The following is a 288,358-nucleotide window of genomic DNA, read 5'->3' as shown; positions in this document are numbered from 1 at the left end:
GGTACCCAGGCAGAGGAGAGAGGTCCCGTAACAGAGAATCTGGCCTTATGTCAGCGCAGAATCTGTCTTCATGTCATAGCAGAGAATCAGGCTTCACGTCACCCACCACTGGAACAGGCCACTGTCACACATTTAGGCCCCGGCACCCAGACATAGGAGAGCGGTCCCGTAACAGAGAATCTGGCCTTATGTCAGCGCAGAATCTGTATTCATGTCATAGCAGAGAATCAGGCTTCACGTCACCCACCACTGGAACAGGCCACTGTCACACATTTAGGCCCAGGTACCCAGGCAGAGGAGAGAGGTCCCGTAACAGAGAATCTGGCCTGATGTCAGCGCAGAATCTGTCTTCATGTCATAGCAGAGAATCAGGCTTCACGTCACCCACCACTGGAACAGGCCACTGTCACACATTTAGGCCCAGGCACCCAGGCAGAGGAGAGAGGTCCCGTAACAGAGAATCTGGCCTGATGTCAGCACAGAATCTGTCTTCATGTCATAGCAGAGAATCAGGCTTCACGTCACCCACCACTGGAACAGGCCACTGTCACATATTTAGGCCCAGGCACCCAGGCAGAGGAGAGAGGTCGCGTAACAGAGAATCTGGCTTCATGTCAGCACAGAATAAGTCTTCATGTCATAGCAGAGAATCAGGCTTCACGTCACCCACCACTGGAACAGGCCACTGTCACACATTTAGGCCCCGGCACCCAGACAGAGGAGAGGTTCATTCAACTTTGGGTTGCCCCGCAATATAATGGTAAAATGAAATTAAAAATAGGATTGAATGAGGAAGTGCCCTGGAGTAGAATAATATACTGTTAAGGGGAGGTAGTTAATATCTAATCTGCACAAGGGATGGACAGGTCCTGTGGGATCCATGCCTGGTTCATTTTTATGAACGTCAGCTTGTCCACATTGGCTGTAGACAGGCGGCTGCGTTTGTCTGTAATGACGCCCCCTGCCGTGCTGAATACACGTTCAGACAAAACGCTGGCCGCCGGGCAGGCCAGCACCTCCAAGGCATAAAAGGCTAGCTCTGGCCACGTGGACAATTTGGAGACCCAGAAGTTGAATGGGGCCGAACCATCAGTCAGTACGTGGAGGGGTGTGCACAGGTACTGTTCCACCATGTTAGTGAAATGTTGCCTCCTTCTAACACGTTCCGTATCAGGTGGTGGTGCACATAGCTGTGGCGTGGTGACAAAACTTTTCCACATCTCTGCCATGCTAACCCTGCCCTCAGAGGATCTGGCCGTGACACAGCTGCGTTGGCGACCTCTTGCTCCTCCTCTGCCTTCGCCTTGGGCTTCCACTTGTTCCCCTGTGACATTTGGGAATGCTCTCAGTAGCGCGTCTACCAACGTGCGTTTGTACTCGCGCATCTTCTTATCACGCTCCAGTGTAGGAAGTAAGGTGGGCACATTGTCTTTGTACCGGGGATCCAGCAAGGTGGCAACCCAGTAGTCCGCACACGTTAAAATGTGGGCAACTCTGCTGTCGTTGCGCAGGCACTGCAGCATGTAGTCGCTCATGTGTGCCAGGCTGCCCAGAGGTAAGGACAAGCTGTCCTCTGTGGGAGGCGTATCGTCATCGTCCTGTGTTTCCCCCCAGTCACGCACCAGTGATGGGCCCGAGCTGCTTTGGGTGCCACCCCGCTGTGAACATGCTTCATCCTCATCCTCCTCCACCTCCTCCTCATCCTCGTCCTCCTCGTCCTCCAGTAGTGGGCCCTGTCTGGCCACATTTGTACCTGGCCTCTGGTGTTGCAAAAAACCTCCCTCTGAGTCACTTTGAAGAGACTGGCCTGAAAGTGCTAAAAATGACCCCTCTTCCTCCTCTTCCTCCTGGGCCACCTCCTCTTCCATCATCGCCCTAAGTGTTTTCTCAAGGAGATATAGAAGTGGTATTGTAACGCTGATAACGGCGTCATCGCCACTGGCCATGTTGGTGGAGTACTCGAAACAGCGCAACAGGGCACACAGGTCTCGCATGGAGGCCCAGTCATTGGTGGTGAAGTGTGTCTGATCCACAGTGCGACTGACCCGTGCGTGCTGCAGCTGAAACTCCACTATGGCCTGCTGCTGCTCGCACAGTCTGTCCAGCATATGCAAGGTGGAGTTCCACCTGGTGGGTACGTCGCATATGAGGCGGTGAGCGGGAAGGCCGAAGTTACGCTGTAGCGCAGACAGGCGAGCAGCGGCAGGGTGTGAACGCCGGAAGCGCGAACAGACGGCCCGCACTTTATGCAGCAGCTCTGACATGTCGGGGTAGTTGCGAATGAACTTCTGCACCACCAAATTCAGCACATGCGCCAGGCAAGGGATGTGCGTCAAACCGGCTAGTCCCAGAGCTGCAACGAGATTTCGCCCATTATCGCACACCACCAGGCCGGGCTTGAGGCTCACCGGCAGCAACCACTCATCGGTCTGTTGTTCTATACCCCTCCACAACTTCTGTGCGGTGTGGGGCCTGTCCCCCAAACATATGAGTTTCAGAATGGCCTGCTGACGTTTACCCCGGGCTGTGCTGAAGTTGGTGGTGAAGGTGTGTGGCTGACTGGATGAGCAGGTGAAAGAAAAGGAGGAGGAAGCTGAGTAGGAGGAGGAGGAGACAGGAGGCAAAGAATGTTGCCCTGCGATCCTTGGCGGCGGAAGGACGTGCGCCAAACAGCTCTCCGCCTGGGGCCCAGCCGCCACTACATTTACCCAGTGTGCAGTTAGGGAGATATAGCGTCCCTGGCCGTGCTTACTGGTCCACGTATCTGTGGTTAGGTGGACCTTGCCACAGATGGCGTTGCGCAGTGCACACTTGATTTTATCGGACACTTGGTTGTGCAGGGAAGGCACGGCTCTCTTGGAGAAGTAGTGGCGGCTGGGAACAACATACTGTGGGACAGCAAGTGACATGAGCTGTTTGAAGCTGTGTGTGTCCACCAGCCTAAATTACAGCATTTCATAGGCCAGTAGTTTAGAAATGCTGGCATTCAGGGCCAGGGATCGAGGGTGGCTAGGTGGGAATTTACGCTTTCTCTCAAATGTTTGTGAGATGGAGAGCTGAACGCTGCTCTGTGACATGGTTGAGATGCTTGGTGACGCAGGTGGTGGTGTTGGTGGTACATCCCATGTTTGCTGGGCGGCAGGTGCCAACGTTCCTCCAGAGGCAGAGGAAGAGGCCGAGGCGGCGGCAGCAGCAGCAGAAGAGGCCGAGGCAGCAGCAGAAGAGGCCGAGGCGGCAGCAGCAGAAGGGGTAGCAGGGGGAGCCTGAGTGACTTCCTTGTTTTTAAGGTGTTTACTCCACTGCAGTTCATGCTTTGCATGCAGGTGCCTGGTCATGCAGGTTGTGCTAAGGTTCAGAACGTTAATGCCTCGCTTCAGGCTCTGATGGCACAGCGTGCAAACCACTCGGGTCTTGTCGTCAGCACATTGTTTGAAGAAGTGCCATGCCAGGGAACTCCTTGAAGCTGCCTTTGGGGTGCTCGGTCCCAGATGGCGGCGGTCAGTAGCAGGCGGAGTCTCTTGGCGGCGGGTGTTCTGATTTTGCCCACTGCTCCCTCTTTTGCTACGCTGTTGGCTCGGTCTCACCACTGCCTCTTCCTCCGAACTGTGAAAGTCAGTGGCACGACCTTCATTCCATGTGGGGTCTAGGACCTCATCGTCCCCTGCATCGTCTTCCACCCAGTCTTGACCCCTGACCTCCTGTTCAGTCTGCACACTGCAGAAAGACGCAGCAGTTGGCACCTGTGTTTCGTCATCATCAGAGACGTGCTGAGGTGGTATTCCCATGTCCTCATCATCAGGAAAAATAAGTGGTTGTGCGTTAGTGCATTCTATCTCTTCCACCCCTGGGGAAGGGCTAGGTGAATGCCCTTGGGAAACCCTGGCAGCAGAGTCTTCAAACAGCATAAGAGACTGCTGCATAACTTGAGGCTCAGACAGTTTCCCAGATATGCATGGGGGTGATGTGACAGACCGATGGGCTTGGTTTTCATGCGCCATCTGTGCGCTTTCTGCAGAAGACTGGGTGGGAGATAATGTGAACGTGCTGGATCCACTGTCGGCCACCCAATTGACTAATGCCTGCCCCTGCTCAGGCCTTACCATCCTTAGAACGGCATTGGGCCCCACCAAATATCGCTATAAATTCTGCTGGCTACTGGGACCTGAGGCAGTTGGTTCACTAGGACGTGTGGCTGTGGCAGAACGGCCACGTCCTCTCCCAGCACCAGAGGGTACACTAACACCACCACGACCATGTCCACGTCCGCGTCCCTTATTAGATGTTTTCCTCATTGTTCCCGTTCACAACAATTTTGAGAATGGCAAATTTGTGTATGCTTTTTCAACCCAGAACAAAAAGTCTGCTTTTACGGTCACTACAAATAACTTGACCAGCTACAACTGTGCAGATTTGGTTGAATAGAGATGTGAGACCTGTTTTTTTTTTGCGTTGTGTGACAGTTATAGGTTTAATCACAGAATGACACTTCTATCAGCACGCTAGCGTGTGTCTTAGGTTTTTCTGAATCACACTATCAATACCTTCAATGTAAGATTTTCTTTTTGGGATAGATTTCAAGTAGGCCTCAAATACCACAAACTAGTTATTTTCAGAATGGCAAATTTGGGAATGCTTTTTCAACCCAGAACAAAAAGTCTGCTTTTACGGTCACTACAAATAACTTGACCAGCTAAAACTATGCAGATTTGGTTGAATAGAGATGTGAGACCTGTTTTTTTTTTGCGCTGTGTGACAGTTATAGGTTTAATCACAGAATGACACTTCTATTAGCACGCTAGCGTGTGTCTTAGGCTTTTCTGAATCACACTATCAATACCTTCAATGTAAGATTTTCTTTTTGGGATAGATTTCAAGTAGGCCTCAAATACCACAAACTAGTTATTTTCAGAATGGCAAATTTGGGAATGCTTTTTCAACCCAGAACAAAAAGTCTGCTTTTACGGTCACTACAAATAACTTGACCAGCTAAAACTGTGCAGATTTGGTTGAATAGAGATGTGAGACCTGTTTTTTTTTGCGCTGTGTGACAGTTATAGGTTTAATCACAGAATGACACTTCTATCAGCACGCTAGCGTGTGTCTTAGGTTTTTCTGAATCACACTATCAATACCTTCAATGTAAGATTTTCTTTTTGGGATAGATTTCAAGTAGGCCTCAAATACCACAAACTAGTAATTTTGAGAATGGCAAATTTGGGAATGCTTTTTCAACCCAGAACAAAAAGTCTGCTTTTACGGTCACTACAAATAACTTGACCAGCTAAAACTGTGCAGATTTGGTTGAATAGAGATGTGAGACCTGTTTTTTTTTTGCGCTGTGTGACAGTTATAGGTTTAATCACAGAATGACACTTCTATCAGCACGCTAGCGTGTGTCTTAGGTTTTTCTGAATCACACTATCAATACCTTCAATGTAAGATTTTCTTTTTGGGATAGATTTCAAGTAGGCCTCAAATACCACAAACTAGTTATTTTCAGAATGGCAAATTTGGAAATGCTTTTTCAACCCAGAACAAAAAGTCTGCTTTTACGGTCACTACAAATAACTTGACCAGCTAAAACTGTGCAGATTTGGTTGAATAGAGATGTGAGACCTGTTTTTTTTTTGCGCTGTGTGACAGTTATAGGTTTAATCACAGAATGACACTTCTATCAGCACGCTAGCGTGTGTCTTAGGTTTTTCTGAATCACACTATCAATACCTTCAATGTAAGATTTTCTTTTTGGGATAGATTTCAAGTAGGCCTCAAATACCACAAACTAGTAATTTTGAGAATGGCAAATTTGGGAATGCTTTTTCAACCCAGAACAAAAAGTCTGCTTTTACGGTCACTACAAATAACTTGACCAGCTAAAACTGTGCAGATTTGGTTGAATAGAAATGTCAGGTCTATTTTTTAGGCGCTGGGTGACAGGCTCAACTTGCCCCTGATGTAATATATGGCCAAAAAATAACCACACTGTTGATGGTTAAATGCACTTGGGTGACACAGGCTCAGCCTGCACCAGATGTAGTATACGGCCAAAAAATAATCAGACTGTTGATGGTTAAATGCACTTCTTTGACACAGGCTCAGCCTGCAGCTAATGTAGTATATGGCCAAAAAATAACCAGACTGTTGATGGTTAAATGCACTTCGGTGACACAGGCTCAGCCTTCAGCTGATGTAGGATATAGCACAAAATAACCACACTATCGATGGTTAAATACACTTGGTGATAGCTCGTGCTGGCGCACCACAAGTCACAAAATGGCCGCCGATCACCCCAGAAAAAAAGTGATCTAAAAACGCTCTGGGCAGCCTCAAAAAAGTGAGCAAGTCAATAATAGCACTTCAATGATCCACAGCTGCAGATCGATCACAGAATGAAGTCTTTTGGAGGAGTTAATCTGCCTAATCTCGCCCTAACGTCGCAGCTGCAACCTCTCCCTATACTGATCATAGCAGAGTGACGTGCGGCGCTACGTGACTCCAGCTTAAATAGAGGCTGGGTCACATGGTGCACTGGCCAATCACAGCCATGCCAATAGTAGGCATGGCTGTGATGGCCTCTTGGGCCAAGTAGTATGACGCTTGTTGATTGGCTGCTTTGCAGCCTTTCAAAAAGCGCCAAGAAAGCGCCGAACACCGAACCCGAACCCGGACTTTTACGAAAATGTTCGGGTTCGGGTCCGTGTCACGGACACCCCAAAATTCGGTACGAACCCGAACTATACAGTTCGGGTTCGCTCATCCCTAGTTGTGGATAGAAGGCATGTCCCACAATCTGTGGCTCTCCATAATTCATTTGCAGCACTTTCAGAGTGCAAGAGCAACATGGAGGATGGCTCAAGCACAGTGGGTGAGAAACAATCATCTCCCATGCCTAAAGTATGTAAGACTGCAGCCAAAGACAAAAAGGAGAAGGTGAGGATTGATAGTAAGCAGCTGTTGGTGGGCGATTCCATCATAAGAGGTGTGAAGTTTGAGGAGACTGGTGTTGTGAGATGTCTCCCTGGTGCTACCGCTAACAGGGATAGACGACGGATCCTTAATATTGTTAGGCAAGCAAAGCAGGAAAGGGAAGTGGATGTTATTCTCCATCTTGGGACAAACGATCTGGCTTGCAATGAGGTTTCAAAGGTGAAAGAAGCTTTTCACACACTTGGAAAGGATATACGGGAGGTTGCATCAACTGTTTCATTCTCTGCAGTTTTGCCTGTGCATAACCTTCAGCATGACAGGAAGATGTGCATTAAGGAATTCAATATATGGCTTGGTGAATGGTGTCTGAACCAAGGGTTTGGCTTTGTGTCTCATGTTAGCTCTTGTTGGAATGGAAAAGAACTGTACAAGAAGGATTGTTTGCATCTTTCTCTCAAAGGAACGAATGTCCTCGGTGAACAGTTCCAGGTATTTGCTAAGTGTCACGGGGTTCCGAAGGTGCACTCGGTCCCCCATTGCCCGCAGAACTGTTGCTTAGCTTTTGGAATGAGGTTCTGTGTTTGACCTCATTCCCAGGGTGGCTTTACTAGCTGGGTGGCTCCTTGCTCCTAAGTCTGCCTTGAGCGCCGAGCTGATCACTCGGTGCTCGACTGGTTGGTCTGTCGGTCATGTGACGCTGGCACACGTCACATGACCCTCATTCCCCACTATAAATACAGGCAGCCTGCTGGCTACAGGTTGCCTGTTAATTTCTAGGTTCCTGGCTATTTGTTGGACTGCTGAATACTTACCTGATCCTGTTCCTTGACCATCCTTTTGCCTGATCCTCCTGTACTGCGCATCCATCCTGGTATTGTGACCTCGGCTCCCACCTGACTACTCTCTTAGGACTCCTCTTGTACTTCTCTGCTCTCCTGGTATTTATGACCCCGGCTTCTCCTGACAATTCTCTGCTTGCTCCATTTGTACTTTGCAGCTTTCCTGGTATTGACTCGGTCCGTTCACGTCCTGTTGTTTGTCTGTCTGTCATCCCTGCACTTACTCCAAGTTAGGGATTGCCATCCAGTTGTCCCCTGTCATTAGGACTCGCGAGGCAAGTAGGCAGGGCCAGGGGTAAGGGTGGAGCGCAGTGGTCACTTCCCTCCCCCTGTGTGTGTGTGTACGCGACCGTTACACTAAGAAGCATTTAAACTAGGAAAGGGGGGCAAAAGAGTGATAATCCAGCAGTCCAACTGCCCCCCGGAACAATGCCAGAAGAGGCCAGTAGCACAAAGGTTAAGAAATGACAAGCTCAGAGTCTTGTCTACAAATGCTCGCAGTCTAGGGAATAAGATCAATGAACTTGAGGCTATAATGGCATCTGAGAATATAGATGTAGTGGCTGTTACTGAGACGTGGTTCAAGGGGAGTAATGCCTGGGATATATCAATACCAGGGTTCTCTCTATACAGGAAAGACAGAGAAGGCAAGAAGAGGGGAGGGGTGGCCCTGTATGTGAAAGATAACATAAAATCTAATTTGATACAAGTTAGCGAGAACAATTTAGAGTCAGTTTGGGTTACCGTGCAGCTTGATAATCATAAGGTAACTCGTGTAGGTGTGATATATAGACCACCTAGCCAAGTCAAAGAATTAGATGATCTACTAGTTGAGGAAATAGCTAAAATGACATTGAAGGGGGAAGTTATCATTATGGGAGACTTCAATCTTTCAGATGTAAACTGGAAAACCAAAATAGCTAGTTCTGCCAGGAGTACAGATATTCTAAATTCCCTACTGGGATTATCTCTACAGCAAATAGTGGAGGAGCCAACCCGGAAGGAGGCCATTTTAGATTTAGTATTCACAAATGGGAATTTGGTATCTGATATTACTGAAGGGGAAAGCTTGGGATCTAGTGATCACCAGTCAGTGTGGTTTACTATAAGTACAGTGACTGAGTCACACCACAGAAAAACAAAAGTTTTGGATTTTAGAAAAACAGACCTTTCTAAAATTAGATTAGTGGTATACAAGTCGCTATCAGACTGGAACAGTTTCATTGGAGTCCAGGAGAAATGGGACTACTTAAAAGTGGCACTATTGAAGGCAACAGAAAATTGCATTAGGCTTGTCAGTAAAAGCAAAAAAAGCAAGAGACCACTGTGGTACTCAGCAGAAGTGGCCAAAATCATTAAAAACAAAAATATAGCATTTAGGAATTATAAAAAAAAAAAAAAAAACGAGGATGACAGACAAATTTATAAGATTAGGCAGAGAGAGGCCAAACAAGTTATAAGAGCTTCCAAAGCACAGGCAGAGGAGAAATTAGCCCAGTCAGGGAAAAAAGGCGAGAAGGCATTCTTTAGATACATAAATGAAAAAAGGAAACTAAAACAAGGAATTACAAAATTAAAAACAAAAGAAGGAATGTATATGGAAGAAGATAAAGAACTAGATGACTGCCTCAATGAATATTTCTGTTCAGGAAAATGAAGGAGAAGGACCTCAGTTAGGAAAGAAGACTAATGAATCTTTTGATGCATGTGTCTTTACAGAGGAAGAGGTTCTAAGTCAGCTGTCTAAAATTATTACAAATAAGTCACAGGGGCCTGATGGGATACACCCAAAGCTATTAAAAGAGCTCAGCGGTGAACTAGCAAAACCATTAACAGATTTATTTAACCAATCACTGGCAACAGGAGTAGTCCCAGAAGAATGGAAATTAGCAAATGTTGTGCCCATTCACAAGAAAGGTAGTAGGGAGGAATCGGGCAACTATAGGCCAGTAAGCCTGACATCAATAGTGGGGAAATTAATGGAAACCATACTTAAGGAGAGGATTGTGGAACATCTAAAATCCCATGGATTGAAAGATGAAAAACAGCATGGGTTTACTTTAGGGAGATCATGTCAAACTAATCTTATTGATTTTTTTGATTGGGTGACTAAAATAATAGATGGAGGAGGTGCAGTAGACATCGCTTATCTAGACTTTAGTAAGGCTTTTGATACTGTCCCACATAGAAAGCTTATCAATAACTTGCAGTCTTTGGGCTTGGACTCCCATATTGTTGAATGGATTAGGCAGTGGCTGAGGGACAGGCAACAGAGGGTTGTAGTCAATGGAGTATATTCAGACCAAGGTCTTGTTACCAGTGGGGTACCTCAGGGATCTGTTCTGGGACCCATATTGTTTAATATCTTTATCAGCGAAATTGCAGAAGGCCTCGATGGTAAGGTGTGTCTTTTTGCTGATGACACAAAGATTTGTAACAGGGTTGATGTTCCTGGAGGGATACACCAAATGGAAAAGGACTTAGGAAAACTAGAGGAATGGTCAAAAATATGGCAACTAAAATTTAATGTTGATAAGTGCAAGATAATGCACCTGGGACGTAAAAACCCAAGAGCAGAATATAAAATCAGTGATACAGTCCTAACCTCAGTATCTGAGGAAAGGGATTTAGGGGTCATTATTTCAGAAGACTTAAAGGTAGGCAGACAATGTCATAGAGTAGCAGGAAATGCTAGCAGAATGCTTGGGTGTATAGGGAGAGGAATTACCAGTAGAAAGAGGGAGGTGCTCATGCCGCTCTACAGAACACTAGTGAGACCTCATTAGGAGTATTGTGCTCAGGACTGGAGACCATATCTCCAGAAGGATATTGATACTTTGGAGAGAGTTCAGAGAAGAGCTACTAAACTGGTACATGGATTGCAGGATAAAACTTACCAGGAAAGATTAAAGGACCTTAACATGTATAGCTTGGAAGAAAGACGAGACAGAGGGGATATGATAGAAACTTTTAAATACATAAAGGGAATCAACAAGGTAAAAGAGGAGAGAATATTTAAAAGAAGAAAAACTGCTACAAGAGGACATAGTTTTAAATTAGAGGGGCAAAGGTTTAAAAGTAATATCAGGAAGTATTACTTTACTGAGAGAGTAGTGGATGCATGGAATAGCCTTCCTGCAGAAGTGGTAGCTGCAAATACAGTGGAGGAGTTTAAGCATGCATGGGATAGGCATAAGGCCATCCTTCATATAAGATAGGGCCAGGGGCTATCCATAGTATTTAGTATATTGGGCAGACTAGATGGGCCAAATGGTTCTTATCTGCCGACACATTCTATGTTTCTATGTATGTTTCTAAGGGCTCTTTCACACCTGCGTTATTGTCTTCCGGCATAGAGTTCCGTCGTCGGGGCTCTATGCCGGAAGAATCCTGATCAGGATTATCCTAATGCATTCTGAATGGAGAGAAATCCGTTCAGGATGCATCAGGATGTCTTCAGTTCCGGAACGGAACGTTTTTTGGCCGGAGAAAATACCGCAGCATGCTGCGCTTTTTGCTCCGGCCAAAAATCCGGAACACTTGCCGCAAGGCCGGATCCGGAATTAATGCCCATTGGAAGGCATTGATCCGGATCCGGCCTTAAGCTAAACCGACATTTAGCTTTTTCTGAATGGTTACCATGGCTGCCGGGACGCTAAAGTCCTGGCAGCCATGGTAAGTGTAGTGGGAAGCGGGGGAGCAGCATACTTACCGTCCGTGCGGCTCCCCGGGCGCTCCAGAGTGACGTCAGTTCGCCCCAAGCGCATGGATCACGTGATCGCATGGATCACGTCATCCATGCGCATGGGACGCTCTGACGTCATTCTGGAGTGCCCGGGGAGCCGCACGGACTGTAAGTATACCGCTCCCCCGCTCCCCGCTCCTACTATGGCAACCAGGACTTTAATAGCGTCCTGGGTGCCATAGTAACACTGAAAGCATTTGGACTTGCGTTTTTCCGGATCCGGCGGGCACCTCCGGCAACGGAAGTGCATGCCGGATCCCAACAACGCAAGTGTGAAAGAGGCCTAAGTATTTATGTCTTTAATGAGACACCTGTTTGCCAAAAAGTAACCTTTCTACCACTTAAAATGTTCATACGGGATGCTTTTTCTGAAATGGGGTCACTTCTTGGGGTTTTTCATTTCTTGAGACATCTGGAAATTTATTTAATGCAACATGGCAGCTAAAATCCATGTCGGTTTATTCAGGCTTGCAAAAAACAGTTTCTGCACTTTGTGTCACGGGGTAGCGTCACGGGTATAAAGATAGAGCGGAGGTGCACCCCCTGAGCTGCCACCCGGTCCCCTGTCCCTGCCTACTTGCACCACCCACCCTAGGTGACAAAGCACAACTGGGCGACAGTCCCTGACCTTAGTAAGTGCAAGCAGAAAGATAGAGACAGCAGTGAAGCGGACAGCCAATGAGAGGTGGCACTCGAGCAGACAGAGAGGTGGAACAAGCAAGGTACCACCAAAAACAGAAGGGCGAGGTGGGTCAACTAGCTGGGGTCAGTCCAGGAGGTCACGTCAGAAAGAGCTAGGAGACAGAGACAGATCCATGAGCGGGCCGAGGTCAAAATCCGGAAGGTCACGTCAGTACAAGAGAAGAGGCAAAGACAAAATCCAAATGCAAGCCGAGGTCAAAATCCGAGAAGTAGCGTCAAGGTTCAGGGAGCAGGCAGAAGAGATGTCAGGAAGCAGATCAAGGGTCAAATCCAAAGGTAAGCTAAATAACGATAATAATATACAGCCTAAGGGACCAAAATCACAGGCTACCTGTAGCCAGCAGGTTGCCTGTATTTATAGTGGGGAGTGAGGGTCATGTGACGTGGCCGACATACAGGCAAGTCGAGCACCAAGTGATCAGCTCAGTGCTCAAGGCAGACCTAGGAGCAGGGAGCCTCCCAGCTAGAAAAGCCGCCCTGGGAACGAGGCCAAACACAGATCCTCGCTCCCGAAGCTAAGCAGCAGGTCTGCGGCTGATGGGAGACCGAGTGCGCCTTTGGCGCCCTGTTACACTTTGCTTCTAGAGACCTGCTGTGCGCCAATACAGCCAGCTATAAGCACATATGGGGTGTTTTCAAAAAAGGGAGAAAATGGGGAACATACACTGGGGTACATTTTCTCCTTTAACCCCTTGTGAAAGTGAAACACTTGGGTCTGCTAGTAATTTTCAATTTTTACAAATGTGTGATTTTAAATGCTTTCTCAAGTATTTATGTCTTTAATGAGACACCTGTTTGCCAAAAAGTAACCTTTCTACCACTTAAAATGTTCGTACAGAGGTGCTTTTTCCAAAATGGGGTCACTTTGAAGCCTGCTATGCGCCCATACATAATTTTTTGAGCACATATGGGGTGTTTACATATTCGGGGGGAAATGGGGAACACAATGTGGGGTGCATTCTGTCCTGTTATCCCTTGTGTAAGTGTAAAATGTGGGTGTAAAGCACCTTGAGGGGTGTAGTTTCCAGCATGGGGTAACTTTTTGGGGGTTTCCATTGTAGGGCCACCTCAGGGTGTCTTCATATGCGACATAGCTCCCAATTACCATTCCAGCTAAATCTGCTCTCCAAAAGCCATATTTCCACTCTGAAGCCTACTGTGCGCCCATACTTTAGTTTTTGAGCACGCATGGGGTGTTTCTGTAAACTCCAGATTCAGGGTAATAGATTTTGAGTTTTGGTTTGGCTGTTAATCCTTAACCCCTTTGGGACACAGCCTTATTTCACCTTAAGGACCAGGCCATTTTTTGTAAATCTGACCAGTGTCACTTTAAGTGGTGATAATTTTAAAACGCTTTGACTTATCCAAGGCATTCTGAGATAGTTTTTTCGTCACATATTGTACTTCATGACACTGGTAAAATGAATTCAAAAAAATTCTTTTTTATTTATAAAAAAATACCAAATTTTCCAAAAATTTGTAAAAAATTGCAAATTTCCAAGTTTTGATTTCTCTACTTATATAATACATAGTAATACCTCCAAAAATAGTTATTACTTTGCATTCCCCATATGTCTACTTCATGTTTGGATCATTTTGGGAATTATATTTTATTTTTTGGGGATGTTACAAGGCTTAGAAGTTTAGAAGTAAATCTTGAAAATTTTCAGGAATTTTCAAAAAAACAATTTTTAGGGACCAGTTCAGGTCTGAAGTCACTTTCTAGAAACTACACCCCTCAAGGTATTCAAAACTGATTTTATAAACTTTGTTAACCCTTTAGGTGTTGCGCAAAAGTTATTGGCAAATGGGGATGAAATTTGCGAATTTAATTTTTTGGGCAAATTTTCAATTTTAACCAATTTTTTCCACTAACAAAGCAAGGGTTAATAGCCAAACAAGACTGTATCTTTATTGCCCTGACTCTTCCGTTTACAGAAACACCCGATATGTGGTCGTACACTACTGTACAGCCACACAGTAGGGCGTAGAGGGAAAGGTGCGCCATATGGTTTTTGGAAGGCAGATTTTGCTGGACTGGATTATTTACACCATATCCCATTTGAAGCCCCCCTGACGCACCCCTAGAGTAGAAGTACGGCGGGGCGTAGAGTGAAAGAAGCGCCGTGTGGTTTTTGGAGGGCTGATTTTTATGGACCGGTTTATTTACACCGTGTCCTGTTTCAACCCCCCTGATGCACCGCTGGAGTAGAAACTCCCTAAAAGTGACCCCATCTAAGAAACTACACCCCTCAAGGTATTCAAAACTGATTTTAAAAACGTTGTTAACCCTTTAGGTGTTACACAACAGTTATTGGCAAATGGGGCTGAAATTTGCGAATTTTATTTTTTTGCCAAATTTTCTATTTTAACCCATATTTTCCACTAACAAAGCAAGAGTTAACAGCCAAACAAGACTGTATCTTTATTGCCCTGACTCTGCCGTTTACAGAAACACCCCATATGTGGTCATACACTACTGTACGGCCACACAGCGGGGCGTAGAGGGAAAGGAGCGCCGTGTGGTTTTTGGAGGGCTGATTTTTATGGACCGGTTTATTTACACTGTGTCCTGTTTCAACCCCCCTGATGCACCCCTGGAGTAGAAACTCCCTAAAAGTGACCCTATTTTGGAAACTACGGGATAAGGTGGCGGTTTTGTTGGGACTATTTTTAGGGTACATATGATTTTTGGTTGCCCTATATTACATTTTTGTGAGGCAAGGTTACCAAAAATTGAAATTATGAAATTTCATCTCATTTGCCATTAACTGTTGAGGAACACCTAAAGGGTTAATAAAGTTTATAAAATCAGTTTTGAATACCTTGAGGGGTGTAGATTCTTAGATGGGATCACTTTTAAGGAGTTTTTACTCTAGGGGGGCATCAGGGGGGCTTCAAAAGGGACATGGTGTCAATAAAAAAGGCCATCAAAATCGGCCTTCCAGAAACCATGTCGGTCCTTTCCTTTTGCGCCTCCCTTTTACTGATACAGCAGTTTACGACCACAAATGTGGCGTTTATGTAAACTGCAGTATCAGGGTAATAAATATTAAGTTTTGTTTGGTTGTTAACCCCTGCTTTGTTACCAGAAAAAATGTATTCAAATGGAAAAGTGCCAAAAATAGCTGTTTTGGCACCGTTTAAAAAAAATAATTTGGACCGTGTTAATCTGGGGGGTTAGGTCATGGGGTATTTTTATAGAGGAGATTCTTATGGACGTGGCGATACCTAATAAGTCAACTTTTTTTACAATTATTTAGGTTTTAGACTATATTATCCTTTTTGATACAAAAATATTTTTTTTGTATCTCTAAAGTAATTTTTTATTTTTGTTTTTTAGCCGATTATCTTATGTGGGGGCTCATTTTTTGCAGGATGAGAGGACAGTTTTATTGGCACTATTTTGGGGGCTATATGACTTTTTGATCGCTTGCTATTAAACTTTTTGTTATGTAAGGTGACAAAACAAAATCTTTTTTTGCACCGTTTTTTTTTTTTTTTGGACCGTGTTAATCTGTGGGGTTGGGGGGGGGGCGGAGCCAGCGCTTGATCCAGATGGACATGTCAAGCGCTGCTCTCCCGTCTGCATATCCCTCTCAGCACCGTATCATAAGCCCACCGAAAACAGAAATGGTCAAAATCGGGGGCCAAAAGCTCACAGACCAGCCAGGAGGCAATCGCTCCCATAGCCAGGTAGGAGAAATAGAAAAATTTATGAAAAAAGCTGCCGCTGCTACTGTGAGCCGAGAATCCAAGATGGCGCCCGGCACCCCACGCTCCAGCCACAAACAGCCTGCCGCTTGCAGCAGTGAACAGGTAGGAGACGACCCCAGCGAAACGGAATACCTGCCGATCTCCAGAGCCTTTTTAAAAGAAGCTCTAGCAGAAGCCCTGGGCCCCATAAGTATGGACATTTCTTCAATAAAAGAGGACATTAGGCACATAGGTAGGAGAGTAGAGGCCTTAGAAGAAAAGCAGGCCACAATCCTCCAACATCAGGATGAAGTATCCTCTAGCATGTCGCTAGCCCAGTGCCACTTAAATGCCCTATACACAGCTATGGAGGACCAAGAAAATAGAAGCAGACGTAATAACCTGCGTTTTAGAGGGATACCTGAGACCGTCATGGCCGTGGATATCCCGGAAACGGTAATCCAGATATGCCTCAAGATTCTAGGCCCAGATTCGGCACATGAGGTCCTGCTTGAACGAGCGCACAGAGCCCTCAGACCCAAACCAAGGGAGAATGAGCCACCCAGAGATGTAATATGGAAATTTCTGCACTTTCCTGTGAAAGAAGCCATCCTGGCAGGCGCCAGGAACTCCAATTCAATAGAATGGGAAAACAACAGCATTGCCATTTACCAAGATCTGTCGCAATCAACTCTCAAAAAACGTAAAGCCTTGAAACCTCTCACGGATTGGCTGAGGCAGCAAAGAATCATCTATAGATGGACATTCCCTTTCGGTTTATCCTTCCTTCGTGATGGTCGTCGCATCCACATTTCATCATTTGCAGACCTGGACAAGACATATGATCTTCTTCAGCTATCTCCATTACCTATTGCAAACTGGGACATGGTTCAGAACCTGAATGCGCTACCAGACCTTCCCAAGACGATCCCCTGGGAGCCCCAACGCACCCCAAGGGCACAAAGAAGCAGCAGAAGAAGAGATTCCTTTTCCACCCCAAAACGCCTTTCCTTGGCGGATAAGTAGCTGGCCATATTTTCTCATTTTTAGGTTTGGGCGACCAAAAAATTTATCTGATGGGACTTAATACTGTTGAGTCTTTGATTTATGTTTAAATTTTTGACTGCAAGCTATGTGCTGGGTGTGGAGCTGGGCCCGCTTTATTTTCGGGCCTTGCTCTTCACCGAGTAATAGATGTAGAGACAGTAGGGATTTCTCCTTAGAGTTTTCCCATCTGCTTGAAAGTCAGGCTAGTCATGCTATGATTATATTATTTTGATTTTGCTCTGATAAATTCCCATATATCTATGACCTATTACACTGAGAAGGTCAAGTGAGGTACCCTACCTACTTACACAATTTCTCTTTCTTTTTGAACACCTCAAGATGTCTCCGATGCCAGATGATTATAGGTATAGCCTTTTTTCATTAGCTACTCCGTAATCATCCTATGAGAGACCAAATATGAAAGGTTTTCTTAATTACCAGAATGATCCCCATTCTTCCCCCCACCAGTGCTACAAAAATGTCATTATGTTTTGGTATTTTTGCTAATTTAGAGGGAAATGCTTCTGGGTATAATACCCTTTCCCCCCCTACTGGTGTTGTTATCTCGGATAGACAGAGTTTATATATACCCTGCCTTGCCCGGGTGATACTCATCTTTCCTTTGTTTTTATTCACTCTGTTTGTTCTTGTTCTATTTGTTTTTTCCTTGACAGGTACCCAAGATACACTCTTACATCCTTTTCAATGTATGAGCAGTGATCCCCGTTGGGAAAAAGGGCTTGTAGAGGAGAAAAACTGAAAATATGGGTGCTTTGCGGGTCCTCTCGTGGCTGTGCTCTCCGCCTCACGATGTATCTGGTTGGTTATTCCTCTAAAGGTTGTGTCACCTATAGCCCATGGTCTTCCCACTTTACTAAAAAACTATGGCAGATTTTAAATTAGCCTCATACAATGTTAAGGGGCTGAGATCCCCTTCAAAAAGATGCCAGATCCTATCGCTCCTGCACAAAGAGAATTGTTCAGTGGTCTTTCTTCAAGAGACACACTTTAAACATAATAATTATCCAAATCTCTCTTTTTCCAGATTCCCTTGCTGGTACCATTGTGGGGCCGGGGGTGCAGCCTCGAGGGGAGTTAGCATAGGCTTCCGCAGAGGCCTTCCATTTCAGTACAAATCTCACATACAAGACCCAGAGGGTCGTTATTTGATCCTTAAAGGTCTGATAGGACAATCTATGTTCACATTGGTAAATATCTACGCCCCAAATACTGATTAACTGAGCTGGCTCACTAACACCTTTTCTTTAATTGAGCAACATATGGAGGGTTTCCTGCTTGTCGCAGGAGATTTTAATGTTGCTTTTAATCCTTTAATAGACACATCCTCTAAAAAATCCCCTATCTCCGCAAAGACCCTCAGACTAATACACACAAAACTACACAACCTGGGAATTATAGACGTACCCAGATTTAATTGACTACTCCTTTTATTCGTCTGCAAATAACTCCTATAGCAGAATTGATTACATTTTAGTTCCAAAGGAGAAATTACAATCCTGTTCTTTACCTAAAATAGGAGACATCACTCTATCAGACCACTCTCCAATTTTCTGTACTATATCCCCTGAAACAAAAAAAGCTAGACAACCTAATTGGAGATTCAATGAACCCTATTGAACAACACTAAACATACTGCCCAAATTTCCTCCTATTTAGAAGAATACTTCTTAACTAACAATACCCCTGAGGTAACCCCTCAAGTTATCTGGGATGCTCACAAAGCCTATATACGAGGCAGATTGATCAGCCTTTGCTCGTTTTTAAAGAAAGAGTCAGAGAAAAAACTCAATACCCTGCTTTCGCAAATCCACCAAGCAGAAAAAGCCCATAAGCAATCTTTGATGGCACAGAAACTTGCGGAACTTTCTTCTCTTAGAACTCAGCTGAAGAACCTCCTGAACGAGCGTTCAGCCAAATTTTTTCTGTCCGCTCAACAGAAGATTTATGCCCATGGGAACAAAGCTTCCAAATATGTCATGAGCCGAATCAAACAGAGAAGAGACTCCCGCTATGTTCAGTCCATTAAATCCCCCCAAGGAGTTCAACTATTTAAAGCCGAGGAAATAGCTGAACAATTTAGACTATTCTACAAATCTCTGTATAATCTCCCAGCTTCTGACCTTCCTAATCCCTCCCTTGATAGAGAAAACAATATCAGTTTGTTTCTAGAGACCCTTAACCTTCCTACATTAAATTTGGCACAACAAGAATCCCTGACCAAACCGTTCACTATCCCTGAACTAATCACTGCGATTAAATCTACCCCTAAAGGCAAATGCCCTGGCCCTGACGGTCTCCCCATAACTTATTACTCATCCTTTCAAAATATTCTACTACCCCACTTACTCCTTATCTGTAATCTCTCATTGTCCAATCAAACACTCTCCTCAGATATGACCAAAGCAGTCATTACGATAATTCCCAAAGATGGTAAGGACCCCATGATTTGCTCCAATTATCGCCCCATCTCCTTACTTAATGTGGATCTTAAACTCCTAGCTAAAATGCTAGCCACCAGACTTCAAAACCTGCTCCCTGAACTTATCTGCCCTGACCAGGTTGGCTTTGTCAAAGGTAGGGAAGGCAAAGATAACACCACAAAAATCCTAGACGCCCTGTTTATGCCTCACATAAATCCTACCCTCTAGTCCTGCTTGGCACGGACGCCGAGAAAGCATTTGACAGAGTAGATTGGATTTATATTAGATTAGCCCTGGCTAGATTCCAAATTCCGGAGCAATATATCAACTCTATATTTTCCATGTACACTTGCTCCTCGGCGTCCGTGTCAGTAAATGGACTTCTTTCCTCCCTTTTCCCCATTAGAAATGGAACGCGACAAGGATGCCCCCTCTCTCCACTCATTTTTGTCCTTGTAATGGAGTCCCTTCTTCAAGCCCTTAGACAAGACGAAGAGATTGAGGGTCTGAGAGTAGGGAACCGAGAATTTAAACTGGCAGCTTTCGCTGACGATCTACTGATCATCACCACTAATCCACAGAGATCCATGCCCAAAATCCTCTCAATACTCAACCTTTTTGGCTCCCTTTCCAACTTTAAGGTCAACCCCTCCAAGTCCCAAGTTTTGCATATAGGCCTTTCCCCCGCCAATCTCACCTCCCATCTCACCTCCCTCCAAATTAACTCCCCTTTCAATTGGCAAACGCAACAACTAACCTATCTAGGGATCAAACTATCCTCTCATTTGCCTGATCTATTTCAATTAAACTATAAACCCCTCCTAGCCTCTATGATAGCTCAAATGGACTCCCTAGACTCTCCCTATCTTTCCTGGTTCGGAAGGAAGAACATCCTTATGTCACTAATCATGCCAAAACTCACATATATGATGCAGGTTCTCCCTATTGATATCCCCAACTCATACTTTGTTTCCCTAAACAAACAAGTCCGCAAATTTATTTGGCAAGGCAAAAGCTCTCGTATCTCATTTGATACCTTAACTAAACCTAGAAATAGAGGAGGTATTGGCCTCCCTGATCCTAAATCATATATGCAAGCCATTCAGCTTTCTAGAGCTATTGATTGGATTAGAGAGCCCACACATAAATCCTGGCTTACACTGGAATCTGCTTTCCTTCCCTCCTCACCCCGGGCCCTTTTGCTGGCTGACAGATTTCCCCCGACCCTATCCTCAATACCTAACCCTCTTATACGCAGCACTCTAAGGGTCTGGGGGGGTTACTCGTCCAGCAATGGGGCTCCAATACCTCTCACCTCACTTATGCTCATAAAAGATATAATTAACTTGGCCCCCAAAGAGCTGAGAGAAAGCTGTCCGTTACTCATTAGGTCTTCGCTGATCCCCATAACCCAGTTTCTAGATGAAGATGGATGTATTCTTCCTGACCCTGAATTATGCAAACTTCTGGGAACACAGATTCATAACCCCACCTTGCTGCATTTTCTTAGGACTGAATTACTCAGTAGAACTAAAAACCCCCCTATATCAGAAGAAACAAGTTGGTTGGTGGAAATGTTAAGTAACAAGAGATACCCTCCTAAAGCTATCTCTACGATTTATAAACGCCTAAAATCCCCTACCTCCATTATTAAACCTGCAATTGTGGGTAAATGGGAAAAAGACTTACAAAGGACACTGACCCCTCAAGAAACTTCTAAAATACTAATCTTACCACACAAACTATCTAGATGCATACGCATCCAAGAAAACAGCTATAAGATTCTTACGCAATGGTACAGAACCCCAGATAAAACTTATAGATATAGCAAAACAGCTACCGATCTGTGTTGGAGATGCCATAAAACTAAGGGAACTTTCTTACACATTTGGTGGTCATGTGACCTGATTAATCCATGGTGGCACACAATTATCAAACTATGCAACCAGATATGTAAATCATCTCTCACTAGCTCCCCAGAATTGACTTTGTTATCTCTCGGGATGGAAGGTCTGGGCCTACATAAAAAATCCCTTTTTGCCCTCTTATTGGCAGCGGCTAGATTACTCTTACCAACCCACTGGTTATCTTCAGAAATTCCTAGTATTGAACACTGGACCAACAAGGTGGACCAGATATACAGACTAGAAGAAATCTCACACTGGGAGTCACACTCTAGACCCTCCTTCCTAAAAACATGGTCACCTTGGAAGCTATACAGGAATTTTCCCTAGATATAGAGTCCAATAACTATCTTCCATTGCCTCACCTTGTACACCCCTAGACAGAGGCTCACTTGCCTATCGTACCACTCCCCCCCCCCACTTACACACTCACACCATAGATATTTGAATTTCATTTCCACGCTATCTTGCTCATTCTGCCATTGCAGTAAGACTTATATTTCTTGCGGATACCTGTCATGTTGGGCTTAATTGCCCTTTGGTTACTCATTTGTATTTGTGACACCTCACAATAGGTGATTTTCGCTTATGTTTAAGTCACTTGTATTGTTGTACGCTTTAATTATTGGAAAATGTACAAAGCATTAAAAAATTGAAAACAATAAAAACTTTCAATATAAAAAAAAAAAAATCTGGGGGGTTGGGTCATGGGGTATTTTTATAGAGGAGATTCTTACAGACGCGGTGATACCTAATAAGTCTACATTTTTACAATTATTTAGGTTTTAGACTATATTATCCATTTTGATACAAAATTTTTTTTAAACTTTTTGTTATGTAAGGTGACCCAAAAAATTCTTAATACCTAATTTGTATACTTTTTTTTTTATTATTTTAGTTTTTTTGGGTGTCTCAAGTCTGAGAACCAGTTTTTTTATCCGATAGTCAGTGGCTAAATTGAGATATAAATTTAGTACTCCCTGAAGCAACCAATAATGCAGAGGCCTGGATGATCGGGGCACGTGTCACATTGAGTAGTGGTGTCCTTCCGTATCCCTCTCCTGTGACACACTCTGCACCTTTTTTGGGTTCGTCCCTTCTTTCCAGTATGGGGGACCACACCTGGAAAGTGTTGGCCAGGGACGATCCGGGCGCCTCCAGTTCCCGAGGTACTCCGGCCTGCTCTTTCCCGATCCGAAAAGATCAGGGCCTTGAGGACTGCCTCATAGAACTGAAGGAATGTCCTGTGTTGCCAGCGCTCCGGGACAGCACAAAAGAGTTGTACATGGCAACCTGCACCAAGTAGACTGCAACTTTTTTGTACCATGCCCGGGTTTTGCGCATGGCATTATATGGCTTGAGGACTTGATCAGAGAGATCAACTCCTCCCATATACCGATTGTAGTCGACGATACAATCGGGCTTGAGGACCGTTGCCGCGGTACCTCGCACAGGGACAGGGGTGATGCCGTTACCATGAATTGTGGACAGTACAAGGACATCCCTCTTGTCCTTATATCCGACCAGCAACAGGTTTCCAGTGGTAAGGGCACGGGTCTCACCCCTGGGGATAGGTACCTGGAGGGGGTGGGCAGGGAGGCCGCGTTGATTTTTCCGCACGGTTACCACAAGCGGACGTGGATCTGGCGACGAGGGACTGGAACAATGGGGATACTAGTATAAAAGTTATCCTTGTAAAGGTGGTAACCCTTATCTAGCAGTGGGTGCAAAAGGTCCTACAAAAGTTTCCCGCTAACACCCAGAGTGGGGGGACATTCTGGAGGTTGAATACGGGAATCTCGCCCCTCGTACACACGAAACTTGTAAGTGTACCCTGAGGTACTCTCACAAAGTTTGTACAGCTTCACGCCATACCTCGCCCGCTTTGAGGGAACATACTGGTGAAAAATGAGTCTCTCCTTGAACGCAATGAGAAACTCATCAACCGCGACCTCCCTTCCAGGTACATAGGCCAGTACAAATTTGGCCCCAAAGTGATCGATGACCGGCCGTATCTTATACAGACGGTCATAGGCAGGATCACCTCGGGGGGGACATGCTGCATTATCGGAATAATGCAGACATTTCCAGATGGCCTCAAACCGGGAGCGTGTCATGGCTGTACTGTAAAGTGGGGTCTGGTAGAGGACGTCCCCACTCCAGTAATGCCTGACACTAGGTTTCTTGACTAGGCCCATATGCAGCACGAGGCCCCAAAATGTCCTCATCTCGGCTGCACTGACCGGCGTCCAGCCACCAGGCCTAGCCAAAAAGGAGCGCGGGTGTTGAGCAACAAACTGTTGGGCGTACAGGTTCGTCTGCTCCACCATTCGATTTACCAGTTGGTCACTGAAAAAATGACTAAAAAAGTCATATTCAGTGAAGCCCACTGTGGAAATCTGGATTCCTGGTTGGCCTACAAAATCAGGAATCACGGGCTCAAATCGCTCTGGGGTACACCAGACAAGTTCCCCGGCAGGGGGCTCCGGTGTATTTAACTGGAGGGCTGGAAAACTAGTACGAGCCCCAGAGCTGCTCGTACTAGGGTGGGCCACAGGGACCCTAACATGGCGGTCCCCTTGCTCCGGCTGGCGGCGTCTCTGCCGCCTTGGGGGCTCATCATCATCGCTAGATGAGGAGGAGGACGCGGATGACAACAGGAAAGTGGGGTCATCCTCGTCCTCACTGGGACTCTCGGAGTCGGAGGCAAGCTGGGCGGGCCATAGGGGAGTGTGTGTCTGCGTGTGTATGTGCATGTGTGTAAATCTTTATTTGGTGTGCGTGTGTGTGGGGCACGGGTGTTCACGCACTCACCCTAAGCCTAACAGATAAAAAAAAAAGACTAACTAAAAAAAGAAGAAAAAATGTGAAAAAAGTTTTAAAAAAATTCAAAACCGCTGATCAACCGTCCGAAGTTGATCAGCGGTGGGGTGTGCGATGCGCTAACAGTGGCCGGATGCTAAGAGTGCCGGCCACAGTCAGCGTACGCACAAAAAAAAAAGAAAGAAAAGAAAACTGCCTGCGCCCCAAAAAAGTTGGGGGGAAGCAGGGGGGCAAGCAGAAGCACCCCTGGGGTGTCTAGGGTCACACAGCTGTGCTGTTGACCCCAGACACCCTACTTAGGGTGATGCAAGGAAACTATTTTTTACCACTAACTTTCCCTTTATTTTCCCTGCCTAGCCCAACCTTTCCCTATACTTTCCCTAATTACCTGCTGATAAAGATGGGGGGTGCTGGGGCACAGATCGGGTCCTGGGGGCAAGGATCGGGTGCTGGGGCACAGATGGGGTGATGCTCCACACGTGCAGGCAGCGCTCCTCTCTCCTCGGGCTCCGGACACAAAAGGAGGAGGAGAGGAGCGCTGCTATCATTTGAATCTCCCGCCGGCCCGCCCTCCTACCAATCAGAAGGTGATCCTGAGAGGTGATGTCACCATCACCATTCAGGATCGCAGGATGGTGATTAGTGGGGTAAAATCACACCACCGATCACCATCCTGTTCCGGGTTATCGGGTCCTCAGAGACCCAAATAACCCGGAAACGCAGCTAACCGTAGGTCTGAATTGAGGACCCCCTGGCGAATCTAGCCAAGGTGCCTGCTCAACGATTTGAGCAGGCATCGGGTTCCGATCACCGCCCGCTGGGCGGCGGTGATTGGAACTATACATGACGTACCGGTACGTTATGTGTCCTTAAGTTCCAGGACAACATGTCATACCGATACGTCATGTGTCCTTAAGAGGTTAATGTGTTGAAGAAAAAATATATAAAAATTTTAAATCTGCTAAAAAAAGTGAAATTTTTAAATGTCATTCGCATTTTCCTTTAATTCTCCTGGGGCACCTAAAGTTTGTAAAATCTGTTTTGAATATCTCGAGGGGTGTAGTTTCTAAAATGGGGTGATTTATGGGTGGTTTCTAATATGTGAGCCCCAGAAAGTGAAAAATTTGGTTTTTGGAAATATTGTTAAACATTTTAAGATTTGCTTCTAAACTTCTAAGCCTTCTAACGTCCCAAAATAATAAAATGTCATTTTCAAAAAGATCCAAACATGAAGTAGACATATGGGGAATGTAAAGTAATTACACATTTTTGAGGTATTACTATCTATTATAAAAGTAGAGAAATCAATTTTTTTAAATTTGCTAATTTTTCAATGTTTTTGGTAAATTTGGCATTTTTTATAAATAAAAATGATTTTTTTTTTACCACTGTCATGAAGTACGATATGTGATGATAAAACAATCTCAGAATGACCTGTATAAGTAAAAGCGTTTTAAAGTGATTACCACATAAAATGGCCTGGGTAGGAAGGTGAAAACTGGCCCGCGGTAGAAGGGGTTAATTGCAGTGGTGTCTTGAATGACAAACCTGGACTGCTAACGATTAGAGTTAAGCGAACACCTGGATGTTCGGGTTCGAGAAGTTTGGCCGAACTTCCCGGAAATGTTCGGGTTCGGGATCCGAACCAGACCCGAACTTGGTCCCGAACCCGAACCCCATTGAAGTCAATGGGAACCCGAACTTTTCGGCACTAAAAAGGCTGTAAAAACAGCCCAGGAAAGAGCTAGAGGGCTGCAAAAGGCAGCAGCATGTAGGTAAATCCCCTGCAAACAAATGTGGATAGGGAAATGAATTAAAATAAATAAAAAAAAAATTAACCAATATCAATTGGACAGAGGTCCCATAGCAGAGAATCTGGCTTCACGTCAGCAGAGAATCAATCTTCATGTCATAGCAGAGAATCAGGCTTCACGTCACCCACCACTGGAACAGGCCACTGTCACATATTTAGGCCCAGGCACCCAGGCAGAGGAGAGAGGTCCCGTAACAGAGAATCTGGCTTCATGTCAGCAGAGAATCAGTCTTCATGTCATAGCAGAGAATCAGGCTTCACGTCACCCACCACTGGAACAGGCCACTGTCACACATTTAGGCCCAGGCACCCAGGCAGAGGAGAGAGGTCCCGTAACAGAGAATCTGGCTTCATGTCAGCAGAGAATCAGTCTTCATGTCATAGCAGAGAATCAGGCTTTACATCACCCACCACTGGAACAGGCCACTGTCACATATTTAGGCCCAGGCACCCAGGCAGAGGAGAGAGGTCCCGTAACAGAGAATCTGGCTTCATGTCAGCAGAGAATCAGTCTTCATGTCATAGCAGAGAATCAGGCTTCACGTCACCCACCACTGGAACAGGCCACTGTCACATATTTAGGCCCCGGCACCCAGGCAGAGGAGAGAGGTCCCGTAACAGAGAATCTGGCTTCATGTCAGCAGAGAATCAGTTTTCATGTCATAGCAGAGAATCAGGCTTCACGTCACCCACCACTGGAACAGGCCACTGTCACATATTTAGGCCCAGGCACCCAGACAGAGGAGAGAGGTCCCGTAACAGAGAATCTGGCTTCATGTCAGCAGAGAATCAGTCTTCATGTCATAGCAGAGAACCAGGCTTCACGTCACCCACCACTGGAACAGGCCACTGTCACATATTTAGGCCCAGGCACCCAGGCAGAGGAGAGAGGTCCCATAACAGAGAATCTGGCTTCATGTCAGCAGAGAATCAGTCTTCATGTCATAGCAGAGAATCAGGCTTCACGTCACCCACCACTGGAACAGTCCACTGTCACATATTTACGCCCAGGCACCCAGGCAGAGGAGAGAGGTCCCGTAACAGAGAATCTGGCTTCATGTCAGCAGAGAATCAGTCTTCATGTCATAGCAGAGAATCAGGCTTCACGTCACCCACCACTGGAACAGGCCACTGTCACATATTTAGGCCCCGGCACCCAGACAGAGGAAAAAAGTCCTGCAACAGAGAATCTGGCTTCATGTCAGCAGAGAATCAGTCTTCATGTCATAGCAGAGAATCAGGCATCACGTCACACACCACTGGACCCACCACTGGAACAGGCCACTGTCACATATTTAGGCCCCGGCACCCAGACAGAGGAGAGAGGTCCCGTAACAGAGAATCTGGCTTCATGTCAGCACAGAATCAGTCTTCATGTCATAGCAGAGAATCAGGCTTCACGTCACCCACCACTGGAACAGGCCACTGTCACATATTTAGGCCCAGGCACCCAAGCAGAGGAGAGAGGTCCCGTAACAGAGAATCTGGCTTCATGTCAGCACAGAATCAGTCTTCATGTCATAGCAGAGAATCAGGCTTCACGTCACCCACCACTGGAACAGGCTACTGTCACATATTTAGGCCCCGGCACCCAGACAGAGGAGAGGTTCATTCAACTTTGGGTTGCCCCGCAATATAATGGTAAAATGAAAATAAAAATAGGATTGAATGAGGAAGTGCCCTGGAGTACAATATTATATTGTTAAGGGGAGGTAGTTAATGTCTAATCTGCACAAAGGATGGACAGGTCCTGTGGGATCCATGCCTGGTTCATTTTTATGAACATCAGCTTGTCCACATTGGCTGTAGACAGGCGGCTGCGTTTGTCTGTAATGACGCCCCCTGCCGTGCTGAATACACGTTCAGACAAAACGCTGGCCGCCGGGCAGGCCAGCAACTCCAAGGCATGAAAGGCTAGCTCTGGCCACGTGGACAATTTGGAGACCCAGAAGTTGAATGGGGCCGAACCATCAGTCAGTACGTGGAGGGGTGTGCACAGGTACTGTTCCACCATGTTATTGAAATATTGCCTCCTGCTAACACGTTCCGTATCAGATGGTGGTGCAGTTAGCTGTGGAGTGGTGACACAACTTTTCCACATCTCTGCCATGCTAACCCTGCCCTCAGAGGAGCTGGCCGTGACACAGCTGCGTTGGCGACCTCTTGCTCCTCCTCTGCCTTCGCCTTGGGCTTCCACTGGTTCCCCTGTGACATTTGGGAATGCTCTCAGTAGCGCGTCTACCAACGTGCGCTTGTACTTAGGGTGATGCAAGGAAACTATTTTTTACCACTAACTTTCCCTTTATTTTCCCTGCCTAGCCCAACCTTTCCCTATACTTTCCCTAATTACCTGCTGATAAAGATGGGGGGTGCTGGGGCACAGATCAGGTCCTGGGGGCAAGGATCGGGTGCTGGGGCACAGATGGGGTGATGCTCCACACGTGCAGGCAGCGCTCCTCTCTCCTCGGGCTCCGGACACAAAAGGAGGAGGAGAGGAGCGCTGCTATCATTTGAATCTCCCGCCGGCCCGCCCTCCTACCAATCAGAAGGTGATCCTGAGAGGTGATGTCACCATCACCATTCAGGATCGCAGGATGGTGATTAGTGGGGTAAAATCACACCACCGATCACCATCCTGTTCCGGGTTATCAGGTCCTCAGAGACCCAAATAACCCGGAAACGCAGCTAACCGTAGGTCTGAATTGAGGACCCCCTGGCGAATCTAGCCAAGGTGCCTGCTCAACGATTTGAGCAGGCATCGGGTTCCGATCACCGCCCGCTGGGCGGCGGTGATTGGAACTATACATGACGTACCGGTACGTTATGTGTCCTTAAGTTCCAGGACAACATGCCGTACCGATACGTCATGTGTCCTTAAGAGGTTAATGTGTTGAAGAAAAAATATATAAAAATTTTAAATCTGCTAAAAAAAGTGAAATTTTTAAATGTCATTCGCATTTTCCTTTAATTCTCCTGGGGCACCTAAAGTTTGTAAAATCTGTTTTGAATATCTCGAGGGGTGTAGTTTCTAAAATGGGGTGATTTATGGGTGGTTTCTAATATGTGAGCCCCAGAAAGTGAAAAATTTGGTTTTTGGAAATATTGTTAAACATTTTAAGATTTGCTTCTAAACTTCTAAGCCTTCTAACGTCCCAAAATAATAAAATGTCATTTTCAAAAAGATCATGTCAGCAGAGAATCAGTCTTCATGTCATAGCAGAGAATCAGGCATCACGTCACCCACCACTGGACCCACCACTGGAACAGGCCACTGTCACATATTTAGGCCCCGGCACCCAGACAGAGGAGAGAGGTCCCGTAACAGAGAATCTGGCTTCATGTCAGCACAGAATCAGTCTTCATGTCATAGCAGAGAATCAGGCTTCACGTCACCCACCACTGGAACAGGCCACTGTCACATATTTAGGCCCAGGCACCCAAGCAGAGGAGAGAGGTCCCGTAACAGAGAATCTGGCTTCATGTCAGCACAGAATCAGTGAATCAGTCTTCATGTCATAGCAGAGAATCAGGCTTCACGTCACCCACCACTGGAACAGGCTACTGTCACATATTTAGGCCCCGGCACCCAGACAGAGGAGAGGTTCATTCAACTTTGGGTTGCCCCGCAATATAATGGTAAAATGAAAATAAAAATAGGATTGAATGAGGAAGTGCCCTGGAGTACAATATTATATTGTTAAGGGGAGGTAGTTAATGTCTAATCTGCACAAAGGATGGACAGGTCCTGTGGGATCCATGCCTGGTTCATTTTTATGAACATCAGCTTGTCCACATTGGCTGTAGACAGGCGGCTGCGTTTGTCTGTAATGACGCCCCCTGCCGTGCTGAATACACGTTCAGACAAAACGCTGGCCGCCGGGCAGGCCAGCAACTCCAAGGCATGAAAGGCTAGCTCTGGCCACGTGGACAATTTGGAGACCCAGAAGTTGAATGGGGCCGAACCATCAGTCAGTACGTGGAGGGGTGTGCACAGGTACTGTTCCACCATGTTATTGAAATATTGCCTCCTGCTAACACGTTCCGTATCAGATGGTGGTGCAGTTAGCTGTGGAGTGGTGACACAACTTTTCCACATCTCTGCCATGCTAACCCTGCCCTCAGAGGAGCTGGCCGTGACACAGCTGCGTTGGCGACCTCTTGCTCCTCCTCTGCCTTCGCCTTGGGCTTCCACTGGTTCCCCTGTGACATTTGGGAATGCTCTCAGTAGCGCGTCTACCAACGTGCGCTTGTACTCGCGCATATTCCTATCATGCTCCAGTGTAGGAAGTAAGGTGGGCACATTGTCTTTGTACCGGGGATCCAGCAGGGTGGCAACCCAGTAGTCCGCACACGTTAAAATGTGAGCAACTCTGCTGTCGTTGCGCAGGCACTGCAGCATGTAGTCGCTCATGTGTGCCAGGCTGCCCAGAGGTAAGGACAAGCTGTCCTCTGTGTGAGGCGTATCATCATCGTCCTGTGTTTCCCCCCATCCACGCACCAGTGATGGGCCCGAGCTGCGTTGGGTGCCAGCCCGCTGTGAACCTGCTTCATCCTCATCCTCCTCCACCTCCACCTCCTCCTCATCCTCGTCCTCCTCGTCCTCCAGTAGTGGGCCCTGTCTGTCCACATTTGTACCTGGCCTCTGCTGTTGCAAAAAACCTCCCTCTGAGTCACTTCGAAGAGACTGGCCTGAAAGTGCTAAAAATGACCCCTCTTCCTCCTCTTCCTCCTGGGCCACCTCCTCTTCCATCATCGCCCTAAGTGTTTTCTCAAGGAGACATAGAAGTGGTATTGTAACGCTGATAACGGCGTCATCGCCACTGGCCATGTTGGTGGAGTACTCGAAACAGCGCAACAGGGCACACAGGTCTCGCATGGAGGCCCAGTCATTGGTGGTGAAGTGAGGCTGATCCGCAGTGCGACTGACCCGTGCATGCTGCAGCTGAAACTCCACTATGGCCTGCTGCTGCTCGCACAGTCTGTCCAGCATGTGCAAGGTGGAGTTCCACCTGGTGGGCACGTCGCATATGAGGCGGTGAGCGGGAAGGCCGAAGTTACGCTGAAGCGCAGACAGGCGAGCAGCGCAGGGTGTGAACGCCGGAAGCGCGAACAGACGGCCCGCACTTTATGCAGCAGCTCTGACATGTCGGGGTAGTTGTGAATGAACTTCTGCACCACCAAATTCAGCACATGCGCCAGGCAAGGGATGTGCTTCAAACCGGCTAGTCCCAGAGCTGCAACGAGATTTTGCCCATTATCGCACACCACCAGGCCAGGCTTGAGGCTCACCGGCTGCAACCACTCGTCGGTCTGTTGTTCTATACCCCGCCACAACTCCTGTGCGGTATGGGGCCTGTCCCCCAAACATATCCGTTTCAGAACGGCCTGCTGACGTTTACCCCGGGCTGTGCTGAAGTTGGTGGTGAAGGTGTGTGGCTGACTGGATGAGCAGGTGGAAGAAGAGGAGGAGGAAGCTGAGTAGGAGGAGGAGGAGACAGGGGGCAAAGAATGTTGCCCTGCGATCCTTGGCGTTGGAAGGACGTGCGCCAAACAGCTCTCCGCCTGGGGCCCAGCCGCCACTACATTTACCCAGTGTGCAGTTAGGGAGATATAGCGTCCCTGGCCGTGCTTACTGGTCCACGTATCTGTGGTTAGGTGGACCTTGCCACAGATGGTGTTGCGCAGTGCACACTTGATTTTATCGGATACTTGGTTGTGCAGGGAAGGCACGGCTCTCTTGGAGAAGTAGTGCCGGCTGAGAACAACATACTGTGGGACAGCAAGCGACATGAGCTGTTTGAAGCTGTCTGTGTCCACCAGCCTAAATGACAGCATTTCATAGGCCAGTAGTTTAGAAATGCTGGCATTCAGGGCCAGGGATCGAGTGTGGCTAGGTGGGAATTTACGCTTTCTCTCAAATGTTTGTGAGATGGAGAGCTGAACGCTGCCGTGTGACATGGTTGAGATGCTTGGTGACGCAGGTGGAGGTGTTGGTGGTACATCCCATGTTTGCTGGGCGGCAAGTGCCAACGTCCCTCCAGAGGCGGAGGAAGAGGCCGAGGCGGCGGCAGCAGCAGAAGAGGCCGAGGCGGCAGCAGCAGAAGAGGTAGCAGGGGGAGCCTGAGTGACTTCCTGGTTTTTAAGGTGTTTACTCCACTGCAGTTCATGCTTTGCATGCAGGTGCCTGGTCATGCAGGTTGTTCTAAGGTTCAGAACGTTAATGCATCGCTTCAGGCTCTGATGGCACAGCGTGCAAACCACTCGGGTCTTGTTGTCAGCACATTGTTTGAAGAAGTGCCATTCCAGGGTACTCCTTGAAGCTGCCTTTTGGGTGCTCGGTCCCAGATGGCGGCGGTCAGTAGCAGGCGGAGTCTCTTGGCGGCGGGTGTTCTGATTTTGCCCACTGCTCCCTCTTTTGCTACGCTGTTGGCTCGGTCTCACCACTGCTTCTTCCTCTTAACTGTGAAAGTCAGTGGCACGACCTTCATTCCATGTGGGGTCTAGGACCTCATCGTCCCCTGCATCGTCTTCCACCCAGTCTTGATCCCTGACCTCCTGTTCAGTCTGCACACTGCAGAAAGACGCAGCAGTTGGCACCTGTGTTTCGTCATCATCAGAGACGTGCTGAGTTGGTATTCCTATGTCCTCATCATCAGGAAACATAAGTAGTTGTGCGTTAGTGCATTCTATCTCTTCCACCCTTGGGGAAGGGCTAGGTGGATGCCCTTGGGAAACCCTGCCAGCAGAGTCTTCAAACAGCATAAGAGACTGCTGCATAACTTGAGGCTCAGACAGTTTCCCTGATATGCATGGGGGTGATGTGACAGACTGATGGGCTTGGTTTTCATGCGCCATCTGTGAGCTTTCTGCAGAAGACTGGGTGGGAGATAATGTGAACGTGCTGGATGCACTGTCGGCCACCCAATTAACAAATGCCTGTACCTGCTCAGGCCTTACCATCCTCAGAACGGCATTGGGCTCCACCAAATATGGCTGTAAATTCTGGCGGCTACTGGGACCTGAGGTAGTTGATACACTAGGAGGTGTGGCTGTGGCAGAACGGCCACGTCCTCTCCCAGCACCAGAGGGTCCACTAACACCACCACGACCATGTCCACGTCCGCGTCCCTTACTAGATGTTTTCCTCATTGTTACCGTTCACCACAATAAGAAAAATATTATTCGGGCCAATGTATTGAATTAAAATTCAGGCCTTTTTTTACAGACACCTAACACTATCTGGCTATCTATTTAGGTACCGTATTACACTAATACAGGCACACCAGTAATGACATATTTAGCTGAATATAAATGTGAGGTCTATTTTTTAGGCGCTGGGTGACAGGTATACGTTTAATCACAGAATTAGACTTGGATCTGCACTGTAGCGTGTGTGCTAAGTTTTTGAGAATGACCCTATCAGCACCTTGAATCTAATATACCCTTTTAGGGATAGATTTAAAGTAGGCCTGATACAGCAGAAACCCCAAATTTTGAGAATTGCAAATTTGGGAATTGTTTTTCAACCCAGAACAAAAACTGTGCTTTGACGGTCACAAAAAAGAACTTGACCAGCTAAAACAGTACAGATTTGGATGAATATAAATGTGAGGCCTATTTTTTAGGCGCTGGGTGACAGGCTCAACTTGCCCCTGATGTAGTATATGTCCAAAAAATAACCACACTATTGATGGTTAAATGCACTTGGGTGACACAGGCTCAGCTTGCCCCTGATGTAGTATATGTCCAAAAAATAACCACACTATTGATGGTTAAATGCACTTGGGTGACAGGCTCAGCTTGCCCCTGATGTAGTATATGGCCAAAAAATAACCACACTATTGATGGTTAAATGCAATTGATGACAGCTTGACCCTGATGTAGGATATAGCAAAAAATAACCACACTATTGATGGTTAAATGTACTTGGTGGTAGCTTGTGCTGGCGCACCACAAGCCACAAAATGGCCGCCGATCACCCCAGAAAAAAGTGATATAAAAACGCTCTGGGCAGCCTAAAAACAGTGAGAAATTGAATATTAGCACTTCAATGATCCACAGCTGCAGATCGATCACTGAATGAAGTCTTTTGGAGGAGTTAATCTGCCTAATCTCGCTCTAACGTCGCAGCTGCAACCTCTCCCTACGCTTGTATCAGCAGAGTGACGTGCAGCGCTACGTGACCCAAGCTTATATAGAGGCTGGGTCACATGCTGCACTGGCCAATCACAGCCATGCCAATAGTAGGCATGGCTGTGATGGCCTCTTGGGGCAAGTAGTATGATGCTTGTTGATTGGCTGCTTTGCAGCCTTTCAAAAAGCGCCAAGAAAGCGCCGAACACCGAACCCGAACCCGGACTTTTACGAAAATGTTCGGGTTCGGGTCCGTGTCACGGACACCCCAAAATTCGGTACGAACCCGAACTATACAGTTCGGGTTCGCTCATCCCTACTAACGATCCATGTAGTCTTTAGCAATGAACACAAGTTCTGTTTGGGACCTGTTGATAGGGGGTTTGAGAATGGAGGCCTCATGGTGAGTGTTTCAATCCTGCATTTGCTGTAGAGAAACACACTGCCCCAACTGCTGGTAAGATGAACTAAAGATGTATTAAACGTATTAGTAGTAGTGATACAAGGGACACTAACAGCTCATTGTATTATGTAGGACATCTCTCATGGCAGGGATTTCAACTGGTGTTTTCCAGCAGGATAATGCTAACCCACTCACAGCAAGAGTTTCCCAGGAAGGTCTCTGGAAGATTCCAACACTTTCTTGGCCTGTCCAGTTGCCACATTTATCACCAAACGAACTGCAGCAACCTATGAGTTTACAAATTTACAGTCCAAGTTGCAACATTTGTGGGCAAATGTGCCACTGGATGCTATATATAACTTGTATGTCTTTTTTGTCCAACTGTATCTCTACTAAAATCCAGGCTACATTTGGCCTAATGTGGTACTAGGAGCCTCCTTTCAATTGTACAGTTGTCCCCAATAAAATTATCATTTTCTCTAATATTGTAATCACTTACATACAGTATATCATCATTACATACTTATAAAGTTTTATTCAATTCCACCAACTCCTTCTTGATGTGTTATTTTTTGTTAATGAGTGTAACATTTTTTTAGATTTGGTATGACTCTGATCGCTCAGGGTTTAGGAGTCCAGTGGGTGATCTTATCAAGCACTGACAGTCTTTCATGTATGACTATGCATACAGATATGGTTGTCAACCACTAAGTAGAACTACCGATTAAATTCCTAAGAACAGAATGGGCAGAGATTTAGATCAATACAAGTCATACTAAATATTTTACCCGCAAAATTATATATTAAATAGTAATAAATTGGTGGTTGGCTCACACTAAGGTGGCTATGGGCAGGTGCTGCTAACTCACAACTTGGGTGCCCGGACCCAAAAAGGTAAGTAAATTGCAGAAAAAGAAAGGAGTGAGCACTCACACCATCTGGACCATAGGGTACAATATTTAATAAATGGTATGCAAATAAATCTCAACACATTCAAATCTAAAATTTCATAAAATGATGGTTGGCGCCAACATAAAATCACACTGGCAAATATAATTAGTTAAACACTGGCAGATGGAAATTGCACAATCTTTGCGTGCTTGATAATAGCACTTGGACCGCAGACCGCGGTCAGCAGTTCGAATGTCCCAATCAGGAGTAAATCTGAGTCCAAGTTAGTACTCAAGTGTCCTCTTAATTATTAATAAACGTTCCGATGCAAAAGTCTCTCCACAGTTGGTCCGGTATAGCCGCACAGGGCTATGAATAAAGCCACTCAATGTAAAGTACAGGTTCCTACCTTATCCACAGTTGTACCAAATCACCGTGCTGAGCCTCCTGCCACGAGAAGCGAGTGATGTCGGCCGCTTCGGCGTCTCACGTAGCAAATCTCGGGCTGCTGACGTCACGATAACGCGGGATCACGGGATTCGGCTAATGGGAATGGTAAATCGCTGGTGGAACCTGTAGTTGTCTCCTGTATCCTAGAGTGGTATTGGTGTAATTAATTATCGCATGGCCATGCAATATCTTTCATCCGGATCCAGTGGGTTAGGTGGGCGCTTCTCTTCCAGTCACCAGACGCGTTTCGGGGCGTCTACACCCCTTCCTCAGTGGTAAAAGCGCAAGTCCTCCTTCTCCACCTTTTATAGTCCTTTCGGTATTCCGGAAAAGCTGGGTTTTGGAGCTGTAGACTCCATTGCGGTTTTCATGCGGTATCATTGCGGTTTTTTTCACCTAGTTGCGTTTTTACATAAATTAGGTGAAAACCGCTGTAGGATTGGCAAATACCCCGATCATAAGTTAAAAAAATTATTTTAATATATATAAAAGCACCTTAATAATCCTAAAAATATAAATTAACATTACAATCATACAAATTTTCATTACAATCATACAAATTTTGCAAATAACCCATATTATGTCGGCTGAAAAGTAAATAAATCGAGAGCATATATATATTCATAGTCGAGAGTCTGGAAACCACATAAGTTGGTCTAGAAACGGATGCCCATGGGTGGCGGTCCCCACTCAGAGGAGGAGCCCCAGAACCAGAAATGGTAAACTCTGGGACCCCCCATCGGAGAAGGGGCCGCCATCCTACAGAAAGCCAAAAATCTCCAAATCCAAATTCAGGCCTGCCGGTAATAGGCAGCCAAATTCGTAGATGTGTTTAGACTCGGCTCTGGACATCCTCTTAATGTAGTCCCCACCTCTCCAATGTTTATTAATTTTCTCTAATGCTGTAAAGAATAATTTAGACGGGTCCCTGTTATGCACCTCATCATAATGTTTCGAGAGGGAGTGTTTGGCATAACCCTTTTTTATATTAGTAATGTGTTCACTGATTCTAGTCTTCAGTAACCTTTTCGTTCTTCCAATATATTGGCGTTTACACGGACACTGTAGTAGATAGATGACCCCAGATGTATTGCATGTTAGGCAGTCCTTTATCTCCCAAGTGAAAGAATTATGTGGTTTCCAGACTCTCTACTATGAATATATATATGCTCTCGATTTATTTACTTTTCAGCCGACATAATATGGGTTATTTGCAAAATTTGTATGATTGTAATGAAAATTTGTATGATTGTAATGTTAATTTATATTTTTAGGATTATTAAGGTGCTTTTATATATATTAAAATAAATTTTTTCATTAACTTATGATCGGGGTATTTGCCAATCCTACAGCGGTTTTCACCTAATTTATGTAAAAACGCAACTAGGTGAAAAAAACCGCAATGATACCGCATGAAAACCGCAATGGAGTCTACAGCTCCAAAACCCAGCTTTTCCGGAATACCGAAAGGACTATAAAAGGTGGAGAAGGAGGACTTGCGCTTTTACCACTGAGGAAGGGGTGTAGACGCCCCGAAACGCGTCTGGTGACTGGAAGAGAAGCGCCCACCTAACCCACTGGATCCGGATGAAAGATATTGCATGGCCATGCGATAATTAATTACACCAATACCACTCTAGGATACAGGAGACAACTACAGGTTCCACCAGCGATTTACCATTCCCATTAGCCGAATCCCGTGATCCCGCGTTATCGTGACGTCAGCAGCCCGAGATTTGCTACGTGAGACGCCGAAGCGGCCGACATCACTCGCTTCTCGTGGCAGGAGGCTCAGCGCGGTGATTTGGTACAACTGTGGATAAGGTAGGAACCTGTACTTTACATTGAGTGGCTTTATTCATAGCCCTGTGCGGCTATACCGGACCAACTGTGGAGAGACTTTTGCATCGGAACGTTTATTAATAATTAAGAGGACACTAGAGTACTAACTTGGAGTCAGATTTACTCCTGATTGGGACATTCGAACTGCTGACCGCGGTCTGCGGTCCAAGTGCTATTATCAAGCACGCAAAGATTGTGCAATTTCCATCTGCCAGTGTTTAACTAATTATATTTGCCAGTGTGATTTTATGTTGGCGCCAACCATCATTTTATGAAATTTTAGATTTGAATGTGTTGAGATTTATTTGCATACCATTTATTAAATATTGTACCCTATGGTCCAGATGGTGTGAGTGCTCACTCCTTTCTTTTTCTGAAAATTATATATTAACCTGTTCCACTCCTCCTGCTCCAGAAGAACTCTACAGAATTAGAAGATAATTGTTTATCTTTTATCCAGAGCAATGCAAGTCTTGTCCATGGCCTGTACCTGAGTCGTATTGCAGCTTATGCCCATTTAGCAAAAAAAATAAAAAATTTAATTAAATTCACATATAATGTACATGTACATATATATGGTGGCAATACAGAAGAATTAACATTTGCTCTATGTGTTTTAGAAAATAGAGCATATCATGTGCCTATGTTAACTAAATCTGAACCTTAGCGTACAAAGCGTAAAAAGCTCATCTACTGCATCCAAAAATGTAGGTACAACACTAATGATGTAAGTTATACTATAAATAAGTGAAAGCAGGGATACAAACTACTAGAAAATGTCAGAACATAGAATTATAGTGTTGTATGTGAAATTGCTGACTAGATAAAAATCTGCCTTTAAGTTCTCCATTTCAGACCAACACAGTTTGACCATTTTTAAAAATCTCATTATCTGTCTAATACAAGGACACTAAACTTAACAACCATTGATCTTATTTTGAACAATAAAAGTTCTGCTTGACATATATATATATATATATATATATATAATGAGAAAAGAAAGCAATAAGAAACACACTCACACATTAACACATTCACACAGGGGTTTTATCAAAGCAGATAACTCATATATTACAATCAAGGTTACAAACATAGGGGGTCATTTACTAATCTGAAATACATCTAAATTAGGCAGATTTCAGGCGGAGATGGTGGTGCAATCTGTGACTTTTCCCTGCTCACGCCAGGTCTAAATTTGTGGGCATGCCAATAGTGGAGAAGGGGACAGGCCGGCTGGCCCGTCTCATTCATCATATTCGATTTGATACATATGCAAATTAACCTGAGATGAGTTCTGTCCCTGACTCATCACAGGGACAGGACTTATCTCAGGTAATATGCATATGTATCAAATCGTTTTTTTTTACACAATAAAAGCACACAGACCTATGGGGACTGGGTATTACGGATGTGCTAGCGGCCATCTAGCAACCCATGTCCTCAGCTCTATACACAAAATCCTGGTGACAGGTTCCCTTTAATAAATATGCCCCATAATACTTGTGTCAAATGCAAAATAAAACAGTCACCTCATCACATAATTTAAGGAAAGTTTCTGTACAGGATCTATTTATATATAACACCCAAGTCATTATATGCATTCATATTGTGAATAGTGTTGATCGGGAATATTTTAATCGCAAATTTTTATCACGAATATTGCCACTTCGAGAATTCGCGAATATCTAGAATATAGTACTATATCTTCGTAATCGCAAATATTCTAGATTTTTTTTCATCAGTACCCATGATCCCTCACTGCTTCTTGCTTGTGGGCCAATGAGAAGGCTGCGATATCTTTGACTATAGGAGTGGTGTTGATCGCAAATTTTCGTATCGCAAATTTCCCGATTGCCAATTTTCACATTCAAGAAAATAATGACTGGAGAGCACGAATTCTCGAATTCACGAATATATGATGAATATTCGCCAAAATATCGCAAATTCAAAAATTGCCCCTGCCGCTCATTACTGATTCTGAACAAATGTTTTTGTCTCTCCTCCTCACCTGTCTGTCAGACATACTGTACTGTACCAATAACTGCAAGTGTAAAAAAGCAATAGTGTCAGGCCGCAATTTCGCACCAACTCTGCAACTGCTGATTGACGTATCCAATTAAGTGTAAAGGAATTTGAACACCCTAAGGCCCCTTTCACACGGTTGAGTTTTCCGCGTGGGTGCAATGCATGACGTGAACGCATTGCACACGCACTGAATCCTGACCTATTCATTTCAATAGGGCTGTGTACATGAGCAAAGTTTTTCACGCATCACTTGTGCATTGCATGACAATCGCAGCATGTTCTATATTCTCAGTTTTTCATGCAACCCAGGCCGCATCGAAGTGAATGGGGCTGCGGATGCCATGCGATTTTCACGGATGGTTGCAAAGGAGATGATAATAAATAGGGATGAGGTCCATTCACTTTATTATTTTCCATTATAACATGGTTATAATAGAAAATAATAGCATTCTTCATTCAGCAGGACCTGCGCTAACGTCACCAGGCACACCAAGTGGTGAGCGCAATGACGTCAGCGCAGGTCCTTTTGCAGGTCCTGCAAGATGAAGAAAGAAGACGATAACGGCTGCGCGATCAAGTGGATGAGGTGAGTAATTTTTTTATAAATTTTTAACCCTCAAGGGATTTTAGTTAGCATTCTGTATTAAAGAATGCTATTATTTTCCATTATAACCATGTTATAATGGAAAATAATAAAATCTACAGAACACCGAACCCAAACCCGAACTTCAGTGAAGAAGTCAGTTTTCGGGTCTGGGTACCATATTAAAACGCTTTGCACTCGCGTGCAAAAAACTGAACAACGCAACGCAATCGCAGACAAAACTGACTGAAATTGCGTGCGCATTAGTGTTGATCGAGCATCGTAGTGCTCGGGTGCTGAGGCCAAACACATTGTGATATTCGGCATGCTCGACCGAGCACCCGAGTATAATGGAAGTCAATGGGAAAACCCGAGCATTAAACCCGGTACCCCCTGCTCTGAAGAGGGGAGGATGCCTGGTTCATAAGAAAATGTCAGAAATTGTCGGTAACACCACCAAAATGGTTCTGTAACAGCATGGGGAGGATGTATGGATGCATGTTCGACTCGCTGGTCGCGGCTTGGGACTATGTTGTCCGAATAGTACGCCACTTTTACATAATGACAATAATACGCACAAAACCAAGGGGGAAAAAAATTGATTTTAGAGGAAAAATTGATAGAAAACAATCTTTCCTGAATATTTACTTGTATATGAAGTGCAAGTGCTGCCAAAAACTTCAAGGAAGAGGCACTCCGATATACCCTTAGTTACACATAAGGGAGGGCATCATACACACCCTTTAAAAATTATGATTGATGGCCTGCTGGTGACCCTCAAAAACATTAGGAGCAAGAGCCTGCTGATCTGACCATCTAAAACATTATGGGCGGTGGCCTGCTGCCACTTTGGTGACTCTAGTTAACCTGGGGCCGATGGCATGTCCCTGTGACGGCGACGATCCATTCGGATGTCTGGCCTATCAACTGTCGATGTACTGTAATTGTCAGCTCAAAAGCATTGTAAACTACAGCTAACGGGGAATCAGTGTTTGATTCTGGAGAGGGAGCCTAAGAAACGTCTACCACATCCAAGGAAGGCAAGCGGGTGGCGCGCAAATCACACACTCCCGACTTGTGGAGGTAGTGACGATAAATAACAATACAGGACTCTCAAGATGCCCTGTTATTGGAATGAGTAATAAAAAATAACAGGGAATGTCACTGCGGTATTTTGAATGAGGAAACGTTATACAGGAGAGGCCCTGCTGCCGCATTGTTGACTCTAGATAACTTCAGCCTGATCGCACGTTCCCGTGACGTCCACGGTCCATTTGGATATGTTCACTATCAACTTTCAATGTTCTTTTATGTGCCTAACATCACCGGTAACGGGGAATCATTGTTTGATTTCGGAGGGGGAGCCTGATAAACGGCTACGGCTACTACTTCAAAGCAAGGCAGCATGAGTTGCGGGCCTGCAGGTGAGCTGACCCTGTAAAATATTTTAGGTGCGGGTCTGCTGGTAAGCTGACCCTGTAAAACATTATATGTGAGTGCCTGCGGGTGAGCTGACCCTGTAAAACATTATATGCGAGGGCTTGCAGCTGAGCTGACCCTCTAAAAATTTCTATGCGAGGGACTGCATGTTAGCTGACCCTGTAAAAAATTGGAGTTGCGGGCCTGCATGTGAGCTGAGGTGGAACCGACAAACCCAACTTAATTTTGAAGGCTGCATTAATCTGCAGGTGACCGTCATACAGCTCTACAGATTTGTTTCCATCTGCATCTTTCTCAACAATCTGTGGCCTCAGTCTTTTATCCAGACTCTGTCATTGTGCCACTATGTGGCCTCCTCATGCTGCCATCTCCACACCATGTCACCTTGCCACTCGTTTTTATCACCATGCTGTTGCTGCTTAAAAGGCCTTAAACTGATCACCAGGCCCACAATTTAATTAAGGTTTTGGAATCAATAAACCCTACTTGCTTTTGTGGGCTGCATCAGTGGCGTAGCTAGAAATGACTGGGCCCCAAATCTTTGAATGGGGCTCCATCCCACAGTAAATTTTTAGCGACCCCTTCCTTTCATGCCGCCCCCAGGGCCAGATTAACATAGGGGCGGATCGGATGGAGCTGCAGGCCCCTGCGTGAAAATAGGCCTAGCACATCAGGCAGCAGCCCGCAATTGCCTCCCTCCCCGAGCTGGCGGCGCGCCCCTCCGGCCCGGCCCTAGACCCTGCTAAAGACTTAAATTAGGGGGCGTCGTGCGCATGTTGGCACAGGGAGATGAGCGCTTCCATTGTGGAAGCGCTTATCTCCATCTGTATAGCGGCGGGGCAGGGGAGAGGCGTGTCCCTCCCCTGTGTATCTGATAGGCTGCCGGCCTAGTGCCTGCAGCCTATCAGAGGCAGTCGCAGGCGGCGCGATGACGTCATTGTGCTGCCTGAGCCGTACAGCATGGGACACAGGCCGGAAAAGGTCTGCATCGCATCGCTGACATGGAGGTAAGTATACGTTTTTTGTTTTTTTTTAGATGTATAATACTTTTAGGAAAAGTCTTTTACTGGCACATGATGGGGGTCGCCCCTTTTTACTGGCACATGATGGGGCATGGGGGGACCCTCTTGTTACTGGCACATAATGGGGGGCCCTCTTGTTACTGGCACATAATGGAGGGGGCCCTCCTGTTACTGGCACAAGAAGGGGAATGGGGGTGGGCTCTTGTTACTGGCACATGATGGGGCATAGGGGGGCCCTCTTGTTACTGGCACATGATGGGGGGGCCCTCCTGTTACTGGCACATGATGGGGGGCTCTTGTTACTGGCACATGATGGGGCATAGGGGGGGCCCTCTTGTTACTGGCACATGATGGGGGCCCCTCCTGTTACTGGCACATCATGGGGCATGGGGGGGTCTTGATACTGGCACATGATGGGGCATAGTGGGGGCCCTTTCTTTACTGTCATATGATGGGGTGTCCTCCTGTTATTGGCACATGATGGGGCATAGGGGGCCCTCTTGTTACTGGCACATGATGGGGGGGCCCTATTGTTACTTGCACATGATGGGGGCCCTCTTGTTACTGGCACATGATGGGGGGGCTCTCCTGTTACTGGCACATGAAGGGGCATGGGGGGACCTCTTGTTACTGCACATGATGGGGGGCCCTCTTGTTACTGGCACATGATGGGGCATAGGGGGGGGGCTCTTGTTACTGGCACATGATGGGGGGGCTCTCCTGTTACTGGCACATGATGGGGCATAGGGGGGCCTCTCGTTACTGGCATATAATGGGGGCATCTATGGGGGCCCATTTTACTGTCACATTATTGGGGGGCATCTATGGGGCACTTATTATTGGCACATTATTGGGAGCACTTTTTACTGGCACATTCTTGGTGGGCACTATAGGCGCATCTACTGATGCCACAAAAAGGGGTATTTTATATGGGGGGCTCTGTACAGTAGCATTTTATACTGGGGCACAATATGGTGGGTACTGTTGGGGAAAGATGTACTATGGGGTCATCTACAGGGGCACTAAGAAGGGGTATTTTATACTTGCAAATTATGGGGGACACTGAAGGCATCTACTGGGGCATTTTATACTGGTAAATTATGGGGGCACTAGGAGGAAGAGGAGCACTATGGGGCATTTACTTGGGGCACTATATTACTCCCCCATGGTATGTGACCCCCTAGTAGCAGCACCAGCCTCTCCCTGCTCTGTGACCCCACTGCCCCTTCTCCAAATCCTTATTATGAAATCTTTTTCATTAGGATAAAACACATCAGCTCCGCCGAAACCCCCAGCAAAGTGTTGAAGTGGTGTCCAAAATCCCCAAGGGCCAAGCCAAGTAATTGTAAGTTCTTATGTGAAATATGTTTGTTATACACATATAGCATACATTGTGCCACACAATATACAGTATACCTCTACACTGTGTAGTCTGTTCTATAAGCACCATTGTTTTGTGGCGGCGGACAGAAAATAATCTGGAAGTGCCCCTCCGAGACCAGGCTCTGGATCCGCCACTGCCTCGGCCTCGCTGAAGCCGCCTGGCGGCTGCCCCGCTACCCAATTAGAAGGACCAGGCCGACTGTCAGATGTTGACAGGGCCGGCGCCGCAAGGAGTAATCTCCCAGGCCGGCCCTTTACAGAACTCACCAGGATAGTGACAGGTCAGACTTCTCCCCTGGGTCCTGGGCCCTGCCGTAAAGTGGAAGACCGTAAATTGTGTTTTCATTTCCTATAAAAAAGGCCCATTAAAATCTTCAGCACCAGGCCCATCGTGCTCTTAATCCCACCGCCCCCATTCCTGTGGCTAATAAAGATCGCTCTCTCAGACCAGGGCCGGCAGCTGTTCTATCCGTTTTATACACTGTCTATACTGTCAATGTATCTAATCTCATTGTGTAATACTGTTGAGGGGGCCCTGACCAAATCCTTTAGTCCTCCTCCTCCTGGATGGGCCCCTTCTGGGTCAGGGCCCCAAAGCTGCAGCTTCCCCTGTAGCTATGCCCCTGGCCCATTAATCTGCAGGTGACAGTGATACAGCTCCACAGATTTGTTTCCATCTGCATCTTTCTAAACAATTTGTGGCATTAGTCTTTTATCCAGACTCAGTCTTTGTGCCACTATGTGGCCTCCTCATGCTGCCATCTCCACAGTATGTCACCTTGTCACTCATTTTTATCACCATGCTGCTGCTGATGATGCTGCTTAAAAGGCCTTAAACTGATAACCAGGCCCACAATCTAATTAAGGTTTTACACACAAAACCAAAGTAAAAAAAAAAGATTTTATAGGAAAAATTTATTGAAAACATTCTTTCCTGTATATTACTTGTATATAAAGTGCAAGTGCATTGCCGCGTGTGAAAATGCCCATACTATTAAAATATAACAATATTAATGGCATACGGCAAATGGCATAGCGGGAAAAAAATTAAAACAGCCAATTTGCCATTTTTTGTCACTTCAACTACCCAATCATTTTTTTATAAAAAGTGATCGAAAAGACTGAAATGAACAGATCGTCCAGCAAAAAATGTACCCTCACACAGCCCTGTACACATAGCTACAAAAAAGTTATAGGGGTCAAAATATGGTTATAAAAAAATAAATAAAAAATTCCTCAAAGGTTTACATTTTTTTTTCAGTATTAAAACGCAAGAAAATGTATACAAGTGTGGTATCGTTAGAACCATACTGACCTGGAGAATTAAGCTAACAGGTCAATTTTACTGCATACTGTACAGTGTAAAAAAATTAAATAAAAACATTTATCAGAATTGCGTTTATTCCCAATTCTACCCCATTTGGAATTTTTTTCCCGCTCCCTACTACAAGGTATGCAACCAGAAATGGTGCCATTTGAAAGTTCAATTTGTCCCGCAAAAAATAAGCCCTCATAAGGCTATGTGAATGGAAAAATAAAATAGTTAGGACTATGGGAAGGCGGAGAGTGAAAAATAAAAACGCAATAATGAAAAATCCCAGTGTCCTTAAGTCCCCTTTCACACTGGCGAGTTTTCTCACGCATTGCACCTGCACTGAATACAGACCCCTTCATTTCTATTGGGCTGTGCACATGAGCAGTGATTTTCACGCATCACTTGTGCGTTGCTTGAAAATTGCATCATGCTCTAAATTGTGTGTTTTTCACGCAACGCAAGTCCCATAGAAGTGAATGGGGCTGCGTGAAAATCGCAAGCATCCGCAAGCAAGTGCGGATGCGGTGCGATTTTCACGCATAGTTGTTAGGATAAAAGTCTCTTCACTGTATTATTTTCCCTTATAACATGGTTATAAGGGAAAATAATAGCATTCTAGAATACAGAATGCTTAGTAGAAGGTCAATTGAGGGTTAAAAAATAAATAAATAAAAACTCACCACCATAGTGATGGACCATGTGATGAGCTCAGTGACGTCACCACAGGTCCTTTGACAGGTCCTGAAGAAAGAACAGGAGACAAGCAGCTACGCGATCAATTGGAGGAGGTGAGTTCATTTTTATTTTATTTTTTAACCCTCAATTGACCTTCTACTAAGCATTCTGTATTAAAGAATGCTTTTGTTTTCCCTTATAACCATGTTATAAGGGAAAATAATAACATTTACAGAATGCTGAACCCAAACCCGAACTTCTGTGAAAAAGTCCGGGTTCGGGTCTGGGAACCAAACATGCCGATTTTTCTCACGCGTGTGCAAAACTCATTAAAACGCTTTGCCTTCGCAGGGAAAAAAAAAAAATCGCACATCTTCCCGCAATGCACCCGCATCTTTTCCCGCAACACCTGTGTGAACCCAGCCTAAGGAGTTAATATAGTTAATCTGACTGTTAGTTCGGCCGGTGACATATACCTATTTTTGGTGTGAGATACACGTGCACTGCATATGTGACAGGGAAATTAATATCGTTAATCCGTCTGTTAGTTCATTGGGTGTCATATTCCCATTTTTGGTGTGAGGTACACCTACACTGCATACGTGACAGGGAAATTAATATAGTTAATCCTTCTGTTAGTTCGTTTGGTGACGTATACCCATTTTTGGTGTGAGGTACACCTGCACTGCATATGTGACAGGGAAATCAATATACTTAATCCGTCTGTTAGTTCGGTGGGTGACATATTCCCATTTTTGGTGTGAGGTACACCTGTACTGCATACGTGACAGGGAAATGAATATAGTTAATCTGTCTGTTAGTTCGGTGGGTGAACACAAAGAATGAGGAGAGCATCAAATAAGGGATGTGGCCCTGGTCGTGGTGCTGCTGGTGCTGGTGGAGCTCCTGTTGCAGGGAGAGTACGTGGTTGATCTGTGCTAACTACATGCCCAAATGAAACAACTTTCTCAAGTGCACGTAGGCGACAGGACGTTCAGTTGCATTTTTTTAGGCCCGAATACTGGTGTACGAATGGTGAGTCCAGAACAATTAGAGGGGGTAGTAGATAGGATGGCTGAAAGTGCCTCCAGTTCCTTCACATTGTCTCCCACCCGGTCCACTGCTGAAACCGCAGAGATGCCCATGGGCATCTGTCTTTCACCTCACCCCCTTTCAAATCAGCCAAGCAGTCTGAGCCCCAAGTCATTCAGCTGTCTCTTATGCTTTTTGATGACTCTGTTAGCAGGGTTTCCCAGGGCCATCCACCTAGCCCTGCCCCAGAAGTGGAAGAGATTGAGTGTACTGATGCCCAACCACTTACGTTTCAGGATTTGGACATGGGAGGATGTCACGGCTGAGGATGGGGGAAATCCTCAGCCGTGCAATGCCAGGTGATGTTATGGCCTACTCGGCCAGGAGAACAGGATAGGGAGCAGGTCACCTCCTAACAGCGTCCCTACCCTGACCCTAACTCCTAACTGCATGGGCCGACCTTGAAGGTAGGAGGACCCATGCGCAGGAACCTCGGATCCCTAACTCACCCTCCGTCCGGTCCCTGCGCTAGGAGTCAGGGTAAGACGACCCACTCCTCCTAGGCACGGAGGAGCAGGAGTCTCAACGGCCAAGCTGTTGGGAAAAAGGGGAAACATAAACAGACTAACGGAAATGGCAGGTGAACACAGTAGCTCAACCAACCTGCCACAGCCTTGCTGACTGGATCCCTGACACAGAGAATCCAGAACCATTAGCTGCACAAACCAACATAGGAAAATCCCAACAGACCATCACCCAGACATGACACATACAGGTAAGCATAAACTTAATAAGACATAAAACCTGAAGTTAAACCTATGACCACAGTGGTGGCTCTCACAGAGGAATGGAAAGCACAGGAGGCTGCCTCAGCTAGCAAGACTGAAGCAACCTACTGAGCCCTGCTAGAGAGAGGGTATATATAGGCCAAAGTGGCCACACCCAAAGGTTGGACACATCCAGTGACATCACACACACACTGGGAAGGAAGTTAACCCTTCCAATGCCACAGAAGGGAAAACACACATACATAAAGGGAAAGTGCACACAATAACATACCACACGGTGCACACAACACACACACCTAACAAAAGGGTTGCTAGGTGTGACCGCATGCCAGGGCAGCAAGCTGCCTAGGAATGCTCAGGCTGCTCTGCTGCAAAATGCAACACTGGTTGCCCGCGGCAACCACAAGTGAGGCCACAGACAAGCGGCCCTCACCCGTGGTTGAACGCCCATACAAAACCGCAGGCAACCGCATGCGGTAAAGGAGTCACGGTCATGGGCATGGCCGTGACAGAGGACCACCGCAGCATGTCTCTGATGATGATGACGAAACATAGGTGCCAACTGCTGTGACTTTCTGCAATGTGCAGACCGGCAAGGAGGGCAGGGGTGAGAAGCGGGTGGAAGATGATATGGAGGATGATGAGGTCTTAGATAGGGTTGAGCGAACCCGAACTGTTAAGTTCGGGTTCGTACCGAACTTTAGGATTTTTGAACTCCGAACCCGAACAGTTCGGGTTCGGTGTTCGGCGCTTTCTTGGCGCTTTTTGAAAGGCTGCACAGCAGCCAATCAACAAGCGTCATACTACTTGCCCCAAGAGGCCATCACAGCCATGCCTACTAATGGCATGGCTGTGATTGGCCAGAGCAGCATGTGACCCAGACTCTATATAAGCTTGAGTCACGTAGCGCTGCACGTCACTCTGCTGTTACTAGTGTAGGGAAGGATGCTGCTGGACTTGTGATTTCAGGGAGAGAATAGGAGAGAATCTAACTCAGCGATCTACCTAGAAATAGTTGTGTGGGTGCAGGACACAATCGTTTTACCCTGCCCTGAGACCATTGACCAAAAAAAAAAAAAATTTATAATTCTGTTAGTTAGGTGGGTGGCGGCGGCCATTTTATGCATGCTCAGTGCACCAGCACTGCATCTGAGCTTTTGGGATATTGCAAATCACCATTTTTTTTTTGGGCAAACTACAACATCTGTAGAAATACACCCATCATTTTCTGTGGTTTGAAAAACACAATTTTTTTTTCAAAAAACAGTATTTTCCAGATCTGCACGTGTTAAATTCAAATTTAATATATACAGCTTTCATATTCTGTTACCAAAAAAAGACTTTTTTGGCAATCTACAACATCTGGATTAGTCAGTGTGCAATTTAAAACAGGCTTATATGCTGCTGTCAAATTCAGTTGTTAAACAAACACTCGTTTGGGCACAAAAAAAATTGTTGGCAGCCTTTGATGCAGATGTCATTGTGAGATACACCCTTAATACATTTGGGTTACATTCAGAGATTTTAAATACCGCCATTTGGTGCACCAATTTTGAATTCAGGCCTACACTGGTTCAGGCCCTGTGAGATACACCCTCTACATACAGGGGTTTGAATCAGGGATTTGAAATACAGCCATTTGAAATAAAGCCATTTAGGGCAAAGAAATATTTAATTCAGGCCTACACTGGTTCAGACCGTGTGAGATACCCCCTTTCCATACAGGGGTTTGAATCAGTCATTAGAAATACTGCCATTTTGTGCAAAGATATATTTACTTCAGGCCTACACTGGTTCAGACTCTGTGAGATACCCCCTCTACATACAGGGGTTTGATTCAGGGATTTGAAATACAGCCATTTTAAATACAGCTATTTTGGGCAAAGAAATATTGAATTCAGGACTACACTGGTCCAGACCGTGTGAGATACTCCCTCTACATACAGGGGTTTGATTCAGGGATTTGAAATACAGCCATTTTAAATACAGCCAATTTGTGCAAAGAAATAATTACTTCAGGCCTACACTGGTTCAGGCCCTGTGAGATACTCCCTCTACATACAGGGGTATGAATCAGGGATTTGAAATACAGCCAATTGAAATACAGCCATTTTGTGCGAAGAAATATTTACTTCAGGCCTACACTGGTTCAGACCGTGTGAGATACCCCCTCTACATACAGGGGTTTGAATCAGGGATTTGAAATACATCCATTTGAAATACAGCCATTTTGTGCAAAGATATATTTACTTCAGGCCTACACTGGTTTAGGCCCTGTGAGATACTCCCTCTACATACAGGGGTTTGATTCAGGGATTTGAAATACAGCCATTTTAAATACAGCCATTTTGAGCAAAGATATATTGAATTCAGGCCTATACTGGTTCAGACCGTGTGAGATACTCCCTCTACATACAGGGGTTTGATTCAGGGACTTGAAATACATCCATTTGAAATACAGCCATTTTTTGCAAAGAAATATTTAATTTAGGCCTACACTGGTTCAGACCGTGTGAGATACACCCTTTACATACTGTCGTTCTATTCTACTATTAATTTAACAACCATTTAGGGCAAGATCCTAAATTTGAAAAATATGAGGAGTGCGTCAAATAAGGGACGTTGCCCAGCTCGTGGTGCTGCTGGTGGAGCTCCTGTTGCAGGGAGAGGATGTGATCGATCTGTGTCAGCTACACGCACAAGTGAAACCCCTTCCTCAGGTGCGAGTAAGCGACAAAACCTGCAGCGGTATGGGCCTGAGGCGGATAGCAGTTTGGCGCATGTCCTTCCACCACCGAGGATTGCAGGGCGCTTCAGTTTGCCTCCTGTTGCTTCCTCCTCCTACTCTGCTTCCTCATCCTCTACCAGCTACTCATCCGGTCAGCATTACACCTTCACCACCAACTTCAGCACAGCCAGGGGTAAATGACAGCAGGAAGTTTTAAAACTTATCTGTTTGGGGGACAAACCCCACACTGCGCAGGAGCTGTGGACGGGCCTTGAACAACAGACCGATGAGTGGTTGGTGCCAGTGAGCCTCAAGCCCGGCCTGGTGGTGTGTGATAATGAGCGAAATCTCGTAGCAGCTCTGGGACTAGCCGGTTTGACACACATCCCTTGCCTGGTGCATGTGCTGAATTTGGTGGTGCAGAGATTCCTTAAAATTACCACGACATGTCAGAGCTGCTGCATAAAGTGCTGGCCATCTGTGCGCGCTTTCGGCGTTCTCACCCTGCTGCTGCTCGCCTGTCAGCACTGCAGCGTAACTTCGCTCTTCCCGCTCACCTCCTCATATGCAACATGCCCACAAGGTGGAACTCCACCTTGCACATGCAGGCCAGACTGTGCCAGCAGCAGCAGGCGATAGTGGAGTTTTAGCTGCAGCACACACGGGTGAGTCGCTCAGCGGAACAGCACAACTTCACCACCAATGACTGGGCCTCCATGCGAGACCTGTGTTCCTTGTTGAGCTGTTTCGAGTACTCCACCAATATGACCAGTGCCGATAACGCCGTTCTCAGCGTTACTATCTCACTTCTATGCCTCCTTGGAAAAACGCTCCTGCCGATGATGGAAGAGGATGTGGCACAGGAGGAGGAGGAGGAAGAGGGATCATTTCGTAGAGTTTCCGGCCAGTCATTCCCAAGTGGCTCCGAGGGTGGGTTCCTGCACCCACAAACCCAAGGTACACAATTGTCCAGCCAGGGCACAGTTCTGGAGGATGAGAAGGTGAAGGATGAGGAGGAGGAGATGGAGGAGGAGGAACCATGTTCACAGCAGGGTAGCACCCAGACCAGCTCATGGCCATCACTGGTGCGTGGATGGGGGATTACAGAGGACACAGACGATACACCTCCCACAGAGGACAGCTTTTCATTGCCTCTGGGCAGCCTGGCACACTTGAGCGATTACATGCTGCAGTGTCTCCGCAACGACGCCGAGTTGCCCACATTCTAACTTGTGCTGATTACTGGGTGGCCACGCTGCTGGATCCCCATTATAAGGACAACATACCGTCCTTAATTCCGTCACTGGAGCATGATTGTAAGATGCGCGAGTACAAGCGCATGCTGGTAGACGCGCTGCTGGTGGCATTCCCACCTGACAGCGGGGACACAGTGGAAGCACAAGGCGAAGGCAGAGGATGAGGAAGAGGTCGCCAACGCAGCTGGGGCACCGCCAGCACCTCAGAAGGCAGGGTTAGCATGGCCGAAATGTGGAAAAGCTTTGTCAGCACGCCACAACAACCAGCACCACCAGCTGATATGGAACGTCTTAGCAGGAGGCAGCATTTCACCAACATCGTGGAGCAGTATGTGTGCACACGCCTACACGTACTGAATGACGGGTCTGCCCCATTCAACTTCTGGGTCTCCAAATTGGGCACATGGCCTGAGCTTGCCCTTTACGCCTTGGAGCTGCTGGCCTGCCCTGCAGCCAGTGTATTATCTGAACGGGTGTTTAGCAGGGCAGGGGGCATTATCACAGACAAGCGCAGCCGCCTGTCAACAGCCAATGTGGACAAGCTCACGTTCATTAAAATGAACCAGGTATGGATCCCTCAGGACTTGTCCGTACCTTGTGCAGAATAGACATGTATACCGGCACTAAGCAGCCATTGTTATAATGCAGCGCAATTGCTCATGTTTGTATTTTGCATATTTCACACTCTTTTGGAGTGTACCTTAATTTTACAAAATTAAATTAAAACCAAAAACCTGTGTTGGATATCTCGTCCTCCTAAACCGCCGCTTCCACCTACTCCGCTACGTCCACCGCCTCCTCAAACTCCTACTCCATATGAAACTCCACCTCATAAATCCATTTTTTTTTTGTACGTGTTTTATTTTATATCATTTCACTACTTTGTCATTTACATTTTCGGGTGAAATTCACCAATTTTTGGGTGTATAGTACCACTGCTATACCTAGTAGACCGGTAAAAAAAAAAAAAAAAAAAAAAAAAAATTGTCAGTTACATTTTATGGTGAAATTAACAAATTTTTGGGTGTATAGTACCACTGCTATACCTAGTAGACAGGTTAAACAAAAAAAAATTGTCATTTACATTTTAGGGTGAAATTCACCAATTTTGGTGTGTATAGTACCACTGCTATACCTAGTGGGACGGTAAAAAAAATTAAAAAAATTGTCAGTTACATTTTCTGGGAAATAAACAAATGTTTGGGTGTGATGTACCACTCCTATACCTAGTAGACCGAAAAAATAAAAATAAATTGTCAGTTACATTTTTTGGTGAAATTCACCAATTTTTGGGTGTAATATACCCCTTATATAACCTAGTTGACAGCTTAATAAATTTCAATAATTTTTCTGTTACATTCTTGGGTTGACATTATACAATTTTAGATGTGAATAAACACCTGCTATGCATAGGTGACAGGGAATAAAATTTAATAAATTATTCAGTAATTAATGCGCACCACATCCTTAGTTACATTCAACGCTTAAACTTTGAAAAGTTGTCACACTTTTATGCCTTAATAATTTCTCCCATATTTCAACTCTAATTTTAAATTTGAAAAAATGAATCCTCCCTTGGATGTGGTCTCTCTTTCTCTCGCTCCCTCTCTGGCCTGGAACCCTGATTACCCGCCACCCGTGATCACCATGGTAGGCGCATAAAAGAACATCGAAAGTTGATAGAGCAGATATCAAATTGGATCGTGAACATCACGGGGACGTGCGACATGGTGGGGCAGTAAGTGTGCATACGCCTACACGAACTGACTGACGGGTCAGCCCCTGCAACTTCTGGGTCTTCAAATTGGGCACATGGCCTGAGCTTGCCCTTTACCCCTTGGAGGTGCTGGCCTGCCCTGCAGCCAGTGTATTGTCGGAACGTGTGTTTAGCATGACTGGAGGGGGTTATCACAGGTTATATTTCCCAATGTTTTGGGGTGTACCCTTATTTTAAAAATAAAATTTAAAACCAAAAACCAGTGGGCTCCCTCCTCCTCCACCACTGCTTCCACCTACACCGCCACATCCACCGCCTCCTCAACCTCCTACTCCATATGGACCTGGTCCTCCTAGATCAAGATTATTATTTTTTATTTTTACGTATTTTATGTTATTTAAAGTCATTTCCCTATCCACTTGCCATGCTCTTAACCACATTTTGAAGCCATTTGCAGCCCTCTAGCCCTTTCCATTACACTTTTACAGCCATTTTAGTGCTCAAAAGTTCGGGTCCCCATTGACTTCAATGGGGTTCGGGTCAAGTTCGGGTCCCAAACTCAAACTTTTTTCCGAAGTTCGGCCGAACCCGTCGAACCCGAACATCCAGGTGTCCGCTCAACTCTAGTCCTAGACCCCACATGGAATCAAGGTCATGCGAGGGACGTGTACAGTTTGGAGGAAGAGGTGGTGATCACACAGCCCCAGCCACACAGCAAAAGAAGGAGCAGAGTGAAAAAGCAGAGCGGCTGTCCCCTAGCCAGTATGCCTGCTACTGCCCACTTCACCCAGGGACCGAGCACACCAAAGCCAGTTCCAAGGAGTGGCTGTTCTTCAGACATTGTGCTGATGACAAGACACGAGTGGTTTGCACGCTGTGCAATCAGAGCCTGAAGCAAGGCATAATGTTCTAGTCCTGAGCACCACCTGCATGACCAGGGATCTAAATGCAAAGCATGAGCTGCAGTGGAGTACACATCTAAAAAAACACAAAAGATCTCAGGCTTCTGTTTCTTCCTCTTCTGCTGCGGTCTCTGCCTCTTCCGTCCCCTCTGGAGTGACAGTTGCACCTTCCACCCTGCAAACAGAGGATGTGTTAGCAACACCACAACCTCCACCACCATCACCCAGCATGTCCACATTGTCCCATGGGAGCGTTCAGCTGTCCATCCCCCAAATACTGGCGAGAAAGAGGAAGTATCCCCCTACCCACCCGTGATCCCTGGCCCTAAATACCAGCATTTAAAAATTCCTGGCCCTTGAAATGCTGTCATTCGATCTGATGTAGACGGAGACTTATGGCGGTGGCTGTCCCACAGTATGTAGTTCCCAGCTGCCACTACTTTTCGAGGCAAGCCATCCCTGCCCTGCAAAACCAAGTGGCAGATAAAATCAGGTGTGACTGCGCAACGCCATCTGTGGCAAGGTCCACTTAACTACCAATGTGTGTACCAGTAAGCATGAGCAGGGATGTTATATCTCTTCCTAACTGCACACTGAGTAAATGCAGTGGCAGCTGGGCCTGAGGCGGATCGCAGTTTGGCGCATGTCCTACGGCCTCCAAGGATTGCAGGACATCTCTCATTGCCTCCTGTTGCCTCCTCCTCCTACTTCACTTCCTCCTCTACTGCCTCCTCATCCGGTGAGCGTAACACCTTCACCACCAACTGCAGCACAGCCAGGGGGAAACTACAGTAGGCTGTTTTGAAACTCATCTGTTTGGGGGAAAACCCCATGCCGCGCAGGAGATGTGGAAGGGCATGGAAAAACAGACCGATGAGTGGTTGGGGCCGCTGAGCCTCAAGCCTGGCCTGGTGGTGTGCGATAATATGCGAAATCTCATAGCAGCTCTGAGGCTAGCCGATTTGATGCACATCCCTTTCCTGGCGCATGCGCTGAATTTGGTGGTGCAGAGGTTCCTGAAAAATTACCCCGATATGTTAGAGCTGCTACAGAAAGTGCTGGCTGTCTGTGCGCGCTTTCAGGACTCTCACCCTGCTGCTGCTCGCCTGCCTGCGCTGCAGTGTAACTTTGGCCTTACTGCTCATATGCAACGTACCCACAAGGTGGAACTCCATCTTGCACATGGGGAGACTGTGCGAGCAGCAGCAGGCAATAGTGGAGTTTCAGCTGCAGCACGCACAGGTGAGTCGCTCTGCGGATAAGCACCACTTCACCACCAACGAGTGGGTCTCCATGCGGGACGTGTGTGTCGTGTTGCGCTGTTTCAAGTACTCCACCATCATGGCCAGTGCCGATGACGCCGTTCTCAGCTTTACTATCCCACTTCTATTTCTTCTTGAAAAAACACTTCGGGCAATGATGGAAGAGGATGTGGCACAGGAGGAAGAGGAGGAGGAAGAGGGATAATTTCCACAGTTATCAGGCCAGTCATTCACAAGTGGCTCGGAGGGTGGGTTCCTGCACCAACAGAGGCCAGGTACACAACTGTCCAGCCAGGGCACAGTTCTGCAGGATGAGGAGGAGGATGATGATGATGAGGAGTTCACAGAAGGGTGGCACCCAAAGCAGCTTATGGGCATCAATGGAGCGTGGCTGGGGTGATATAGAGGACACAGACGATACACCTCCCACAGAGGAAAGATTGTCATTGCCTCTGGGCAGTCTGGCACACATAAGCGACTACATGCTGCAGTGCCTGCGCAATGACTGCCGAGTTGCCCACATTCTAACCAGTGCTGATTACTGGGTGGCCACCCTGCTGGACTGTGGCTACAAGGACAACAAGCTGTCCTTAATTCTGTCACTGGAGAGTGATCGGAAGATGCGTGAGTACAAGCGCATGCTGGTAGACGTGTAAACCGAGAGCAAGGCAGGTGGTTTGACTCCGCAACCAGAAAAGAGTGCGTATGCAGAAGTCAAGATTAATAAAATTGCATTTACTATAAATTAATAAAAGCAGGTTAACAATGCAGTTACAAAGGTAAAGACAAGCAAAATATTCAAAACAGTATAAACAATACAAGTTAAACACTGCAACAATTTTCACCTTTGCTGTGTCCGTATTTGCAGTGCGGACACTAAGAAAGAATAGTCCCATAAACTATCCCTAACTGACCCTAATTTTCAAGCGGGTGCGCACCCCCCTTATCTCAGTGGTCAAAGTGGACCGCTTACAGTTTGTGGAAGTGCACGGTGGGGCCCTATGTCGTCCTTTTCTTTAATCAGCGCAGGATCTGCAACAAAGAAGTCCTCCTCAGCAGGCCGGAAAACCAGGTTGAATATAATCCAGGATTATTACAGTTACTGTCCGGTACCTCGACAGCACTGTGAGTCTCTTTACTGTTTGGGGCAATCCACACAGCCCAATGTCGGCTCCACAGGTTAGTTGCTGCACACAGTTCTTTTAACTTGGCTTCACTAAATGCACAGTTTCTTTGTACTCCATCCATCTATAGACCGAAGTTCACACAGCTTGGCTGTACAGGAATGTCCTTTAGTATCTCTACACACGTCTTACACAACACAGAACTTGTTTTCTATCTTGCCAATATGGCAGCTGCAGTTCAAGTTCTCTCTTCCTCCTTCTTTCTGCTCACACTGAGGCAGGGTGACATCATAAGGGGCGTGTCACTTCAACACTTAGCTGCTGCCTTAAAGGACCAGTATCACATTAATACACTTTCTCTATGGTAACCTCCAATGCAAATTGGTCCTATGCTGCCATCTACTGACCAAACAAATACTGCAGGCATTTTACATTAAATCTTAACACAGTTTACCAGGATAATGAAACTTAGAGACATTACATGACTGTTTCTTACAGACGCGCTGCTGATGGCATTCACACCTGACAGCGGGGGCTCAGTGGAAGTGCAACGTGCCAGTCCACAGGGGTAGAACACGTGAGGATCACGTTGGGCCGAAGTGTACAAATAGTTCATCGGGTACTCACGGTTTAGCAGATGCCTCCCTGGGCCAGTAGTGCAGTGAAGGGGAGAACAGCACTGGATTCTTTGGGGCACACTCTATTACAGGGGACACCGGCCAGGTGGTGATTGAGGTGCCCTTAATGGTGATTGGGTTTCTGAGTGCTTGTGCGGCTGGGCCCCTGACTTAAGTAATGTCATGACGTCAGCACCTTGATGGTGCAATATGATGAGAGTAGTGGTAGTATGGAGATAGAAGAATGAGGCAGGTTTGAATCCAACTGAGAACTTTACTGTAACCATGTTCTTGATAACAGTTTACATCCAGTTATGAAACAGTCTCTGATACATATGCAAGGAAGCTAATAAATCCTTCACTTAGACACAAAGGTGCCTAGAACCCAGAAAAATGGCTTTGTCTTTTCCATAATAAACTTGACAAAATCCACTTGCTACTTCGGAAGAGTGAATGGTAGAATACAGACTTCACCTCTGCCTATCTTCCTGGCTTGACAACGAGATACAAGTTGGATCCTCTGGGCCGTAGAGCCCAAGAGAGAGCTGAGAGGAGAGGGTACCTCTCCTTCCCCCTAGCTCCTCACTCCATCTCCTTCTTCAACTCCCACAGTCTGAACACTCCAACTCCTACATCTTTTCAACTCCCAACTACGTGCAACTTCACATTTTAGCAGGTCTGACTACAGATTACTGATTGGTGCACTAAGTATTGTTGTGAACTTGACATTGCTTCCTTCCCATTGGCCCACAAGCAAGAAGCAGAGAGGAATAATTTGTTCAGATGGAATAAAATGCTGAATATTCGATATAACGAATATATAGTTTAGCACTACATTCTAAATATTCTCAAATTCTCGAAGTGGCGATAGTCACGATAAAAATTCGCTATTCGAATATCCGTGCTCAACACTACTCCTCAACCTCCTTCTCCACTTTGACCTCCGCCTCCTAGTTCAAGATTATTATTTTTTATTTTTTTCTATTCTATATTATTTTAAGTCATTTTCCTATCTACATTTGTTTGCAGGGTAACTGTCCTGCTCTTACCCCAATTTTGCTTCCTTTTGCAGCCCTCTAGCCCTTACAACGACTATTTTACAGCCATTTTAGTGCACCAAAGTTCAGGTCCCCTTTGACTTTAAAGGGGTTCAGGTTCGAGTTCGGGTCAAGCTCGGGTCCTGAACCCGAACTTTGACCCGAAGTTTAACCCGGCAATCCCGAACATCCACAGGTCTGCTCATCCCTAATGACTAACCATTTTATGTGTAAAGCATTTTCAATGCAATGAAAATCTTTTTGAAAACAATTACAAATGTCATTATTACCTCAGCAAGGACATGGAAAGAATGGACAGAGACAAGGACACAGAAAGAATGACTGCATTACAACAGTGAACACACAATTTATATCAGGATTTTTTTTTTCTGTAAAAACTATAAAAAATGATTTAAGAAACTATGTGACCTGACTGAACTCAAGAAGTACAGGGGAAAGGACAGCTTAAATTACTTCCAGTAATAGTTTTATGTTCAGCTCATTAAAATAGTATATTTTCTGCTCCATTATTTTTATTACAAAAGCTTTTCAGTGTGGGAGTGTTATTCCATTTAGTGAAATGATGCAAATGGTCTGTGTTAGACTTTGATACCTCAGATCTTTTAGAAAATTAGAGGCTATGAAGAACAGTTTTGAACCTCTAGATAAAATGTATAGGAAAAGAAGTTCTGATATTCCTTCTTCAATAGTAATAATGACTGGGTAGATATAAGTAGTTGGCTGCTCTTTTTTTCCGAATAGCTGAGGAGATTTGTAAGGTCTCTAAGGCTGAGTTCACACGGGCGTTGCGGGAAAAGGTGCGGGTGCGTTGCGGGAACATGAGCAATTTTTCCGCGCGAGTGCAAAACATTGTAATGCGTTTTGCACTCGCGTGAGAAAAATTGCACATGTTTGGTACCCAAACCCGAACTTCTTCACAGAAGTTTGGGCTTGGGATCGGTGTTCTGTAGATTGTATTATTTTACCTTATAACATGGTTATAAGGGAAAATAATAGCATTCTTAATACAGAATGCATAGTAAAATAGCGCTGGAGGGGTTAAAAAAAATAAAAAATTATTTAACTCACCTTAATGAACTTGCTCGCGCAGCCAGTCATCTCTTCTGTCTTCATCTTAGCTGTGTGCAGGAAAAGGACCTGTGGTGACGTCACTCCGGTCATCACATGGTCCGTCACATGATCTTTTACCATGGTGATGGATCATGTGATGACCGGAGTGACGTCACCACAGGTCCTTTTCCTGCACACAGCTAAAATGGAAGTGGATTAAGGTGAGTTAAATCATTTTTTATTTTTTTTAACCCCTCCAGTGCTATTTTACTATGCATTCTGTTTTCAGAATGCTATTATTTTCCCTTATAGCCATGTTATAAGGGAAAAATAATAAAGATCGGGTCACAATATAGAGCATGCTGCGATTTTCACGCAACGCATAAGTGATGCGTGAAAATCACAGCTCATGTGCACAGCCCCATAGAAATGAATGGGTCCAGATTCAGTGCGGGTGCAATGCGTTCACCTCCCGCATTGCACCCGCGCGGAATACTCGCCCGTGTGAACTCAGCCTAAAAACAGTTAATACAGTAATATGTTGCTTATTTTCAATTTGCTGTTGCAGTGAGGATTCAGTGGCAAATTTCTGGAAATTTAGGTTATTAACTGCTTATGAAAACATTATGATTTGCTCTGATTTTGCTAGAAACATTATTGAAAATGTCACTTTAAAGTCACCCTGTGTATTGTGGAAAAAAATAATGTTGTTTCTGATCTAATACACTGTGAAAAATAGTAGACACATTTTTTAAGTCTACTTTCACAATGAACAAATAATTATTTGAATACAATCTTTGTAAGGGCCTGGTGAACACATTAGAAAATAATTCCAACAGATAAACTGAAGTACAGTAACAACATGTATATCTATATGCTATACAAGCGTCCCACTGATTCATATTGAAATAAAAAGAAAGTGTGAAAAAAGCATAAGGGTACTGTGGGGATTCGCTCTGGTAGGCAGGACAAGTGGGTGCAGTATAGAGGCAAAGACACGTTTGTAACTCAAAAACTGCAGCGTTTATTCACACTAGTTGCAGGTTCACAGTATGACAGTGCATTTTCAGTATTGGTGTTAGTTCACACCCAACACAGTTCATACAGAAAAACATTCACCTTTGATCCTAGGTGTTTAATCCACACCCGGCTGAATGCTCAGCCTCAGGAAGTCCACCTGCAGGCATAAGGCGGTCTTCAGCTTTCAGCCCACTCACAGGCCTCAGATCTCAGCAGAGTTTCACACAGCTCCAGTGTCAGAGAGGAGTAATCCACCCACCTGACACTGCTGGCAGTTTTTTTATAGGCCTGTCCCAGCACTTTGACTACTCCCAGTAAGAGCCGTCCCAGAATAGCTATTTACAGCCATACTAGATAGCAAGGTGTCACATAGCAACTGCTGCTGACACATGAAAACTGGCTCTTATTCCACCGAGACAATAAACCTCGGTGACACATACCTACCATCCACGATGATTCCTTGTACCTTCTTACATACCTGCCCCTTTGTTCAACCCTGAGGGGGTGAACACACGCCAGACAGTGCACTCGGGATAGGGAATCTGCATTACCCTGCAAGCAGCCTCCCCTGTGTTCTACGGAGAACTTAAAGTTCTGTAAGGACAGGAACCACCTGGTGACTCAGGCATTTCTCTCTTTGGCCTGGCTCATCCACTTGAGTGGGGTGTGGTCAGTCACCAGGCGGAACTTTCTCCCCAACAAATAGTAGCGTAGAGACTCGAGTGCCCACTTAATAGCCAAGCACTCTCTCGCCACTATACTGTACCTGGTTTCGGCTGTGGTAAGCTTGCAGCTTAGTAAGACAACAGGATGCTCGTCCCCGTTAACTTCCTGAGACAGTACAGCACTGAGGCCTACTTCGGAGGCGTCCGTCTGTACTATGAATTCCCGCTTGAAGTCAGGCGTCACCAAAACCGGGGACCCACACAAGGCTGACTTCAAAGCGGAGAACGCCTCTTCCGCCCGATCATCCCAGCGAACCATCACCGACCTGCGTCCCTTCAAGAGCCCTGTCAATCCCACGGACACTGTAGCAAAGTGGGGAACAAACCACTTTGTGAGTCCACATCCCGGTTAGAGACACCAGGGCAGTGGGATAGTCCTTTAAGTCCCCATGGATGCACATGACCCCGACTTTCTGACCAGTATACTCAGCGTACCATACCAGCGAAGCTCTTACTAGGGAAACCAGACTCCCTGAGTTCAGCAGGGCCTCTGCTGGAGTGTCTCCCACTTCCACCTGGCACAAGTGGTTTAGAGTTTCTGGGGTACTCACTGCACACAGCTTCCTGGCATATAATGGCTGATAGAAGCCATAGTTTGTGTCCTTGGGTTCCACCTTATGTGGACAGTCAGCTCGTACATGGCCAGGCTCCTGACACCGCCAGCAGACTATCGGAGCCGAGTCCATAAGGGGTACATCCCGGGCTGGTTTGGTTGGCACAAGTCCCCGGGTATGGGGTGGAGATTTATGGGGTTGGACTGCCCCCTCCCAAAAGAACCCCCCTTAAGATTATTATATATATATTTTTTATATTAAATTTGTTTATTGGTTTTTTTCTTACAATACAAAATTGGAATAAAATTTAACAGTGCTGAGTCCGAGTACAACAATGCGCGATCTGCCAACATTACAGATATACAGAGTTATAACACATTGAACAGACAGAAACATACAAATCTAGTGCAGAGTCTACACTATTTTAGGGGGTTTCACAAACTCCCTAATCGCTTCCATATTACTTTTGACTCGGATCATCTTCTGTCTATCCAACCTTATCGCCCATCTCCCTCCCCCCCTGATGGTCATCTCGGTGAACTTCGCCGGTAGCTTCTCCGGTCCCTCTCCCTCCCCCCACCCCGCCCCCTCCCGGGACAAAGATAATACTCATTCAGGACATACCACATATTCCTCATATCTCTCCATCAATGCAAGAAGATTTTTCCATTGCCTAATATTCGGTACTCTTTTTGATCCCTATTCTCTTGCTATAATCACTTTTGCCGCCATGAGGCCTCTTGTCCAGACTCTTTTCTTCTCTCTTTCCCTAATTGGTGACGGGAAACAACCTAGGAGAGCCACTTCCGGTTTATATGGAAGGGATATTAATGACTCTGCACTTAAAGCTCCAAAAACCTCTCGCCAATGCGATTGCATACTTAAACAGGTCCATATCATGTGAATATAAATGGCAGACTCTTCACTACATCTCCAGCATTTTGGTTCTCGTTCCTTATAAATCTTACTTAGCAATATTGGGGTCAAATATATTCTATGAATAATATTGAAACAAAAAATCCTAAAATTACTAGAAATCGTTGTCTTTTTTATATTTTTATATATATTCCCCCATTCAATTGTGTTTAATCCAATATCCTTTACCCATTTTTTCTCACTTTTAAATTTTAGTATTTTCCCCATTCCCTTCCTTATTATCCTATAAACTTGAGAAATGGTCACCCGTGTTGTTGTGTGTTGGTGACAGAAATCTATAAATTTGTGTTTTATTGTGATAAAAAATTCCCTATTTTGTGTAGCATCAAATGCGTGTTTTAATTAATAATTGCGGTATTGACTCATTAAGTCTATATTTTTACCAGGACATAATTCTGTAAGTGCTCTTATTATCCCATTATTTACTAACTGTGTTGCATATATAGAAACATAGAAACATAGAATGTGTCGGCAGATAAGAACCATTTGGCCCATCTAGTCTGCCCAATATATCTGAATCCTATGAATAGTCCCTGGCCCTATCTTATATGAAGGATAGCCTTACAGTAGGTGTTTCTGACATTGTGTTTTTAGCACGACAGCGTCGCGCTGATACTCGGCGACATGGTGCCGAGATCTCGCACTCACTGGGATAGTGACAGCACATCCCAGCAAGCGCGTCATAGAAGCGACGGGAGATCCGACTTGGATTCCCGCCAATTCTACACGTGTGCGGCGTTTGTTATGAATCCTGAGGGGGAAGTCCCCGCCGGATTTTAAATAAAAATCCGGCCTGGGTCCCGCCCTCAGGAGCATACCGGGCCCTTAGGTCTGTTATGGGTTGTAAGGAGATCCCCCCCCTACGCCGAAAAAAACGGCGTAGGGGGTCCCCCTACAATCCATACCAGACCCGTATCCAAAGCACGCTACCCGGCCAGCCAGGAGGGAGTGGGGACGAGCGAGCGCCCCCCCCCCCCCCCCTCCTGAGCCGTACCAGGCTGCATGCCCTCAACATGGGGGGGTTGGGTGCTCTGGGGCAGGGGGCGCACTGCGGCCCCCCCACCTCAGAGCACCCTGTCCCCATGTTGATGAGGACAGGGCCCCTTCCCGACAACCCTGGCCGTTGGTTGTCGGGGTATGCGGGCGGGAGGCTTATCGGAATCTGGGAGCCCCCTTTAATAAGGGGGCCCCCAGATACCGGCCCCCCACCCTAAGTGAATGAGTATGGGGTACATCGTACCCCTACCCATTCACCTGCAAGAAAAGTAGTAAAAACACAAATAAACCACACAGTGTATTAAAATATTTTATTTTTCTGCTCCGGAGGCCGCCCCCTGTCTTCTTTATTAGCTCTTTTACCAGGGGGGGCTCTTCTTCCGATATCCCGACGGGTCTTCTCCGCTATCCGGGGGGTCTTCTCAACTCTCCGGGGTTCTCCTTCTGTCTTCTCCTTCTGTCTTGTTGTCTCCTTCTGTCTTCTGTCTCCGGGGTTCTCCTTCTGTCTTCTCCGCTATCCGGGGGGGTCTTCTCAACTCTCCGGGGTTCTCCTTCTGTCTTCTCCTTCTGTCTTGTTGTCTCCTTCTGTCTTCTCCTTCTGTCTTGTTGTCTCCTTCTGTCTTCTGTCTCCGGGGTTCTCCTTCTGTTTTCGCCTCTCTCTGTTGTTGACTCGGCGCACCCCGGTTCTTCGTCTCGCGAGACTCGGCGCACCCCGATTCTTCGTCTCGCGAGACGTCTCGCGAGATGAAGAATCGGGGTGCGCCGAGTCTCGCGAGACGAAGAACCGGGGTGCGCCGAGTCAACAACAGAGAGAGGCGAAAACAGAAGGAGAACCCCGGAGACAGAAGACAGAAGGAGACAACAAGACAGAAGGAGAACCCCGGAGAGTTGAGAAGACCCCCCGGATAGCGGAGAAGACCCGTCGGGATATCGGAAGAAGAAGAGCCCCCCCCTGGTAAAAGAGCTAATAAAGAAGACAGGGGGCGGCCTCCGGAGCAGAAAAATAAAATATTTTAATACACTGTGTGGTTTATTTGTGTTTTTACCACTTTTCTTGCAGGTGAATGGGTAGGGGTGCGATGTACCCCATACTCATTCACTTAGGGTGGGGGCCGGTATCTGGGGGCCCCCTTATTAAAGGGGGCTCCCAGATTCCGATAAGCCTCCCGCCCGCATACCCCGACAACCAACGGCCAGGGTTGTCGGGAAGGGGCCCTGTCCTCATCAACATGGGGACAGGGTGCTCTGAGGTGGGGGGGCCGCAGTGCGCCCCCTGCCCCAGAGCACCCAACCCCCCCATGTTGAGGGCATGCAGCCTGGTACGGCTCAGGAGGGGGGGGGGGGGGGGCGCTCGATCGTCCCCACTCCCTTCCTGGCTGGCCGGGTAGCGTGCTTTGGATACGGGTCTGGTATGGATTGTAGGGGGACCCCCTACGCCGTTTTTTTCGGCGTAGGGGGGGCTCTCCTTACAACCCATAACAGACCTAAGGGCCCGGTATGCTCCTGAGGGCGGGACCCAGGCCGGATTTTTATTTAAAATCCGGCGGGGACTTCCCCCTCAGGATTCATAACAAACGCCGCACACGTGTAGAATTGGCGGGAATCCAAGTCGGATCTCCCGTCGCTTCGATGACGGCTCTGTCTCCATCGCGGCAAGCCAGCTCGGCGCTGGCTCCCGCGATGGGGCTCGTATGTGCTCAATCTCGCCGAGAAATACAGCGAGATTGACACAAAATCGGGTTCACCTACTGTATGTCTATCCCATGCATGCTTAAACCCCTTCACTGTATTTGCAGCTACCACTTCTGCAGGAAGGCTATTCCATGCATCCACTACTCTCTCAGTAAAGTAATACTTCCTTATATTACTTTTAAACCTTTGCCCCTCTAATTTAAAACTGTGTCCTCTTGTGGTAGTTTTTCTTCTTTTAAATATGCTCTCCTCCTTTACCGAGTTGATTCCCTTTATGTATTTAAAAGTTTCTATCATATCCCCTCTGTCTCTTCTTTCTTCCAAGCTATACAAGGAAAGGTCCTTTAACCTTTCCTGGTAAGTTTTATCCTGCAATCCATGTACTAGTTTAGTAGCTCTTCTCTACACTCTCTCTAGAGTATCTATATCCTTCTGGAGATATGGCCTCCAGTACTGCGCACAATACTCCAAGTGAGGTCTCACCAGTGTTCTGTACAGCGGCATAAGCACTTCACTCTTTCTACTGCTTATACCTCTCCCTATACATCCAAGCATTCTGCTGGCATTTCGTGCTGCTCTATTACATTGTCTTCCCACCTTTAAGTCTTCTGAAATAATTACTCCTAAATCCCTTTCCTCAGATACTGAGGTCAGGACTGTGTCAAATATTCTATATTCTGCCCTTGGGTTTTTACGCCCCAGGTGCATTATCTTGCACTTATCCACATTAAATTTCAGTTGCCAGAGTTCTGACCATTCTTCTAGTTTTCCTAAATCCTTTTCCATTTGGCGTTTCCCTCCAGGAACATCAACCCTGTTACATATCTTTGTGTCATCAGCAAAAAGACAAACCTTACCATCGAGGCCTTTTGCAATATCACTTATGAAGATATTAAACAAAATTGGTCCCAGTACAGATCCCTGTGGAACCCCACTGGTAACATGACCTTGTTTTGAATGTTCTCCATTGACTATAACCCTCTGCTGTCTGTCACTCAGCCACTGCCTAATCCACTCAACAATATGGGAGTCCATGCTCAATGACTGCAGTTTATTGATAAGTCTTCTATGTGGGACAGTGTCAAAAGCCTTACTAAAATCTAGATATGCGATGTCTACTGCACCTCCACCGTCTATTATTTTAGTCACCCAGTCAAAAAAATGTATAATATTTGTTTGACATGATCTCCCTAAAGTAAACCCATGTTGTTTTTCATCTTGCAATCCATGGGATTTTAGATGTTCCACAATCCTATCCTTTAATAGGGTTTACATTAATTTGCCTACTATTGATGTCAGACTCACTGGTCTATAGTTGCTTGATTCCTCCCTACTACCTTTCTTGTGAATGGGCACGACATTTGCCAATTTCCAATCTTCCGGGACGACTCCTGTTACTAATGATTGGTTAAATAAATCTGTTAGCGGTTTTGCCAGCTCACCACTAAGCTCTTTTAATAATTTTGGGTGTATCTCATCAGGCCCCTGTGACTTATTTGTCTTCACCTTAGACAGCAAACTTAGAATATCTTCCTCTGTAAAGATACATGCATCAAATGATTTATTAGTCATCCTTTCTAGTGGAGGTCCTTCTCCTTTTTCTTTTGTAAAAACTGAACAGAAGTATTCATTAAGGCAGTCGGCTAGCCCTTTATTCTCTTCTACATACCTTCCGTCCTTTGTTTTTAATTTAGTTATTCCTTGTTTTAATTTCCTTTTTTCATTTATATATCTGAAGAATGTCTTATCCCCTTTTTTCATAGACTGAGCTAGTTTTTCTTCTGCCTGCGCTTTAGAAGTTCTTATAACTTGCTTGGCCTCTCTCTGCCTAATCTTGTAGATTTCCTTATCTTCATTGCTCTGGGTTTTTTTATAATTACAAAATGCTAGCTTTTTATTTTTAATGATTTGGGCCACTTCTGCTGAGTACCACAGTGGTCTCTTCCTTTTTTTGCTTTTACTGACAAGTCTAATGCAATTTTCTGTTGCCTTCAATAATGCACCTTTTAAGTAGTCCCATTTCTCCTGGACTCCATGTAATCCGTTCCAGTCTGATAAGGACTCATTTATGACTAATTTCATTTTTGAAAAGTCTGTTTTTCTAAAATCTAAAACTTTTGTTTTTGTGTGGGTAATACCGTTGTTTACCCAGTGTTTATAATCTGTGATTAATTGAAACTCTACAATGTTACAATTATACCATAACGGTGAGAGATATGGGCTATTCGAGATTCCTAATATTTTTTTTATCTTACCCCAAGAAAGGTCCACCATTCGGGATATTGGACATTTTTTCCCTTTGTTTTTGATGAATCCCGTCTCGAGTATGCTGAATATACTATATTTAGGGCCACTAAAGCCCCATTCCAAGTAGTCTATTATGTTGTTTCCCCCTGATTTTATCCACTGCACTTGGGAGGCTAAGTAATATCCCTAAAAAAAAGGAACCGATAATCCTCCATCTTGTTCCGCTAACCAGAGATATTTTTGTTTGAGTTTTACCCTTTTTCTTCCCCAGATTAAGTCATTCAACAATTGTTCCAAATGATTAAAGAAACGATCCTCCATCCAGACTGGACAAGCCGCTAGAATATACAAAATCTGGGGAAGCAAAACCATTTTTATTAAGGCAATTCTATCCGCCTGCCCCATTGGTAGCTTCTGCCAGATGCCGATTTTACTTTTACATCTAGTCAACAGGGGAGTCACATTCAATCTCACAAAATCTAATATGCTTGTGCTCAACTTTATACCCAAGTATTCCATAAATTCCGTTATTTTTAATACCCTTATTAGCGGGGGATTCGGCGGTTTTTCCTGATCAAGTGGTAATAATACTGACTTTGCCCAATTGACTTTATATTCCGAGATATCACTAAAGTAATTTATTAGTTCGATAAGATGAGACAGCTTAATGTTGGGTTCTCCAAAAAAATAAGGATGTCATCTGCATACATACTCCACATTGGATCCACTGGGGCACCGGCGCTGACCATCACTGGCCAAGCCGGAACATGGTGGGCTGCGGTATCATCATATGGACGCATACAACCAGCCCCATATAGTCATCTTGGACACGCAAGTACCACAAGCACCATAATTATTATCCATGTTATGGTGCACATGAATGAATTAGTGTTACCACTGCTGTGTTCAATCGGCAGACACTTCATCAGTGCATATATGGATATGGTGAAATGTTTGGATGTCTGTATCTTTAAGGGGATCATATTTATCCCCTAAGTCTGTATAGGGCTGTGACCCTGTTTATTGTGGTTCTGACTGTACCGTTCAAGAGTGTTGATTGGTGGTGTATGGATGTAAAGATTGACAGCCTAACACTGGTGACAATCCTATTGTATTGTCATCCATGATGAGGAAGATTGTGTTCTATTCATGTGAATATTGATGTCTGTTAGGTTATTGAACTGTGTATCCCCTGATGAGCCCAGGTCATTGGTACGGGCGAAACGCGTTGGAATTATATATGTATACCAATAGTACGCTTGGCATAGTAATGAACGGCTGCGCTACAAGAATGCACCAGTGTTAGCATCAAGCAGCCGCTTAGAATGTGTATCTGTCACGAGGGTGTCAAGAGCCATGTCTGACTCCGTTATACCCGGGGTCAGGAAGTCGCAGCGGGTGGCTGCGCGCTCTGTGTATAAAGATAGTGCTGTTTCTTAATGGTAGCTTTCTGGGTTTGCCTTGCAACCCTTTTTGGCTCACTCAGGGATCCGTAGCTTCTTCTCCTCAGCTGTTTCTTGTCCAGCACTCCCAACCTCCTTATATTCCCCTCTCCCACTTCTCTGGTTGCCAGATATAGAGCTTCCTGCCTGGACTTCTATACTGACCCACTGGAGCTGAGTAGCTGTGATCCCTGGTTGTTGTTCCAGAGCGTTACCCTCCGGATCCCTGTTGGGCTTTTGTTGTCTGCTGTTGTCACCCACCTGGGATTATAAGTTTTGTCTGTATTGTCTGTCCTCTCCTTGGTGTTTTCCTTTAGTGTCAGTGGTGCGGACTAGTGATCCCACCGCCCTGTTCACTACGTAGGGCTCATCTTAGGGAAAGCCAGGGTTTAGGCACGTGATCGGCGTATGGGTGAGGAACCCGTCTAGGGACGTCAGGGCAGTCAGGTGCCAGCCTCAAGGTGAGTCAGGGGTCACCACCTTTCCCTCTCCCTTGGACAGGGCCTTCCCATTTCCCTCCCTTTGCGTGACGCCGGTCATGACATTATATCTGGCCCTTATTTTGTGTAGGTAGAAAAAAAAAATATATACTTTTTTCTTTTTCTGCCTATTTAGAATCCAGTATGGATCCAATTGCTGCTTTGACAAAGCAACTTCAAGGCCTGTCTTTGGAGGTGGCAGGATTGAAGGTGTCGGTCCTCCAGCAACAGCAGCAATTACAACAGACCGCAAGCCCAGCGGTTGCTACGGGTAACCAGGTTGTTGCAGAACCCAAGGTTGTTCTTCCTGACAGATTTTCTGGGGGAAGGGACAAATTTGTGACGTTCCGTGAGGCCTGTAAGTTATATTTTAAGCTGCGCCCTTACTCCTCTGGTAATGAAGAATAGCGGGTGGGGATTGTTATTTCCCTGCTTCAGGGGGACCCGCAATCCTGGGCGTTCTCTTTACCCACTGATTCCCAGGCTCTCCGGTCAGTGGATGAATTTTTTGGGGCTTTGGGTCTCATATATGATGACCCTGACCGAGTCGCTCTGGCTGAATCAAAATTACGGAGACTCCTACAGGGAGAGTGGCCAGCAGAGGAGTATTGCTCAGAGTTTCGGTAGGTGGGCTACGGATACCCAGTGGAACGACCTGGCTCTCAAGAGTCAGTTCTGCTCTGGGTTATCCGAAAGGATTAAGGATGCGCTTGCGCTGTATGAGACTCCCTTTTCCTTTGATGCTGTTATGTCCCTTTCTATCAGAATAGATAGACGTCTGAGGGACAGATTGAAAAATCCTGAGCAATTGGTAACCCCTCCCAAGCAGCAGTTAGTCTGTACGGACTTAGACGAGCCTATGCAGCTAGGAGATACTACTCGTCAGGTCCGTCCTCCTGAGGCTCGCCGTAGGCGTGGGGTTTGTTTTTTCTGTGGGGGGAGGGGTCATTTCATTAATGTCTGTCCTTCCTTTCTCAAAAATAAGAGACCGTCGGAAAACTACTAACCCCAGGCTGTGTGGAGGATGTCAGCCGGGGGGTATATGTTTCCTCCATACGAACATCTCAATTTGTGTTGCCAGCGGTTGTTGTTTTTGGTGTTAAGACGGAGACTATTTCTTTCTTCCTAGACAGTGGAGCAGGAGTAAATTTGATAGATGCCCATTTTGCCCACACTATGGGTTTGTCTCTCTGTACGCTACAGAGACCTATTCCCATATTCGCTATTGATTCTGCTCCTCTGTCTCAGAAACCTCACTCACATTGTCCATAACTTACACCTTCGGGTAGGGGACCACCATAACGAGTGTCTTTCATGTTATGTTCTGGAGGGGCTTCCCACTCCTGTGGTATTGGGTCTTCCCTGGTTGGTAGTGCACAATCCAGTGGTGGATTGGCAGGCCAGGGAGATATTGGAGTGGAGTGAGCATTGCAGAGAAAATTGCTTAAATAGCAATTGCTTAGTCGCCTCCATAGCTACTCTACCTAAATTTATTTCGGATTTTGAGGACGTTTTTTCTGAAAAGGGTTGCCAGAAGTTATCACCTCACCGTCCTTATGATTGCCCGGTTAATCTGATTCCCGGTGCAAAATTACCCAAGACCAGGTTATATAATCTTTCGGGTCCGGAGAGACAAGCCATGAAAGATTATATCTCCGAGAGCTTGGCTAAGGGACACATCAGACCCTCTTCTTCACCCGTGGCTGCAGGGTTTTTCTTTGTTAAAAAGAAAGATGGGGGCCTGCGTCCTTGCCTAGATTTCCGCGAACTAAACCGGATAACCATCCGAGACCCTTACCCTCTTCCTCTCATTCCTGACCTGTTTAATCAGATTGCGGGTGCTAGGTGGTTCTCCAAACTTCATCTTAGGGGGGCCTACAATCTGATTCGTATCAAGGAAGGGGATGAGTGGAAGACAGCTTTTAACACCCCTGAGGGGCATTATGAAAATCTAGTCATGCCTTTCGGTCTGACCAATGCTCCTGCTGTCTTCCAACATTTCGTTAATGACATTTTTAGGCATCTTATCGGCAGGTTTGTGGTGATATACCTAGATGATATTTTAATTTATTCGTCTGATCTGAAAACACATGAGGTGCATGTCAGACAGGTACTGCAGGTCCTACGGATGAATAAATTATATGCGAAAATTGAAAAGTGTGTCTTCGCCGTTCAGGAAATACAGTTCCTAGGTTATTTATTATCTGCTTCAGGTTTCCGTATGGATCCTAGGAAGGTCCAGGCAATTTTAGATTGGGATCTTCCTGAGAACCTCAAAGCACTGCAACAGTTCTTGGGCTTCGCAAATTTCTACAGAAAGTTCATAAAAAATTATTTGGTGATTGTCAAACCCCTTACTGACATGACTAGGAAGGGGACTGATTTTTCTAAATGGTCTGACGCCGCTAAAATTGCTTTTTCCTCTCTAAAAGAGAGGTTTACCTTGGCACCTGTACTAATCCAACCTGATGTCTCCCAGCCTTTTATTGTTGAAGTAGATGCGTCAGAGGTGGGAGTGGGGGCTGTACTGTCTCAGGGTCCGTCTCCTGGCAAATGGCGTCCTTGTGCTTTCTTTTCTAAAAAACTATCTGCAGCGGAGAAGAACTATGATATTGGCAATAGGGAACTATTAGCTATTAAACTAGCGTTTGAAGAATGGCGTCACTTTTTAGAGGGGGCAATCCACCCCGTCACGGTGATTACAGACCGCAAAAACCTTCTGTACCTCGAATCAGCTAAGCGTCTCACCCCTAGACAAGCTAGGTGGTCGCTATTTTTTACCAGGTTTAATTTTTTTATTACCTATCGTCCTGGGGCAAAAGAATACCAAGGCAGATGCATTATCTCGTTGTTTCCCTGGAGGGGGTAATGTGAGTGATCCGGTACCCATTCTACAAAGAGGAGTGGTTGTCTCTGCGGTACACTCTGTTCTGGAGGGGAAGGTGTTAGAGGCCCAGGGGGACGCCCCGGTCTCTTGCCCCTCAGAGAAATTGTTTGTACCGTTAAACCTGCGTTTCGAATTATTAAAGGAACATCATAATTCGGCACTTGCTGGGTAGTAAAGCAACCTTGGAACTATTGTCTCGTCTTTTTTGGTGGCCAAGGTTGCGTCAGGATGTAATGGATTTTGTGTCTACTTGTTCTACTTGTGCGCGCTCGAAAGTCTCTTATACACGTCCTGCAGGGTCTTTATTGCCACTTGTCATTCCCAATAGGCCATGGACACATCTGTCAATGGATTTTATTACTGACTTACCTTTTTCTGCGGGTAAAACAGTTATCTTGGTAGTAGTAGACAGGTTTAGCAAGATGGAACACTTCATTGCGTTACCCGCACTACCTAATGCTAAGACTCTTGCTCAGGTATTCATCAGTGAAATTGTGAAGCTTCACGGGGTCCCTTCCGATGTTGTTTCGGATCAGGGAACCCAGTTTATTTCTAAGTTTTGGAAAGCTTTTTGTTCCCGTTTGGGGGTACACTTGTCCTTTTCCTCAGCTTTCCATCCTCAGTCTAATGGACAGACTGAGCGTACCAACCAAAACCTTGAGACGTATCTAAGGTGTTTTGTGTCTGAAAACCAAGAGGTGTGGTCATCATATTTACCGTTAGCCGAGTTTGCCATAAATAATCGCCGTCAGGAATCCACTGGCAAGTCACCATTTCTTGGTGCATATGGTTTTCATCCCCAATTCTGTACTTTCAAAGAGGGGGGGTCTTCTGGGGTTCCCGAAGAGGAACGGTTTTCGTCATCTCTTTCATCTGTATGGCAGAAAGTGCAAGCTAATTTGAAAAATATGGGAGGTAAATATAAATGCATGGCTGATAAGAAACGGTCGCTAGTTCCGGACCTAGGTGTGAATGACTATGTGTGGTTATCTACTAGGAATATTAAATTAAAGGTTCCCTCTTGGAAACTGGGTCCTAGGTTCATTGGTCCTTACAAAATAGTAGCCATCATTAACCCCGTGGCTTTTCGCCTGGAGCTACCTCAGACTTTTAAAATTCATAACGTCTTCCATAAGTCGTTACTCAAAAAGTATGTTCCACCTCTAGAACCATCACCGCTGCCACCCCGTCCTGTTATTGTGGATGGTAATCTAGAGTTTCAAATATTCAAAATTGTTGATTCTCGTCGGGTCCGCCGCTCTCTTTAATATCTGGTGCATTGGAGGGGTTACAGTCCCGAGGAAAGAATGTGGGTTCCAGCGTCTGAGGTAAACGCCGACAGGTTAGTTCAGGCTTTTCATGCCTCTCATCCTGAGAGACCTAGTCCTGAGTGTCCGGAGGCCCCTCGAGGAAAGGGGGGTACTGTCACGAGGGTGTCAAGAGCCACGTCTGACTCCGTTATACCCGGGGTCAGGAAGTCGCAGCGGGTGGCTGTGCGCTCTATGTATAAAGATAGTGCTGTTTCTTAATGGTAGCTTTCTGGGTTTGCCTTGCAACCCTTTTTGGCTCACTCAGGGATCCGTAGCTTCTTCTCCTCAGCTGTTTCTTGTCCAGCACTCCCAACCTCCTTATATTCCCCTCTCCCACTTCTCTGGTTGCCAGATATAGAGCTTCCTGCCTGGACTTCTACACTGACCCACTGGAGCTGAGTAGCTGTGATCCCTGGTTGTTGTTCCAGAGCGTTACCCTCCGGATCCCTGTTGGGCTTTTGTTGTCTGCTGTTGTCACCCACCTGGGATTATATGTTTTGTCTGTATTGTCTGTCCTCTCCTTGGTGTTTTCCTTTAGTGTCAGTGGTGCGGACTAGTGATCCCACCGCCCTGTTCACTACGTAGGGCTCATCTTAGGGAAAGCCAGGGTTTAGGCACGTGATCGGCGTACGGGTGAGGAACCCGTCTAGGGACGTCAGGGCAGTCAGGTGCCAGCCTCAAGGTGAGTCAGGGGTCACCACTTTTCCCTCTCCCTTGGACAGGGCCTTCCCATTTCCCTCCCTTTGCGTGACGCCGGTCATGACAGTATCATAGAATACCTGTTCTTTACTCTAAACGACATCTTGGACCTAGCACGTATTTTTATGATGCAATAATCTGTGAATATACCTTTATTATTTTCTGTACCTAGCTTAGGTCACTACCTGCGAAACCGCGACCAGACCTAGCCCAACTATCATCGATAGGGGCAAACTAGGGCAATACAGGAGGTTCCTGAACACGGGATCGCCCCTATCGGGGCGGCCATTCTGTTTTTTAGGCAGGAATAAATATCTTAGGGCCATACCCAGTGACAGGCCCAGTCAAGAAATCATCATCCTGCCTATAATTAAACCTCCTCTAGGGATCTCATCAAGATACAGAAATAACCTTTGCAGAGCACTAACCGCTGGTCCACCTATAGAGTGTCGATTTTTTTTTTTTCTTTTCTTTGTGTTTGTTCTAATGGGAGTTTATTTTTTTACACGTATTATATAATAAAGGCTACGTTTTAAGGCAGGTGGTACCCTGTGACTATACAATTTATACATACCATCCGTGTTTATTCTCCCTCTGACGGGACATTGTCTTAGCTATGACTACATACTTATCTTGTCAGAGGTCCCCTTCAAACAATAAAGGAGAAAGGGGACATCCCTGTCTTGTTCCTCTATACAACTCTATTTGTTCAGACCATACTCCTTTAATATTAATTTTAGCTTTGGGGTGATTGTATATGATCTGGACCCATTTAATGAAAAATTTGCCCATATTCATCCTATACTGTGACGGTAACGTACACTACACACAGGGGGGAGGATAGTGACCACTGCGCTCCACCCTCACCCCTGGCCCTGCCTACTTGCCTCGCAAGTCCTAATGACAGGGGACAACTAAACGGCAGTCCCTAACTTAGGATACGTGCTGGGAAGACATACAAGACAAATAACGGAATGTGAATGGACCGGGTCAATACCTAGAGAGCTACGCAGTACTAAGGAATGAGCAGAGAATAGTCAGGAAAAGCCAAGGTCAAATACCAGGAGATAAATGAAGTACAACAGGAGTCCGCAAAGAATCGTCAGGTGGAAGCTGGGGTCAGGATACCAGGAGAGATGCGCAGTACAGGAGGAGCAGGCAGAGAATCGTCAGGGAACACAGGATCAGATAAGTATGCAGGAACAAAACAATCACCAGATACCTAAAATTAACAGGCAACCTGTGGCAGCAGGCTGCCTGTATTTATAGTGGGGAGTGAGGATCATGTGACTTGTCCAGCTTCGAGTGGATTCTCAATAAGTGTTCACTAGATCTGATGCTGTTAACCATCGAGAAAGCCCACCAGACGATTGGCGACCTAACTAAACAAATTACGACCACCGAGGATCAACTTAATACCATCTTGCCACAAGAAAAGTGGATTACCCTCAAAGAGAGATCAGCTAAACAAATTACAGAATATAAAAAAAATACAGAATCAACTAAGAGATACAAATTCATCTGTGATGCGGAGGACTACAGACTCAATAGAGTATACAAGTGGAGAAACCACAATTTCCAAGCCTCACGTGATCATCGTTATCAACAGTTTTCATCTGGACAGAGTTCATCTGGTTCCGACAGTGAGAGATCCTATCGACCATACCATCATTTTTTAGGGAGAGGCCGTACCAAGAACAGAGGAGGAGTAAGAGGAAAAGATCCAGAACAACGCATCCTGACCCGATCTCAGGTAATATAGATAATCTGGTCATTAACATCTCTTCCCACACTTTGTCACCAGCCCAAACAGGGGTATTACAGAAGGGACTTTCATTTTGCCCTACCCATCCTCTTAATACGTTCTTTCTGGAACAAGAACTGCAACGATTCTATCATACAATTAGACTTAAGGCCCACTTTGGTACAACAGAGTGCCCAGCTAAGACACCGAGTCAGGCTAGAGACCACAGCCTGACACTACAGACTTTGACCCTCAGAAATAAAAGCTCCTTCATGCCTCCCAAAACGTATCATCTTTTACCCAACAATCTATACAGGATCTACTTAAATCCCAATCTTTGGGCCACTTTAGACATTCCCGGAATCTAACCGTAGAGGAACAAAGAGCGATTTCTGAGTTACAATCTAACAAAGAGATTATAATTAAACCAGCGGACAAGGGAGGAGAAATTGTCATCATGGACAAATCCATGTATGTCAAAGACATACAAAAACAACTAAGTGTCACGACGGACGTGCACACAGACTAACAGTTAAACCACCAACCAGGCTCTAGGCGAGAGGCAGGGGAAGGGTCACCTCCTAACTTATCCCTGACCTCTCTCCCTGCAATGCTCAGCCCACATGCAGACCTTAATGGTAGGTATGATGTGTCCCCGTGCCTGGACTGAAACACCCTAAAATCCCTGAGATGGTGAAGAGGGGAAATAGGAGCAGCCTGCTCGCACAGAACCTGGATGGGAGAGATGACACCAAACAATCAAACAAGAAACCACACTTATCTCTCTGTGCTGGAACAGACAACCTTCCTCTCTAGCTTCCAAGACCAAAGTGATGAATATAATCCGCTCAGAGCACTGGGGTGGAGTGCTATTTAAACTCATAAACCCACCCAGTGCACCTGATGGGAGGCGGATCCAGCACGGCTCCAAAACAAAACACTAAACTCGTGCTGCTATTCTGGCCGACCTCCGCACACCGTCAGGGCGGGGCATGACACTAAGTGATCAAACTACCTATGAATTACTGCCACGGGATCCTACCCCCAATATTGATAAGAACTTTATTACAACAATATCATGGTCTCAATGTGATAGATGAAGAAACAATAACATTTCTTACTAAACAATACCCCATTACACTAGTTTTTTATACTCTGAAAAAAAAACATAAAAACCTACAAAATCCACCTGGTAGACCCATAGTGGCTTCAACAGAGTCTGTATTATCTCCCCTTTTCATTTATCTTGATCGTATACTCACCCCACTCATTAAGACATCTCACTCCTTTTTATTGGATACAAATGATTTCATCACCAAACTCAGCCAACATTCACCCCAACCTAATTCCCTACTAGTGACTATGGACGTGAATAGTTTGTATACATCTATTACTCATGATAAGGGTATGAGGGCCACTGCAGAACATCTATCCCGACACTCCACACTCAGTTCCATACAACAAGAATTTTGCATCTCATTACTATCATTGGTCTTACATGAGAACTTCTTTCTATTTGGGGACAACTACTATGCCCAAAAATGGGGGACCGCGATGGGGGCCAATGTGGCCCCACCGTATGCAAACACATATATGATTAGTTTTGAGGAAAAATTTGTCTATACCCATCCCCTCTTTAAAGAGCATACCAAGATCTGGCTACGTTTCATAGATGACATTTTCTGTCTTTGGGGGGGCCCCATATTTAGCATACTACAGTTTCATCAATACCTCGATAACATCTACCCAGAATTTGGTTTCACCATAGAGACAGACACAAACCAGATCAGCTTTCTTGATACATTGGTACTTATGGACCAAGAAGGACACATAAGCTTTGATTTATACAATAAACCAACTGACAGGAATAGCTTATTACACTACACTAGTAGCCACCCAGGAGCAACTAAAATGTCTCTACCTAGGTCCCAATTGATTGGAGTAGACAGGATCGTATCAGATCCCACCACCAATGAAAAGAGGAAAAGAGAAATGTCCATGAAGTTCTCACAGAGAGGATACCCCCAACATATAATTGAACCCAATTACAAACTACCATGTCAGTTAGTAGAAAAACCCAAGTCAATGAACAGGATACCGTGCACTCTGACATATCACATACTTTCACAGAAAATCCAAAATATAGTGCACCAACAATGGCACATACTGGCCCAGGCCTATCCTAATGTCCATGAATTTCAATCTCCACCCCTCACATGCTACAAACGATCACGGAACATCAGAGATGACTTAATCAGAGCCGATATTGGCCCTATATCCAAAACCCCATTTCAAAGATTTCTTGGTGTCCCCAAAATGGGCACTTTTCCATGCCTCCATTGCGCCCATTGCTCAAGTGTCATAAAGGGAACTGTAATCACACATCCACATTCTGGCAAAAAGTATTACCTTAAGGGTTATTTTACCTGTGATTCGACACATGTGATATATCTTATCAAGTGCCCGTGTGGACTCATTTATGTTGGCGAGACAACCCAACATATCCGTGATAGAATTTCGAAACATAAATCTACAATCAGAACTGAACAACTACTCTTACCGATTCCGGCACATTTCAAGGAGTACAACCATCCAATCTCTGCACTACAGTGTAAGGTTCTGGAACAGGTACAGACCCCACATCGGGGAGGGAACCATACCTTACTCCTTAAACAACGCAAACCTTTTTGGATCAATCACTTGGATACCTTATCTCCAAAGGGAGTGTGACTTTTATTATAATGTATAGTATTATGTAAATGTTCCTATACAACGCCTGATTTATCACTCTTCTTTTCACAGATGCATTAGCCCGGGGACTTCTCCTGAGCCACATAGTCTTTTCTCCATGGGTGAGACTTTCTCCCCCCCCCTTCCCTCTCCTCCCCCCCTTCCCTCCTCTCCCCCCCTTCCTTATTTCCCTTCCTCACCCACCTTAGTATAGATAGTCCTTACGTATATTTTCTAAACATATGAATATGATTATGTTATGGAATGTATCATCCTGCTTTGTTTAGTATGGCCATCATCTGTATGTTATTTTACTTTATTTTTGTGTATTTAAGTAATTTCTTATAAAACAAATTCAATATATTTACATAACTATGTCCCTCATTCCACTTATATTATATAAATTTCATAAACATATCCTATATTTACACCCCTTATTACCATTCTTTCACTCTACCGAGAACCTATATAAATTCCCTTTTTTCCCCTGCAACACACGGTTTTGTCATTATGTTCTAAGGCTGTTTTACAAGTATGGGCATTGCCCTTTTTGCCCTCTTTGATTCCCCCATCTCACTGCGCATGCACACGCCACCTGACGTGACTACGTCGGTCACATGATACGTCACCTACACGGAGAAGCTACATTCTAGCCCTCTTATACTCGTTGGCAGTAGCGTGCACATCCTACTTCTTCTGAGGCGCATGGATTACAGGTAATCTCTTTGCTCTACTATAAGGAATATACTCTGACCCTCTATTTTAGTGCACATTTTCGGATCCAGTTAGGAGAGTGATGTTCTCCGTCCGGCCACATGTGATTTTTAATATAGTCCTAGTTAGAGACCTTCAGCCAATTCATCATGTATATTGCCTCACATTACCTAACATCCCTCATCTCACATTGGACCCATGCAACTGCAGATACTACATACGGTATTTGTACTATATATCTATATATGGTCCATGTTCCATTTCTACATATTGTATGCCACATTATGCATAATATACTACATAGAATATACCACACGCTGCTTTTATATACCTCATACTCAGTCATTATCCACCTTTTCAAGTATATCATAAGTCATATATCCATATTCTTACAAATTAACCCTTTGTCGTTTCCCGATCTTAGCTTCACATTTTGTGTTACCTAGTATTTATATTTATGATATTCTTCTCCAGATCCCTTGATAAAGGTCAAAACTGACCAAAATGTCGGGACCACTGTATACAATTCCATGCTATGCCTTGAAATAATATTGGATGTAATGTGACACAAAGTGTTCAAAATGAATGAATAAAACTACAACCTTTAATATCATTATAAGTGGTGTGCCATAGATTTTATCCTACATGTTTGCAGACGATGTCACGAGAGACAGTGGGATTTGACCAGATGGTAAATCAGTCATTAGATAATCCAGATTATGTGCTCTTTGTGGATTGATCTAGGTATGGCGAGGATGGCAGGTACTACACAGGTTGGGCAGTGGTGACTAAACATGACACTAAAAAAGCAGAGTCCTTACCACCACACATATCTGCCCAAGAAGCAGAGCTAAGGGCTGTGGAGATGGCTTGCAGATACGCAAAGGAAAAAAGCAGCCAACATTTACGCTGATTCCAGGTATAGCCCATGACTATGGGCCCATTTGGAAAGCCAGAGACTTCCTGACCATTTCAGGTAAACCCCTCAAAATAGGGAAGCAGTGAGTTCTCTTATGGAAGCCCTCATGTTGCCAACTTGAGTGGCGGTGATAAAAAATAAAGGTCACTGTAAAACAGACTCAGAGGAGGCAAAGGGAAAAGCCGAAGCAGATCAGGCGGCAACAATGGCTGCCAAATTGCCTAGGCAGACCCCTGCCTTAGTGGACACAGCTCATGTCCCTGAAATAATTCCTCCTGTCTCCGTGGAAGTTCTTAAGACCTTACAGAACAAGGTGGGGAAGGAGGATAGGGACTAGTGGATGTAAAAAGGGAGGACTGAGAATGAGGAAGGCCTAATACAGTTCCAAAGGAAACTCTGCCAAGTCCCTCTAATCCACGATGGCACAGGCAACCCATGGGGTAATGCACCAGTCAAAAAACTGCTTTGTGTGATTTAGTACATGGTACGCCCCAGGGTTCAGCACTGTAGCAGCCAGATATACTCAAGGATGTATGATTTGTTGCCAGAGCATCTTGGCAAAGGTGGTTAAGGTACCCCAGAATAGACAGTTCTTGCCCTTTGTATCTGTTTCAATGCTTGCAGACTACATTCATCTACCCAAGGTTGGCATGTATGAGTATGTATTGGTGTGTGATGACTTGTTTTCAGGATGGCCAGAAGCATACCCGGTAGCTAAGACCACAGCGAAGATGATTATGAGTTGTATGCAGGTATGGGGTACCTGAGACCATTGAAAGTGACAGAGGTGTTCACTTCACAGGTGAAGTGATGCAGGAGATGATGAAGGTTTGGATGCAGAACAGGCCTTAAATGCTTCGTACCATCCACAAAGCAGCGGTAGGTTAGGAAGAAAAAGGAACTGAACAGAACACTAAAGTTAAAGATTCAAAAAGCCAAGGTAGAGACTGGAAAACCATGGACAGAGTGCCTGCTGGTAGCCCTTTTTTCAGTAAGGTATATCCCTGACCGTAAAACTGGCCTTAGTCCCTATAAGGTCCTTTTTGGGTCAGCCCCTAGGATAGGATTGTATTTCCCATAGCAGCTCCAGATGCAACATGGTTGTCTGACAGAATATGTGATCAGTATGCACAAGCATTTGACAGAATACATTCTCGAGTTTTTGCTTTACTTCTAGATCCTGATAAAGCACCAGGAACCCAACCACTTGTGTCTGCGTCAAGGAGGGCTGAGCCATGTGCCCTGCATGGCACACGTGTTCAATCTGGTTGTCAACAAGTGTAACTTCGATGTCAGCCAGGGGCAGTTCATGCGTGACACCTGCCTTTTGCTCAGGCCTTTTGAGGAGGCCACGTTATTTGTCAGTCGCCAGGACTACCGGATGAACAACGTCAGTCCACTGCTTCATGTACTGGAACAGATGCTGGTAAATGTGACTTGGAGCAGGACCTGAACCAGCCAGTGATGGCATACTTGGACATACTTAGTTCCATGCTGGAGGTAACTGGTGAGTTGTCTGTGAGTCGGACCTCGCGCTCCTGTAATTCACCCACTGGCCCCTGGTATTGCCCATACGGCTCAGGTAGGTGAGTGTTAGGACCCAAGCTACTGAGCGCGGTGCTCGGGCTCAGACATGTCCTCCACAATAGGATATGTTGGCTAGTCTCTCAATTTTAACATCAGTTTGAGGGTTTAGTAAGTCCGTAGAGTTCACCTGTCTTTGCTATTATTATATTGTTATATTGGTTATCACATAATTGCTATCTTGTGTAGGATGTTTATTGTGGTACTTCTGGTCCGCTGCGGGCATCCTCCACTGTATGCATTTTTGCTGGGGATCGACATTAGCAACGGGCCACATGTGCAGGATTTGCTCCCATGTATATATATACAGTAAAGACCAAAAGTTTGGACACACCTTCTCATTCAAAGAGTTTTCTTTATTTTCATGACTATGAAAATTGTAGATAAACACTGAAGGCATCAAAACTGTGAATTAAAACATGTGGAATTATATACATAACAAACAAGTGTGAAACAACTGAAAATATGTCATATTCTAGGTTCTTCAAAGTAGCCACCTTTAGCTTTGATTACTGCTTTGCACACTCTTGGCATTCTCTTGATGAGCTTCAAGAGGTAGTCCCCTGAAATGGTTTTTACTTCACAGGTGTGCCCTGTTAGGTTTAATAAGTGGGATTTCTTGCCTTATAAATGGGGTTGGGACCATCAGTGGCATTGAGGAGAAGTCAGGTGGATACACAGCTGATAGTCCTACTGAATAGACTGTTAGAATTTGTATTATGGCAAGAAAAAAGCAGCTAAGTAAAGAAAAACGAGTGGCCATCATTACTTTAAAAAATGAAGGTCAGTCAGTCAGCCGAAAAATTGGGAAAACTTTGAAAGTAAGGGCTATTTGACCATGAAGGAGAGTGATGGGGTGCTGCGCCAGATGACCTGGCCTCCACAGTCACCGGATCTGAACCCAATCGAGATGGTTTGGGGTGAGCTGGACCGCAGAGTGAAGGCAAAAGGGCCAACAAGTGCTAAGCATCTCTGGGAACTCCTTCAAGACTGTTGGAAGACCATTTCAGGGGACTACCTCTTGAAGCTCATCAAGAGAATGCCAAGAGTGTGCAAAGCAGTAATCAAAGCAAAAGGTGGCTACTTTGAAGAACCTAGAATATGACATATTTTCAGTTGTTTCACACTTGTTTGTTATGTATATAATTCCACATGTGTTAATTCATAGTTTTGATGCCTTCATAGTCATGAAAATAAAGAAAACTCTTTGAATGAGAAGGTGTGTCCAAACTTTTGGTCTGTACTGTATATGCACAACTGCATATGGGTTTGAGCACTTCCTGCCTGTTTAGCACCACACAATTTTTTCAGTTTGTTTGTAATATAGAGATGCCTGGAGGTGTATAAACCCCAATTTAAATGTGTTTGTTTTCCATCCACAGGCTACATTTAGGTGCACCTGCGAGGCCTGGGCCATATCAGCCAGTCTTGAGTGGGAATCGCAGACTCCTCCCTCCTCCCATTGCTAGCATGGTTCCATGCTGGAGGTAACTGGTGAGTTTTTTTGAGTCAGACCTCACGCTCCTGTAATTCGCCAACTGGCCCCTGGTCTTGCCCATACGGCTCAGGTAGGTGAGTGTTAGGATCCGAGCTACGAGGTGCTCGGGCTCAGACATGTCCTTCACAATAGGATATGTTTGCTAATCTCTCATTTTTAACATCAGTTTGAGGGTTTAGTAAGTCTGCAGAGTGCTCCTGTCTTTGCTATTATTATATTGTTATACTTGGACATCATCCTGCCACCCCACATTGAATATCCTCTAACCTACTGGGCAGCCAAACTGGATTTGTGGCCGCAGCTGGCAGAGTTTGCCCTGGAAAAGCTGTCCTGCCCGGCCAGTAGTGTAGTATCCGAGAGGGTGTTTAGTGCGGTGGGGGCCATAGTTACCCCAAGAAGAACTCACCTGTCCACCCAAAATGTAGAGAGACTGACCATTGTAAAGATGAATCAGGCGTGGATCATCCAGGATTTCCACCCACTAATTCATGATGCATCAGACTAGATCATCCATGGTGCAACACCAACACTTTGACAAAGACCGGTTTCTTCTGGCTACCTCCCTCAGCTACTATTCTGATGCTGCCACCCTCCCGATGCCACACATCTGATGCCAAGTTCTCCTTATTTTACCCACCATCTTCAGAGGGTACTGGTATTGCCACCCACCTCCATACTATGTCACCTTGCCACTCTGTGGCCTCCTGATGCTGATGCCACCTCCACAATATGTTAGTGTCACGGTTCAGTGTGGGAGGGGAACTCCATAATGAACCATAAGTAAACGGGAAGAGAAACTAGTCCTGGATACCAGGATAAGGGAGCAGGACACCTCCTACTGCAACCCTGATCCTAGCCCTAACTTCTAACCGAGCGGACCCAGATGGTAGGAGGGCTCATACACAGGAACCTGGGACCCTGAGTCGCCCTGATAATCCATGAAATTAAGGTCAGGAACTAGAGACGACCTGTTCCTCCACAACACGGGTGCAAAGGAGTCTTCAGAGGCCTAACAGCAAAGATAGGGAAAGACAGTGAACAGCTACAGGATCGGCAGGTAAGAACCCAGTGATACAACAACACAACGGAACAACAAGCACTTTCCTGCTGCAGCAACAGGGTGGAAAACCAGAAACTGCCTGGACCCCCATGCGAACCGGATACATGACAGCACCAGGCAGAGCTGCTCACTGACCTGTAGTTCTCCCTCCGGGGAACCCAGAAGCCATTTCACCGAAGGCACAGACAGACACAGGAAATGTCTAGCAACCATACTGGAGTACAAACACCAAACAGACCAGACATGGAACACCAAACTAGATACAGATGTCACATGGTTAGCACTCCTTTTTTCTGAGATTTCTGAGTTTGGTTATCTAATCTAAGCAAACACCTTCAATTGCTTTTCAATGGCTTTTGTCTCAAGATAATGAAATGAGTTAAGAAATTTGAGTTAACAGCGGGAGTGTTAACCATGGTACATCTGTATAACAACACACCCTGTACATAAACCACACCAAACAAAACAACAGGTGAGGATAGGTAAAGGACATAGAAAAAAGGGGAAGAAATAGGAGAGAAATTGATGTCTAACTAGGTGGCCCTCACACTGGACAGTTGGAATATCTAGACAGGAGCAAAGCTCCATCACCAACCAGGACAGGAATACAACTGACCTCAAGCTCACAGCACCAGAATAAGTAGAGCCATGAGGCCACACCCAGAACACACCTAGATCCACACCTTAAGGAGCAACACTGGAAAATGTCGCGCTCATCCACAGGAAGCCAGGAGCCCGGACCTTTCCCTGAACCTTAGGCGCACAGCAGATTCCAATAAAAAGAAAGACGGTCCAGCTTCACTGAAAAATACTTGAGGCTTTATTTAATCCCGTGCAGATAAAAACCAACATACAGCAATGTAGAAAATCGACCGGTTTCGGATCACTATAGATGTGGATCCTTAGTCATGATGTGCATCAGTAGGAGGTGAAGTCGAGACTAAATAGTGAACCACTGAGAACAGGTGATCACAATCAGGTACAGGACACACCTCCTGATGACATCCTCCACAGATAAAGTGCATAACAATTACAACATGCCCAAAGACATAGAAAGTAAGATAAAATTTACAAATTACAATAATAAAAAAGAGAGAAGTAAAAATATTAGTAATGTAGAATAGTATCATGACGCCTGTTCAATCCTGACGGTATCCGTGAGCCTAATTTGAAAATCCAAAAGCACTCACGATTGAGCAGCTTTTTCTTGTGATCACCGCCTCTGCTTGGTCTGTTAACCCTCTCCACTCCTTGTACTGACATGCTAACTGTATTACCATTATGAACCGCAGCGAAATGCAGACTTGCGGCAGAAACATTTTTTATTTTAGCATGGGGTACATCAGAGATATGACGGCAAATTCGAACTTTTAAGCAGTTTGATATGCACCCGACGTACTGTAGATTACACAGAGAACATGTTATGCAATATACCACATATGTGGTGTTGCAGTTAATGTATTGCTGAATAGTGTGAGTAGTGTGATTACTTGTGGACAAAATATGCGGGCCCATTCTCATATGTGAACAACATGTGCTTAACACGTTGCCCCAGGCAAGTGCATGCACGGCAGACGTGTCACGGTGAACTACAACAACCGAGACACCGCCACGACACTCCTCCCCCTCAAAGGCCAGCACCAACAAAGCGTAGAGCGCCAGTTCATGCCACGTGTCCAGCTTGGACACCCAATAGTTGTAAGGCACAGAGGGTGCAATTCAAGAAATGGGGCCACATCCAAAAATAAAAACAGGGGGAAGAGTGCCGGCTCACGGTATGTAGTACACAATGTAACAAAGAAAAAAGGAAAAGAATACCGAAACAGGAGCCGCACATCTAAAATATTACAAATTTATTCAAGTAAACAGACACAACACAAAGTCAGGCCATGTGAACCATATATCGGCACATGCCCATCTGACTCACCACAAACCCATAGATAGACCCCCACATCTATAAGCATATAGCATTGTAAAGTGCATGTAATCCATCAACAATAAATAAGGCTCAAATACTTATCATAAAAATGGCGTGATGGGGGGGCATGCGTGGTGGTCAGAGGAAAAGCCCAACGCGTATCGCCAGACTTGCTGGCTTCCTCAGGAGTGCCTAATCCTTGGTAGCCCATAGTCAGATATATATATACTGAATAATCAAGTGGTAAAGCTTTTTACCTGCGTCCCGATCCCCAGATGAAAAAAAGGGGAGGGGGGGGGCGGTGACCACCTCGTTAGCATAGCATAGAGGAGCAGGGAGGAGTGAGAGATGATCGCACAGAGTACACATATGTAACGAATAAGGAAAGCGAACGGCGTCCGGATACGCCGTCCGCGCATGCGCCTACCCGAGCCGGCGCGCGCTGCGTTCCAAAGACCAGTTATAGCAGCACGCGCAGACCCGTAAGGCACCCACTGCGTGTCAGCAGCCGGAGGTGCCATGACGCGCATAAACCACAGGATATGCTGCGGCGAGGGATGCTGCGGATGCGCACAGAGCGGCAGAGAGAGAAAAAGAAAGATGCACAGGGTAATGCAATATTTATAGTCCAAAATTAGATAAACAGAAGATCAAAAAAAAAATTTTGATAAAGATAAATCGGAAAAGGAGCAAAAGTGAAAACGAAACACAATAGTGGAATAAACTAATAAAAAGTGATGAAAAATAATAATAGTGATCTATGTGAATAGTGCCAAAAGGTGTACCTATTAAGTTCATAATGAAACATTTTTTTAATTTTATTATATTGATTAGTGCACAAGGGGGCACCATCAAAGCCCTGAGTAGGACCTATATTAAATATCTATAATTAGTTCATGTGCAGAATTAACCGCCTGTCAAAAAGGACTTGACGTGTGAATTCAGCTGCATGATTCAGCACCCGGGAATGTGTGAATGAACAACAAAAACCTCATTTTTATTTATTTTTGCCCTAAACCTTTACCTAATTTATAGTATACACCCATTTGTGTTCCTAATACTGAATTTCTCATTCAGATATTTATATCAAAGTATTTTATTATTTATTTTATATTTTTTGCTGTTTGCATTTTATATATTCTCTATATTTTTTTATTGTATTTTGTATTGTTTTTTATTTTTTATATATTTTTTGATTAAAGATTTTTTAGAATTATTATCCCTTCCCTGTATCATTTTTTATATATTTTTATATTTTTCATATTATTTTATTATTATTATTAATATTAGAATATTTATTATATTATATAAGTATAATTTCTGATACCACTCTACATTGATTCTCTTTCATATTATTTATTATAATTTATTTAAATTTTTGAGTTGTTCAAGCTATTCTTGTAAAAAAAAAAAGGAGGAAAGAAAACTAGAAAGTACAAGAGAAGATTTGCCACGTGCTATAATCCACAGCACCCCACGCCAAGGCCCCAGGGTCAAAAAATTCTTCAAACAGGTAAAATTGCAGGAAGGTACAGCATCCAATGAACATATGCAGTAGGTTGACATGAGGCGTGCCAGATGGATCAGTCACCACATGTCCAAACAGACAAGGCACAGAGGGATCATTGAGGACGCTGACACGGTCTGCAACGTACTCCTTCACCATCTTCCAAAACTTTTCTCTCCTTGCGACACTAGGCCGCGGATCAGGGTGAGGTTTCTGGCGAGGTGTCATGAAACTGTCCCAGGCCTTGGAGAGTGTTACCTTGCCTCTGTTGGAACGGCTCTGTGATCGGTGTTAGCCAAAATGCGTATAACGCGAGGGTCACGGGAAAGGCAGCATAACATAAAGTCAGCCATGTGTGCCAGAGTCCCAACAGACAAGACTTTGCTGTCCTCATCAGGAGGATGACTCTCAATCTCCTCATCCTCTTCCTCCTCTTCCACCCATCCGCGCTGAACAGATGGAATAAACCTGCTGTGGGTACTATCCTCTGTAGCGGAGGCAACTGTCTCCTGCTCCTCCTCCTCCTCCTCATTATCATCATCCAATTTGCACTGAGAAGACGAACTGAGGGTGGTCTGGCTATAACCCTGTGTACTGTCTTCCCCCATTTCCACCTCTTCCACATGTAAAGCGTCTGCCTTCATTGTGAGCAGCGAGCGTTTCAGTAGACACAGAAGTGGGATGGTTACACTGATAATAACGGCATCGCGGCTCACCATCTGTGTTTGATTCCTCAAAGTTGCGTAAAACCTCACAGAGGTCAGACATCCATGCCCACTCGTTCCTTGTGAAAAGCAGAAGCTGACTGGAAAGGCGACGACCATGTTGCAGCTGGTATTCTACTACTGCCCTCTGCTGCTCACAAATCCTGGCCAACATGTGGAACGCTGCTGCAGCATTGCAAGACCGGTGGCAGCTGTAGATGACATTCGGAATTAGGCACACATGCGGCGCACCTTCAACAGAAGCTCAGGCAAATTGGGTTAGTGTGGCGAAAATAACCTCGCCACTGGGTTTTGGAGGGGCCTGTTTGCCAGCCTCTTGCCTGAGGATTATGGCCCATACTAACTTTGAAGGAGAAGACAGACCGGCCGCACAGCTTAAATCTGTGGAACTGTTTTGGGCAGGAAAGCCATGCTTGCGGCCGGCCAAATGTGACTTCCATGGAATTCAGGAACCCCTGCTCGGATCTGGGTGATTTTTGGATATGTTGTTTACCCAGATCAGAGCTATCCATGGATGTATGCATTATGGGGATATGTGGGGTTTTGAGGTGTTTTCTGTGTTTTGGGAAAAATGTGTGGTTTCTGTCTGTGAGTGATTAAGTTATCCCATTATGTTTGGTAATGGTATCACAGGCAGAGCCCAATGTGTTTTGGTAATTGTATTTTGTTGATTGCGTCAAAGACAATGCCCGTTGTATTTTGTTGATTGCGTCAAAGACAATTCCAGTGTGTTTGTTGAATAGGGTTAGTTTTGTGTTTAAACTGTACAGGATTGGCTGCTATGTCATGTCCTCAGTATGTCATGTGTATATAAGTCAATGCTGTGTGTTCAATAAAGTGTTCCTGTTTTACATTCAACATAGAGCCTCGTCTCATGTGTGTGGGGATTGCTATATGTGTATACTCACCTGGCTATTACTCCTAGCTCTTGCAAGAGCTGTTCCTGTTCCTGGTTCCTGTGGTGGTATCGGTGTCGAGTGGAGTGCTTGGAGTCCTCGGGAAGCACTAGGAGCATCCATCAACGGAGGTATGCATTCGGGGTGTCAGGAGTTCCTGTACATTGGTGGTAAGCTGCGGGACAGCTACAGGAGACACCATTCCATGGATTTTACAATTTGAGGGCAACGCATGTCCTAGTACAGCGACCCTGACAGCACCAGAATGGAAACAGCAGTGGAGTACGATGAGGGTGTCATGGATGACCGAGATGCAGTCCGCAAAGGCATCTGGTACCAGGCACTGGGTCAGGGGCGGGCTGGGCCTGGCACCCAGGAGGCAATTGCCCCCCAGGCCGCCCTAAATAAACGGCCGCTGGGCCGCCCGTCTTTAAAATAAATATTTATATTTTTTATTCTTCAGGGCCGCACCGCCGATTACCACAGGCGGCGCGGCCCTGGATGTAATTGCGGCCGTGCTGTGTGCAGTGGGGCAGGGGAGGGAGAGGCGTGTCCCTCCCCTGTTCTTCTAATAGGCCACAGGCACTAATGCCTGCAGCCTATCAGAGGCCGGCTCAGGCAGCGCGATGACGTCATTATCATCGCGACGCCTGAGCCGGGCAGCACACAGCAGGGACACAGGCCGGAAGAGGCTTGAATCGCTGCTGATGGAGGTAAGTATTAGTGTTTTTTTTTTTTTTCTTCTTTGCAGGGGGCTGGCACTATGGGGGGGGATCTGGCACTATGGGGGGGGATCTGGCACTATGGGGGGCTTGCACTATAGGGGGAGCTGGCACTATGGGGGGGGCTGGCACTATGGGGGAGCTGGCACTATAGGGGGGGCTGGCACTATGGGGGAGCTGGCACTATAGGGGGAGCTGGCACTATAGGGGGCTGGCACTAAGGGGGGGCTGGCACTATGGGGGAGCTGGCACTATAGAGGGGCTGGCACCATGGGGGAGCTAGCACTATGGGGGGGCTGGCACTATGGGGAGGGGAGCTGGCACTATGGAAGGGAGCTGGCACTATGGGGGGCTGACACTATGGGGGGGATCTGGAACTATGGGGGGGCTTGCACTATAGGGGGAGCTGGCACTATAGGGGGGCTGACACTATGGGGGGGAATCTGGCACTAGGGGGGCTTGCACTATAGGGGGGCTGGCACTATGGGGGGGAGCTGGCACTATGGGGGGGATCTGGCACTATGGGCAGGATCTGGCACTATGGGGGAGCTAGCACTATGGGGGGCACTATAGGGGGAGCTGGCACTATAGGGGGAGCTGGCACTATAGGGGGGCTGGCACTATGGGGAGCTGGCACTATAGGGGGGCTGGCACTATGGGGGAGCTGGCACTATGATGGAGCTGGCACTATAGGGGGCTGGCACTATAGGGGGGGCTGGCACTATGGGGGAGCTAGCACTATGGGGGGCACTATGGGGGGAGCTGGCACTATAGGGGGAGCTGGCACTATAGGGGGGCTGGCACTATGGGGGAGCTGACACTATGGGGGGGCTGGCACTATGGGGGAGCTGGCACTATAGGGGGGCTGGCACTATGGGGGAGCTGGCACTATAGGGGGGGCTGGCACTATGGGGGAGCTGGCACTATAGGGGGACTGGCACTATGGGGGAGCTGGCACTATAGGGGGAGCTGGCACTATAGGGGGGCTGGCACTAAGGGGGAGCTGGAACTATAGGGGGGCTGGCACTATGGGTGAGCTGGCACTATAGGGGGGGCTGGCACTATGGGGGAGCTATCACTATGGGGGGGCACTATGGGGGGGCTGGCACTATGGGGAGGGGAGCTGGCACTATGGGGGGGAGCTGGCACTATGGGGGGAGATGGCACTATGGGGGGCTGACACTATGGGCGGAGCTGGCACTATGGGGGGGAGCTGGCACTATGGGGAGGGGAGCTGGCACTATGGGGGGGAGCTGGCACTATGGGGGGGAGCTGGCACTATGGAGGGGCTGACACTATGGGGGGGAGCTGGCACTATGAGGGGAGCTGGCACTATTGGAGGAGCTGGCACTATGGGGGCATTTCTTACTGGCACATTATGGGGGGCACCATGGGGGAGAGGAGCACTATGGGGGTATCTGGGGACTCTAAAGGGGCTTTTTTATTATTGGCACATTCTGGGGGGCACTATAGGGGAGAGCAGCACTATGGGGCATCTGGTGTTACTATAGGGGCATTATTTGGGGGCACTATGGCGAAGTGGGGGCTCTAAAGGGGCCTTTTGTATTGGAACATTATGGGGGGCACTATGGCATTTGGTGGCACTAAGGAGGCATTTTTTACTGGCACATTATGGGAGGCACTATAGGGAAGAGCGGCACTATGGGGCATTATTTGGGGGCACTATGGGGGAGTGGACCACTATTGGGGCATATGGTGACACTAAGAAGGGGCATTTTTTTTAGCCAAAGGGGAGTTTAGCCAAAGGGGAGACAGTCGGTCTCCCCCTCCAGCAGCAGAGCTGGGTATCCAAAGGGGAGACAGTCGGTCTTCCCCTCCAACAACCAGGCTCCAACCAGGCTTCTTCTGTGGTAGCGCTGGCACCAGGGCAGAGTACCGCTGATCCCTGCCCACAAAGCAACCTCCACTCCAAGCCAGGGAGCAACACAGAGACCGGGAGTACCAGTTACCAACATAACCTTGGTGGACTCACTGGACAGAGACAGGCTACCAAATTCAACAGGTCCAGTATTTGGTTGTGGGTGGACTGCCAGACTAACTCAGGAACCGACCGGCGTGAGGTCAGGTATCTGGTTAGTCTTCCCTGGGATGGGGAGATGTGTGGCGAAAATAACCTCGCCACTGGGTTTTGGAGGGGCCTGTTTGCCAGCCTCTTGCCTGAGGATTATGGCCCATACTAACTTTGAAGGAGAAGACAGACCGGCCGCACAGCTTAAATCTGTGGAACTGTTTTGGGCAGGAAAGCCATGCTTGCGGCCGGACAAATGTGACTTCCATGGAATTCGGGAACCCCTGCTCGGATCTGGGTGATATTTGGATATGTTGTTCACCCAGATCAGAGCTATCCATGGATGTATACATTATGGGGATATGTGGGGTTTTGAGGTGTTTTCTGTGTTTTGGGAAAAATGTGTGGTTTCTGTCTGTGAGTGATTAAGTTATCCCATTATGTTTGGTAATGGTATCACAGGCAGAGCCCAATGTGTTTTGGTAATTGTATTTTGTTGATTGCGTCAAAGAAAATGCCCGTTGTATTTTGTTGATTGCGTCAAAGACAATGCTAATGTGTTTGTTGATAGGGTTAGTTTTGTGTTTAAACTGTACAGGATTGGCTGCTATGTCATGTCCTCAGTATGTCATGTGTATATAAATCAATGCTGTGTGTTCAATAAAGTGTTCCTGTTTTACATTCAACATAAAGCCTCGTCTCATGTGTGTGGGGATTGCTATACGTGTATATTCACCTGGCTATTACTCCTAGCTCTTGCAAGAGCTGTTCCTGTTCCTGGTTCCTGTGGTGGTATCGGTGTCGAGTGGAGTGCTTGGAGTCCTCGGGAAGCACTAGGAGCATCCATCAACGGAGGTACGCACTCAGGGTGTCAGGAGATCCTTTACAGGTAGGTTTTGAGAAACCGCTGAACCACTAAGCTGAACACGTGAGCTAGGCATGGTATGTGTGTGAGCTTGCCGAGCTCCAAAGCCGCCACCAAGTTAAGGCCATTATCAGACACAACCATGCCTGGTTGTAGGTTGAGTGGCGAGAGCCACAGCTCAGTCTGGTCCCCTATACCCTGCCAAAGCTCTGTGGCGGTGTGCTGTTTGTCACCTAAGCAAATTAGTTACAGCACGGCCTGTTGCCGCTTCCCCACTGCAGTGCTACACTGCTTCCAGCTACTGACTGATAGCTGACTGGTGCTGCAAGATGAGAATTCACAGGTGGAAGTGGAGGAGGAGGTGGAGGAGTAGAAGGGAGGTTGAAGCCCCTAATGTAGGTGGTGGCGGAAATCCTCATGGAAGTAGGGCGCGCAATCCTAGGTGTCGAGAGCACCTGTGCCATCCCAGGGTACGACTCGCTCCCGGGCTCCACAACGTTCACCCCGTGTGCTGTCAGGGAAATGTAGCGTCCCTGGCCACAAGCACTTGTCAATGTGTCAGTCGTTAAGTGGACCTTCTCAATAACTACATTGGTCAGGGCACAGGTGATGTTACGGGACACATGCTGGTGTAAGGCCAGGATGGCACATCGGGAAAAATAGTGGCGGCTGGGGACTGAGTAACGAGGGTCTTCTGCCGCCATCAGGCTGCGGAAAGCCTCAGTGTCCACAAGCCTAAATGGCAACATTTCCAGGACCAGCAATTTGGAAAGGTGCGCATTTAGTGCTATGGCCTGTGGGTGGGTGGCTGGGTATTTGCGCTTTCGTTCTAAGGCCTGGGGTATGGACATTTGTACGCTGCGCTGGGACACAGAAGTGGATGTGCGAGCTGATGGTGCTTGCAAAGGTCCAGGTGCAGGGTGGGAGGCATCCAGGCCTGTGTCTTGGACATGGGATTGGCCAGCACGTAACACAGGGGAAGAGGAGGCAGTGGTGTGACCCGCAGACACTGATTGTGGATCCAGGCATTCGGCCCACCTAATAGGGTGCTTTGATGCCATGTGGCGGATCATGCTGGTGGTGGTGAGGTTGCTAGTGTTCACGCCCCTGCTCATTTTGGTACGGCACAGTTTGCAAACTTTCCTCAAAAAAGCGTCAGACTGCAGTACACCTACCCCTTGACAAGGGAGATTTCCACAAGGGGGTGCTTCGGGGAACAGTTGCAGGCCTGGTTGGTGTGGTCCGCCTTCTCCCTTTTGCCACCACACTGCCTCTTCCAGTCTGTTGCGGTGCTGCGGATCCCTCCCCCTCTGTATTGCTTTCTTCGCTTGGCTTGCCACCTTCCTAGGTTGGGTCAGTGATTTCATCGTCCACTACCTCCTCTTCCACTTCCTCACTCTGGTCATCTTCCTGACTTGTTGACCTAACAAGAACCTCACTCACTGACAACTGTGTCTCATCCTTATCATCGACCTCTTGAGACACTAATTGCCGTTGACTTATTGCCAACTGTGTCTCATCATTATCATCCACCTAATGAAACACTAATTGCCGTTCCCCACTGTCATCTTCTTGTGACTGTGGATGCTCTAGAGTTTGGGCATCGGTGCACACGATCTCCTCATGTCCATCTTCAAGCGGGCTTAGCGAGCGGCCCAAATCAAGGAATGGCGATGAAAAGAGCTCCTTGGAATATCCAAGTGTGGGATCACTTGTTTGGCAAAACTCTCCATAGTGGGAGGAAGGAGGATCAGGGTGAGGATTCTGTTGACCAGACTCTTGGCTACTGAGACTGGACTTTGTGGAAGACAAGGTGGTGCTTAACCGACTGGAAGCATTATCTGCTGCAATCCAACCGACCACCTGGTCGCACTGGTATGAATTTGAGAGTGGTGTCCTGCGCCGTCCTGCAAACTGGAACATGAAGCTAGGTATCGTGGATGAGTGTGTTTCTTGTGCTCTGGCAGTAGCCACAGTTTCACCGCGCCCAGGAGTACGGCCTCTGCGTGCACCATCAGCAGCACGGCCACTTCTCTGTCCCTTACTGCTCGCCTTCTGCATATTAAAAGGTATATATGCTTGCAAGTATGTCACACGTACACTAGCACAGGTTTTGTAAGTGTATGCGCAAATAAATTAAACTGAATGTCCCTGATATTTAGGATGCGCAAACGTTATACCGGAGATGTAGTGCAGGTAATTTCTGGGGGGAGTGATAATTTTGTTTGGTTCAGAGAATCTTGTAAACTGTATTTTCGACTGTGTCCGCTCTCCTCTAGGGACAAAAATCAAAAAGTGGAGATTATTATTTCTCTGCTGAAAGGTGATGCTCAGTCCTGGGCCATTTCTCTACCGATCGGTTCCCAATCCCTCCGATCGGTGGATGAAATTTTCAGGGCCCTGGGCCTTATTTATCATGACCCAGACCGGGTTTCTCTGTCCGAATCTAAGCTGCGTAGTTTGAGTCAGGGAGAACGTTCATCAGAGTCATAATGCTCTGAATTTAGGGGATGGGCGACTGATTCGGAGTGGAATGACCCAGAACCCCGTAGTCAATTCTGTCAATGGCTGTCTGAGAGACTAAAAGACGAAACCATAATTCTTTGGAGGCGGCTATGTCTTTGGCTGTATGGATTGATAGACGCCTGAGAGAGAAGTGCAAGGTTCCCCTCACTCTGGATGCACTACCATATGGTTAAACAGCCTCTTGTGTCCTGCGGGGTACAGAGACACTTGAGCTTGTGTCTGGTGATGAGCCTATGCAAAAGACTTTACTTCTTCTGTGGTAAAGAAGGATACTTTATTAACGTATATTCTTATATTAAACCTCAAGGTGAAAAAGGAAAAAGAAAAAGGTTGTAACTAATGGGTATAGTTCTCTTACTCTTTGCAGTGTGGGTGGGGAGTTGGGGAAGGTATTTTTGGTAGTACTCAAATTTTCCTGCCTGCCATGGTGGCGCTAGACTCCGAAAATATTGAATTTGAAGTATTTGTTGACAGTGGGGCAGGGGTTAACCTTGTGGACTCTCAGTTCGTTCAGAGTCATGGTTTTAAAAGAAGCGCATTAAACAAGGGGATATCTGTGTTTGATTCCGCCCCTCTCTCGCAAAAGTGTCTGACTCATATGGTGCATGATATTCTTTTGAGGGTGGGTGATTCCCATGTTGAGTCCATTTCTTGTTTCATACTGAAAGGTTTGCCTGCCCCTCTTGTGCTAGGTTTGCCATGGTTGACCAGACATATTCCTACCATAGATTGGCAAGCAAGACAGATCAGTAATTGGAGTGATTTCTCTATAGACAACTGTCTCGGCGCGTCACTTTCTGTGGTATCCACTAAGATGTTACCTCCGTTACCCCCTCACCGAGAGTATGAAAGTCTCGGTTGTATAATCTTTCCAAACCCGAAACAGTAGCTATGCGAGAGTATATTACTGAGAGTTTGGCAAACGGACATATTAGACCATCTAAGTCACCGGTTGCTTTTTTGTAAAAAAAAAAAGATGGGGACCTTTAGACAGTGTTTAGACTTCCGGGAGCTAAATCGTATAACTGTCCGTGATCCTTATCCCCTTCCCTTGATCCCGGATTTATTCAATCAGATTGTCGCAGCCAAGGTGTTTTCCAAATTGGATTTAAGAAGGGCCTATAATCTGATAAGAATCAGGGAAGGGGACGAATGGAAGACGGCCTTTAATACCCCTGAGGGCCACTTCGAGAACTTTGTCATGCCCTTTGGTTTGACTAATGCCCCGGCGGTCTTTCAGCACTTTATCAATGATATTTTTCATCATTTGGTGGGGAGGTTTGTTGTTATTTACTCGCCCGATATGGAAACTCATCAGGATCATTTAAGACATGTATTACTGATCCTTCGGGAGAATAAGTTATAGGCTAAGTTAGAAAAATGTGTGTTTGCTGTTCAGGAGCTGCACATTCTGTGTTACCTGCTTTCTTCCTCAGGTTTTCGTATGGATCCCAAAAAGGTCTGTGCAGTATTGGACTCGGATCGACCTGAGAATCAGAAAACGCTGATGCGGTTTTTGGGGCTTACTAATTCTACAGAAAAAGTATCATGCATTATTCTACTGTTGCCAAGCCTTTGAGCGATATGACCAAGAAAGGTGTGGATTTCTCTGTCTGGTCTGAATATGCATTACATGCTTTTTCTGCAATAAAGAAATGTTTTGCTTCTGCTCCCATTCTGGTGCAACGTGATGTGTCTCAGCCTTTCATTGTGGAGGTTGAAGTGGGAGTCGATCAGTCTAGTTCTTAGGGTGACGCTGGTCCCTTAACGGTGGAAGGTACTGGCTGTCTCATTCCCCGCTCTCTTAGTTAGGGTTTGCTTCAGTGTCAGCAGGGCTTAGGTTTAAGCGTATGAGTTCGTTCACCATCAGGACTTGCTCATACTGTCAGCAGTCAGGGAGAGGCTCAGGGTTTGTTAGGAAGTCACCATTCCCTCCTCCCTAGCTTTGGGGCCTAGTCTGTTTACCTGTTGCTGTTCGTTTACTTGGTGTTCCTCTTATCCCCACTTGCCGTGACAGCAGGAGATGTAGCGCAGGTAATGTAACTGCCCGCAGCAGACACCATCTATGGAAAAAGTACACTGGATATCACAGATATTTTTAGGATGTGCACACGTTAAACAAGAGATGTAGCGCAGGTAATGTCACTGTCCGCAGCGTCTAGGGAAAAAGTACACTGGAGGTCACAGATATTTTTAAGATGCGCAAACGTTATACAGGAGACGTAGCGCAGGTAATGTCGATGCTGTCATCAGCGGCTAATAAAAAATGACAGGGAATATCACAGCTATTTGGGATGCGCAAACGTTATACAGGAGATGTAGCGCAGGTAATGTCACTGTCCGCAGCGTCTACGGAAAAAGTACACTGGATGTCACAGATATTTTTAGTATGTGCACACGTTAAACAGGAGATGTAGCGCAGGTAATGTCACTGTCCGCAGCGTCTAGGGAAAAAGTACACTGGAGGTCACAGATATTTTTAGGATACGCAAACGTTATACAGGAGATGTAGCGCAGGTAATGTCGCTGCTGTCACCAGTGGCTAATAAAAAATGACAGGGAATATCACAGCTATTTGGGATGCGCAAACATTATACAGGAGATGTAGCACAGGTAATGTCACTGTCCGCAGCGGACACCGTCTACAGGAAAAGTACACTGAATGTCACAGATATTTTTAGGCTGTGCACATGATACACAGGAGATGTAGTGCAGATAATGTCGCTGTCTGCAGCGGCCAAACAATTGCAAGATATTTAACGCAAGTTGCGCTAAAAATATATATTGCTGCCAGACACAACAATATTCCTTAAAATAACTTTTCTATCTCTAACACCAACCCTCCCTAATAAAAAAATTCTATTCAATTCCCTACACATGCATAACAACACATTGCTCCAGGCAACTGCATGCGTGGCAGACATGTCATGATGAACTACAACAACTGAGACACAGCCGTGACAGTTAGCTTGCCACTCTGTGGTCTCCTCATGATGCTGACACCTCCACACTATTCACCTTGCCATTCTTTGGTCTCCTCATGCTGCTGCCACCTCCACACTATGTCACCTTGCCACTAGTGATGAGCGGCAGGGGCAATATTCGAATTCTCAATATTTCGCGAATATTTGGGCGAATATTCGCCATATATTCAAGAATTCGCGAATTCATGATCTCCAGGCATTATTTACTTGATTGCATTCGCATAAAATTCACCTAAAATATTCGCATGAACTGGTATTTTAAAAAAAATCGAATATTCGTGATTACAAATATATTTAGCAATATTCTAAATATTCGCGAAGTGCCGATATTCGCAATTAAAATTCGCAATTTGAAATTTTCGTGATCAACACTACTTGCCACTCTGTGGCCTCCTCATGCTGGTGCTACCTCCACACTAAGTCACCTTGCCACCCTGTGGTCTCCTCATGCTGCTGCCACCTCCACACTATGTCATCTTGCCACTCTTTAGTCTCCTCATGCTGCTGCCACCTCCACACTATGTCACCTTGCCACTCTGTGGCCTCCTCATGCTGTCCTCACCTCCACACTAAGTCACCTTGCCACTCTGTGGTCTCCTCACGCTGCTGCCACCTCCACACTATTCACCTTGCCACTCTGTGGTCACCTCATGCTGCTGCCACCTCCACACTATGTCATCTTGCCACTCTGTGGCCACCCGATGTTGCCCCTACCTCCATACTCAGGGGCGTAGCTAAAAGCTCATGGGCCCTAGTGCAAGATTTCAGCTTGAGGCCCCCCTTCCCTCAGTGCTTTGTGGCCAGGGGCTGAGAAGCACAAACCCTTGTGCTGTCCAAGGCAAATATTGAAACAGCACTCCCCCATGCCAAATTTTTGACCTAACCCCTTCCCTCCAGCCAGAGGTGTAACTTGACCAGCATGCACTTTCTATAATGCGGGTGTTTTCTTATGTGGCACAAGGGTCTTTGGGTCCCCTCAGGCTCCTGGACCCGGTAGTGACTGCTACCTCTGCACCCCCTATAGCTACTCCCCTGTCCATACTATTTCACCTTGCCACTCTATGGTCTCCTCATGCTGCTGCCACCTCCACACTATGTCACCTCCCACTTTGTGGTCTCCTGATGCTAATGCCACCTTCACACTATGTCACCTTGCCACTCTGTGGCCTCCTAATTCTACCACCACCTCCATACTATGTCATTGTGCCACTCTGTGGCCTCCTGATGCTGCCTCCACCTCCAGACTCTGTCACTGGGCCACTGTGGTCTCCTCATGCTGCTTCCACCTCACCACTAGGTCAAAGGGCCACTCTGTGGACTTCTCATGCTTTTCCCACCCTTTCCACTTCATGACTGGGCCACTATTTAGCCTTTTTGGCTTGGCTGACATCATCATTTATTTGACCCTTTTTCTGATCTGTCAGAAGTAAGAAAAAATGAGACGCACAATGGATCCTCTCTGTGAAACAGCTGTAAGGCCTGCATGACATGGTCCCTATTTTGCATCAGAATTGGCTTATGATTTGGTAGCCAAAAGCAGGAGTGGGTACAAAACACAGAAGACATGCAAATATTCCATTCACTTGTCATCTCTGTTTTGGATCCACTCCTGTATTTTTGGCTTTAGCAATACTGATGGATTACTGACCAAATGCTGACCGAGTGAAGGTGGATGCTCCACAGACAGGATCCGTTTTTTGTGGGTTATTGTTCTGACGGATCAGAGGAAGGGCAAAATAATCTGTGATGTCAACACAAACTTACTGCTGAAACCGTCTCCACTCTGTTGGGGGGTGGGGTCTACTATTATAAGCATTTAATAGAACAGGTTCTGTAGACATCTATGTGGAATCAGCTGACAACAGCGTAAAAGGAGTGCACTTCTTCTTGGCGCTAACATCGACCTGTAAGGCTGAGTTCATACTTTAGTTATTTGGTCAGTTTTGGCCCTGTGAATGCCTAAATAAGGGAAGTGTACAGTGATTCTAAGAGCGACGCCTATCATATGCTTGTCATACGGACTCAATAGTATTATTTCACTATCAAAGCAGACTCCCTATGCGTGTTACTGCAAGGCACAGTGTTCTACACCACTATAAAGGCTCTAGCCGTTTTGTAACAAAATTTGTCGCACATATATTCGGCAAACCAGCTAATCGAATTTTTTTGAAATTCACTTATCTCTAATCATAACTATACTGCCAATCTAGATCAAATACACCAAGATAATATGTATATTTTTACACTTTAGAAGTATATTCGACTCGCATATAAAATCTATTTCCTTGACAAGAGTTTGTCTTTTAGTGTTGCTGTTAGGCTTTACTTTCCCTATGTACTTCTCCTGGAAAAGAACAGGATTTATCAAGGGAGAACTTTAACCAGGAGCTCATGATAGTTATACACTGGCAAAGTATGGTTCAACACAAAGCATTAGCTTCATGAAATTTATTTAGCTTCTCCTCATAACTAATAATAATGTTATCATGCTAGACATCCCCCTGTCCAGTAATATGATGAGCAAATTCAAAATGCTAAATCTACAGCACTCTGTAAAAGCTTCACTTCATTTCATTATTGGAAAATCACTAAAATATTGTGTACAACAATTAAGGGTGAGTTTACATCACCGTTATGAATTCCGTTATTGTTTTCCGTTATAACATAGTTAAAATGGAAAATAACGGAATCCATAAGATTATGCAGGAGTCCAGTCCTGCAAAACGGAAACCAGGACAGATCCGTTATGATTCCCATAGACTTCTATTATGACAGATCAAAACGGATGGCCTCTGAAAGGATTCCGTTTTGACTTCCAGCTTATGGATTCCGTTATTTTCCGTTATAATCATGTTATAATGGAAAACAAAAACGGAATCCATAACGGTGATGTGAACCTGCCCTAACTCATGCACAACATACACTGTACATGTACAGTGGATGTCGGGTCTTTAAAGATGGCACCCACACCGGTGCAGAGCAAGTGCCATAGCTCGCAGATGCCTGCTGTTTTGTACATAACTAATGCTTGCAATCGCCGGTAATGACGTCTGCGTACATTGAACCCCTCAGATGCCATGGTAAAATGCGACCATGGTGCCTGAGAGGGCTAAAATCTGGAAAACCGCTTCCGGGTCAGGAACGCCTCCCCTCCAGTGGAGTTTGGAGAAAACGATGTTCCTTTACAGTAATGAGCCTGAGCCTGTACTATGGACATATGGACATGGCATGACTTTTCCTTAATCATGGTATACTGGTCTTTTGCACTAACAAACTCTTTTATAGTATCTTCAAACCTCACGGGTGTTCAGCAAGGTGGAACTGGAGAATTAACCTTATGTTGTTCTCATGACATTTACTGCAGTAACATCCTGTTCACATTATGTGCATTTTTTTGCACAGACTCTATAATATCTCTAAACCTCACAAGTGTTCAGCAAGGTGAAAGAAAAATAATAATACAAATTAAAATAAAAAATAATCCTATGTTATTCACATGATATATATGGCAGTAACATCCTATTAACATTATGTGTGTGTTTTTTCATGCATAATAATATTATTCAATTTTGATACAAAAAACAATGAACAAAAGACAGAGAACAAAAAACGAGTATTAGGCTACATTCACATGACTATGGTACCTCTATTCCTGTGTTGTGGCGCAAGCTTCCGGGTCCGGTGCCTCAGCACCACAAAAAATAAGGCATGTCCTATATTTTGCAGCAGCTTGTTGATTGCCACAACTTTCTCATCTCTTTCTCTGGCTTGAACTTTTATACCTGAACCAAACATATCTGAACATTCCTGTTAGGTCACCATCTGGACAACAGCCAGTGATCCCAAAAACTCCTTATAGCCTCCTTATTGCCTTCCAAAACGACTTTGGGTAGTATGAAACTTAGACTACCCATAAGTATTCACCATCACCTGCTGCAAGGCTGAATGGATTTGACTGGGATTCAGGATATTTCTGTGGAGCTAATAACAGAACTCTGTTGTGAGTACACAAGTAATAGACCTTCTAGAGTAGTCAGAGAGGTACAACAAGCAGGGTCAAAACCAGGAAAAGACATATAGATCAATGTAGTACACCAGAGGAAAACCAAGATCAGTTACCAGGAGAGTCAATATAAACAGGAACAGCAAGTAAAAGGGTAAATATAAAACAAGCTAGAAGTCAGATCACCAGAAATGTCAGAATTACGATGCACAGTATAGAGCATGGATGCTCAACCTTTGGCCCTCCAGCGGTTGCAAAACTACAACTTCCAGCATGCCCTAATAGCTGTAGGCTGTCCAGGCATGCTGGGAGTTGTAGTTTTGCAACAGCTGGAAGGCCGCAGGTTGAGCATCCTTGGTATAGAGCCTAGGATACTAAATGTAATCACAGGCAATGTTGATAGGAATCAGCTGTCTTAAATTTCAAACCAAACTCTGGGATAGGAAGCAGAGTCAGAAACCTAATTATGATTTATAATTGTTGTTCTTAGGTTACTTTCACATTAGCGTTTTTTGCTGATCCGTCATGGATCTGCAAAAAAGCTTCCGTTACAGTAATATAACTGCATGAATCTGTCATGAACGGATTCAGTTGTATTATGTCTTCTATAGAAATAACGGATCAGTCTTGAGCACCATTGAAAGTCAATGAGAAAACTGATCAGTCCTGGCACACAATGCAAGTCAATGGGGACGTATCCGTTTTCTCTTACACAATCTGGCAGAATAGAAAATGGATCCGTCCCCCATTGACTTTCAATGGTGCACAAGATGGATCCATTATGGCTATAGAAGACATAATACAACCAGATCTGGTCATGATGGATGCATGCAGTTGTATTATTGTAACGGAAGCGTTTTTGCAGATCCGCTTCGTCAGGCGGACAGCAAAATGCTATTCTGGTGTCTGCCTCCAAAGCGGAATGGTGACTGAACGGAGGCAGACTGATGCCTTCTGAGTGGATCATTTTCCATTCAGAATGCATTAGGGCAAAACTGATCAGTTTTCAACCGCTTTTGAGAGCCCATGATGGATCTCAGAAACGGAAAGCCAAAACGCTAGTGTGAAAGTAGCCTTAACACTAATGCAGTTCACTTTTAATGGGGAACATTATTTTCTTTTTTGCACTTTTCATATAGAATATATATAGACAAACATTAAAGTCTCACTTCTGTGTGTGTACTACAACTATACAACTTGTTTAAAATGAAGTCCTAATATGGCCATGTACACAAGACCTTAAGATGAGTTCAGGGTTAAAGTTAAATGTAGAAAACAGTAGAAATAAGTAAAATTAACATATTTGAACATAACTGCTACAACAGAAAAGGTGTCTTGCAAAGCCTCCCTCGGAAAAAAAAAGGACACACTGAGTATCTGCCTTCTTCAGTCTGTTAAGCATGGCATTAACCTTCTCAGATCTATCCTAGCACTCATGGGATTTTTCTGGACCCACAGATAAGGCTCTGTTAATAAATGATCTTTTATTTCTGCCTGGCACACATATCTATCCACAACTGCAGTAGCAAGCCTTTTATCAAAATTCATAACCTAGGCTTCTCTGGTTTATAGTATGGAATAAAATGGATAACGGCTTCTCGGTATGTTTTCTCAAGTGGACTGTGTTGCTCAAATAACCATTTGAGCAGTTAGAGATTTATAATAATGATTTCAATATAAAACAAAGTTGCATGCAGTGAAATAGATGATTTTCTGCATACCAAAATTTTTAAATGTTAAGAAACTATAACTGTTGGGTAATTAAAGATATATTGCATAATCTGTTGCTATTTGTTAATTCATTCAATAGATTTTTCATTAATGGTATTGTGTCAGAGCAAGACTTTACTAGGTAAAGCTTGGTACAAAGTTAATGAATACTCTTAATATACTAAACATACCAAAAAAATAAGCCAAAGGACAATAACCAAATCATTAAATTCATCTTTTAGAGCGATAATATCTAAAAACTTTAATTGTATAAAAATGAAGATCAATGACCTAATTGGTACCAAATCCTTAATCATAACATTGCTGAAGAAATAATACATTCACGGTTAGAGATGAGCAAATCGAATCCCACGAAGGGGAATTCAATCCAAATTTCAGGATAAATTAGATTCTCCTAGAAGCCTAATTTCCTCATGCTTCATGTCAGCAAATCGATTTAACTTGAAATAGTATAAGCAAACTAAAAAATTCAAACTTACCTTCTCCATTTGCTCGCAACGAGCCGCCAGCCTCCATCTTGCTTGAAGATCTCTGCCGAAATCCTGTGCGGTGCGAGATTACATCATCACGCTGGCCGGCGTGATGACATCATACGTCACCACACCAGCTGGTGTGATGACGTGATCTAGCGCCGCCCAGGATTTCGGCCGAGATCTTCAAGCAAGATGGCGGCTGCCGGCCCGTCACTAGCAATTAAAGCCGGTAAGTTTGATAAAAAAAAATTTATTGTTAATTTTACACTCAGATGCCGCAATCATTTATGTCATTGCATCCCCTACTTACAAAAAAATGTGCTTTGTGACAAAGTAATTCGGCACAAAGCAAATTTTTTTGTGAAATTTGGCGAATCAGCCGAATCAAACTTTTAAGAAATTCGCTCATCTCTATTTATGGTAAATAAAAGTACAACCATCATATTGAGTTTAATACAAGTAGGACTGTCAGTGTTCAACCACATAGAAAAGGTAAATTTGATGGATATACTGTACAACATCACATCTAAAATAGGCAGCCGGCAACCCACAGCTTGTTGATACTGACCAAGGAAAGTACTGCCACAATGTCCATTTCGCTGTTGCTTCAGAGTGACAGAGTAAACATCAATTAAAGGTAACATAAAATGGATTAAGATTTTCGGAGATGAAGGAGCAATTTAAATTTTTTATGAAATCCTTGGATTTTGGTAATGAAGTGCAAAAATGAGAGTTTGGTTATTTGTAAGGATTTCTAAATGTATTACATTGACAACTTTGTCTCATAAGCTCTATTAGCAAATGGTTTGGCAATGGGAGTGGAAACATTGTGTCAACCAACAGATTTGGCTTAGGGCCAAAATGTCATGGATGATGTTGCAGATAGCTGGAACTTATAAATAAACATCCGACTGGCTTGATCCCAAACTAAGGAGCATATAGGTGAGCCCTATAAAACCCTAAGAGCTCTCCATGAATGCTATGCCCATGCAAGGGTCTGAATGGTAGATGATTGCATGCCCACGTACCTAAGACTGTGTGACACCTAAAGACCCTATAATAGTCAGGGGACACGACCTGCATTTAATACGGACGGAGTCAGGGTCACCTAGAATCAAGCTAGCAAGGAAACACAAATAAATAAAAAGACTTATCTTAGCAAACAGCAGCAGCAGCCTCCAGCAGTGAACACCTCATCCAGGAAGTAGTATAAACCGCAAAGTGAGGCAGTATGGGAGGGAATATAAAGGGAGACAATTAGTCTAACTAGGTGACACCTGGGAGAAGGAAAGGAGATGACAAAGTAAAACCAAAACAAAGAACGTCATGCAAGAGGTAGAGAAGAACGTCTGCCAGACCTTCTCACAGAACTGGCAGTGACAGTACCCCTCCCTCTACGGGTGGACTCTAGATACTCAGAGCCCACCTTCTCAGGATGAGACCTATGGAAAGCCCTGATAAGACGAGTGGCCTTAATGTCCGCCACTGGGACCCACATCCTCTCCTCAGGACCATAACCCTCCCAATGAATGAGGTACTGGAGAGAACCGCGGATAATGCGAGAATCCACAATCCTAGAGACCTGTAATTCAAGATTGCCATCAACAAAAATCGGAGGAGCAGGCAAAGAGGAGGGTACAGTGGGTTGGACATAAGGTTTTATTAGGGACCTGTGAAAAACATTATGGATCTTCCAAGTCTGAGGAAGATCAAGACTGAAGGCAACGGGATTGATGACGGACAAGATCTTGTAAGGCCCAATAAACCTAGGACCCAACTTCCAGGAGGGAACCTTCAGTTTGATATTCTTTGTAGACAACCACACCAGATCACCCACATTCAGGTCCGGACCAGGCACATGTCTCTTATCCGCCACACGCTTATATCTCTAACTCATCCTCTTCAGATTACCCTGAATCTTTTGCCAAATAAATGACAAAGACGAGGAAAATCTCTCCTCATCAGGTAAACCAGAAGACCCCTCTCCAGGAATGTCCCAAACTGCGGATGAAACCCATATGCACCAAAAAATGGTGACTTATCAGAGGACTCCTGGCGACGGTTATTTAAAGCAAACTCAGCAAGGGACAAAAAAGAATACCAATCCTCCTGATTCTTCGCCACAAAACAGCGCAGATATGTCTCCAGATTCTGATTGACGCGTTCGGTCTGATCATTCGACTGCGGGTGAAAAGCAGAAGAGAACGACAACCGAATCCCCAAGCAAGAATAGAAGGCCTTCCAGAATCTGGAAAAAAATTGCATGCCCCTATCAGAAAAGATGTCTGAAGGAATGCCATGCAATTTAACAATGTGATCAACAAACGCTTGAGACAACGTCTTAGCATTGGGTAACCCAGGAAAGGGAATGAAATGCGCCATTTTGCTAAAACGGTCCACTACCATCAGAATCACAGTCTTCCCCGAGGAACGAGGAAGGCCTGTAATGAAGTCCATGGACAGATGAGTCCAAGGATGGGAAGGAATGGATAACGGGAGGAGAGAACCCGATGGCCGTGAATGAGGGACCTTGGCACGAGCGCAGGTCTCGCAAGCTGCCACAAAACCCTCAACCGTCTTACAAAGAGCAGGCCACCAGAATCTCCGAGCAATGAGATCCACTGTGGCTCTACTCACCGGGTGCCCAGCAAGGACAGTATCGTGGTGCTCCTTAAAAACCTTGTGTCGTAAAGCGAGAGGCACAAACAACCTCCCAGGAGGACAAAGATCAGGAGCCTCTGCCTGGTCTGCCTGAACCTCTGCCTCCAAATCAGGATAAAGAGCAGAGACGACCACCCCTTCAGGCAAAATGGGACCAGGATCTTCAAAGTTCCCCCCTCCCGGAAAACAACGTGACAGGGCATCTGCCTTCACATTTTTAACCTTAGGGCAGAACGTAACAGCAAAATTAAACCTAGAAAAGAACAAAGACCATCTGGCCTGTCTCGGGTTTAGACGCTGGGCCGATTCCAAGTAGGCCAGATTCTTATGGTCGGTAAACACGGTAATAGGGTGTCTGGCTCCCATTAACCAATACTTTTTTAGAAAGTAAAATAGCTTGTTTATTTTTTGTCAACGCGTTTCAAGGGCGTCCAGCCCTCTTCGTCAGGACAATAAAAGCATATGCTTTTATTGTCCTGACGAAGAGGGCTGGACGCCCTTGAAACGCGTTGACAAAAAATAAACAAGCTATTTTATTTTCTAAAAAAGTATTTTATGAAAATCCGCCTCCTGTTTCCAGCGCCGCAAAAAAAGGGTTCAAAACCACTACCTTCTATCTTCTTACTTATTTCTTCTGCCACCTCTGGTGCAGAGAAAAAGGAACCTTTGGCAGCAGTACAGGACCCCGCATGCTGGACGGGAGAATACCAGCACAAGCTTTCTACAGTTGTTGTGGCTATACACAACAACATACGGTAAGCGCTTCTTGTATACAGTGAACTAAGACCGTAAATACAGCCACACACACGAGGCGCGGCCTCCTGTCTCTTTTCTCTCCTTTCCTTCCCATTAACCAATGGCGCCATTCCTCAAAAGCTAATTTGATGGCCAACAACTGTCACGAGGGTGTCAAGAGCCACGCCTGACTCCTTTATACCCGGGGTCAGGAAGTCGCAGCGGGTGGCTGCCAGCTCTATGTAGAAAGATTGTGCTGTTTCTTTATGGTAGCTTTCTGGGTTTGCCTTGCAACCCTTTTTGGCTCACTCAGGGATCCGTAGCTCCTTCTCCTCAGCTGTTTCTTGTCCAGCACTCCCAACCTCCTTATATTCCCCTCTCCCGCCTTCTCTGGTTGCCAGATAAAGAGCTTCCTGCCTGGACTTCTATACTGACCCACTGGAGCTGTGTAACTGTGTTCCCTGGTTGTTGTTCCAGAACGTTACCCTCCGGATCCCTGTTGGGCCTTCGTGGTCTGCTGTTGTCGCCCACTTGGGATTATATGTTTGTCTGTATTGTCTGTCCTCTCCTTGGTGTTTTCCTCTTAGTGCCAGTGGTGCGGACTAGTGATCCCACCGCCCCGTTCACTACATAGGGCTCATCTGAGGGAAAGCCAGGGTTTAGGCACGTGATCGGCGTACGGGTGAGGAACCCGTCTAGGGACGTCAGGGTAGTCAGGTGCCAGCCGCAAGGTGAGTCAGGGGTCACCACCTTTCCCTCTCCCTTGGACAGGGCCTTCCCATTTCCCTCCCTTTGCGTGATGCCGGTCATTACAACAACTCCCTATCTCCCACATCGTAATTTCTCTCTGCAGAGGAGAGTTTCCTTGAGAAAAAGGCACACGGTTGGCATTTGGCAGGAGAGGGACCCTGAGATAAGACTGCACCCACACCCACCTTAGAAGCATCCACCTCAACAATAAAAGGTAGAGAGACATCAGGTTGTACCAAAATTGAAGCGGAAGCAAAACTCTCTTTGATACTAGATAAGGCTTTAAGCACATCTACCGACCACGAGGAAAAATCTACCCCCTTTTTAGTCATATCAGTGAGTGGCTTTACAACAGAGGAATAATTCAAAATTAACTTTCTGTAATAATTGGCAAATCCCAAAAACCGCATCAGCGCCTTCTGATTCTCAGGAAGCTCCCAATCAAGCACAGTGCGGACCTTCTCAGGGTCCATGCGAAAACCAGAAGTGGAGAGAAGAAAACCAAGAAATTGAATCTCCGGAACTGCAAACACACATTTTTCCAGTTTAGCATACAATTTATTCTCCCGCAGAATCAGCAAAACCTGACGTAGGTGGTCCCGATGAGTCTTGAAATCAGGAGAAAAAATCGAAATATCATCTAGATACACCAGTACAAATTTCCCCATTAAATGATAAAAAATGCTGTTCACAAAATGTTGGAAGATGGCCGGAGCATTCATCAAACCAAAGGGCATAATCAAATTCTCGAAATGACCCTCAGGGGTATTGAAGGCCGTCTTCCATTCGTCCCCTTCCCTGATCCTGACTAGGTTGTATGCCCCTCTTAAATCCAACTTAAAGAACCATCTTTTTTCTTAAAAAAAAAAAACAGCGGCAACAGGTGACTTTGAGGGTCGGATGTGTCCCTTTCTCAGGCTCTCAGAGATATAAGTACGCATAGCGACTCTTTCAGGTTATGAGAGATTGTATAAACGTGATTTTGGCAGCTTCGTGCCTGGGATGAGTTTAATAGGGCAGTCGTACTCCCGGTGAGGGGGCAACTCCTGGACGCCACTCTCGGAAAACACATCCAAAAATTCAGAGAGAAAATATGGTACAGTCTTGGTAGAAACCTCTGAAAGAGACGCCGTGAGGCAATTCTCTCTGCAAAACTCACTCCAACCATTTATTTGCCTTGCTTGCCAATCAATGGTGGGGTTATGTTTAGTGAGCCAGGGTAGCCCCAACACTAGAGGAGTAGGTAATCCGCTTAGGACGAAACACGACATATTCTCAACATGAGCATCAGCCACAGTCAAACGGATATTGTGAACTATGCCCTTTAACGATCTTTGAGAAAGTGGAGCGGAATCGATAGCAAAAACAGGTATATCCTTTTCCAAAGTGCATACCTGGAAACCATTCGTTATTGCAAATTGATTATCAATGAGATTGACAGCTGCTCCACTATCTACAAAAATATCACAATGTTCTTGCTGTCTAGCGTCACCCTGGCAGGTAGGAGAAAACGGGAACTACAAGCAAACGGCAAACCTTCAATTTCCGCATCAACCTTGCCAATAGTAGCAAATGGAAAGTTTTTAGAGGGTTTTTTTATTTTTATTTTATTACCCTCAGAAAACTCCATGAATCTCCTAGAGGGGCAAACATTAGCCAAATGATTTATACCCCCACAACAGAAACAAACCCTCCTCTGAGAGATGAATCCTCTATTATCAGAGGCAAGCAAACCCAGTTGCATGGCCTCCTCCTCAGAGGGGATTGAGACAGGCTAAGACCCCTGCACACTGAATGAGACTGCCCCACTGTCCTTGGGCTGAATATGACATGAAGGAATAGTCTCCTCTCTCTCTCTCTAAGACGCCTGTCAATACGAACAGCTAGAGACATGGCAGACTCTAACGAGGCTGGTCAATCATGAAAAGCAAATGCATCTTTCAATCTTTCCGAAACACCATGGCAAAATTGACTTCAGAGTGCAGCATCATTCCAACCAGTATCAGCTGCCCATCTCCGAAATTCAGAACAATATATCGCTGCGGACTGTTTACCCTGGCATAAAAGACACAGTTTAGATTCAGCCAGAGCAATACGATCCGGGTCATCATATATCTGCCCCAGGGCTACAAAAAATTCATCCACCGATCGGAGGGGCCGTGCCCCCACCGGCAGCAGAAAGGCCTAAGACTGAGCGTTATCCCTGAGCAGCGAGATGATGATCCCCACCCTCTGCTCCTCATTACCAGAGGAATGGGGAAGTAGGTGAAAATGGAGTTTGCAAGCCTCTCTAAAGCGAACAAAATTTTCACTACCCCCGGAGAACGTATCCGGAAGCGAGATCTTAGGCTCGGAACAAACTCCATGAACGCCAGCAGAACCGGTCACCTGAAACTGAGACACAGTTTTACGAAGATCTGCTACCTCTAGCGAAAGACCTTGCATGCGGTCAATCAAGGCTGAAACCGGATCTCTGCTTAAGACGGTTATAGCGGTTTATAATGTCACGGATGATGTTGCAGATAGCTGGGACTTATAAATAAACATCCGACTGGGTTGATCCCAAACTAAGGAGCATATGGGTGAGCCCTATAAAACCCTAAGAGCTCTCCCTGACTGCTATGCCCATGCAAGGGTCTGAATGGTAGACGATTGCATGCCCACGTACCTAAGACTGTGTGACACCTGAAGACCCAATAATAGTGAGGGGACACGACCACCGGCTCCCTGCACTTAATACGGACGGAGTCAGGGTCACCTAGATTCAAGCTAGCAAGGAAACACAAATAAAGAAAAAGACTTATCTTAGCAAACAGCAGCAGCAGCCTCCAGCAGTGAACACCTCATCCAGGAAGTAGTATAAACTGCAAAGTGAGACAGTATGGGAGGGAATATAAAGGGAGACAATTAGTCTAACTAGGTGACACCTGGGAGAAGGAAAGAAGATGACAAAGTGAAACCAAAACAAAGAACGTCATGCAAGAGGTAGAGAAGAAAGTCTGCCAGACCTTCTCACAGAACTGGCGGTGACACAATCCAATGGGTGATATCCTGGCAATCCCAAGGTATTTACACTTTAACCCCTATGCAGCGATCTGGAATTCATTGCAGGGAAACCACCAGTCCACTACCTCCTGTTTAGTGTTTGTGTGATTGACAGCTGACCCTTTGGGTTGTCAGAGTTACCAATGCCAAGCAGGCTGCAGGCTGCCACCTGCATGGAGGGTCAGAGCAGATCCGGCAGCCAGACCCACCAGTAAGAAGGCAGGACTTCTCTCTCAAAGCCAAGTAATGCTATATGTATGGCCAAATAATGCTTCCCTTGGCAACAACAGCTTTATGACAGTTGCACTAGACCTGCAAAAGTTAACTGGCCAGTAGGATTGACTTTGTTACTGAGTAACTGCCCTTACAGTTACTCATACCCCCTTCTTTTGTTACTGATAACCAATCTGGTAAGTGAAGTATGTTTTAGTGTTATTTTGGCCTGAATCAGATGGTTGTATTTTTGTCCTTGTGCTGCTGTGCACAAAGGACTTTACACAGACAAAATATGGACCCACTGAAGCCTATGGTACAATTCACACCTCCGTTGTACAAAAAGGGCATTCACTACTCTGGTCTGTGTCTCATGGAACATGGGTTTGGAGACCAATAGAGACAACTGTGTGTTACAGCCACTACATGAATAATGTTTAATACAGCCATCTAAATCCTACCTAAGGAACCATCTTAAAGCCTTGGGCTGAGAGTTCAAATGACTGAGACCTTAACACATGGGAAAGAAGAGTTCCAAGCTTCATAAAAAACTTAGTTCTGAGGCCAGTCAGGTCACCAATAGCCAAGGAGTTCCACTCTCCATATCTCAGACCAGTCTCTAGTGTATGATTGGGACAAACACATATATCTTTCTTTTTCCAGGATTTAGAACTTCTAAAAATAGCTTACGAAATAGAAGTATAAAAACCTTAGTTTATATGAATTTTTAGACTTGCCAGTGCATGCAATCATAGCCGGAATTCCCATGCATTTTCTTTGCACTCCATTCAGCGCCTTCCATTTAGAGCACATTCTCACAAGCAGGGAGCTTCAAGCACCCGTTACAAAAGATTTTTGAGGGCACAATTCTGCCTTAGTTTCATGGGTTTCATTTTTACTGTGTTCCCTATATGGTTAAAATGACATGTTAGCTACATTCTGTGGCTTAGTATGATTACATACAGTAGATAACACATTTTTATTGTTATTCCTGTATTTTAATACTTACAAAAATGTTTGCATAATCATTTTATGATCTTAATAAAATGTTTTACTTACATCTACAGAGTTAGAGAGGGGATCATTGTTTGTGTGACAATCAGTATTTTCATTGATATAATTTTGGTGTGACTTTTTATGATATTTTATTCTATTTTTTAGAGTGGAATTGAAGCAACCAAAAACAGGGAATCAGCCAGCGGTCTGATTCTTTTCAGTTACGCTGTTACAGCCATTTTGGGAGGCAGCAATACTATTAATACTTTTTTTTTTTTGTATTATTTTTAACAGGTGATTTGAATCTTTATTTATTTTTTTTAAATATTTTTTTAAAACTTGTTTTTACATTTATTTTTAATCCCCGTAGTGTACTCACACATGCGATCATCTGATTTCTTATCCCATGGACTATAATGATTTATCATTGGAGGCTATGGTAAAATTACTACATTCCTAAAACTTTGCTATGGCAGGACTCCATAGCAACCAAACTGCTCCCACAGTGTCATTGAAGGGGCTCCGTTTGATCACTGGGAGTGCAGTGTTCCTGGTAAATGACTGCTTAGATTCCACCTAGCAACTGAGTCCCTGAACAACAGTATCTCTGACCATGAACTTTATCACTGAGTGTCAGTGGTTATGGTGTCCACTCAGCTCCTAGGCGGGTGTCCACTCAGCTCCTAGGCGGGTGCCATCTTTAAAGAACTTAAGTCTGCCATACATGTATTGTGGATGTCAGGAAGGGGTTAACTATGACCATATTCTATAAGGTTTAATATGATTGTCTTATTGTTCCTATATTACGGATGCAACAGCTGAACCTCCTGTGGTTCCTCAGAAAATGAATTAGATATATGGTTGCCACCTTCCCCAGCAAAATAAACCAGCCAAGTTTGCACAGGTTATTTGACAGCAATGATTTGAACATGTTTTAAGTTTTGCTTTTTTTAAAATAAAAATAATTATTTTATGTAATTTTTTAAATAAAATGCAACCAAAATGATCCTAGGCCTCGTGTGTGAACAACTCTAATTGAATGAGCTTTTACAGAGAAACAATAACCACAAAGACAGAAAAAAGGAGCCCAGTTTGCCATGTTTTGTCATGCTGGTTTATTTTGAAAAACTAATTGTAAACTAGTATCTACGTCAATGAGCAAAAGTGTCGTTTCTGACTGATGGAAACCTTTTCTATCTGTCAGAAATGTATTAGGTGTGATAACTGTTATCACTATTACTATTGCATTTAACATGTAGCATTAGAAAAGTGGTCTGTACATTTTAATCTAAAGATCTGGTATGAAGTTTATGTGTGTGAGTGTTTGATGTGAATTATTTGGCGATAAGATCTGGTAAACGTCTGGATCATACCATCAATAAACAACCTATTTAGACACAGAGGGGTAATTAGATAAGCAAGTGCTCATCTTACTCCTTATCTGGAAAAAATAACCCAATCCCCATATGTGATCAGACAACAAGTATGCACAGAAGTCTGTTACTCTCCTCTTGGATATATGTACAGTAATACAGAAATATGAGGATCTAATTTTCTTCTCTCTGCAGCATTTTAGCATGTCCTCAATGAACATCCCTCTCAATCCAAGCTTTAAAACAAGACCAGGATCGCGGTACCTTATATGAAAGTGAGGATGCTTCATTAACAGGGCTGTCAAAAATGAGTACTACAACACCTTTCTAAGCCCAGAGATCCACATATATTACAACACCATGCATACTACATTGACCAAAAATATAAACGTAACACTTTCGGTTTTGCTCCCATTTTGCATGAGCTGAACTCAAAGATCTGAAACATACTGTCACGGGTGTATGTGAGCAACGATAGTAATTCACAGTACAGAGCAACTGACTGGACCCAGAACTATGGAGGATAGAGGGTGACCCCTGTCCGACCCGCAACGCTTTCCCTATTCTGCTACAGCACATGCCCGGATCCAAAAGGCGGAACGAGGCATGCCCACGTGCCTAAGACTAATGACCACTGTAACCCCTACAATAGTGGAAGGGGCACGGCCACCAGTGCCCTACTCAGTATATGGAGGGAACCGTGGCCACCTCAGATCCAGTCAGAAAACAAACAGGAATACAACAATGTCTGCAGACTTAGCTGAAGGTGTTGTAGCCGCAGAGAAGACGGATCCAAGGACAGGCTGGCAAAATCCGGAGTGCTAGCTGCAGCAGAACACAGGTCCAGTGAACTGATAGCTACAAGTGAAGAAACCAAAGCTAGAGCCACAACTGAAGTGAGGACTATAATCCACATCCTATCATAGGAGGAGGGGTGATATAAAGAGAGGGAAATCAAACACATGAAGGACAGCTGTGGTGAAAGAAACCAGAAGTAAACAGAGTAGTGAGAACGCCTCCCAGCTCTAGTAGTGACATCATCACAGGGGTGGAGAAACAGAGCTGTGAGAACGTCCCAAAGCTCTGGTAGTGACAGTACCCCCCCCCCTCTACGGGTGGACTCCGGACACCCAGGACCCACCTTCTCAGGATGAGCCCTATGAAATGCCCTGATGAGGCGAGTGGCTTTAATGTCCGACACCGGAACCCACATCCTCTCCTCAGGACCATAACCCTTCCAATGAACGAGGTACTGAAGAGAACCGCGGACCATGCGAGAGTCCACAATTCTGGAAACCTCAAACTCCAGATTGCCATCAACCAAAATCGGAGGAGGAGGCAAAGAGGAGGGTACCGTGGGCTGGACATATGGTTTTAAGAGAGATCTGTGAAATACATTATGTATCTTCCAAACCCGTGGAAGATCAAGACGGAAGGCAACAGGATTGATGACTGACAAGATTTTATAAGGCCCAATAAACTTGGGACCCAATTTCCAGGAGGGAACCTTCAACTTAATGTTTCTAGTAGACAACCACACCAGATCACCCACATTCAGGTCCGGACCAGGCACACGTCTCTTATCAGCCACACGCTTATACCTCTCACTCATCTTTTTAAGATTACTCTGAATCTTTTGCCAAATGGTAGACAAAGACGAGGAAAATCTCTCCTCCTCAGGTAAACCAGAAAGAGCCCCTCCCGAGAATGTACCAAACTGCGGATGGAACCCATATGCACCAAAGAATGGTGACTTATCAGAAGATTCCTGACGACGGTTGTTCAGAGCAAACTCAGCAAGAGAGAGAAATGAACACCAATCCTCCTGGTTCTCTGAAACAAAACAGCGCAAATATGTCTCCAGATTCTGATTGAGGCGCTCAGTCTGACCATTCGACTGCGGATGAAAAGCAGAAGAGAAGGACAGCCGAACCCCCAGGCGAGAACAGAAAGCCTTCCAGAACCTGGACACAAACTGCGTGCCTCTATCGGAAACAATATCAGAGGGAATGCCGTGCAATTTAACAATATGGTCGACAAAAGCTTGCGCCAACGTTTTAGCATTGGGTAAACCAGGGAAAGGTACGAAATGAGCCATCTTGCTAAAACGGTCCACCACCACCAGGATCACCGACTTCCCCGAGGAACGAGGAAGATCCGTGATAAAGTCCATGGACAGGTGTGTCCAAGGACGGGAAGGAATGGGTAACGGGAGAAGGGAACCTGAAGGCCGTGAACGAGGGACCTTAGCGCGAGCGCACGTCTCACAAGCAGCCACAAAACCCTCCACCGACTTACGAAGAGCCGGCCACCAAAATCTCCGAGCAATGAGATCCACCTTGGCTCTACTCCCGGGGTGACCAGCAAGAACCGTATCATGATGCTCCTTAAAGAGTTTGTGACGTAGCTCAGGAGGCACGAACAACTTCCCAGAAGGACAACGGGCAGGTGTCTCAGTCTGGGCAGCCTGGACCTCGGCCTCCAAATCGGAATATAGAGCAGAAACAACTACCCCCTCCGCCAAAATGGGACCCGGGTCCTCGGAGTTTCCTCCTCCCGGAAAACAGCGAGAGAGAGCATCAGCCTTCACATTTTTTATCCCAGGTCGGAATGTAACAACAAAATTGAATCTGGAGAAGAACAGAGACCATCTGGCCTGTCTCGGATTCATACGCCTGGCCGACTCCAAGTATGCCAGATTCTTATGGTCGGTAAAAACGGTGATAGGGTGCCTGGCCCCCTCCAACCAATGGCGCCATTCCTCGAAAGCCAACTTGATGGCCAACAACTCCCTATCTCCCACATCATAGTTTCTCTCTGCCGGGGAGAGTTTTTTAGAGAAAAAGGCACAGGGTCGCCACTTGGCAGGGGAAGGGCCCTGGGACAAAACCGCACCCACACCCACCTCGGAAGCATCCACCTCAACAATAAAAGGTAAGGAAACATCGAGATGCACCAAGACGGGAGCAGACGCAAAATTTTCTTTAATCTTAGAAAAGGCTGCAAGCGCCTCCTCCGACCAAGAGGAAAAATCCGTCCCCTTTTTTGTCATGTCAGTGAGGGGTTTGACAACAGAGGAATAATTCAAAATGAACTTTCTGTAATAGTTCGCAAAACCCAGAAAGCGCATCAATGCCTTCTGATTCTCAGGAAGCTCCCACTCAAGTACAGCACGGACCTTCTCGGGATCCATGCGAAAACCAGAAGCAGACAGGAGAAAACCCAGAAATTGAATCTCCGATACCATAAAAAGACATTTCTCCAGCTTGGCGTACAATTTATTTTCCCGCAGAATCTGCAGAACCTGAAAAAGATGATCCTGATGGGTCTGAACATCAGGGGAAAAAATCAAAATATCATCAAGATATACCAATACGAATTTCCCCATTAAATGATAGAAAATACTATTAACAAAATGCTGAAAGACGGCCGGAGCATTCATCAGGCCGAAAGGCATAACGAGATTCTCGAAATGCCCGTCAGGGGTATTAAAGGCCGTTTTCCATTCATCCCCCTCTCTGACCCTGACCAGGTTGTACGCGCCTCTCAAATCCAATTTGGAAAACACCTTGGCCCCAACAATTTGATTGAAGAGGTCCGGGATCAGAGGAAGGGGATAGGGATCGCGAATCGTGATACGGTTCAGCTCCCTAAAATCTAGGCAAGGTCTCAGAGAGCCATCTTTCTTTTTAACAAAAAAAAAACCCGCGGCCACAGGTGACTTTGAGGGACGAATATGCCCCTTTTCGAGACTCTCGGAGATGTAAGTTCGCATAGCGATTCTTTCCGGTTGTGAGAGATTGTAGAGGCGAGCTTTTGGCAGCTTGGCGCCGGGAATGAGGTTAATGGGACAGTCAAACTCCCGGTGAGGAGGTAGCTCCTGAACACCGCTCTCAGAAAACACGTCCGAGAAATCAGAGAGAAATGATGGCACCGTTTTAGTAGACACCTCTGCAAAAGTCGCTGTGAGACAATTCTCTCTACAAAAATCACTCCACTCATTTATTTGCCTTCCTTGCCAATCAATAGTGGGGTTATGTCTAGTGAGCCAGGGTAACCCCAAAACTAGAGGAGACGGCAATCCGTTAAGGACAAAACAAGATATATCCTCCACATGAGTGTCACCTACAGCTAGCCGGATATTGTGAACAATGCCCTTCAGAGATCTCTGTGAGAGTGGAGCAGAGTCAATAGCAAAAACAGGTATATCTTTATCTAATGTGCAAACCTGAAAACCATGCATGGCTACAAATTGAGTATCAATAAGATTGACGGCCGCTCCACTATCGACAAAAATCTCACAAGAAATGACTTTGCTCTCTAGCGCCACCCTGGCAGACAGGAGAAAACGGGAACTGCAGGTCAGAGGAAAAGCATCAAATCCTACATCAACTTTGCCCAAAGTAGCAGATGAAGCAGAGTTTGATGATTTACCTTTTGAGGTTTTTCTCTTATTATCGCTCTTAGTACAGTTCATGAATCTCCTAGATGGACAAACATTTGCCAAATGACCTATGCCCCCACAACAAAAACAGACCATACTCTGAGGACTAAATCCTCTTTTATCAGGGGCAAGTCGACCTAGCTGCATGGGCTCCTCCTCAGAGGGGAGCGAGACAGGATGAGGCCCCTGCACACTGAATGAGTCCGCACCACTGCCCCTAGACTGACAATGGCTGGACAGAGAGGTCTCGTTTCTTTCTCTTAGACGCCTGTCAAGGCGTACCGCCAATGACATGGCAGACTCTAATGACGTTGGTCTCTCATGGAAAGCAAACGCATCTTTTAATCTCTCCGAGAGACCATGACAGAACTGACTCCGGAGTGCAGCATCATTCCAACCCGAATCAGCTGCCCATCTCCGAAATTCAGAACAATAAAGCTCCGCAGACAGTTTGTTCTGGCATAAAACACGTAGGTTAGATTCGGCCAGAGCAACACGATCCGGGTCATCATATATCTGCGCCAGGGCCACAAAAAATCCCTCCACGGATCGAAGGGAGGGATCCCCTGATGGCAGCGAAAAAGCCCAAGTCTGAGCATTACCCCTGAGCAGGGAGATGACAATCCTCACCCTCTGCTCTTGATTACCAGAAGAGTGAGGACACAAGCAAAAATGGAGTTTGCATGCCTCTCTGAAGCGAACAAAATTCTCACTGCCCCCGGAGAACGTCTCCGGAAGCGAGACTTTTGGCTCGCAACAGACTCCATGAGCCGGAGCAGGGCCCAATGCTTGAAGCTGGATCATAGATTGACGGAGATCCGCTACTTCCAAAGAAAGACCCTGCATGCGGTCAACCAGGTCAGAAAGCGGATCCATGTCAAAAAAGGACGGTTTTGGTGGATTATAATGTCACGGGTGTATGTGAGCAACGATAGTAATTCACAGTACAGAGCAACTGACTGGACCCAGAACTATGGAGGATAGAGGGTGACCCCTGTCCGACCCTCAACGCTTTCCCTATTCTGCTACAGCACATGCCCGGATCCAAAAGGCGGAACGAGGCATGCCCACGTGCCTAAGACTAATGACCACTGTAACCCCTACAATAGTGGAAGGGGCACGGCCACCAGTGCCCTACTCAGTATATGGAGGGAACCGTGGCCACCTCAGATCCAGTCAGAAAACAAACAGGAATACAACAATGTCTGCAGACTTAGCTGAAGGTGTTGTAGCCGCAGAGAAGACGGATCCAAGGACAGGCTGGCAAAATCCGGAGTGCTAGCTGCAGCAGAACACAGGTCCAGTGAACTGATAGCTACAAGTGAAGAAACCAAAGCTAGAGCCACAACTGAAGTGAGGACTATAATCCACATCCTATCATAGGAGGAGGGGTGATATAAAGAGAGGGAAATCAAACACATGAAGGACAGCTGTGGTGAAAGAAACCAGAAGTAAACAGAGTAGTGAGAACGCCTCCCAGCTCTAGTAGTGACATCATCACAGGGGTGGAGAAACAGAGCTGTGAGAACGTCCCAAAGCTCTGGTAGTGACACATACACAAAAGACCCATTACTCTCAAATATTGTTCACAAATCTGTCTAAATCTGTGTTAGTGAGCACTTCTCCTTTGCCGAGATAATCCATCCCACCTCACAGGTGTGGCATATCAAGGTGCTGATTAGACAGCATGAATATTCCACAGGTGTGCCTTAGACTGCCCACAATAAAAGGACACTCTGAAATGTGCACAGTTTTGCCTTACTTGGGGGGGGGCAGAAAAACTGTCAGTATCTGGTGTGGCCACATCTCAGTCGCATAGAGTTGATCAGGTTGTTGATTGTGGCCTGTGCGAAGTTGCAGAATATTGGCAGGAGCTGGAACACGCTATCGTATCCCAAACATGCTCAATGGGTGACATGTCCAGTGAGTATGCTGGCCATGCAAGACCTGGGATGTTTTCAGCTTCCAGGAATTGTGTACAGTGAAAGTGTATATTTTTGGTCAGTGTATTTAACATTCATGCATATAATAATAATATTTATTTATATAGTGCCAACATATCCAGCAGAACTTCAAAGGGTAAACATACAAGCCAAATTAGACATCACAGAGTTACAAACTAATACATTATTTAGATTCTACTAGTGAGGGCCCTGCTCACAAAAGTTTACAGACTATGAGGAAAAATGGGTGACAAAAATTGCTTGTCTTCTATAGGGGTCCAGTCATCTATGTTATATATTCAGAAAAAGCTGCATGAACTAGTTCATTGATTGTAAGGGATGACTGTTGTATGACAATGTCTGATTCAGAAGAATGAGGGGTGGGTGGGGGGAGTAAACAGGGAAGAGTCAGATTAGGGAATATGATAAACCAGAACTAAGGAAAGGAAGTTGGGTATTACCCTAATTGTCCAGGGTTATACATTTTAACTAGAGATTTTCACATCATCACATGAGTCTTCCAGGTGCATCAGCTAAAATAGCTGCTGCACGTGTTAGGACATGGAGCAAGGAACTCTGGGAATGATGGGGGAAAAAAGGGCTTATTAGCCGTTGTGTGTGGTAAAGTGAGAAAATTACAGCCGTTTTTGGCTTGTATTAGTGGCAAAAAAATAAATATTATTTGCCGATCAGCGGTGCAGTTATATGTTCTAAAGCCCTTTTTGGCGTGTATTTATGGCAAAAAAATATATATTATTTGAGGGTCAGTAGTGCAGTAATATGTTCTAAGGCCTTTTGTGGAGTGTATAAGTGGAAAAACGTAAGGGCCTATTTGCCGTTCAGCGGTGCATATGTTCTAAAACTCTTATTATTGGCACAAAAAGTATTTGCCGTTGTGTGGTAAAGTGAGAAAATTACAGCCCTTTTTGGTGTGTATTAGTGGCAAAAATATATATATTATTTGCCGTTCAGCGGTGAAGTTATGTGTTCTTAAGCCCTTTTTGGTGTGTATTAGTGGGGGGAAAAAAGTATTTGCCATTGTGTGGTTAAGTGAGAAAATTGCAGCCCTTTTTGGCGTATATTAGTGGCAAAAAAATATATATTTACCTTTCAGTGGTGCTATTATTTGTTCCCTGGTAGGGCAACCACTAAGAAAAGGAGAAAGCTGTGCTCTCCTCAATGAGAACATGTTGGTGGTTAAGTACAAGGACAAGAGGGATGTCCTTTTACTAACCACCATTCACACTAACACCAGGTCCCCTGCCGCTGTACGAGGTACCACAACCACTGTCCCCAAGCCAGACTGCATCCTGGACTACAATGAACAACAGGCACTCACAGAATTGAGGAAAAATGACGAGCTAGTAATAAAACCCTCGGACAAGGGTGGAAATGTTGTCCTTATGGACAGATCCGACTATATAAAAAAATGGTTGAAGACCTAGTGAAACAGACTGACACTTACCAGCAGTTAGACCATAATCCAACCGAAAAGTTCTTGGCTGAATTAAAATTGATTTTGTCTGCAGCTAAGGACTCTGGACTCATCTCCAAAGATGAGTTCAAGTTCCTTTACAAGAAGCACCCCACGACGGCCACTATTTATGCTATCCCCAAGGTGCATAAGCAGAGGCGGCCAGTGCCAGGTAGACCAATAATGTCCGGCAACAATAGTCTGACTGAAAATATCAGTCAGTATATTGATGTGTTCATAGTACCCTTTGTATCTAGCCTTCCATCTTTTATCAAAGACACGAAGGATGTGGTCACCAGACTCCAGGATGTACATGTCACATCACGGACCAAACTAGCGAGCCTCGATGTAGAGGCCCTGTACACCAATATTAAACACGATTTAGGAATTAGGGCAGTATCCACCTTTCTTTCGACTAAGAGCACTCAATTCTATTCACACAATGAGTTTTTATTAACTCTTCTCAAATTTCTCCTAATGCACAATTATTTTCTTTTTGATGGGCATTATTATTTACAGCTGGTTGGAACCGCTATGGGTAGTAAATGCGCACCAAATTACGCCAATCTTTTTTTAGGGTGGTGGGAAGACACTATTGTTTTTTCTAATGAGCTGTCTTGTTACACTGAGCACATACTTTTCTGGGGTAGGTACATCGATGATGTACTGATCCTCTGGGAAGGGCCTACAGATACCTTTCACCAATTTGTGTTGGCACTCAATACCAACCCAATTGGTATGAAATTCACATCAGAAATTCATGATAAAACCATCACTTTTCTTGATTTAAGGCTCACAATGGACTCTGGTGGCCACATCCAGTCTGAGATCTATCGAAAACCCACAGCTACCAACAACCTTTTGCAGTGGAAGAGCTACCACCCAAAACCACTCAAAAAGGGAATACCTGTGGGACAATACATCAGAGCTCGTAGGAACTGCTCTGATGATGCAGGATTTACCAAGGAGTGCAAAACATTATATGAACGCTTTAGGGCTAGGGGTTACCCCAAAAAAGTCCTACATCAAGCATATGCTAGGGCAAGTAATACCAACCGGACGGAATTATTACAAACTAAGCTCAATAATCCTACTGAACAGGTCGTCAGATGTATTGGCACTTTTGATGCCCAAAATAACCGAATCTATCAAATCCTGAATAAACATTGGCATGTTCTGTGGGCTGATAATGACTTGAGGACAGTAATTACCAAGAAACCAAGTGTCACCTATCGTAGAGGAAAAAACCTCAAGGACACCTTGGTCCACAGTTTTTATCAGCCCACACCGCCTAATACAACCTGGTTAACATCAAGAGTGGTGGGTACTTACCCGTGCGGGGACTGTGTATTCTGTCCCCTCGTGAAGAAATGCCAATCATTTGTCAACCCTGTGGATGAGAAAAAATACAACATAAGACAATATATTAATTGTAAAACAAGAGGCATTGTCTATGCCATTCAATGTTCGTGCCCCAAAATCTATGTTGGCAAGACGTCCCAGGAGTTTAGGAGGAGAATTTCACAACATCTTAGTAGCATTAACACAGGAGCTGACACCTCAATCTCTAGACACGTTAGGTCCCACTATTCTGGTGACCATAAGGCCTTAAAATTTTGGGGCATTTGCAAGAAAACTCTAGGTGCCAGGAGAGGAGACCTGGATGCCATCCTTTTACAGGAAGAGACCAGGTGGATATATAGGCTTGATAGCCTTAGTCCTAATGGTCTCAATGAAGGTTTTGCCTTCACAGCCTTTCTTTAAAAGTCATAGGGAGAGGCACTATCACTTGTTGGTTCTTTCAATATTTGCAGCTCTACTAATTTCGCTTAGTACTGCAGTAACTGTATTTTTTGACATATGTTTCAACCTTTCGGACTATACTCTACTTTTCTTAGAAATTTTTGGGTTGCCATAAGGACAGTTTTGGTTTTTTATAACCACTTTTGAGGGCTTCTGGAAATCTCTTAGGGAGATATTTGACCTATTCCAATAGTTACACCTATTGTGGTCACCCTTTCTTTTGCAAGTAGGATCCAGGGTTCTGTAATAAAGGTTTTAAACTCACAAATATGGCACTCATTCTCATTATGATATAGCCGTACTGTTCAGGGTTGAGAGCCTTGCTGTTCTATTTTTGTGTCCCTACTCACACACCGTTTTCTGACATTTCGCTGTCAGAACTTATAAAGAAAAAATTTTGCACACCTGTATACACTTTCTGGTGTTTATGGCTTATATATATATATATATATATATATATATATATATATATATATATATATATATTTTTGCCTTTATGGTTTTCTGGATATATACACTACTTAGTAACAGCCTTGTACCACCTTTAACAATAGGCAAGTATGCTCTACAAACTTATTAGGCACTTTTTGCCATCTTTTCATCTAGATTGCATTTGTTATATATTTTTAGACCTAATGCAAACTGCACTATAGTAGCCACCTCCCCCTGTATTTAGATTACTCAAGTATTCTTCATTAGTATATGTGAAGTGGTCTGTGCCTCTTTTTTTGCGCAGCGCAAACCCAATGTCTGGGTCTAATCTAGCTCCAATGCCTATTTACCTGGATGGAGTGTATGCGCATCTCTGTCCTGACGTAGCGCATGCGCACTGCACATATGCGATCTGGTTTTAGTCTAAGTGCCGGCGCATCTCTCAAGTGCACGGCGCGATTTGATGACGTAATCGGGAGGCGTCTGTTACCGGGGGATGACCTGCTTTGAACCCTTTTTCCTGCTTAAGGTGACAGGTCAATAACTATGCCTAACCCATTGATGAGTGGACGAGCGCTCTGTCAATCAGCCCCTAGGGCACTTAACCTGCCGTCTTTTGGCCACACCCATTGCTGCCCATTTCCCCTGAAGAAGCCAGTTTAACTGGCGAAACATGTCGGGGGGCAGTTTCTTTCTGTTTTAATGTGCGGTCTCTTTCCTCATAGTGTTTGAACTGTGGCTGTCCGAATGGACTAGCACACTAGCACAGTTATCAATCAATCAAGTAGTTTTGATACATTGTTTACAGTGTAGCCGGAACTGTGGAGCTTTGGCTAATAGTTTAACTCTTAGCTGATTAGCTGTGTGTATGGGAGTCTCTCTTTTCTCCCGTCATAGAGGGCTGATGTCGCTTTAGTCCCCTCTGCTTCACACTGCCACGGTTAGCAGTATTGAGCCAATATCAGTCCTGCAGACGGCGACACTGTTACCTACCAGTGTGAGGGTGGGAGATAGTGCACTCTCCTGGTCCCTCTCATTTACTAAGTCCGGTCCTGTGAAGTTGAGACTGTAATTTTAACTTTAGGATTTTTTGAATCGTAGAAAACTAATAAAGTTACCCCTTCCTCTTTCATTTACCTATTGTGATGTAGGTTTTAGTACACTAAAAATTAAAAGTGAAGTTTTAAGTAATACCTGGGTCAAGATAGGTCTCATTGCCTTGGTGGCACTAGTTAATTTTGGACTACAATAAACACATAGGGGAGTTGGTCTTTCAGATCACGTTTTGAAGCCCTACAATGCCACACGAAAAACAAAAGTGTGGTACAAAAAGCTGGTCGTGCACCTTGTACAGATGGTGCTGTACAATGCGTTTGTGCTTTTTAAATCTAGAGGCCATCCAAGAACATTCTTACAGTTTCAAGAGGTGGTGATAAAGGCACTAATTTTTTCTAACCAAGCAATCGAGGGCCCCAGTACTTCTGCAAGTGACGGTGCCTGAGTTGTACCAGGGCAACATTTTCCTGGTGAAGTCCCCCAAACAGCGAGACAGGGAAGGACTCAAAAAAGATGCAGGGTGTGTTACAAAGGGGGATAAGGAAACACACCATTCACCATTGCGAAACCTGCCCTGAAAAACCTGGCCTGTGCTTAAAGGATTGTTTCAGAATCTATCACTCATCCATTGAATAATTTCATCCTTGATGTACCCTGTAATTTTACAACCTTATAACTGATTTTCTCCACAGAGCTCACATATCCACTTTTCACCAACCACTACATATTAATTTCTGAAATACACCTGTTTGGTCAAAATTGCCCTTTTAACCCCTTAAAATGTTTATACGGGGGTGCTCTTTCCAAAATGGGGTCAATTTCTGGGGACCTGAGGAATTTTTTAACATGCAACATGGCACCTAAAACCCATGCCAGTTTATTCAAGCTACAAGCATATATGGGGTGTTTCCTGAATGGGGAGAAAATGGGGAACACATACTGGGGTGCATTTTCTCCTTTAACCCCTTGTGAAAGTAAAAATTTGGGGTCTGCTAGTAATTTTTCATTTTCATAAATATTTGCTTTGAAATCCTTAAACAAGTGTTTCTGCCTTCTGTGAGACACCTGTTTGCTAAAAAATACAATTTCCTTCACTTTAAATGTTCTTACAGGGGTGCTCTTTTCAAAATGGGGTCACTTCTTGGGGTTTTTCATTTCTGGGGACCTCAGGAAATGTATTTAATGCGATATGGCACCTAACATCCATGTCTGTTTATTCAGGCCTGCAAACACCATTTTTTGAACTTAGCCTCTAGAGACCTGCTATGCGCCAATACAACAGGCTATAAGCACATATGGGGTGTTTGAAAAATGGGGAGAAAATGGGGAACATATACTGTGGTGCATTTTCTCCTTTAACCGCTTGTGAAAGTGAAAAATTGGGGTCTGCTAGTAAATTTTCATTTTTACAAATGTGTGCTTTGGAATGCTTTCTCGAGTATTTCTGCCTTCTATGAAGCACCTATTTGCTGAAAGGTACCCTTTCCACCACTTTAAATGTTCGTACGGGGGTGCTCTTTCCAAAATAGGGGTCACTTCTTGTTTTTTTTTTTTATCTCTGGGGACCTCAGGAAATTTATTTAATGCGATATGGCACCTAAAATCCATGTCTGTTTATTCAGGCCTGCAAACACCATTTTTTGCACTTTGCCTCTAGAGAACTGCTATGTGCCAATACAACAGGCTATAAGCACATATGGGGTGTTTGCGAAAAGGGCAGAAAATGAGGAACATATGCTGGGGTGCATTTTCTCCTTTAACCCCTTGTTAAAATGAAAAATTGGGGTCTGCTTCTAATTTTTCATTTTTACAAATGTGTGCTTTGAAATGCTTTCTCTAGTACTTCTGCCTTTTATGAGTCACCTATTTGCTTAAAAGTACCCTTTCTGACAATTAAAATGTTCGTACAGGGGTGATTTTTCCGAAATGGGGTCACTTCCTGGGGTTTTTTATTTCTGGGGACCTCAGGAAATGTATTTAATGCGACATGGCACCTAAAATCCATGTCTGTTTATTCAGGCCTACAAAAAACATTTTTTGCACTTTGCCTCTAGAGAACTGCTATGCGCCAATACAACAGGCTATAAGCACATTTTGGGTGTTTTCAAAATGGGGAGAAAATGGGGAACATATACTGGGGTGCATTTTCTCCTTTAAACCCCTTGTGAAAGTGAAAATTTGGGGTCTGCTAGTCATTTTTCATTTTCACAAATATGTTCTTTGAAATCTTTTAACAAGTTTTTCTGCCTTCTGTGAGACACCTGTTTGCTGAAAAGTACCCATTCCACCACTTGAAATGTTCATACATGGGTGTTCTTTCTGATATGGGATCACTACATGCGGTTTTATATTTCTGGGGACCTCAGGAAATTTATTTAATGCGACATGGCACATAAAATCCATTCCTATTTATTCAGGCCTACAAAAACCGGCACTGAATCTGGACCCATTCACTTCAATGGGGCTGCGTACATGAGCTGCGATTTTCACGCATCACTTGTGCGTTGCGTTACAATCGCAGCAAGCTCTATATTAGAAGTGAATGGGGCTGCGTGAAAATCGCAAGCATTCGCAAGCAAGTGCGGATGCGGTGCGATTTTCACCCACGGTTGCACGCGTTAGATACTGGTGTTCAATTCTGTTATTAAAAAAACACCCATTTTGGGCAAAAAAAATTCAACCTTTGCTATATCTGTCATTGTAAGATAAATGCGTTAGATACTGCTGTTCTATTTTGTTATTAATAAAACACCTATTTTGGGCAAAAAACTTATTCATAAAGCAGGCGGCGCAAGCAGGTGACGTCAGTCAGTGACGCTGCCGCTCGTCTGCCCGGCCGGCCTGCATTAAGATAGCAGTAGCCCTGTAAGTAAGATACATTGAATGTTTTACTACAGACAGAGGGGGCAGCATGATTATTAATCAGAATTACACATTTTATAACTACTGGAGCGGCAATGGGGGGGTCTGTGGATGACACTGTTAAGGGGTGGGGGGTGGGTCTGTGGATGGCACTGTTATAGGGTGGGGGGGTGTCTGTGGATGGCACTGTTATGGGGTGGGGGGGTCTGTGGATGGCACTGTTATAGGGTGGGGGGGGTCTGTGGATGGCACTGTTATAGGGTGGGGGGGGTCTGTGGATGGCACTGTTATAGGATGCGGGGTCTGTGGATGGCACTGTTATAGGATGGGGGGTCTGTGGATGGCACTGTTATAGGATGGGGGGTCTGTGGATGGCACTGTTATAGGATGGGGGGTCTGTGGATGGCACTGTTATAGGATGGGGGGTCTGTGGATGGCACTGTTATAGGGTGGGGGGGTCTGTGGATGGCACTGTTATAGGATGAGAGGTCTGTGGATGGCACTGTTATAGGATGGGGGGTCTGTGGATGGCACTGTTATAGGATGGGGGGGTCTGTGGATGGCACTGTTAAAGGATGGGGGGTCTGTGGATGGCACTGTTATAGAATGGGGGGGTCTGTGGATGGCACTGTTATAGGATGGGGGGGTCTGTGGATGGCACTGTTATAGGATGGGGGGGTCTGTGGATGGCACTGTTATAGGATGGGGGGGTCTGTGGATGGCACTGTTATGTGGTGGGGGGGTCTGTGGCTGGCACTGTTATGGGGTGGGGGGGTCTGTGGATGGCACTGTTATGGGGTGGGGGGTCTGTGGATGGCACTGTTATGGGGTGGGGGGTCTGTGGATGGCACTGTTATGGGGTGGGGGGGTCTGTGGATGGCACTGTTATGGGGTGGGGGGGTCTGTGGATGGCACTGTTATGGGGTGGGGGGGTCTGTGGATGGCACTGTTATAGGATGGGTGAATCTGTGAATGCCAGGGGGAGAGGTGAGAGGCACTATGATAGTACTGGCACATTGGGGGGAGGCACTATGATATGGGCACATTATGGGGGGAGATGGCACTATGATACGGGCACATTATGGGGGGAGGTGGCACTATGATACGGGCACATTGGGGGGGAGATGGCATTATGATACCGGCACATGGGGGGAGGAGAGAGGCACTCCGCACTTGATACTGGCACATGATTAGGGGGGCATCTATGGGGACACTTACTGGCACATTATTAAGTGGCACTGTGGGGCCACTTCTTATTGGCCCATTATTGGGTCGCACTTCTTTCTACTGAGGCCACAAAGAAGGGGTATTTTATATGGGGGGCTCTGTGTGGTACTAGTATTATCAGGGGTATTATCTGTTTCTGCAGTATAGTATTGGGGAGCACAGCGGAACAGTATTGGGGGTGTTAGGATGATTTGTCCAGAAGATGGGAGGATGATGGAAAAGTAGTAAACTAAGATTTTTTTTTTTGTCAAGCTGCAGAGACGAAAAATGGCTGAAAAATGGTGTCTGGTCTGAAGGTCTGAAAGGAGAAGATGAGGAAAGAGAACATCTACAAGAGACGTCACTGGATGTAAGAGGTATGTGGCTGTATTACCCTGTATGTTCTGTAGTGATAGGAGCAGGGGTCATAGCAGGGGTCATCGCGGTCATATAGGGTGCGACCGTGACTGGGAGGTGGAGGTTCAGACAAACTGACGCGGTCTGACTTTGTTTCTTACACCGTGCGTTCACACAATTATGTACAGGATTCGTAGGATTTGAGATTCGAAAGATTCGATATATTCGAGAACCTTTTTGGATTCGGATTCGGATTCGAAAAAAATTGGATTCGTCCCACCTCTAAAAAAAACTCAAATTTTGGGTAAAAAACTTAATTTTGCAGCCTTTGTTGCATCTGTCAGTGTGATATAAACGCGTTAGATTCTGGTGTTCTATTCTGATATTATAAAAACACCCATTTTGGACCAAATACTAAATTTGAGAAATATGAGGAGAGAATGCTGCTTGTGGATCTCCTGTTGCAGGGAGAGGATGTGGTCGATCAGTGCCAGCAACACGCACAAGTGAAACAGCTTCGTCAGGTGCGAGCAGGCGACAGAACCTTCAGCGGTATTTGATTGGGCCTAATGCGGCTTTACGAATGTAGAGGCCAGAACAAGTACAGGTAATAGTAGATTGGGTTGCTGACAGTGCCTCCAATTCCTTTACATTGTCTCCCACCTAGTCTCCTGCTGAAAGATCAGACTTGGCACCTGCAGCCGATGTCCATCAGTCTTTCACCTCACCCCCTTGCAAATCAGTATTGCAGTCTGAGCCCCAAGTCATGCAGCAGTCTCTTCTGCTTTTTGATGACTCTGCTAGCAGGGTTTCCCAGGGCCATCCACCTAGCCCTGCCCCAGAAGTTGAAGAGATTGAGTGCACTGATGCCCAACCACTTATGTTTCAAGATGAGTAAATGGGAGGACCACCGCAGCACGTCTCAGATGATGACGAAACACAGGTGCCAACTGCTGGGGCTTTCGAAAGTGTGCAGACCGACAAGGAGGGCAGGGGTGAAGACTGGGTGGATGATGATGTTAAGGACGATGAGGTCCTCGACCCCACATGGAATCAAGGTCATGCGGGTGACCTGTGTAGTTCGGAGGAAGAGGCGGTGGTCGCACAGAGCCACCAGCACAGCAGAAGAGGGAGCAGGGTGCAAAAGTGGTTCCTCCTGCTTCCTCTTCTGCTGCAGTCTCAGCCTCTTCATCCACCTCTGGAGTGAAAGTGCCACCTGCCACCCCGCAAACAGAGGATCTGCCAGCAACACCACCACCTGAGTCACCAAGAATCTCCACAATGTCCCACGGAAGCGTTCAGCTCTCCATCTCCCAAACACTGGAGCGGAAGAGGAAGTACCCCCCTACCCACCCGCGATCCCTGGCCCTGAATACCAGCATTTCAAAATTAACTGTCCTTTGAAATGCTGTCATTCCGTCTGGTGGAGACAGAGTTTTAAAAGCCTTATGGTGGTGGCTTCCCCACAGTACGTTGTGCTCATCTGCCACTACTTTTCCAGGCGTGCCATCCCTTCCCTGCACAACCAAGTGGGGGACAAAATCAGGTGTGCACTGCACAACGCCAACTGTGGCAAGGTCCACCTAACTACGGATACATGGACCAGTAAGCATGGTCAGGGACATTATATCTCCCTAACAGCAAAGTGGGTAAATGCAGTGGCGGCTGGGCCTGAGGCGGATAGCAGTTTGGCGCATGTCCTTCCACCACCGATGATTGCAGGGCGCTTCAGTTTGCCTCCTGTTGCTTCCTCCTCCTACTCCGCTTCCTCATCCTTTCAACTGCAGCACAGCCAGTGGTAAACGACAGCAGGCAGTTTTAAAACTTATCTGTTTGAGGGACAAACCCCACACCGCGCAGGAGCTGTGGACGGGCCTTGAACAACAGACCGATGAGTGGTTGGTGCCAGTGAGCCTCAAGCCCGGCCTGGTGGTGTTCGATAATGGGAGAAATCTCGTAGCAGCTCTGGGACTAGCCGGTTTGATGCACATCCCTTGCCTGGTGCATGTGCTGAATTTGGTGGTGCGCAGTTTCCTTAAAAATCATCCCGATATGTCAGAGCTGCTGCATAAAGTGCGGGCCATCTGTGCACGCTTTCGGCGTTCTCACCCTGCTGCTTCTCGCCTGTCAGTGCTGCAGAGTAACTTCGGCCTTCCTGCTCACCGCCTCATATGCGACGTGCCCACAAGGTGGAACTCCACCTTGCACATGCTGGCCAGACTGTGCAAGCAGCAGTAGGCGATAGTGGAGTTTCAGCTGCAGCGTGCACGGTTGAGTCGCTCGGCGGAACAGCACCACTTCAGCACCAATGACTGGGCCTCCATGCGAGACCTGTGTTTCTTGTTGCGCTGTTTCGAGTACTCCACCAACATGGCCAGTGCCGATAACGCCGTTCTCAGTGTAACTATCCCACTTCTATGCCTCCTTGAAAAAACGCTCCTGGCGATGATGGAAGAGGATGTGGCACAGGAGGAGGAGGAGGAGGAAGAGGGATCATTTCATAGGGTTTCCGGCCACTCATTCACAAGTAGCTCTGAGGGTGGGTTCCAGCACCCACAAACTCCAGGTACACAATTGTCCAGCCAGGTCACAGTTCTGGAGGATGAGGAGGTGGAGGATGAGGAGGAGGAGATGGAGGAGGAGGAACCGTGTTCACATCAGGGTGGCACCCAAACCAGCTCATGGCCATCTCTGGTGCGTGGCTGGGGGGATACAGAGGACACAGACGATACACCTACCACAGAGGACAGCTTGTCGTTGCCTCTGGGCAGCCTGGCACATATGAGCAATTACATGCTGCAGTGTCTCCGCAACAACCGCCGAGTTGCCCACATTCTAAATTGTGCTGATTACTGGGTGGCCATGCTGCTGTATCCCTGCTACAAGGACAAAGTCCCGTCTTTAATTCTGTCACTGGAGCGTGATTGTAAGATGCGCGAGTACAAGCACACACTGGTAGATGCACTGCTGGTGGCATTCCCACCTGACAGCGGGGGCACCATGGAAGCACAAGGCGAAGGCAGAGGAGGAGGAAGAGGTCGCCAACACAGCTGGGGCACCACCAGCACCTCAGAAGGCAAAGTTAGCATGGCCGAAATGTGGAAAAGCTTTGTCAGCACGCCACAATAACCAGCACCACCAGCTGATATGGAACGTCTTAGCAGGAGGCAGCATTTCAGCAACATGGTGGAGCAGTATGTGTGCACACGCCTACAGGTACTGAATGATGGGTCTGCCCCCTTCAATTTCTGGGTCTCCAAATTTGGCACATGGCCTGAGCTTGCCCTTTACACCTTGGAGGTGCTGGCCTGCCCTGCAGCCAGTGTATTATCTGAACGTGTGTTTAGGCAGGGAGCGTTATCACAGACAAGCGCAGCCGCCTGTCCACAGCTAATGTGGACAAGCTCACATTCATTAAAATGAACCAGACATGGATTCCACAGGACTTGCCCGTACCTTGTGCAGAATAGACATGTATAGCGCCTTACCCAGCCATTGTTATACTACTGCGGAATTGCTCATTGTTGTATTTTCGATATTTCCCACTCTTTTGGAGTGTAACCTAATGGATAAAAAATATAAAAAAATTAAAACCAAAAAACTGTTGGCTACCTCGTCCTCCTCCACTGCCTCCTCAAACTCCTACTCCATATGGACCTCCACCTCATATAAATCAAAATGATTTTTTTAATCTGTACGTCATTTCACTAATTTGTCTGTTACATTTTCGGGTGAAATTCACAAATTTTTGGGTGTGATATATCCCTGCTCTACCTAGTAGACAGGTAAAAACAATTCACTAATTTTTCTGTTACATATTCGGGTGAAATTCACAAATTTTTGGGTGTGATATATCCCTGCTCTACCTAGTAGACAGGTAAAAACATTTCACTAATTTGTGTGTTACATATTCGGGTGAAATTCACCTACTTTTGGGTGTGATATACCCCTGCTGTACCTAGTAGGCAGGTAGAAACATTTCACTAATTTGTCTGTTACATTTTCAAGTGAAATGAACAAATTTTTGGGTGTGATATACCACTGCTATACCTAGTAGACAGGTAAAAAAAAATTCACTAATTTGTCTGTAACATTCTTGGGTGACATTTGACCATTTTTGACGTGATTAAAACCCTGTTCTGCATAGGTGACAGGGATATAAATTTCAAAAAATCTTCTGTTACATTGTCAGGTGACATTTTACCAATTTTGCCGTATACAAACCCCTGCTCTGCATAGGTGACAGGGAATTAAATAAAAAAAAAATCTTCTTTAATTTCATTCAATGCTTAAACTTTAACAACTTGTCCCACATTTGCGCTTCAATAATTTGTCCCACTTGTCCGGTTGATCACATTTAATTTCAAACAATTAACCTCACTTGGATGTAGTATCCCTTTCTCACGCTCCCTCTCCGGTGTAGAACCCTGATTCGCAGCTAACCATGATCTACATGGTAGGCGCAGAAAAGAAAATCGAAAGTTGATAGAGAAGATATCCAATTGGATCGTGAACATCACGGAGACGTGCGACATGGTGGGGCAGTATGTGTGCACACGCTTACACGTACTGACTGATGGGTCTGTCCCATTCAACTTCTGGGTCTCCAAATTGGGCACATGGCCTGAGCTTGCCCTTTACGCCTTGGAGGTGCTGGCCTGCCCTGCAGCCAGTGTATTGTCTGAACGTTTGTTTAGCACGGCGGGTTATCAAAGGTTATATTTCCCAATGTTTTGGGGTGTATCCTAATTTAAAACCAAAATGCAGTGTAGGCTACCTCCTCCACCTCCACCGCCCCTTCCACCTACACTGCCACAGCCACCGCTTCCTCAACCTCCTACTCCATATGGACCTCCTCCTCCTAGATCAAGATTATTTATTATTTTTATGTATTTTATGTTATTTGAAGTCATCTTCCTACCCAAATTTGTTTGCAGAGCACTTGCCATGCTCTTAACCACATTTTGCTGGCATTTGCAGCCCTCTAGCCCTTTCCATGACATTTTTAGAGCCATTTTAGTGCTCAAAAGTTTGGGTCCCCATTGACTTCAATGGGGTTCAGTCCGGGGTCAAGTTTGGGTCAAGTTCGAGTCCCGAACTCAAACTTTTTTGTGAAGTTCGGCGAACCCGTCGAACCCGAACATCCAGGTGTCCGCTCAACTCTACTAAAAAACTTCCATTTGCATGGAAAATTTGCGATCTACACTACTCATGAACAGCGCCATTTATTGGTTTCATGTCTCCTATTGGTTGCTAGGGATGTTGCTAAGCTCAGACAAAGACATTGCAGCCTTCTCATTGGCCCACAACCAAGAAGCAGGGAGGGATCATGGGTTCAGGTGAAAAAAAAAATCTAGAATATTCGATAAATACAAATACATATCACTGTATTCTAAAAGTAATCACTTCCTGATGAATCCTGTGAGGCGAAACACGTGTTGAGGTGCCAGTGCGTGGGGCGGCATCCCAGTTTATTGCACGCCATGTCTGTGGGTAGGTTTTTGTAGCCTTATTTTGGCTATTCCCAGATATGTATTAATTATTTCTGATATAGATTGTGATTATGATTTACATGTGTGCTGCTTGGTACAAATGATAACTGTGTATATATTCTTTATGGTGACCTATTATAGGAGTGATACAGCCCACATGTTGATGATATAATCACTTTCCCTGGTAGTTTGTACTAATTAGGGCCTCCCATATTATCTATTTTGGATTTTGGGTATATCTATATCTGGGGTTCTTTTTGATAGATATAATTATCTCCCTGGGCTACACCTTGTTATAATACTTTTTGATATGGATTGCTTTATCTGATGTATGTGCCTCATGCAATTTTTCTGCATCTACTTCCATCGTGCCTTTCTTTCCTATTATTTGATATGTAGTAATAAACTTTGACCAATTATAGACTATTATATATTTTTAAAAGATATAGTGCCACTTGATCTTTTTTTTGCTTTGTTTGTTGCTTTGATCTAGGGGCAGTGCTTGACAGTATGAGGTTGTTGTAGGTTTTTATAATTTTGGGGAAGAGCATTTTGCCTTTGCAGCTCAATGAGGTTGTATTTTGCACGGTATGATTGACAGTGAAGTGAAGTGCATGCATAGTTTCCTGGACATTTTTAACAACTTATCCTGTTCAGTCAAAGACTTGAGGAATTGGGAGACAATGAGAGTGAAGACACGTGCAATGCAGGGCACATGGGTCAGCCCTCCCTAATGCAGCACAGACAAAATGTTTTTCACGCTATTTTGCACTGTCCCTGCACTGTCCTGCAGTCTCCCTATGCTCTCCTTACAGTGTCTGAAGACTCTCCCTATGATCTCTCTACACTGTCCCTGTACTTTCCCTATGCAAAATTCTACAATTTAAGCTTTGTTAAACACTATCCCTAACACTTGCCACATCTGTCCCTAAAATCAGTTCACTGTAAAATGGGGGAGACTGGGCAGGATTATGATTTTTATAGGGCTGTGACATCACAGGGGATTACTATCTGTTGATTGTCTGGCTGCACGGCATTATGGGTCATATCTCCTTCTTAGGCTTCTTACTTTCATTTTGTAACATGTGCAGCAGCCATTTTAGAAAAAAACTGATTTGTTACCACAAAGCAATTCGGATACATGGCAAATTGAATTTTTCCTGAAATTCGGATCCAATTCAATTTGTTTCACTTTGATTCGCTCAACACTAATTATCTGATAAATTAGCTTTTATAATAATATTTTTAATTACAAATATTTTTGTTACAAATAGTACTTTTCAAAGTTGACAATTGTGTATTTTCACCTGCTATAATTAATAATACAATTGAATTGTGAATGATTTTCATACTATATGTACAAATGGGCCGAAATTTGTCAAACAATGTCATTTTCTTTACATGTTTCCAAAAACATTTCAAGAGAAAACGTGCTCCTAGTTTCTGAGCCATTTCAACTGACTGCACACTTGGTGCATTCTGAAATTCATGAACTAAACAAACATCAATCAAAATTCTAAGATGTATGATCCCTTTCTAATATTTGATTTCGACTATCTATCAAACCTACATAATCCAAGCTGAACAGCCTTGATTTTTTAGAAGAACACAATTCATCATGTTTTCAAGAGGCAACTTAAAAGTAAAGCTTTATATTTTATACATTGCTTAGAAAGTACCTACAGCAATCATTAACTTTTCCAAAATGTATTTTTTATATAAAAAATAAGTTTAATACCATGACAAAAAAAACTTGTAAGGTCATCTAGAAGTATTTTAGTAAAGATACGGTTCAGTTGGTTAGAACTTCTAATCTAGTGCATACAGTATGTAAGGCATTATAAATGACTTCATACACATTCTTAAATAGTTTTTCAAACTTTTTAACAATTACTGTATTATGGCAGATATAGTCAATCACTTATATTCATGCATTATCAAAGATGTCCAGGAACTGTGTTCTAAACAACTGTTAAGTGATGCACAGACTGCCAGGAAAGTCCTTTGTCTCTGTAGAATATCAATTCAGTTGTCTGCAGGCTTTCCCCTCTGGAGATCCAGTAACAAAGGGGAACAGTTAACCCCTTCACTATCGAGCCACTTTTTTACCTTAAATCCCAGGCTGATTTTTGCAAATCTGACATGTGTCACTTTATGTGGTGATAACTAGAGATGTCCCGAACTATTCGCCGGCGAACAGTCCCCGGCGAATATCGCTTGTTCGCGTTCGCCGTGGCGGGCGAACATATGCGATGTTCGGTCCGCCCCCTATACGTCATCATTAAGCAAACTTTGACCTCACAGTCAGCAGACACATTCCAGCCAATCAGCAGCATACCCTCCCTCCCAGACCCTCCCACCTCCTATCAAAAAGCAAGGACAGCATCCATCTTAGATTCATTCGGAAGCTGCAGTGTTAGTGAGAGGAGGGACAGTGCAGCTGCTGCTGATTTAATAGGGAAATCGATAGCTAGGCCAGTGTATTCAGTGTCCACTCCAGTCCTCAAAGACTCATCTGATCTGCTGTAAGGACAGCGTCCTGACAGCACCCCAAAAAGCCCTTTTTAGGGCTAGTACATCAGTCTGCTTTTTCTTTTCTTTTTTCTCTGTAATCTAATTGCACTTGCCTGCCAGCGTGTGTGTTAAGCCGACAGCATGTACTGTGCCCACTACTGCCAGTGCCCAGTGCCACCACTCATATCTGGTGTCACAGTAGCTTGCATAAAAAAAAAAATTAAAAAAATTTCCACTGTAACCTAATCGCAGTTGCCTGCAAGCGAGTGTGTCAGGCCGACAGCGTGTACTGTGCTTACTACTGCAAGAGCCCAGTGCCACCACTTATATCTGGTGTCACAGTAGCTTGCATTTAAAAAAACAAAACAATTTTTCACTGTAATATAATTGCAGTTGCCTGCAAGCGTGTGTGTCAGGCCTACAGCGTGTACTGTGCCCACTACTGCCAGTGCCCAGTGCCACCACTAATATCTGGTGTCACAGGAGCTTGCATTTAGTAAAAAAAAAAAAAAAATTCACTGTAATCTAAATGCAGTTGCCTGCAAGCGTGTGTGTCAGGCCTACAGCGTGTACTGTGCCCACTACTGCCAGTGACCAGTGCCACCACTTACATCTGGTGTCACAGTAGCTTGCATTTTTTTAAAAACAACAATTTTTCCATTGTAATCTAATCGCAGTTGCCTGCAAGCGTGTGTGTCAGGCCTACAGCGTGTACTGTGCCCACTACTGCCAGTGCCCAGTTGCAACACTTATGTCTGGTGTCACAGTAGCTTGCATTTAAAAAAATAAAAATACATTTTCACTGTAATATAATTGCAATTGCCTGCAAGCGTGTGTGTCAGGCCTACAGCGGGTACTGTGCCCACTACTGCCAGTGCCCAGTGCCACCACTAATATCTGGTGTCACACTAGCTTGCATTTAAAAATAAAAAACAATTTTTTCACTGTAACATAATTGCAGTTGCCTGCAAATGTGTGTGTCAGGCTTACAGCGTGTACTGTGCCCACTACTGCAAGTGCCCAGTGCCACCACTAATATCTGGTGTCACAGTAGCTTGCATTTAAAAAAAAATATATATATTTCACTGTAATCTAATTGCAGTTGCCTGCAAGCGTGTGTGTCAGGCCTACAGCGTGTACTGTGCCCACTATGGCCAGTGCCCAGTGCCACCACTAATATCTGGTGTCACAGTAGCTTGCATTTAACCACTTAAGGACCACAGGTTTATACCCCCCTAAAGACCAGGCCCTTTTTTACAAATCGGCACTACACTACTTTCACCGTTTATTGCTCGGTCATGCAACTTACCACCCAAATGAATTTTACCTCCTTTTCTTCTCACTAATAGAGCTTTCATTTGGTGGTATTTCATTGCTGCTGACATTTTTACTTTTTTTGTTATTAATCGAAATTTAACGATTTTTTTGCAAAAAAATGACATTTTTCACTTTCAGTTGTAAAATTTTGCAAAAAAAACGAGATCCATATAGAAATTTTGCTCTAAATTTATTGTTCTACGTGTCTTTGATAAAAAAAAAATGTTTGGGTAAAAAAAAAATGGTTTGGGTAAAAGTTATAGCGTTTACAAACTATGGTACAAAAATGTGAATTTCCGCTTTTTGAAGCAGCTCTGACTTTCTGAGCACCTGTCACGTTTCCTGAGGTTCTACAATGGCCAGACAGTACAAACACCCCACAAATGACCCCATTTCGGAAAGTACACACCCTAAGGTATTCGCTGATGGGCATAGTGAGTTCATAGAACTTTTTATTTTTTGTCACAAGTTAGCGGAAAATGATGATTTCTTTTTTTTTTTTTTTTTTTTCTTACAAAGGCTCATATTCCACTAACTTGTGACAAAAAATAAAAACTTCTATGAACTCACTATGCCCATCACGAAATACCTTGGGGTCTCTTCTTTCCAAAATGGGGTCACTTGTGGGGTAGTTATACTGCCCTGGCATTCTAGGGGCCCAAATGTGTGGTAAGGAGTTTGAAATCAAATTCTGTAAAAAATGACCTGTGAAATCCGAAAGGTGCTCTTTGGAATATGGGCCCCTTTGCCCACCTAGGCTGCAAAAAAGTGTCACACATCTGGTATCTCTGTATTCAGGAGAAGTTGAGGAATGTGTTTTGGGGTGTCTTTTTACATATACCCATGCTGGGTGGGATAAATATCTTGGTCAAATGCCAACTTTGTATAAAAAAATGGGAAAAGTTGTCTTTTGCCAAGATATTTCTCTCACCCAGCATGGGTATATGTAAAATGACACCCCAAAACACATTCCCCACCTTCTCCTGAGTATGGCAATACCAGATGTGTGACACTTTTTTGCAGCCTAGGTGGGCAAAGGGGCCCATATTCGAAAGAGCACCTTTCGGATTTCACAGGTCATTTTTTACAGAATTTGATTTCAAACTCCTTACCACACATTCGGGCCCCTAGAATGCCAGGGCAGTATAACTACCCCACAAGTGACCCCATTTTGGAAAGAAGACACCCCAAGGTATTCCGTGAGGGGCATGGCAAGTTCCTAGAATTTTTTATTTTTTGTCACAAGTTAGTGGAAAATGATGATTTTTTTTTTTTTTTTTTTTTTCATACAAAGTCTCATATTCCACTAACTTGTGACAAAAAATAAAAACTTCCATGAACTCACTATGCCCATCAGCGAATACCTTGGGGTCTCTTCTTTCCAAAATGGGGTCACTTGTGGGGTAGTTATACTGCCCTGGCATTCTAGGGGCCCGAATGTGTGGTAAGGAATTTGAAATCAAATTCTGCAAAAAATGACCAGTGAAATCCGAAAGGTGCTCTTTGGAATATGGGCCCCTTTGCCCACCTAGGCTGCAAAAACGTGTCACACATCTGGTATCTCTGTATTCAGGAGAAGTTGGGGAATGTGTTTTGGGGTGTCTTTTTACATATACCCATGCTGGGTGAGATAAATATCTTGGTCAAATGCCAACTTTGTATAAAAAAATGGGAAAAATTGTCTTTTGCCAAGATATTTCTCTCACCCAGCATGGGTATATGTAAAATGACACCCCAAAACACATTCCCCACCTTCTCCTGAGTACGGGGATACCAGATGTGTGACACGTTTTTGCAGCCTAGGTGGGCAAAGGGGCCCATATTCCAAAGAGCACCTTTCGGATTTCACAGGTCATTTTTTACAGAATTTGATTTCAAACTCCTTACCACACATTTGGGCCCCTAGAATGCCAGGGCAGTATAACTACCCCACAAGTGACCCCATTTTGGAAAGAAGAGACCCCAAGGTATTCGCTGATGGGCATAGTGAGTTCATGGAAGTTTTTATTTTTTGTCACAAGTTAGTGGAATATGAGACTTTGTATGAAAAAAAAAAAAAAAAAAAAATCTGCATTTTCCACTAACTTGTGACAAAAAATAAAAAATTCTAGGAACTCGCCATGCCCCTCACGGAATACCTTGGGGTGTCTTCTTTCCAAAATGGGGTCACTTGTTGGGTAGTTATACTGCCCTGGCATTTTCCAGGGGCCCTAATGTGTGGTAAGTAGGTAAATGATCTGTGAAATCCTAAAGGTGCTCTTTGGAATGTGGGCCCCTTTGCCCACCTAGGCTGCAAAAAAGTGTCACACATGTGGTATCGCCGTATTCAGGAGAAGTTGGGGAATGTGTTTTGGGGTGTCATTTTACATATACCCATGCTGGGTGAGAGAAATATCTTGGCAAAAGACAACTTTTCCCATTTTTTTATACAAAGTTGGCATTTGACCAAGATATTTCTCTCACCCAGCATGGGTATATGTAAAATGACACCCCAAAACACATTCCCCAACTTCTCCTGAGTACGGCGATACCAGATGTGTGACACTTTTTTGCAGCCTAGATGCGCAAAGGTGCCTAAATTCCTTTTAGGAGGGCATTTTTAGACATTTGGATACCAGACTTCTTCTCACACTTTGGGGCCCCTAGAATGCCAGGGCAGTATAAATACCCCACATGTGACCCCATTTTGGAAAGAAGACACCCCAAGGTATTCAATGAGGGGCATGGCGAGTTCATAGAAAAAAAATTTTTTTGGCACAAGTTAGCGGAAATTGATATTTTTAATTTTTTTCTCACAAAGTCTCCCTTTCCGCTAACTTGGGACAAAAATTTCAATCTTTCATGGACTCAATATGCCCCTCACGGAATACCTGGGGGTGTCTTCTTTCCGAAATGGGGTCACATGTGGGGTATTTATACTGCCCTGGCATTCTAGGGGCCCTAAAGCGTGAGAAGAAGTCTGGAATATAAATGTCTAAAAAATTTTACGCATTTGGTTTCCGTGAGGGGTATGGGGAGTTCATGTGAGATTTTATTTTTTGACACAAGTTAGTGGAATATGAGACTTTGTAAGAAAAAAAAAAATAATAATTCCGCTAACTTGGGCCAAAAAAATGTCTGAATGGAGCCTTACAGAGGGGTGATCAATGACAGGGGGGGTGATCAATGACAGGGGGGGTGATCAATGACAGGGGGGGTGATCAATGACAGGGGGGGTGATCAATGACAGGGGGGGTGATCAATGACAGGGGGGTGATCAATGACAGGGGGGTGATCAGGGAGTCTATATGGGGTGATCACCACAGTCATTGATCATGCCCCTGTAAGGCTTCATTCAGACGTCCGTATGCGTTTTGCGGATCCGATCCATCTATCAGTGCATCCGTAAAAATCATGCGGACATCTGAATGGAGCTTTACAGGGGGGTAATCAATGACAGGGGGGTGATCAGGGAGTCTATATGGGGTGATCACCACAGTCATTGATCATGCCCCTGTAAGGCTTCATTCAGACGTCCGGATGCGTTTTGCGGATCCGATCCATCTATCAGCGGATCCGTAAAAATCATGCGGACGTCTGAATGGAGCTTTACAGGGGGGTAATCAATGACAGGGGGGTGATCAGGGAGTCTATATGGGGTGATCACCACAGTCATTGATCACGCCCCTGTAAGGCTTCATTCAGACGTCCGGATGCGTTTTGCGGATCCGATCCATCTATCAGTGCATCCGTAAAAATCATGCGGACATCTGAATGGAGCTTTACAGGGGGGTAATCAATGACAGGGGGGTGATCAGGGAGTCTATATGGGGTGATCACCACAGTCATTGATCATGCCCCTGTAAGGCTTCATTCAGACGTCCGGATGCGTTTTGCGGATCCGATCCATCTATCAGCGGATCCGTAAAAATCATGCGGACGTCTGAATGGAGCTTTACAGGGGGGTAATCAATGACAGGGGGGTAATCAATGACAGGGGGGTGATCAGGGAGTCTATATGGGGTGATCACCACAGTCATTGATCACGCCCCTGTAAGGCTTCATTCAGACGTCCGGATGCGTTTTGCGGATCCGATCCATCTATCAGTGCATCCGTAAAAATCATGCGGACATCTGAATGGAGCTTTACAGGGGGGTAATCAATGACAGGGGGGTGATCACCACAGTCATTGATCATGCCCCTGTAAGGCTTCATTCAGACGTCCGGATGCGTTTTGCGGATCGGATCCATCTATCAGTGCATCCGTAAAAATCATGCGGACGTCTGAATGGAGCTTTACAGGGGGGTGATCAATGACAGGGGTGTAATCAATGACAGGGGGGTGATCAGGGAGTCTATATGGGGTGATCACCACAGTCATTGATCACGCCCCTGTAAGGCTTCATTCAGACGTCCGGATGCGTTTTGCGGATCCGATCCATCTATCAGTGGATCCGTAAAAATCATGCGGACGTCTGAATGGAGCTTTACAGGGGGTTGATCAATGACAGGGGGGTGATCAGGGAGTCTATATGGGGTGATCAGGGGCTAATAAGGGGTTAATAAGTGACGGGGGGGGGTGTAGTGTAGTGTAGTGGTGCTTGGTGCTACTTTACTGAGCTACCTGTGTCCTCTGGTGGTCGATCCAAACAAAGGGGACCACCAGAGGACCAGGTAGCAGGTATATTAGACGCTGTTATCAAAACAGCGTCTAATATACCTGTTAGGGGTTAAAAAAAACACATCTCCAGCTTGCCAGCGAACGATCGCCGCTGGCAGGCTGGAGATCAACTCTCTTACCTTACGTTCCTGTGAGCGCGCGCGCCTGTGTGCGCGCGTTCACAGGAAATCTCGGCCATCGCGAGATGACGCCTATTGGCGTTAGTGTGACCTGGGAGCGCCGCAGAAATGACGCCTTTCGGCGTTAGCGTGACGGTAAGTGGTTAATAAAAAAAAACAATTTTTTCACTGTAATATAATTGCAGTTGCCTGCAAGCATGTGTGTCAGGCCTACAGCGTGTACTGTGCCCACTACTGCCAGTGCCCAGTGCCATCACTAATATCTGGTGTCACAGTAGCTTGCATTTAAAAAAAACAACAATTTTTTCACTGTAAAATAATTGCAGTTGCCTGCAAGCGTGTGTGTCAGGCATACAGTTTGTACTGTGCCCACTACTGCCAGTGTGCAGAGCCACCACTCATATCTAGTGCCACAGTAGCTTGCATTTAAATAAATAAAACACATTTTTTACTGTAATATAATTGCAGTTGCCTGCAAGCGTGTGTGTCAGGCATACATTTTGTACTGTGCCCACTACTGCTAGTGCCCAGTGCCACCACTCATATCTGGTGTCACAGTAGCTTGCATTTAAAAAAATAATAATTTTTCACTGTAATATAATTGCAGTTGCCTGCAAGCGTGTGTGTCAGGCCTTCAGCGTGTACTGTGCCCACTACTGCCAGTGACCAGTGCCACCACTTACATCTGGTGTCACAGTAGCTTGCATTTTTTTAAAAACAACAATTTTTCCATTGTAATCTAATCGCAGTTGCCTGCAAGCGTGTGTGTCAGGCCTACAGCGTGTACTGTGCCCACTACTGCCAGTGTCCAGTGCCACCACTAATATCTGGTGTCACAATAGCTTGCATTTAAAAATAAAAAACAATTTTTTCACTGTAATATAATTGCAGTTGCCTGCAAATGTGTGTGTCAGGCCTACAGCGTGTACTGTGCCCACTACTGCCAGTGCCCAGTGCCACCACTAATATCTGGTGTCACTGTAGCTTGCATTTAAAAAAAAATATATATATTTCACTGTAATCTAATTGCAGTTGCCTGCAAGCGTGTGTGTCAGGCCTACAGCGTGTACTGTGCCCACTACTGCCAGTGCCCAGTGCCATCACTAATATCTGGTGTCACAGTAGCTTGCATTTAAAAAAAACAACAATTTTTTTACTGTAAAATAATCGCAGTTGCCTGCAAGCGTTTGTGTCAGGCATACAGCGTGTACTGTGCCCACTACTGCCAGTGTCCAGTGCCACCACTAATATCTGGTGCCACAGTAGCTTGCATTTAAAAAAATAAAACACATTTTTTACTGTAATATAATTGCAGTTGCCTGCAAGCGTGTGTGTCAGGCATACATTTTGTACTGTGCCCACTACTGCCAGTGCCCGGTGCCAACACTCATTTCTGGTGTCACAGTAGCTTGCATTTAAAAAAAAAAAAAATTTTTCACTGTAATATAATTGCAGTTGCCTGCAAGCGTGTATGTCAGGCCTACAGCGTGTACTATGCCCACTACTGCCAGTGCCCATTGCCACCACTCATATCTGGTGTCACAGTAGCTTGCATTTTAAAAAATAAAAAAAGTATTCACTGTAAAATAATTGCAGTTTCCTGCAATTGTGTGTGTCCTGCCTACAGTGTGTACTGTGCCCACAAGTGCCAGTGCCCAGTTGCACCACTCATATCTGGTGTCACAGTAGCTTGCATTTAAAAAACAAAAACAATTTCTTCACTGTAATATAATTGCAGTTGCCTGCAAATGTGTGTTTCAGGCCTACAGCGTGTACTGTGCCCACTACTGCCGTGCCCAGTGCCATCACTAATATCTGGTGTCACAGTAGCTTGCATTTAAAAAAATATATATATATTTCACTGTAATATAATTGCAGTTGCCTGCAAGCGTGTGTGTCAGGCCTACAGCGTGTACTGTGCCCACTACTGCCAGTGCCCAGTGCCACCACTAATATCTGGTGTCACAGTAGCTTGCATTTAAAAAAATAAATAAAAAATCACTGTAATATAATTGCAGTTGCCTGCAAGCATGTGTGTCAGGCCTACAGTGTGTACTGTGCCCACTACTGCCAGTGCCCAGTGCCATCACTAATATCTGGTGTCAAAGTAGCTTGCATTTAAAAAAAAACAACAATTTCTTTACTTTAATATAATTGCAGTTTCCTGCAAGCATGTGTCAGGACTACAGCGTGTACTGTGCCCACAACTGCCAGTGCCCAGTGCCACCACTCATATCTGGTGTCACAGTAGCTTGCATTTTAAAAAATATCAAAAATATTCACTGTAATATAATTGCAGTTGCCTGCAATTGTGTGTGTCCTGCCTACAGCATGTACTGTGCCCACTACTGCCAGTGTCCAGTTGCACCACTCATATCTGGCGTCACAGTAGTTTGCATTTAAAAATAAAAAACAATTTCTTCACTGTAATATAATTACAGTTGCCTGCAAGCGTGTGTGTCAGGCCTACAGCGTGTACTGTGCCCACTACTGCCAGTGCCCGGTTGCACCACTCATATCTGGTGTCACAGTAGCTTGCATTTAAAAAAAATTTAAATAAATTTTCACTTTAATATAATTGCAGTTGCCTGCAAGCGTGTGTGTCAGGCCTACAGCGTGTACTGTGCCCTTTACTGCCAGTGCCCAGTGCCACCACTCACATCTGGTGTCACAGTAGCTTGCATTTAAAAAAAAATAATAACATTTTTCACTGTAATATAATTGCAGTTGCCTGCAAGAGTGTGTGTCAGGCCTACAGCGTGTACTGTGCCCACTACTGCAGGTGCCCAGTTGCACCACTCATATCTGGTGTCAAAGTAGCTTGCATTTAAAAATAAAAAACAATTTTTTCACTGTAAGATAATTATAGTTGCCTGCAAGCGTGTGTGTCAGGTCTACAGCGTGTACTATGCCCACTACTGCCAGTGCCCAGTGCCACCACTAATATCTGGTGTCACAGAAGCTTGCATTAAAAAAAAAAATACAATTTTTTCACTGTAATCTAATTGCAGTTGCCTGCAAGCGTGTGTGTCAGGCCTACAGCGTGTACTGTGCCCACTACTGCCAGTGTCCAGTGCCACCACTCATATCTGGTGATACAGTAGCTTGCATTTAAAAAAAAAAAAAACAATTTTTTTACTGTAATATAATTGCAGTTGCCTGCAAGCGTGTGTGTCAGGCCTACAGTGTGTACTGTGCCCACTACTGCCAGTGCCCAGTGCTACCACTCATATCTGGTGTCAAAGTAGCTTTCATTTGAAAATAAAAAATATTTTTTTACTGTATTATAATTACAGTTGCCTGCAAGCGTGTGTGTCAGGCCTACAGCGTGTACTGTGCCCACTACTGCCAGTGCCCAGTGCCACCACTCATATCTGGTGTCACAGTAGCTTGCATTTAAAAAAAACAAACAATTTTTTCACTGTAATATAATTGCAGTTGCCTGCAAGTGTGTGTGTCAGGCCTACAGCGTGTACTCTGCCCACTACTGCCAGTGCCCAGTTGCACCACTCATATCTGGTGTCACAGTAGCTTGCATTTAAAAAAAATATATATAATTTTCACTGTAATATAATTGCAGTTGCCTGCAAGCGTGTGTGTCAGGCCTACAGCGTGTACTGTGCCCACTACTGCCAGTGCCCAGTGCCACCACTCATATCTGGTGCCACAGTAGCTTGCATTTAAAAAAAATCTTTTTTTTTTTACTGTAATATAATTGCAGTTGCCTGCAATCGTGTGTCACACCTACAGCGTGTACTGTGCCCACTACTGCCAGTACCCAGATGCACCACTCATATCTGGTATCACAGTAGCTTGCATTTAAAAATAATTTTTTTTTTTTTTTACTGTAATATAATTGCAGTTGCCTTCAAACGTGTGTGTCAGGCCTACAGTGTGTACTGTGCCCACTACTGCCAGTGCCCAGTGCCACCACTCATATCTGGTTCCACAGTAGCTTGCATTTAAAAAAAAAAATATATATTTCACTGTAAAATAATTGCAGTTGCCTGCAAGCGTGTGTGTCAGGCCTACAGCGTGTACTGTGCCCACTACTGCCAGTGCCCAGTGCCACCACTAATATCTTGTGTCACAGTAGCTTGCATTTAAAAAAAAATAAAAAAAATTCACTGTAATATAATTGCAGTTGCCTGCAACCATGTGTGTGTCAGGCCCACAGCGTGTACTGTGCCCACTACTGCCAGTGCCCAGTGACATCACTAATATCTGGTGTCAAAGTAGCTTTGATTTAAAAAAAACAAAAATTTTTTGACTGTAATCTAATTGCAGTTTCCTGCAAGCGTGTGTCAGGCATACAGTTTGTACTGTGCCCACTACTGCCAGTGCCCAGTGCCACCACTCATATCTGATGCCACAGTAGCTTGCATTTAAAATTTTTTATTTTTTTTACTGTAATATAAGTGCAGTTGCCTGCAAGCGTGTGTGTCAGGCCTACAGCGTGTACTGTGCCCACAACTGCCAGTGCCCAGTGCCACCACTCATATCTGGTGTCACAGTAGCTTGCATTTTAAAAAATAAAAAAAATATTCACTGTAATATAATTGCAGTTGCCTGCAATTGTGTGTGTCCTGCCTACAGCATGTACTGTGCCCACTACTGCCAGTGTCCAGTTGCACCACTCATATCTGGTGTCACAGTAGTTTGCATTTAAAAATAAAAACAATTTCTTCACTGTAATATAATTACAGTTGCCTACAAGCGTGTGTGTCAGGCCTACAGCGTGTACTGTGCCCACTACTGCCAGTGCCCAGTTGCACCACTCATATCTGGTGTCACAGTAGCTTGCATTTAAAAAATTTTAAATAAATTTTCACTTTAATATAATTGCAGTTGCCTGCAAGCGTGTGTGTCAGGCCTACAGCGTGTACTGTGCCCTTTACTGCCAGTGCCCAGTGCCACCACTCACATCTGGTGTCACAGTAGCTTGCATGTAAAAAAAAATAATAACATTTTTCACTGTAATATAATTGCAGTTGCCTGCAAGAGTGTGTGTCAGGCCTACAGCGTGTACTGTGCCCACTACTGCAGGTGCCCAGTTGCACCACTCATATCTGGTGTCAAAGTAGCTTGCATTTAAAAAAAATATATATATATTTCACTGTAATAAAATTATAGTTGCCTGCAAGCGTGTGTGTCAGGTCTACAGCGTGTACTAGGCCCACTACTGCCAGTGCCCAGTGCCACCACTAATATCTGGTGTCACAGTAGCTTGCATTAAAAAAAAAATACAATTTTTTCACTGTAATCTAATTGCAGTTGCCTGCAAGCGTGTGTGTCAGGCCTACAGCGTGTACTGTGCCCACTACTGCCAGTGCCCAGTGCCACCACTAATATCTGGTGTCACAGTAGCTTGCATTTTAAAAAAAAAACGATTTTTTCACTGTAATATAATTGCAGTTGCCTGCAAGCGTGTGTGTCAGGCCTACAGTGTGTACTGTGTCCACTACTGCCAGTGCCCAGTGCCACCACTCATATCTGGTGCCACAGTAGCTTGCATTGAAAAATAAACAAATTTTTTACTGTAATATAATTGCAGTTGCCTGCAAGCGTGTGTGTCAGGCCTACAGTGTGTACTTTGCCCACTATTGCCAGTGCCCAGTGCCACCACTCATATCTGGTGTCACAGTAGCTTGCATTTAAAAAAAAAACAACAATTTTTTCACTGTAATATAATTGCAGTTGCCTGCAAGCGTGTGTGTCAGGCCTACAGCGTGTACTGTGCCCACTACTGCCAGTGCCCAGTTGCACCACTCATATCTGGTATCACAGTAGCTTGCATTTAAAAATAAAAAAACATTTTTTTGACTGTAATATAATTGCAGTTGCCTTCAAACGTGTGTGTCAGGCCTACAGCGTGTACTGTGCCCACTACTGCCAGTGCCCAGTGCCACCTCTCATATCTGGTGCCACAGTAGCTTGCATTTTTTTAAAAACAAAAAATTTTCCACTGTAATCTAATCGCAGTTGCCTGCAAGCGTGTGTGTCAGGCCTACAGTGTGTACTGTGCCCACTACTGCCAGTGCCCAGTGCCACTACTCATATCTGGTGCCACAGTAGCTTGCATTTAAATTTTTTTTTATTTTTTTTTACTGTAATATAATTGCAGTTGCCTGCAATCGTGTGTCACACCTACAGCGTGTACTGTGCCCACTACTGCCAGAGCCCAGATGCACCACTCATATCTGGTATCACAGTAGCTTGCATTTAAAAATAAAAAAACATTTTTTTTACTGTAATATAATTGCAGTTGCCTTCAAACGTGTGTGTCAGGCCTACAGCGTGTACTGTGCCCACTACTGCCAGTGCCCAGTGCCACCACTCATATCTGGTGCCACAGTAGCTTGCATTTTTTTAAAAACAAAAAATTTTCCACTGTAATCTAATCGCAGTTGCCTGCATAGAAACATAGAAACATAGAAACATAGAATGTGTCGGCAGATAAGAACCATTTGGCCCATCTAGTCTGCCCAATATACTGAATACTATGGATAGCCCCCGGCCCTATCTTATATGAAGGATGGCCTTATGCCTATCCCATGCATGCTTAAACCCCTTCACTGTATTTGCAGCTACCACTTCTGCAGGAAGGCTATTCCATGCATCCACTACTCTCTCAGTAAAGTAATACTTCCTTATATTACTTTTAAACCTTTGCCCCTCTAATTTAAAACTGTGTCCTCTTGTGGTAGTTTTTCTTCTTTTAAATATGCTCTCTTCCTTTACCGAGTTGATTCCCTTTATGTATTTAAAAGTTTCTATCATATCCCCTCTGTCTCTTCTTTCTTCCAAGCTATACATATTAAGGTCCTTTAACCTTTCCTGGTAAGTTTTATCCTGCAATCCATGTACTAGTTTAGTAGCTCTTCTCTGAACTCTCTCTAGAGTATCTATATCCTTCTGGAGATATGGCCTCCAGTACTGCGCACAATACTCCAAGTGAGGTCTCACCAGTGTTCTGTACAGCGGCATAAGCATTCACTCTTTCTACTGCTTATACCTCTCTCTATACATCCAAGCATTCTGCTGGCATTTCGTGCTGCTCTATTACATTGTCTTCCCACCTTTAAGTCTTCTGAAATAATTACTCCTAAATCCCTTTCCTCAGATACTAAGGTCAGGACTGTGTCAAATATTCTATATTCTGCCCTTGGGTTTTTACGCCCCCGGTGCATTATCTTGCACTTATCCACATTAAATTTCAGTTTCCAGAGTTCTGACCATTCTTCTAGTTTTCCTAAATCCTTTTCCATTTGGCGTTTCCCTCCAGGAACATCAACCCTGTTACATATCTTTGTGTCATCAGCAAGCGTGTGTGTCAGGCCTACAGTGTGTACTGTGCCCACTACTGCCAGTGCCCAGTGCCACCACTCATATCTGGTGCCACAGTAGCTTGCATTTAAATTTTTTTTTTTTACTGTAATATAATTGCAGTTGCCTGCAATCGTGTGTCACACCTACAGCGTGTACTGTGCCCACTACTGCCAGAGCCCAGATGCACCACTCATATCTGGTATCACAGTAGCTTGCATTTAAAAATAAAAAAACATTTTTTTTTACTGTAATATAATTGCAGTTGCCTTCAAACGTGTGTGTCAGGCCTACAGCGTGTACTGTGCCCACTACTGCCAGTGCCCAGTGCCACCACCATTTATATCTGGTGCCATAGTAGCTTGCATTTTTTAAAAAACAAAAAATTTTCCACTGTAATCTAATCGCAGTTGCCTGCAAGCGTGTGTGTCAGGCCTACAGCGTGTACTGTGCCCACTACTGCCAGTGCCCAGTGCCACCACTCATATCTGGTGCCACAGTAGCTTGCATTTAAAAATTTTATTTTATTTTTTTACTGTAATATAATTGCAGTTGCCTGCAATCGTGTGTCACACCTACAGCGTGTACTGTGCCCACTACTGCCAGTGCCCAGTGCCACCACTCATATCTGTTGTCACAGTAGCTTGCAATTAAAGAAATTTTTTTTTTTTACTGTAATATAATGTGTCAGGCCTACAGCGTGTACTGTGCCCACTACTGCCAGTTCCCAGTGCCACCACTCATATCTGGTGTCAGAGTAGCTTGCATTTATAAAAAAATAACTATTTTTTCACTATAATATAATTGCAGTTGCCTGCAAGCGTGTATGTCAGGCCTACAGCGTGTACTATGCCCACTACTGCCAGTGCCCAGTGCCACCACTTATATCTGGTGTCATAGTAGCTTGCATTTAAAAAAAAATATTCACTGTTATATAATTGCAGTTGATTGCAAACGTGTGTGTCCTGCCTACAGCCTGTACTGTGCCCACTACTGCCAGTGCCCAGTTGCACCACTCATTTCTGGTGTCACAGTAGCTTGCATTTAAAAATAAAAAACAATTTCTTCACTGTAATATAATTACAGTTGCCTGCAAGCGTGTGTGTCAGGCCTACAGCGTGTACTGTGCCCACTACTGCCAGTGCCCAGTTGCACCACTCATATCTGGTGTCACAGTAGCTTGCATTTAAAAATAAAAAACAATTTTTTCACTGTAATATAATTGCAGTTGCCTGCAAATGTGTGTGTCAGGCCAACAGCGTGTACTGTGCCCACTAATGCCAGTGCCCAGTTGCATCACTCATATCTGGTTCACAGTAGCTTGCATTTAAAAAAATAAAACAAATTTTTCACTGTAATATAACTGCAGTTGCCTGCAAGCGTGTGTGTCAGGCCTACAGCGTGTACTGTGCCCACTACTGCCAGTGCCCAGTTGCACCACTTACATCTGGTGTCACAGTAGCTTGCATTTAAAAAAAAAAAAATACATTTTCACTGTAATATAATTGCAATTGCCTGCAAGCGTGTGTGTCAGGCCTACAGCGTGTACTGTGCCCACTACTGCCAGTGCCCAGTGCCATCTCTAATATCTGGTGTCACAGTAGCTTGCATTTAAAAAAAACAACAATTTTTTCACTGTAAAATAATTGCAGTTGCCTGCAAGCGTGTGTGTCAGGCATACAGTTTGTACTGTGCCCACTACTGCCAGTGTCCAGTGCCACCACTCATATCTGGTGCCACAGTAGCTTGCATTTAAAAAAATAAAACACATTTTTTACTGTAATATAATTGCAGTTGCCTGCAAGCGTGTGTGTCAGGCATACATTTTGTACTGTGCCCACTACTGCCAGTGCCCAGTGCCACCACTAATATCTGGTGTCACAGTAGCTTGCATTTAAAAAAATAATAATGTTTCACTGTAATATAATTGCAGTTGCCTGCAAGCGTGTATGTCAGACCTACAGCGTGTACTATGCCCACTACTGCCAGTGCCCATTACCACCACTCATATCTGGTGTCACAGTAGCTTGCATTTTAAAAAATAAAAAAAATATTCACTGTAATATAATTGCAGTTGCCTGCAATTGTGTGTGTCCTGCCTACAGCGTGTACTGTGCCCACTACTGCCAGTGCCTAGTTGCACCACTCATATCTGGTGTCACAGTAGCTTGCATTTAAAAAACAAAAACAATTTCTTCACTGTAATATAACTACAGTTGCCTGCAAGCGTGTGTGTCAGGCCTACAGCGTGTACTGTGCCAACTACTGCCAGTGCCCAGTTGCACCACTCATATCTGGTGTCACAGTAGCTTGCATTTAAAAATAAAAAACAATTTTTTCACTGTAATATAATTGCAGTTGCCTTTAAATGTGTGTTTCAGGCCTACAGTGTGTACTGTGCCCACTACTGCCAGTGCCCAGTGCCACCACTAATATCTGGTGTCACAGTAGCTTGCATTTAAAAAAATATATATATATTTCACTGTAATATAATTGCAGTTGCCTACAAGCATGTGTGTCAGGCCTACAGTGTGTACTGTGCCCACTACTGCCAGTGCCCAGTGCCATCACTAATATCTGGTGTCAAAGTAGCTTGCATTTAAAAAAAACAACAATTTTTTTACTGTAATATAATTGCAGTTTCCTGTAAGCGTGTGTCAGGCATTCAGTTTGTACTGTGCCCACTACTGCCAGTGCCCAGTGCCACCACTCATATCTGGTGCCACAGTAGCTTGCATTTAAAAAAATAAAACAATTTTTTTACTGTAATATAATTGCAGTCGCCTGCAAGCGTGTTTGTCAGGCCTACAGCGTGTACTGTGCCCACAACTGCCAGTGCCCAGTGCCACCACTCATATCTGGTGTCACAGTAGCTTGCATTTTAAAAAAAATAAAAAAAATTCACTGTAATATAATTGCAGTTGCCTGCAATTGTGTGTGTCCTGCCTACAGCATGTACTGTGCCCACTACAGCCAGTGCCCAGTTGCACCACTCATATCTGGTGTCACAGTAGTTTGCATTTAAAAATAAAAAACAATTTTTTCACTGTAATATTATTGCAGTTGCCTGCAAGCGTCTGTGTCAGGCCTACAGCGTGTACTGTGCCCACTACTGCCAGTGCCAAGTTGCACCACTCATATCTGGTGTCACAGTAGCTTGCTTTTAAAAAAAATTAAAATAAATTTTCACTGTAATATAATTGCAGTTGCCTGCAAGCGTGTGTGTCAGGCCAACAGCGTGTACTGTGCCCTTTACTGCCAGTGCCCAGTGCCACCACTCACATCTGGTGTCACAGTAGCTTGCATTTAAAATAAAATAATAACATTTTTCACTGTAATATAATTGCAGTTGCCTGCAAGAGTGTGTGTCAGGCCTACAGCGTGTACTGTGCTCACTATTGCCAGTGCCCAGTTGCACCACTCATATCTGGTGTCAAAGTAGCTTGCATTTAAAAATAAAAAACTATTTTTTCACTGTAATATAATTATAGTTGTCTGCAAGCGTGTGTGTCAGGTCTACAGCGTGTACTATGCACACTACTGCCAGTGCCCAGTGCCACCACTAATATCTGGTGTCACAGTAGCTTGCATTTAAAAAAAAAAAAAGATTTTTTCACTGTAATGTAATTGCAGTTGCCTGCAAGCGTGTGTGTCAGGCCTACAGTGTGTACTGTGCCCACTACTGCCAGTGCCCAGTGCCACCACTGATATCTGGTGCCACAGTAGCTTGCATTGAAAAATAAACAAATTTTTTACTGTAATATAATTGCAGTTGCCTGCAAGCGTGTGTGTCAGGCCTACAGCGTGTACTGTGCCCACTACTGCCAGTGCCCAGTTGCACCACTCATATCTGGTGTCAAAGTAGCTTTCATTTAAAAAAAAAACAACAATTTTTTCACTGTAATATAATTGCAGTTGCCTGCAAGCGTGTGTGTCAGGCCTACAGCGTGTACTGTGCTCACTACTGCCAGTGCCCAGTTGCACCACTCATATCTGGTGTCACAGTAGCTTGCATTTAAAAAAAAAATATATAATTTTCACTGTAATATAATTGCAGTTGCCTGCAAGCGTGTGTGTCAGGCCTACAGCGTGTACTGTGCCCTCTACTGCCAGTGCCCAGTGCCACCACTAATATCTGGTGTCACAGTAGCTTGCATTTAAAAAAAAACAACAATTTTTTCACTGTAATATAATTGCAGTTGCCTGCAAGCGTGTGTGTCAGGCCTACAGTGTGTACTGTGCCCACTACTGCCAGTGCCCAGTGCCACCACTCATATCTGGTGCCACTGTAGCTTGCATTGAAAAAAATAAAACAATTTTTTTACTTTAATATAATTGCAGTTGCCTGCAAGCATGTGTGTCAGGCCTACAGCGTGTACTCTGCCCACTACTGCCAGTGCCCAGTGCCACCACTAATATCTGGTGTCACAGTAGCTTGCATTTAAAAAAATTATAATTTTTCACTGTAATATATTTGCAGTTGCCTGCAAACGTGTGTGTCAGGCCTACAGCATGTACTGTGCCCACTACTGCCAGTGCCCAGTTGCACCACTCATATCTGGTGTCACAGTAGCTTGCATTTAAAAATAAAAAACAATTTCTTCACTGTAATATAATTACAGTTGCCTGCAAGCGTGTGTGTCAGGCCTACAGCGTGTACTGTGCCCACTACTGCCAGTGCCCAGTTGCACCACTCATATCTGGTATCACAGTAGCTTGCATTTGAAAATAAATTTTTTTTTTTTTTTACTGTAATATAATTGCAGTTGCCTTCAAACGTGTGTGTCAGGCCTACAGCGTGTACTGTGCCCACTACTGCCAGTGCCCAGTTGCATCACTCATATCTGGTGTCACAGTAGCTTGCATTTAAAAAATATATATATATTTTCACTGTAATCGAAATGCAGTTGCCTGCAAGCGTGTGTGTCAGGCCTACAGCGTATACTGTTCCCACTACTGCCAGTGCCCAGTGCCACCACTCATATCTGGTGCCACTGTAGCTTGCATTGAAAAAATAAAACAATTTTTTCACTGTAATATAATTGCAGTTGCCTGCAAGCATGTGTGTCAGGCCTACAGCGTGTACTGTGCCCACTACTGCCAGTGCCCAGTGCCATCACTAATATCTGGTGTCACAGTAGCTTGCATTTAAAAAAATAATAATTTTTCACTGTAATATAATTGCAGTTGCCTGCAAACGTGTGTGTCAGGCCTACAGCGTGTACTGTGCCCACTACTGCCAGTGCCCAGTTGCACCACTCATATCTGTTGTCACAGTAGCTTGCATTTAAAAATAAAAAAAAATTTTTTTTACTGAAATATAATTGCAGTTGTCTTCAGACGTGTGTGTCAGGCCTACAGTGTGTACTGTGCCCACTACTGCCCGTGCCCAGTTGCATCACTCATATCTGGTGTCACAGTAGCTTGCATTTAAAAACAAAATATATATTTTCACTGTAATCGAATTGCAGTTGCCTGCAAGCGTGTGTATCAGGCCTACAGCGTGTACTGTGCTTACTACTGCCAGTGCCCAGTGCAACCACTCATATCTGGTGTCACAGTAGCTTGCATTTAAAAATAAAAAAACTATTTTTTCATTGTAATATAATTGCAGCTGCCTGCAAGCGTGTGTGTCAGGCCTATAGCGTGTACTGTGCCCACTACTGCCAGTGCCCAGTTGCACCACTCATATCTGGTGTCACAGTAGCTTGCATTTAAAAATAAAAAACAATTTTTTCACTGTAATATAATTGCAGTTGCCTGCAAGCGTGTGTGTCAGGCCTACAGCGTGTACTGTGCCCACTAATGCCAGTGCCCAGTGCCACCACTCATATCTGGTGCCACTGTAGCTTGCATTAAAAAAAAATAAAACAATTTTTTTACTTTAATATAATTGCAGTTGCCTGCAAGCATGTGTGTCAGGCCTACAGCGTGTACTGTGCCCACTACTGCCAGTGCCCAGTGCCACCACTAATATCTGGTGTCACAGTAGCTTGCATTTAAAAAAAAAAACATTTTTCACTGTAATATAATTGCAGTGGCCTGCAAACGTGTGTGTCAGGCCTACAGCGTGTACTGTGCCCACTACTGCCAGTGCCCAGTTGCACCACTCATATCTAGTGTCACAGTAGCTTGCATTTAAAAATAAAAATAAAATTCTTTACTGTAATATAATTACAGTTGCCTGCAAGCGTGTGTGTCAGGCCTACAGCGTGTACTGTGCCCACTACTGCCAGTGCCCAGTTGCACCACTCATATCTGGTGTCACAGTAGCTTGCATTTAAAAATATAATTTTTTTTTTTTACTGTAATATAATTGCAGTTGCCTTCAAACGTGTGTGTCCTGCCTACAGTGTGTACTGTGCTCACTACTGCCAGTGCCCAGTTGCACCACTCATATCTGGTGTCACAGTAGCTTGCTTTTAAAAAATATATATATATTTTCACTGTAATCGAATTGCAGTTGCCTGCAAGCGTGTGTATCAGGCCTACAGCATGTACTGTGCTTACTACTGCCAGTGCCCAGTGCAACCACTCATATCTGGTGTCACAGTAGCTTGCATTTAAAAAAAAAAAACAATTTTTTTACTGTAATATAATTGCAGTCGCCTGCAAGCGTGTTTGTCAGGCCTACAGCGTGTACTGTGCCCACAACTGCCAGTGCCCAGTGCCACCACTCATATCTGGTGTCACAGTAGCTTGCATTTTAAAAAAAATAAAAAAAATTCACTGTAATATAATTGCAGTTGCCTGCAATTGTGTGTGTCCTGCCTACAGCATGTACTGTGCCCACTACAGCCAGTGCCCAGTTGCACCACTCATATCTGGTGTCACAGTAGTTTGCATTTAAAAATAAAAAACAATTTTTTCACTGTAATATTATTGCAGTTGCCTGCAAGCGTCTGTGTCAGGCCTACAGCGTGTACTGTGCCCACTACTGCCAGTGCCAAGTTGCACCACTCATATCTGGTGTCACAGTAGCTTGCTTTTAAAAAAAATTAAAATAAATTTTCACTGTAATATAATTGCAGTTGCCTGCAAGCGTGTGTGTCAGGCCAACAGCGTGTACTGTGCCCTTTACTGCCAGTGCCCAGTGCCACCACTCACATCTGGTGTCACAGTAGCTTGCATTTAAAATAAAATAATAACATTTTTCACTGTAATATAATTGCAGTTGCCTGCAAGAGTGTGTGTCAGGCCTACAGCGTGTACTGTGCTCACTATTGCCAGTGCCCAGTTGCACCACTCATATCTGGTGTCAAAGTAGCTTGCATTTAAAAATAAAAAACTATTTTTTCACTGTAATATAATTATAGTTGTCTGCAAGCGTGTGTGTCAGGTCTACAGCGTGTACTATGCACACTACTGCCAGTGCCCAGTGCCACCACTAATATCTGGTGTCACAGTAGCTTGCATTTAAAAAAAAAAAAAGATTTTTTCACTGTAATGTAATTGCAGTTGCCTGCAAGCGTGTGTGTCAGGCCTACAGTGTGTACTGTGCCCACTACTGCCAGTGCCCAGTGCCACCACTGATATCTGGTGCCACAGTAGCTTGCATTGAAAAATAAACAAATTTTTTACTGTAATATAATTGCAGTTGCCTGCAAGCGTGTGTGTCAGGCCTACAGCGTGTACTGTGCCCACTACTGCCAGTGCCCAGTTGCACCACTCATATCTGGTGTCAAAGTAGCTTTCATTTAAAAAAAAAACAACAATTTTTTCACTGTAATATAATTGCAGTTGCCTGCAAGCGTGTGTGTCAGGCCTACAGCGTGTACTGTGCTCACTACTGCCAGTGCCCAGTTGCACCACTCATATCTGGTGTCACAGTAGCTTGCATTTAAAAAAAAAAAATATAATTTTCACTGTAATATAATTGCAGTTGCCTGCAAGCGTGTGTGTCAGGCCTACAGCGTGTACTGTGCCCTCTACTGCCAGTGCCCAGTGCCACCACTAATATCTGGTGTCACAGTAGCTTGCATTTAAAAAAAACAACAATTTTTTCACTGTAATATAATTGCAGTTGCCTGCAAGCGTGTGTGTCAGGCCTACAGTGTGTACTGTGCCCACTACTGCCAGTGCCCAGTGCCACCACTCATATCTGGTGCCACTGTAGCTTGCATTGAAAAAAATAAAACAATTTTTTTACTTTAATATAATTGCAGTTGCCTGCAAGCATGTGTGTCAGGCCTACAGCGTGTACTCTGCCCACTACTGCCAGTGCCCAGTGCCACCACTAATATCTGGTGTCACAGTAGCTTGCATTTAAAAAAATTATAATTTTTCACTGTAATATATTTGCAGTTGCCTGCAAACATGTGTGTCAGGCCTACAGCATGTACTGTGCCCACTACTGCCAGTGCCCAGTTGCACCACTCATATCTGGTGTCACAGTAGCTTGCATTTAAAAATAAAAAACAATTTCTTCACTGTAATATAATTACAGTTGCCTGCAAGCGTGTGTGTCAGGCCTACAGCGTGTACTGTGCCCACTACTGCCAGTGCCCAGTTGCACCACTCATATCTGGTATCACAGTAGCTTGCATTTGAAAATAAATTTTTTTTTTTTTTTTACTGTAATATAATTGCAGTTGCCTTCAAACGTGTGTGTCAGGCCTACAGCGTGTACTGTGCCCACTACTGCCAGTGCCCAGTTGCATTACTCATATCTGGTGTCACAGTAGCTTGCATTTAAAAAATATATATATATTTTCACTGTAATCGAAATGCAGTTGCCTGCAAGCGTGTGTGTCAGGCCTACAGCGTATACTGTTCCCACTACTGCCAGTGCCCAGTGCCACCACTCATATCTGGTGCCACTGTAGCTTGCATTGAAAAAATAAAACAATTTTTTCACTGTAATATAATTGCAGTTGCCTGCAAGCATGTGTGTCAGGCCTACAGCGTGTACTGTGCCCACTACTGCCAGTGCCCAGTGCCATCACTAATATCTGGTGTCACAGTAGCTTGCATTTAAAAAAATAATAATTTTTCACTGTAATATAATTGCAGTTGCCTGCAAACGTGTGTGTCAGGCCTACAGCGTGTACTGTGCCCACTACTGCCAGTGCCCAGTTGCACCACTCATATCTGTTGTCACAGTAGCTTGCATTTAAAAATAAAAAAACATTTTTTTTACTGAAATATAATTGCAGTTGTCTTCAGACGTGTGTGTCAGGCCTACAGTGTGTACTGTGCCCACTACTGCCAGTGCCCAGTTGCATCACTCATATCTGGTGTCACAGTAGCTTGCATTTAAAAACAAAATATATATTTTCACTGTAATCGAATTGCAGTTGCCTGCAAGCGTGTGTATCAGGCCTACAGCGTGTACTGTGCTTACTACTGCCAGTGCCCAGTGCAACCACTCATATCTGGTGTCACAGTAGCTTGCTTTTAAAAATAAAAAAACTATTTTTTCATTGTAATATAATTGCAGCTGCCTGCAAGCGTGTGTGTCAGGCCTACAGCGTGTACTGTGCCCACTACTGCCAGTGCCCAGTTGCACCACTCATATCTGGTGTCACAGTAGCTTGCATTTAAAAATAAAAAACAATTTTTTCACTGTAATATAATTGCAGTTGCCTGCAAGCGTGTGTGTCAGGCCTACAGCGTGTACTGTGCCCACTAATGCCAGTGCCCAGTTGCACCACTCATTACTGGTGTCACAGTAGCTTGCATTTAAAAAAATAAAACAAATTTTTCACTGTAATATAATTGCAGTTGCCTGCAAGCGTGTGTGTCAGGCATACAGCGTGTACTGTGCCCACTAATGCCAGTGCCCAGTGCCACCACTCATATCTGGTGCCACTGTAGCTTGCATTAAAAAAAAATAAAACAATTTTTTTACTTTAATATAATTGCAGTTGCCTGCAAGCATGTGTGTCAGGCCTACAGCGTGTACTGTGCCCACTACTGCCAGTGCCCAGTGCCACCACTAATATCTGGTGTCACAGTAGCTTGCATTTAAAAAAAAAATCATTTTTCACTGTAATATAATTGCAGTGGCCTGCAAACGTGTGTGTCAGGCCTACAGCGTGTACTGTGCCCACTACTGCCAGTGCCCAGTTGCACCACTCATATCTAGTGTCACAGTAGCTTGCATTTAAAAATAAAAATAAAATTCTTTACTGTAATATAATTACAGTTGCCTGCAAGCGTGTGTGTCAGGCCTACAGCGTGTACTGTGCCCACTACTGCCAGTGCCCAGTTGCACCACTCATATCTTGTGTCACAGTAGCTTGCATTTAAAAATATAATTTTTTTTTTTTACTGTAATATAATTGCAGTTGCCTTCAAACGTGTGTGTCCTGCCTACAGTGTGTACTGTGCTCACTACTGCCAGTGCCCAGTTGCACCACTCATATCTGGTGTCACAGTAGCTTGCTTTTAAAAAATATATATATATTTTCACTGTAATCGAATTGCAGTTGCCTGCAAGCGTGTGTATCAGGCCTACAGCATGTACTGTGCTTACTACTGCCAGTGCCCAGTGCAACCACTCATATCTGGTGTCACAGTAGCTTGCATTTAAAAAAAAAAAAAAAATTTTCATTGTAATATAATTGCAGCTGCCTGCAAGCGTGTGTGTCAGGCCTACAGCGTGTACTGTGCCCACTACTGCCAGTGCCCAGTTGCACCACTCATATCTGGTGTCACAGTAGCTTGCATTTAAAAATAAAAAACAATTTTTTCACTGTAATATAATTACAGTTGCCTGCAAGCGTGTGTGTCAGGCCTACATCGTGTACTGTGCCCACTACTGCCAGTGCCCAGTTGCACCACTCATATCTGGTGTCACAGTAGCTTGCATTTAAAAATAAAAATAAAATTCTTTACTGTAATATAATTACAGTTGCCTGCAAGCGTGTGTGTCAGGCCTACAGCGTGTACTGTGCCCACTACTGCCAGTGCCCAGTTGCACCACTCATATCTGGTGTCACAGTAGCTTGCATTTAAAAATATAATTTTTTTTTTTTACTGTAATATAATTGCAGTTGCCTTCAAACGTGTGTGTCAGGCCTACAGCGCGTACTGTGCTCACTACTGCCAGTGCCCAGTTGCACCACTCATATCTCGTGTCACAGTAGCTTGCTTTTAAAAAATATATATATATTTTCACTGTAATCGAATTGCAGTTGCCTGCAAGCGTGTGTATCAGGCCTACAGCATGTACTGTGCTTACTACTGCCAGTGCCCAGTACAACCACTCATATCTGGTGTCACAGTAACTTGCATTTAAAAAAAAAATATATAATTTTCATTGTAATATAATTGCAGCTGCCTGCAAGCGTGTGTGTCAGGCCTACAGCGTGTACTGTGCCCACTACTGCCAGTGCCCAGTTGCACCACTCATATCTTGTGTCACAGTAGCTTGCATTTAAAAATAAAAAAATATTTTTTCACTGTAATATAATTACAGTTGCCTGCAAGCGTGTGTGTCAGGCCTACATCGTGTACTGTGCCCACTACTGCCAGTGCCCAGTTGCACCACTCATTACTGGTGTCACAGTAGCTTGCATTTAAAAAAAATTAAAAAAAATTCACTGTAATATAATTGCAGTTGTCTGCAAGCGTGTGTGTCAGGCCTACAGCGTGTACTGTGCCCACTACTGCCAGTGCCCAGTTGCACCACTCATATCTGGTGTCACAGTAGCTTGCACGCATAGTACAACTAATCGAGAAAAAAAATGTCAGGAAGAGGCAAGCCACCCCGCAGGGGCCATCGTGGTTGTGGTGCTGTGATTTCCTTTGGCCCTAGAATAATGCCCAGTGTTCAGAGGCCACGTACCCTGAACTCGAAAAGTTCTGAGGACATAGTTGACTGGCTAACACAGGACACCCAATCTTCTACAGCTTCCGCTCGGAACCTTGATGCACCATCCTCCTCCAGCTCAGCTTCGGGCACCTCTCAAGTTACCACTCGCCCGCCTGCCGCCACCACCAACACTAGCAACAATGCTGCTTCACTTGATATGTCAGAGGAGTTATTTACACATAAGTTTGAAGAAATGAGTGATGCGCAACCATTATTGCCAGAGGATTTAGATAACAGGGATATGTCTCAGTCAGGCAGCATTACACACATGGACGTACGGTGTGATGATGATAATGTTGTACACGCTGCTGCTTCCTTTGCTGAGTTGTCAGATACAAGTGAAGCGGTTGATGATGACGATGTGTCCGTGGATGTCACGTGGGTGCCCGCAGCAAGAGAAGAAGAACAGGGGGAAAGTTCAGATGGGGAGACAGAAAGGAGGAGGAGACGAGTTGGAAGCAGGGGGAGGTCATTGCAAGGAGCTAGTGGCACAGTCAGAAAGCATGTATCGGCACCCGGGGTCAGCCATACAGCACGCTAATCAACGCATGCTGTTGCCACCACCAGAATGCCGTCATTGCAAAGCTCAGCAGTGTGGCATTGTTTTTTTGTGTGTCTGCCTCTGATAACAGCGATGCCATTTGCAACCTGTGCCAAAAGAAACTGAGTCGGGGAAGTCCAACACCCACCTAGGTACAACTGCTTTGCGAAGGCACATGATCTCAAATCACAAACGCCTATGGGATCAACACATGATGAGTACAAGCAGCACACAAACTCAAAGCCACCTTCCTCCTCCTGGTCCAGCATCTTCAGCCACGTCAACCACTGCTGTCCTCCTTGCCCCCTCTCAAACATCCGCCACTCCGCCTCTCACCTTCAGCAGTTCCTGCTCATCTGCCCACAGTCAGGTGTCTGTCAAGGAAATGTTTGAGCGTAAGAAGCCAATGTCACAGAGTCACCCCCTTGCCCGGCGTCTGACAGCTGGCTTGTCGGAACTCTTAGCCCGCCAGCTTTTACCATACAAGCTGGTGGAGTCTGAGGCCTTCATAAAATTTGTAGCTATTGGGACACCGCAGTGGAAGGTACCGGAATTTCTTTTCACAAAAGGTAATCCCCAACCTGTACTCTATTGTGGAAAAGGAAGTCATGGCATGTCTGGCACACAGTGTTGGGGCAAGGGTCCATCTGACCATTGATACCTAGTCTGCAAAGCACGGTCAGGGCAGGTATATCACGTACATTGCGCATTTGGTAAACCTGCTGATGGCTGCCAAGCATGGAATGCATGGCTCTACAGAGGAGTTGGTGACACCGCCACGACTTGCAGGCAGGCCTGCTGCCACCTCCTCTACTCCTTCTACTCCATCCTCTTCGCTAAACTCCTCGGCTGAGTCGTCTTCTGCTGCTGTGTCTTGCTCCACATCAACTGAATCCCCCCAGCTCCCCAGGGGCTATTCCACATCCCGGATACGACAGTGTCACGCCGTCTTGGGGTTGACTTGTCTGAAAGCAGAGAGTCACACCGGACCAGCACTCCTTTCCGCCCTAAATGCACAGGTGGATCAGTGGCTGACCCCGCACCAACTGGAGATCGGCAAAGTGGTGTGTGACAACGGAAGAAATTTGTTGGCGGCTTTGAATTTGGGCAAGTTGACACATGTGCCGTGCATGGCACATGTGTTGAATCTGATCGTACAACGCTTTGTGCATAAGTACCCAGGCTCAGGGGCGTAGCTATAGGGGGTGCAGAGGTAGCAGTCGCTACCGGGCCCAGGAGCCTGAGGGGGCCCCAAAGACCCTTGTGCCACATAAGAAGACACCAGTATTATAGAAAGTGCATGCTGGTCAAGTTACAACTCTGGCTGGAGGAAATGGGTTAGGTCAAGAATTTGGCATGGGGAGGGTTGCAGTTTAAATTTTTGCCTCAGGCAGCATGAAGGCTATGTGCTTCCCTGCCCCTGACCACAAAGCACTGAGGGAAGGGGGGCCCAAGCTGAACTCTTGCACCAGGGCCCATGACCTTATAGCTACGCCCCTGCCCAGGCTTACAGGACGTCCTCAAGCAGGCCAGGAAGGTGTGTGGCCATTTCAGGCATTCGTACACGGCCATGGCGCACTTTTCAGATATTCAGCGGCGAAACAACATGCCAGTGAGGCGCTTGATTTGCGACAGCCTGACACGTTGGAATTCAACACTCCTAATGTTCGACCGCCTGCTCCAACAAGAAAAAGCCGTCAACGAGTATTTGTTTGACCGGGGTGCTAGGACAGCCTCTGCGTAGCTGGGTATTTTTTTGCCACGTTACTGGACGCTCATGCGCAATGCCTGTAGGCTCATGTGTCCTTTTGAGGAGGTGACAAACCTAGTCAGTCGCACCGAAGGCACCATCAGCGACATCATCCCATTTGTTTTCTTCCTGGAGCGTGCCCTGCGAAGAGTGCTGGATCAGGCCGTAGATGAGCGTGAAGAGGAAGAGGAAGAGTTGTGGTCACCATCACCACCAGAAACAGCCTTATCAGCATTGCTTGCTGGACCAGCGACAACGCTGGAAGAGGAGTCTGAGGAAGAGGAGTCAGAGGAGGAATGTGGCTTTGAGGAGGAGGAAGAGCAACCACAGCAGGCATCCCAGGGTGCTCTTTGTCACCTATCTGATACCCGTGGTGTTGTACGTGGCTGGGGGGAAGAACAGACCTTCAATGACATCAGTGAGGATGAGGAATGGGACATGAGTAGCTCGGCATCCAACCTTGTGCAAATGGGGTCTTTCATGCTGTCATGCCTGTTGAGGGACCCTCGTATAAAAAGGCTGAAGGAGAACGACCTGTACTGGGTGGCCACGCTACTAGACCCCCGGTATAAGCAAAAAGTGCAAGAAATGTTACCGAATTACCGGAAGTCCGAAAGGATGCAGCAGTTCCAAAACAAGTTAAAAAGTATGCTTTACACAGCGTATAAGGGAAACTATGAACTCGCTATGCCCATCAGCGAATACCTTGGGGTGTTTTCTTTCCAAAATGGGGTCACTTGTGGGGTAGTTATACTGCCCTGGCATTCTAGGGGCCCAAATGTGTGGTAAGTAGGTAAATGACCTGTGAAATCCGAAAGGTGCTCTTTGGAATGTGGGCCCCTTTTCCCACCTAGGCTGCAAAAAAGTGTCACACATGTGGTATCTCCGTATTCAGGAGAAGTTGGGGAATGTGTTTTGGGGTGTCATTTTACATATACCCATGCTGGGTGAGATAAATATCTTGGCAAAAGACAACTTTTGAAGTTGGCATTTAACCAAGATATTTATCTCACCCAGCATGGGTATATGTAAAATGACACCCCAAAACACATTCCCCAACTTCTCCTAAATACGGAGATACCACATGTGTGACACTTTTTTGCAGCCTAGGTGGGCAAAGGTGCCCAAATTCCTTTTAGAAGGGCATTTTTAGACATTTGGATACCAGACTTCTTCTCACGCTTTGGGGCCCCTAAAATGCCAGGGCAGTATAAAAACCCCACATGTGACCCCATTTTGGAAAGAAGACACCCCAAGGTATTCAATGAGGGGCATGGTGAGTTCATAGAAAAAAAAAATTTTTGGCACAAGTTAGCGGAAATTGATTTTTTTGATTTTTTTCTCACAAAGTCTCCCTTTCCGCTAACTTGGGACAAAAATTTCAATATTTCATGGACTCAATATGCCCCTCAGCAAATACCTTGGGGTGTCTTCTTTCCAAAATGGTGTTATTTGTGGGGTGTTTGTACTGCCCTGGCATTTGAGGGTCTCCGCAATCATTACATGTATGCCCAGCATTAGGAGTTTCTGCTATTCTCCTTATATTGAGCATACGGGCAATGAGATTTTTTTTTTCCGTTCAGCCTCTGGGCTGAAAGAAAAAAATGAACGGCACAGATTTCTTCATTCGCATCGATCAATGTGGATGAAAAAATCTCTGCCAAAAAAAAAAAGGAGGGGAAAGGCGTCTGCCAGGACATAGGAGCTCCGCCCAACATCCATACCCACTTAGCTCGTATGCCCTGGCAAACCAGATTTCTCCATTCACATCAATCGATGTGGATGAATAAATCATTGCCGGGATTTTATTTTATTTTTTTTTATATACAAAGTGTTTGCCAAAGCATAGGAACACCGCCACCTCCTCAGCTCATATGCCTCGGCAAACGTATCTTTTACTGCAGAGGAGAAATCTCGTCTTGCAGCGCCGCATACACCCACTTGCGTGTAATCTGACAGCAGTGCAATGCTTCTGTCAGAATGCACATCAGTGCTGCAGCTAGTCGGAAAAAAAAAAGGCCGCAACACAATAATTTTATTAACTTTGGAAGAGAACATATAAACTTTAACTTTTTGAACTGAACATTAACCTTTTTGCTTACTGGTGTTTTTTTTGTTTTTTTTACCTTTATAGAACAAACCTCTCCTTCCCCATGGGTCAATGTGCAAAGCGCAAATCGCCCAAAGATGTGGCGAAGTACATAATGCACTTTGTCCCATGTGAAAGGAGACGTTTGCAGCAGCTGTGAGTGAATGGGCCCTAATAGCCCTGTGTGCCTGTCCTGGTGAGATGTCATCCCTATGCTAGGTGTACCTGTGTGCGGTACTTCCGGAAACACTCTCCTAAGCATAGGGCAGGGTGGTCAGGACAGTCAGGACAGAAATAGCGGGTGTCACGCCTTATTCCACTCCTGCTACACACACGACATCTTTTTCGGGGTGACGGTTGGGTTGAGGTACCAGCAACGACATTGGGGAAATGTCGCTCGTGTAGACGGCTAACTACACTGGTGGATGGGGCCACGGAACCTTCTGGATACAGGAGGTTCTCGATGATCTCTTCCTGGAATTTGAGGAAGGATCGTGTTCTCCCAGCCTTACTGTAGAGAACAAAACTATTATACAGAGCCAATTGAATCAAATATACAGACACCTTCTTATACCAGCGTCTGGTTCTGCGGGAAACTAAATACGGAGACAACATCTGGTCATTGAAGTCCACCCCTCCCATGAGCAAATTATAGTCGTGGACTGAGAGGGGCTTTTCAATGACACGGGTTGCTCGCTCAATTTGGATTGTCGTGTCTGCGTGAATGGAGGAGAGCATGTAAACGTCACGCTTGTCTCTCCATTTCACCACGAGCAGTTCTTCGTTACACAAGGCAGCCCTCTCCCCCCTTGCAAGACGGGTGGTAACGAGCCGTTGGGAGAAGCCCCGGCGACTAGGTCGCACGGTGCCACAGGCGCAAATCCGTTCTAGAAACAAATGCCTAAAGAGGGCCACACTTGTGTAGAAATTGTCCACATAAAGATGGTACCCCTTGCCGAATAAGGGTGACACCAAGTCCCAGACTGTCTTCCCACTGCTCCCCAGGTAGTCAGGGCAACCGACCGGCTCCAGGGTCTGATCTTTTCCCTCATAGACACGAAATTTGTGGGTATAGCCTGTGGCCCTTTCACAGAGCTTATACAATTTGACCCCATACCGGGCACGCTTGCTTGGGATGTATTGTTTGAAGCCAAGGCGCCCGGTAAAATGTATTAGGGACTCGTCTATGCAGATGTTTTGCTCGGGGGTATACAAATCTGCAAATTTCTGGTTGAAATGGTCTATGAGGGGCCGAATTTTGTGGAGCCGGTCAAAAGCTGGGTGGCCTCTGGGACGGGAGGTGGTGTTGTCGCTAAAATGCAGGAAACGCAGGATGGTCTCAAATCGTGTCCTGGACATAGCAGCAGAGAACATGGGCATGTGATGAATTGGGTTCGTGGACCAATATGACCGCAATTCATGCTTTTTAGTTAGACCCATGTTGAGGAGAAGGCCCAGAAAAATTTTAATTTCGGAAACTTGGACTGGTTTCCACCGGAAAGGCTGGGCATAAAAGCTTCCCGGGTTTGCGGTTATAAATTGTGTGGCATACCGATTTGTTTCTGCCACAACTAAGTCTAAGAGCTCCGCAGTCAAGAACAGCTCAAAAAATCCCAGGGCCGAACCAATATGAGCCGTCTCAACCCGAACTCCAGACTGGGCGGTGAAAGGGGGAACTAATGGTGCGGCTGAAGTTGGTGACTGCCAATCAGGGTTTGCTAGCACCTCAGGGATTCTAGGGGCTCTACGGGCCTGTCTGTGCGGTGGCTGCGACGGGGTAACTACTGCACGTGCCACCGTACCAGCTTCAACTGCCCTTCTGGTGCTCGCTACTTCACCATGTTGTATGGCAGTGCTGGTACTAGGTCCAGGAAGGGCTGCGCTGCTGGTGTATGCCTCACCACGTGATCCGGCAGCGACAGCCCCACTCTGCTGCTCTTGAAGCGGATCCTGCGCAACCTGTGGTCTAGCGACACGGGGCCGGGTACGCCTGGTGCTATCAGGGACCTCAGCCTCCTCGTCGGAACTTTGGGTCAGAGAGCCACTGCTTTCTATAGGTTCATATTCTGACCCGCTAGATTCGTCAGATGAGGGTTCCCACTCCTCATCCGACTGGGTCAGAATCCTGTAGGCCTCTTCAGAAGAATACCCCCTGTTTGACATTTTGGACTACTAAATTTAGGGGTATTCCCTGAGACTACCCAAGAAAAAAAGCAAGCCTGTCTTACAAAGGGGAGGCTAGCGAAGTACCGGAGGCCGCTGCGGTTGATAAAAAATATCAAAACTGATTTTTTTTATCGCCGCAGCGCTTGTAAAGTGAATGTGCAGTGATCAAAAAATATATATTTTTTGTCACTGCGGCGGGGCGGGCGTGGGTGAACGCACGTGTGGGCGACCAATCAGGCCTGATCGGGCAAACACTGCGTTTTGGGTGGAGGGCGAGCTAAGGTGACACTAATGCAATTATAGATCTGACCGTGATCAGTTTTGATCACTTACAGATACTATAAAAGTACAAATGCTGATTAGCGATACGCTAAACAGCGAATAAGTGACTGCGGTGCGGTGGGCTGGGCGCTAACTCACGCTAAACTACCTAACCAAGGGGCCTAAACTATCCCTAAAACCTAACAGTCAATAGCAGTGAAAAAAAAAAAGTGACAGTTTACACTGATCACTTTTTTTCCTTTCACTATTGATTGACAGGGGCGATCAAAGGGGTGATCAAAGGGTTAATTGGGGTGCAGGGGGGTGATCTGGGGCTACAGTGTAGTGTTGGTGCTACTCACAGTTCAGTCTGCTTCTCTGCTGGATCCAACCGACGAAAAGGACCAGCAGAGGAGCAGACAAGCCATATAACAGATCATATTTACTAATATGATCTGTTATATGGCTTGTGATTCGTTTTTTTTGAAAATCGCCATCCTGCCAGCCAATGATCGTTGCTGGCAGGCTGGTGACGAAATTGTTCTTTAACTTTTGCCGGCCCGCGATGCGCATGCGCGGGCCGGCTCTGACCGAAATCTCGCAGCTCGCGAGATGACGCACGGATGCGTCCAGGAGGAATGAATCAACCACCTTCCGGACGCATCCGTGCGTTAGGCGGTCGGGAGGTGGTTAAAGCCTACTAGGCCAACAATGGGCCCACACTGCAGAATCATTGTTTTCTGGGTCACTTAACTGTCACTGAACTACCTCAGCACGACCATAGGCTTTAAAAAACCGCCATCGCCTGCAATCTCCGGAACTTGCGCACGAGCACAGTCATCACTACACCAAGATTGACGCATAGAGGAATAAAATTTATGTCATGAGTGTGTCAACTATTGACAACTCTTTGCGTTTGTTTGCGGTGAGTTAAACAGGGAGTTTGGTCTGTCAGAGTTTTGTCTGTCACTGTGAAGCGGGCGTAACCCTTACACTACCTGATCCATACAACATCATACCTGATCGTATACACACACTGGATGTTTTAAAGCATGTTATTCCAAACAATTTAGAAATGTTAGGTGATTTATGCCCTTTATGGATTAAAACCCGACTCTGCGTCAACTACGTAATCTTCCATGGGAGTTTTGCCATGGATCCCCCTCCGGCATGCCACAGTCCAGGTGTTAGTCCCTTTGAAACAACTTTTCCATCACTATTGTGGCCAGAAAGAGTACCTGTGGGTTTTAAAATTCGCCTGCCTATTGAAGTCTATGGCGGTTCGCCCGGTTTGCCCGTTCGCGAACATTTGCGTAAATTGCGAAGGGAAAATTTTATGTTCGCGACATCTCTATATATAACACCAGTTGAAATTATTTGTTCCAATAGCGTTTGTCACTCTGTGTAGCTGAGGTAATGCAGCTAAACCTCAAACAAATGCTGTACTACCTAAATACACTATATAGAAAGTATATTATTGGTATATAACACCCCTGCTTCAATCAGTTTTTTTGGCGGGCAACTGGTATATCACACCAGTAGAAATAATTTGTTCCAATAGCGTTTGGCACTCCGTGTAGCTGCAGTATCGCAGCAGAACCACACACAACTGCTGCACTGTACAAATGCACTAAAACATACTTTCTTATTAGAAAGTATATTATAAGTATATTACACCCTCCAGTAAGTCACACCTATCGATAGCACATCTATACCAGTCCCTAAAAGGCCTTTTGTGGCCCTATTAGCTAGCGTTTGGTGGCCCTAACAGTCTGTCCCTGCTCCACACAGCAATCTCTCCCTACACTGGCTTGGTGTCCCTAACAATCTGTCCCTGCTCCACACAGCAACCTCTCCCTACACTGGCAAAAGACTGAATGTAAAATGGCGGCCAGATCGGGTTTATTTATAGGGTAGGGGGTATATCTATGTGCTGAAATGTCTCAATTGGCTGTCCTGTATCACCTGATTGATGTGTCATGTGTCAAAGTTCTTCACAATGTAAAAGAATATGGTGTCAGCGGACATCGCCATATGTTCGCCCATACGACGGACTGCGAACAAGCAAAGTTCGCTAAGAAACAACAGCCGGGCGTACCGCAAGGGTATCTTTATTGCTTGGTGATCATTCACACACATGAAAAGTTAATATACAAAACAGTCACCTTTTCTCCTGGGTGTTACTTCACACCCTGTTGGAAGTTCTGCTTTGTCAAGTCCACAGGCAGGCGTTAGGCAGCCTTTTAGCCCTCACAGGGATCTGAACCTTCCAGCACGGCTCAAACCGCGGATCCCTACACAGCCCACAGATCACAGCACACAGACCTCCTGAACTCCACTGTCAGACAGAGGTAATCCTTCCCGCCTGGCAGTGCTGGCTGTTTTTTATGCCTTGCAAATCCCGGCCTGGAACATGGGGAGAAGTCACCCACCCAGTACTTTGACTACTCCCAGTAAGAGCCTTCCCGGATCAGCTATTACAGCTATTAAAGCCATACTTAGTATCAACTGCTGCTCACACATAAAAAACGGCTCTTACTCCATCGAGGCCAGGAACCTCTGTGACACGTACCTACGGTATCATCCACAATGATTCCTTGTACCTTCTTACATACCTTCCCCCTTTTTTCAACCCTGATGGGTTGAACACATGCCATACAGTATACTCAGGACAGGGCATCCGAATTTCCCTAAAACCGGCCTGCCCTGTGTTCTACGGAGAACTTAAAGTTTTGTAAGGACAGGAACCACCTGGTGACTCGGGCATTTCTCTCTTTGGCCTGGGTCATCCACATGAGAGGGGAGTGGTCAGTCACCAGGCGGAATGTTTTCCCCAACAAATAATAGCGGAGAGACTTGAGTGCCCACTTGATAGCCAAGCACTCTCTCTCTCTACTATACTGTTCCTGGTCTCGGCCAGTATACTCAGCGGACCGCACTAGGGTAGCCCTTACTAGGGTCAGCAAGCTCCATGAGTCCAGCAGCGCCTCAGCTTGAGTGTCTCCCACTTCCACCTGGCACAAATAGTCTAGAGCCTCCGGGATACCTGTGGCGCACAGTTTCATTGCATAGAGTGACTGACAGTAACCACAATTAGTGTCCATGGGCTAAACCCGATGGGGACACTCAGCCCTTATATGGCCAGATTCCTGACACCTCCAGCAGATTACCTGGGTCTGGCCCATAGTGGGAACCTCCCTGGTGGGTTTCACCGGCTCATGCCGTTGGGCCTGGAGTGAGGAGTTCTGGGGTTTACCTGCCCCCCTTGCGAAAGAACTCCCCTTGAGCTTCTTAGTGGCCTCATAGCGTTCCACCAAGTCCACCATTTCCAGGGCATTTCCAGGAGACACCTGGCCGATCCAGAGCTGGAGAGGGGGTGGCAGCACCCTCCAGAAAATGTCAGCCAATAGTCTCTCCAGCATAGCTGTGGGACTCAGCACATCAGGCTGTAGCCACTTTTGCAAAAGGTGCAGTAGGTCATAATACTGGGGTCTCATGGGCTCAGCTGGCTTAAACCCGCACTTATGTACCCACTAGGCCCAGACCAACACATTTACTCCCAGTTTTGCCAAAATCTCACCCTTTACCTTCGGGTAGTCGGCCGCTTGATCGTCCGGCAAGTTGAAATATACGCGCTGGGACTCTTATGCCAGGAAAGGAGCGATGACCTCAGCCTACTGGTTTGGGGGCAGCTTTTCCCTGATGGCCACTTTCTCGTACATCGCCAGGTAGGTTTCGATGTCGTGTTATCTTAGGGATTGCTGCACTGACTGCTTTCCGGGCATCGTGGACGATTGGGGTTGCTCCTGCTGTCTGCAAAGCCATCACGTGTTGTAGCAACAACTGGTTGGTCTCTTGCTGTTGCTTATTAGCCTCCAGTTGGTGCAGATTGGTCTCTCGCTGCTGTAGATTAGCTTCCACAAGGGCCTTCACAACAGCCTCCATTTTGTCGTGGGGTGCGGGTTGTAATAGCGCTGGTTTGATGTATGACATACAACTGTCCCCAAAAATGCAAACCAAAAAAGTATATCAGCGTTTACATTAGCCTCACTGTGCTTGCACGCATCCTCCACCAAATATGGGGATTCACTCTGGTAGTTAGGATTAGCGGGTGCAGCACAGAGGCAAAGTACAAGTTCTTGGTTCAAAACATCAGTGTTTATTCACACGTGAAAGCAACACAAAAGCGCAAATTGCTTTTTGATCGTTCACACACATGAAAAGTTCATATACAAAACAGTCACCTTTTCTCCTGGGTGTTACTTCACACCCTGCAGGCCACTGTCAGGTCCACAAGCAGGCGTTAAGTGGCTTGTTCGCCCTCACAGGGGTATGAGCCCTCCAGCCCTGCTCAAGCCATGGATCCCATCACAGCCCTCAGATCACAGCACACAGACCTCCTGAGCTCCACTGTCAGATGGAGGTAATCCTTCCCACCTGTAATTGCTGGCTGGTTTTCATGCCTGGCAAAAAGTAGCACTTTGACTACTACGAGTAAGAGCCATCCCCGATCAGCTATTATAGCCATACTAAATATCAAGGTGTCAAACAGCAACTGCTGCTAACACATAAAAACCATCTCTTACTCCACTGAGGCCAGGAACCTCAGTAACATGTACCTATCATCCACAATGATTCCTTGTACCTTATAATACATATAGAGAGACATACTTAGATTTTGTTGAAAGGTGAACCTTTGACTTACAGCACATACTGTAAAACTGTGTCTGGAAAGGTACTGGAGAGGGTGAACATTTCACAAAGAATGCTTAGATGGGTGATGTAAAAGAATCCAGGAAAGCTGGGTTGCTTCAGAAAAGTGTAGTTTAATGAGGCTGCATTTTCAAAGTTGTTTAATGTGCTGGATTTTTATGGAATGGCAGATAACTGTTGGTAGAGGGATTCGTCATTTCCTCCCCACTCCAGTACACCACTTTCTCCTAGCCCGAGGCGACCTAGGTGTACAGTAGCTACTGGTCTCATTACTGGGGAATAAATACAGGACTGGAAAGCTCATTCAATGTCAGTGCGCATAAAGAGGAGATGCAAGCCCAGGTGGAAGCCCACACTCAGAAAATGGAGACAAACCGCTTGTTAATAGAGCAGATTGATGTGCTCTGAGAGACTGCTATAACTTGCTCCCAGAGAGTGGAGAAAATGCCTGCAGAGACATTTAATGTAAGGAGGACTTTGCAGAGGGCCTTGCAAAAATGACACCAGATGACGATTTTGAGGCCAGCTCACTGTGGGTAAGACAGTATACCAATTTAAAAGAAAAGATCCTTGGTCAACTTAGGGTTACACTGGTGCTTCCTGCTCAAAGGGTCCACAATTGGAGTTACAGCATAGACAAACATGCCAGGTCCCAGATGTATGGCCTAATCCACCTGGTGAGAAAATGACTGGAACCAGACTCCTCTCAACCTGCCCATATTGTTTATAAGGGAGTGGTGGAACATTACTTCTGGGTCCTTCCTATGGATTTGCAAAGTTCGGACAGGCATTCATTGGAGACCTATTGCTGCCTAACAGTAGAGAGGACCTTGCGGTTCGCCCCGCAGTCGTGTCGTGGCAAATTTTGCCAGTTCACAGTTCACCGAACAGGCGAACATATGGCGATGTCCTCCGGCGCCATATTCTTTTACATTGTCAAGAACTTTGACCCATGACTAGAGTTGAGCGATGTTCGGGTTCGAGAAGTTCGGCCGTACTTCCCGGAAATGTTCAGGTTCGGGATCCGAACCCGACCCGAACTTCGTCCCGAACCCGAACCCCATTGAAGTCAATGGGGACACGAACTTTTCGGCACTAAAAAGGCTGTAAAACAGCCCAGTAAAGGGCTAGAGGGCTGCAAAAGGCAGCAAAATGTAGTTAAATCCCCTGCAAACAAATGTGGATAGGGAAATGAATTAAAATAAAAATAAAATAAATAAAAATTAACCAATATCAATTGGAGAGAGGTCCCATAGCAGAGAATCAGGCTTCATGTCAGCAGAGAATCAGTCTTCATGTCATAGCAGAGAATCAGGCTTCACGTCACCCACCACTGGAACAGTCCATTGTCATATATTTAGGCCCCGGCACCCAGACAGAGGATAGAGGTCCCATAACAGAGATTCAGACTTCATGTCAGCAGAGAATCAGTCTTCATGTCATAGCAGAGAATCAGGCTTCATGTCACCCACCACTGGAACAGGCCACTGTCAGATATTTTTAGGCCCCGGCACCCAGACAGAGGAGAGAGGTCCCATAACAGAGATTCAGGCTTCATGTCAGCAGAGAATCAGTCTTCATGTCATAGCAGAGAATCAGGCTTCACGTCACCCACCACTGGAACAGTCCATTGTCACATATTTAGGCCCAGGCACCCAGGCAGAGGAGAGAGGTCCCATAACAGAGATTCAGGCTTCATGTCAGCAGAGAATCAGTCTTCATGTCATAGCAGAGAATCAGGCTTCATGTCACCCACCACTGGAACAGGCCACTATCAGATATTTTTAGGCCCCGGCACCCAGAACGAGGAGAGAGGTCCCATAACAGAGATTCAGGCTTCATGTCAGCAGAGAATCAGTCTTCATGTCATAGCAGAGAATCAGGCTTCACGTCACCCACCACTGGAACAGTCCATTGTCACATATTAAGGCCCAGGCACCCAGGCAGAGGAGAGAGGTCCCATAACAGAGATTCAGGCTTCATGTCAGCATAGAATCAGTCTTCATGTCATAGCAGAGAATCAGGCTTCACGTCACCCACCACTGAAATAGTCCATTGTCACATATTTAGGCCCAGGCACCCAGGCAGAGGAGAGAGGTCCCATAACAGAGATTCAGGCTTCATGTCAGCAGAGAATCAGTCTTCATGTCATAGCAGAGAATCAGGCTTCACGTCACCCACCACTGGAACAGTCCATTGTCACATATTTAGGCCCAGGCAGAGGAGAGAGGTCCCATAACAGAGATTCAGGCTTCATGTCAGCAGAGAATCAGTCTTCATGTCATAGCAGAGAATCAGGCTTCACGTCACCCACCACTGGAACAGTCCATTGTCACATATTTAGGCCCAGGCACCCAGGCAGAGGAGATAGGTCCCATAACAGAGATTCAGGCTTCATGTCAGCAGAGAATCAGTCTTCATGTCATAGCAGAGAATCAGGCTTCACGTCACCCACCACTAGAACAGTCCATTGTCACATATTTAGGCCCAGGCACCTAGGCAGAGGAGAGAGGTCCCAAAACAGAGATTCAGGCTTCATGTCAGCAGAGAATCAGTCTTCATGTCATAGCAGAGAATCAGGCTTCACGTCACCCACCACTGGAACAGTCCATTGTCACATATTTAGGCCCAGGCACCCAGGCAGAGGAGATAGGTCCCATAACAGAGATTCAGGCTTCATGTCAGCAGAGAATCAGTCTTCATGTCATAGCAGAGAATCAGGCTTCATGTCACCCACCACTGGAACAGGCCACTGTCAGATATTTTTAGGCCCCGGCACCCAGACAGAGGAGAGAGGTCCCATAACAGAGATTCAGGCTTCATGTCAGCAGAGAATCAGTCTTCATGTCATAGCAGAGAATCAGGCTTCACGTCACCCACCACTGGAACAGTCCATTGTCACATATTAAGGCCCAGGCACCCAGGCAGAGGAGAGAGGTCCCATAACAGAGATTCATGCTTCATGTCAGCAGAGAATCAGTCTTCATATCATAGGAGAGAATCAGGCTTCATGTCACCCACCACTGGAACAGGCCACTGTCAGATATTTTTAGGCCCCGGCACCCAGACAGAGGAGAGAGGTCCCATAACAGAGATTCAGGCTTCATGTCAGCAGAGAATCAGTCTTCATGTCATAGCAGAGAATCAGGCTTCACGTCACCCACCACTGGAACAGTCCATTGTCACATATTTAGGCCCAGGCACCCAGGCAGAGGAGAGAGGTCCCATAACAGAGATTCAGGCTTCATGTCAGCAGAGAATCAGTCTTCATGTCATAGCAGAGAATCAGACTTCATGTCACCCACCACTGGAACAGGCCACTGTCAGATATTTTTATGCCCCGGCACCCAGACAGAGGAGAGAGGTCCCATAACAGAGATTCAGGCTTCATGTCAGCAGAGAATCAGTCTTCATGTCATAGCAGAGAATCAGGCTTCATGTCACCCACCACTGGAACAGGCCACTGTCAGATATTTTTAGGCCCCGGCACCCAGACAGAGGAGAGAGGTCCCATAACAGAGATTCAGGCTTCATGTCAGCAGAGAATCAGTCTTCATGTCATAGCAGAGAATCAGGCTTCACGTCACCCACCACTGGAACAGTCCATTGTCACATATTTAGGCCCAGGCACCCAGGCAGAGGAGAGAGGTCCCATAACAGAGATTCAGGCTTCATGTCAGCAGAGAATCAGTCTTCATGTCATAGCAGAGAATCAGGCTTCATGTCACCCACCACTGGAACAGGCCACTGTCAGATATTTTTAGCCCCCGGCACCCCGACAGAGGAGAGAGGTCCCATAACAGAGATTCAGGCTTCATGTCAGCAGAGAATCAGTCTTCATGTCATAGCAGAGAATCAGGCTTCACGTCACCCACCACTGGAACAGTCCATTGTCACATATTTAGGCCCAGGCACCTAGGCAGAGGAGAGAGGTCCCATAACAGAGATTCAGGCTTCATGTCAGCAGAGAATCAGTCTTCATGTCATAGCAGAGAATCAGGCTTCACGTCACCCACCACTGGAACAGTCCATTGTCACATATTTAGACCCAGGCACCCAGGCAGAGGAGATAGGTCCCATAACAGAGATTCAGGCTTCATGTCAGCAGAGAATCAGTCTTCATGTCATAGCAGAGAATCAGGCTTCATGTCACCCACCACTGGAACAGGCCACTGTCAGATATTTTTAGGCCCCGGCACCCAGACAGAGGAGAGAGGTCCCATAACAGAGATTCAGGCTTCATGTCAGCAGAGAATCAGTCTTCATGTCATAGCAGAGAATCAGGCTTCACGTCACCCACCACTGGAACAGTCCATTGTCACATATTAAGGCCCAGGCACCCAGGCAGAGGAGAAAGGTCCCATAACAGAGATTCAGGCTTCATGTCAGCAGAGAATCAGTCTTCATGTCATAGCAGAGAATCAGGCTTCATGTCACCCACCACTGGAACAGGCCACTGTCAGATATTTTAATGCCCCGGCACCCAGACAGAGGAGAGAGGTCCCATAACAGAGATTCAGGCTTCATGTCAGCAGAGAATCAGTCTTCATGTCATAGCAGAGAATCAGGCTTCACGTCACCCACCACTGGAACAGGCCACTGTCAGATATTTTTAGGCCCCGGCACCCAGACAGAGGAGAGAGGTCCCATAACAGAGATTCAGGCTTCATGTCAGCAGAGAATCAGTCTTCATGTCATAGCAGAGAATCAGGCTTCACGTCACCCACCACTGGAACAGTCCATTGTCACATATTTAGGCCCAGGCACCCAGGCAGAGGAGAGAGGTCCCATAACAGAGATTCAGGCTTCATGTCAGCAGAGAATCAGTCTTCATGTCAAAGCAGAGAATCAGGCTTCACGTCACCCACCACTGGAACAGTCCATTGTCACATATTTAGGCCCAGGCACCCAGGCAGAGGAGATAGGTCCCATAACAGAGATTCAGGCTTCATGTCAGCAGAGAATCAGTCTTCATGTCATAGCAGAGAATCAGGCTTCATGTCACCCACCACTGGAACAGGCCACTGTCAGATATTTTTAGGCCCCGGCACCCAGACAGAGGAGAGAGGTCCCATAACAGAGATTCAGGCTTCATGTCAGCAGAGAATCAGTCTTCATGTCATAGCAGAGAATCAGGCTTCACGTCACCCACCACTGGAACAGTCCATTGTCACATATTAAGGCCCAGGCACCCAGGCAGAGGAGAGAGGTCCCATAACAGAGATTCAGGCTTCATGTCAGCATAGAATCAGTCTTCATGTCATAGCAGAGAATCAGGCTTCACGTCACCCACCACTGGAATAGTCCATTGTCACATATTTAGGCCCAGGCACCCAGGCAGAGGAGAGAGGTCCCATAACAGAGATTCAGGCTTCATGTCAGCAGAGAATCAGTCTTCATGTCATAGCAGAGAATCAGGCTTCACGTCACCCACCACTGGAACAGTCCATTGTCACATATTTAGGCCCAGGCAGAGGAGAGAGGTCCCATAACAGAGATTCAGGCTTCATGTCAGCAGAGAATCAGTCTTCATGTCATAGCAGAGAATCAGGCTTCACGTCACCCACCACTGGAACAGTCCATTGTCACATATTTAGGCCCAGGCACCCAGGCAGAGGAGATAGGTCCCATAACAGAGATTCAGGCTTCATGTCAGCAGAGAATCAGTCTTCATGTCATAGCAGAGAATCAGGCTTCACGTCACCCACCACTAGAACAGTCCATTGTCACATATTTAGGCCCAGGCACCTAGGCAGAGGAGAGAGGTCCCAAAACAGAGATTCAGGCTTCATGTCAGCAGAGAATCAGTCTTCATGTCATAGCAGAGAATCAGGCTTCACGTCACCCACCACTGGAACAGTCCATTGTCACATATTTAGGCCCAGGCACCCAGGCAGAGGAGATAGGTCCCATAACAGAGATTCAGGCTTCATGTCAGCAGAGAATCAGTCTTCATGTCATAGCAGAGAATCAGGCTTCACGTCACCCACCACTAGAACAGTCCATTGTCACATATTTAGGCCCAGGCACCTAGGCAGAGGAGAGAGGTCCCAAAACAGAGATTCAGGCTTCATGTCAGCAGAGAATCAGTCTTCATGTCATAGCAGAGAATCAGGCTTCACGTCACCCACCACTGGAACAGTCCATTGTCACATATTTAGGCCCAGGCACCCAGGCAGAGGAGATAGGTCCCATAACAGAGATTCAGGCTTCATGTCAGCAGAGAATCAGTCTTCATGTCATAGCAGAGAATCAGGCTTCATGTCACCCACCACTGGAACAGGCCACTGTCAGATATTTTTAGGCCCCGGCACCCAGACAGAGGAGAGAGGTCCCATAACAGAGATTCAGGCTTCATGTCAGCAGAGAATCAGTCTTCATGTCATAGCAGAGAATCAGGCTTCACGTCACCCACCACTGGAACAGTCCATTGTCACATATTAAGGCCCAGGCACCCAGGCAGAGGAGAGAGGTCCCATAACAGAGATTCATGCTTCATGTCAGCAGAGAATCAGTCTTCATATCATAGGAGAGAATCAGGCTTCATGTCACCCACCACTGGAACAGGCCACTGTCAGATATTTTTAGGCCCCGGCACCCAGACAGAGGAGAGAGGTCCCATAACAGAGATTCAGGCTTCATGTCAGCAGAGAATCAGTCTTCATGTCATAGCAGAGAATCAGGCTTCACGTCACCCACCACTGGAACAGTCCATTGTCACATATTTAGGCCCAGGCACCCAGGCAGAGGAGAGAGGTCCCATAACAGAGATTCAGGCTTCATGTCAGCAGAGAATCAGTCTTCATGTCATAGCAGAGAATCAGACTTCATGTCACCCACCACTGGAACAGGCCACTGTCAGATATTTTTATGCCCCGGCACCCAGACAGAGGAGAGAGGTCCCATAACAGAGATTCAGGCTTCATGTCAGCAGAGAATCAGTCTTCATGTCATAGCAGAGAATCAGGCTTCATGTCACCCACCACTGGAACAGGCCACTGTCAGATATTTTTAGGCCCCGGCACCCAGACAGAGGAGAGAGGTCCCATAACAGAGATTCAGGCTTCATGTCAGCAGAGAATCAGTCTTCATGTCATAGCAGAGAATCAGGCTTCACGTCACCCACCACTGGAACAGTCCATTGTCACATATTTAGGCCCAGGCACCCAGGCAGAGGAGAGAGGTCCCATAACAGAGATTCAGGCTTCATGTCAGCAGAGAATCAGTCTTCATGTCATAGCAGAGAATCAGGCTTCATGTCACCCACCACTGGAACAGGCCACTGTCAGATATTTTTAGGCCCCGGCACCCAGACAGAGGAGAGAGGTCCCATAACAGAGATTCAGGCTTCATGTCAGCAGAGAATCAGTCTTCATGTCATAGCAGAGAATCAGGCTTCACGTCACCCACCACTAGAACAGTCCATTGTCACATATTTAGGCCCAGGCACCTAGGCAGAGGAGAGAGGTCCCATAACAGAGATTCAGGCTTCATGTCAGCAGAGAATCAGTCTTCATGTCATAGCAGAGAATCAGGCTTCACGTCACCCACCACTGGAACAGTCCATTGTCACATATTTAGACCCAGGCACCCAGGCAGAGGAGATAGGTCCCATAACAGAGATTCAGGCTTCATGTCAGCAGAGAATCAGTCTTCATGTCATAGCAGAGAATCAGGCTTCATGTCACCCACCACTGGAACAGGCCACTGTCAGATATTTTTAGGCCCCGGCACCCAGACAGAGGAGAGAGGTCCCATAACAGAGATTCAGGCTTCATGTCAGCAGAGAATCAGTCTTCATGTCATAGCAGAGAATCAGGCTTCACGTCACCCACCACTGGAACAGTCCATTGTCACATATTAAGGCCCAGGCACCCAGGCAGAGGAGAAAGGTCCCATAACAGAGATTCAGGCTTCATGTCAGCAGAGAATCAGTCTTCATGTCATAGCAGAGAATCAGGCTTCATGTCACCCACCACTGGAACAGGCCACTGTCAGATATTTTAATGCCCCGGCACCCAGACAGAGGAGAGAGGTCCCATAACAGAGATTCAGGCTTCATGTCAGCAGAGAATCAGTCTTCATGTCATAGCAGAGAATCAGGCTTCATGTCACCCACCACTGGAACAGGCCACTGTCAGATATTTTTAGGCCCCGGCACCCAGACAGAGGAGAGAGGTCCCATAACAGAGATTCAGGCTTCATGTCAGCAGAGAATCAGTCTTCATGTCATAGCAGAGAATCAGGCTTCACGTCACCCACCACTGGAACAGTCCATTGTCACATATTTAGGCCCAGGCACCCAGGCAGAGGAGAGAGGTCCCATAACAGAGATTCAGGCTTCATGTCAGCAGAGAATCAGTCTTCATGTCAAAGCAGAGAATCAGGCTTCACGTCACCCACCACTGGAACAGTCCATTGTCACATATTTAGGCCCAGGCACCCAGGCAGAGGAGATAGGTCCCATAACAGAGATTCAGGCTTCATGTCAGCAGAGAATCAGTCTTCATGTCATAGCAGAGAATCAGGCTTCATGTCACCCACCACTGGAACAGGCCACTGTCAGATATTTTTAGGCCCCGGCACCCAGACAGAGGAGAGAGGTCCCATAACAGAGATTCAGGCTTCATGTCAGCAGAGAATCAGTCTTCATGTCATAGCAGAGAATCAGGCTTCACGTCACCCACCACTGGAACAGTCCATTGTCACATATTAAGGCCCAGGCACCCAGGCAGAGGAGAGAGGTCCCATAACAGAGATTCAGGCTTCATGTCAGCATAGAATCAGTCTTCATGTCATAGCAGAGAATCAGACTTCACGTCACCCACCACTGGAATAGTCCATTGTCACATATTTAGGCCCAGGCACCCAGGCAGAGGAGAGAGGTCCCATAACAGAGATTCAGGCTTCATGTCAGCAGAGAATCAGTCTTCATGTCATAGCAGAGAATCAGGCTTCACGTCACCCACCACTGGAACAGTCCATTGTCACATATTTAGGCCCAGGCAGAGGAGAGAGGTCCCATAACAGAGATTCAGGCTTCATGTCAGCAGAGAATCAGTCTTCATGTCATAGCAGAGAATCAGGCTTCACGTCACCCACCACTGGAACAGTCCATTGTCACATATTTAGGCCCAGGCACCCAGGCAGAGGAGATAGGTCCCATAACAGAGATTCAGGCTTCATGTCAGCAGAGAATCAGTCTTCATGTCATAGCAGAGAATCAGGCTTCACGTCACCCACCACTAGAACAGTCCATTGTCACATATTTAGGCCCAGGCACCTAGGCAGAGGAGAGAGGTCCCATAACAGAGATTCAGGCTTCATGTCAGCAGAGAATCAGTCTTCATGTCATAGCAGAGAATCAGGCTTCACGTCACCCACCACTGGAACAGTCCATTGTCACATATTTAGGCCCAGGCACCCAGGCAGAGGAGATAGGTCCCATAACAGAGATTCAGGCTTCATGTCAGCAGAGAATCAGTCTTCATGTCATAGCAGAGAATCAGGCTTCATGTCACCCACCACTGGAACAGGCCACTGTCAGATATTTTTAGGCCCCGGCACCCAGACAGAGGAGAGAGGTCCCATAACAGAGATTCAGGCTTCATGTCAGCAGAGAATCAGTCTTCATGTCATAGCAGAGAATCAGGCTTCACGTCACCCACCACTGGAACAGTCCATTGTCACATATTAAGGCCCAGGCACCCAGGCAGAGGAGAGAGGTCCCATAACAGAGATTTATGCTTCATGTCAGCAGAGAATCAGTCTTCATATCATAGGAGAGAATCAGGCTTCATGTCACCCACCACTGGAACAGGCCACTGTCAGATATTTTTAGGCCCCGGCACCCAGACAGAGGAGAGAGGTCCCATAACAGAGATTCAGGCTTCATGTCAGCAGAGAATCAGTCTTCATGTCATAGCAGAGAATCAGGCTTCACGTCACCCACCACTGGAACAGTCCATTGTCACATATTTAGGCCCAGGCACCCAGGCAGAGGAGAGAGGTCCCATAACAGAGATTCAGGCTTCATGTCAGCAGAGAATCAGTCTTCATGTCATAGCAGAGAATCAGACTTCATGTCACCCACCACTGGAACAGGCCACTGTCAGATATTTTTATGCCCCGGCACCCAGACAGAGGAGAGAGGTCCCATAACAGAGATTCAGGCTTCATGTCAGCAGAGAATCAGTCTTCATGTCATAGCAGAGAATCAGGCTTCATGTCACCCACCACTGGAACAGGCCACTGTCAGATATTTTTAGGCCCCGGCACCCAGACAGAGGAGAGAGGTCCCATAACAGAGATTCAGGCTTCATGTCAGCAGAGAATCAGTCTTCATGTCATAGCAGAGAATCAGGCTTCACGTCACCCACCACTGGAACAGTCCATTGTCACATATTTAGGCCCAGGCACCCAGGCAGAGGAGAGAGGTCCCATAACAGAGATTCAGGCTTCATGTCAGCAGAGAATCAGTCTTCATGTCATAGCAGAGAATCAGGCTTCACGTCACCCACCACTGGAACAGGCCACTGTCAGATATTTTTAGGCCCCGGCACCCAGACAGAGGAGAGAGGTCCCATAACAGAGATTCAGGCTTCATGTCAGCAGAGAATCAGTCTTCATGTCATAGCAGAGAATCAGGCTTCACGTCACCCACCACTAGAACAGTCCATTGTCACATATTTAGGCCCAGGCACCCAGGCAGAGGAGAGAGGTCCCATAACAGAGATTCAGGCTTCATGTCAGCAGAGAATCAGTCTTCATGTCATAGCAGAGAATCAGGCTTCACGTCACCCACCACTGGAACAGTCCATTGTCACATATTTAGACCCAGGCACCCAGGCAGAGGAGAGAGGTCCCATAACAGAGATTCAGGCTTCATGTCAGCAGAGAATCAGTCTTCATGTCATAGCAGAGAATCAGGCTTCATGTCACCCACCACTGGAACAGGCCACTGTCAGATATTTTTAGGCCCCGGCACCCAGACAGAGGAGAGAGGTCCCATAACAGAGATTCAGGCTTCATGTCAGCAGAGAATCAGTCTTCATGTCATAGCAGAGAATCAGGCTTCACGTCACCCACCACTGGAACAGTCCATTGTCACATATTAAGGCCCAGGCACCCAGGCAGAGGAGAAAGGTCCCATAACAGAGATTCAGGCTTCATGTCAGCAGAGAATCAGTCTTCATGTCATAGCAGAGAATCAGGCTTCATGTCACCCACCACTGGAACAGGCCACTGTCAGATATTTTAATGCCCCGGCACCCAGACAGAGGAGAGAGGTCCCATAACAGAGATTCAGGCTTCATGTCAGCAGAGAATCAGTCTTCATGTCATAGCAGAGAATCAGGCTTCATGTCACCCACCACTGGAACAGGCCACTGTCAGATATTTTTAGGCCCCGGCACCCAGACAGAGGAGAGAGGTCCCATAACAGAGATTCAGGCTTCATGTCAGCAGAGAATCAGTCTTCATGTCATAGCAGAGAATCAGGCTTCACGTCACCCACCACTGGAACAGTCCATTGTCACATATTTAGGCCCAGGCACCCAGGCAGAGGAGAGAGGTCCCATAACAGAGATTCAGGCTTCATGTCAGCAGAGAATCAGTCTTCATGTCAAAGCAGAGAATCAGGCTTCACGTCACCCACCACTGGAACAGTCCATTGTCACATATTTAGGCCCAGGCACCCAGGCAGAGGAGAGAGGTCCCATAACAGAGATTCAGGCTTCATGTCAGCAGAGAATCAGTCTTCATGTCATAGCAGAGAATCAGGCTTCATGTCACCCACCACTGGAACAGGCCACTGTCAGATATTTTTAGGCCCCGGCACCCAGACAGAGGAGAGAGGTCCCATAACAGAGATTCAGGCTTCATGTCAGCAGAGAATCAGTCTTCATGTCATAGCAGAGAATCAGGCTTCACGTCACCCACCACTGGAACAGTCCATTGTCACATATTAAGGCCCAGGCACCCAGGCAGAGGAGAGAGGTCCCATAACAGAGATTCAGGCTTCATGTCAGCATAGAATCAGTCTTCATGTCATAGCAGAGAATCAGGCTTCACGTCACCCACCACTGGAATAGTCCATTGTCACATATTTAGGCCCAGGCACCCAGGCAGAGGAGAGAGGTCCCATAACAGAGATTCAGGCTTCATGTCAGCAGAGAATCAGTCTTCATGTCATAGCAGAGAATCAGGCTTCACGTCACCCACCACTGGAACAGTCCATTGTCACATATTTAGGCCCAGGCAGAGGAGAGAGGTCCCATAACAGAGATTCAGGCTTCATGTCAGCAGAGAATCAGTCTTCATGTCATAGCAGAGAATCAGGCTTCACGTCACCCACCACTGGAACAGTCCATTGTCACATATTTAGGCCCAGGCACCCAGGCAGAGGAGATAGGTCCCATAACAGAGATTCAGGCTTCATGTCAGCAGAGAATCAGTCTTCATGTCATAGCAGAGAATCAGGCTTCACGTCACCCACCACTGGAACAGTCCATTGTCACATATTTAGGCCCAGGCACCTAGGCAGAGGAGAGAGGTCCCAAAACAGAGATTCAGGCTTCATGTCAGCAGAGAATCAGTCTTCATGTCATAGCAGAGAATCAGGCTTCACGTCACCCACCACTGGAACAGTCCATTGTCACATATTTAGGCCCAGGCACCCAGGCAGAGGAGATAGGTCCCATAACAGAGATTCAGGCTTCATGTCAGCAGAGAATCAGTCTTCATGTCATAGCAGAGAATCAGGCTTCATGTCACCCACCACTGGAACAGGCCACTGTCAGATATTTTTAGGCCCCGGCACCCAGACAGAGGAGAGAGGTCCCATAACAGAGATTCAGGCTTCATGTCAGCAGAGAATCAGTCTTCATGTCATAGCAGAGAATCAGGCTTCACGTCACCCACCACTGGAACAGTCCATTGTCACATATTAAGGCCCAGGCACCCAGGCAGAGGAGAGAGGTCCTATAACAGAGATTCAGGCTTTATGTCAGCAGAGAATCAGTCTTCATGTCATAGCAGAGAATCAGGCTTCACGTCACCCACCACTGGAACAGTCCATTGTCACATATTTAGGCCCAGGCACCCAGGCAGAGGAGAGAGGTCCCATAACAGAGATTCAGGCTTCATGTCAGCAGAGAATCAGTCTTCATGTCATAGCAGAGAATCAGGCTTCACGTCACCCACCACTGGTACAGTCCATTGTCACATATTTAGGCCCAGGCACCCAGGCAGAGGAGAGAGGTCCCATAACAGAGATTCAGGCTTCATGTCAGCAGAGAATCAGTCTTCATGTCATAGCAGAGAATCAGGCTTCATGTCACCCACCACTGGAACAGGCCACTGTCAGATATTTTTAGGCCCCGGCACCCAGACAGAGGAGAGGTTCATTCAACTTTGGGTTGCCCCGCAATATAATGGTAAAATGAAAATAAAAATAGGATTGAATGAGGAAGTGCCCTTGAGTAGAATAATATATTGTTAAGGGGAGGTAGTTAATGTCTAATCTGTACAAGGGATGGACAGGTCCTGTGGGATTCATGCCTGGTTCATTTTTATGAACGTCAGCTTGTCCACATTGGCTGTAGACAGGCGGCTTCGTTTGTCTGTAATGACGCCGCCTGCCGTGCTGAATACACGTTCAGACAAAACGCTGGCTGCCGGGCAGGCCAGCACCTCCAAGGCATAAAAGGCTAGCTCTGGCCACGTGGACAATTTGGAGACCCAGAAGTTGAATGGGGCCGAACCATCAGTCAGTACGTGGAGGGGTGTGCACAGGTACTGTTCCACCATCTTATTGAAATGTTGCCTCCTGCTAACACGTTCCGTATCAGGTGGTGGTGCAGTTAGCTGTGGCGTGGTGACAAAACTTTTCCACATCTCTGCCATGCTAACCCTGCCCTCATAGGAGCTGGCCGTGACACAGCTGCGTTGGCGACCTCTTGCTCCTCCTCTGCCTTCGCCTTGGGCTTCCACTTGTTCCCCTGTGACATTTGGGAATGCTCTCAGTAGTGCGTCTACCAACGTGCGCTTGTACTCGCGCATCTTACTATCACGCTCCAGTGCATGAAGTAAGGTGGGCACATTGTCTTTGTACCGTGGATCCAGCAGGGTGGACACCCAGTAGTCCGCACACGTTAAAATGTGGGCAACTCTGCTGTCGTTGCGCAGGCACTGCAGCATGTAGTCGCTCATGTGTGCCAGGCTGCCCAGAGGTAAGGACAAGCTGTCCTCTGTGGGAGGCGTATCGTCATCGTCCTGCGTTTCCCCCCAGCCACGCACCAGTGATGGGCCCGAGCTGCGTTGGGTGCCAGCCCGCTGTGAACATGCTTCATCCTCATCCTCCTCCACCTCCTCCTCATCCTCGTCCTCCTCGTCCTCCAGTAGTGGGCCCTGTCTGGCCACATTTGTACCTGGCCTCTGCTGTTGCAAAAAACCTCCCTCTGAGTCACTTCGAAGAGACTGGCCTGAAAGTGCTAAAAATGACCCCTCTTCCTCCTCCTCCTCCTGGGCCACCTCCTCTTCCATCATCGCCCTAAGTGTTTTCTCAAGGAGACATAGAAGTGGTATTGTAACGCTGAACACGGCGTCATAGCCACTGGCCATGTTGGTGGAGCACTCGAAACAGCGCAACAGGGCACACAGGTCTCGCATGGAGGCCCAGTCATTGGTGGTGAAGTGGTGCTGTTCCGCAGTGCGACTGACCCGTGCGTGCTGCAGCTGAAACTCCACTATAGCCTTCTGCTGCTCGCACAGTCTGTCCAGCATGTGCAAGGTGGAGTTCCACCTGGTGGGCACGTCGCATATGAGGCGGTGAGCGGGAAGGCCGAAGTTACGCTGTAGCGCAGACAGGCGAACAGAGGCAGGATGTGAACACCGGAAGCGCGAACAGACGGCCCGCACTTTTTGCAGCAGCTCTGACATGTCGGGGTAGTTGCGAATGAACTTCTGCACCACCAAATTCAGCACATACGCCAGGCAAGGGATGTGCGTCAAACCGGCTAGTCCCAGAGCTGCAACGAGATTTCGCCCATTATCGCACACCACCAGGCCGGGCTTGAGGCTCACCGGCAGCAACCACTCGTCGGTCTGTTGTTCTATACCCCGCCACAACTCCTGTGTGGTGTGGGGCCTGTCCCCCAAACATATGAGTTTCAGAACGGCCTGCTGACGTTTACCCCGGGCTGTGCTGAAGTTGGTGGTGAAGGTGTGTGGCTGACTCGATGAGCAGGTGAAAGAAGAGGAGGAGGAAGCTAAGTAGGAGGAGGAGGAGACAGGAGGCAAAGAATGTTGCCCTGCGATCCTTGGCGGCGGAAGGACGTGCGCCAAACAGCTCTCCGCCTGGGGCCCAGCCACCACTACATTTACCCAGTGTGCAGTTAGGGAGATATAGCGTCCCTGGCCGTGCTTACTGGTCCACGTATCTGTGGTTAGGTGGACCTTGCCACAGATGGCGTTGCACAGTGCACACTTGATTTTATCGGATACTTGGTTGTGCAGAGAAGGCACGGCTCTCTTGGAGAAGTAGTGCCGGCTGGGAACAACATACTGTGGGACAGCAAGCGACATGAGCTGTTTGAAGCTGTCTGTGTCCACCAGCCTAAATGACAGCATTTCATAGGCCAGTAGTTTAGAAATGCTGGCATTCAGGGCCAGGGATCGAGGGTGGCTAGGTGGGAATTTACGCTTTCTCTCAAATGTTTGTGAGATGGAGAGCTGAACGCTGCCGTGTGACATGGTAGAGATGCTTGGTGACGCAGGTGGTGGTGTTGGTGGTACATCCCATGTTTGCTGAGCGGGAGGTGCCAACGTTCCTCCAGAGACGGAGGAAGAGGCCGAGGCGGCGGCAGCAGCAGAAGAGGCCGAGGCGGCAGCAGCAGAAGAGGTAGCAGGGGGAGCCTGAGTGACTTCCTTGTTTTTAAGGTGTTTACTCCACTGCAGTTCATGCTTTGCATGCAGGTGCCTGGTCATGCAGGTTGTGCTAAGGTTCAGAACGTTAATGCCTCGCTTCAGGCTCTGATGGCACAGCGTGCAAACCACTCGGGTCTTGTCGTCAGCACATTGTTTGAAGAAGTGCCATGCCAGGGAACTCCTTGAAGCTGCCTTTGGGGTGCTCGGTCCCAGATGGCGGCGGTCAGTAGCAGGCGGAGTCTCTTGGCGGCGGGTGTTCTGCTTTTGCCCACTGCTCCCTCTTTGTCTTTTGCTACACTGTTGGCTCGGTCTCACCACTGCCTCTTCCTCCGAACTGTGAAAGTCAGTGGCACGACCTTCATTCCATGTGGGGTCTAGGACCTCATCGTCCCCTGAATCGTCTTCCACCCAGTCTTGATCCCTGACCTCCTGTTCAGTCTGCACACTGCAGAAAGACGCAGCAGTTGGCACCTGTGTTTCGTCATCATCAGAGACGTGCTGAGGTGGTATTCCCATGTCCTCATCATCAGGAAACATAAGTGGTTGTGCATTAGTGCATTCTATCTCTTCCACCCCTGTGGAAGGGCTAGGTGGATGCCCTTGGGAAACCCTGCCAGCAGAGTCTTCAAACAGCATAAGAGACTGCTGCATAACTTGAGGCTCAGACAGTTTCCCTGATATGCATGGGGGTGATGTGACAGACTGATGGGCTTGGTTTTCATGCGCCATCTGTGCGCTTTCTGCAGAAGACTGGGTGGGAGATAATGTGAACGTGCTGGATCCACTGTTGGCCACCCAATTGACTAATGCCTGTACCTGCTCAGGCCTTACCATCCTTAGAACGGCATTGGGCCCCACCAAATATCCCTGTAAATTCTGGCGGCTACTGGGACCTGAGGTAGTTGGTACACTAGGACGTGTGGCTGTGGCAGAACGGCCACGTCCTCTCCCAGCACCAGAGGATCCACTAACACCACCACGACCATGTCCGCGTCTGCGTCCCTTACTAGATGTTTTCCTCATTGTTACCGTTAACCACAATAAGAAAAATATTATTCGGGCCAATGTATTGAATTAAAATTCAGGCGTTTTTTTACAGACACCTAACACTTTCTGGCTATCTATTTAGGTACCGTATTACACTAATACAGGCACACCAGTAATGACAGATTTAGCTGAATATAAATTTGAGGCCTATTATTTAGGCGCTGGGTGACAGGTATACGTTTACGGACAGAATTAGACTTGGATCTGCACTGTAGCGTGTGTGTGAAGTTCTTGAGAATAACCCTATCAGCACCTTCAATCTAATATACCCTTTTAGGGATAGATTTAAAGTAGGCCTGATACAGCAGAAACCACTAATTTTGAGAATTGCAAAATTGGGAATTGTATTTCAACCCAGAACAAAAACTGTGCTTTGACGGACACTAAATAACTTGACCAGCTAAAACAGTAATGACAGATTTAGCTGAATATAAATGTGAGGCCTATTTTTTAGGCGCTGGGTGACAGGTATACGTTTAATCACAGAATTAGACTTGGATCTGCACTGTAGCATGTGTGTGAAGTTCTTGAGAATTCCCCTATCAGCACCTTGAATCTAATATACCCTTTTAGGGATAGATTTAAAGTAGGCCTGATACAGCAGAAACCACTAATTTTGAGAATTGCAAAATTGGGAATTGTATTTCAACCCAGAACAAAAACTGTGCTTTGACGGACACTAAATAACTTGACCAGCTAAAACAGTAATGACAGATTTAGCTGAATATAAATGTGAGGCCTATTTTTGTGGCCACAAAATAACCACACTATTGATGGTTAAATGCATTTGATGAAAGCTTGACCCTGATGTAGGATATAGCAAAAAATAACCACACTATTGATGGTTAAATGTACTTGGTGGCAGCTTGTGCTGGCGCAACACAAGCCACAAAATGGCCGCCGATCACCCGAGAAAGAAGTGACTGAAAAACGCTCTGGGCAGCCTAAAAACACTGAGCAATTGAATAGCAGCAGTTCAATGATCCACAGCTGTAGATCGATCACTGAATGAAGTCTTTTGGAGGAGTTAATCTGCCTAATCTCGCCCTAACGTCGCAGCTGCAACCTCTCCCTACACTTGTATCAGCAGAGTGACGTGCAGCGCTATGTGACCCAAGCTTATATAGAGGCTGGGTCACATGCTGCACTGGCCAATCACAGCCATGCCAATAGTAGGCATGGCTGTGATGGCCTCTTGGGGCAAGGAATGATGCTTGTTGATTGGCTGCTTTGCAGCCTTTCAAAAAACGCCAAGAAAGTGCCGAACACCGAACTCGAACCCGGACTTTTATGAAAATGTTCGGGTTCGGGTCCGTGTCACACCCCAAAATTCGGTACGAACCCGAACTATACAGTTCGGGTTCGCTCATCCCTACCCATGACACATCCATCAGGTGGTACAGGACAGCCAATTGAGACGTTTCAGCACATGAACATACCCCCTACCTTATAAATAAACCCGATCTGGCTGCCATTTTACATTCAGTCTTTTGCCAGTGTAGGTAGAGGTTGCTGTGTGGAGCAGGGACAGACTGTTAGGGACACCAAACGCTAGCTAATAGGGCCACAAAAGTCCTTTTAAGGACTGGTATAGGTGTGCTATCAATAGGTGTGACTTACAGAGGGGTGTGATATACTTATAATATACTTTCTAACATAGAAAGTATATTATAGTGCATTTGTATTGTGCAGCAGTTGTGTGCTGCAGCTATACAGAGATGCAAACTCTCTTGGAACAAATCATTTCAACTGGTGTGATATACCAGTTGCCGCCCCAAAAAAGTGATTGATGCAGAGATGTTATATACCAATATTATACTTTCTATATAGTGCATTTGAGTAGTGCAGCATTTGTTTGCGGTTCTGCTGCGTTACCGCAGCTACACAGAGTGACAAACGCTATTGGAACAAATCATTTCAACTGGTGTGATATACCAGTTGCCCCCCCAAAAAAGTAATTGAGGCAGGGGTGTTATATACTAATAATATACTTTCTATATAGTGCATTTAGGCAGTGCAGCATTTGTTTGCGGTTTTTCTGCGTTACCGCAGCTGCACAGAGTGACAAACGCTATTGGGACAAATTATTTCTTCTGGTGTGATATATCAGTTGCCCCCCCAAAAAAGTGATTGAGGCAGGGGTGTTATATACTAATAATATACTTTCTATATAGTGCATTTGGGTAGTGCAGCATTTGTTTGCTGTTTTGCTGCTTCACCGCAGCTGCACAGAGTGACAAGACGCCTCAAAGACGCCCTAACCTCCTCTCTGGTCGCTGCACTACAACCCTTTAGCACCGATCAAACAGGATGTCCGACAAATTGGAAGAAGATTCGAGTCCCTGGAAGAATCGCAATCGGTCCTGGTGAAACACCAAATGGGAGTTGCAAACCACTTAGCCTCTATACAGAGTAATCTAAACTCCCTATATTGTGCCGTTGAAGATCAGGAAAATCGCGGGAGGCGTAACAATCTGCGCTTCCGCGGTGTATCAGAATCAATAGCGATATCCCGCACACCATAACTCAAATCTGCCTTTCCATATTGGGCCCCGACTCTGCCCACGAAGTGATCCTTGAAAGGGCACATAGGGCCCTTAGGTCTAAACCAGCGACATCAGCCCCGCCAAGGGACATTATTTGCAAATTTCTGAGCTTCCCGGTCAAAGAAGCCATTTTAACTAAAGCTCGCTCAGTCAAAGAGATATCATGGGACGGTTACAGCATATCTGTCTTCCAAGATCTTGCTCAAAGCACATTAAAAAAAAAGGAGATCCCTGAAACCTCTGACGGATTGGCTCAGATCACAAAACACGCCATACAGATGGTCTTTCCCTTTTGGTCTGTCATTTTTCTACGAAGGTCGCACGATGAATATCTCTTTGTTTGCTGATCTGGACGAAGTCTACGACCACTTAAACATCAGCCCTCTGGATATTCAGAACTGGGGCATGGTCCAGGACTTATCATCTCTTCCGGTTCTACCCGCTCCTAACCTATGGGAAAAACAACGTACCCCAAGAACTTCCAAGACCAGGAGAGACGCCTCATACTCAACGCCCAGAGGACTACCCTTGGGAGAGTGAGATGAACTTTCGCTTCTATCCTTTTCTATTGGAGTCAGCAAATCCCTCTCCGGTCCTCCTAGTAGGACCTAACCATTTCACCATCTCTCCCCTCACTCTCCTCCCTTTTCCCTTAACCTTATTATACCTTCCTCCCTCTGTTTTTTCAATTCTCATATTGACCTCACCTGGATCAATAGCTTGTCCTAGGGTGATTTCCATGTATTAGTGAAATTCCCCCTTTACTCATCTATTTGATGTCTTGCGCACTAGCGCATCAGTTTTCTCATACATTTTTGTCTTTTTCTTATTGTTTCAGTTTACTTTTTACAATTTTGTTGTATAGATGCCTCTCCGATTGCTCTAGCATTCACTCTCAGTTTCAGTACTCTTTAATTGCTGGCATTGTGCTTACTCATAGATACGTTAATTGTCCATCCCTGGTGCATAGCCTATCTGCTGTGGCCCACTACACAAACTGAAGCAAAATGGCAGACTTAACGGTAGCCTCTTTCAATGTGAAAGGCTTCAATGCCCCCTCTAAAAGGTGCCAAATCTTCTCTTTCTTGAAAAAGAGGAATGCTTCTATCCTTTTTTTGCAAGAAACTCACTTTAAATTTAACCGTTACCCAGACCTATCTCGCTCCAGTTTCCCTACATGGTTCCACGGTGGATCAAATTCCTCAGCTTCCAAAGGGGTTAGCATTGGATTCAGCAAAAATACGCCATTCCAATACTGCTCTTATATCCAAGATGCTGATGGAAGATACATAATGTTAAAAGGTCATATAGCCAATCATATGTACACTTTTATAAACATATACGCTCCCAATGTTACCCAGGCTCTTTGGTTCAAAAATATTTTTCAAATTATAGAATCCTTCCAGGAAGGTATTTTCGTTATGGTTGGCGACTTTAATGTCACTTTGAACCCTATCTTGGATTTCTCAACACAAAGATCTGCTTTATCACAGAGAACTCTTAATTCCCTATGTAATAACCTCCACAACTTGAGCCTGGTTGACGTCTGGAGACTCTCTAACCCCACTGAAAGAGATTATACCTTTTTCTCAAATGATCATGGTTCCTACCAGAGATTGGATTACCTATTACTCTCCAAAAAAAATCTCCAATTATGTTCTAATACACTCATAGACTCTATTCATCTCTCTGACCATTCTCCGGTCTTTATGACTATTTCCACCCCTCAGATTTCCCCTAAGATATCTAAATGGAGACTCAACAAACAATTGATCTCCTCAAACAAAAATAAAGCCAATGTCCAAAAAGCCCTCACGAATTTCTTTTCTATAAACGCTCTCCCTGACACCTCCCCCCATATTCTCTGGGATACCCATAAGGCGTTCATTCGTGGTCACTTCATTAGTCTAGGTTCCCACATTAAAAAACAAAGAATGGCCCGAATTGACTCTCCTTTTGGAAATACGAAAACTAGAATCCCTTCATAAAAAGTCCCTTTCAGAACATCTACTTTCTAAGCTTAATTCTCTACGTGCAGAATTAAAAAATATCCTGAACGCAAAGTTGGACAAATTCTTCCTTAATTCACAATTCAAATACTTTTGCCCATGGCAACAAAGCATCTACATTTATCATGAACAGGATAAAACAAAGAAAATCACGTCGCCATCCAATTTCAAACTCTCTATCATTCGCTATACAATCTACTCCAAACAGCTCCACCAATTGATTTACCTTCTAACACAGAGGCCATCAATAGGTTCCTAGATACAATCTCACTCCCCAGACTTTCCTAGAAACTCCTAGAGACCCCCTTCTCATCTGATGAACTAAATGCTGCTATCAAACAACTACCATAAAGCCCCAGGCCCAGACGGCCTTCCAGCCCTTTACTATAGCACATTCAGTGAAATCCTCACCCCCCGTATCCTGACTATTTGTAACCAGTCTCTTAAAGGCGTTCCTCTCACATCAGACATGACAAGAGCCCATATCACCATTATCCTCAAAGAGGGTAAGGACCCACTTCATTGTGCTAATTACCGCCCCATTTCGTTATTGAACCTAGACCTAAAACTCCTGGCTAAAATGTTAGCCAACTGTCTTTCCCCTATATTGCCTTCTTTGAGACCAGACGGGATTCGTGGTTGGCAGGGAGGGCAAAGATAACTCAGCCAGAATACTCAATGCCATACATCATGCTACAAAATTCTCTTCTTAGCACCGACGCCGAAAAGGCCTTTGACAGAATCAGCTGGGACTTTTTACGCTTATGAAATTTGGCCTACCTATACCTTATGTGAAGGCGGTTTTCTCCATGTATACAAATGCCTCAGCGTCGGTGCTAGTGAATGAGACTGTCTCCCCTTCCTTTCCTATCAGGAACGGAACGCGATAAGTTTGCCCACTCTCCCCTCTGGTATTTGTAATGACTATGGAACCACTCCTTCAATCTATCCGACAAAACGATAAAATAGAAGGCATTAAATTAGGAAATCATTAACATAAGGCTGCGGCTTTTGCCAACGATCTCCTGCTCCTCACCTCCAACCCAAAAGTCTCTTTACCTCTCATATATGATTTACTAGAAAAATATAGCCCACTCACCAATTTTAACCCCTTAGGGACACAGCCTTATTTCACCTTAAGGACCAGGCCATTTTTTGCAAATCTGACCAGTTTCACTTTAAGTGGTGATAACTTTAAAACGCTTTGACTTATCCAGGCCATTCTGAGATAGTTTTTTCGTCACATATTGTACTTCATGACACTGGTAAAATGAAGTCAATTTTTTTTAATTTTATTTATAAAAAATACCAAATTTACCAAAAATTTGTAAAAAATTGCAAATTTCCAAGTTTCAATTTCTCTACTTCTATAATACATAGTAATACCTACAAAAATAGTTATTACTTTACATTCCCCATATGTCTACTTCATGTTTGGATCAATTTGGGAATGATATTTTATTTTTGGGGGATGTTACAAGGCTTAGAAGTTTCGAAGCAAATCTTCAAATATTTCAGAAATTTTCAAAAACCCACTTTTTAGGGACCAGTTCAGGTCTGAAGTCACTTTGTGAGGCTGACATAATAGAAACCACCCAAAAATGACCCCATTCTAGAAACTATACCCCTCAAGGTATTCAAAACTGATTTTACAAACGTCGTTAACCCTTTAGGTGTTCCACAAGAGTTAATGGCAAATGGTGATAAAATTTCAGAATTTAGATCTTTGGGCAAATTTTCCATTTTTATAAATTTTTTGCAGTAACAAAGCAAGGGTTAACAGCCAAACAAAATGCAATATTTATAGCCCCGATACTGTAGTTTGCAGAAACACCTCATATGTGGCTATAAACTACTGTACGGGCACACAATAGGGCATAGAGGGAAAGGTGCGCCGTATGGTTTTTGGAAGGCAGATTTTGCTGGACTGTTTTTTTTGACACCATGTCCCATTTGAAGCCCCCCTGATGCACCCCTAGAGTAGAAACTCCATAAAAGTGACCCCATCTAAGAAACTACACCGCTCAAGGTTTTCAAAACTGATTTTACAAATTTTGTTAACCCTTTAGGTGTTCCACAAGATTTAATGGAAAATAGAGATACAATTTAAAAATTTCACTTTTTTGGCCGATTTTCCATTTTAATAATTTTTTTCCAGTTACAAAGCAAGGGTTAAAGAGGACCTTTCACTACTCTACAAACTAAAAACGAACTATATCAGTGGGCAGAGCGGCGCCCAGGGGTCCCCCTGCACTTACTAGTATGTCTGGGTGCCGCTCCGTTCGCCCGGTATAGGCTCCGGTGTCTGCGCTCCCTCTGCTGTACTGGAGTGATTTCTTGTATGAGGCGTGTCCCTTGCTGCAGCGCTGGCCAATCGCAGCGCACAGCTCATAGCCTGGCTATGAGCTGTGCGCTGCGATTGGCCAGCGCTGCAGCAAGGGACACGCCTCATACAAGAAATCACTCCAGTACAGCAGAGGGAGCGCAGACACCGGAGCCTATACCGGGCGAACGGAGCGGCGCCCAGACATACTAGTCAGTGCAGGGGGACCCCTGGGCGCCGCTCTGCCCACTGATATAGTTCGTTTTTAGTTTGTAGAGTAGTGAAAGGTCCTCTTTAACAACCAAACAAAACTCAATATTTATGGCTATGATTCTGTAGTTTACAGAAACACCCCATATGTGGTCGTAAACCGCTGTATGGGCACACAGCAGGGTGCAGAAGGAAAGGAATGCCATACGGTTTTGGAAGGCAGATTATGCTGGACCGTTTTTTTTGACACCATGTCCCATTTGAAGCCCCCCTGATGCACCCCTAGAGTAGAAACTCCCAAAAAGTTACCCCATTTTAGAAATTACGGGATAGGCTGGCAGTATTGTTGGTATTAGTTTAGGGTACATATGATTTTTGTTTGCTCTATATTACACTATTTGTGAGGCAAGGTAACAAGAAATAGCTGTTTTTGCACAGTTTTTATTTTTTGTTATTTACAAAATTCATCTGACAGGTTAGATCATGTGATATTTTTATAGACCAGGTTGTCACGGATGCGGCGATACCTAATATGTATACTATTTTTTTTTATTTATGTAAGTTTTACACAATGATTTCATTTTTGAAGCAAAAAAAATCATGTTTTAGTGTCTCCATAGTCTGAGAGCCATAGTTTTTTCAGTTTTTGGACAAATATCTTGGGTAGGGTATGAATTTTGTGGGATGAGATGACGGTTTGATTGGCACTATTTTGGGGTGCTTATGACTTTTTGATCCCTTGCTATTACACTTTTTGTGATGTAAGGTGACAAAAAATTGCTTTTTTACACTGTTTTTTTGTTTGTTTATTTTTACGGTATTCATCTGAAGGGGTTAGATCATATAATATTTTTATAGAGCAGGTTGTCACGGACGCGGCGATACCTAATATGTATACAATTTTTTTATTTATGTAAGTTTTACACAATGATTTCATTTTTGAAACAAAAAAAATCATGTTTTAATGTCTCCATAGTCTGAGAGCCATAGTTTTTTTTCAGTTTTTGGGCAAATATATTGGGTAGGGTATGATTTTTGCGGGATGAGATGACGGTTTTATTGGCACTATTTTGGGGTGCGTGTGACTTTTTGAACGCTTGCTATTACACTTTTTGTGATGTAAGGTGACAAAAAATAGGTTTTTTTACACAGTTTTTTTTTTTTTTGCTCCGAAACCGCAGCAAACCGCAGGTCTGAATTGACCTGCAGTTTGCTGCAATCTCCAACATGGGGGGGTCACAAGACCCCCCGGCGCATCTAGCCAAGGTGCCTGCTCAATGATTTGAGCAGGCACCGGGTTCCGATCACCGCCCGCTGGGCGGCGGTGGTCGGAACCATACATGACGTACCGGTACGTCATGTGTCCTTAAGTACCAGGACAACATGACGTACCGGTACGTCATGTGTCCTGAATAGGTTAAAATAAATATGAAGAAATCACACATTTTGAGCATAGGTTTGAGTACCTATACCAAAACTAACCTTGCTGACCACTCCCCCTTTAATTGGGACACCCCATACATAACTTACCTAGGAGTCAAAATAGGCACTGACCTGTCAAAATTATTTTACCTCAACTATGTCCCTCTACAGCAGTCTATGCAAAATCAACTAAACAACCTCCACCTCCAGACACTCTCTTGGTTTGGTCGCAAAAACATATTTACTTCTTTAGTCCTACCAAGACTTAACTACCTACAACAAGTCCTACCCCTTCCTCTTCCCAACTCTTATTTTCAATCCCTCACTAAAGAAATACGCTCCTTTATTTGGAGCCGCAAGAAAGCTCGTATACGCCTTTCAATCTTACATAAACCAAAACCCTTTGGTGGTATTAACCATCCGAACCCCCCACTCTACAACACCTACAACACAGCTATCCTACTAACCAGAGTTGTAGACTGGTTTAGAGAGACCCCTCATAAGTCATGTATTAGTATGGAAACCTCCCTGGCTCATTCCTCTTTTAGAGTTCTTTTAGTTCACTCCCAAAGGAACTAAATGAGCAATACATTTATTAGCCCAAGTATTAAAGCTACACTGGAAGCATGGGACCAATTCCAAAAGTCCGACAAGGGTATCCCACTGCCCTCCCCCCTTATTCAAGTGAGAGACTTAATTGATAAAGCCCCTCCAGAACTGAAACAAAGTATCCCTTCATCTATCCGATACTCTAAAGTCCCGGCACTTTCCCTATTTGGAGAGGAAGGTAGGATGGCAAGCAAGGAATTCTTTATCTCCCTTTTCCCTGAAGCTAGACCCTTTCCATCCCTCTACTCTTTTCTCCAATCTAGCGTATCTAAACATGTACCCTATCAAGCCTTACTGAGACCCTTAACTTGGTTTGAGAGCCTAATCTGCTCACAACCCAATCAGAGAAAATTAATTTCTCAGTTATATAAAAGTCTTAGTTCCCCGACGTATACTCCAAAGATAGCCTTCATTGCAGCTTGGGAAAGGGATCTCGATGTTTCATTCTCCAGTGAAGACCTACTCCGACTACACAGGGTAATCCATACCTCTTCTAGATGTGTTAGAATACAAGAAAATGGATATAAAATCCTTACCAGGTGGTGTAAAACCCCTGAAATCACCTGTAGATACAGTGAAACGGGGTCTGACGCCTGTTGGAGATGTGGAGAGAAGGGAGGCAAATTTTTCCATATTTGGTGGTCCTGCCCACTAATTTATAAATGGTGGACTGAGATCTTTAGACAAAGTAACTAAATTTATAAAAACAGAGACCGTACTATCGCCTCAGCTTGCCCTTTTAGGGCTCTCCCCCTCCCACACAACTGCAGGGGTCACACCACTGTTTAAAAAATTGCTTATGGCTGCACGCCTACTGGTTCCCCGGTACTGGCTATCCACAGACCTTCTGCCTCTAGATCATTGGGTCAATAAGGTGGACACCATTTACAGATTCGAGGAAATAGCGGCTTGGGAGAACCGCTCCCATAACAAATTCTGCGCCCCTTGGAAACTATGGGAAGTTTTTAGACAATTTAACAGTGACCATTAATTGATTGTGTTTCATGCCCTTTGTCAGAGATGTAAGATGCAATTAATAACAAATTTACTATGTGACCAGAGATGACATCTAATTTGTTACTACTCTTACTGTTACTGTTATTATGCAGCATATTGTTACATACTGCTGCACATGGTGCTATCGTCTTATATGTAATATTGATTTATTTTTCAATAAAGCATTGAAAAAAAATATAATTATTGATTGAGGCAGGGGTGTGATATACCAATAATATACTTTCTATATAGTGCATTTGGGTAGTGCAACATTTGTTTGCGGTTTTGCTGCGTTACCGTATCTACACAGAGTGACAAACGCTATTGGAGCAAATAATTTGTACTGGTGTGATATACCAGTTGCCCCTCCCAAAAAAGTGATTGAGGCAGGGGTGTGATATACCAATAATATACTTTCTATATAGTGCATTTGGGTAGTGCAGCATTTGTTTGTGGTTTTGCTGCATTACCACAGCTACACAGAGTTACAAACGCTATTAGAACAAATAATTTCTACTGGTGTGATATACCAGTTGCCCCCCCAAAAAAAGTGATTGAGGAAGAGGTGTGATATACTTTCTATATAGTGCATTTGGGTAGTGCAACATTTGCTTGCGGTTTAGTTTCTGTACAATTGATATCCAATGACCGTGTAATCTACCTCCAACCACATACATACTTTTTTTTTTTTTTCTCAGAGGAATTCAACACCAGTGACAACCACGTTACCGAATTTCAACTATTATCATTAGTTTTTTTTTCAAGAGGGTGGATTTCGTTAGCCATGTTTTGAATCCAATTTTATATTTTTAGTTCTTTTAAACATATGTATTTGAACTGTATTTGTACTGGCCTTCAGTAAAATTGATATCCATTGACCGTGTAATATACCTCTGGCCACATAATCACTTGATCTTTTCTGTCCAGTGAATTCCTAATGTTTGGGGCCTGTAGTCCAGTGGCCTACAGTAAAATTGTTAATCATTGACCGCATAATGTACCTCGAGCCACATAATCAGAATTTCTTTTATGTCAGGTGAATGACTAATTTTTAAGGCCTGTACTCCCGTGACCTAAAATCAAATTTCTCTAGGCTCCGACAGGGCACATTTCAGAGAATTTCCCTTTAAGATGTATAAAAATGTCCCCTGACTAAGATACATATTTTTGTTGGAATTTTTGTAATTGATCCCCCTCTAGTATGTCACTGTCCATGTTGTGGGACTATTTGTGCACTTCTACTAAGTATTTGGTGGCTGCAAAAATGAGCTGAAGTTTTTTCAGGTTCGCCTGCCATTAAATTGAATGGGGCCCGCAGCGAAATTGCGGTTCGCGGACATTTGATTGGGTTCACGTGATCGCGTTCGCGAACTGTCCCAGCCAATGTTTGTCCATCACTACCTACAAGCTCTAAAACCTGGTGGAGCTATTCTTTGACACAGAAGACTACCTCCATGATATCTCTACAATCTCTGATGGGAACTGTAACCTAGGAAAAACTTAAAGCATGTTGTGATATTGGGCTGTGATTTCCTTTTGTTCTGGAGCTGTTTTGGGGGAAGTAAACCCTCTGCAGTGATTGAAGAAACTCCTGCAGAGATGTACCTTAAATGATAAACCTGTGGGATAAGATGAAGTGCATCATGATTAGTATTGAGCGAATCCCTGTCATTGCTTTCACTATTTACAAAGAAATGCGCTTCGTGACAAAGTAATTCATCACAAAGCAAATTTTTTAGTAAAATTCGGCAAAGCAGCCGAATCGAAATTTGAGAGAACTTTGCTCAGTTCTGATGATCACTTTTACTTTACAGATTTCAGCTGTGGAGGAAGAAGCTCCTTCTGTTCAGAATGCATTATATGATGTATTGCTTATGATTTCTTATTTTAACATATCGCAATCAAGACGATTTTCAAGTTTCACATATAAAAAGAAGTTCATAAGCATAACTGTAACAAGTAACATCTCGCTATTTAATTGGCATAAATAAAAACTGAAATCAACAATAGTGTTGAGCGAACTTCTGTTTTAAGTTCGGCGTCTAAAGTTCGGCTTTCGGTTAGCGGAGGATCCCGATATGGATTCCGAATTCCGTTGTGGTCCGTGGTAGCGGAATCAATAATCGGCCATTATTGATTCCGCTACCACGGACCACAACGGAATTCGGAATCCATATCGGGATCCTCCGCTAACCGGAAGCCAAACTTTAGACGCCGAACTTAAAACAGAAGTTCGCTCAACACTAATCAACAATAATTATGCACACAAGAATGACTACGTTTTTTAATAGTGGAAAGAAGACTACAGACAATTATCAGCTTATATTTTAACCCTAATAGTAATTTTTCCCAGAGGAATAACTTATAGCCATATCAGGGCTTGGTTCTTGCAGGACAGGCTATACTTTCTAATGGAACCATTATACAGTATATTGTATATGATGTAGTGCGAAGCTGGTTTCCTATGCAGTAAAACTGACCAGTTACTGTACCTTAATTCTCTGGGTCAGTACCAGTTGCCATCCAGCATTTTTCCCTTTTCTAGACAACTTATCCCAAAATCCCCCCAAATTTTTTACTGACAAATTGGAAAACCATAAAGAATGATACATTTTATAAGTATTACATGTCTTCAACTCAATATAGAGATAACATCTCATTACCAGTATTTACTGTGAGCTGTAATAAGCAAATTTTTTGCAAGGTGATCTGTAGTTTTTATGAATACAATTTTGGATTGTTTATACGTTTTTAATCACTTTTTTTTCGAATAGACGAAATTTTATTCTTTTTCCGTTACGGCGTTGACCGTTTGGTAAAATATATTTATATTTTAATAGTTATTATAATATGCATTTTGGGACGTGACAATGCCAATAATCTTTATTACTTATTTATTTTTTATTTTCAATGTTATTTTATATTCACTGTGTCCCTATATGAAGCCCGTCTAAAGGCAGAGTTCCATAGGAGCTTTGCTGCGGCAGGCTTTTAAAACTTCAGAAGGCCCAAGGTTGCTATATCCACCAAAAAGCTCCTTCGATCATACTTAAATGGTGTGTTCACAATTTACCTCAGCATCTGAGGGGTTAAATTCTGTGATTGGCATTATAACCTGTCACGGAAATTGCATTCAGGTGTCTGCTGTGTAAAACAGCACGCACCGGGTGACTACCAACTTTGAAGTCTAGACATCCTTCATACATGTACTGTAGATGTCCAGAAATGGTTAAAGATGATGATTTCTCTGTCGGTCTCCATTATAGTTAATGGGGCTAGCGGGTATTAAGTTAGCATCTGGCAATACCCGATCCAGAGAGCTCCGGCAGGCTGTTCTCTGCCATAACAGCCTGCTGGATCTCTTTACTGCTAGTGTGAAACTAGCCATAAACTCAACCAGTAATTTCTAGTAGACAATAAGGCTATGATCTAGAAGGCAATTGAAACTCAAAGCATGCATTGTCTGTTACAAATGCATAGGTTTTCAAAGAGGGAATTTGATGGCTAAATCCACATAAAAACATAGATTTCAGGCTGTGCATGCTTTACACTTTGTGTGAACTTAATCTTTGATCTACACAGACTTTATGTTGATTTTATAATTCTTTAAAAAAGTGTAAAACAAAATCTGATGATTATAATGATCCAATGTTTATTTTTCACCTCTGCGGGAGTAATGTAGCGGACTCACAAACATTAAGGCATTGCCATTTTCTTGCAAAATGTTTTAGTTTTAATTACTTTTTATTAAGGCATGGAGGAAGTACAGTAAACAATTCACAGAATATACATCGTTCCATACCATTTTCATATAAAATACAAGAATGCAGTTGGTGTGATATCATAAATTCTGCATCAAAATTATAATTTGCCTCAACATATAAAGGTGAATATATGGTAAAAAGGATACGGAGCGGAGGAAAGGGGAGGATAGCAAAGAGAGGTTGGGAAATTTGGGGAAGGAGAAGGGGAGGAGGGACAGAGGAAATAACAATAATATTCTGAACTGAGGTCACAGAGGAGGTCCACTGTTGTTGATAATATAGTCACTATGAGAAGAGGTACAGTTGTACTTGATAGTGGTTATTAGTGATGAGCGGCAGGGGCAATATTCGAATTTGAGATATTTCATGAATATTTGGTAGAATATTTGTCATATATTCGCAAATTCGAGATTATTTTCTTGATCGCAAAAAATCGGCAATGTGAAATACAGGTGTGGGTCAGTATAGCTAGATTTTTCAAGCTGCTAGAAGTTTCCTGAGACTGGAGAAAATGGTTGGCACTGCAGAACATTACAATAGCTTTATATGCAGATAGAGTGCTCCAATATATTTGCGATTGCGAAGAAGGCACTAATGATGCTAATATTTTGGCGCAATACGTGCAACTTCACATTTTAACAGGTCTGACTACTTATTAGTGATTGGTGCACTAAGTATTGTTGTGAACTTGTGAAATTACAGCACTATGTATGTATGTATGTATGCAGTATACATACATATATACTGTACATACAGCACTATGTATGTAGCATGTATGTATGGACAGCTACACTATAAGCTACACTATATCATTATCTAACCTACACTGACTATCTCACACTAACTATTATACACTGCTCAAAAAAATAAAGGGAACACAAAAATAACACAACCTAGATCTAAATTGATTAAATATTCTTCTGAAATACTTTGTTCTTTACATAGTTGAATGTGCTGACAACAAAATCACACAAAAATTAAAAAATGGAAATCAAATTTTTTAACCCATGGAGGTCTGGATTTGGAGTCACACTCAAAATTAAAGTGGAAAAAAACACTACAGGCTGATCCAACTTTGATGTAATGTCCTTTAAAACAAGTCAAAATGAGGCTCAGTAGTGTGTGCTGCCTCCACGTGCCTGTATGACCTCCCTACAACGCCTGTGCATGCTCCTGATGAGGTGGCGGACGGTCTCCTGAGGGATCTCCTCCCAGACCTGGACTAAAGCATCTGCCAACTCCTGGACAGTCTGTGGTGCAACGTGACATTGGTGGATAGAGCGAGACATGATGTCCCAGATGTGCTCAATTGGATTCAGGTCTGGGGAACGGGCGGGCCAGTCCATAGCATCAATGCCTTCGTCTTGCAGGAACTGCTGACACACTCCAGCCACATGAGGTCTAGCATTGTCTTGCATTAGGAGGAATCCAGGGCCAACCGCACCAGCATATGGTCTCACAAGGGGTCTGAGGATCTCATCTTGGTACCTAATGGCAGTCAGGCTACCTCTGGCGAGCACATGGAGGGCTGTGCGGCCCTCCAAAGAAATGCCACCCCACACCATTACTGATCCAATGCCAAACCGGTCATGCTGGAGGGTGTTGCAGGCAGCAGAACGTTCTCCACGGCGTCTCCAGACTCTGTCACGTCTGTCACATGTGCTGAGTGTGAACCTGCTTTCATCTGTGAAGAGCACAGGGTGCCAGTGGCGAATTTGCCAATCTTGGTGTTCTCTGGCAAATGCAAAATGTCCTGCACGGTGTTGGGCTGTAAGCACAACCCCCACCTGTGGACGTCGGGCCCTCATATCACCCTCATGGAGTCTGTTTCTGACCGTTTGAGCAGACACATGCACATTTGTGGCCTGCTGGAGGTCATTTTGCAGGGCTCTGGCAGTGCTCCTCCTGTTCCTCCTTGCACAAAGGCGGAGGTAGCGGTCCTGCTGCTGGGTTGTTGCCCTCCTACGGCCTCATCCACATCTCCTGATGTACTGGCCTGTCTCCTGGTAGCGCCTCCATGCTCTGGACACTACGCTGACAGACACAGCAAACCTTCTTGCCACAGCTCGCATTGATGTGCCATCCTGGATAAGCTGCACTACCTGAGCCACTTGTGTGGGTTGTAGACTCCGTCTCATGCTACCACTAGAGTGAAAGCACCGCCAGCATTCAAAAGTGACCAAAACATCAGCCAGGAAGCATAGGAACTGAGAAGTGGTCTGTGGTTACCACCTGCAGAACCACTCCTTTATTGGGGGTGTCTTGCTAATTGCCTATAATTTCCACCTGTTGTCTATCCCATTTGCTCAACAGCATGTGAAATTGATTGTCAGTCAGTGTTGCTTCCTAAGTGGACAATTTGATTTCACAGAAGTGTGATTGACTTGGAGTTACATTGTGTTGTTTAAGTGTTCCCTTTATTTTTTTGAGCAGTGTATATATATAAGCTAATTAAAACTAACTATCTAATGTAATGACACAGGAAAGCACAGAGCACAGCAATAACACTGCTGTCTGTCTCAGATCTGCAAAATACTGCATACAAGGGCTGCTGGGGAGGTTCTTATATAGTAAAGGGGTAGGCAACTTTTCTATTGGATGCTAGGGATGTTGCTAAGCTCAGACAAAGGTATTGCAGCCTTCCTATTAGCGCACAAGCAAGAAGGTTACTGCTGAAAAAAAATCTTGAATATTCGAAATTACGAATATATATCACTATATTCTAAATATTCTCGAATTCGCGAAGTGCCGATATTCACGATTAATATTCACTATTCGAATATTTGCTCCCAACACTATTGGTTTTAAGGAGCTTGGTTAAGTGTATTATGTCTTTGTATATGCATCTCAAGCAGGGGCGGACTGACCATTCGGGCACTCGGGCATGAACCGAGGGCCAGCGGCCACTAGGGGGCACCGTCAGGCCCCGTTGGCTACTGGCTCCGCTCCACTAACTTTGTGTGTGTCCTGATTCTATCCTTTACTAAGAGCTGATTAGTACCAGAGGAACGGGAAGCGGTGAAGGATTGGTACTCACTGCTTCCTGGTTCTCGGCTGTCGGCTGTGCAGGGCTGCGCACAGCGTGAGTTGCTCTGTGACATCACACTGTGCGCGCCAGCTGACAGCAGGAGTAAGAAGATTGCGGTGCCGGTGAGGAGCTGTGGAGTCCAGGAGTAGGAGAGGTAAGTGTTGGAGGGGTACAGTAATATCTGCACATTGTAAAAAAAAAAAGAAAGTAATCTGCAAAGTACTATATATTTGTGTCAGAAGTTGTGTTTTTTTAATTTTTAGAATACTGATAAAGCCATTTTATTTGATACTTTTGTGCTGATTCTTTTTTCCCCTCTATATTAAGGGACACTATAGTCACCAGAACCACAACAGCTAAACATAGTAGTTCTGGTGGCTATAGCATGTCTCTGTAAGCTTTTTAATGTAAACCCTGCCTTTTCAGAAAAAAAGGCAGTATTTACATTACTGCCAAGGAACACCTCTTGTGGCCGCTCATCAGACGGCCACTCATCAGACGGCCACTAGAGGTGCTTCTTAGTCCAGTGTTGCACAACGTGCAACACTCGCATTCACGCTAAACACTCCTCATAGAAATGCATTGATTCAAAGCATCTCTATGAATCCACGCATGTGCAATAGCCTCCCAATGCTTAACTATGGCAAAACAGTGGGTTGGCTATAATATACTCACACACTGCACATTCCTGTGCATTGTATTGATGTGGTGATCTGTAATACATTCAAACTGCACATTCCTGTGACTTATATTGCTGTAGAGCAGGCATCCTCAAACTGCAGGCCTCCAGCTGTTGTAAAACTACAACTCCCACAATGCCCTGTTGTAGGCTAATACCTGTAGGCTGTTCGGGAATGCTGGGAGTTGTAGTTTTGCAACCGCTGGAGGGCCGCAGTTTGAGGATGCCTGCTGTAGAGCTTGCGATACTTACACACTGCACTTTTCTATGCATTTTATTGCTGAGGTGATCTGTGATGTACTTGCACATCGCACATTACTGTGACTTGTATTGCTGTGGAGCTATGCGATATACTGAGGCTAAGATATGCTTGTGTTGTGGTTGAGGGCATGATTTATTTTTTTAAATTAGTAAACATTATTTTTTCACATAATGAAGAGAAATTCTGTACCAAGTGTAGATGATGTGGGCAGCGCAATATGTGGGTGGGGCTGTGGGTGGGTGTGGCTTGAGGGTGGGGGCAGGGACACAGGGGCCCCATAATCTCCAATTGCCCAGGGGCTCCATGAGTTGTTAGTCCGCCCCTGATCTCAAGGACTATGAAATCCCCTAAACATTTGCTACGGACGCCAGAGGCGTAAGTAAGCAGAGTGGGAGCCATTTTCACAGCTGGCAATCTGTGCCATTTGGTATATATAATCGCATCGTAGAAGCCATTGGGCTATTGAGGGGGGGAAGAGATGTGGATTTCCAATACATGGCTACTTGGATTCTAGCTGATGACAGTAAATAGATGCTAAGCTTTTTCCTAGGTTTGGGCCCCACCTGATCTCCATATATGTTGAGGAGATAGGTCGTAGGTGTCGGGGGAAGTACCATCTGACATACTCGTGAAATGATGTCTCCAATCTCTCTCCAAAAGGAGTTAATTTTTAGACATTCCTGTAGTGTCCCACTAGATTGGCGTGGGCACTACACAAGGGTCAATTGGTGTGCGCGTTCCCCCTACTCACAAGGGACAGAAATGTCATATGTAATTGTGCAATCAATGTATTTTCTAATGTGTTTTTATATGCAATGTTCCCCTGTATGATGCATTTGCAGGCCTAGTTGGGTGTAGCTAGACATCCCAGACACTAGAGGGAGTTAGAGAACCCCTAGTATAAATATCCAGGCCCAGACAGGGAGAGGGAGTTCAGAGTCAGGAGTCTGCAGAGACTAAAAAGTTAGAAGGCACCAGCCAGGGACAAGCTGAGGGCCTTCTCCTGACATGCAGCTAGACAGCCCAGGCTCCTAGTTGTTACCAGGAGGCTAGTAGAGGGATCCTAGCCTACCTGCTGATCAAGAGAGCCTTGGTTAACTCAGAAGATTCACCCCAGGGGAAGAGTTTGCCTCCTGGGAGAAAACCTGCAGTTCCCACCAAGTCAAGCAGAGCCAGTGTTTCCAGCTGGTACAAGTAAGCTGAAGGGCAGAAGGAGTAGTAATGTAAAGCAAGGATGAGTACCTGAGGAAGATTGTTACCAAGGATAAAAGCCAGCATTGAGGTATCCGGGCCTTGGGATAAAAACCAGACAGGAGTTCTAAGGAACAGTGTACACTATCTCTGAGGAGAAGGTACAGCCTGATTCTGAGTGTGTTGTTGTTTACCCTCTGAGTATCTTGCAAGGAAACAGTATACCTGCCATAATTGTGAAAGCCTGCTTGTGAAGTGTATCTGATATGTGGAACTGAGTTGACATCCAACTGTATAAAGTTGAACTGATTACAGTAAAGCAAAGTTTGGTTCACCATACCATCTGTGTACCTCACTTATTAATACTACCAATCGGTGTGCCATCGTTACAGGCACTGGCGTCACGAATCTTAAAGGGACCTTGCCCCAGGCACATAAAACACCTGCAACATCCAGGGCACCTCATCCACCACCAGGCCTGGTCCCTAAATACAGAGTGTGCCCCAGAGGACTCCTGTGCCAGCCTCTCCTTCACTGCTGTATGCCTGCCCAGGGTTTCCCTACAGAACTGTGAGTAACCCTCGCTTGCCGTTAACCGTGACCTCACAATCGCAATACCCTGCAGGTCTGGCGTGCTGCATTCCCACCAAATATGAAGAAATTAGCCCAATGTCTGATGGCATCTCCAGCAAAGTGGACTAGATGCTGGGAATATAGCGTGTAATCTATCTGGTGTGTGTGGTCTTGCAGTTTTACACATTTTGAGATCTTTGGAGTCAATGCGATCAAGTAAAGTTTCTCACTGCCTGAGAATGAGACCTTGAGATCTGTTTCCCATATTTTAATATAAGTCAGTTCCTTAGGGTTAGCATTAGATATCAAAATGGCATAAATAGCTGAGATTTTCCGAGGTAGAGATCTAGCCATGAGTGTTAGCTTCTCAAAGTGTGTATGTTCCATCTTCTTATCGTGAGTAGAGTTGAGCGAACACCTGGATGTTCGGGTTCGAGAAGTTCGGCCGAACTTCCCGGAAATGTTCGTGTTCGGGTTTCCGAACCCGACCCGAACTTCAACCCGAACCCCATTGAAGTCAATGGGGACCCGAACTTTTCGGCACTAAAAAGGCTGTAAAACAGCCCAGGAAAGAGCTAGAGGGCTGCAAAAGGCAGCAACATGTAGGTAAATCCCCTGCAAACAAATGTGGATAGGGAAATGAATAAAAATAAAAATAAAATAAATAAAAATTAACCAATATCAATTGGAGAGAGGTCCCATAGCAGAGAATCTGGCTTCACGTCAGCAGAGAATCAGTCTCTTCATGCCATAGCAGAGAATCTGGCTTCACGTCACCCACCACTGTAACAGTCCATTGTCATATATTTAGGCCCCGACACCCAGGCAGAGGAGAGAGGTCCCGTAACAGAGATTCAGGCTTTATGTCAGCAGAGAATCAGTCTGCATGTCATAGCAGAGAATCATGCTTTACGTCACCCAACACTGGAACAGTCCATAGTCTGACATAGTGTTGGATGTGAAATAATTGTTAAGGAGAGAGGGGCCTAAGTTGAGGGTCGATTTGCCAACCTTGTGGCAAATTTACATCGGGGTCTAAGAGTTCTAATAATGGCAATGTAATATGTCTTCCACACACCTTCACCACCAACTTCAGCACAGCCCGGGGTAAACGTCAGCAGGCCGTTCTGAAACTCATATGTTTGGGGGACAGGCCCCACACCGCACAGGAGTTGTGGGGGGTATAGAACAACAGACCGACGAGTGGTTGCTGCCGGTGAGCCTCAAGCCCGGCCTGGTGGTGTGCGATAATGGGCGAAATCTCGTTGCAGCTCTGGGACTAGCCGGTTTGACGCACATCCCTTGCCTGGCGCATGTGCTGAATTTGGTGGTGCAGAAGTTCATTCACAACTACCCCGACATGTCAGAGCATTTTTAGGCGCTGGGTGACAGGCTCAACTTGCCCCTGATGTAGTATATGGCCAAAAAATAACCACACTATTGATAGTTAAATGCACTTGATGACAGCTTGACCCTGATGTAGGATATGGCCAAAAAATAACCACACTCTTGATGGTTAAATGCACTTGATGAAAGCTTGACCCTGATGCAGGATATAGCAAAAAATAACCACACTATTGATGGTTAAATGCACTTGGGGGACAGGCTCAGCTTGCCGCTGATGTAGTATATGGCCAAAAAATAACCACACTATTGATGGTTAAATGCACTTGATGACAGCTTGACCCTGATGTAGGATATAGCAAAAAATAACCACACTATTGATGGTTAAATGTACTTGGTGGCAGCTTGTGCTGGCGCACCACAAGCCACAAAATGGCCGCCGATCACCCCAGAAAAAAGTGACTGAAAAATGCTCTGGGCAGCCTAAAAACACTGAGCAATTGAATAGCAGCAGTTCAATGATCCACAGCTGTATATCGATCACTGAATGAAGTCTTTTGGAGGAGTTAATCACTGCCTAATCTCGCCCTAACGTCGCAGCTGCAACCTCTCCCTACATTTGTATCAGCAGAGTGACGTGCAGCGCTACGTGACCCAAGCTTATATAGAGGCTGGGTCACATGCTGCACTGGCCAATCACAGCCATGCCAATAGTAGGCAAGGCTGTGATGGCCTCTTGGGGCAAGTAGTATGATGCTTGTTGATTGGCTGCTTTGCAGCCTTTCAAAAAGCGCCAAGAAAGCGCCGAACACCAAACTCGAACCCAGACTTTTATGAAAATGTTCGGGTTCGGGTCCGTGTCACGGACACCCCAAAATTCGGTACGAACCCGAACTATACAGTTCGGGTTCGCTCATCCCTAATCGTGAGGTATTATGGAAAGTCGTCTGACATAGTGTTGGATGTGAAATAATTGTTAAGGAGAGAGGGGCCTAAGTTGAGGGTCGATTTGCCAACCTTGTGGCAAATTTAAATCGGGGTCTAAGAGGTCTAATAATGGCAATGTAATATGTCTTCCAGCCTCTGAGTGATCTCCTAAAAAGAGGAGAAGAGTCACTCAATACATCTCGTACTTGAATTAAAGGTGATAATTGAGGTGTTAACAAAGCGGGGTAAAAGTATTGCCTCCAGATCTTGATGGAGTTTGATATCATTAGGAATGTCCCCTGTAAAAAAGAGGATAGATCTCAATGGCAGTGTCATCTGCGCTGATTCTGCCTGTGTGTCTAGCCGCATGAGGACGCAGCCATTCCAGACATCTAAGTCCATGTATAGCTCTATAATATAACATAAAGTCCAGGAGGCCAATACCATCTCGATTGCTAGGTTGTATAAGTTGTGAGTGAGAGAGTCTTGGCCTAGCATTTTTCCAAAGATATGCAGAGACTGTAGTACGCAACTGAGAGAAAAAACTGTTAGGCAAGTATATGGGGAGAGTCTGTAGATAGTACAAAACTCTAGGGGATATAATGGTTTTGACCAAAGGTCTCCTGCCGAACCATGAAGCAAACAATATTTTTCCAGGAATCCAATAAGGATTTTATTTGCGATGGCATATTAACAAAATTTGCTTTATACAGATCAGAAGGTTCTGAAGTCAGTTATATCCCCAAGAATTTACTATGATCATTAGACCACTGAAAAGATTAATGTAGTTGTAACATTTGCTGAGACTGGGCGTCTAGGGATACATTAAAAACTTGTGATTTTGAGAAATGTATGAGGAAATTGGATAATTCCCCAAATTTGTGCAATATAGACTAGACTGCTGGCAATGACTGATGGGGATTAGTGATAACGATCAACAAGTCATCCACAAAAGCAGCTGCTTGATGATACATCTCCCCAATCTGCATATCCTCGACCCTGTCATCCTGCCTCAGGGCTTGCAGTAAAGGTTCAATAGTGAGGACTAGAAATGAACGAATTGAAGTTGATGAAGTGGAATTCGAACCGAATTTCAGGAAAAATTTGATTTGCACCAAATCCGAATTTACTCACCTTTCATGGTAGCGAATCGCATTTTTTCCTAAAATGGCTGCTGCATGTGTGTGGAGCAAGGAACTCTGGGAACGAGGGATCACCCACAATGTCATGCATGCAGCCAATCAGTAGCCATCCAGCCCTGTGATGTCACAGCCCTATAAATAGCCTCAGCCATTTTCCAGTGTACAGTCGTGGCCAAAAGTTTTGAGAATGACACAAATATTAGTTTTCACAAAGTTTGCTGCTAAACTGTTTTTAGATCTTTGTTTCAGATGTTTCTGTGATGTAGTAAAATATAATTACACGCACTTCATACGTTTCAAAGGCTTTTATCGACAATTACATGACATTTATGCAATAAGTCAGTATTTGCAGTGTTGGCCCTTCTTTTTCAGGACCTCTCAATCAACTTCTGGGCCAATTCCTGACTGATAGCAACCCATTCTTTCATAATCACTTCTTGGAGTTTGTCAGAATTAGTGGGTTTTTGTTTGTCCACCCGCCTCTTGAGGATTGACCACAAGTTCTAAATGGGATTAAGATCTGGGGAGTTTCCAGGCCATGGACCCAAAATGTCAACGTTTTGGTCCCCGAGCCACTTAGTTATCACTTTTGCTTTATGGCACGGTGCTCCATCGTGCTGGAAAATGCATTGTTCTTCACCAAACTGTTGTTGGATTGTTGGAAGAAGTTGCTGTTGGAGGGTGTTTTGGTACCATTTTTTATTCATGGCTGTGTTTTTGGGCAAAATTGTGAGTGAGTCCACTCCCTTGGATGAGAAGCAACCCCACACATGAATGGTCTCAGGATGCTTTACTGTTGGCATGACACAGGACTGATGGTAGCGCTCACCTTTTCTTCTCCGGACAAGCGTTTTTCCAGATGCCCCAAACAATCGGAAAGAGGCTTCATCGGAGAATATGACTTTGCCCCAGTCCTCAGCAGTCCATTTACCATACTTTCTGCAGAAGATCAATCTGTCCCTGATGTTTTTTTTGGAGAGAAGTGGCTTCTTTGCTGCCCTTCTTGACACCAGGCCATCTTCCAAAAGTCTTCGCCTCGCTGTGCAGGCAGATGCGCTCACACCTGCCTGCTGCCATTCCTGAGCAAGCTCTGCACTGGTAGCACTCCGATCCCGCAGCTGAATCCTCTTTAGGAGACGATCCTGGCGCTTGCTGGACTTTCTTGGACGCCCTGAAGCCTTCTTAACAAGAATTGAACCTCTTTCCTTGAAGTTCTTGATGATCCTATAAATTGTTGATTGAGGTGCAATCTTAGTAGCCACAATATCCTTGCCTGTGAAGCCATTTTTATGCAACGCAATGATGGCTGCACGCGTTTCTTTGCAGGTCACCATGGTTAACAATGGAAGAACAATGATTTCAAGCATCACCCTCCTTTTAACATGTCAAGTCTGCCATTTTAACCCAATCAGCCTGACATAATGATCTCCAGCCTTGTGCTCGTCAACATTCTCACCTGAGTTAACAAGACGATTACTGAAATGATCTCAGCAGGTCCTTTAATGACAGCAATGAAATGCAGTGGAAAGTTTTTTTTGGGATTAAGTTAATTTTCATGGCAAAGAAGGACTATGCAATTCATCTGATCACTCTTCATAACATTCTGGAGTATATGCAAATTGCTATTATAAAAACTTAGGCAGCAACTTTTCCAATTTCCAATATTTATGTAATTCTCAAAACTTTTGGCCACGACTGTACTTAGTGCAGGGACAGACGTCAGCAGGTGCTAGGGACAGTGGTAGAAAAGACTTTAAAACTTTTATTTCTCTGTATAGAAGTTTAGGGAAATGATAGGGAGGAATCATTCCGCAGTATTACAGCAGAACAGGGTTCGGTAGGGGATGTAACAGCCTCGGCAACAGAGTTTATTACATTAGCAGGGTTTATTACAAGGAAATATTTCTATATCTTATTTGCCCTTGTACGATGCAGTTATATGTTCTAAAGCATTTTTTGGCTTGAATTAGTGGGGGGGAGGGGCTTTTTAGCCGTTGTGTGGTGAAGTAAGAAAATTACAGCCTTTTTTGGCACGTATTAGTGGCAAAAAATATATATTTGCCGTTCAGTGGTGCAGTTATATGTTCTAAAGCCTTTTGTGGAGTGCATAAAAGGAAAAAAGTAAGGGCTTATATGCCGTTCAGCGGGGCAGTTTTATTTTGTAAAGCCATTTTAGCGTGTATTAGTGGCAAAAAATATATGTTATTTGCCGTTCAGCAGTGCAGTTATATGTTCTAAAGCACTATTTTCCGTGAATTGTGTGATCTGTGCTTTAATACCTTGTGTGGTTGTCAGGCCCAGATATAGGGAAAAAAATGAAATACAGAAAACACGATTTTTTTCCCCTATAATCTATCCACATTTTTGCTGTCAACAGTGTAATCCGTAAGTAGTGTGATCTGCGCTTCAATACCTTGCGTAATTGTGAAGTCCAGATACAGGAAAAAAATTATAATACAGAAAACACAATTTTTTTCCCCATAATCTATCCACATTTTTGCTGTCAACAGTGTAATCCGTGAATTGTGTGATTGGCGCTTTAACACCTTGTGTGGTTGTCAGGCCCATATATAGGGAAAGAATTATAATACAGAAAACATTTTTTTTCCCCATAATCTATCCACATTTTTGCTGTCAACAGTGTAATCCGTGAATTGCGTGATCTGTGCTTCAACACCTTGTGTGGTTGGCAGGCCCATATATAGGGAAACATTTAAAATACAGAAAAAAAATTCTCCCATAATCTATCCACATTTTTGCTGTCAACGGTATAATCCGTGAATTGCGTGATTTGAGCTTCAACACCTTGTGTGTTTGTCAGGTCGAGATATAGGAAAACAATTATAATACAGAAAACGCTATTTTTTTCCCATAATCTATCCACAATTTTTCCTGTCAATGGTATAATCTGTGAATTGTGTGATCTGTAGTTCAATTCCTTGTGTGGTTGTCAGGTCAATATATAAGGAAAAATTTTTAAATACAGAAAGCTATTTTTCGCTCATAATCTGTCCACATTTTTGCTGTCAACAGTGTAAACCGTGAATTGTATGATCTGCGCTTCAATACCTTGTGTGGTTGTCAGGCCCAGATATAGGGAAAAAATTATAATACAGAAAACATTTTTTTTTCCCCTATAATCTATCCATATTTTTGCTGTCAACGGTATAATCCGTGAAATGCGTGATCTGTGCTTCAACACCTTGTGTGGTTGTCAGGCCCATATATAGGGAAAATTTTTAAATACAGAAAAAAAAATTCGCCCATAATCTGTCCACATTTTTGCTGTCAACGGTGTAATCCGTGAACTGTGTGATCTGCACTTCAACACCTTGTGTGGTTGTCAGGCCCTGATATAGGGAAAAAAAAGTAAATACAGAAAACACTATTTTTTTCCCATAATCTATCCACATTTTTGCTGTCAACAGTATAATCCGTGAATTGCGTGATTTGTGTTTCAACACCTTGTGTGGTTGTCAGGTCGAGATATAGGAAAACAGTTATAATACAGAAAACACTATTTTTTTCCCATAATCTATCCACAATTTTTTCTGTCAATGGTATAATCCGTGAATTGTGTGATCTGCGCTTCAATTCCTTGTGTGGTTGTCAGGCCCATATATAGGAAAAATTTTAAATACAGAAAACACAATTTTTTTCCCCATAATCTATCCACATTTTTGCTGTCAACGGTGCAATCCGTGAATTGCGTGATCTGTGCTTCAACACCTTGTGTGGTTGTCAAGTCCAGATATGAGAAAGAAAATTATAATACAGAAAACACCATTTTTTTCCCATGATCTATCCACATTTTTGCTGTCAACAGTGTAATCCGTGAATTGTGTGATCTCCGTTTCAGTACCTTGTTTGGTTGTCAGGCCCAGATATAGGGAAAAAATTATAATACAGAAAACACAATTTTCTTTTCCTTAAAGGGCTTCTGTCACCCCACTAAACTAATTTTTTTTGTGTGTACTTATAATCCCTATCCTGCGATATATCTATACATTATGTTATTAATCATTTTCGTTCAGTAGATATGTCAAAAAGCTTACTTTTATAATATGCTAATTACCTGTCTACCAGCAAGTAGGGCGTCTACTTGCTAGTAGCAGCCGCAAAAAACCGCCCCCTCCTCCTGTTGATTGACAGGGCCAGCCGCGATCTCCTCCTCCGGCTGGCCCTGTTAGCATTTCAAAAATGGCGCGCCTGTGTTGATTCAGCGCAGGCGCTCTGAGAGAAGGAGGCTCGCCTCCTCAGCACTCCCTCAGTGCGCCTGCACCGATGACGTCTTCTCTTTTGGTGATGTCATTGGCGCAGGCGCACTGAGGGAGAGCTGAGGAGGCGAGCCTCCTTCTCTCAGAGCGCCTGTGCCGAATCAACACAGGCGCGCGATTTTTGAAATGCTGACAAGGCCAGTCGGAGGAGGAGATCGCGGCTGGCCCTGTCAATCAACAGGAGGAGGGGGCGTTTTTTTGCGGCTGCTACCACAAGTAGACGCCATACTCGCTGGTAGACAGGTAATTAGCATATTATAAAAGTACGTTTTTTGACATATCTACTGAACGAAAATGATTAATAACATAATGTTTAGATATATCGCAGGATAGGGATTATAAGTACACAAAAAAAAAATTAGTTTAGTGGGGTGACAGAAGCCCTTTAAACTATCCACATTTTTGCAGTCAACAGTGTAATCCGTGAATTTTGTGATCGGCTCTTAAACACCTTGTGTGGTTGTCAGGTCGAGATATAGGAAAACAATTATAATACAGAAAACACTATTTTTTTCCCATAATCTATCCACAATTTTTTCTGTCAATTGTATAATCCGTGAATTGTGTGATCTGCGCTTCAATGCCTTGTGTGGTTGTCAGGCCAATATATAAGGAAAAATTTTAAATACAGAAAGCTATTTTTCGCCCATAATCTGTCCACAGTTTTTCTGTCAACAGTGTAATCCGTGAATTTTGTGATCGGCGCTTAAACACCTTGTGTGGTTGTCAGGCCCAGATATAGGGAAAAAATTATAATACAGAAAACATTTTTTTTCCCCCTATAATCTATCCATATTTTTGCTGTCAACGGTATAATCCGTGAAATGCGTGATCTGTGCTTCAACACCTTGTGTGGTTGTCAGGCCCATATATAGGGAAAATTTTTAAATACAGAAAAAAAATTTCACCCATAATCTGTCCACATTTTTGCTGTCAACGGTGTAATCCGTGAATTGTGTGATCTGCGCTTCAACACCTTGTGTGGTTGTCAGGCCAAGATTTAGGGAAAAAATTATAATACAGGAAACACTATTTTTTCCCATAATCTATCCACATTTTTGCTGTTAACGGTGTATTCCGCGAATTGTGTGATCTGTGCTTCAACACCTTGTGTGGTTGTCAGGCCCATATATAGTGAAAAATGTAAAATACAGAAAACATTTTTTCCCCATAATCTGTCCACATTTTGGCTGTCAACAGTATAATCCGAGAATTGCGTGATCTGTGCTTCAACACCTTGTGTGGTTGTCAGGCCCAGATATAGGGAAAAATATTAATATAAATATAAACTACATCAGAAAACAGTGTTTACTGCAGATCCCAATAATCTGGGAATAAAGTAGTGTCCATATTCAGTGGTGTTCTGTTACATGTACTGTCCTGCTTCCGAAAATGGTGTGTTTAGCATACAGTAAAAAAATCTGTGCCACATCTAGTGACAAAATCCTTAATATGAAGAAGGCGAGCACTAAGGGACGGAGAAGTAGGCGTGATGCTGATGGTGCACGCAGAGGTTGTGGCCCTGGGTGCAATGAAACTGTGCCTGCTGCCAGTGCACCAAAAAAAAAGAAATAAAATCCACCGTACCCAGCTTCATGTCGAACTTAGATGGGCGGCGCAGGACAAAACTGTCCAAGTCGGACCAGTGCAAACAGTTGGTCGGTTGGATTGATGAAGATAATGCTTCCAGTCGGTTAAGCACCACCATCTCTTCCACCAAGTCCAGTCTCTGTAGCCAAGAATCTGATCAACTGAATCCTCATTCTGATCATCCTTCCTCCCACCATGGAGAGGCTTGCCAAATGAGTGATCCCACACTCAGATATTCCGAGAAGCTCTTTCCAGCGCCACTATTACATTTGGCCCTCGCGCCCAGCACGCTTGAAGAGGGACTTGACATATTGTAGACCTGATTCCCAACCTCTTGAGCCTTCACAGTCTCAAGAAGATGACGGTGGTGAACGGCAATCATTCGTTCATGAGGTGGATGATGATGAGACACAGTTGTCAATCACTGAGGTTGTGGTTAGGTCAAGTCAGGAGGATGAGCAGAGTGAGGAAGTGGAAGAGGAGGTGGTTGACGATGAGGTCACTGACCCAACATGGGAAGGTGAAAAGCGAAGTGAGGACAGCAGTACAGAGGGGGAGGAATCCGAAGCACCGCAGCAGACTGGAAGAGGCAGTGGGGTTGCAAAAGGGAGATGTCGGCCCACAACAAACAGGCCTGCAACCATAACACCGAGCACCCCTATGCGTAAATCTACCTTGCCAAGGGGTAGGTGTTCCGCAGTATGGCACTTTTTTGAGAAAGGTGCAGAAGACAAAAGAGTGGTAGTTTGCAACCTGTGTCGTACCAAAATGAGTCGGGGTGTGAACACTAGTAACCTCTCCACCACCAGCATGATCCGCCACATGGCATCCAAGCACCCTAATAAGTGGGCCTAACACCTGGGTTCACAATCTGGGGCTGCGGGTCACACCACCGCCTCCTCTTCCCCTGTGTTACGCACTGCTGGCCAATCCCATGTCGAAGGCGCAGGCCCGGATGCCCTCGCCCTGCACCTGGACCTTCGCTTGAACCATCAGCAACAACATCCACTTCTCTGTCCCAGCGCAACGTTCAAATGTCCATAACACAGTCATTTGAACGCAAGCGAAAATTCCCACCCACCCATAGCACTAAATGCGCAAATTTCGAAATTACTGGTCCTTGAAATTTTGCCATTTAGGCTTGTAGACACTGAGGCCTTCCACAGCCTGATGTTGGCTTCCGTCCCTTGGTATGCAGTCTCCAGCCGCCACAATTTTTTACTGTGTGCTTTGCCCGCCTTATACCAGCATGTGTCCCAGAACATCACCCGTGCCCTGACCAAGGCAGTTACTGGGAAGGTCCACTTAACCACGGACACATGGACAAGTGCTGGTGGCCAGGGACTCTACATTTCCCTGACCGCACACTGGGTGAATGTTGTGGAGGCCGGGAGTGAGTCATACCCTAGGATGGCACAGGTGCTACCCACGCCCAGGATTGCGGGCCTTACGTCCATCAGGGTCTCCGCTAGCAGCTATGTTACTGGCTCCAACCCCCACTTCTCCTTTTTCGCCGCCTCCTCCTCCACTTCCACCTCCAGCGGCAGTCAGCCATCAGTCACTAGCTGCAAGCAGTGTAGCACGGCTGTGGGTAAGCGTCAACAGGCCGTGCTGAAGTTGATCTGCTTAGGGGACAAACAGCACACCACCGCAGACCTGTGGCAGGGTATAAGGGACTAGACCGAGCTGTGGCTCTCGCCACTCAACCTACAAGCAGGCATGGTTGTGTCTGACAATGGCCGTAACTTGTTGGCGGCTTTGGAGCTCGACAGCTTGACACACATCCCATGCCTAGCCCATGTCTTAAACTTAGTGGTTCAGTGGTTTATCAAAACCTACCTCAATTTGCCAGAGCCACTAGTGAAGATGCGCCACGTGTGTGCCCATTTCCGCAAGTGGTCCACAGCTTCAGCTGGTCTGTCAAAGTTACAGCATCACTTGTGGCTTCCAGCTCACCGACTGTTGTGCAACGGGAGCACACGCTGGAACTCTACGTTCCACATGTTTGCCAGGCTTTGTGAGCAGCAGAGGGCAGTTGTGGAATACCAGCTGCAACATGGTCGTCGCCTTTTGAGTCAACTGACACTATTCGCAAGGGAGGAGTGGGCATTGATGGCAGACCTCTGTGAGGTTTTAAAAAACTTTGATGAATCCACACAGATGGTTAGTGGCGATAATGCTATTATCAGTGTAACCATCGCACTGCTGTATCTACTCAAACGATCGCTGCTCACAATTAAGGACGACACTCTGAATGTGGCAGACGAGGAAATGGGCGAGGACATTACACAGGGTGATAGCCAGACCACCCACAGTTTGTCTTCTCAGCGTGAATTGTATCATGAAGAGGAGGAGGAGCTGGAGACACTTGCCTCTGCTACAGAGGGTAGTACCCATGGAACTTTAATTCCATCTGTTCAGCGTGGATGGGCAGAAGAGGAGGAGGAGATGGAGAGTCATCCTGATGTCGACATCGACGTCTTGTCTGTTAATACTCTGGCACACATGGCTGACTTCATGTTAGGCTGCCTTTCCCGCGACCCTCACGTTATATTCACATTTTAGATAACACAGATTACTGGATGTTCACCCTTCTCTACCCCCGCTACAAAAATAACTTCTCATCTCTCATTCCTGTGGTGGATAGGGCGAGTAAAACGGTGCAATACCATGGGCACGACTTTGGCAAATGGGCACGACTTTGGCAAATGTCGTGCCCATTCACAAGAAAGGTAGTAGGGAGGAATCGAGCAACTATAGACCAGTGAGTCTGACATCAATAGTCGGCAAATTAATGGAAACCCTATTAAAGGATAGGATTGTGGAACATCTAAAATCCCATGGATTGCAAGATGAAAAACAACATGGGTTTACTTCAGGGAGATCATGTCAAACAAATCTTATAGATTTTTTTGACTGGGTGAATAAAATAATAGACGGTGGAGGTGCAGTAGACATCGCATATCTAGATTTTAGTAAGGCTTTTGACACTGTCCCACATAGAAGACTTATCAATAAACTGCAGTCATTGAGCATGGACTCCCATATTGTTGAGTGGATTAGGCAGTGGCTGAGTGACAGACAACAGAGGGTTGTAGTCAATGGAGAACATTCAAAACAAGGTAATGTTACCAGTGGGGTTCCACAGGGATCTGTACTGGGACCGATTTTGTTTAATATCTTCATAAGTGATATTGCAAAAGGCCTCGCTGGTAAGGTTTGTCTTTTTGCTGATGACACAAAGATATGTAACAGGGTTGATGTTCCTGGAGGGAAACGCCAAATGGAAAAGGATTTAGGAAAACTAGAAGAATGGTCTAAACTCTGGAAACTGAAATTTAATGTGGATAAGTGCAAGATAATGCACCTGGGGCGTAAAAACCCAAGGGCAGAATATAGAATATTTGACACAGTCCTGACCTCAGTATCTGAGGAAAGGGATTTAGGAGTAATTATTTCAGAAGACTTAAAGGTGGGAAGACAATGTAATAGAGCAGCACGAAATGCCAGCAGAATGCTTGGATGTATAGGGAGAGGTATAAGCAGTAGAAAGAGTGAAGTGCTTATGCCGCTGTACAGAACACTGGTGAGACCTCACTTGGAGTATTGTGCGCAGTACTGGAGGCCATATCTCCAGAAGGATATAGATACTCTAGAGAGAGTTCAGAGAAGAGCTACTAAACTAGTACATGGATTGCAGGATAAAACTTACCAGGAAAGGTTAAAGGACCTTAATATGTATAGCTTGGAAGAAAGAAGAGACAGAGGGGATATGATAGAAACTTTTAAATACATAAAGGGAATCAACTCGGTAAAGGAAGAGAGCATATTTAAAAGAAGAAAAACTACCACAAGAGGACACAGTTTTAAATTAGAGGGGCAAAGGTTTAAAAGTAATATAAGGAAGTATTACTTTACTGAGAGAGTAGTGGATGCATGGAATAGCCTTCCTGCAGAAGTGGTAGCTGCAAATACAGTGAAGGGGTTTAAGCATGCATGGGATAGGCATAAGGCCATCCTTCATATAAGATAGGGCCGGGGGCTATCCATAGTATTCAGTATATTGGGCAGACTAGATGGGCCAAATGGTTCTTATCTGCCGACACATTCTATGTTTCTATGTTTCTATGTTTCTAAGGTACTTGTTTAGAGATTGCTCCAAAATTTTCCATCTGACAACGCTGGCAGCAGAGTCCGTACTTCCTTAGGTAACCGAGAAAGGGAGACAACTCTCCAAGGCATGGAACACTTTCATGACACCCTGTCAGCAACCTCACTCCGAAGCACAGCCTAGTTGTACAAGGAGGAAAAACTTTTGGAAGATGGTGAAGGAATATATAGCAGATCGTGTCAGCGTCCTAAATGATCCCTCAGTGCCTTAAAACTACTGGGTGTCCAAGCTGGACACGTGGCTCAAACTTGCGCTCTACGCCTTGGAGGTGCTGGCCTGCACTGCCGCCAGCGTTTTGTCTGAGCATGTATTTATTGCTGCTGGTGGCATTATAACAGATAAGCGTATTCGCTTGTCCACTGGCAGTGCTGACAGGTTGACTCAGATAAAAATGAACAAGGCCTGGATTGCCCCTGACTTCTCAACTCCACCAGAGGAGAGCTAAGCTGATGATGAACATAAAGGCAATTTCAATCTATCATTTATAATGTAGTCAATCTACTGTAGTGTATTCCTATGCACCTTTTCCACCCCAAAAATAGAGTATATGGTTGAATCTTGTTTTCTCCTCCTCCTTTTACTAATCCAGATTGTATATATTCCCTCCACTCAAATTTTTTTAATAGGGTCAGCTAAACTGCAGGCCGTCAACTCAAATTATTTTATGGGGTCAGCTGAACAGCATGCACTCGCATATAAGGTTTTAGAGCGTCAGCTCACCTGCAGGCACTCACATATAATGTTTTAGATTGTCAGCTCACCAGCAGGCCCTCACTTCTAATGTTTTAGAGGGTTAGCTCAGCAGAAGGCCCTCGCATATAATTTCTTACAGGGTCAGCTCACCTGCAGGACCTCGAATATAATGTTTTACAGGGTCAGCTCACCTGCAGGCCCTCGCATATAATGTTTTAGAGGGCCAGCTTACCTGTAGGCCCTCACCTAAAATCTTTTACAGGGTCAGCTCACCTTCTGATAATGACAGTGAAGTCTTGCCTGTTGGTACTCTGGCACACATGGCTGACTTCATGTTAGGCTGCATTTCCCTCGACCCGCGCTTTGTATGCATTATGGACAACACCGATAACTGGTTGTTCACCCTTCTCGACCCCCGCTACAAAGAGAACTTCTCATCTCTCATTCCTTGTTAGAGAGGACAAGCAAAACGGTGCTATACCAGAAGGTCCTTGTTGAAAAAATTGCTCCAAATTTGATAGGGCAGACATCCAAATGGATTGTCGCCGTCACGGGGACGTGCAATCGCCTAGAAGTTAACAAAGTGGCAACAGGCCCTCACCTACAAGTCCAATCTTATTAGCCAAGAGTCTGGTCAACACAATCCTCACCATGATGGCACATTGGGTGAATGTTGTGGAGACCGGTAGCAAGTTGGCTGCTGGCACCAGACTTGCCCACTAATAGATCCTTGTTAACGGAAAGTGTACTCATTCCAATAACAGGCCGCTTAGGAGAGCTGTATTATTTATCGTCACTAACTCCCTGAGTCGGGAGTGGGTAATTGTAGCGCGCCTGCTGCCTTCCTTGGAATCTTGTGCTTTAATAACTTAACCCACCCTCTCTGGGTGGTTCACAATTAGGAAAAAAAAGTGGCAAGGCAACAACAGCCAATCAGATTTGAGCCATTGACGTCCCTTGGATGTGGTATCCCTTTCTCAAGCTCCCTCTCCGGCATCGAACCCTGATTCCCCGTTACCCGTGATCACCATGGTAGGCGCAGAAAAGAACATCGAAAGTTGATAGGGAAGACTTACAAATGGATCGTTGCCGTCACGGAGACGTGCAATCATCCAGATGTTATCTAGAGTCACCAATCCGGCAGCAGGCCCTCACCCCTAAGGTTTTAGATCGTCAGATCAGCAGGCCCTTGCTCCAAATATTTTGAGGGTCACTAGCAGGCCATCAATCATAATTTTTCAAAGGTGTGTATGATGCCCTCCTTTATGTGTAAAGGGTGTTTTGGAGTGCCGGTTCCTTGTAATTTTTGGCAGCCCTTTCACTTAGTGCATAGGCTTTATGAGTGTAGGAGTCCCACTTGCTGAACAATTGTACCACAATGTGAATGAGGCCCTCATTTCTGTGATATACAGGATGTTTTGTAGTGCCTCTTGCTTGTAATTGTAATTTTTTGGGGGGTTTTGTGCATATTTTTGTCAGTCTGTAAAAGTGGCGTAAAACTCGGACAACATGGTTCCCAGCAGCGACTTGGGAGTCCAAGATGCATCCAGACATTGTTCCCATGCTGTTCCCGATCCATTTTGGTAGTGTTTCTGTCACTTTCTGACCTTTTCCAAAGGACCAGGCACCCTCCCCTCTTCAGAGCAGGGGGTGCCTGGTTGTCTCCCATTGACTTCCATTATACTCGGGTGCTCGGCCAAGCACACAAATATAGCAATGTGTTCAGGCCGAACACTCGAACACTGGAATACTTTGATGCTCGATCATCACTATTCGCTACCATAGCAGACTCCCTATGTGTGTTACTGCAAGGCACAGTGTTCTATACCACTATAAACATTCTCTGCAGCCAGGAAATAGTCGTTTTTTAACACGAATCGCCATGAATAAATTCGGATCAAACAAAAAAAAATCGAAAATTCGGTGAATCAAAATTTTTGAGAAATTCGCTCATCTCTAATCATAACCTCTACTCGGTGTTTGCGCATGTGTTGGATCATTTGACCTCTCTTGGAAGGTGCGTCCAGACCTCGGACATTGAAGGAACAGATGTTAAGTGTAGCCATATTGAGTCAGGAAAAGGATGCAATAGCTGACAACTGTGGACCTCTCTGGAGTTGGTGCGACTGTAGTGAACAAACATAAAAAGAAAAATTAACAGAAAATTAGTCCGTAACATCCTTTGGTTAATGGTGTTCGGTAGGGGATGTAACAGCCTCGGCAACAGAGTTTATTACATTAGCAGGGTTTATTACAAGGAAATATTTCTATATCTTATTTGCCCTTGTACGATGCAGTTATATGTTCTAAAGCATTTTTTGGCTTGAATTAGTGGGGGGGAGGGGCTTTTTAGCCGTTGTGTGGTGAAGTAAGAAAATTACAGCCTTTTTTGGCACGTATTAGTGGCAAAAAATATATATTTGCCGTTCAGTGGTGCAGTTATATGTTCTAAAGCCTTTTGTGGAGTGCATAAAAGGAAAAAAGTAAGGGCTTATATGCCGTTCAGCGGGGCAGTTTTATTTTGTAAAGCCATTTTAGCGTGTATTAGTGGCAAAAAATATATGTTATTTGCCGTTCAGCAGTGCAGTTATATGTTCTAAAGCACTATTTTCCGTGAATTGTGTGATCTGCGCTTTAATACCTTGTGTGGTTGTCAGGCCCAGATATAGGGAAAAAAATGAAATACAGAAAACACGATTTTTTCCCCTATAATCTATCCACATTTTTGCTGTCAACAGTGTAATCCGTAAGTAGTGTGATCTGCGCTTCAATACCTTGTGTAATTGTGAAGTCCAGATACAGGAAAAAAATTATAATACAGAAAACACAATTTTTTTCCCCATAATCTATCCACATTTTTGCTGTCAACAGTGTAATCCGTGAATTGTGTGATTGGCGCTTTAACACCTTGTGTGGTTGTCAGGCCCATATATAGGGAAAGAATTATAATACAGAAAACATTTTTTTTCCCCATAATCTATCCACATTTTTGCTGTCAACAGTGTAATCCGTGAATTGCGTGATCTGTGCTTCAACACCTTGTGTGGTTGGCAGGCCCATATATAGGGAAACATTTAAAATACAGAAAAAAAATTCTCCCATAATCTATCCACATTTTTGCTGTCAACGGTATAATCCGTGAATTGCGTGATTTGAGCTTCAACACCTTGTGTGTTTGTCAGGTCGAGATATAGGAAAACAATTATAATACAGAAAACGCTATTTTTTTCCCATAATCTATCCACAATTTTTCCTGTCAATGGTATAATCTGTGAATTGTGTGATCTGTAGTTCAATTCCTTGTGTGGTTGTCAGGTCAATATATAAGGAAAAATTTTTAAATACAGAAAGCTATTTTTCGCTCATAATCTGTCCACATTTTTGCTGTCAACAGTGTAAACCGTGAATTGTATGATCTGCGCTTCAATACCTTGTGTGGTTGTCAGGCCCAGATATAGGGAAAAAATTATAATACAGAAAACATTTTTTTTTCCCCTATAATCTATCCATATTTTTGCTGTCAACGGTATAATCCGTGAAATGCGTGATCTGTGCTTCAACACCTTGTGTGGTTGTCAGGCCCATATATAGGGAAAATTTTTAAATACAGAAAAAAAAATTCGCCCATAATCTGTCCACATTTTTGCTGTCAACGGTGTAATCCGTGAACTGTGTGATCTGCACTTCAACACCTTGTGTGGTTGTCAGGCCCTGATATAGGGAAAAAAAAGTAAATACAGAAAACACTATTTTTTTCCCATAATCTATCCACATTTTTGCTGTCAACAGTATAATCCGTGAATTGCGTGATTTGTGTTTCAACACCTTGTGTGGTTGTCAGGTCGAGATATAGGAAAACAGTTATAATACAGAAAACACTATTTTTTTCCCATAATCTATCCACAATTTTTTCTGTCAATGGTATAATCCGTGAATTGTGTGATCTGCGCTTCAATTCCTTGTGTGGTTGTCAGGCCCATATATAGGAAAAATTTTAAATACAGAAAACACAATTTTTTTCCCCATAATCTATCCACATTTTTGCTGTCAACAGTGCAATCCGTGAATTGCGTGATCTGTGCTTCAACACCTTGTGTGGTTGTCAAGTCCAGATATGAGAAAGAAAATTATAATACAGAAAACACCATTTTTTTCCCATGATCTATCCACATTTTTGCTGTCAACAGTGTAATCCGTGAATTGTGTGATCTCCGTTTCAGTACCTTGTTTGGTTGTCAGGCCCAGATATAGGGAAAAAATTATAATACAGAAAACACAATTTTCTTTTCCTTAAAGGGCTTCTGTCACCCCACTAAACTAATTTTTTTTGTGTGTACTTATAATCCCTATCCTGCGATATATCTATACATTATGTTATTAATCATTTTCGTTCAGTAGATGTCAAAAAGCTTACTTTTATAATATGCTAATTACCTGTCTACCAGCAAGTAGGGCGTCTACTTGCTAGTAGCAGCCGCAAAAAACCGCCCCCTCCTCCTGTTGATTGACAGGGCCAGCCGCGATCTCCTCCTCCGGCTGGCCCTGTTAGCATTTCAAAAATGGCGCGCCTGTGTTGATTCAGCGCAGGCGCTCTGAGAGAAGGAGGCTCGCCTCCTCAGCACTCCCTCAGTGCGCCTGCACCGATGACGTCTTCTCTTTTGGTGATGTCATTGGCGCAGGCGCACTGAGGGAGAGCTGAGGAGGCGAGCCTCCTTCTCTCAGAGCGCCTGTGCCGAATCAACACAGGCGCGCGATTTTTGAAATGCTGACAAGGCCAGTCGGAGGAGGAGATCGCGGCTGGCCCTGTCAATCAACAGGAGGAGGGGGCGTTTTTTTGCGGCTGCTACCACAAGTAGACGCCATACTCGCTGGTAGACAGGTAATTAGCATATTATAAAAGTACGTTTTTTGACATATCTACTGAACGAAAATGATTAATAACATAATGTATAGATATATCGCAGGATAGGGATTATAAGTACACAAAAAAAAAATTAGTTTAGTGGGGTGACAGAAGCCCTTTAAACTATCCACATTTTTGCAGTCAACAGTGTAATCCGTGAATTTTGTGATCGGCTCTTAAACACCTTGTGTGGTTGTCAGGTCGAGATATAGGAAAACAATTATAATACAGAAAACACTATTTTTTTCCCATAATCTATCCACAATTTTTTCTGTCAATTGTATAATCCGTGAATTGTGTGATCTGCGCTTCAATGCCTTGTGTGGTTGTCAGGCCAATATATAAGGAAAAATTTTAAATACAGAAAGCTATTTTTCGCCCATAATCTGTCCACAGTTTTTCTGTCAACAGTGTAATCCGTGAATTTTGTGATCGGCGCTTAAACACCTTGTGTGGTTGTCAGGCCCAGATATAGGGAAAAAATTATAATACAGAAAACATTTTTTTTCCCCCTATAATCTATCCATATTTTTGCTGTCAACGGTATAATCCGTGAAATGCGTGATCTGTGCTTCAACACCTTGTGTGGTTGTCAGGCCCATATATAGGGAAAATTTTTAAATACAGAAAAAAAATTTCACCCATAATCTGTCCACATTTTTGCTGTCAACGGTGTAATCCGTGAATTGTGTGATCTGCGCTTCAACACCTTGTGTGGTTGTCAGGCCAAGATTTAGGGAAAAAATTATAATACAGGAAACACTATTTTTTCCCATAATCTATCCACATTTTTGCTGTTAACGGTGTATTCCGCGAATTGTGTGATCTGTGCTTCAACACCTTGTGTGGTTGTCAGGCCCATATATAGTGAAAAATGTAAAATACAGAAAACATTTTTTCCCCATAATCTGTCCACATTTTGGCTGTCAACAGTATAATCCGAGAATTGCGTGATCTGTGCTTCAACACCTTGTGTGGTTGTCAGGCCCAGATATAGGGAAAAATATTAATATAAATATAAACTACATCAGAAAACAGTGTCTACTGCAGATCCCAATAATCTGGGAATAAAGTAGTGTCCATATTCAGTGGTGTTCTGTTACATGTACTGTCCTGCTTCCGAAAATGGTGTGTTTAGCATACAGTAAAAAAATCTGTGCCACATCTAGTGACAAAATCCTTAATATGAAGAAGGCGAGCACTAAGGGACGGAGAAGTAGGCGTGATGCTGATGGTGCACGCAGAGGTTGTGGCCCTGGGTGCAATGAAACTGTGCCTGCTGCCAGTGCACCAAAAAAAAAGAAATAAAATCCACCGTACCCAGCTTCATGTCGAACTTAGATGGGCGGCGCAGGACAAAACTGTCCAAGTCGGACCAGTGCAAACAGTTGGTCGGTTGGATTGATGAAGATAATGCTTCCAGTCGGTTAAGCACCACCATCTCTTCCACCAAGTCCAGTCTCTGTAGCCAAGAATCTGATCAACTGAATCCTCATTCTGATCATCCTTCCTCCCACCATGGAGAGGCTTGCCAAATGAGTGATCCCACACTCAGATATTCCGAGAAGCTCTTTCCAGCGCCACTATTACATTTGGCCCTCGCGCCCAGCACGCTTGAAGAGGGACTTGACATATTGTAGACCTGATTCCCAACCTCTTGAGCCTTCACAGTCTCAAGAAGATGACGGTGGTGAACGGCAATCATTCGTTCATGAGGTGGATGATGATGAGACACAGTTGTCAATCACTGAGGTTGTGGTTAGGTCAAGTCAGGAGGATGAGCAGAGTGAGGAAGTGGAAGAGGAGGTGGTTGACGATGAGGTCACTGACCCAACATGGGAAGGTGAAAAGCGAAGTGAGGACAGCAGTACAGAGGGGGAGGAATCCGAAGCACCGCAGCAGACTGGAAGAGGCAGTGGGGTTGCAAAAGGGAGATGTCGGCCCACAACAAACAGGCCTGCAACCATAACACCGAGCACCCCTATGCGTAAATCTACCTTGCCAAGGGGTAGGTGTTCCGCAGTATGGCACTTTTTTGAGAAAGGTGCAGAAGACAAAAGAGTGGTAGTTTGCAACCTGTGTCGTACCAAAATGAGTCGGGGTGTGAACACTAGTAACCTCTCCACCACCAGCATGATCCGCCACATGGCATCCAAGCACCCTAATAAGTGGGCCTAACACCTGGGTTCACAATCTGGGGCTGCGGGTCACACCACCGCCTCCTCTTCCCCTGTGTTACGCACTGCTGGCCAATCCCATGTCGAAGGCGCAGGCCCGGATGCCCCTCGCCCTGCACCTGGACCTTCGCTTGAACCATCAGCAACAACATCCACTTCTCTGTCCCAGCGCAACGTTCAAATGTCCATAACACAGTCATTTGAACGCAAGCGAAAATTCCCACCCACCCATAGCACTAAATGCGCAAATTTCGAAATTACTGGTCCTTGAAATTTTGCCATTTAGGCTTGTAGACACTGAGGCCTTCCACAGCCTGATGTTGGCTTCCGTCCCTTGGTATGCAGTCTCCAGCCGCCACAATTTTTTACTGTGTGCTTTGCCCGCCTTATACCAGCATGTGTCCCAGAACATCACCCGTGCCCTGACCAAGGCAGTTACTGGGAAGGTCCACTTAACCACGGACACATGGACAAGTGCTGGTGGCCAGGGACTCTACATTTCCCTGACCGCACACTGGGTGAATGTTGTGGAGGCCGGGAGTGAGTCATACCCTAGGATGGCACAGGTGCTACCCACGCCCAGGATTGCGGGCCTTACGTCCATCAGGGTCTCCGCTAGCAGCTATGTTACTGGCTCCAACCCCCACTTCTCCTTTTTCGCCGCCTCCTCCTCCACTTCCACCTCCAGCGGCAGTCAGCCATCAGTCACTAGCTGCAAGCAGTGTAGCACGGCTGTGGGTAAGCGTCAACAGGCCGTGCTGAAGTTGATCTGCTTAGGGGACAAACAGCACACCACCGCAGACCTGTGGCAGGGTATAAGGGACTAGACCGAGCTGTGGCTCTCGCCACTCAACCTACAAGCAGGCATGGTTGTGTCTGACAATGGCCGTAACTTGTTGGCGGCTTTGGAGCTCGACAGCTTGACACACATCCCATGCCTAGCCCATGTCTTAAACTTAGTGGTTCAGTGGTTTATCAAAACCTACCTCAATTTGCCAGAGCCACTAGTGAAGATGCGCCACGTGTGTGCCCATTTCCGCAAGTGGTCCACAGCTTCAGCTGGTCTGTCAAAGTTACAGCATCACTTGTGGCTTCCAGCTCACCGACTGTTGTGCAACGGGAGCACACGCTGGAACTCTACGTTCCACATGTTTGCCAGGCTTTGTGAGCAGCAGAGGGCAGTTGTGGAATACCAGCTGCAACATGGTCGTCGCCTTTTGAGTCAACTGACACTATTCGCAAGGGAGGAGTGGGCATTGATGGCAGACCTCTGTGAGGTTTTAAAAAACTTTGATGAATCCACACAGATGGTTAGTGGCGATAATGCTATTATCAGTGTAACCATCGCACTGCTGTATCTACTCAAACGATCGCTGCTCACAATTAAGGACGACACTCTGAATGTGGCAGACGAGGAAATGGGCGAGGACATTACACAGGGTGATAGCCAGACCACCCACAGTTTGTCTTCTCAGCGTGAATTGTATCATGAAGAGGAGGAGGAGCTGGAGACACTTGCCTCTGCTACAGAGGGTAGTACCCATGGAACTTTAATTCCATCTGTTCAGCGTGGATGGGCAGAAGAGGAGGAGGAGATGGAGAGTCATCCTGATGTCGACATCGACGTCTTGTCTGTTAATACTCTGGCACACATGGCTGACTTCATGTTAGGCTGCCTTTCCCGCGACCCTCACGTTATATTCACATTTTAGATAACACAGATTACTGGATGTTCACCCTTCTCTACCCCCGCTACAAAAATAACTTCTCATCTCTCATTCCTGTGGTGGATAGGGCGAGTAAAACGGTGCAATACCATGGGCACGACTTTGGCAAATGGGCACGACTTTGGCAAATGTCGTGCCCATTCACAAGAAAGGTAGTAGGGAGGAATCGAGCAACTATAGACCAGTGAGTCTGACATCAATAGTCGGCAAATTAATGGAAACCCTATTAAAGGATAGGATTGTGGAACATCTAAAATCCCATGGATTGCAAGATGAAAAACAACATGGGTTTACTTCAGGGAGATCATGTCAAACAAATCTTATAGATTTTTTTGACTGGGTGAATAAAATAATAGACGGTGGAGGTGCAGTAGACATCGCATATCTAGATTTTAGTAAGGCTTTTGACACTGTCCCACATAGAAGACTTATCAATAAACTGCAGTCATTGAGCATGGACTCCCATATTGTTGAGTGGATTAGGCAGTGGCTGAGTGACAGACAACAGAGGGTTGTAGTCAATGGAGAACATTCAAAACAAGGTAATGTTACCAGTGGGGTTCCACAGGGATCTGTACTGGGACCGATTTTGTTTAATATCTTCATAAGTGATATTGCAAAAGGCCTCGCTGGTAAGGTTTGTCTTTTTGCTGATGACACAAAGATATGTAACAGGGTTGATGTTCCTGGAGGGAAACGCCAAATGGAAAAGGATTTAGGAAAACTAGAAGAATGGTCTAAACTCTGGAAACTGAAATTTAATGTGGATAAGTGCAAGATAATGCACCTGGGGCGTAAAAACCCAAGGGCAGAATATAGAATATTTGACACAGTCCTGACCTCAGTATCTGAGGAAAGGGATTTAGGAGTAATTATTTCAGAAGACTTAAAGGTGGGAAGACAATGTAATAGAGCAGCACGAAATGCCAGCAGAATGCTTGGATGTATAGGGAGAGGTATAAGCAGTAGAAAGAGTGAAGTGCTTATGCCGCTGTACAGAACACTGGTGAGACCTCACTTGGAGTATTGTGCGCAGTACTGGAGGCCATATCTCCAGAAGGATATAGATACTCTAGAGAGAGTTCAGAGAAGAGCTACTAAACTAGTACATGGATTGCAGGATAAAACTTACCAGGAAAGGTTAAAGGACCTTAATATGTATAGCTTGGAAGAAAGAAGAGACAGAGGGGATATGATAGAAACTTTTAAATACATAAAGGGAATCAACTCGGTAAAGGAAGAGAGCATATTTAAAAGAAGAAAAACTACCACAAGAGGACACAGTTTTAAATTAGAGGGGCAAAGGTTTAAAAGTAATATAAGGAAGTATTACTTTACTGAGAGAGTAGTGGATGCATGGAATAGCCTTCCTGCAGAAGTGGTAGCTGCAAATACAGTGAAGGGGTTTAAGCATGCATGGGATAGGCATAAGGCCATCCTTCATATAAGATAGGGCCGGGGGCTATCCATAGTATTCAGTATATTGGGCAGACTAGATGGGCCAAATGGTTCTTATCTGCCGACACATTCTATGTTTCTATGTTTCTATGTTTCTAAGGTACTTGTTTAGAGATTGCTCCAAAATTTTCCATCTGACAACGCTGGCAGCAGAGTCCGTACTTCCTTAGGTAACCGAGAAAGGGAGACAACTCTCCAAGGCATGGAACACTTTCATGACACCCTGTCAGCAACCTCACTCCGAAGCACAGCCTAGTTGTACAAGGAGGAAAAACTTTTGGAAGATGGTGAAGGAATATATAGCAGATCGTGTCAGCGTCCTAAATGATCCCTCAGTGCCTTAAAACTACTGGGTGTCCAAGCTGGACACGTGGCTCAAACTTGCGCTCTACGCCTTGGAGGTGCTGGCCTGCACTGCCGCCAGCGTTTTGTCTGAGCATGTATTTATTGCTGCTGGTGGCATTATAACAGATAAGCGTATTCGCTTGTCCACTGGCAGTGCTGACAGGTTGACTCAGATAAAAATGAACAAGGCCTGGATTGCCCCTGACTTCTCAACTCCACCAGAGGAGAGCTAAGCTGATGATGAACATAAAGGCAATTTCAATCTATCATTTATAATGTAGTCAATCTACTGTAGTGTATTCCTATGCACCTTTTCCACCCCAAAAATAGAGTATATGGTTGAATCTTGTTTTCTCCTCCTCCTTTTACTAATCCAGATTGTATATATTCCCTCCACTCAAATTTTTTTAATAGGGTCAGCTAAACTGCAGGCCGTCAACTCAAATTATTTTATGGGGTCAGCTGAACAGCATGCACTCGCATATAAGGTTTTAGAGCGTCAGCTCACCTGCAGGCACTCACATATAATGTTTTAGATTGTCAGCTCACCAGCAGGCCCTCACTTCTAATGTTTTAGAGGGTTAGCTCAGCAGAAGGCCCTCGCATATAATTTCTTACAGGGTCAGCTCACCTGCAGGACCTCGAATATAATGTTTTACAGGGTCAGCTCACCTGCAGGCCCTCGCATATAATGTTTTAGAGGGCCAGCTTACCTGTAGGCCCTCACCTAAAATCTTTTACAGGGTCAGCTCACCTTCTGATAATGACAGTGAAGTCTTGCCTGTTGGTACTCTGGCACACATGGCTGACTTCATGTTAGGCTGCATTTCCCTCGACCCGCGCTTTGTATGCATTATGGACAACACCGATAACTGGTTGTTCACCCTTCTCGACCCCCGCTACAAAGAGAACTTCTCATCTCTCATTCCTTGTTAGAGAGGACAAGCAAAACGGTGCTATACCAGAAGGTCCTTGTTGAAAAAATTGCTCCAAATTTGATAGGGCAGACATCCAAATGGATTGTCGCCGTCACGGGGACGTGCAATCGCCTAGAAGTTAACAAAGTGGCAACAGGCCCTCACCTACAAGTCCAATCTTATTAGCCAAGAGTCTGGTCAACACAATCCTCACCATGATGGCACATTGGGTGAATGTTGTGGAGACCGGTAGCAAGTTGGCTGCTGGCACCAGACTTGCCCACTAATAGATCCTTGTTAACGGAAAGTGTACTCATTCCAATAACAGGCCGCTTAGGAGAGCTGTATTATTTATCGTCACTAACTCCCTGAGTCGGGAGTGGGTAATTGTAGCGCGCCTGCTGCCTTCCTTGGAATCTTGTGCTTTAATAACTTAACCCACCCTCTCTGGGTGGTTCACAATTAGGAAAAAAAAGTGGCAAGGCAACAACAGCCAATCAGATTTGAGCCATTGACGTCCCTTGGATGTGGTATCCCTTTCTCAAGCTCCCTCTCCGGCATCGAACCCTGATTCCCCGTTACCCGTGATCACCATGGTAGGCGCAGAAAAGAACATCGAAAGTTGATAGGGAAGACTTACAAATGGATCGTTGCCGTCACGGAGACGTGCAATCATCCAGATGTTATCTAGAGTCACCAATCCGGCAGCAGGCCCTCACCCCTAAGGTTTTAGATCGTCAGATCAGCAGGCCCTTGCTCCAAATATTTTGAGGGTCACTAGCAGGCCATCAATCATAATTTTTCAAAGGTGTGTATGATGCCCTCCTTTATGTGTAAAGGGTGTTTTGGAGTGCCGGTTCCTTGTAATTTTTGGCAGCCCTTTCACTTAGTGCATAGGCTTTATGAGTGTAGGAGTCCCACTTGCTGAACAATTGTACCACAATGTGAATGAGGCCCTCATTTCTGTGATATACAGGATGTTTTGTAGTGCCTCTTGCTTGTAATTGTAATTTTTTGGGGGGTTTTGTGCATATTTTTGTCAGTCTGTAAAAGTGGCGTAAAACTCGGACAACATGGTTCCCAGCAGCGACTTGGGAGTCCAAGATGCATCCAGACATTGTTCCCATGCTGTTCCCGATCCATTTTGGTAGTGTTTCTGTCACTTTCTGACCTTTTCCAAAGGACCAGGCACCCTCCCCTCTTCAGAGCAGGGGGTGCCTGGTTGTCTCCCATTGACTTCCATTATACTCGGGTGCTCGGCCAAGCACACAAATATAGCAATGTGTTCAGGCCGAACACTCGAACACTGGAATACTTTGATGCTCGATCATCACTATTCGCTACCATAGCAGACTCCCTATGTGTGTTACTGCAAGGCACAGTGTTCTATACCACTATAAACATTCTCTGCAGCCAGGAAATAGTCGTTTTTTAACACGAATCGCCATGAATAAATTCGGATCAAACAAAAAAAAATCGAAAATTCGGTGAATCAAAATTTTTGAGAAATTCGCTCATCTCTAATCATAACCTCTACTCGGTGTTTGCGCATGTGTTGGATCATTTGACCTCTCTTGGAAGGTGCGTCCAGACCTCGGACATTGAAGGAACAGATGTTAAGTGTAGCCATATTGAGTCAGGAAAAGGATGCAATAGCTGACAACTGTGGACCTCTCTGGAGTTGGTGCGACTGTAGTGAACAAACATAAAAAGAAAAATTAACAGAAAATTAGTCCGTAACATCCTTTGGTTAATGGTGTTTGTAGGCTCTAATATTAGTGCAATAATATCCTTTAAGGAAGTTATTGGCATTATTGACATGTTTGTCAAAATGTACCACTTGTTCTGGGTGATAAGTTAGACTTATAACCTGTGGAAAGGGGGTCGGTGTGACCAATCATGGGACCGTATAGAGGGATACTTGTCGGTAAATTATGCAACCAATCCGGGATCTCCAGCTGTTCCATATCCAGGGTCTGGTATATTGCTTGTAGATCAGCCGGGGATTGAACAGTCGCTTTATGACCTGGAGCATTAATAAGAACCCCGAATAGGTGTAGCCAGCGATATGTTATATTTCTTTCTTTAAGGACATTGATCAAAGGCTTTAGTGCTGTCCTTTTTTGTAACATCAGTGAAGAGAGGTCTTGTAACAGAGAAATATTAGCACCTGCAAAGTTGAGCGAGGGCGATATACAGGCTGCTTTAAGAACTTTTTCTTTAGTTTGAAAGTTCACTAGTCTGTATATCACATTTGTTTGGTCTCGGTGGGGGGAGTAACACCCTGTGGGCCCTATCCATTGAGAGATCTATTGTGGAGTCTGGGCCCAACATCAAAGTAAAAAGTTCCGTTACCGACTCCATGAGGGCCTCAGCGGTGATCGTTTTGGGGATACCCTTTATGCAGATGTTATTGCGTCTGCTGCGGTTGTCTTGGTCCTCGACCATATTATATAAAAGGTTTATGTAAGCTTGGGCGTTGTCTAAGCTCGATGAGACTGCAGATGCAAACTCCACTATGGCACCCTAGTTGCTTTCCACATTGTCTACCTGCTCGGTTATTTGCCTCAAGTCCCGTTTAATGTCTTGCAGGTCTCTTTTTATAGGGTTCAGGGCTTCCACCATAAGTTATTTCATAAATATCCTTGAGACTGGTAGTTTCTCTTGCCTAGGTTGGTTTTAAGCCTCGCTGTCCCTCTCTGCCTCCGAGTCTGCTGAGAAGTCCACGGAAGGCGTAGCTTCATCTTCCAGCGCCATCTTGCCGCTTTGACTCACTAAACTGATCAATGTCTCCCAGGACTTGTCCCGGTTTAAGTTGTCCCGGTGTGTTCTTGGAGCAATCTTTTACCCATATTGCTTGTGTAATAAGAGCTAATGAAGCCCGTATCCCTCAAGTCCCAAGCAGAGCTCAAACTTGTATGATCGCGCTGCTCTCATGCCAATCTCCGCCCCCCTTGCAAAATGTTTTAATTAAAACAGTTCATCATGCCTGAGCAGTCAATAGATCAGTTCACATCACTCTAACACTAGCAAAAACATAGGGGGGGATTTATTTTTGTAGGTAAATTTGAGGTCAGTTTTTAGGTTATAGTTGCTATTTGCCGTTGCTAATTATAAAAATGATTCACAGTAATAATACATTTCACTCAAGTCCATTGTGGTTGCACCTATTTGACCAAAAGTATGCCTGGGGGATCTCTGGAGTGGAGTTGAGACTTTTTGGGAAGTGGCATTTCATAAATGTGTCACAAAACTGATTTACTCTGTAATCCTTTCACTTTAACGCAGTTAAAGGGGTTGTCCGGGTTCAAAGCTGAACCCGGACATACCCTTATTTTCACCCAGACAGCCCTCCTGAGGCCAGCATCGGAGCATCTCATGCTGCGATGCGTTCCCTTGCCCTGCGCTAAATCGCGCAGGGCATGGGCTCTTTTGTTTTCAATAACACACTGCCGGGCGGTAACTTCCGCCCGGCAGTGTGTTCGGTGACGTCACCGGCTCTGAGAGGCGGGCTTTAGCTCTGCCCTAGCCATTTTACTCGCTAGGGCAGAGCTAAATCCCGCCAATCAGTGCCGGTGACGTCACCAGGGTTCCTGGCAGCCCGATGGAGAGCCCCGGTACGTCACCGGATCTCCAAAAAATGCTTTTGCCCTGCGCAATTTAGCGCAGGGCAAAGGAGAGCATCGGAACATGAACTGCTCCGATGCTCATGTCAGGGGGGCTGCCTGGGTGAAAATGGAGGGATGTCCGGGTTCAACTCTCAACCCGGACAACCCCTTTAAGTTGTAATATTGGACACATGGATAGGTGTGGTATGGTTTTTAGAAGAAGCCATGTTTTTGTAATCTTGTACGAACCCCTTAAGACCATTTTTGATAAGTGTTTTGCATCAGCATTTGTAAGCTAAAACCGGCAGTGGAATATACCCAGAAAAACCCATAATGGAAAAATATGCACCTCTTCTGATCCACTACTGGCTTTGATAAATGCCTAAATGATGTATGAGGCTGTAGGCTATATTTACATGTGTGTTCAAATGTGTGGTTTTGTTCAGGCTTCTTTCATCATTAAAGGGCTTGAACCTCGATCAAAGCTAATTTATTCGCCAGAGCATAGTTAGTATAATCACAGAAGATTTATGTTGAATCATCTAATCATTGCTTACCTAGCTGTAGTTCATATTAACACTTTTTAGATTACTACTGTATATACTATATTTTGGACCATTTAGGTCAAAGCTGCACTTCACTTCACTTCTTCACACATAGGAAACCTATGTATGCATTATTTAGCTACACTATGCCTTGATGTCCGAAACCCTGGACATTTCATGGTCGCTTATTACTGTAATAAATAAATTATTTTTTTAAAGCCACATAACATCACAGCTAACAGCTGTTATGAAATGCACTGGGGCAGCCAGGCAACTTATCCTCTTCAATCAGTTTCAGTTGTGCTTGAAAACATTACATTTTATTCTGCCGAGCTTTAACTAGCTTCTTACTGCCACCTAATGTTTCAGTGACTATTTGTGCCATTTTTGAAAACAAGCTTTTATTTGTTATGTTTACAAGTATAGACATGGACCGTATAGTGCTGTTTTATAACTTACACCTTTGACCAAGTTGATATATATATATATATATATATATTGTAGGGATTTGGTCTGGTAGGCAGGGTAAGCGGACGCAATACAGAGGCAAGACCACGGTTGAAAAGCAAAAGTTCAGTGTTTAATCACACAAAAAGGCAGAAAAGAAAAACAATACTTTGCACTGTCCTGGTGTTAATTCAGACAGCAAGAGTCCGGGTGTTAATTTACACAGAAGAGTCCACAGAACAAAACACTGTCACCTGGCAGTCCACAGCAGGCTTTAGGGCGCCTGACTCCCAACAGGCGGCTCTCAGCCTTGCAGTATGGCAGAAGTCCTCAGCTCCCAAACACAGAGCTTCCACAGCTCCACTATGACTTGGAGGATCATTCCACACTCAGCTGAAATCCCAGCCCAAAATCTTGCCTGGAACGTGGGGAACAGGCACCCACCCTGCTCTTTAGCTGTTCCCAATAAGAACCGGATTGGCTTTACAGCCACACTAAGTAAAAAACACTGTGTCAGCCAGCCTAGCTGCTGCTGACACACTAAACTACCGATTCCTATCTAACCGAGGCCAGGAACCTTGGTGACACGTACCTTCCATCAATGATGGCCCCTGCGCCTTCCTACATACCTCCCCCTTTGTTCAACTCTGAGGGGTGAACACACGCCAGACAGTGTACTCGGGACAGGGCATCCACGTTTCCCTGTAACCAGCCTGCCCTGTGTTCTACTGTAAACCTAAAGTTTTGTAGAGACAAGAACCACCTGGTGACCCAAGCATTTCTCTCTTTGGCCTGGCTCATCCACTTGAGAGGGGAGTGATTGGTCACCAGACGGAACTTCTTCCCCAACAGATAATAGCAGAGAGACTTGAGTGCCCAATTGATGGCCAGGCAGTCTCTCTCCACTATACTGTACCGGTTCTCCGCTGGAGTGAGCTTACGGTTGAGGAAGACAATGGGATGCTCCTCCCCGTTGACTTCCTGAGACAGAACCGCACCGAGGCCTACTTCGGAGGCATCAGTCTGTACCACAAATTCTCTCTTGAAGTCGGGCGTCACCAAAACCGGGGACCCACACAGGGCCGACTTCAAAGCAGAGAAATCCTCTTCCACCTGGTCATTCCAGCGGACTATCACGGACTTCCGTCCCTTTAAGAGCCCTGTCAACGGAGCCGCTAAAGTGGCAAAATGGGGGATAAACTTCATGTAATAGCCCACCATTCCCAGGAACGACTTTACTTGCCTAGAGGTGGCAGGTCGGGGCCAATTCCGTATCGCCTCTATTTTGCTTACTTGGGGTTTGATGACTCCGCGCCCAATGACATACCCAGGGTATTTAGTCACCTCTAACCCTATTGCACATTTCTTTGGGTTAGCTGTTAGTCCCGCCTTTCGAAGGGAGTCCGCTACGGCCTGTACTTTGGGCAGTTGACTTTCCCAGTCGGTACTGTGAATGATAATATCGTCCAGGTAAGCTGAGGCGTACCGCCGATGTGGACAAAGTACAGTATCCATTAGACGTTGGAAAGTTGTGGGAAAGGAATGCAGGACAAAGGGTAACACCTTATATTAGTACAGCCCCTCTGGTGTACCGAAGGCAGTTTTCTCTTTGGCAGCCTCTGTCAAGTGTACCTGCCAGTACCCTTTGGTGTGGTCCAAAACAGAAAAATACCTGGCTTGGCCTAACCTCTCAATAAGTTCATCTACCCGAGGCATGAGATATGCATCAAACTTAGATATTATTGGTTTAATTTCAGAAAATCGTTACAAAATCGTAATGTCCCATCTGGCTTGGGAATTAAGACTATAGGACTGGCCCACTCACTTTTAGACTCCTCAATGACGTCAAGCCGCAACATGAGCTGCAATTCCTCTGAGATGGCTTTTCGCCGAGCCTCGGGTACCCGCTATGGCTTTATCCGGACTTTCGCCTGAGGCTCAGTGACAATGTCATGTTGGATTACGGAAGAGCGTCCAGGGAGGTCTGAGAACACATCCGTGTTCCGACTAACGAACTCCCTGGTTTCCTGAGCCTGTTTAGAGGAGAGGCTGTCAGCAATTTTTATTGTGGCAACCTCTTCCTTTGCATCAGACAGAGGAGCCGGAACCTCTTGCCCTAGAAAGCCCGGCCGCGGGCTGTCTTCCGTACAGGTTTCCCTATCCTTCCAAGGTTTTAGTAAATTAACATGGTAAACCTGCTCCGGCTTTCGCCTCCCCGGCTGTTGTACCTTGTAATTTACTAAAACACCAAAAACAACTGTATCATAAATATCTCGCATGGAGTTATTCGTATTATCACCTACACAGCTCAAAGAGCAACCACACAGAGAGCAATTCTAATTAATTATTTCCTTTTTTGGATATCCAAAAACATTAGATGGTATATCAGTTAAAACATATACAAAAACAGCACATAATGGGAACACTACGGTGTTACAATAATTGTATAAAAACAGAGTAAGCTCCAAACCAATAAGGGACTAGTATCCCCCCCATACACAATAAAACAGTATCAACTTAGTGGGGTGCATATAGCAATAGTAGCACCCAGAGCATGCATACAAGAACACTCCAAACATTTAAGGGAGTGTAAGCCTGGGTGCAGCCCACACCAAGCAGATTATTGGAGCGGAGTCCACAGGGGTTACATCCTGGGCAGGTTTGGTGGGCACCAGTCGCCGGGTCCGGGGTGGAGAGTTACGGGATTTGACTGCTCCCCTCCCGAAAGAACCCCCCTGCAAGTTCTGGGTCGCCTCATAGTGCTCCACCAAGTCGACCATCTCAAGCGCATTACCTGGAGAGACCTGGCCAATCTATTGCTGGAGAGGGGGTAGCAGAGCCCTCCAGAACCTGTCTGCTAACAACCAGTCCAGCATAGCAGTGGGGCTCAGCACGTCAGGATGTAGCCACTTTTGCAACAGGTTGAGCTGGTTTTAATACTGGGGTCTCACGGACTCAGCCGGGTTGAACCTCCACTGATGCACCCGCTGGGCCCGGACCAGCACATTCACCCCCAGTCTAGCCAAAATCTCACCCTTTACCTTTGGGTAGTTGGCCGCTTGCTCGTCCGTCAAGTCAAAATACACCCGCTGGGATTCTGATGCCAGAAAAGGAGCAACGACCTCAGCCCACTGGTCTTGGGACCGCTTTTCCCTGGTGGCCACTTTCTCAGGTAGGTTTCAACGTCGTCTGCGAGGGTCATTTTAGGGATCGCTGCACAGACTGCTTTCCGGGCATCGTGTACGCTTGGGGTTGCTCCTGCTGTCTGCAAAGCCATCATGTGTTGAAGCAGCAAGTGACTGGTCTCATGCTGCTTCTTATTAGCCTCGCGTTGCTGCAGGTTGGTCTCTCGCTGCTGCAGATTAGCCTCCATGAGGGCATTCACAACAGCCTCCATTTTGTCACGTGACACAGGTTTGAATCTAGCCAATTTGATAAATACAGCCGTGTGCAAACCAAAAAAATATTTTGGCGTTCACGCCAGCCTCACTGCGCTTGCCCGCTCCAAGCCACCAATTGTAGGGATTTGCTCTGGTAGGCAGGGTAAGCGGACACAATACAGAATCAAGACCACGGTTGAAAAGCAAAAGTTCAGTGCTAAATCACACAAAAAGGCAGAAAAGAAAAGCAATACTTTGCAGGGTCCTGGTGTTAATTCACACAGCAAGAGTCCTGGTGTTAATTCACACAGCAAGAGTCCACAGAACAAAACATGTCACCTAGCAGTCCACAGCAGGCTTTAGGGCGCCTGACTCCCAGCAGGCGGCTCTCATGCGGCTCTCAGCCTTGCAGTATGGCAGAACTACTCTGCTCCCAAACACAGAGCTTCCACAGCTCCACTATCACTTGGAGGATCATTCCACACTCAGCTGAGCTGCTGGCTGGGTTTTGAAATCCCAGCCCAAAATCTGGCCTGGAACGTGGGGAACAGCCACCCACCCTGCTCTTTGGCTGATCCCAATAAGAACCGGCCCGAATCGGCTTTAGTAAAAAACACTTTGTCAGCCAGCCTAGCTGCTGCTGACACACTAAGCTACCGGTTCCTATCTCACCGAGGCCAGGAACCTCGGTGACACGTACCTTCCGTCAATGACGGACCCCTGCGCCTTCCTACTATAAATATATATATATATATATATATATATACAGCCAGGTCCATAAATATTGGGACACTGACACAATTCTAAAATTTTTGGCTCTATACACCACCACAATGGATTTGAAATGAAACGAACAAGATGTGCTTTAACTGCAGACTGTCAGCTTTAATTTGAGGGTATTTAAAGCCAAATCAGGTGAACGGTGTAGGGATTCCTAGTGAATCAGGTGAACAGTTTGCATATGTGCCTCCCACTTGTTAAGGGACCAAAAGTAATGGGACAATTGGCTTCACAGCTGTTCCATGGCCAAGTGTGTGTTATTCCCTCATTATCCCAATTACAATGAGCAGATAAAAGGTCCAGAGTTCATTTCAAGTGTGCTATTTGCATTTGGAATCTGTTGCTGTCAACTCTCAAGATGAGATCCAAAGAGCTGTCACTATCAGTGAAGCAAGTCATCATTAGGCTGAAAAAACCAAACAAACCCATCAGAGAGATAGCAAAAACATTAGGAGTGGCCAAAACAACTGTTTGGAACATTCTTAAAAAGAAAGAACGCATCGGTGAGCTCAGCAACACCAAAAGACCCGGAAGACCACAGAAAACAACTGTGGTGGATGACCGAAGTTTTCTTTCCCTGGTGAAGAAAACACCCTTCACAACAGTTGGCCAGATCAAGAACACTCTCCAGGAGGTAGGTGTATGTGTTTTAAAGTCAACAATCAAGAAAAGACTTCACCAGAGTTAATACAGAGGCTTCACCACAAGATGTAAACCATTAGGGGGCCTCAAAAACAGGAAGGCCAGATAAGAGTTTGCCAAACGACATCTAAAAAAGCCTTCACAGTTCTAAAACAACATCCTATAGACAGATGAGATCAAGATCAACTTATACCAGAGTGATGGGAAGAGAAGAGTATGGAGAAGGAAAGGAACTGCTCATGATCCTAAGCATACCACCTCATCAGTGAAGCATGGTGGTGGTAGTGTCATGGCGTGGGCATGTATGGCTGCCAATTGGACTGGTTTTCTTGTATTTATTGATGATGTGAGTGCTGACAAAAGCAGCAGGATGAATTCTGAAGTGTTTCGGGCAATATTATCTGCTCATATTCAGCCAAATGCTTCAGAACTCATTGGACGGCGGTTCACAGTGCAGATGAACAATGACCCAAAGCATACTGAAAAGCAACCAAAGAGTTTTTTAAGGGAAAGAAGTGGAATGTTATGCAATGGCCAAGTCAATCACCTGATCTGAATCCGATTGAGCATGCATTTCACTTGCTGAAGACAAAACTGAAGGGAAAATGCCCCAAGAACAAGCAGGAACTGAAGACAGTTGCAGTAGAGGCCAGGCAGAGCATCACCAGGGATGAAACCCAGCATCTGGTGATGTCTATGCGTTCCAGACTTTAGGCTGTAATTGACTGCAAAGGATTTGTAACCAAGTATTAAAAAGTTAAAGTTTGATTTATGATTATTATTCTGTTCCATTACTTTTGGTCCCTTAACAAGTGGGAGGTACATATGCAAACTGTTGTAATTCCTACACTGTTCACCTGATTTGGATGTAAATACCCTCAAATTAAAGCTGACAGTGGTGGCGTATGGAGCCAAAAATGTTAGAATTGTGTCGATGTCCCAATATTTATGGACCTGACTGTATAAGTTAAGAAACAACGAAGTTTGGGAGGCAGAGCAAAGGAGAGGGATTGACAAGGGACCCTTCAGCGCCCGTAACTGACGTCGGGTGCCAAGAAGTCGCTCCTGATCCAGGACTCGTTCATTTTGATAAATTTCAGTCTGACCACGGAGTCAGTGGACAGACGGGTCCGCTTGTTGTTGACCACCCCACCTGCCGCGCTGAATGTCCGCTAAGACAATACGCTGGAAGGGGGAGGATACAGTACTCCCAGCGCTTACAAAGCGAGCTCACGGCAGGTGTCCAGCCTGGCAACCCAGTACTCCATGGGGTCGTCGTTGCTCATGCTGTTGGAAGCACATATGGACCCCATGTAGTTGGCCACCATGTGGGCCAGCCGCTGGTGGTGACTGCAGCTACTACTGCTGGATCGCGCAGATTGGTAGAACAACCTCATCTCACCTATAAGATCACCTACTCGGTTAGAGATGCTGGGGCCTGCCACCTGGTGGGCGAGATGGGAGAACTGGAGCGTGAGGCTGAGGGTTTGCCTGCTCCAGCCGGAGGATCAGACGGGCCCTGAAGTTATTCATACAGGCATCCCTCCGGCTGGCTGGGATGAACTGCTCCAGTTTCCCCTTTCAACGAAGGTCTAAAATGATGGCCAACCAAAAATCATCCCTCTCCTTAATTTTCTCAATTCGGGGGTCACTCCTGAGGCATCGCAGTATGTGGGCAGCCATTAAGAAGAGGACAGCCCACTGTGACTCTTTTTGGCTTGAGGGAGAGAAGCAGTTCACCCTGTGGCGGCAACACAAACTGAGATGCTGCCACATCTGATGATCCCTCCCCGGCGCCTTGGAGTGACACCCAATAAGCTGTAAAACTGATGTATCGTCCCTGCCCATATGTGCTGGTCCAGGCATCCATTGTCAGATGCACCCTGTCACTAACAGCGTGATTCAGCAACAGGGATACATTCTGAACAATGTGCTGGTGTAGGGCAGTGATGCCGGTCCTGGCAAAGAAATGGCGGCTGGGTATACACTGCCGGAAAGGATTGCAGTCCACAATATTGAAGGGCAGCAGATGTTGGGCAATGATCCATGCCAGGAGCCCATTGAGTGAACGCACGCGTCGGTCCCCGAGGGTGAAGGGCCGCGGTGCATTCAAATGCGTTGGCAACTGACGGCTGGCACCAGATGGCAGTGGAGGCAATAGAGTAGGGTGCAGAGGAGGCAGAGGTCTGGATGTCCGTACCAGTACCTCTAGGAGAGGGAGTTGGGGAGTGGGAATGCATTGTTGGAAGGGGGTGGGGTGGCTGCAGGACAGTGGCAGGAGCTGCTGTCCCCTGTGCACAGCTGCTGGCGCTGCTGCGACCACCGTGCATCTGTTCACACTCCTGCCAGTGGTTGACTCTCAGGTGCTGGGTAAGGGCAGTAGCAACAGACCTCCCTCTACTCAGCCTGACATGGCACAGCTGACAGATGGCTGCCAGGGTGAAGTAAGCCCAAACAGGCGACTTACTTGCACCTGTTTGGGCTCGGTGCGCACAGGTGTAGGCGGTACCTGCTGCTGCTGCCTACTCCTGCTGCCACTACCTGTGTAGCCCCTGACACTGGGCTCACTGGTGACCTGGTGCACAGTTTCCCTTGGTGCCTACCTTACTCATCAGTGCTGCTGTCACCTGACAAGGGAGGTGGCAACCCATTCTAAGTCACCCTCCTCTTCATCCCCTGTAATGTCAGACCCAAGGTTGACCAGTGGTTGACTGAGGGGAAAAGCAGATGTGGAGCCCCTGACCTGTCTCCGCTGTCCCCTCGCTGACACCTGGGTCTGACTAGGTGTGGGGATTCTGTGGCGGAAACCACCCGCACCAGTTGGAAGGGATGTCACTGGGGTACTGACGGGCGGAACCCCTCCTCCTCCTCCTCCATCCCTTCCAAAAGGTCCTGAGCATCCAGATCAAGCTCTAACTCACTCTCCTGCATTACCACCCCCAAGATGTCCCTCTCACTGTCGATTCTTGGGGGATGGGGGCTGGTCCTGCAGGAGGCGGAGAGCTGCTCCTGCTCAGAGCTGGGGCAGATGACTCCGTGCCACTAGCTTGTGTCACGAATGACACCACTGCCTCGGCATCTTGAGATGAAATGGGGTCCCAAAAAAAATCATGGATGAGGCGGACGCCCCTGCCACCTGTGCCCGCCCCTCCGTGGGTAGAGGAGCGGCCCCATGCTGGCAGAGGTCCAGCACAAAAAAAAACAATATATAAGGAAAATAATGAGGGAATTTAGGCAAACTTTATTGGGTTGGGCACAATGGGAAAAAAATTTTTAAATAAAATATACATGAAACCCTAAAACGCCAAAAAATCCTTTTATTTCATTTTTTATTTTTCTCAGAAAAAAGACGCATACGCTAATCACTACCCACACGAAACCCTAAAACACTAACCCTAAAACACAGAAAAATACTTTTTTGTTGTTGTTTCTTTTTTTTGTTTGTTTTTTTCGCAGACAAAGGACGCTGACACTAATCACTACACACACGGAACCCTAAAACACAAACTCTAAAACATAGAAAAATATAATTTTTTTAGTTTTTTTTCCAAAGACAAAAGACGCTGACACTAATCGCTACCCACACAAAACCCTAAAACACTAAAACACAGAAACAAACGTTTTCTTTTTTTTCCCACAGACGAAAGCCTACACTATACTATCTCTCTGTCTAACCTACACTACACCCTGCACTAAACCCTATCAGCTACACTATTTACTCACTAACCTACACTGACTATCTAACACTAACCATCTGGATTATATATATGAGCTAACTAGCAGGGAGGGATCATGTGTACTGTTGAAAAAAAAAAAGAATATTAAAATTTCCGAATATATAGCGCTATATTCTAAATATTTGCGAATTCTCAAAGTGCAATATTCGCGATTAAAATTCGCTATTCGAATATTTGCACTCAACACTAGTGTCGAGTTTGCTGGGTTAGAGGGATTAGGAAAGACACCACTCACTTATGTCAGACCTGCCCCTCCAAACCAGGCGTCTGCGTTGGAGATTGCTTTCAAGTTAATCACACCTCCACTGATATCCATTAAGCGTATTTCATTCATTTGCTAATTAATCCATGGGAAGACATTTTCAGTTTAGCATTTTTCTATTTTGCAATCCAATAATAGCTCCCCCCCAAAAAATAAAAAATATAAATAAAAACCTTAAAAATTCCCATTATACCACTAGATGAATATATTGAAGGGTGTTATTTTAATAAATGGGGCACTTCTTCCATTTCCTTTTATGTTCTGGCACCCCCAGAGCCTAGTTTTTCCGTTTTTTTGCCTCAGGTTGTCTTCAAATGCGACATGGTGCCTGATTATTCCAGCAAAATCTTCCCTCCAAAAGCCACATGGTGTTCCTCCCATTCTGAGCCCTGCTGTGCACCCATACAGCAGGCTACAAGCACATATGGGGTGTTTCCTGAATGGGGAGAAAATGGGGAACACATACTTTGTGAAACAAATGGGGTCTGCTAGTAATTTTTATTTTTTTCACAAATGTGTTCTTTGAAATCCTATAACAAGTGTTTCTGCCTTCTGTGAGATACCTTTTTACTGAAAAGTACCCTTTTCACCACTTAAAATGTTCGTACAGGGGTGCTTTTTCCAAAATGAGGACACTTCTTGGGGTTTTTAATTTCTAGGGACCGCAGGAATCTTTTAAATGCGACATGGCACCTAAAATCAATGTATGCCAATTCAGGTCAGCAAAATCGATATTTTTCTGTTTGACTCTAGAGCCCTGCTGTGTGCCCATACATCGTTTTTTGAGCACATATGGGGTGTTGCCGTATTCAGGGGGAAATAAGTAACAAAATGTGCGGTGCATTTTGTCCAGTTACCCCTTGTGAAAGTTAAAAATGTGGGTGTAAAGCAACTTTTTCTGGAAAAAGTTTTAATTTTTCCTTTTCATAGCAAAGTGTTTCCTAATCCTGTGAAACGTCTGATAGGTCAAAGTGCTCACTACACACCTTCAAATATTCCTTGAGGGGTGTCGTTTCTGTAATGGGGTCACTTTTTGGGGGTTTCCACTGTAGGGCCACCTCAGGGTGTCTTCACATGGGACATAGCTCCCAATTTCCATTCCAGCTAAATCCGCTCTCCTAACGCCATATGATGCTCCTTCCACTCTGAAGCCTGCTGTGCGCCCATCAGTTTTTGAGCACACAAGGGGTCTTGCTGTAAACTCCAGATTAAGGGTAATAGATTTTGAGTTTTGTTTGGATGTTAACCCTTGATGTGTTGCAGAATAAATAGATTAAAATGTTGAATCTGCCCAAATTTTTTTTTAATTTTTAAATTTCATTCCTATTTTCTTTTAATTCTTATGAGGCACCTAAAATGTTAACGTTTTGAATTATTTTTGAATAGCTTGAGAGGTGTAGTTTCTAAAATGGCGTGAATTATTGGTGGCTTCTAATATGTAAGCCCCAGAATGTGACTTCATAACTGTACTGGTCCTGAAAAAATTGGGTTTTGGAAATTTTAAGATTTGATTCTAAACTTCTAAGCCTTCTAATGTCCCAAAAAATAAAATGTAATTTTCAAAATGATCCAAACATAAGGTAAATATATGGGAAATGTAAAGTAATAACTATTTTAGGAGGTATTACTATTTATTATAAAATTTGAGAAATTTAAATTTGAGAATTTGCTATTTTATTCCAAATTTCTGGTAAATTTATTTTTTTATAAATAAAAATGAAATATTTTGACTCAATTTTACCACTGTCATGAAGTACAATATGTGACAAAAAAAATATTTCAGAATGGCTTGGATAAGTAAAAGCGTTTTAAAGTTATTACCACATAAAGTGACACATGTCAGATTTGCTAAAAATGGCCTGATCCTTAAGGTGAAAAATGGCTGTATCCTAGAGGGGTTAGAGAGGAGATAATTTAATAGAAAAAATTTCTGCTGCTTATGCACTGTTATCAGGAGATCTGACGGTGACACATTGTTATGGGAAGCACTTTATTAGGCTTACAAACTTATGTGGGACACTTTATTAGGCTTATACACGCATAAGGTACCTTAAGCTGCTACCTGTGTACTCCTGGTGGGGCAGTCATGTGAGGATGCATGTATAGGCGGAGCTGGCATGTTATGTGGAAGGAAAGCTTGCAGCCACCCACCAGCTCCTTCCAGCAGTGGTGAAAATGCAGCGAAGCTAAGGGCCAAGTGCCAAGGAGGCGGCAATAGGCTTGGGTCCCTTTAAGAAATTTTCGTAAGAAATTATGTTGGTGGTGGTACCCAGGTGTAGGAATGGCCGAGTGGTATAGGGTGGCCTACAATGTCCCTTTAAGTAATGTGTCATGGTGCTCCTACATGGATACTCTGGACCCCAGGCATTGGCTCCGAAGCAGAAAAAGGGGAAAAGTTAACTTGGGGATGAAGATTAAATTGAGTCCAGACTTTGTGATGAAGTTGAAAAGTGGCTTTACTTTGCATAAACGTTTCTCCAAACGGTTTACAAACTTTATCTTGGTTCCAGCAGGCTTTGGCATTAAAACTCTGGCAGGCAAACTCGTCACCTGTTGCTCTATGACTTTGCTATACTGATATACTGACAGGGTAGCTGTAAACCTTAGCTTTCTCTGGATGCTGCAACTTCTCTCGATAGTCTGTCTCTTAAGTAGTACCAGGGATCTCTACTTCCTGGCTTCTGAGGCTTCAGGATGTAGCCTTCATATCCAGCAGAGCTGAAGATGCTCTAGTTGGCTTGCTTTTCTTAGCTGGGGCACGTCCAATGGCGACGTGCCCAGTCCTTGCTTCCTTCCCCTAGCAGGTGTTTAGCTAAACTGACCTCTAACTAACTTGTCCCCTCCCCTCCTTAGAGGGTGAGTTAGAATGGAAAGAAGGGTTCCATTCTCTCTAACTGTAGCTCTGCCATGCTTGCTGCCACCTACTGGTGAACCAGGTACATTACATATTAACATAACAGTTACAAACAGTAGAAATGCACATTGTGAAGGACCTGCAATAAATACATAAGATGACATGATGTTAACCAATAAAGACAGTAGCGGGGTGAAGTAGTGGTAATTCCACTCTGGGACATTGCACAACTGCTCTGCAGATTTTCCTGCCCTCTATGGTGCAAGAGACAGGAGAATTTTTTTTATCACTTTGGTGTGCGGGGGACAGGAGGACAGCTAGGTTAGTACACATGTGGGTACATTACATACATTTGTAATGACCCAGAGTGCCATTACCACTTTGCACCCCGCTACTGTCTCCTATAGGCTAATTCCATGTCGTATTATGCATTTATTTTAGGTCCGTCACAATGTCCACAACTATTTCTTGTAACTGTTATGTAATGTACCTGGTTCACCATAAGGTGGCAGCAAACATGGCAGTGCTAATTTTACAGAGGATGGAACCCCTATTTCCATTCTACACTCCCTCTCTAATGAGAGGAGGGACTAGTTAGTTAGAGTCAGTTCAGCTCACCCCCGAAGCAGATCCACGTCCCTGCTGGACGTGTCCTGCCTAAGCCAGCTAGAGCACCTTCAGCTCTGCTGGATGTGGAGGCCACAGCTTGGAGCCTCTGAAGCCATGAGAAAAATTTCTTTGGGTTAAGCTAGAGTCAGACTACAGAGAGAGAAGCTGCAGCTTAAAACAGAAAGCAAATATTCCATTTGAGCCTGTCAGCACAGCAGAGCCAGAGAGCAACAGATGTAGCAGTGTTGAGTTTGTTTGCCTGCCAGAGTTAATGCTAACGCCTGCAGGAGCAAAGATAAAGTCTGTAAACCATTGGGAGAAATGTCTATCCAAAGTAAAGCTGTTATTAAATTTCACACAAGGTCTGGACTCAGTTCATTACTTTTCTTTTGCACCTAACGGTGCTGGCGTCACGAACACCAGGGATCCTGCTGCCAAGGCACCTTAACAAAAACCCATTCCACTCAGGGCACCTCAAACACCATTTGGCGGGATTCCCTGGACAAACAAAGAGTGTCCCTAAGAAACAGCAGCAGCATGGAGGACAATATACATAAGTAAGCAGCAAGTTGCTATGATTCGAAATCTGACATAGTAAAATGCTTTCTAGAAACAACACTGCCTGTAATTGTCTCTCTGCCTCTTTCTTTCTGCAACTGCTCCCTTTTCCTTTCACTCCAATCTCCATAGACATTTATGATCATTATCTGTAGCCTGGCAGAGAATGTAGATATCAATGAGGCTGATAATATGTCTCCTGATTGTCTTGATGAAGGATCTTATTAGAGAAATGAGAGTGACCACCTCGGGAGGCAAGTGACAGAGAATAGGAGCCCTTACATTAATTTGTAGTGATGAGCGAAGTATTTAAAAATTTGATTAGGTTGCTTTGCGAATTTTACAACAAAATCCTCTTCATGACGAATCACGTCACAAAGCATATTTCTTTGGAAGTAGTGGGTGCAATGACAGGGAGCTGCAATAGCGCTGCCCCCTCGTCATTGTACCCCTCAGATGCCGCGTTCATACATGATATTAATAGAGTGTAAAAAAATATAAATAAATAATACTTACCTGATCGATTTGCTTGCAACGGGCCGGCCGCCGACATCTTGCTTGAAGGTCTGGTGCAAAAAACTTGCGTGACCCAAGGTGACGTCGTCACACATGGTGACGTCATACATCACCATGCACGGTATTTCAGCCGAGATCTTCAAGCAAGATGGCAGAGGCCGGCCCATTGCAAGTAAATGGATCAGGTAAGTATTTTTTGTTTATTTGTTTTTTACACTATTTCAGGTTAAATCAATTCACTACCACGAAGCATGAGAAAATTCGGCTTTGCGGCGAATGAAATTTATCCTGAAATTCGGATCGAATTCCACTTAGTGGACTTTGATTCGCTGATCACTAGTCATATGTGACTGATACTTATTGACAAGTAGATTATTTTTTGATGGAACACAATTGCTATCCAAAATATTAGTGGTGTGACATGCTGATGCCTTTAAAATCACATGCAAATGCACGTTCAGCAGCTTGACACAGTGAATACTAGAGAAATCAGTGCCACAAATCCAAACATCATGAAATGCTGTGTCACGTTTCCATTTATGTCCAAGGTTTGCTTGTTTCTGCATGCAAAATGTGATTGAACTCAGTAGAGCGTTCATTTTGGATGCTTGTTCTGAGCATAAAGTATAAATGAATTAAATTAAATTACAATTGAAAGTGTAGGCAGATCATTACTGTCACTATAAAATAAGCATAATGCTTGAATATATTGAATTCTACAGATAATTGATTGATGAGGGAACAATCTGCATGACAACTCTACTGACTTCATCACTGGAGGGAATCTGATAGAGACATGTTTTTACATAATGCACAAAGCTACCGAAATCACATGATGAATTTGAAGTGTAATGTAAATGACAGACCAATTTACTTTCATTCAATCAGAACTGGTAATGCATTTAACCAAATCAGCTTCAAATAACCTTATTATGTTTAAACTGCCATTTGTCAGTACGTCACATTAAGCAACCGAATAAACAGCTTTTAAGAGCCATTGTGAAGCAATTATAACCTATAAAACATATTTGACTAGTAACCATTTTTGGAGTATGGTAAACTAGAAAACAACTTCAGAAATGGAAAATTTGAATTAAAAAAATACTGGAGATTCTTCCTTTAACATTTTTTGTGTATTATATATTTTGTAAAGCCTCATAAGTCAAGGAAACGCTAGCTAACATTTACTAATGTGAGCGCACATGGATTGTGGCCTAAATTGCACCAAAAAGTGGCACAATTTGGTCCATCTACGTTTAGGGAAAGTCCCTGCATCTAGTCTGAAAAAGGCTCGGGGCTTACTGGAAAAGGTATGTGGCTTCATGAATTGCGGCATGACCTAAGATGCAAAATTGCACCCCATTTCTGTCAAAAAATGATGACAAAGTAAGCCAAATAATAGTTAATTGAACAAAGGGGTCTAACCCTGCACCACATTTAACAGCCTGAGCCACGGTGATAAGCAGATCTAGACAGCCTGTCTAAGTATATGCCATCTACAAAATCTGCCTTATTCTAGTTATTATAATATGGTGCTTCACTTTGGGGCAGATCTACTATTCTTATAGATGGAGTAAACTTAGACAGGCTGCCTAGATCTGCACCTGCAATCATAGTGATTCAGGCTGTATAATGAATGTGGTGTAAGGCTAGGCACTTTTGTCTAACTGTATACCAACTATTGGTTGGCGTAGTGTGAGACAGGATTTTACACTAGAATTGGGGTGCAAAATGTTGCATCTTAGACCATGCCTCTTGTCAGCAAAGTCACACATACCCCTTTTCTGTTAAACCTCCTCCTTTTGTACTAGGCTCAGAAACTTTCTCTAAACTTAGATGCTTCAAATTGTGACACTTTTTGGAACAATTTACCCATGATCTAGGTGCACTCACAGGAAATGTGTGACTATGTTTGTGGCTATTTTACACCATAATTCATTGTTTTTATGCACAATGTTTCATATATTGTACTTCATTATTTCCATTATTTTAATGGAGAGGCTCATTAACCCTTTAGGGACCGGGCTCATTTTCACCTTAAAGACTAGGCCATTTTTTGCAAATCTGACCAGTGTCACTTTATGTGGTGATAACTTTAGAATGCTTTGACTTATCCAGGCCATTTTGAGATTGTTTTTTTCGTCACATATTGTACTTCATGACACTGGTAAAATGGAGTAAAAAAAAATTCATTTTTATTTATAAAAAAATACCAAATTGACCCAAAATTTGGAAAAATTAGTAAATTTCCAAGTTTCAATATCTATACATATTATATATACATAGTAATACCTACAAATAGTTTTTACTTTACATTCCCCATATGTCTAATTCATGTTTGGATCATTTTGGGAATTACATTTTATTTTTGGGGATGTTAAAAGGCTTAGAAGTTTAGAAGCAAATCTTGAAATTTTCAAAAACCCACTTTTTAAGGACCAGTTCAGGTCTGAAGTCACTTTGTGAGGCTTACATAATAGAAACCACCCAAAAATGATCCCATTTTAGAAACTACACCCCTCAAGGTATTCTAAACTGATTGTAGAAACTTTGTTAGGCCTCTTTCACACGGGCGTTGCGGGAAAATGTGCGGGTGCGTTGCGGGAACACGCGCAATTTTTCCGCACGAGTGCAAAACATTGTAATGCGTTTTGCACTCGCGTGAGAAAAATCGTGCATGTTTGGTACCCAAACCCGAACTTCTTCACAGAAGTTCGGGCTTGGGATCGGTGTTCTGTAGATTGTATTATTTTCCCTTATAACATGGTTATAAGGGAAAATAATAGCATTCTGAATACAGAATGCATAGTAAAATAGCGCTGGAGGGGTTAAATAAAATAAAATTGAACTCAGCTTAATCCACTTGATCGCGGAGCCGACATCTCCTTTTGTCTTCATCTTAGCTGTGTGGAGCAACAGGACCTGTGGTGACATCACTCTGGTCATCACATGATCTTTTACCATGGTGATGGATCATGTGATGGACCATGTGATGACCGGAGTGACGTCACCACAGGTCCTGTTGCTCCACACAGCTAAGATGAAGACAGAAGGAGATGCCGGCTCCGCGATCAAGTGGATTAAGGTGAGTTAAATCTTTTTTTTTTTTTTTTAACCCCTCCAGCGCTATTTTACTATGCATTCTGTATTCAGAATGCTATTATTTTCCCTTATAACCATGTTATAAGGGGAAATAATAATGATCGGGTCTCCATCCTGATCGTCTTCTAGCAACCGTGCGTGAAAATCGCACCGCATCCGCACCTGCTTGCGGATGCTTGCGATTTTCACGCAACCCCATTCATTTCTATGGGGCCTGCGTTACGTCAAAAAAGCACAAAGAGGAGCATGCTGCAATTTTCACGCAACGCACAAATGATGCTTGAAAATCACCGCTCGTGTGCACAGCCCCATAGAAATGAATGGGTCAGGATTCAGTGCGGGTGCAATGCGTTCAACTCACGCATCGCATCCGCACGGAATACTCGCCCGTGTAAAAGGGGCCTTAACCCTTTAGGTGTTCCACAAGAATTCATTAAAAATAGAGATAAAATTTGAAAATGTCACTTTTTTGGCAGATTATCCATTTTAATAATTTTTTTTCCAGTTACAAAGCAAGGGTTAACAGCCAAACAAAACTCAATATTTATGGCTCTGATTCTGTAGTTTACAGAAACACCCCATATGTGGTCATAAACTGCTGTGTGGGCACACGGCATTGCGCAGAAGGAAAGAAATGCCATACGGTTTTTGGAAGGCAGATTTTACTGGACAGTTTTTTTTGACACCATGTCCCATTTAAAGCCCCCCTGATGCACCACTAGAGTAGAAACTCCAAAAAAGGGACCCCATTTTAGAAATTACGGGATTAGGTGGTAGTTTTGTTGGTACTATTTTAGGGTACATATGATTTTTGGTTGCTCTATATTACACTTTTTGTGAGGCAAGGTAACAAGAAATAGCTGTTTTGGCACCGTTTTTATTTTTTGTTATTAATAACATTCATCTGCCAGGTTAGATCATGTGGTATTTTTATAGAGCAGGTTGTCACGGATGCGACAATACCAAATTCTTGGTTGTTTGTTACAGTTTTACATAACAAAGCATTTTTTTAAAAATGATTCTTTAGTGTCTCCACATTCTTAAAGCCATAGTTTTATTTATTTTTTGGGCGACAAATTTTTTTTGGGATGAGATGACGGTTAGATTCGCACTATTTTGGGGTGCGTATGACTTTTTGATCGCTTGCTATTACACTTTTTGTGGTGTAAGGTGACAAAAAATTGCTTTTTTTACACCATTTAAATTTTTTTATGGTATTCACCTGAGGGGTTAGGTCATGTGATATTTTTATAGAGCAGGTTATTACAGACGCAGCGATATCTAATATGTATACTTTTTTTATTTATGTAAGTTTTACACAATGATTTCATTTTTGAAACAAAAAAATCATGTTTTAGTATCTCCATAGTCTGAAAGCCATAGTTTTTTTAGTTTTTGGGCGATTATCTCAGGTAGGGTCTCATTTTTTGCGGGATGAGATGAAAGTTTGATTGGCACTATTTTGGGGTGCGTATGACTTTTTGATCGCTTGCTATTACACTTTTTGTGGTGTAAGGTGACAAAAAACTGCTTTTTTTACACCATTTAAATTTTTTGATGGTATTCACCTGAGGGGTTAGGTCATGTGATATTTTTATAGAGCAGGTTATTACAGACGCAGCGATATCTAATATGTATACTTTTTTTTATTTATGTAAGTTTTACACAATGATTTCATTTTTGAAACAAAAAAATCATGTTTTAGTATCTCCATAGTCTGAAAGCCATAGTTTTTTCAGTTTTTGGGTGATTATCTCAGGTAGGGTCTCATTTTTTGCGGGATGAGATGAAAGTTTGATTGGCACTATTTTGGGGTGCATATGACTTTTTGATCGCTTGCTATTACACTTTTTGTGATGTAAGGTGACAAAAAATAGCTTTTTTTGCACCGTTTTTTTTTTTTTTGCGGTGTTCATCTGAGGGGTTTGGTCATGTGATATTTTTATACAGCATGTTATTACAGACGTGGTAATACCTAATATGTATACTTTTTTAAATTTACTTAAGTTTTACACAAAAACAGCTTTTTTAAAACAAAAAAAAAGATGTTTTAGTGTCTCCATATTGTGAACCATAGTTTTTTTTATTTTTTGGACGATTATCCTAGGTAGGGGCTAATTTTTTGAGGGATGAGGTGACGATTAGATTGGTACTATTTTGGTGGGCATACGCCTTTTTGATCGCTTGCTGTTGTACTTTTAGTGATGTAAGGTGCCAAAAAATTGTTTATTTAGCACAGTTTTTATTTTTTAAGGTTTTCATCTGAGGGGTTAGGTCATGTGATATGTTTATAGAGCCGGTCGAAATGGACGCGGCGATACCTAATATGTAAACTTTTTTTTTTCCCTATTTTTTACCAATTTTTTTTAACTTTATTTGAGGGAAGTGACTTTTATTTTTTACTTGAAACTTTTCATTTTTTTTCACTTTATTTTTTGTCCCACTTTGAGACTTCAACTTTTGGGGGTCTGATCCTCTTTACAATGCAATCTAATACTTCTGTATTGGAATGCATTGGCTGTATGAGTAATACAGTGTGCATTAATCTTACAGCTTCCTGCCTGTGAGATCCAGGGGGCTGGATCTCACAGGCTCTTCACCGGAAGGCAGCACCGATGCCTAAGCAAGGCATTGCGCTGCCTTCCATGCCATCGGGTCCCCATTACAGCAGCACGGGGACCCGATGGCACCGCCGACAGCCTGCCGAATTGACCCGTAAATGCCGCAAACCGCAGGTCACAGGACCCCCCTGAAGAGCCCAGGGTGCCTGCTAATTGATTTCAACAGGCACCCAGTTCTGATCACCGCCCGCCGCGCGGCTGTGATTGGAACTACACATGACGTACCGGTACGACATGCATCCTTAAGTAACGAGACATCATGATGTACCGGTACGTCATGTGTCCCCAAGAGGTTAAGACATTGTTCTAAGGCCGTCTTCTGTTTGCAGCTCAGCAACTTCACTTACAATTGTCATAGGACTTATAGATGGCAATTTCACTTTTCACAATTTATGCATGACTTTTTTCAACCAGGTTTTTTTTACGTAATAAACTTGTAGTTGAGTGTTTGAGTGAGTAGTGAGGAGAGAATTAAGAAAATATATTTATTATATAAACAGAGTCACTTATATGTTGCTTGTGTCTAGTAAAACAATGAATTATCACGGTCGGCGTGGCTATCACATACGTGACACAGAGGGAGGGAACGAGGAAGGCCCTGCCCAAGTGAGAGGGAAGATGGTGACCCCTGACTCACCTGGCGGCTGGCACCTGGCTGCCCTGACGTCCCTAGACGGGTTCCTCACCCGTACGCCGATCACGTGCCTAAAGCCCTGGCTTTCCCTGAGCTGAGCCCTAGGTAGTGAACAGGGCGATGGGAACACTAGTCCGCACCACTAACTCTAAGGGAAAACACCAAGGGGAGGACAGACAACACAGACTCAACATATATTCCCAGGTGGGCGACAACAGGAGACAACAATAAGCCAAACAGGGATCCGGAGGGTAGCACACAGGAACAACAACCAGGATTAACCACTCCAGTGGGTCAGTATAGATGTCCAGGCAGGAAGCTCTATAACTGGCAACTAGAGAAGTGTGAGGGGAGAATATAAGGAGGTAGGGAGTGGCAGACACGAAACAGCTGAGGAGGAGAAGCTACGGATCCCTGAGAGAGACAAAAAGGATAGCAAGGCAAACACAGAAAACAATAACTAAGAAACACCATGATCTTTAGATATAGAGCGCGCAGCCACCCGCTGCGACTTCCTGACCCCGGGTATAACGGAGTCAGACGTGGCTCTTGATACCCTCGTGACAGTACCCCCCCTTTCACGAGGGGCCTCCGGACACTCAGGACCAGGTCTCTCCGGATGAGAGGCATGGAAAGTCTGAATTAACCTGTTGGCGTTTACCTCTGACGCTGGAACCCACATTCTTTCCTCGGGACCGTAACCCCTCCAATGCACAAGATACTGAAGAGAGCGGCGGACCCGACGAGAATCAACAATTCTGGCTATTTGAAACTCCAGATTACCATCCACAATAACAGGAGGAGGTGGCAGCGGCGATGGTTCTAGAGGTGGAACATACTTCTTGAGTAACGATTTATGGAAGACGTTATGGATCTTAAAAGTCTGAGGTAGCTCCAGGCGAAAAGCCACAGGGTTAATGACGGCTACTATTTTATAGGGACCAATGAACCTAGGACCCAGTTTCCAAGAAGGAACCTTCAACTTAATATTCCTAGTAGACAACCACACATAGTCATTCACTCCTAGGTCCGGACCTGGCGACCGTTTCTTATCGGCCATGCATTTATATTTACCACTCATCTTTTTCAAGTTAACTTGCACCTTCTGCCATACCGATGAAAGAGATGAAGAAAACCTTTCCTCTTCGGGAACCCCAGAAGACCCCCCCCTCTTTGAAAGTACAAAATTGGGGATGAAAAACGTATGCACCAAGGAATGGTGACTTGCCAGTGGACTCCTGATAATGATTATTTATGGCAAACTCAGCTAACGGTAAGTATGATGACCACAACTCTTGGTTTTCAGACACAAAACACCTTAAATATGTTTCTAGGTTTTGGTTGGTACGCTCAGTCTGTCCATTCGACTGAGGATGGAAAGCTGAGGAAAAGGACAAGTGAACCCCCAAACGGGAACAAAAAGCTTTCCAAAACTTAGAAATAAACTGGGTTCCCCGATCCGAAACCACATCGGAAGGGACCCCGTGAAGCTTCACGATTTCACTGATAAACACCTGAGCGAGAGTTTTAGCATTAGGAAGTGTGGGTAGCGCAATAAAGTGTACCATTTTGCTAAACCTGTCTACTACTACCAAGATAACTGTTTTACCCGCCGACAACGGTAAGTCAGTGATGAAATCCATAGACAGATGTGTCCATGGCCTATTGGGAATGAAAAGTGGCAATAAAGACCCTGCTGGACGTGTATGAGAGACTTTCGCGCGTGCACAAGTAGAACAAGTAGACACGAAATCCATTACATCCTGACGCAACCTTGGCCACCAAAAACGACGAGATAAAAGCTCCAAGGTTGCTTTACTACCCGGGTGTCCAGCAAGTGCCGAATTATGATGTTCTTTTAATAATTCAAGACGCAGGTTTAACGGTACAAACAATTTCTCTGAGGGGCAAGAGGCCGGGGCGTCCCCCTGAGCCTCTAACACCTTTCCCTCTAGAACAGAGTGTACAGCAGAGACAACCACTCCTCTTTGTAAAATAGGTACCGGATCACAAACATTACCCCCTCCAGGGAAACTACGAGATAATGCGTCTGCCTTGGTATTTTTTGCCCCAGGACGATAGGTGATTACAAAGTTAAATCTGGTAAAGAATAGCGACCACCTAGCTTGTCTAGGGGTGAGACGTTTAGCCGATTCTAGGTACAGAAAGTTCTTGTGATCCGTAATCACCGTGACGGGGTGGATTGCTCCCTCTAAGAAGTGACGCCACTCTTCAAGCGCCAGTTTAATCGCCAACAGTTCCCTATTTCCAATATCAGAATTCTTCTCTGCAGAAGATAATTTTTTGGAAAAGAAAGCGCAAGGACGCCATTTGCCAGGAGACGGACCCTGAGACAATACAGCTCCCACTCCCACCTCTGACGCATCTACCTCGACAATAAAAGGCTGGGAGACATCAGGTTGAATTAGAACAGGTGCCGAGGTAAACCTCTCCTTTAGAGAGGAAAATGCATCTTTAGCGGCGTCAGACCATTTGGAAAAATCCGTCCCCTTCCTAGTCATGTCGGTAAGGGGTTTAACGATCACTGAATAATTTTTAATGAACTTTCTATAGAAATTAGCGAAACCCAAAAACCGTTGTAGGGCTTTAAGGTTCTCAGGAAGATCCCAATCTAAAATTGCCTGGACCTTCCCAGGATCCATGCGGAAACCTGAAGCAGATAATAGATATCCCAGGAACTGTAATTCCTGAACAGCGAAGACACATTTTTCAATTTTCGCATATAATTTATTCGTCCGTAGGACCTGCAGTACTTGCCTGACATGCACCTCATGTGTTTTCAGATCAGCCGAATAAATTAAGATATCATCTAGGTATATGACTACAAACCTGCCGATGAGATGACTAAAAATATCATTAACGAAATGTTGGAAGACAGCAGGGGCATTGGTCAGACCGAAAGGCATAACAAGATTTTCATAATGCCCCTCAGGGGTGTTAAAAGCTGTCTTCCACTCATCCCCTTCCCTGATACGAATCAGATTGTAGGCCCCCCTAAGATCAAGTTTGGAGAACCACTTAGCACCCGCAATCTGATTAAAAAGGTCAGGAATGAGAGGAAGAGGGTATGGGTCACGGATGGTTATCTGGTTTAACTCACGGAAATCTAAGCAAGGACGCAGGCCCCCATCTTTCTTTTTAACAAAGAAAAACCCTGCAGCCACGGGTGAAGAAGAGGGTCTGATGTGTCCCTTAGCCAGACTCTCGGAGATATAATCTTTCATGGCTTGTCTCTCGGGACCCGAAAGATTATACAACCTGGACTTGGGTAATTTTGCCCCGGGAATCAGGTTAACCGGGCAATCATAAGGACGATGAGGTGGTAGTTTCTGACAACCCTTTTCAGAAAAAACGTCCTCAAAGTCCGAAATAAATGTAGGTAGGGAAGCTATGGAGGCGATTAAGCAATTGTTATTTAAGCAATTCTCTCTGCAATGCTCACTCCACTCCAATATCTCCCTGGCCTGCCAATCCACCACTGGATTGTGCGCTACCAACCAGGGAAGACCCAATACCACCGGAGAGGGAAGGCCCTCCAGAACGTAACATGAAAGACACTCATTATGGTGGTCCCCTACCCGAAGGTGTAAATTACGAACAATGTGGGTGAGGTTTCTCTGAGACAGAGGAGCAGAATCTATAGCGAATACGGGAATAGGTCTCTGCAGCGTACAGAGAGACAAACCCATAGTGCGGGCAAAATGGGCATCAATCAAGTTTACCCCTGCTCCACTGTCTAGAAAAACAGAAATAGACTCCGTCTTAACACCAAAAACAATGACCGCTGGTAACACAAAATTGAGATGTTCGTATGGAGGAAACGTATACCCCCCGGCTGACATCCTCCGCACAGCCCGGGGTTAGTAGTTTTCCGACGGTCTTTTGTTTTTGAGAAAGGAGGGACAGACATTAATGAAATGATCCCTCTTCCCACAGAAAAAACAAGCCCCCCCCCCCTACGGCGAATCTCGGGAGGACGGACCTGACGAGAAGTTCCGCCTAGCTGCATAGGCTCATCTAAGTCAGTACAGGCTGACTGTTGCTTGGGAGAGGTAACCAATTGCTCCGGAATTTTCGATCTCTCCCTAAGACGTCTATCTATTCTGATAGAGAGGGACATAACAGCATCAAGGGAAAGGGGGGTCTCATACAGCGCCAGTGCATCCTTAACCCTTTCAGATAACCCAGAGCAGAACTGACTCCTGAGAGCCGGGTCGTTCCACTGAGTATCCGTAGCCCACCTACGGAACTCTGAGCAATATTCCTCTGCTGACCGATCTCCCTGTAGGAGTCTCCGTAACTTCGACTCAGCCAGGGCGACTCGGTCAGGGTCATCATATATGAGACCCAAAGCCCCAAAAAATCCCTCCACTGACCGAAGAGCCTGAGAACCAGGGGGTAACGAGAACGCCCAGGATTGCGGATCCCCCTGAAGCAGGGAAATGACAATCCCAACCCGCTGTTCTTCATGACCTGAGGAGTAAGGGCGCAACTTAAAATATAATTTGCAGGCCTCACGGAACGTTGCAAATTTGTCCCTTCCCCCAGAAAATCTGTCGGGAAGAGCAACCTTGGGTTCAGTGACAACCTGGTTACCCATAGCAACCGCTGGAGGTGCGGTCTGCTGCATTTGCTGCTGTTGTTGGAGAACAGACGCCTTCAATCCTGCCACCTCCAAAGACAGGCTTTGAAGCTGTTCTGCCAAGGCATCAATAGGATCCATATTGGATTCTAAGTAGAGAGAGAAAAGAAAACAACAAACAAAAAATTAAAAAAATATATTATTATTTTTATTTTATTTTTTTCTCAAAAAGTAAGGGCCAGTTATAATATCACGGTCGGCGTGGCTATCACATACGTGACACAGAGGGAGGGAACGAGGGAGGCCCTGCCCAAGTGAGAGGGAAGATGGTGACCCCTGACTCACCTGGCGGCTGGCACCTGGCTGCCCTGACGTCCCTAGACGGGTTCCTCACCCGTACGCCGATCACGTGCCTAAAGCCCTGGCTTTCCCTGAGCTGAGCCCTAGGTAGTGAACAGGGCGATGGGAACACTAGTCCGCACCACTAACTCTAAGGGAAAACACCAAGGGGAGGACAGACAACACAGACTCAACATATATTCCCAGGTGGGCGACAACAGGAGACAACAATAAGCCAAACAGGGATCCGGAGGGTAGCACACAGGAACAACAACCAGGATTAACCACTCCAGTGGGTCAGTATAGATGTCCAGGCAGGAAGCTCTATAACTGGCAACTAGAGAAGTGTGAGGGGAGAATATAAGGAGGTAGGGAGTGGCAGACACGAAACAGCTGAGGAGGAGAAGCTACGGATCCCTGAGAGAGACAAAAAGGATAGCAAGGCAAACACAGAAAACAATAACTAAGAAACACCATGATCTTTAGATATAGAGCGCGCAGCCACCCGCTGCGACTTCCTGACCCCGGGTATAACGGAGTCAGACGTGGCTCTTGATACCCTCGTGACATGAATGCAAAGAAGCTACATTTCAAATGTATGTATAGTTCGATTCTGAATTTTCAAACCTGGTAATTAGAGTTGAGTGAGACCTCAGAGTGTTATACACAAATTTTTGGACCAATTGGAGCACTTTCACTTCTGATGGAATCAATTTGGATCTGAATTAAATTGGTAGACTGATTTGGCCAAATCGAACCAGAGTTATTCACTCATCTCTAGTGCTCTAGCCTCAAGGTAGGCCATCAGTATTATACCACTGCACAACCCCTTTAATACTTTCACAATCTAGACGTGTAATCAGACCTGACATTAAAGCTTGAACCTTAAATTAAATGTACCCTCAGTAGGGTTGTAAAATGATTACCTTTCACCTTGTTTTATTTCAGGAGAATTGTTATATCCTTTCAAACTCAATTAGCTTTAGTTTATCTCAATAACAGGATAGGAGCAAACACAATAATTTTATTTTCTAAATGCAATTTTGAGCACTTTCCTTAAAAAAGTAATAGTTTACACATTCGACTACATTAATCAATTCATTATGTAAGAAATGAATGTCCTTGAAAATTATTTTAACTCTTTGAAAAGGTCCTTGGAGGCAGTCATGAAACAATAACCCTGGATTGATTTTCCTATCATGATTTAAAATAGCATTAATATTGATTGTTTAGCCAAGATAGGAATAAAAAAGACCAGACAACACAATATAAACTATACTTTATATTATCAATGGCATCATTCTAAAACACTGACAAGCAAATTTTAAAGGATTGCTTAAAATTCTTTGTTGACTATACTGTGAAAAAGACATTTGTATTTTAGATTATATATCCATTTTGTCTCAGATAAAAGCCTCGTGATTGATTCATCCCACAATTTTATATATCACCGTCACAAACACAAGGAGCTGGCACCCTGGACAAAATTAGCAGCTTGTACCTACTGCCCCAGTTCTTCAATTCTATTTAAATTTTAAGGTATTATGGTTTATAAGTGTTCATTGATTTGTTGCTTCCTCAGTTGTAAAGCACTGTGCAAATTGCTAGTGCTATTGATATAAAAATTATAATTATTGTCATTATTTATTGATTATATTTTGTATATGCATTGTGTCATGCTCTAGCGAGGGTCCTACCGACCGCTAGAACATCTCAGGCAAACACACAAAAGCAAGCAGATACAAAGACATGAATGACAGTGAAAAAAATCTTTTATTAAAAAGACACAGACATGGCAGAAAACTGGATCAGCAGGTAAGGGATCAGTGTCAGGAAATACCACTGGACCAAGTGCACCGGTTTTACTTGGGGCCTAACCCAGAGGGCAGAGACTCAGTGAGCCTCGTTCTTCACAGAGCCCCAGATGGTGGGGATGAATTTAGCCAAGGGCTCACTGGCCATACCACCAGGATGGTCCCGATGCACTTGGCTACTTACCTGCAGAGACTGATGGTGCAAGCACCAGCAGTCCACACGAAGAAGAACTGGAACCCAGGCACATGTACTGGAACCCGAACAAATTACACAGTGCACAGTACAGACAAGTCAAACAGGAACCAGCACACAAGCAGCTGCCTGGACCCCATGTGGAACAGATGCATGGAAGTCTCAGGCAGAGCTGCCCAAACAAACAGACAAGCAGATGCCTGGACCCTATGCAGTACGACATATGGCGGTCACAGGCAGAGCTGCACACAGACTAGATGTCCTCCATCCTTAGAACCCAGGAGCCATCTCACCAAAGGCAGAACATTCACAAGACTGGATCAGAAGCAGTTAAGCACTGCCAGACTAACATAGACCAAGATATTGAATAAATACAGATAAGACAGAGATGTTCTCCCTTCAGAGATACCAGAAGCCCTCTCACCGAAGACATAGACAGGACTATCAATTGCCTGTTCTCCATGCAGAGTTAGTCCATGGTCGAACAGACAGAGCTGTACACAAGGCACAGGCAGGCAGAAGTCTGGACCCTATGTGGAATGACACATGGTGGTGACAGACTCATAGACAACTCACCAGTTACCTCCAGCATGTAACCATGCTTGCAATGGGAGGAGGGAGGAGTCTGCGAGTCCCACTTAAGACTGGCTGATATGGCCTAGGCCATGCAGGTGCACCTAAATGTAGCTTGTGGATGGAAAACATGCTCATTTAAATTGGAGTTTATGCACCTCCAGGCCTCTTTATATACTGGTGAGTTGTCTATGAGTCGGGACTCATGCTCCTGTAATTCGCCCACTGGTATTGCCTATTTGGCACAGGTAGGTGAGTGTTAGGACCCGAGCTACTTGAGAAACCTTGATTATTTACAAAAGGTCCTGTGTACTACTAATTGTCTCTTGGCTACATGTGCTACTAGTTCATCATCTTAAAACATAACATTTATTTCTCATAATAAAATCATTCCTCTAATTTTCATGTGAATTAAAACTATCAGCTGTGCCACCCTAGAGACTGCTAGGGTGGCACAGTCGATAGTTTTAAATCACATGAAAATTAGAGGAATGATTTTATTATGATAAATAAACGTTATGTTTTAAGATTATGAACTAGTAGCACATGTAGCCAAGAGACAATTAGTGGTCCACAGGACCTTTTGTAAATAATCATAGTTAAAGTGTCTCAACATGTGTTAATGGGTCAGTTTTGGCAATTTATACTTGAGAAACCTTGGCGCGGTGCTCGACAGTAGGATATGTTGGCTAATATCTAAATTTTAACATCAGGATTAGGGTTTAGTAAGATCGTAGAGTGCACCTGTCTTTGCAAATAATATTATATTGCTATATTGGTTACCATATCCTCATAATTGCTATCTTGTGTAGGATGTTTATTGTGATATTTGTGGTCCGCTGCGGGCATCCTCCACTGTATGCATTTTTGCTGGGGATCGCCATTAGCAACGGGCCACAAGTGCAGGATTTGCTCCCCTGTATATACATGCACAACTGCATATGGGTTTGAGCACTTCCTGCCTGTTTAACACCACGCCATTTTTATTTTTATTTTTTTGTATATAGAGAGGCCTGGAGGTGTATAAACTCCAATTTAAATGACCCTGTTTTCCATCCACAGGCTACATTTTGGTGCACCTGCGTGGCCTGGGCCATATCAGCCAGTCTTGAGTGGGACTCGCAGACTCCTCCCTCCTCCCATTGCAAGCATGGTTACATGCTGGAGGTAACTGGTGAGTTGTCTATGAGTCGGACTTCACGCTCCTGTAATTCGCCCACTGGCCCCTGGTATTGCCCATACGGCACAGGTAGGTGAGTGTTAGGACCCAAGCTACTTGAGAAACCTTGGCGCGGTGCTCGGGCTCAGACATGTCCTTCACAATAGGATATGTTGGCTAATCTCTCAATTTTAACATCAGTATGAGGGTTTAGTAAGACCGCAGAGTGCACTTGCCTTTGCAAATATTATTATATTGCTATATTGGTTATCACATCCACATAATTGCTATCTTGTGTAGGATGTTTATTGTGGTACTTGTGGTCCGCTACAGGCATCCTCCACTGTATGCATTTTTACTGGGGATCGCCATAAGCAATGGGCCACAAGTGCAGGATTTGCTCCCCTGTATATAGATGCACAACTGCATATTGGTTTGAGCACTTTCTGCCTGTTTAACACCATGCCATTTTTTTTATTTATTTACATTACAATAGAGTTTGAAAAGCCATATCCATATTAAACAAAATGACAGCTTCAGGAAAAAAGCTCATCCGCAATCCAACATAAAATCCTTAAATATGTGTACCCCAGAAACTTAAAATCAGACACGTGCTACATTTTATCCACTAATACATATTGGATCTCTTATGCTACATACACATGACAGTGAAAAACGGACATGTGATGTACATTTTTTGAACGGCCATCACACATCCATTTTACGACCAATAGTTGTCTATAGAGTTTTTCACACAGCAGTTTTTTGACTGTCAGTGAAAAACGGACGTAAAAAAAAATAAAATATGTTCTATCTTGTCTGTTTTTCACTGACTGCCCCATACTATTATATGGTTAAATTTTTAATGTCCATTTCTCAGAAAGGCATCAGTGAAAAAAACATCCGTTAAAAATGGACAGTTTATCAGTCGTATGCATGTAGCTTTAGAAGTAAAAGAGCGCCATATGGCTTTTGGAGGGCAGATTTTGCTGGAATGGTTTTTGGGCACCATGTCACATTTGAACAGACCCTAAGGAGTGTTGTGAGTGCTTTCACACCATAAGTTTCAAAGAATTTAGAAACACTAGGCTATGAAAATGAAAAATTTTATTTTTCAAAACTGGATCAGCAGGTAAGGGATCAGTGTCAGGAAATAACACTGGACCAAGTGCACCGGTTTTACTTGGGGCCAAACCCAGAGGGCAGAGTCTCCATGAATTTGGACTTTATTTGTAAAGTGAGGTAAGTTGTATGTAGGGTGGTTCATACAAAAGCGAATAAGAACACTTAGGTAATGAATATAGTGTGTATAAAATCACAGATGAGATCACTTGAATAAAATCGCAAGTATATAAAATTGCATAAGATAGATGAAGCACCTATAAAAAGTCACATATGATATCTATATAAATGTACATACATAAAATCGCAATTAAAAGGTGGAAATGAAAATCGCAATATGAATCAATATGGTGAAGTATAGTCCCAAATCCTATAACTTATGGGTGATATTCGGGTAGTCCTTTTATTCGATGTTGAGCAGATAATGTCCACACTTTTAGCTATAATAGGCAATGTCAATTCAGATTAGGATGTTGAAAACGTGACTTTTTTTGGATATTACAATCGAATAGTGAATCGATAATAGTTGATTGTCAGTCTGCACGTACGCTACTACACGGCGTCCCAATGAGCTGGCAGTAACCGACCTTACCTCCCTCCTGTGAATGACTCAAGCCGTGTTCGTTCGCCCTCTAAGTGCAAAACCCCGCGTGGTCCTGGAGATGTCAGCTCGGCGTCCCACGTGTTCGGGTAATTTCAATTTCTGGCTGTACGGTTGAGTTTTGGTTTATCAGAGGTGGTATGCGAGTTCATGGGAAAGAAGAGCTTCTATCCTTCAAATATTTTGTTGATAAAAAGACAAGAGTAGGTCCTGCGACATGGGAATCCAAACCATACGCTTTTCGAAGTGTATGCTCACTCCTTCATCAGTGGTCATGTATTCCGCCATATCTTGCCTACTCTTATAGGTCGCTAATTAGTCACCTGGAGTTCTAAGTGATTAGTAAAACCCATCCTGGATCACCACTTTTTGTCTAGATAATTTTGATCATTGTCCGCATTTTAAAGTTATTTGAAAAATCCTCTATAGGGGATATAGTTTGCAGTAGTAGGTATCCATAGACCAAAAAACTCTTTTTTATGATGTTTTACTTGCATGTATTGTATTTAATCGTTTTGCAAAAAAGAGAATCAACATACTGTATAAATAAATAAAGATTCTCCAACCTTGTATAAATAATGATGCTTCATAAATCGTTTAGTATATAATTTGTATGAACCATAAAATATAATATATATATACATAAAAACATAAAAATTATATATATATACATCTATATACATAAAAACATTTAATGAGAAAAACATTTAATAAAAATGTAATAAGAAAAATTTCATTTGACAAGAAGATTTTTATAAAAGTATAAAAATGTGAAAATAGATATGTATATGCCATATATATGTTATCTTGCTATCACCATGGATTCCTGCTTGGGTGTTTTCTGTATTTTCTTAAGAAGTATAAGGACGGCGGCCTCACTCCAAGGGAAAATCGGAGAGTTGTGACAAACAGCTAACTACCGATTCCCCGTCGGAGTGGGGCAGCCGTCCAGATCTATAAAAAGCCAAACAGCTCCATTTCTGCGTTAACACCCCAGGTAAAAGTGTATTAAACTCAAATATTCTCCTAGATTCTAAACAAGACATATGACTAATGTGGTCTCCACCCCTCCAATTTGTTCAAGTGCAGCAAAAGTCATTCCTTGTGGGTCTTGGTTATGATGTTGTTTAAAGTGTTGAGATAATGAATGTATCTCATAACCCTTTTTTATATTAGATACATGTTCTGCGATACATTTCTTCAATGTTCGTTTAGTACATCCTATATATTGTCTCCCACATGGACATTCTATAATGTAGATAACATAGAGCTGCAAGTAAGGTACTCCTTAATCTCATGTACGAATCCATTTTGTGTGGACGTGATTTTAAGCGTTTTTCTCGGAAATGTCGAGATTTTGCAATTATTGCATTTTTCACATCTAAAAAATCCTTTTAGGTTTAGCCACTTATTGATAGATTGTTTCTTTGTCTGATTATTTCTAATTTTTGGGGCTATCTTCAAACCGAGGTATATGTTATTTGGGGGGTGTTAGTTAATATGGGACCAATATATTTATCTTTTAGGATAAGATGCCAATGTTGTTTAATAATTTGTTAAATTTTATTATATTGGCAATTAAAAGGTAAAATTATACATATGGTTTCCAGTAATGATAGCTGTATTTCTAGCTTAAATTGCACACTGACTAATCCAGATGTTGTATATTGCCAAAACAGTGTTCTTTTGGTAACAGAATATGAAATCTGTATATATTAAACTTGAATTTAACACTTGGAGATCTAGAAAATAGAGGTTTACAAAAAGTGTGTTTTTAAAAACCCAGAAAATGATGGCTGTATTTCTAGCTTAAATTGCACACTGACTAATCCAGATGTTGTATATTGCCAAAAAAGTGTTTTGTTAGCAACAGAATATGAAAGCTGTATATATTAAACTTGAATTTAACACTTGCAGATAAGGAAAATAGTTTTATTGGGCAAAAAAGTGTGTTTTTAAAAACCCAGAAAAGGATGGCTGTAATTCTAGCTTAAATTGCACACTGACTGAAAGGATTTGGACCTTTCTGGACCTCTACGACCACCTTGGTTTGATGTTACTGACGTCAGGAGAGATATTTCTCAGTTGGCAATAACATGACACACACACAGGTATCACTGAGAAATACTCTAACTTTATTATGCTATCGCTTGGCCTTATATAGGCAGTAGAAAAGTTTGCATAACAACAGCGTTAAACCAATCATAAAATATAAACATTGGTGCTCATACACATACTACCGGAACATCCTTAGGCTACTTTCACACTAGCGTTCGGGGCTCCGCTTGTGAGCTCCGTTTGAAGGCTCTCACAAGCGGCCCCGAACGGATCTGTCGAGTCCTAATGCATTCTGAGTGGATGCGGATCCGCTCAGAATGCATCAGTCTGGCTCCGCTTGGCCTCCGTTCCGCTCAGCAGGCGGACAACTGAACGCTGCTTGCAGCGTTTGGGTGTCCGCCTGGCTGTGCGGAGGCAAACGGATCCGTCCAGACTTACAATGTAAGTCAATGGGGACGGATCCGTTTGAAGTTGACACAATATGGCTCAATTTAGAAACGGAATATGGTTCTTACCCTTGCCCTTTTCCCTGTATACCACCAGATATTTTCTATATCCTTCATGTGAGTTGCCTTTAGGATTAGGCAGCAGAGTCTCATAAAATGTCATATTTGATACTCCTTTCATTATTAGTTTCTGTACACATGGTATGATACATGTTGCAACTAGAGATGTCCCAAACTATTCGCCGGCGAACATCGCTTGTTCGCGTTCGTCACGGCGGGCGAACATATGCGATGTTCGGTACGCCCCCTATACGTCATCATTGAGCAAACTTTGACCCTGTACCTCACAGTCAGCAGACACATTCCAGCCAATCAGCATACTCTCTCTCCCAGACCCTCCCACCTCCTATCAAAAAGCAAAGACAGCATCCATCTTAGATTCATTCTAAAGCGGCAGTGTTAGTGAGTGCAGGGAGAGTGCTGCTGAATTAATAGGGAAATCATTAGCTAGGCCAGTGTTCTGTGTCCACTCCAGTTCTCAAAGACTCATCTGATCTGCTGTAAGGACAGCATCCTGACAGCACCCCAAAAAGCCCTTTTTATGGCTAGTACATCAGTCTGCTTTTTTTTTTTTTATATATATATATATATATATATATATATTGCAGTTGCCTGCCAGTGTGTGTAAGGCTCACAGACTGTACTGTGCCCACTGCCAGTGCCCACCACTCATATCTGGTGGCACAGTAGCTTGCAGATAAAAAAGTAATACATTTTTTTCTCTGTAATATAATTGCAGTTGCCTGCCAGTGAGTGTCAGGCCCACAGAGTGTACTGTGCCCACTGCCAGTGCCCACCACTCATATCTGGTGGCACAGTAGCTTGCAGATAAAAAAGTAATAACATTTTTTCTCTGTAATATAATTGCAGTTGCCTGCCAGTGTGTGTCAGGCCCACAGACTGTACTGTGCCCACTGCCCACCACTCATATCGGGTGGCACAGTACCATGCACGCATAGTACCACTAATCTAAAAAAAAATGACAGGCAGAGGCAGGCCACCCCGCAGGGGTCGTCGTGGTGCTGTGATTTCCTTTGGCCCTAGAATAATGTCCAGTGTTCAGAGCCCACGTACCCTGAACTCGAAAAGTTCTGAGGACATAGTTGACTGGCTAACACAGGACATCCAATCTTCTACAGCTTCCGCTCGGAACCTTGACGCACCATCCTCCTCCAGCTCAGCTTCGGGCACCTCTCAAGTTACCACTCGCCCGCCTGCCGCCACCACCAACAATAGCACCACAGCCGCTTCACTTGATCTGTCAGAGGAGTTATTTACACATCAGTTGGAAGAAATGAATGATGCGCAACCATTTTTGCAAGAGGATGTAGACAACAAGGAAATGTCTCAGTCAGGCAGCATTACACACATGGACGTACGGTGTGATGATGATGATGTTGTACCCGCTGCTGCTTCCTTTGCTGAGTTGTCAGATACAAGTGAAGCGGTTGATGATGATGATGTGTCCGTGGATGTCACGTGGGTACCCGCTCGAAGAGAAGAAGAACAGGGGGAAAGTTCAGATGGGGAGACAGAGAGGAGGAGGAGACGAGTTGGAAGCAGGGGGAGGTCGTCGCAAGGAGCTAGTGGCACAGTCAGACAGCATGCATCGGCACCCGGGGTCAGACAGACAGCACGCCAATCAAAGCATGCTGTTGCCACCACCAGAATGCCGTCATTGCAAAGCTCAGCAGTGTGGCATTTTTTTTGCGTGTCTGCCTCTGATAACAGCGATGCCATTTGCAACCTGTGCCAAAAGAAACTGAGTTGTGGGATGTCCAACACCCACCTAGGTACAACTGCTTTGCAAAGGCACATGATCTCACATCACAAACGCCTATGGGATCAACACATGATGAGTACAAGCAGCACACAAACTCAAAGCCACCATCCTCCTCCTGGTCCAGCATCTTCAGCCACGTCAACCACTGCTGTCCTCCTTGCCCCCTCTCAACCACCCGCCACTCCGCCTCTCACCTTCAGCAGTTCATGCTCATCTGCCCACAGTCAGGTGTCTGTCAAGGAAATGTTTGAGCGTAAGAAGCCAATGTCACAGAGTCACCCCCTTGCCCGGCGTCTGACAGCTGGCTTGTCGGAACTCTTAGTCCGCCAGCTTTTACCATACAAGCTGGTGGAGTCTGAGGCCTTAAAAGAATTTGTAGCTATTGGGACACCGCAGTGGAAGGTACCCGGCCGAATTTTTTTTTCACAAAAGGCAATCCCCAACCTGTACTCTATTGTGGAAAAGGAAGTCATGGCATGGCTGGCACACAGTGTTGGGCCAAGGGTCCATCTGACCACTGATACCTGGTCTGCAAAGCACGGTCAGGGCAGGTATATCACGTACACTGCGCATTGGGTAAACCCGCTGACGGCTGCCAAGCATGGAATGCGTGGCTCTGCAGAGGAGTTGGTGACACCACCACGACTTGCAGGCAGGCCTGCTGCCAACTCCTCTACTCCTCCTACTCCATCCTCTTCGCTAACCTCCTCGTCTGAGTCCTCTTCTGCGGCTGCGTCTTGCTCCACATCAATTGCACCCCCCCAGCTTCCCAGGGGCTATTCCACATCCCGGACACGACAGTGTCACGCCGTCTTGGGGTTGACTTGCCTGAAAGCAGAAAGGAACACCGGACCAGAACTCCTGTCCGCCCTGAACGCACAGGTGGATCAGTGGCTGACCCTGCACCAACTGGAGATCGGCAAAGTGGTGTGTGACAACTAGTGATGAGCGGCAAGGGTCATATTCGAATTCGCGATATTTCGCGAATATTTTGTAGAATATTCTTCGAAAATTCGCAAATTCGAAAATTAGCGATTTTCTTTTTACTCAAAAAATCGGAAAGGTAATGATTGTGTAATATGCGAATTTTCGGAATGCGAATTTTCAACTTACAACTATTAGACAAAGAAGACTATATCACTATATTAGCTAAATTGCTCTATTCGATTTTTTCCGAATATTCTCTATATTGCTATAACTTCGTTTTTTCGAATATTCGTAATATTCTAAAACAAGAATATATAGCAATTTAGCGAATATAAAAAAAACCCGAATATAGAGCAAATTTCGCAAACACTACTACTCCTAAAGTCAAGTATATTGCAGCCTTCTTATTGGCCCACAAGCTAGAAGCAGTGAGGGATCATGTGTACTGATTAAAAAAAAAAAAAAATAGGGGAAAAATTCGAATATTTGAAATTTCGAATATATATAACTAAATTCGAAATTTTCGCGAATTTTCGAAGTACCTATATTCGCGATAAAAATTCGAAATTCGAATATTCGTGATCAACACTAGTGACAACGGAAGAAATTTGTTGGCGGCATTGAATTTGGGCAAGTTGACACATGTGCCGTGCATGGCACATGTGTTGAATCTGATCGTACAACACTTTGTGCATAAGTACCCAGGCTTAAAGGACGTCCTCAAGCAGGCCAGGAAGGTGTGTGGCCATATCAGGAATATCTACACGGCCATGGCGCACTTTTCCGATATTTAGCGGCGACACAACATGCCAGTGAGGCGCTTGATTTGCGACAGCCCGACACGTTGGAATTCAACACTCCTAATGTTCGAACGCCTGCTCCAACAAGAAAAAGCCGTCAACGAGTATTTGTATGACCGGGGTGCTAGGACAGCCTCTGCGGAGCTGGGTATTTTTTTTGCCACGTTACTGGACGCTCATGCGCAATGCCTGTAGGCTCATGTGTCCTTTTGAGGAGGTGACAAACCTAGTCAGTCGCACTGAAGGCACCATCAGCGACATCATCCCATTTGTTTTCTTCCTGGAGCGTGCACTGCGAAGAGTGCTGGATCAGGCCGTAGATGAGCGTGAAGAGGAAGAGTTGTGGTCACCATCACCACCAGAAACAGCCTTATCATCATCGCTTGCAGGACCTGCTCAACGCTGGAAGAGGAGTCTGAGGAAGAGGAGTCAGAGGAGGAATGTGGCTTTGAGGAGGAGGAAGACCAACCACAGCAGGCCTCCCAGGGTGCTCGTTGTCACCTATCTGGTACCCGTGGTGTTGTACGTGGCTGGGGGGAAGAACAGACCTTCAATGAGATCAGTGAGGATGAGGAACGGGACATGAGTAGCTCGGCATCCAACCTTGTGCAAATGGGGTCTTTCATGCTGTCATGCCTGTTGAGGGACCCTCGTACAAAAAGGCTGAAGGAGAACGACCTGTATTGGGTGGCCACGCTACTAGACCCCCGGTATAAGCAGAAAGTGCCTGAAATGCTACCGAATTACCGGAAGTCGGAAAGGATGCAGCAGTTCCAAAACAAGTTAAAAAGTATGCTTTACACAGCGTATAAGGGCGATGTTACAGCACAACGGGAATCTAACAGGGGAAGAGGTGAAAGTAATCCTCCTCCTACCACGACCATGCCGGCAAAGACAGGACGCTTTACAGACGTGTTGTTGATGGAGGACATGCAGAGCTTTTTAAGTCCTACGCATCGCCACAGCCCTTCGGGGTCCACCCTCAGAGAACGACTCGACCGACAGATAGCAGACTACCTCGCCTTAACTGCAGATATCGACACTCTGAGGAGCGATGAACCCCTTAACTACTGGGTGTGCAGGCTTGACCTGTGGCCTGAGCTATCCCAATTTGCGATAGAACTTCTGGCCTTCCCCGCTTCAAGTGTTCTGTCAGAAAGGAACTTCAGCGCAGCAGGAGGTATTGTCACTGACAAGAGAAGTCTAGATTACCTCACCTTTATTAAGATGAATGAGGCATGGATCCCGAAGGGACTGACAGTGGGGGATGCATTTGACTAAAAAAGGCCTGATGAGATGCCTTGGGCTAAAAATGGTCCACACGCTGCTGTATTTAATCTCTGCATGCCGGATGACTTGCGTGACTTCTCCGCCACCAACTAGGGTTCAAGCCGCAATGTTTTAGTGCACTTTCTGCCTGGAAAACATCAATTTTTCCTGCCGCTCCTACAGCAGCAGCTGCAACAATACCTGATTTTTCAGGCATGTGTACATGCCTAATTTTTCTGGCCTCTGGTGCTGCACTGTGGCTGCAAAAACTAAACAAAAAAAAAGGCACATACATGTGTCAATTCCCCTTCGTGATCGTTACCTTGTTGTGGTGAAGGGGCTTGCGTATCACAATGAAGTGATCACCTCTATGAGGGTGTTGGCAATGGCAATGTAGGCACACCCCAGATGATAAGGTCGTTGCTTCATTGTGAACAGACCAAAAGCGATCGGCTGGATAATTTTGCATTGAAAAAAACATTAATTTTCTTTGTGATCATCTAAGGTGATCATTAAAGCCTACTAGGCCAACAATGGGCCCACACTGCAGAATCATTGTTTTCTGGGTCACTTAACTGTCACTGAACTACCTCAGCACGACCATAGGCTTTGAAAAACCGCCATTGCCTGCAATCTCCCAAACGTGCGCACGAGCACAGTCATCACTACACCAAGATTGACGCATAGAGGAATAAAATTTATGTCATGAGTGTGTCAACTATTGACAACTCTTTGCGGTTGTCTAAAATCTATTCGATACACGTCCCCTGATAGGGGACGTAACAGAGATTAAACTGATAAGAATAGTACTACTTAACACACCACTCATATAGGGTGGCACAGTACATTGGCGCACGCGCAGTGCCCCAAATTGGAAGTAAGAGGACCGACCAAGCATCTTTTTCCATCTCCCGGTTCCTAAAATCTATTCCATACACCGGCCCCTGATAGGGGACAAAACAGAGATTAAACTGGTAAGAACAGATTTTTTTTATTAAAAAAATAAGAGGACAGCCTCTGCGGAGCTGGGTATTTTTTGGCCGCATTACTGAACGCTCATGCACAATGGCTGTAGGCTTTTGCGTCCTTTTGCGGAGGTGACAAATCTGGTCAGTCAAACCCAAGGCAACATCATCGACCTCATCCCATATGCGTTTTTTCTGGAGCATGCCCTGCGAAGAGTGGTGGATCAGGCCGTAGATGAGCATGAAGAGGAAGAGTTGTGGTCACCATCACCACCAAAAGCAGCCTTGTCATCGTCAATTGCTGGACCTGCGGCAACGCAGAGAGAGGAGTCTGAAGAAGAGGAGTCAGAGGAGGAAGGTGGCTTTGAGGAGGTGGAAGACAAACCACAGCAGGCGTCCCAGGGGGCTTGTTGTCACCTTTCGGGGACCCTTGGTGTTGTACGTGGCTGGGTGGAGGAAGAGACCTTCAATGACGTCAGTGAGGACAAGGAACGGGACATGGCTAGCTTGGTATCCAACCTTGTGCAAATGGGGAATTTGCGGTTGTGCAAATGGACTGTTTGCGGTTGTTTGTGGTTGTTTGCGGTGCGTTAAACGGGGAGTTTAGTCTGTCAGAGTTTGGTCTGTCACTGTGAAGCGGGCGTAACCCTTACACTACCTGATCGTATACACACACTGGATGTTTTAAAACACGTTATTCCAAATAATTTAGGAATGTTAGGTGATTTATGCCCTTTATGGATTAAAACTCGACTCTGCGTCAACTACGTAATTTTCCATGGGAGTTTTGCCATGGATCCCCCTCCGGCATGCCACAGTCCAGGTGTTAGTCCCCTTGAAACAACTTTTCCATCACTATTGTGGCCAGAAAGAGTCCCTGTGGTTTTTAAAATTCGCCTGCCTATTGAAGTCTATGGCGGTTCGCCCGATTCGCCCATTCGCGAACATTTGCGGAAATTCGCGTTCGCCGTTTGCCAACGGAAAATTTTCTGTTCGCGACATCTCTAGTTGCAACATGAGTACTGGAGGAATTGTACCAGAAGGTAGTAATTACACCTTTCTGAGTTATAGCAACTTCAGCTTTGTTATCCTCCGGCTGAGTCATTAGGATCATCAGTAATCCCACAGTCCAAGTGGACCGTCTGTGCCATCTTCCAGAATTGAGGGAGTGCATCCTGGTGGAGGTCAGAGCTGTCTGCTCCCGTTAGTACCTCACTTTGTCCTTTTTCGAGTTCAGGACTGTCTTCCCCGTTATTACCTCCTTTTGGGGTGCCTCCTTTACCAGTTTTACTCTGGTGGCGTGGACCCAGGTAGGTGCTTCTTCTATAAGTACAGCTGTGCGGGTCACGGCTACCACTGTAGTCGGTAATCCGTAGGTGAAGTCTCTTGCGAATTTTCCTTTCTTAAATTTTTTTATCAGCACGATATCTTCCACTTGGAATGGGTGAGTTGGTTCCTGTGGAAGACAAGGAGACTTACAAGCAACTTTTTCTTCAATTTCACTTAGGGTTTTAATAAATCTGGTTACATATTCTTCTCTAATAAGGTTGTGGTCCCATTCCTGTACTACCAGAGGGTTCTTTGCTCATGGTGTGGGAAAAGATCTCCCCATAAGTATCTCAAATGGTGATATCCCTAGCTTTTTATTAGGGGTCATCCTGATCTTTCTCAATCTATCTTTTAGGGTTCTGTTCATGTGTTCCACAATGCCGGAGCTTTGTGGGTGGTATGGGATATGAAATTTCCATTCAACCTTAAGGAGTCTTGTCAGCTCCTTGTTTACCTTTGAGGTGAAAGCTGGCCCTTGGTCAGATTCAATTACCAATGGACAGCCCCACCTTGAAATGATGTCATGTGTCAGTATCCTTGCTACTGTTTTGGCATCTTCTGATCTTGTAGGGTAGACCTCTGGCCATCTTGAGAACATGTCAACTATGACCAAGGCGTATTCTTGTTTACCTTTCTGTCTAGGTATGTGTGTGAAGTCTACCTGCAGATGTGTAAAAGGAGTGGTGGGGTAATCAAGGTGTTGATGTGGGACTTTGACATTGGTGTTTGGGTTGTTCCTCAAACATGTGATACACCTTTCCACATAATCTGACACTAACTGTTTAATGCCTGTAATATAGAAATTCTGTGCTAGCAGCATGTGTGTTGTTTGAATGCTGTTGTGTCCTACTCCATGAAAATGTCCAATGAACAGAGGGGAGCTGTGCTGTGGTATGCATGGTTTCCCCTCTTTGCAGATTAATCCTGTCCTAGGATTCTTCTGCAAGATTGGATAACACCAATCGGCCATTTCATCTTCAGTAGCTGAGGACTGGAGATCCTCAAGCATCTGCGTTAACTCAAGTGAAGGAGGTACTAAATTCACCATTTGCAATGTGGCCGGGGCCATCAGTGCAGCCTTCTTGGCCCCCGCGTTTGCCAGGGCATTGCCTTGGGACACATGATCTATACCACCAGTATGCGCCCTGCAATGGACAATTGCAATCTGTGAGGGCAATCTTATGGCTTCTAAAAGTTGTATGACAAGTTGTGAATGTGAGATGTGCTTACCATCAGCTGCAATGAATCCTCTCCTTTGCCAAATCACCCCGTGGTCCCAGACCAGTCCATGTGCGTACCTGCTGTCAGTGTAAATGGTGACTGGCTTGCCTTCATGTAGTATGCATGCTCTTGTGAGTGCAATTAATTCTGCTGCTTGTGCAGATTGGTATGTGATGGGTCTGGCTTCCAGGACAACATCGGGTAGCATAACAATAGCATATCCTGCATGATAAGTGTTGTCATTTGGTCTGCTGCAGGATCCATCAACAAAAACATCAGGAGCCCCTTCTACTGGTACAGATTGTAAATCAGAGCGGGGTGATGTCTCATGTTGTATGGCGTGTATACAATCATGTGCCTCTGTCAAGTGATGCTCCTAATAGGGCATTCAAGATAGGTGCTGGACCTGAGGTGTGTGTTGCATATTTGATTTGGAGGGAGGGATTGCTGAGGAGTAGAATCTCATATCCAGATAGTCTTTGTGCAGACATGTGCTGTGTGTGTATGCCTTTGAGAAGGCCTACTACATCATGTGTGGTGTACAGGATAGTCTCATGTCCCATTGTGAGTGGCATTGCAAGCTCAACCATCATAGCACAGGCTGCAAGAGACACCCGCCATGGTTTTACAATTTTGTTGAGCATATACGTGGAATGTGAGTTTGTAGTCAGGGAGGCCCAAACCAGGATTTGTCATTAAAGAACATTTCAAATAATGAAATGCATTAAACATTTCCTCAGACCACCTGATGAGATCTGGCATGTCTGCCAGAGTGGCTTGTCTCATTACATTGTCATAGTAGGAGCAATCAGGAATCCATTGTCTGCAGCAGTTTATCACACCAAGGGAAGATAACATTTATTTCTTGGTGTGCGGGGTGACCAGGCCCGCAACACACTGGACTCTTTCTGTGCTGATTCTCCTTTCTCCCTTTGTGATAACAAAGCCCAAGTATTCAACTTACTTTTTACACCATTGCATTTTCTTGCGTGACACCTCCACATTCAGACAACCATTTCAACAAAGATAAACCATCTGTTACATTGGCCTCCTCTGACACACTGCACAATAACAAATCATCCACGTATTGCAAGAGTACAGAACCCTGGGGGGGGGGAGGTGCCATGGTTTTAAACTGGCTCGGAGGACAATGCTGTACACTACAGGTGAATCAGCATATCCCTGGAGCATCCTGCACCAGGTGTGTTGACGACCCTCAAAGGAAAAAGCAAAAAGGAGTCTGGTCTGTTTGTCAACCGGGATAGAGAAGAAAGCATTTGTCAGGTCTATCACACTGAAACAGACAGCATCTGCAGGGATGGTTGAGAGCAGTTGTGTCACATCAGGTACAATGGGCGCAATAGGGATGATGAGACTAATAATTGCCCTTAACCACCTCCGGACCGCCGAACGCAGCGACGCGTCCTGGAGGTGGTCGATTGATTCCTCCTGGACGCATATACGCGTCCTCTCGCGAGACACGAGATTTCGGTCAGAGCCGGCCCGCGCATGCGCATCTCGGGCCGGCAAAAGTTCGAGGAGTATTTCGTCAGCAACCTGCCAGCCAATGATCGTCGCTGGCAGGTTGCTGATTTTAAAAAAATCAAATCAGAAGCCATCTAACACCTTATATTTATAAATATAAGGTGTTAAATGGCTTGTCTGCTCCTCTGCTGGTCCTTTTCGTCGGTTGGTTCCAGCAGAGGAGCAGACATCACTGTGAGTACCCACCAAACACCACACTTAGCCCCAGATCACCCTCCATCACCCCCATCAACCCAATTAACCCCTTGATCGCCCCCTGTCAATCACCTAGTGAAAGGGAAAAAAGTGATCAGTGTAAACTGTCACTTTTTTTTTCCCACTGGTATTGACTGATAGTTTTAGGATAGTTTAGGTCCCTTGGTTAGGTAGTTAGCGTCAGTTAGCGCACAGCCCACCGCACCGCAGTCACTTATACGCTGATTAGCGTATCGCTAATCAGCATTTGTACTTTTATAGTATCTGTAAGTGATCAAAACTGATCACAGTCAGATCAATAATTGTATTAGTGTCACCTTAGCTCGCCCTCCACCCAAAACGCAGTGTTTGCCCGATCAGGCCTGATCGGTCGCCCACATGTGCGTTCACCCACGCCCGCCCCACCGCAGTGACAAAAAAATTATTATTTTTTGATCACTGCACAATCACTTTACAAGCACTGCGACGATAAAAAAAATCAGTTTTGATATTTTTTATCAATCGCAGCGGCCTCCGGTACTTCGCTAGCCTCCCATTTGTAAGACAGGCTTGCTTTTTTTCTTGGGTAGTCTCAGGGAATACCCCTAAATTTAGTAGTCCAAATGTCAAACAGGGGGTATTCTTCTGAAGAGGCCTACAGGATTCTGACCCAGTCGGATGACGAATGGGAACCCTCATCTGACGAATCTAGCGGGTCAGAATATGAACCTGTAGAAAGCAGTGGCAGTCTGACCCAAAGTTCGGACGAGGAGGTTGAGGTTCCTGATAGCACCAGGCGTACCCGGCCCCGTGTCGCTAGACCACAGGTTGTGCAGGATCCGTTTCAAGGGCAGCAGAGTGGGGCTGGCGCTGTCGGATTACGTGGTGAGGCATACACCAGCAGCGCAGCCCATCCTGGACCTAGTACCAGCACTGCCGTACAACATGGTGAAGGGGCGAGCACCAGAAGGGCAGTTGAAGCTGATACGGTGGCACGTGCAGTAGTTACCCCGTCGCAGCCACCGCAAAGACAGGCCCGTAGAGCCCCTAGAGTCCCTGAGGTGCTGGCAAACCCTGATTGGCAGTCCCCAACTTCAGCCGCACCTGTAGTTTCCCCTTTCACCGCCCAGTCTGGAGTTTGGGTTGAAACAGCTCAGATCGGTTCGGCCCTGGGATTTTTTGAGCTGTTCTTGACTGCGGAGCTCTTGGACTTAGTCGTGGCAGAAACAAATCGGTATGCCACTCAATTTATATCCGCCAACCCGGGAAGCTTTTATGCCCAGCCTTTCCGGTGGAAACCAGTCCAAGTTTCCGAAATTAAAATTTTTCTGGGCCTTCTCCTGAACAAACCAAAAAGCATGAATTGCGGTCATATTGGTCCACGAACCCAATTCATCACATGCCCATGTTCTCTGCTGCTATGTCCAGGACACGTTTTGAGACCATCCTGCGTTTCCTGCACTTTAGCGACAACAGCACCTCTCGTCCCAGAGGCCACCCAGCTTTTGACCGGCTCCACAAAATTCGGCCCCTCATAGACCACTTCAACCAGAAATTTGCAGATTTGTATACCCCTGAGCAAAACATCTACATAGACGAGTCCCTTATACATTTTACCGGGCGCCTTGGCTTCAAACAATACATCCCAAGCAAGCGCGCCCGGTATGGGGTCAAATTGTATAAGCTCTGTGAAAGGGCCACAGGCTATACCCACAAATTTCGGATCTATGAGGGAAAAGATCAGACCCTGGAGCTGGTCGGTTGCCCTGACTACCTGGGGAGCAGTGGGAAGACAGTCTGGGACTTGGTGTCACCCTTATTTGGCAAAGGGTACCATCTTTATGTGGACAATTTTTACACAAGTGTGCCCCTCTTCAGGCATTTGTTCCTAGAACAGATTGGCTACTGTGGCACCGTGCGACCTAGTCGCCGGGGCTTCCCCCAACGGCTCGTTACCACCCGTCTTGCAAGGGGGGAGAGGGCTGCCTTGTGTAACGAAGAACTGCTCGCGGTGAAATGGAGAGACAAGCGTGACGTTTACATGCTCTCCTTCATTCACGCAGACACGACAATACAAATTGAACGGGCAACCCGTGTCATTGAAAAGCCCCTCTCAGTCCACGACTATAATGCGCTCATGGGAGGGGTGGACTTCAATGACCAGATGTTGGCTCCCTATTTAGTTTCCCGATGCACCAGACGCTGGTATAAGAAGGTGTCTGTATATTTAATTCAATTGGCTGCCTATAATAGTTTTGTTCTCTACAGTAAGGCTGGGAGAACAGGATCCTTCCTCAAATTTCAGGAAGAGATCATTGAGAACCTCCTGTATCCAGGAGGTTCCGTGGCCCCAACCACCAGTGTAGTGAGCCGTCTACATGAGCGACATTTCCCCAATGTCGTTGCTGGTACCTCAACCCAACCGTCACCCCGAAAAAAATGTCGTGTCTGTAGCAGGAGTGGAATAAGGCGTGACACCCGCTATTTCTGTCCTGACTGCCCTGACCACCCTGCCCTATGCTTAGGGGAGTGTTTCCGGAAGTACCACACACAGGTACACTTAGCATAGGGATTGCATCTCACAGGACAGGCACACAGGGCTATTAGGGCCCTTTTACTCACAGCTGCTGCAAACCTCTCCTTTCACCTGGGATAAAGTGCATAATGTACTTCGCCACATCTTTGGGCGATTTGCGCTTTGCACATTGTCCCATGGGGAAGGAGAGGTTTGTCCTATAAAGCTAAAAAAAAAACAAAAAAAAAAAAAAAACACCGGTAAGCAAAAAAAGTTAACGTTCAGTTCAATAAAGTTTATATGTTATGTTCAAAAGTTATTATAAAGTTAATAAATTTATTGTTTTTTTCTTTTTTGTTTTGTTTTTTTTACCTTCCAGGCGGACCAACCGATCGACTAGCTGCAGCACTGATGTGCATTCTGACAGAAGCATTGCGCTGCTGTCAGATTACACAAAAGTCGGTGTATGCGGCGCTGCAAGACGAGATTTCTCCTCTGCAGTAAAAGATACGTTTGCCGAGGCATATGAGCTGAGGAGGCGGCGGTGTTCATATACTTTGGCAAACACTTTGTATATAAAAAATAAATAAAAATCCCGGCAATGATTTATTCATTCACATCGATTGATGTGAATGGAGAAATCTGGTTTGCCAGGGCATACGGGCTAAGTGGGTATGGATGTTGAGCGAAGCTCCTATGTCCTGGCAGACGCCTTTCCCCTCCTTTTTTTTTTTGGCAGAGATTTTTTCATCCACATTGATCGATGCGAATGAAGAAATCTGTGCTGTTCATTTTTTCTTTCAGCCCTGAGGCTGAACGGAAAAAAAAAATCTCATTATCCGTATGCTCAATATAAGGAGAATAGCAGAAACTCCTAATGCTGGCCATACATGTAATGATTGCGGAGACCCTCAAATGCCAGGGCAGTACAAACACCCCACAAAT

The sequence above is a fragment of the Bufo bufo genome, chromosome 2 (genome assembly GCF_905171765.1).
Source record: "Bufo bufo chromosome 2, aBufBuf1.1, whole genome shotgun sequence".
NCBI classification, from domain to species: domain Eukaryota; kingdom Metazoa; phylum Chordata; class Amphibia; order Anura; family Bufonidae; genus Bufo; species Bufo bufo.
This window is presented reverse-complemented; position numbering follows the sequence as displayed.